The sequence below is a fragment of the Macrotis lagotis genome, chromosome 2, assembly GCF_037893015.1.
Source record: "Macrotis lagotis isolate mMagLag1 chromosome 2, bilby.v1.9.chrom.fasta, whole genome shotgun sequence".
NCBI lineage: Eukaryota > Metazoa > Chordata > Mammalia > Peramelemorphia > Peramelidae > Macrotis > Macrotis lagotis.
The window spans coordinates 36,057,834-36,304,781 of NC_133659.1; the positions used below are offsets into that span (position 1 = coordinate 36,057,834).

Below are 246,948 nucleotides of genomic sequence, written 5' to 3' on the forward strand. Positions count from 1 at the left end.
CAAATTGCCTGCTTTAAAAAATGTAATAAATTCCATCTGTTATTTTCAAAACTGTCTTGCTTATCTCTGCTTCCTTCTGAACTTCCTTTTGCTTATTTAAAAAACATTCAGAGGCCCCCTTTTTTGCATCACTATTTCTCCTTCTCTTCTTATTATCTATTCTTCCCCAAATAAAAATTAAGAGAGAAAAAAATCTGGTAACAAATAAGCATAGTCTAGACCCATCCTGTGGTCATATACAAAACGATATGTTTCTTCCAAATCTGTTCAAATTCTCCATTCTCCCAGAAATAGTTTCTGCTTGTCTTTTGTGCAAATGACACCATTTATCAAACCGAGGGTGTCCTCACATGCCAGACTTTCCATTCTACTTTCCCCTCATTTTGTTGTCCTCCACAAACAGGTAGGGACGCATTGTTCATGCCTCTGATCCAGAACAGTTCTCGGGAGTCTCTGGCGGGGAATGAACATCATCCTTTCACTTGCTTCCCCAGTATCATAAGGCAAAGAGTCTCAAGATAATCAGTCACAATCTCATATAATCTCACAAGTACAGACAAAAATCACAACTATCCCCCAGTGCGCAGTTTTGCAGTTTCAATGAATATTTTACAAAACTTAGCGAAGGGTTACTACTTGCTAAGCATTCAGAAAATACCTGAATCCATGATAGAATGATTTTTAACCTACAAGCAAAAAGAAAAGAGCAAAGGCAAAGAAAATTGATTTCCAATCTTAGGAGGAAACTTGATCCATGAAGAACTTTCTAGATCGCATAGAGTTCTTACCTCTAGAGATTTGAGACCCAGGGTCAACTGAGCATCGTTCTCTCCCTCTCAGATGGGTGAACACTTTTGCATGATTCCCTCAAAGTATGAGACTAGCCAATGGGAAGATAAATGTGATTTTTGTCTATAAAGGGCACAAGAATATTTCTCTATTGGCAATTGTACAGTGGGTGATCCCCTGAGAGATCAAGGCAAATTTTCTTTGGGTACTAATTTCAAAGGGACCAGAAATTTTCCCCAGTAGACCCTTGCCCCATAAGAGTAATCCATATGTAATTGCAAATTCATTCAACAGGACAAGTAGGTTCAGTTAGAAAAATAGAAAAGAAAGGCAAATGCTTGGTATTACTAGTAGGTATACATAGCTTGCTATTTAGAAGTACCCTTTTTTATTTCCTTCCTCTCCCACTTTGAGCCTACAGGGTACTGTTGACTTGGAGAGGTTGTGTAGATGACAGAAAATCAGAATTAAATGGTAGATTTTATGTAGTTTCATTTGTCTGCTGTAATTTTTTAATTTATGTAAAGCTTACCGAAACTGTATGACTCATTTCTGTTGTAAACATCATTAAATCATTTTTCCAAGTAGTTTAACATTAAAAAAATAGAAAGGCACACACAGGAGCTTTATACTTTGTGAATTTTTAAGGCATATTGATTTTACAATCAGGCAAGAAGTCTAGGTCTATTTAAGTGGAAAAAGAAAAATTATATTTCTCATAATTTTGATATCTCTCACATTGGTTTAGAAATCAATACTTATGAAAGCTTCAGTAATATACAAGTTTCAGATCTAAACACTCAAAGAATGAACAAATATGCAAAGTTTGCAAAATTGCCTCAATGGAACTATCTTAAAAGGGAAGACACAACTGGAAAAAATCAACTGGACAGTAACAACTTAAAATGTTTATTTTTACGAATTTCTTTAGGATTGGCCAAACCAAGGGATCCAAAATAAGGTAGAGAATCTGGTTAGGGAGTCTCCATAAATCTGGTTAGGGAGTTTCCATAAATCTGAAGAGTTCATTTATTATATCCCAGATGAGACTGTTCAGACAGTCATTTCAACCTGACTCTCTTATCTAGCTTGGAAATTGTTTTCAGACCTCTGCTAATCTCCAACCCTAGATGAATGTTGGACACACATCCAGAGGCAGATCAATAAAACTTTGTTGACAGACTGATCAAGGAATCAGTTAAAGGCTAATTGAAGGGAGGACAGAGGTTGTGAATGGGAAGGGAGAACCTTGGAAGGGGAGCTCTTGTATTTGAATTGTTTATAACATATTTTAGCCAAAACTAATTAAGCCTTCCTGCTCAGGTGGCATATAAGAACAAAGGCATACATGAGGAAATTTAAAGGCAGGTAACTATGTAGATCAAATACAGGAAAGTACCTTCCCAGACCATGTGTTAGTGGGCAGGAGCTCATGGTTAAATACTGTAGCTCATTGTGTGTGTGTGTGTGTGTGTGTGTGTGTGTGTGTGTGTGTGTGTGTGTGTGTATGTAGACAGACAGACAGAGAGAGAGAGAGAAGTGTGCACATGTATGTGCAAATGATAATTTCCTTACCTTCAATTTGCTGGCTAAAACAAGGTAATCGAATTACATTCTTTAGGGTGTTAGCTGAGTTCTTAGGGGGCCAGGAAGGAAAAGATTAATCTGGTGACTCTTGGGCTGAGCAGTTGTTGGTGAAGGATTTCCTTTTAAGCTGACTTGGTTCATATTTGTAAGCATTATAAGCCGATAGGATGAAAGTTGCTGGAACTGCATTTTTAGAAGAATTTATTTGATTTGATTTGTTCCTTGGAGTGCTTTCTATTTTTTCTTTCCATAAGGGGTCTCTTGCTACATTGACCCCAGAGGATTATTTGCTTCACATTCTGTAATACAATTCAAGTCACCAGACATTTATTAAATACCTATTTTGTGAACGGAGAGAGGCTGGAGGTGTGGTGGATGGAGGATAAGTTTTGGAATCAGGAAGGCCTGGGTTCAACAGATGCCTTTGACATAGTGATGAGGGATCCTAGGTCCTCCATCTCTTGGCAGACCTGAAAACCTTCAAAGACTTTTAAGTTTCAGAGAGTTGGTGATGTGTATTGGTAGAAGGAGTTTCTGTGCCAACATTTTTCTACACTAATGAAATCACTTATTTGGACCAAGAAAAAAAAAGGGAAGAAAGGAAGTGAAACAGTGGAAGGAAAGAAAAAAAAAGAAGGAAGAAAGATGAAAGAAAAATAAAGGAAAAAAGAAAGAAGGAAAGGAGAGAAAGAAAGAAGGAAAGAAAGAAGAAGAAAAGACAGGAAAAAAGGAAGAAAGAAAATATTCTTGAAGGTTACACAATTCCTTGCATATTTTTTTAATAAGGGAAGGAGTGGGTCTGGGTCTGTGAGTTCATCAATATGAGGAGTTCCTGATGAGGAAACTTCCTCAGTTTTAAAGAGAATGGCCTGGGACATCAAGGGAATCAGTGATTTGCCAAGGGTCAGAAAGCCAGACAGAGGCAGGATTTGAACCCAGGTCTTCATGACTCCTGGTTCATCTTCTGTCCACCATGTCATACACTATTCACCTACTAGAAATACAAAGACAAAATGAAAAACAATCCCTATATCTCCCAGTTCTCATCTGTAAAATGGGCATATTGATACTAGAAAGCAAAGTATGTGTTGCAGAGGGTTCTCTGAGTTATTAGTCTTGTGGTTGTCACTGAAGATATAATAATCCTGACATGATTAAGACTGATAGCTTTGTCATAGCCTACATCGTTTTAAAATATGGCAACTAGGGGCAGCTAGGTGGCACAGTGGATAGAGCACTGACCCTGGAGTCAGGAGGACCTGAGTTCAAATCCGACCTCAGACACTTAATAATTACCTAGCTGTGTGGCCTTGGGCAAGCCACTTAACCCCATTGCCTTGCAAAAAAATAAAATAAAATATGGCAACTAGAAGAGTTTGGGGTATAAATTCTGAATTTCCCAGAACCCTCAAATTATATTAATTTAATATATATTTTGTTTACACTAAAATATATATATATGTGTGTATATATATATATATGTATATATATACATATATATATATACATATAAGGGATCTTTGTTGTGAAAATGTTTCCATAATAATACTAAGATGTTTTAATTTCAAATATAGTAATTATCCAGATATAACTCAAATAAACCAAAGCTCTTGGGGAGTTGACCCTCAATAATTTTTAAGAGTCCAAAAAAGATTGAGAACTGTTGGTATTTATGTTGATTTTAAAATATAATCTTTGTTTTTGTGTGTACCCTTTCCCAGCGGCTGGCATACAGTAGGCACTTAATAAATGCTTGGTTCATGATTGATACCTTCTCTGTCCCACTATCCCCAGACTTTCAAATTCCCTTGATTCTCACAACATTATAGGGGATATTTGTTTGTCAATGGATTCTTATTGGGTATCTAGTAACACTAATAATAATAGTTAGTATTTATATAGCTCTTTAAGGTGTACAGTGCTTTATAAATATTATCTCATTTTCTCCTCACAATAATTCTACCTTTATTTCCATTTTACAGATGTGGAAACTGAGGCTAATAAGTTAGGTGACTTGCCTAAGATCACATAACTAGTAAGTGTCTGAGTCAGGAATTCACAACTGGAAGTCATTGCCTCTAACAAAGAATAAAAAAGAAAGGAAAATGATTTAGTAAAAATTAATCAATTTGTTGAAAAAAAATCTGTGATTATAGTATATGCAATTGTTTGTGCTTATTTTTGAAGAGGACCAGTGACATCATAGGGGGATGTCTTGTGCATGAATCTGATTTAAGTGAGGCAAAATTGCATAAAGTTGTTGGCCTCACTCTTCCTTCCAACGTCATTGAAATCTAGTACCAGGACAAAAGTCAAGACACCTGGTGATGGTTGGAATGCAGTGGATGACCTTGGTGACTTGAATGTCTGACCAATCCCTAGGTGTTCCTCAGAACCGCCTTCATGGTTGTTGGAACAAATTGTTCGCATCCACCCATTCCATGGGGCAAGTAATGGTGGGTAGACAGCCCCTTAATTCATCAATGGATTTGAGGACTGTAGGCTACCCTCAACCTGTTTTTACTGGGATGTGGCCATAGTTTATGCTAATACTTTTTGGAGTCACAGGTGAGAGTTGGGTGAAGGTGGACACCATAGGGGAATGAGTGGCCTGCAAAAGGACTCAACAAGTCCTCACATCAGAGGTACTAGTCCTCCTATGAAGTATTATTCATCCATAGTCCCCTCCCTAAGCAAAGAAATGGATGGCGGTGCCTTCTCATAGCTTTTTTGGGGGCATCAACCTTAATATGTGACCACTCCATAGGATGCATTTGTAACTGGATTGAAGTTAAGCTTGCATCTCCAAATATAATTCAGAGAATTTCAAAGTCTCTAAAGCTTTAAAGTTCTATGGCAGAGGGACTAGAATGAATCCTTCCCCTGGATTCCTATGTAGATATTGTGCATTTGATTGTGCTCAGGGAGGGTCACGTGTAAACTGCTTACAATGTGCTTCCTAAAAGTTAGGAACTAAATTTAGAAATGAGGTGGCAGGTCCATCTGTCTTCCACATTCCATAAAGGAAACCCTGGCACATTCTGCCACATGTTTGCCTGGGGCTCTTGCCACAATAACTTCCCTTCATGGAAAGAAGTTACCCAATTGCTTCCAGGATATTGGTGGCATTATACAAGATTTTTAATTTGGTTTCTTCTTCTTTTCTCTTCCCTTTTCTCAATTTGTTGTATGGAAATTTTTTTTCATGGGATAAGCAAAGCAACAATATACTCCTACCAAAATCACTCTTGCTTCATTGACCTTGGGAAACCCACAGGTGTTCTTGATAGAGCTTTGAATCTGAAATAAGGAAGACCTGAGTTTGAATGTGACTTCAGAGATTTATTAGCTGAGTGACCTTAGGTAAGTCATGTAACTTCTCTTTGCCTCAGTTTCCATAAAGGTAAAATGGGAATAATAACAGGGTTGTTGTGAAGATCAGTGCGACATTATTTGGAAAAACTTTTAATACAGTGCTTGTTGTAGAATAGATCTATATAAATTCCATCTCTGGGTCTCAGTTTCCTTATGAATCAATCAATTAACATTTTAAAGTATTAGGCACTGTGCTAAGTATTGGAGATTTAAAAAAACCAAACACTTTTTTGCCTTCAGAGAGATTTATTTTATTGGAGATGAGATGTATAAATAGAAGTATGTATAGATGGACATGTATCCATAGATAGGGAGGCAACAAGCTTTTATTAAACATGATACACCAGAGCCTGAGCTAAGTGCCAGCCATACATGTAAAATCAAAAAGGAAGATGGTTCTTATAGTCTAATGGGGGAAGGCAACACCTAAGAGGTATGGGGAAAGAAGGCATCTATTTGTTGAGGGACATGGTAGCAAAGGCCAGAGAGTCAGAAGCCCAACTGGGAAGGGAATAAAACATGGAGGATGTAGGCCCATACCCTAAATGGAGGGCCTCACCAATGGGAGAAAGAAGGGATGATCTAGGGTGAGAACAAACAAATATATAACCACATACACACATACATACATATATGTATATATATGTGTGTATGTGTATGTGTGTTTCCTCCACTCCCTCATCCTCCAGTATGTGCCTACTTCCATTGGACCATGTATAAACTGGGAGCTTCTGGGTCATATGTGTCTGGTCATGAGATTCTACTAATTGGTTGCTGATGGTGACTAGAAGACCTGGCGAGGGATTGATGGGAGAAGAAGAGGGAGTTTCTGGATAGCAGTCCTCTGAAATGTTGGCCACCAGATGACATGAAGTGAATTCAGGGAGCCGTGAAGGGCATTCCTTTTCTCTCCCAACACAGTGGCAGCAGCCTAGGGCCATCTTTTCCCCTCTAGAGTGTGGGCTCAACTTTGATGTTGTTCAGTTGTTTTTCAATCACCTGACTCTTCCTGATCCCATTTGAAGTTTTTTTGGGGAAGATACTAGAGGGGGTTTGCCATTTCCTTCTCCAGCTCATTTGACAAATGCAGAAAGTGAGGCAAATAGGGTTCAATAACTTGCCCAGTGTCTAAGACCAGAGTAGAACTCAGGAAGATGAGTCTTTCTAGTTCTGGGCCTAGCACTCTTTATACTAGGATGCCACTTAACTGCCCCATAACTCACCTAACTGGGCTTATGCTAGGACCCCTGGCTTTCTTTTCCTCTCTTTAGGAGGTACTTTATATATTGAAATAGCTGATACTTTCTCCTTTCTGGCAGTCATGAACCAGAGAGGAAGGTGCCCAAACAGTGGTGGGAATAGACTGGAAGAATTAACACTGGAGAGAAGCCACCAGAAAGAACAAACTTGGGGCAGTGAGGTGGCATAAGGGATAGAGCACCTGTCCTGGAGTCAGGAGGATCAGAGTTCAAATCTAGCCTCAGACACTTACTAGTTAAGTGATCTTGAAGAAGTCACTTAACCCTGATTACAGGAAAAAAGAAAAAGAAAACCCAAATCAGACTGTCACATTGTACAACACCAATGGAAGGGAAATGTAGCATGGCTAATGAACAGTCTTGCAAAAACTGTTTTATGTCTCATCAAAGGCTTGCATGTTAGCTTTCCAAATGACTGCACTCATAATAATGTTAAAAATATTGAATTTTGTTTAAATTGTTATATTAATATCTGCAGTGGTACTCTTAGGTTTATTCCTTTCTAAAGGGGAATTAATGACCTGTACTAGAACTCATTCATTTTGTGTATTGCTAACCTCTCTCCCTTTTGGGGAGTCCTAGACTACAGTTAGAAGTGGAATTGCTCCAAAAGTAGTTGGGTTGGGGTCACACTAATAGGTGTGAGAATGGGGAAATTATTTTCCGTAGTAAGGGGTCTGTCCTCCCCAAAGCTGAACCTGGGCAAAAATGCAATGCCTAAATGAAAGCTAGAGCCTGGTACTGGATGCCAGCCTGGGGGCCCAACTAAGGTATTCTCTGACTCTCTTTGTATCTCTGTCTCCTTTGTCTCTGACTCTATCACTCTGTCTCTCTAAACATACATTCATAGATAGGTCTATATGTGTGTATGTGATTACAAACATGCCTATACTTCAGGTGGGCATGTACATATGTTATATGGACATACATAAATACATTTGTGTATGCACATACCCATGTGTATATATATTTGTATTTGGTCAAACTTCATCTTTGATCCTCCTTCAGATCCTCTCTGCATCACTGTTGGCTGTTGCTAGGCCCACCCTGTTAGCCCTTCTGATTAGAAGAGCCCAAGGAAGGGTCTGGAGACCTGGGCTGACTACAGTGTAGTCAAGGAAAAATTAATTACATTTTTTTTCTTTTTAATTCTCCAGACCCCTTTGTTTTCTGTTGCTATTGTTCAGTTGTTTCAGTGCTGGAGACTCCTCATGACTCCATTTGATATTTTCTTGGTAGATATATTGGAGTGGTTTGCCATTTCCTTTCCCAGCTCATTTTACAGAAGAGGAAACTGAGGCAAACAGGGTTAAAGGACTTGCCCAAGGTCCCACAGCTAGGAAGTACAAAATTTTACAAGGGGTCACTCCTGATCACCAATATTTGAATTGGATCTTTCATGATAAAATTAGGGCTAGGGGAGCAAGATATTTTTTAAAGCAAAGGACATAAGGATAAGGGTTAATTAAAAAGAGCCCTTTGCAAAATTTGCATTTTTTAAAAGTCTAATGGTTATTTTCAATTTTACTTTTTGGAAGACAATCAGAGTTAAATAATTTGCCCAGGGGTAATCAGCTACTAAGTGTCTGAGACCACATAAAGCCCGTGCTCTATCTACTTCTAGCTACTCTATTATTTTTTGAAAATTAAATTTAGTTAAATTTTTATTTTTTATTTTTTTGGTAAATAAAATACATTTTATGACTGAACATTCATTTACTCAATCATTAATTTACTGAAACAATTTAAAATTAATATTTATCTGAAATAAAACAGAAAAAATACCCTGGGTAAATATCCTAATGAAAAGATCCAAGTGCGTGCCCCCCCCATTAATATAGAGACTGTACCAGTGATTTCATTGGTATAGAACTTCCAGATGATGAAACTCCACCTATCAAGGTAGGTTGGCACATATTCTGCAAATACTCTTAAAGAGTTATTTGAAGAACCAAGAAGTTAAATGATTTATCCAGGACCCCACAATCTATGGGACAGTTAGGGGGAGTCATGGTTCATAGTGTCGGACCTGGAATCAGGAAGACCTGAGTTCAAATTTAACCCCACATACTTACTGGCTGTGTGACTGAACAAGTCCCTTCACCCTGTTTGTCTCAGTTTCCTCATCTGTAAAATGAGTTGGCAAATCACTCTGGTGTCTGCCAAGAAAAACCCTAAATGGGGTCAAGAAGAAACAGACATGATTGAAATGACACAACTTGTCAGTGGGATTTGAACTTGTACCTTCTCAGCTCTAAAGACATTAGACTACATTGCCTTTCATCCAAGTAACCATATATATATATATATATATATATATATATATATATATATATATATATATATATATAACAGATATAAGCTAGTTTTGAAGGAAGGCACTAGAAACTGAGGAAAATCACAAAAAAAGCTTCACAGAGAATGTGTATTTGAACTGAGCTATGAGGGAAATGAGGAGTCCCAGAGAACTGTTTGGTAATGAAATCTAGAATAATATCTTTTAAAATTTAAAAATGGCATCTTTTGATTAAATTAATAATAAATAGGCAATTCTATTAGTAGGACACTGCTTATCTCACTCTGACAGATGCAATTGTTCAGGCAATGTGCCCTGTTTTGGCATGATATAAAAAAATCAGATGATAAACATTCACAATTTGTATATTAGAAGGGGTGGGCCTAGATGGCCTCTATGGAACAATGGTTAGAAAGTTCAAAGAGGCAGATTAAATTTGATGTCAATGAAAGAACTGTCTAACAATTACAGCTGCCCCCACAGTGGAATGGGCAGTGCCCAGAGTCAGTTGAGTTTTCTTTTTGAGAGGTTTTCCAATGAGGTTGGGTTACTAGCTCATTCTGTATGCTTTGGAAGCCCCTTCCGAATCTGACATCTGTAATTCTATTCTGTCCTGCTCTAAATTTCTGATTCTGGTGGCTCAAATCATCCCCCCCACCCCTTCATTTATTTATTTATTTTGTGGGGAAATTTAAAAATTTTGAACTTGTGATACCAAAGAAAATGAACATTTCCATATTCTTAGAACAGAATAGGATGTGTATGAAATTGAGAATTTCTATTATTTCCAGCTTTCTTTCATTTTTAATAATATTTAATCCTAAATCCAATATGTACATTTCATATGTCCTGTTTGTCTAGGATTCTGACTTTCCTCTTCACTTATCTTCTCTTGTCTGCTCTTCTTCCTTCCTATCTTATCTTGAGTGGTTACCTCTCTGTCAGGAAGTGAGTAGCATGTTTTATCTGGAATCAAGATAGTCATGGCATTTATCATTCTTATGTTTTTCAAAGTTTTCAAACTAACCATTAAAAAATATTCAAAATATTCCTCTCTCCCATGGATATCTTTGAGGAGGTTGAACCTTCTAAAGGCTGTATTCCTACAGCCTGTTTTTGTGATCCAATAGGGTAACTGGTCCAAGAACTAATTACCCAGTTGCCCAGATAAATAGAAGAAGGAAGAGGTTACCACGGCTATGAGTCAAGGCCCAAAGATTATTCCTAAGCCCACTGGGGGAGAGGGTGAGGGTATGCGAGCCAACTCCTATGGACAGAATGCCTGAATATGATAAGCATAAGCTTTGGTAAATCACCTGGACATACTTCAGTTGTTAAAAGTTCAAATCCATTGTGTGGGAGACTGGCAGAATTCAACAAATAACTAGGGCAGGCAATCCAAAAACTTTACTCAAAGAGTGGCTTTTATCTTGTAATGGCAAGTACTCCACTTTCCCAAGAAGTTCATGAAAGGAACTGGCCCCCCACCCCTCCTTGAAGTCTTTCAATTTTATCATAAAGCATTTTGAGAGATTTGCTTTGAGGCCCACAATGTAAACTTTTCACACTTATATGGTGTGTTTCTATAGGGAACCCTATGAATGGTATCATGGAATGTTATCTTATTTTAGGAAAAAACACAATGGGGTGGGGAAAACTCTTGAAACTCTTGGTGATATAAGGCTAATACAAAAATGATACAATGACACAGGAATGATGGATTAACTAATTAATTTATTTTTAATTTATTTTTGAATTTTACAATTTCTCCCATCTCATTTCCCTCCCCTCCACCCCCCCCACAGAAGGCAGTCTGATAGTCTTTACTTTGTTTCCATGCTATACATTGATCTAAATTGATTATGTTGAAAGAGAAATCATATCTTTAAGGAAGAAAAAATAAGAGATAGCAAAATTACATAATAAGATAATTTTTTTTTCAAATTAAAGGTAATAGTCTTTGGTCTTTGTTCAAACTCCACAATTCTTTCTCTGGATACAGTTGGTATTTTCCATCGCAGGTACCTCAGAATTGTCCCTGATTGTTGCACTTACGAAATGAGCAAGTCCATTTTGCTTGATCATCACCCCCATGTTGCTGTTAAGGTATACGATGTTCTTCTGGTTCTGCTCATCTCGCTTAGCATCAGTTCATGTAGATCCTCCCAGGCTTCTCTGAATTCCCATCCCTCCTGGTTTCTAATAGAACAATAGTGTTCCATAACGTATTTATATACCACAGTTTGTTCAGCCATTCCCAACCGATGGACATTCATTCAATTTCCAATTCTTTAACACCACAAACAGTGCTGCTATGAATATTTTTGTACAAGTGATGTTTTTACCCTTTTTCATGATCTCTTCATACCCTCTCTTCAGGGTACAGACCCAGTAGTGGTATATTGCTGGATCAAAGGGTCTGCACATTCTTGTTGCCCTTTGGGCATAGTTCCAAATTGTTCTCCAGAAAGGTTAGATTAGTTCACAGCTCCACCAACATTGTATTAGTGTCTCAGATTTCCCACATCCTTTCCAACAATGATCATTGTCCTTTCTGGTCATATTGGCCAGTCTGAGAGATGTGAGGTGGTACCTCAGCGAGGCTTAATTTGCATTTCTCTAATGAGTAATGATTTAGAGGCAATTTTTCATGACTATGGATCATGTTGATTTCCTCATCTGAAAATTGCTTCCACATATCCTTTGACCATTTGTCAATTGGGGAATGCTTTTTTTCTTTTTATAAATTTGACTCAGTTCTCTCTATCTACTAAGATTTTTTGTTTTGGTATTTGCAAGGCAGTGGGGTTAAGTGACTTGCCCAAGGTCATACAGCTAGGTAATTTTTAAGTATCTGAGGTTGGATTTGAACTCAGGACCTCTTGACTCCAGGGCCAGTGCTCCATCCAATGTGCGACCTAGCTGCCCCAGTTCTCTATATCTTTTAGAAATGAGTCCTTTGTCAGAAATACTAGTTGTAAAACTTATTTCCCAGTTTGCTTATTTCTTTTGATCTTGGTTACAGTGATGGATAAATTTTTTTAGTAAATAATAATATGTGTAACAATCAGGTGGAACTCATTTTCTCCAATTGTATTGATGCTGGCAGGTTGGGTTCCTAGAGGGTGGCTACCTCCCATGGTTCTAGGAAAGATCTTAAGGATGGATTTACTTCTTTTTTTGTTGTTGTTTAATGGATATGCTTCTACCACAAGCTCAAGAAACCCCTATTAGTGTACTTCTCCTTAACTATCAGTCAGTACACTTAGTTCTTTAGTAAAGGCATTTATACAAATAACCAAGGAAAAAACCCCCCAAATTAGTTATAAAACCTTCCCCCCCCATAATTTCTACAGTATACATCAAATTGGGGCACATTTCTACAATAAACACCAAATTGATAAGGGGAGACTGGACAAGTTAAAGTGGAATGGTATTGAGACACATGTGTATAGGTAATATACGGTTGAGATTGTGTAGCATGAATTTGTAGTGGATATAGTCAAGATGGTTGTATGATTTTCCTTGCCTTGGTTCATGTATGAGTGAATGATGAGAGCAATCCAAGATTAGCTGGGTGTATGTGATGATAGGATAAGGGGATTAGGAATTCAAGAGAAGCAGCTCATATAGAATTGAATTAGTTCATCTAGTGCTCAAAATAGGGAGAAGAGGGGGAGAGTGGTTCCTACAGGGAGATGGCCTGGGAGAGAATTGAGGGGTCAAGGGACTGGCCTGAACAAAAAGTAGATTTTTTTTAGGTTGGTTTTTTTTTTTTGCAAGGCAAATGGGTTTAAGTGGCTTGCCCAAGGCCACACAGCTAGGTCATTATTAAGTGTCTGAGGTGGGATTTGAACCCAGGGACTTCTGACTCCAGGGCTGGTGCTCTATCCACTTTGCCACCTAGCCACCTCGAAAAGTAAATTTATTTTTTAATGGAAGGCAGAAGGAGAAGTGAAAACCAATTGATTATGATCTAATAAGATTACAGGATTCTTGAATGTGGGGGTGGGACCTTTGTGGTTGATGGTAAGATCAAGGGTCCGACCATCTTTGTGTAGGGCTGAGGTGGGTTGGAGGAGTAGCTCATGGGAGATGAGTGGGTTGAAGAATTGAGTGATTAGGATCTTTGAGAGAAAATCACTATGTAGGTTGAAATCCCCTGCTTTGAGACTGGGAGTTGGGGAGTAAGCGGAGTGACCTGAGGGTCTGTAGACAACAGCTACCAGGATTTTGGTTTTGTGGTAAATGTGAATGTCATGAACCTCAAAGGAAGAGAAGTTGCTGAGTATGGAGGAAGGAGAACCCTGCATTTGGAGTGCATTTTCAGCTTGCAAATTTGTGCTCTTGGCCTAGGAGGACAGAAGTTTCTCTTCTACTCCCTCTGAGCTTTGTCATTTTTTTTTTTTTGCAGGAGGATGGAGAAGTCTAACTTCTCCATTCACCAAGCCACTTCCCAGAATAAGATCCTTCACTTTATGCTGATCATTCCCAATTCAGTTAATTATACTTTCAAGCCTCCTTTTGAGGTCTGCCCAAGACAAAGCAGGGATGTAGTCTGCACTCTGAGGAAAGTTTTCCCCATCTCACTCAAGCAATAGACCTTTGTAATGTTTATTTTGCATCTTCTATTTACATTTTGATTTCTCTTTTGTGTGATAACTTAGTTAAAATGTGACTAGAGCACATTATTTATTATATAGAATTTGAAGTTTTTCCTCTAATACTCTCCAACAATTTCAAAAGCTTGTATTTTAAATGATGTGTTTATTTGGAAGGGATCAGGAAGGACTTTTCTTGTGGTTTTTGTTTGTTTTGTTTTTTGCAAGGGAATGGGGGTTTAAGTGAGTTGCTCAAGATCAGACAGCTGGGTAATTATTAAGTGTCTTGAGGTTGAATTTGAACTTATGTCTTCCTGACTCCAGGGCTGGCTCTCTACCACTGTGCCACCTAGCTGCCCCCTCATGTGGTTTTAAATTGAATAGAGGTGGAAACTTTAGATGGAAGACTTTCCATAGATCCATATCAGTAGTCTTAGTGTCTTAGTTTCTTAGAATTACTTGAGGAAACTGAGAATTGAAGTGACTTGCCCCCTGGTTTTGAAGTTGGCCTTTTATCTCCTATTCACCCTGAATCTTTTTCACCCTTCACTCTTCTCATTCTTTGAATTTGCCTTTCTTATCCTGTTATATCTTCTCCTGTGTTGGCTCTCCTTTCTCATTGCTGAGTTCCTTCTGGGCCCTCACCATTTTGGAAATAGACCTAGTCTTTAATAAATGCGTATTGCCTACCTTCTTGTGGTCATTCTTTTTTCACTGACTGTGCAAAAGTGGAATAGATTCACTTGAGAGGTAGTGACTTCCTCCTCAGTGAAGGTCTTCCAAGTTCCTCAGTGATTTGGCATGTTGAAGGGATTCCTGCTTCAGGTACAGAGGAATTGGACTTGGGGTCCCTTACACTGCCTCTCCTTCACATGGATATCATTAATAAAAGTCTGTTTCTGGGGCAACTAGGCAGCCCAGTGGATAGAGCGCCAGCCCTGACACCGAGTTCAAATTCAGCCTCAGAGACTTAACAATTACCTAGCTGTGTGACCTTGGACAACTTACTGAACCCCATTGTTGCAAAAACCAATGAATGAATGAATACATGAAAAAATAAACAACAAATAAATAATAAATAAATGAAAGCCTGTTTCTTCCTGAACTGTCACCGCATCCCTTTCATAGATTTTATCTTCAGTCTCTCCCCTTTAGAAAGTAAGCTTCTTGAGGGCAGGACCCGTGTTTCTTTATTCTTGAATTGGCCCGGAGCTTGCCTGTTGCTTTGCTTTGCCTTTGGATGGGTTTCCTTGGCAGAGGAAGGCCTCAGGTTTGTCCCTTTTCATCTGAAGTGTTGCAGGAAGGATACTTCTGAGGCCCTTCCAGCTGTGGAGGCTCCTGGGCTTCTGACCGGAGAACCAGCTTTCCTGAGTCGGGGAGCAGCCCCGAACTCTGCACCGCATTGACAGCTTTCTGCACCCCTTCCCCGAGTGCCCCTTTCCCAAGCTCCGCTGTGATGGATAGGTCCAGCTGTGAACCCCAAGGGAAGCTGCGCCCGGCTGGGACAGCCCGGGGGGCGGAGGGGTCCGGCCCAGGGAGAAGGCCGAGCAGCTTCCTGCGGCTCCCGCCCGACACCTGGTCTAGAAAGACAAACCGCGGCCCGGGGCGGGCCCGGTGCGGGATCGGTGCGGGATCTGTGCGGGATCGGTGCGGCCCGGTGCGGGCCCGGTGTGGCCCGGTGCGGGCCCGGTGCGGCCCGGGGCGGGATCGGTGCGGGCCCGGTGCGGCCCGGTGTGGCCTGGGGCGGGCCCGGTGCGGGATCGGTGCGGCCCCCCGGTGCGGCCCGCCGGCCTCCTCTGTCTTCTCTGCCTCCGCAGCTGTTGAGGGTCCGGAGCTGCCCCGGATGCGGCCGTGTCCGCCCCGCTCCCCCAGCGGCCCCCAGGCTCCGAGGGGTCGGGCGGGGCGGGGCGGGGCGGGGCGGGGCGGGGCGGGTGGGGCCGGGCGGGGCGGGGCGGGGCCGGGCGGGGCCGGGCGGGGCCGGCGGGGCGGGGCCGGGCGGGGCCGCTGACCAGTGCTGAATCCAGGTGCGGGCGCCCCCAGCCCCGCTCTCTGGAGCCCCCCTGCCCTTCGCCCTTCGGCTGCTGGGGTGATGAGCCCCAGGGAGGGGGGAGGCTGAGGCAGGCAGCGCCCCTCCCCCTGCACTGCGGCTGCGGGGTGGGGGCCACGGAGTTGGGAAGACTTTTTAATTTTAATTCAATCCTGAAGGCGGAGGGCACAAATTCTTCCCCCCAAAAAAGTTGTCGCAAAGTTGTGTGCAGTCCCATCCCCCCAAAAGTTGTAACAAAGCTGTGTGCAGTCCCATCCCCTAAAAGTTGTAACAAAGTTGTGTGCAGTCCCATCCCCCCAAAAGATGTAGCAAAGTTGTGTGCAGTCCCATCCCCCCAAAAGATGTAGCAAAGTTGTGTGCAGTCCCATCCCCCCAAAAGTTGTAACAAAGCTGTGTGCAGTCCCATCCCCCCAAAAGTTGTAACGAAGTTGTGTGCAGTCCCATCCCCCCCAAAAGATGTAACAAAGTTGTGTGCAGTCCCATCCCCCAAAAGTTGTAACAAAGTTGTGCGCAGTCCCATCCCCCCAAAAGATGTAGCAAAGTTGTGTGCAGTCCCATCCCCCCAAAAGATGTAGCAAAGTTGTGTGCAGTCCCATCCCCCCAAAAGTTGTAACAAAGCTGTGTGCAGTCCCATCCCCCCAAAAGTTGTAACGAAGTTGTGTGCAGTCCCATCCCCCCAAAAGATGTAGCAAAGTTGTGTGCAGTCCCATCCCCCAAAAGTTGTAACAAAGTTGTGTGCAGTCCCATCCCCCCAAAAGATGTAGCAAAGTTGTGTGCAGTCCCATCCCCCCAAAAGATGTAGCAAAGTTGTGTGCAGTCCCATCCCCCCAAAAGTTGTAACAAAGCTGTGTGCAGTCCCATCCCCCCAAAAGATGTAGCAAAGTTGTGTGCAGTCCCATCCCCCCAAAAGATGTAGCAAAGTTGTGTGCAGTCCCATCCCCCCAAAAGTTGTAACAAAGCTGTGTGCAGTCCCATCCCCCCAAAAGATGTAGCAAAGTTGTGTGCAGTCCCATCCCCCCAAAAGATGTAGCAAAGTTGTGTGCAGTCCCATCCCCCAAAAGTTGTCGCGAAGCTGTGTGCAGTCCCATCCCCCAAAAGTTGTAACAAAGCTGTGTGCAGTCCCATCCCCTAAAAGTTGTAACAAAGTTGTGTGCAGTTCCATCCCCCCAAAAGTTGTCGCGAAGCTGTGTGCAGTCCCATCCCCCCAAAAGTTGTTGCGAAGCTGTGTGCAGTTGGGAAGGATCCGGCGAGTGTAGAGGCTGGGCGGGGCGGGCGAGGACTCGGGGGAGACCCGGGCCCGGAGTCCCCGGGGCGGGCCGGGCCGGGCCTGGGCGGGGCTGCGGGCGCGCTCCCGGAGTCGGGGCCGGCGGGGGGCGGGGCTGGAGGGGCGGGGCCGGCTCGGGGGCGGGGCGGGGCGGGGCGGGGCGGGGCGGGGCCGGCCCTCCCCCACCGCGCTCTCCGCCGGAGGCGGCGCGTCCCCGGCCGGGCGTGTGCGCTGGGCTCGGCCCCGACGGGGCACTCGGAGGCGGCGGGCGGCTGGCCGGGGCTGGGCGGCGCGGGAGCGGCGAGGCGGAGCAGCCGCGGCCCGGCCCGGAGCGTCTCCCTGCGGCGGCGCGGCGCGGCTCGGCCCGGCGGCGGCGGAGGAGGAGGAGGAGGAGCGGCGGGTCGCGGCGGGCTGCCCGGCTGACGGCGCGGCTCCGAGGTACGTGCCCCCGCGCCGCCCCCCGCGCCCTCCCCCACCTCAGAGCCGCAGGTTCGGGGGTCCCAGCCCGCGCCGCCCCCCGCGCGGGGTCCCCGGGCCGCAGCCAGCTCGGCGCCCCCGGTGCGGGGCAGGAGCCCCCGCAGCCGCAGCGCCCGGCGCCCCGCGAGGACACTCGGGGTCCGGCGCCGCTCTTCAGGTATCGGGGGGCCGGGCGCCCCGCGAGGACACTCGGGGTCCGGCGCCGCTCTTCAGGTATCGGGGGGCCGCGCCGCTCCTCAGGTATCGGGGGTCCGGGCGCCGCTCCTCAGGTATCGGGGGGCCGGGCGCCGCTCCTCAGGTATCGGGGGGCCGCGCCGCTCCTCAGGTATCGGGGGGCCGCGCCGCCCTCCTCGGCCCCGTGGAGCCCCGCTGACTGCGGGCGCCCCGGGCAGCGCCGTCACGGATGGAGACATTGACACGGCATTGACAGGTTTACGATCCCGATCGATGCGGTGAGCGCGCCGGGCCAGGAGCCCCGGCCGCGGCCGGCAGCGCCCCTAGAGCAGCCGGGGTGCCCCGGCTTTCCTCTGCAGCGCCTGGCAAGGAGCGGGGGACCCCGGGGGCCACGGCCGCCGCCCCGGACCCTCGGGGCCCCGTCCTCCGCGCCTCTCATGCGCCCTCCAGGCCCCGTGGACCCCGATTTGGCTCCTCAGGAAGCAGCTTGAGGCTGGCACTAGAGCCAGGGGGATAATTCTTGCCCCCTCCTGGGCCATTAAAGTCAAATTGATTTCGTGCCTTTGTGTCAGCAACATCCTTTCCGCGATGTCTCTTAGAGTCCCCGGCTTTGCGCGTTCCTTCTGCGCCGTGGGGCATTTCGAGGGTCCCCCCCTTTAGTCGGAGGCTTTGTCATCTGTCAGCCTTGAAGTTTTCCTGCTTTGGTGGGATCTGGGTGAAAGCGAAAATCATGAACCCGGCGACGGTGACTCCGACGCCTGGCCTCGGGGAGCCAGCTGCCCACCGCCCTCGCCCCCAGACCAGAGTCACTTGTGCTGGTCACCCCAAAAGTAAACTCTGGGGGACTACGAGTGCTATACTGAATAGTATACAGCAGGGGGAGCATCACGTACTCCAGACGTCTAAGGTGTAAAAACTAATGATTACTGGCTTTTAAACCTTTCAAAAGCTAACAAATGTGGGACTTGCCTCACAAGGTTGCTTGATGAACCTACAACCCACAAAGTTGGGGAGAAAGGATCTACCACCTCAAACCTCACGGAATTATTATCTGAAAAAAAATACATTTTAATTGATATATTTTGATCTTACAATATTTCATTTCCTCCTAGAGCCATCCCTTGTAACAAATAATACATGTTTTTTACGTATTGATAATGCTGGCAATGCTTCTAGTGACTTCAGGCATGATAGGATAGTAATTATGAGTTGTTTTTAATACTTCATATGAAGACCCAACATACATAGTGCCAGTCATCGCTTAGAATTTTACAAATATCAGATCCTGACAACTCTGCAAAGTAGGTGCTATTATTATTATTATTATTATTATTATTATTATTATGCTCATTTTGCAAATGAAGAAACTGAGATAAACTTATCTGTCCAAGGTCACATAACTAGTATCTGAGGTCCAGTTTGAATCTAGAGCTTTTTTTTTGAGTTTAGGTTTAGCTCTTTATCTGTTGCAATAAAAGAAAGGGTGGGTGAATAGTGTTTTAGTCCATAGATACTTTAATAAAACAAGTTATTTATTTCATTGTCAATGGTGACTTCTTGGTGGGGAAACAATTTTGACCAATGCAAATGGCCATTTATGTCTTAAATGAGTTGCCGGTGGGCATTGAATAGTTAACCGGCATCACTATGCCAGTTTTATGTGTCAGAGATAGACCCAGACCTTCCCTAATTCTGGTATTTTAGACGAGGCTGCATGGAAATGAATTTCTGTAACTGCAGTCATGGCTTAAATACATCAGGGGAGTTTCTGCTCTGAAGGAATCTTGTTACAAATCCTTTTGTACAGCAAACGTCATCATTCATGTAAATCCTGATGTTCATATGTTAGGTAATGTGAGATTCAGCCATAATTCCAATGCTTATCTTAAGTCACATTCTAAATGTTGGCAGATTTCCTTATTATTTATAATGATCTCTAAAGAATTCACAGCAGGCATATTCCAACTGACTTGACTGACATTGTTCCTTTCTACAGGGAAGTTACAGCAAAGTTGTGTGTGTGTGTGTGTGTGTGTGTGTGTGTGTGTGTGTGTCTGTGTGTGTGTGTGTGTGTCTGTCTGCACACATAGCTTCAGTAATTCAAGGATCTGGGCTTAGACAGATCCTGGCCCGCTTTCTTGATTGCCTGATTCCATGAAAGAAAAAAAAAGATATCTTGATTCATTGATTGAAGGATAATAATAATTTTATTGTTGTTGGTGTGATTGGGTTGTATTAGACTCTTCATGATTCCATGTGAGATTTTCTTGGCAGAGATACTGAAGTGGTTTGCCATTTCCTTCTTGAGCTCATTTTTACAGATGAGGTAACTGAGGCAAACAAGGCTAAGTGACTTGCTCAGGATCACACAGCAAAGAGCCTGACATTAGATTTGAACTCAGGTCTTCCTGACTCTAGGCCTGGCCCTCAAACTATTTATGCCACTTAGCTGAATTATGCCAATATCAAGGAATTACCAAGGATAGCATCATTCTAAAGCTCTTTGAAAATATGCAAAAATTAGACTCCTAGGGGATGCATCATATAGATTGCCTGATCTTGAGTCAGGAAGACCTGAGTTCAAATCTTGTCTCAGACATTTAATAGCTGTGTAATCTGAGGTCATCCAAACTGCCTAAACCTTAGTTCCTTCCCTATAAATGGGGATAACAATAGTTCCTGCCTCATGTGTGGATGCATGAGCATCCATCCATCTCTATCTAGCCATCTCTCTCTCCTCCCTTTTTCTCTCTTCTGTCTCTTTCTGTCCCTGTTTCCTGTCTTTGTCTTTATTTTGTCTTTGTCTCTCTCTGTCTCTCTCTCTGTGTGCATGTGCATCCATCCCTCTATCCATCCCTTTCTCCTCTTCTTTCTTTCCTCTCTCTTCTGTCTCTCTCTGTGTCTCTTTGTATCTCTCTGTCTCTGTCTCACTCCCTTCTTTCTCTCTCTACCTACAGTTTTCTAGGCCACTGTTCTCACGTCTTTCTGAGATCATGTAAATAGCAAATGGCCAGGACTTCTATTATGAATCTACCTCAAAAACAACCAAATCAGTTACTTTTCTTTCCATATCTGTCTTAGGTTCACCCTTTAAAGTGGAATTTTCTTAGGGCTTCAACTTCCACAGTCATAGTTAACCAGAGTGGTTTCACTTGCCAACAGGGGTCAGGATTCCTTACTGAGCTTGTTTGCTTTCTTTTCCTGTGCAATGGGGAGCAGAGTTGTGATGGGGGGACATCAGTGTAGGAACCTGTCTAGACTGGGGTGCTTGAAGGATAAAATGAGAAACCACTAGCTGGGAGATACCTAGGGCTTAGTCTAATTCTCCTGACAAGAGCTCTTGGTCGTTTCTTGTAAAAGGGAGGTGTTAATTAGCCAATTTTATAAGTTAAGTAGCTTTGACTGCCTACATATTTGAGGGCAGAGAATAGGTCTATGAGCTGAGGCAAGAGGAAGATTTAAATATTTCCTACATGGACTGGGAAGTGATTTGTCTTGACTTCTTTAGGACCAAAGCGATTACCAATTTCCAGGGATCATAAATCAAGGGAGAGTTCGGAATTGTAGTTTAAACACATCAGACAGGTCAACTGGAAAACTCAAGGATTCCTATTGGGTATTTTTTGCAGCACTGCTCTAAGATTTTTGCCCAAGAATGACTGCTGATTCTGATCAAGAAAGTCCTGGAGAATATATTTTGAAATCAAAACAAGTCCTATTCCTTGCATGGTATTAGATAAGGCAAATCATCAGTTTTAATCTCATTAGTTAATGGGAATCCTTTTTTTATGTCTCTTAAGAATTCATTTTGTTTCTTTTTGAAATTCTTTGATATTTGCCCAGCAGAAGTTGTTTTTTTTTAAATTTTTAATTGTGAAGGAAACATCACTTTCACCCAAACTGGTCAAAAGAGGGCAGAACAGACACACACACACACACACACACACACACACACACACACACACATGTATAAAGTTCATTCAAGGCTACAGATGGCTTGTTAATTTAAAGAAAAAGAACAGAGAAAAAGGAGGTGATCTAGATTCCTGTGTGCACTTTCAGATGAAGTTGCTGAATTATTAGTTAACAGTATGACTTTGTTACAAGAGATCTCCTACAGAGCTGGAGTAACCTTTAATTATGAATGAAGTAAAAACAAAACAGGCCCATAAAATCTAGATTTTGGGAAAAGAATCATTGGAAAATGCTTTTAAGATTGCTAAGTACTTTTTGAAACGTGTGTAACTATTGAGACTGAAAAGCTTTTTAGAGATTTAGCAGTTTCCAAGCTGCACAATTGCAAGATGACCATGTTTGACCCTTTATTCAGTTGCTTCCAAATGTGTCTGCCTGGGATAAATTCAGGGGTGCTTTTATGGCCTTGGGAAGGAGGAGGGCCAGTTACCAAGGGGCTAGTCACCAAGATGGAAAGACAGAACTGCTCTGACACACTCAATGAGAGAATTGCTCCCAGAACCGGAGTCTTGCCCATCTGATGGGATGTTCCCGATGAAGTCTTTTTATAGTTGAATTATGACAACAAATGACTCTGTAGGTCTCTAAGGAGCGGACCTACATCTATTTCCTGGTCATCTCCCAATTCTAGATTTCTTGTTTTCTTTTTGATTAAAGAGTTCCCTTTAATCACTCAGTCTGTTTTTTGAAAAAGGACTCTGAAGGTTTTATTTTCACTTAAATGCAAAGGCCAAGCTAAAAGATTTAAAGCCGTTTAAAGAAAAAAGCATGACCTGGGTCAGTAATTTTGATCACTACTGAACTGGGAGAGAAATAAATTACAAGGGAATTCAAGAAAGTGAATAGTCATCAGTCTTTTTCTGAGGAAGGTCCCTGAACCCCATTTGAGATAGTTTTTGCATCTTGGAGTGGTATAGCTCACTTGCTAAAGAAACATTCAGAAAAAAAATTTTTTTTGGCAAGAATGTTGCCTCTTGCTTCTTTTTATGCTCAAGACTCCTTAAATGACCTTAAATATTTTTTTAGTAGCTTTCAATAGGCATGGCCTTAGTAGATAAAGAGCCAACCTCAAAATCCCATTTAATCAGGGTTCGAATCTTGCCTCTGGTTTGAACTTGCTGGCTGTGTGACTGTGGGCAAGCCACTTCTTAATAGTCTGCTTCTTCTAGGGCAAGACAGGGAAGGAAAAAAAAAGGGAAAAAAAGCAATTTACCTGATAATTTTATTATCTTCTGCAAGAATCCTTTCTCAATAGCCCCAGCTGGTAGTGTTCTCCTCCCCAAAGCTACCTTATATTTAACTACATTTTTAGATATGTGTATTTTTTTAACTTTATATTTATGCTTTTCATATTTTTTGTTTTTGTTTTTTTTTGCAAGGCAATGGGGTTGTGACATATTTTTTAAATATATCTTTGTTTCCCACATTAGAATCAAGTAGGGATTGTTTCATTCCTTGTATTTATATCTCTGGGATTTGGCACATAGTAGGTTCTTAATAAATATTTATTGATTAAAATTTTTTCTTATTTATTTTAAACATTGATTAATAATTTATTCTTAATTTATTTTAAACATTGCTTTCTTTTTAAATTTTGAGTTCCAGATTTTCCCTCCCACCCCTTCCACCCATTGCAAAAGCAAGCAATATGATATTAATTATACATGTGAAATCATGCAGAACTTTTTTCTATATTAGCCATATTGCAAAATAAAAGCAAAAAATAAAGCAAGAAGTTATATTTTAATTTATACTCAGAGTTCATTAGTTCTCTCTTTAGAGTGGATAGAAAATTTTTTTCCATCATGAATGCTTTGGAATTATCTTGGTTCATTGTACTGATCAGAGCAGCCAAGTCTTTCACATTTTTTCATTACAACCTCATTATTCCCAATGATCTCCTTGGTTCTTCTCACTTCACTTTGCATCAGTTCATATAGATTTTGTCATATTTTTCTGAAACCATCCTCTCATCTTACCCCAAAATTTGATCATCCATTCCTCAATTGATGAGTACTCTCTCAGTTTTTAATTCTTTCCATCATAAAAAGCTTCAATACTTATTTTGGTACATATAGGTCCCCCTTTTTATGTCTCTTTGGAGAAGTGGTGTTGTTAGATGAAAATTTTATAGCCTTTTGGAAATTTTTACAAATTATCTTCCAGAATGGTTGCACCAATTAGTTCACTTACTCCTCTGCCAGTTCATTAGTGGAGTTATTTTCCCTCATCCACTCCTGCATTTGTCATTTCTGATAGGTGTGAGGTGGTATCTTAGAGTTGTTTTCTTCTGTTTTTTTTCCTAATCAGTAATGTTTTAGAGCATTTCTCCTTTTTATATGACTGTAGATAGCCTTAATTTTTTTCTTTTGAAAATTGCCTGTTCATATTCTTTGATTATTTATCATTGAGGAATGGCTCTTATTTTTATAAAATTGACCCAGTTCTCTATATATGTATTAAGAAATGAGGCCATTAATAGAGAAATTTGCCTATAAATTTTTTAATTATTTCATTGTCTATGGTACCTTTTAGCAATCTGTATATAATTTCCCTCCTTATCCCATTTAATAAGATCTGGTTTGGCTTTTGTTCTGACTGAGATCCTGATTGCTATCCCTGTGTTTTTTTTTTTTTTTTTACTTTATCTGAAGCCTGTTAGATTTTGTTCCAGTCTTTTATATTTTTTAAAATTTTTTTTGCAAGGCAATAGGGTTAAATGACTTATTCAAAGTCACACGGCTAGGTAATTATTAAGTGTCTGAGGCAGGATTTGAACTCAGGTCCTCCTGGCTCCAGGGCTGGTGTTCTATCCCCTGCACCACCTAGCTGCCCCCATTCTTTCATTTTAACTCTGTGTATGTCTTCTGTTTTAAGTCTGGTTCCTAATCCATTCTGCTATGTGATTCCACCATTCTGTCCATTCAGTTTTGATTACTAATTGTATTTATTTATTTCCCTTCATCCTATTTCTTCTGTTTGTCCTTCTCTCTCTCTTTTTATCTTCTCCCTCCTCTAATGTCAGTTTTGCTTCTGATCACTTCCTCACTTATTCCACCCTCCCTTTTATTGCCCCTTCCCCCTTTGTCTCTTTCTTATCCCCTTCCCTCCTGTTTCCCCATTGGGTAAGACAGATTTCTATACACAACTGAGTGGGTATATATACATATACATATACATACATACATATATATATATATATATATATATATACACACACATATATATTCAACCCTCTTTGAACCAATCCAGAGGAGAGTGAAGTTTATGCTTTGCCTACCACCCCACCATTTACCCTCCCCTATACAAGTTCTTCCTTATGTGCCTCTTTTTATGTGAGAAAAATGCCCTCATTCTATCTTTCCTTGCCCCCTTCCCAGTTTATCTTTTTCTCATCCTTAGATTTATTTTTTTTTGAGAGCATCCTGACATATTTGACTCATACCTTGTCCTTGTCTCTTAAACTCCTTCTAACTGCTCTAATTATGATGAAGATTTTAAGTTACATGTATCCTCTTCTCATATAGGAATATAAATGATTTAACTTTGAGATCCTTTAATTACTCTTTCATGTTTACCTTTTTTTATGTGTCTGTTGATTCTTTTTTTTTTTTTTTGAATGCTAAATTTTCTATTCCTCTTTGATATTTTCACCCAGAATACTTGGAAGTCCTTAATTTCGTTAATTATCTATTTTTCCCCTTTTAGACACAGTTTTTCTGGGTAGATTGTTCTTGGTTGTAATCCTAGCTCCTTTGCTTTCTGGAATAGCATATTCAAGCTCCTTTAACACCAAAGTTGCTAAATCTTGTGAGATACTGACTGTAGCTCCATGATATTCAAATTGTTTATTTCTGTTTGTTTGCCATATTTTACTCTTAACCTTGAACTCTGGAATTTGGCTATGATATTCCTGAGAGTTTTCATTTTTAGATTTTTTTGGGAGGTGATTAGTAGATTCTTTCAATTTCTGTTCATCTAGGAATATAAGATATCAGGTTGGTTTTCCTTTATAATTTCTTGAAATATGATGTCTAGGCTCTTTATTTGACAGGCTTTCAGGTAGTCCAGTAATTCTTAAATTATTTCTTCCTGATCTGTTTGCCAAGACAGTGTTTTTCTGATGATGTAATTCACAATTTTTTCTTTTTTTTCAATTCTTTTGATTTTGTTTCTTGAAGTCTCATGCAGTGATTAACACCCCCTCCCGCCTTGCCCAATTCTAATTTTTAAGAAATTATTTTCTTCCCATGAGCTTTTATATCTCTTTTCCCATTTGACCAATTCTACTTTTTTTTTAGGTTTTTGCAAGGCAGGTGGGGTTAAGTGGCTTGCCCAAGGCCACACAGCTAGGTAATTATTAAGTGTCTGAGACCGGATTTGAACCCAGGTCCTCCTGACTCCAGGGCTGGTGCTTTATCCACTGTGCCACCTAGCTGCCCTGACCAATTGTACTTTTAAAGCAGTTCTTTTCTTCAGTGAATTTTTGTGCCTTTTAACATCAAGCCAATCCAGCAATGGATAGAACACTGGTCTTGGAGTCAGGAGGACAGGAGTTCAAATCTAGCCTCAGACATTTACTAATTGTGTGATCTTGGACAAGTCACTTAATCCTAACTGTCTTGCATCCAGGGTCATCTGCAGTCTTCCTGATTCATATCTGGCCACTGGACCCAGATGGCTCTGGAGGAGAAAGTGGGGTTGGTGACTTAACACCCCCTGACTCAAATCCAGTTCACTTGCTTTTCATGGCATCACCTCCCTGATGTCATGGTTTTCTTTGAGAATGAAGGACAAACACCAGACCTGTTTTTTAAAGTTTAATTTTTTTTTCCAGTATTTTTTGGTGCCTCTTTTACTAAAAGTTAATTCTCTTTTTGTAACTTTCTTGCTTCATCTTATTTCTTTTCTCAGTTTTTCTTCTGCCATTCTTATCTTTCTTTAAAAAAAAAATAATACCTTAACAGGAATTCTTACTGACTTTGGGTCCAATGAAACTTTGCTTATAGCTGTTTTCATTTTGTTTTTCTCCAGTTTGTCTTAGACTTCTTCCCTCTGTAGCAATCTTTTAATTCAAGTTCTTTTTTGTTTGTTCATTTTTTTTAGTCTTTTTCTTGACTTTGATCTTTATGATATAGTTGGACTCTTCTCTTTTCTTCTCTTCTGGGGATAGGGAGGCACTGGGTAAAGCTTCAGGCTTTTTTTGGTGCTGATATATATGTCATATATATTATATATATAATTTTTGCTACTTTTAAGGTAGTGTTATCCAGTGTGGTCCTTGCTTTCCTGGTCTGGGCTCTCTTCAGCCACAGGTACGAGTGCTCCCTTCCGCCCTGGACCTGTGACCCAGAACTGCTATGGGCAGTTGCCAGTCAGCACCAACTTTACCCATTACCCTGTTACACCCTTGGTTCTCCTGCCTTGCTCTGGGCCTGCTTCACCCTGGTTTTACAGTTCAAATTGTTTTAGGCTGGATAAATATCTCCCTCTGTTATGGCTCTGCCGTACCAAAATTTTATTTGAGTAGATATTGAAGTTCTTTGGAAGAGAATGTTGGGAGAATTCAGCTGAGTTCTGGCCTGTACTCCCAATACTTGCTCATTGATTGAAAATTCTCTAGAGTGGGAGGGGGAGGACATTAGGAGAAAAGATGGACATTAATTTAGAAACTTCTTCTTCCTGCTGATTGATGGAATGTCACTGATAGTGGGGTTGTGTTAGGTAGATGTGCCATCTGCCAAAAACAGGGCTTGCATTTTTGCATCTGTCCTTTGGTGAAGGTTGGTTCATTTTCACTGCTCCAAGCTGAAGGTCATGTATCAGAGTATAAGATTACAGCTTCACCATCTGCAAAAACATTTGTGTGAGTGGATTGGTCCCTGAAAAAAATGAACTTTCTAAACAAACTTTGTGAATTCTAGTCCTTAACCTTTTATGTTGCTCTAATCAAACAAAGACAACAGATTTGGAAGGCTATCACATGTATAATCAAAATAAAATTGCTTGCTTTTTTCTAGGAGGGGGAAGGATGAAAAGGAAGGAGAAAATTTGGAACTCAAAATTTAAAAAAAAGATTGTTAAAATTTTTGTACATATAATTGTGAAATATTTATTGATGTAAAAATCATTTAAAAATTTGGAAGGTAAACCTTTTGCAGTGTTGATGCATATTTCTAAATGAATGAGGTGGGATTCTTTCATAATCTTATTTTCTACTCCATGCTATGATTCTTTGGTCATTGAAGAATGAAAGAATATGTAGGGCCATTTTGCAGATGAATAGATTCTTTTTTTGAGGGGGCCTTTCAGTCAATTATGCCCTGACTATAGTCTTGAAGTAATAAAATATTCTTCTGATTAAGGACCTGGGTTCCTCAGATACTTATTAGCTAATTGACTTAATGAGAGTCTTATGACCTCTCTGTGTCTCAGTTTCCTCATCTGTAAAATAAGGAGGTTGAGTTCTATGACCTTTAATGTTCTCTTTTCCAGCATTATTGATTCTAAATTGATAAATTTAGAGTTTCATTTTCCAGGTAACTTTAGGTTGTTCAGAAGGTAAATTTATTTGAGGTGAATTATATGGAGTAGTGCTTCAAAACTTCCTGGATAAGTGATAACTCAGACACTTTTATGGTATAAACTCAATATTGGCTTATAGTACTGGAACAGGTATCTGTTTTCATTAAATTAAACTCTATGTAGACTCTTGTTAGCAGACTCTTATTTTCAAATATTTGAATGGGAAATCATCAGAATTTGATTTATTTCAGATGGTGCCAAAGGGCAGCTCTGAGCCTATGTTGTAGTTGGGAGGCAGATTTTGACTCAGTATAAAGAACTTTCTAATAACTGACCTTACCCTCAGATGGAGTGATCTTCCTTATAAGATGGCAAGTTTTTCATTCTCAGAGGTGCTCAAGCAAAGGTTGGCTGACTGCCTGGAAGGGCTGGATGGGAGGTTGAATTAGAAGGATCCTTTTCTGTTCTATGAATCGATGAGTAAAATTAAATTTATCTTTGAGGGGAAGCACCTCTGACTCATATGTTTTGTTTTGTTGCACTCTTCTCTGTGTGAGTGGGAGAAGTTTCTGAACTCCTTAATGTATATATTTAGTATTGCTGATTTACATTTTTTGATAAAATTCTCAGGCAAATGGTAAAGTTGTAATTAATAAAGGTTAATATGCCTTTTTCCTTTGGTTTTCTTGAAATTTGAATGGCATTTGCTTTATTATTGCTGTTATTCCTTTGTTTCAGTTGGTTCTGACACTTTGTGTCCCTATGTGAGGTTTTCTTGGCAAAGATGCTGGAGTGGTTTGCCATTTCCTTCTCTAGCTCATTTTACAGAGGGGGAAACTGAGGCAAAAGGGTTAAGCGACTTGCCTAGGGTCAACAGCTAGTTAGTGTCTGAGGTCAGATTTGAATTCATGAAGAGGAGTCCTTCTGAATCCAAACCCAGAGTTGTTCTATATCCTATGGGCACACATTACTTGCTCTTTTCCCTCTGTATTCATGGTGAATCAAGAAAATTGTATAATTCCATAAAATAGAATGTCCACCCATTATCCCAGTTAAATCAAAAATTAGGCTCTACTCCTCCTCATTTATTCATTATTATCAAATAACATTTACTAAGAATCCCCTGAGTGCACCACACTGCAGTTTTGTAACATTGAGGGGGCATCCTTGCATATTAAGATAACACGTTGGACCTGGAACTAAATAGTCAAATAATTTGACTTTAGTCAAATAATTCCTGGTTTTTCCTTTCTCCTTGTTCTCTCCCTTTTGCCAAAAAAAATTTATATATTAATTGTTTGTTTCCTTAATGTGTCCTTCTTTTCTTCCCTTTCTCCTTTCTTTCCCTAAAAACTTATTAGCAGCCACTGTCCTCCACCCACTAAAGGCCTTATCAACTTAGGCTGACAGGGGGGTTGATCCAAGGCTGTCCAGGGCAGCATAGACAGAGCGTAAACTCTCAAAGCTACTAGTGAGTGACCAATGGCATGTCTATCCTATAACTTCTAGTTTGGTTTGGTTCAGAGAGTCTTGTCACCAAATTGGCCTCAGCACTACCATTTACCAAGGGGGTTGTATTATATTGGTAAAGGGCTGCCTTTGGATGGCGTATTCAGTTGATAAAAAAAATCTGGCTGAAATTTCTTCTTTTTGACCATACGTGTGATTTCGGCTATGTAGGGCGCTCTCTGCACTGTGGCAGGTAGGCTGCTGGACCTAACAGATCTTAGAAGAACAGGGGCACTCACCAACTTACTCCCAGTCTATATGGGTCAGAAGCAGAATAGGCTCCCAGCTCTTCCTGTCTCCAAGACTGGCCTTCTCTTCCAAGCCAGGCCGCCTTTGGCTGGGAGATGTAGACAGCCACAGATCAGACCTAGTCCTTGCCCTTAGGAGTTTACAGTTCTTTGACATGTATTGTTTTCTTAACTAACAAAGTATCATCTAACCACAGAAGTGCTTGGACTGAAGTTCTTGATGTCTTGGACTGTACGTTGTTGACTGACCAAGGGGTTTTCAGCAGCCCTGATGTGGCCTAAATCATCGAAAACGAGACCTCTTATTCCATCCAAGCCACTTTTGAGTTGATAGCAGGCAAGCAATAACAAAGGGTGGTTTAGCTCCCCAATAATTTTGAGAGACTATAATTAGTCAAGAAAAGAAGATGCCTATCAACACCATTACAGGTGTGTTTGTCTTCATATTGCCTCCTTGTCAGCTAATCTTTGGGGGGGGGGTAGATAATCTGTATGGTTTAGAGGCTTGGTTAAATAAAACTAAAAGAGGAATATTATTTGTATTAAAGTATTGAGCTTGGCAAGTATCCTACTGGTGAAGATCTTACACTCTGAAACCAGGAGGAGGCCACCTGTTTCCAATTACGTATCACAGAAAAGTGGGACAGGCCAAGGAAAATGATTGCATTGGGATTGGAGTTTTGGAGAAGGGAGTCTTGGGAGGAAGGGTCATAGATAGACTTGCTCAGAAATTGACATTGGCTTTTAGATTGGGCTCAAAATCTTAAATGCTGGCGATGGTTTTTTTTTTTAATTTTTAATTTTTGAGGTTTGGAGGGAATCTTCTGTTCTGCTTCTTATTATTTCTCAGATAGCAAACAGAAAAGCCGTTATGTGGTTTTTGCCAAGTCCTAAGGAGCTGAGGTTCAGTCAACAGGCATTTATTAACCATTTGCTTGGTTAATGTATGATCTGTGTGTCCCCATTTGTGGATCTGGAAAAGAGTTAAAAATCTTTACCCATTTTTTGACTACCTAGCATCTAACTGGAGATGCAGTGAGCACTAATGTAGTGAATAGTCTTGGACTCAAGAAGACTTGAGTTCAAATTCAGCCTAAAATACTTATAACTTGTGTAACCTGGAAAAGTCACTTAACCTCTGACTGCCTTAGTTTCCTTATCTGTAAAATGGAGATGATAATAGAATATACCTCCCAGGGTAGATATGAGGATAAAAATGAGATTGTATCTGCATAATGCTTTGCAGACTTAAAGTCTTAGATAAACACTAGTTATCATCAGAATCTGTAACTTCACCCTCATCATCATCATCATCTTCATCATCACCACCATCACCATCTTCATCTTTGTCATCATCATGTCTCTGTGCTTTCCTGTCACAATATCTTTTGAATCTGTCCTTTCCTCTCTCTTACCATGCTAACTTCACTTGACTTCTAGACATTATCTCTTGCCTAGATCATTATAGCAACAGCCTTTTAATTGATATTATAGTTTCAGTTCTTCCCCTTTCTACCTCTTCTATACAACTGACAAAATTATTCTGAAGCTACAAATCTAATCCTGTCATTTTTTCCCCTGATTAATGACTGTCCTAGAATAAAATACAAATTCCTCAGCTTGATTTCTTCTATTAGTTCATTAATTTTTTCCAATGAACAAAAATCTATTTTCCCTCATTTCCCTCCCTAATGAAAAAAAGAAAACATAGCCTAGGTATCAAATTGCAGATTGACTTCTGAGCTGCCCCAAGCTTACCTTTTCTTCTCCCTTCTTATTCATTCTGAATTTAAGCCAGATGAACTTTTTGCACATTTGTTGTTATTGTTCTATATGACCCCTGCTGGAATTTTCTTGGAAAAGATACTGGATTGGTTTGCCAATTCCTCCTTCAATTCATTTTACAAATGAGGAAACCGAGGCAAACAGGGTGAAGTGACTTGCCGAGGGTCACACAGTTATTTAGTAAGCCTCTGAGATTGAATTTGAACTCAGATCTTCTTTCTCTAGACCTAACACTCTATCCACTACATTACCTCGTTGCCCCAAATTTGGCATTTCCTAAACCTGGACCATACCTCCTCCTCTCTGTTAGCTCTTTGAAAATCCCAGTATTCCTTCCCTACTCATCTCCTATTGGGGAACATTTCTTGATCATCCTAGTGATTGGTGTGTTCTTCCCCTCTTTCTCAAATGATCATGTATGATGTGCTCATCTGTTCACCTGTTGATTTCTTCTACTTTAATTATTAATCCCAAGAGATAGGGATTGGTTTTTGTTTTGTCTTATTATCCCTGGCACACAGCTTCTTGATTAGAACATAGCATATGCTCTTTGGATTGGACTGGATTATTGAGTAATAGTTGATGTCATCATTTTTTAATGCTATATTTTTACCAGTCAATTTTTTTCTCTCTTTCTAATTAAAGGGTAAGGGTGGGAAGGAGGGAGTGAGAAAAAGCCTAACTAGGAGTATCAGAATTACTGGGTGTCATCATTTTTATCAATGTTTATCTCAAGAAATCAACCTTTCTCAATACCTACCAGTTTCAGTATCTTCTGAGATGCTGATGATAATTGAGAAATTCAAGTCTACCTAACTCATTTTACATTTGAAGGACTTTGAGTCATTGAAATAATAGGACCCAGTGATAGAACTGAAATGTGAATGGTGGTCTTTTGTCTCCAGATCTCCAAATTTCCATTGCTATACTACCTCCCAAAGGTGAAGTGGAAAATGGAGGCAGCTGGTGGTTTCCTCAGCATCCTTGTGGGTGTTCGGTACCAGGGATGGTGGGGGGGAGAGAAGGGGGTGGGTTTCTATTGCCCCTATCTTGTGCTAGGCTCCCAAGGGGCCTGGACTATCAGGCCTTAGAAATCTTCTTCATCTTTGGGGCAAGGAAGGGGTGCAGGAACAGTAGCACCATATGGTTGACTGCTACAAGCCTTTCCATGTCTGGTCCATGAGGGTCTTTTTGGATCCTGACTCTACCTGATGTATGGAAAGTTTAGTGGGACGGGGCTGCATTAAGTACATAACCTTCATCCCCCTCTGGCAGAAGATCCCAGGCTCTGCTTGAGAGGAGACAAATACCAACAGTCAGATTGGAGTAGGGTTGCAGGGAGGTTAGGTAGCTTTGGTGGGCTTCCAGCCAAGAATAGATGATCAAATATTGGGTTGGTCAGAGAATGGTTACAGGTTTAGGGAGGAGCCATTCCAGACTGTTGTTCGAAGTCCTTCTAGCTAAGTACAGTATCTGATATATATATATATATATATATATATATATATATATATATATATATATATATATATATGTTTAATAAATTCATGTTGTCTGACTGAGAGACCCCTTAGGACTGGGAATCACCTTTTTTTTTTAAACTCAGCCCTGACTTGTTGCAATTTCCATCTTCTTGAATTTGTCCTTTAACCCACTTAACTCCAACAATGTAAAAGTAAACATAGCAGTAAAGAAAAATGGGGGAGGAGGAGGGAAGGATGAGGGGCAGAGGGGCAGACTTTCCAAGTGGCACAAATATCTTCTCTTGGCTCTCCTCCAGTTCCCATAGACTTGAACTGTGTCTTACTGAGCAACTGTCCTGTGACCCTGTGAAATCAGGGACATCTAGTCTGGGGGCATTTGCAGTTTTGATTGGCTCTCTTGGTTTCTCAGAAAACTGATTTATATATTTATTTTCACATTTTATTTTTGGGTAAGGAGGACACAGAACAGATTTGCATTAATATATCACTGGTTTAGTTTTGGAAAAAGTTACTCTTCTCTTTTCACATCTGTACCTTGCCTGTTAGTTTGTTAATGAGATGTCCATGTTAGTTGTATTTCAGTGATTTAGAGATGAAGAAGACCTTCCAGGTCATCATCTGCTCCACTCCCTTAATTTTTTTTCCTTCCTTTATCCAAGAGGTTACCCCAATAATTCTGTGCTGACATTGGTAAAGCACTTGATAATTTACAAAGTATCTTTGCTTAGGAACCCTATTTGATTCACACACTCACACCCCTAGAAGGGGTGGAAGGCAAATAATACAATCCTCAGTTTTTAGAGGGGGGGAAACTGAGGTTCCCAGAGAATGTGACTTGCCCAAGGTCCTGTGACTAGTTAGAGGCTGAATTGGGACCAGAACGCTGATCTTCCGTTCAGTCTAGTGCTCTTTCCTTTGTATTGGTCATTCCTCACGATCCTTCTATTATAATCCTGTGTTTCCTTCAAAATGTAGTTTAAATGATACCTTCCATATGAGACTTTTACTATTACTAGAGCTTCCTCCCAAAATTACCTTATAGTTTTCTTATCTATATTTTGTAAATGCATGTTATCTTCCCCAGTTGAATGTCAGTTCCTGGGGAGCAGGTATTTAAAAAAAGCTAGGTGATCCATGGATTGATTTTCTCTATACCACGCCATTTTCAGAATGGGTCTCATCTTTCTTGACCTTACTATGGACTTCAGTTGCTTGGCTTTTATACCTTTGATGGGAGGGAGAATGCAAGCTTGTACCTTAGCCAGCATTTTCTTTTATCTACACTTTCCCAAATAAAGTATATTTAACAGCCAGACAGCCTTCTAAAGATTAGCACTCAAAACTGTGTTACATCTGCTCTTCCAACCCTCCAAAGAGCCATCTTTCTCATTGGCATATTTATGTTCTGAGCTGAGCATCCTCCACCTGAACAGTGAAGCTGACATTATTTTGTTCATTTGTAGACTCACCTGAAATATGGTGTGCTGAGATAGCAGTATTGTGGCTAGTGGTGAGGCAGCCTAATGAGGAGGCCCTTCTGGGAAGGGGTCTGAGAGGGGGGGTTCCTCATACCCAAATGTTAAATCCTAGAAAGGTTGCAGTATGTGAAGGAGCCATAAGAAAACCAGGGTATGGAAGGTCCTATTGGCAGGTTAATGGCAGGTAGGGACCACACATGGACACAAACACACATATACACATGCCCACATGTGTATGAATGTATAAACATATATATATATATAACTTACACATATATAAAATATACATTTATATTTAGAAAAATAGACTGTGTGTATATATAAAAAGATAGGTCAGTCCTACTGCATGAAAGGGCAATAAACAAAAGTCTTGAATGTTCCATTGGTTTCTCAAAGATGTACAAAGAAGGCTTGAAACCCATAGACTGGGACGATCTTTGGACAAATATGGGCAAGAATAGCATGGGATGAGAAGACATGCCTGGCTTGTGATCTTCTGAGTTGATTTAAAGAATACTTTTGTCCCAGGCTTAAGTCTTGAAAAAGCAAAGAGGAGAGGGTCAGGAAAAATAACAAATTGTCCATAGAATTAGAAGTAAGCAAATATAGGAAGGAAATAGACATAGCAAGGGATTAATGAAACAAAATGTTAAAGAAAATTATGCATTCTAGAACAATAAAATCGCTGTCTTCTATGTATTGCAAACTCTTTCATGGAAGAGAACTTCAACTTCAAGTCTATCATTGTTGACCTGACAAGACCAGGTGTATTGGCCCTTAATGACAGTCACAGTATGGGTCAATGGAATTCCTTCTCCGGCTTGTTTTACAGAAATTGAGGCAAGGAGAGGTAAAGTGACTTGCTCAGGATCACACAACCAGTAAGTATCTGAGGAAGTAATGTGACTTGAGCATACCATTGGATTTCTTTGGGCATTGGTTTTTTCCTCATCTTGTAACATTAGGGACTTAGTGATCAGATCAGTGGATTTAACCTGGGGTTATCCAGATTATCCAAGAGCCAAAATCACAAATCTCTTGAAATCTTATCAGTGAGGGTCTCTGGTCTTCCATGGATGAATTTAAGGGGTTCAGTGATCTTGGATGGGAAAAAAATCTTTATTTTCACTAACCTATAATCAAAATTTCATATTTCTTTCCATTATGAATGCAGGCAACAGAATATTATTCGGAGAAGGGATCTGTAGGCTTTCCCAGATTGGCAAGGGGGTACTTTTTGGACATAAAAAAAGGTGAACAATCCTTGGAGAGAAGAGGTTCCTTTGGATTCTAAGAATATATGGTTGTAAGAGAGAAGGGTGCCTAACAGTCATTTGTATGCATCCTTAGCACATTTTCCTTTGAATTTGAGATGCTTCAGGCTAGAAGCTTATTGTGGTCTTGGGTTTTTTAGTGCCTACAGGTGTTAGCTATTAGGAATTTCATAATTTTCTTTTATTGGCTCTTGGATGAGGTTACTGCCAGAAACTGGTTTTATATAAGTTTGATTTTCCTTCCTCAAGATGGAAAAAGACAAATTTGCTAATTTAAAACCACTCTTCAGTCCAGAGAATGCCTTCCTTACTCCATTACTGATATTATAAACAGTCCTAATGCATGGTGGTTTAAAGAATGATTTTAAAGAAAGATTTGAGCGAACTCTAGTCTTTACCATTTGATCTCTGATGATCCCAAGGGATAGGCAGATGGGGGCAAGAACTAACCCTGGGTTAACTCAAGACACTTGTTTGAGACACTGTGAATTTGGGAGTGATTTAAGGAATTAAAAAATTATACATTTGCTTGAAATACGCGATCAATAATGATATTCTAGCTCACATTTCTGTAGCATTTTAAGATTTTTCAAAGTCTTTTTTTAATGGTAGCTCATTTTATCCTTGCAACAAGGCTGGAACACAGGTGCTATTATTATTTCCATCTTACTGATGAGGAAATTGAGGCTGAGTCATTAAGTGACTTACCCAGGGTCAACCCAGCTAGTTGTGTCTGAAGCAGAATTTGGACTCAAGTTGTTCTGACTCGAAGTCAGAGCCCTGTATACTGTGCTGCCTAGATTCTAAATATAACATTTCTTTAAGAAGATATTTATTTATCAAATACATTTTAGTGATGACTTTTGTTTTTATGTCATTATTATTTCTGGATATAGTTGCCCTGCTTCTTATCCCAGAATCGAACTATCCATTTTATTGATCAACTATGCATCTCTATACCTACCTACCTGTTTGTCTATTCACACATACATTTAATCTATCTATCTACCTACCTATTTATCTGTCTATCTCTTTATATTCCTATTCTCACATACTTTTTTCTGTCTGTCCATCTATCCATCTACCTATTTATCTAACTGCCTTTTTTATTTGCTTATTCATACATACTTTTATTTGTCTGTCCCTCTATCTCCCTACCAACTTATCTGTCTACCTATTTATTTGCCTATTAATACATATATTTATCTGTCTGTCCATCTATATGCCCATCTGTCCATCTATCTGCCTATCTGTCTCTCAATTTCTCTCTTTTCCCTCCTTCCCCCATTCAGCTCTTCAGTTATTTATTTGTTTCTTCATCTGTCTGTCTATTATTTTGAAGGGACCATAATTTCACTTCTTCCACCACTATGGGTCAGCCCTTAATCAACCCCTTCTGGTCTTCCCTGGTTACTTGTGAACACTGGAGTTAAGTGAGTGGTCCCCAAGTGAGTCTGTGTCAGGGCAGGGCTTGGGCTCCAGGCTTCCTGACTCAGGGGCCACTAGACCACCCTGCCTTTCAGAATCCTCCTTTTTAAAGAGGAAAAAGTTAAGTAAACATTTAGTCCCTATCACCAACTTTTCTACTGAGAAAGAAAAAGTACTATGCCTCAGGATCCATTCTCTGGGATCAATATTAGTCATCAAAGTTACCCCAAGATGATCTTCCTTTTAGTGGTCTTTTCATTTACATGATTGTTAGTAATTGGATTTCCAATAGAGGAAACTAAGGCAAATGAGTCTGTGACTTGCCCAGAGTCATGCAGCTAATAATATGTATATGAGTTGGGATTTGAACTCAAGTCTTCCTAACAAATCCAACATTTTATGTATTATGCCAAATCACTATACCTCCTTAATCTAAAATTAGAGGGTAGATAGAGATTTAACTCCAGCCTTTCATTTTGCAGATGAGGAAATTGAAACAGAGAGGTTAAGTAATTTACCCTTCATCACTGAGCCTAGCGTCTGAGGCTGGACTCTGATCTGCCTAACTCTAAGTCTGACCCTTTATTGACTATAACCATTTTATTCATGATCATCACTGATCTGGTCAGAAAGTCCAATTTGCATTTCCTTGGGCTCCACTTCCAAAGCTCTTTTGGAATCTTGTCACCTAGATCACCAAGTCCTCTTCTCATTAGGGGTTGGACCTAAGTCATGTAGGAATTGGATCTGGTTCAATGTTTTCATTAGTTTGGACTCAATCTCTGTCCAAACTGCTTGTCGAGCTGAAGGACTGTCTCAGTGGGCAGCTCTGGCCTCCTTGTTCAGTTCTACCCTAGGATACAGACACCACATTGGGAAGATCAGACTCAAGCTTTATTGTTGCATACATTGTAGAAGGGCTTTGGAGAAGCTTTAAAAGGGGTTGGGGCTCTTCTTGTTAGAACAGCAGCCTGAAGTTCCAGTTTGTCTTTGACTTCCCCAGTGATGTTTTAAGATCTGGTATAAACTCAGCTGTGGTTTGCCTTTGGGCATCATGCTTGTTTAATTTGGCTCTATTATATTTGTAATTGCTGCATTTTAATAATTGGCCAATATTCTTGTCAGCAATTTGCAAGACTATTTTTAATGGAATGCTTTGCCTTTCATTTCCACAATGTTGAGTTCAGAGCTGAGCTAAATCTCTAGATTATGCTAGGCCAACCAATGAGTCAAACCAACCATGTGTGCACTGATAGGATACACGATACAATGGATGCATCCAAAGAAGCCTTGTAATGTCCCTAAGATGCAGCTTATGTGTCTTCTACATGAAGTTTTCCCGATTCCTTAAATTTTGAGTCTAAATACTTTGTATATATGTATATTTACTAATTTATTATTTATTTTATATATATTTTCATATAATTATTTCCCCCATTAGAACATATATTCACTTCAAATAGGGATTAATTCATTCTTTGTACCCTTCTGCCAGTGACTGACACACAGTAGCCTTTCAATGAATATTGATTGATTGATGATCTATGGCCTCTTAATATTCCTGGTCATCTTGAGTCACTTTATATGCCATATATGTAAAATTCTTTTGGTGTTCAATCTTTTTTTTTCCTAGTGATGTGTTTTCCTCCTACCCCCTTTTTTTGTCTTAGCTTGGGATTTCATTGGTGCAGAAACTCTCTTCATTTCTGCTGAACTTTGTAATAGAGACTTAAGAAAGATGCATGGAAAACTGGGGAAGATTTATGGGAGAACAAGGAAAAGAGGTTGGAAGGATGAGAAGGCATGAGTGAGGTTCCTACAGTTGACCTTGATCTGTTAATCAATATTCTTTGAATTCAGTCATTTCATTTATAACTAATCCTTATAGGTTATATCTATGTTTGTCCCCAAGGCTAGGATAAGAGAAATTGACACCATATGCTAGATATGGGAGTTGAAGGACTGTCAAATCTAGGTTAACTCCTTCATTTTATGCTATTTTGCCTTTTTAAAAAATCCCTTAACATACTTAGCCTTTGGTGTACCTATTAGTTATTGATAGTGATGCTTAATTGATTTGAAAGATCATGTGATTTGTTTATATATCAGAGATTATCTATATATTTATTAAGAAAATAGTGAAATAGAAAAAATACTGCCTTGGCAAATTAACAAATATTTGTTGATTTGGGTTGGTTTGACTAGAAGTATTGGCACTGGAACCCTTAAGTCTTAACTCGGCTTCTCTTTCTCCTAGATCACAGACCTAAGGAACATTACGTTGTTATAGGATGGTCTTGGGGGAAGCTAAATAAGTAAGACTAGTTGTTAGTATTCTAAATCGGCTTATGTATCTCTAAGATAAGAAAAAGTTGTATTCATTTTCCTGAGATCATAAACCATGTAAGGTGATAAATCAAAGACTGTGATATGCTGATGGAATTCATTTTCCTAAGATATCATCAAATACATATTTTATATGTCTTTCTGATTTTTTTTTTGTAAGCAGAGTGTTTTCTTTTCAATGATCTGATTGATGGGGTGGAGAAAATGAAGATACAGTTTCTATTTTAATGCTAAAACTGAGATTGGCAGCAAGCCAATGTATGTGGCAATTTAATACACACACACACACACACACACACACACACACACAAATCCACAGATTAGTGGTCTTAATTTACCATGAATACCTAGATTTTGTTGGAAAATGAATCTTTTTTTTTTGGGGGGGGGTTTAAGGCAATGGGGTTAAGTGGCTTGCCCAAGGCCACACAGCTAGGTAATTATTAAGTGTCTGAGATCAGATTTGAACCCAGGTCCTCCTGACTCCAGGGCCCGTGCTTTATCCACTGCGCCACCTAGCCACCCTGGAAAATGAATCTTTATAATACCTAAGTTAAATCATGCTTCCATTTTAACTTTGAAATAAATTTACTAAATCTTTAAGATCTTGGAGAATGATTGTTTAAATATATTGATATCTACAAGAAATCACGCAATACAAATTTCTTGGCTTATATATTGTGGGCATCTTCAGAAGGCATGAAGAAATTTTTTCCTAATACAATCTTGTATATTTGCTAAAATGTCTTGTGAATGGAGAAGTCATTTTTTTGATACTAAATTCTAAAATCCATCCATACACATAAATTAATAATGAAGATTAAATTTACCAAAGAGATATCCAACTTTGAAAATTATCAACCTAGGAGAGGAGCTACCTTCAACCCCCAAAAAGTCTTCACCAGGTCTTGAGGCTGGAAAAAAGAGACAGACGTGCTCTTATGGATAGAGCATAGAATCTGGAGTCAGAAAGCCCTGCCTTCAAATCTAGTCTCATATATTTTCTAGGTGATTTCCTAGGCAAGTTACTTAATCTCTGTCTGGCTCAGTTTCTTTACATGTAGATAATAATAATACCTACCTCTCAGAGTTGTGAGCATAAAATGAAATAATATTTGTAAAGTGCTTTGCATACCTTAAAGCACAATGGAAATACTAGGTATTATTACTGCTCAACATGAACACATGCTAATTGGGCTGTCTGGAGAGAGGAAAGAGAACTGACCTGTAGCCCTATTCTTCAGTCTTTAGAGAAGAAAGACAAGTGTCTATGTATCTCCTTTGCTTATATCTTTACATATGTGCCCCAAAGTCATCACATCATTAAATGTGACATATGTTCACATGTGCATATATGTATGTGTATATATATCTATATCTAGAACTCTCTCTAACCTTTCTATGTTTCTCTCTTTGTTTTTCTTTCATCACATGCATTTTCCTTGATGTGATCTCCACGGTCCCTATGATTGTCCTCTGGCTCTCCTTGAACTTTGGGGGGTAAAATTGCTATTTCTTTCCAGGCCTGGTCATCAGTATCTCCACGGTAGATGTCCGTTCAGTCACATTGCCCTTCAAAGAGTGCTCTTTGATCTGCTCACGGTGACACCAGGTCAATGACTTTTTCAGACTGTTAAAGACAGGGTCATCCTGGCAACTGAACACTTAGCATTTAGCCAGCTGTCTCTGGTTCAACATTGGCTACGGTAGCTAGTTGTGAACAGGTTATCCACAGGGGCACTTAAGACATTTCAAAGATCTTATGCTTTACCATATTCTTTTAATTTTTAGATTATCTACACTTTTGGGAAAAGTATAATGAAATGGGAAAAAGCTGAACTGAAAGGACTATCCACACGACTGTTAGCTGAGGTATCTCTAGAGCAATTATCCCATCCAGATGTCCTTTCAACTTGTGTCTTTGAGGTCACTGGTGCCTCAGGGCCTGTAGAGAGCAAGTTATTCCTCATTTTTGAAGTCCCAGGGAGATGATATTGGCCTTTAGATTTGTAGAAGAGCTTGATCTCTGTAGTTTTTCTGAGGGTCAGCCTCTAGGGAGAGAAGCTAAAATATCTTCAAGAGTGATTCTTGGTCACGTGTTCATGACTAACATGAAATATATTTTCATTAGTTATAAAAATTAAAATTATAATTGTTGAAATTCTGTGGAATACATGCATTGATGTCTCCTCTTTTCCTTCCCTGATTCCCTTTATTCCTTTAAAAATGATTTATATTTCTTTTATTTTATTTTTCATCAGTAGATTATGTCTAAGAAGTGACTCTTTAAAGTGTACAACTTTTTCTTTATTTTGAAGGACATGTTTAACTTACATAATTTACTCCCATTGGCAGTGCTATAGGAGATGTTTTATACTATTGAAATATTAGAGGTACAGTCTGTTCTGCTATATATAACGTGATATATACTTTCCCCCAAAGTAGCACTCTATGCAAAACCAAGCAATAAAAACCACAGGGCTTATGGGGAAAATCTGGTTGGGGACATTTCTTTCAAAAAATTTTTAAGTGACATTAAAAAAATAGGAATCTAATTAAAAATGATAGCAAAGTTTTATATAGTTTTATGGTTAAGAAATACAAAAATACTACACTAAATAGTGACTTGGTCTGACACTTCAGGCTGCTTGGCTTGTGCCCCTTGGCTGCCCAAGCAAGTTGGGCAAGTGGATATTAATTGGGCAGCCTGACTTTGAACAAGCCAACTCTGAGACCTAAGACTATAGGCTAGGAGAGATGGGAGAAATGAAGACCAGTTCTCACTAGCTCTTACTTTACTAGAGATACAATAAATACGTACCTATTTTTGACTCTCAGGTATCAAATAATTTTCAGTGGAAGAGGGACTTGGGCTAATTGAAGGAATCTGTTGGTAAAAATCCTCCTGTAAAATGAATAGTCTCTTTTGTACAGTGAATAACCAACTATTTTTGCATGTGATTTTTCATGTTTCATTTCTTTTTTATTTTGAAAGTTTCCTGAATGTTTAATGTTTTTGATACACAGTTTTTCCTGTTATAATTGAATATTATATCATCCTCACCCATTCCACTGAGCTCTCTCTTGCTTCAAAGGAACACTTAAGCAAATATGAATGACTTTCATTGGATAGTATAGGCAATGGTCTGATCTTGTAGGTTCCTGCCTCTTTTCCATGGGAAAGCAAGTGTGCTTACTTTCCTGTTCTTGGAACCAGAATTGGTCATTGCAATTAATCTGAGTTTGAATACTTTTCAATATTTTCATTATATTACAGCCATCATTATTTGTTGTTCTCGGATCTGATGGCTTCAACTCTGTATCAAGTCATAAACATTTTCCTTTAGACTGCCTACTGTCTACTATAAACAAGTACTTATAGCTACAGAATTTATTAGCATTTGTTTTGTAGAGCCTGATAAGGATGGAGTCAGTCATACCAAGAATGTGGACTGGAGAAGGAAAACAATGTGAATGAGTTAATGGACAAGATGTCCCTTTCTTTAATCAACTCTTGACTTTTTTTTTTAAAAAAGATCTAAAAAATGCTTCCATTTCACCTTAATTTTATATTTATTTTCACAGAGAATTGAAGAATTGGGAAAAGGTGATTTGAAAGCCTCTTCTGATCTTCAAAGGCAGCCTTCGACAGGAAGAACCATAAGCCAAGTTGACTGGGGAAGACTCTGGGTTTCACCAAGAGACCAAAATGGCTTCTCGATGGATGGTCACCATGTTGGGGTTGTTGAGTTGGTGTTTGGCAACCGCAGGTAAGTCATGTTGGCCCATGTAACTTCCATATTTGTTGCCTGCTTTTGGAAATAATTGTATCCAAATCACTTTGTTTTAGATTTCATTTCGATTCATCTAATTTGTTATGTGTGAGGCATTGTGTTAGGAATGGGACTATCAAAGACAAAAAAAAAAAATAATTTTGGTCCTCTATGAGAATACTTTCTAGGAGAACAAGAAGCAGTCTGAAAATATAACCTGTGTGAGGACCAAAGATAGCAGGAACCAGTCAGATTGGTGAAATACAGAAATCAGGGACTGGTGAGCAGTATCCATTGGTTAAGATATCTGCCTTATTGAAAAGCTATTTTAAGATGTCATGCTGAAAGTAAATAGGAATATGCATCTTGCTTTGAATGCCATTGTGAGCCTATGAACTCTCTTCTCTGGTCCCATCTGGGGCAGCTTCATTTGATGACATGTTGGGAGGGTGACATGCTCGCTTCTGGAAATCATGGACTTGGGTTTAAATCTCTCTTGGATGCTTATTCCTTGTGTGACTTGTGGGCAGCTAGGTGATATTAAGCTTGGGGCCTGGAGTCAGGAAGACAGGGGCAGATGAAAGATATATTTTGGAGTAGAAATGACAAGATTTGGCAATTGATTGGTTATGTGGGGGGAGGAAGAGTGGGGAGTAGAAAATGATTCAAAGGTTTTGAACCTGGATTATTGGAAGAATTGTTCTCCTTGATAACATTCTGCCTAATAGATTCCACATAACATTTTTCTTTACAAATCTTTAATGTATTTATAATATAAGAGAGTTCTCCACATTTATGAAATCACACACACACAAAAAGAACCATATCTTAAAGGCATCTGTTTTAGGAGCTTATCCCCCACTAGATTGTAAGTTCCGTGAGAGCAGGGACTGTACCTTATCTGAACTTTGCATTTTTTTCCAGGGAAATTTCCCCCTTGGAAAATGCTGTGCACACAGTTGTCACTTAATAAGAAAATGTTTGTTATCAACATCTTATATCTATAGCACTTTACAAGACATTTGAAGTAGATTGCTCCAAGTCCTTTCAGCTCCTGAGTTCAGTTGATTTTTTTGAAGTGATCAGCTTTAAAGGTTCCACCTTTGAGACCAGGCATTGTTTTTTGTTTTTCTTTGGTGTCTCCATTGCTTGGCAAAGTCTGGAGCATTATGGGTGCTTAATTCATTCTGATAAAATTCCGAGGACTCCAATGACTTCCCCTTTCCACTGCTATTTTACTGCTTCTATGAGGTGGAGGTCAGAGGGTGGCAAGCCTTTCTGCCAGCCTGCAGGAGTCCGGATGTGGGGTGCAGCCAGTAGGAACCCTCCTTGGCAAGAGGGTTGGCATGGCCTTGGAGGTAACTGAAACTAGAACCTCCTGTATTGATACCTCTTGCCCCCAGTCAAGTTAAACACCAGTTTTGTTTTCTTTTTGAAGATTAAGCCTTAAGGAAAATAAACCCAGCCTCGCTCAACCCTTTTGGTGGGTCTTGAGTTTTGGGGAGTTATTTAAATTAGCCCTTCCTCTGAAGCAGGTGGATCTTATGCATGATGGAAGGTCTTCCAGGGGTCTCCTGGGGAGCCCAGGCTTCAGATTCGAGCTGCTGTGGAGCCTTACTCAGTGTTACCAGAGATCTGATCCAGGCCCAAGAAGACCCCCCTACCCCCCAGCCCTGGGCCTTGCTGCTCAGGGGCACATGCCAGATTGTCCAGTAGAATCTCTGGGGAGGGATGAGCCAGGCAGGGGCAGCATGCCCCTCCTAGCCTGGCCACAGCTTTATTTTTATTAAGCTTTTCCTCACCTGCCTCTCATCCTTGATGGCTTGAAGAGCTTTCTGGGAAGGGAGAGGAGGAATGGACAGGAATGTGGTGGCTCCAAGAACCCCGAGTTCTCAAGAGCGCCTCTTGGGTGGGAAAATACTCCCAACCCTCACTGGCTGACACCCTCCCCTCTATCCCCTCATCTTTACAAGGTGGTTTAGATGGAGCGTTGACAGAAGGTCCTTGAGACTGCGGGCCTTCCAGGACTGCCCAGAGTGGTCCGGTCTCTGATTTGGGAGCTGAGTTCTTAACATGGGGTCCCTGAACCTGTTTAAAGTGTGTGTGTGTATATATATATAAAATCATAGAATTATATATATAAATATAGACTACATTAAATATGTATATTTATATATATACATTTCAGTATAATATAAACTAGACTTATTTCAATATAATTCATTCTATAATGAATTATTTATATTTATAATTTATATATATTTATAAATATATACACTAATTAAATATATATTATATATTTATAATTTATGCCAATATGTAGCCATATATAATATATAATGTATTGAATATACTATATAATAATATAGGTTCTATATAAATACCTATTTAATATAATCTATATTGAAATAGGTATAGTTTGTATGTATAAACTCTTCAGGCCATTAGTTTATATGTATAAACTGTTAAATTCAACATAATATCAACTATATCTATTTCAATATAATTAATATATTTATAATTCATTAAAAATATATAGCCATATATTACATAATAAATATATCATTTTGAATATGTTTAATATATAATAATATTTTCTATATAAACTATACCTATTTCAATATAATCTTTATTACATATAATTATATAATATATAATATACATTATACAATGCATACTCTTCAAGCCACCAGTTTATATGTATAAACTGTACATATTTCAGTAAAATTCATATATTTATAGTTCATTATAAGCCATTACATATAATTCTACAATATGTAATAAATATGGAATATTTTTATATATTTACATAATATTAGATATACTAAATGTAATAATATAATTTTTATATAATATTTAGAATAAATATAATACTTATTACATATTGTAATTGTATGTAATGAGTTATAATGAATTATAAATATATATGCATTATACTGAAATATGTATGGCTGATATTATATTGAGATATATACAGTTTATACATATAAACTCTTTAAACCATCCATTTATGTGGATGAACTGTACTTATCTCAGTATCATATTAGCTAAACTTATTTCAATATAATTAATTTCCATTGTAATCCCAAATGCTTTATTTTAGGCCTTTAAAAGCCTTTATTTGAAATGGGATCCATGGATTTCAGCAGTAAAAATGGGTTGAGATCCTTAATTTACAGAGGGGTCTGGAACACAGGGAGGTGAAGTTGATTTGCTTAGGGCATCAACAGGCTTCTGTGGTTAATCCTGTGTCAGAGGCAGCATTCACTCATAACTCTCTGATGGTCACTATGCTGGCCACTGTCCCAAGTGTTAACCTTAAAAACAAAAATTTAACTTTTTAAAAACAGATTTTTATTGATATCTTTAATACTAGAAAATTCCATCTAATTAATACTACAGTGTTTGTGTTTGAAGTAGCTGTCTTAAAAAAAAGTCATCCCCCCCTCCATACACACAATTTCCTGTTGCTTCTGAAGTCTGCCAGAATTAATTAGGATTCAGTTTCCAATAACAGGAAAAAGACGCACACAGGAAGAATTCAGGGAAATCAGTTGAGATCGACAGCCTGGAAGCGTCTATTGGTTACTGTGCCAGGGACTGTGATGACCACTGCAATCGGTGATGCCAGCCTCCCTCTGGATGCAAAGGCTGCCCCCTCATCCCACTGTCTCATTTCGGTGTCCAGATGCCTCCTTTTGGGTGCCTGCCCACACCTTGGTTGAACAAACATGTTGCTTTTCATTTCTGGTGGATGTACCTAGAATTCCAGGTAGAAGCTTGGGGTGGGGGTGGGGTGGGGATGGGGGGAAAACACAGGGATTTCTTTCAATCATACACACATGCATCAGGTTCTTTGTTTTTCACTGCAGTGCCAACCCCACCCCCCCAGGACTGGAGGGGTCTTGAATGACAGGTCAAAGACCTTGGCTTTCTCATGTCCTGAATCAAAACTCATTAAGTAATATGAAACTCAAAATAAGACATGTTATAGAATCCCAGAATTCAGCTTCTGCTGAGCCCTCCACAGATGAGAGATAGAATCTTGTTTTGAGGTCACTGTCCTTCCCCACCTTAAGCCCCAGATTTCTGCTTTAGGTTTCTGGAACTGCCTGCCTGGAGTTGCTGAGTGAAGATCAGGGAGTAGTTTTGCTGACAGACAGAAGCAGAGCTATGGTCTCCAAGGACCTGTTTGAAACTTCTCTTTGGGGGAGGGTTGGTTTTTATTTTAAATCTGGCATCTTTGAGTTTTTTAATCTCCTTAGAATTTTAGGTAGGTTCTCTCTTCTTTGCCCATCTGAGGATGATGATGATGATGATGATGATGATGATGATAGTCCTTCTTTCTTTAAGAAGACCTTGCCAACAGGGAGGTGATACCATGATGGTGGTTTAGATGGAGCATTGACAGAAGGTCCTTGAATTGGATTTAATGAAGGGCAGCTGTGCTAAGTCACCAGGCCTTACTTTCTCCTCCAGAGCCATCTGGGTCCAGTAGTCAGATATGGATCAGGACAACTGAGATGGCCTTGGAGGGGAGGCAGTCAGGGTGAAGTGACTTACCCAGGGTCACACAGCTAGTAAGTATCAAGTGGCTAAGGGCAGATTTGAACTCAGGGCCTCCTGACTCCAGAGCTGGTGCTCTGTAGACTGTACCACCTTACTTCCTAACTAAAACCCTAGCTAGGCCCCCTCCCCCCCCAATCAATTCTTCCTTGAATACCCAAGGCCATATGTTTTTCATGAGTAGGTAAAGGTGTTAGAATCAGTAATACCTGGATTTAAATTTCATTATTTTTTTAAACTTAATTTTTCTGATTTACATGTAAAATTTTTTATTCTTTTTTAAATTTAGAATTCCAGATTATCTTTTCTTCCCTCCTTGAGAAGGAAAGCATTTTGTTTAAAATAATACATGTGAAGTTAGCTATGATGCAAAAGAAAATACAGATTGAAATCAAGAAAAACAAAGTTAAAAAAATAAGTCACCTTTGATCTGCATTCACACTCCACCTGTTTTGTCTCAGTGGGTGCATAGTATTTTTCCATCATTAGCCCTTAGGAATTGTCTTGGATCATTGCGTTTCTGAGAATAGTTAAGTTATACCTCACACTATAGACCATGATACGGTGGCCCTGCTCACTTCACTTTGTGTCAGTTCATCTGCTTGGCCCAGGCTACGCTTCATAGTGTACAGTACAAGAGCCTTCCATCCCAGCCCTGAACCACGACAGGCTCAGTCAGTCCCCAAACGATGGGCCTCCCTTCAGTCAGTACTCCCACTTCTAATACGTCATAGCTGTGTACCCTTGAGTACCCTTCTAGCCTTAGTTTCCTCTTCTATAAAATGAATGGTAACACCTGTAGTAGTCTCAGGAGATAATAATGGGGCTTTGAAAAAATGATCCAAATAGAATTGCCCAGGGGACCCCCGACCATATGGATGGTTTTCTCCTGTTGAACCCTGACTCTGAGGAGACTGTTCATTCCTTGAGGCCCAGCCTAGGCTCCTTAAGAAAGGATGAGAAGGGATGGGGCGGGGAGATGGCTTGAAGCTTCACAGAGCAGGAGGGGAGGGAAAGAAAGAGACCCCAAGGAAATGGGGTGGAAAGGGGAGACTGCCCCCCCCTCAGAGTTCACATGCTTTGGGGGCTTGTGGACTGGAGAAACTACTTGATAATTTGGAAGCCCCCTTTAGCCTTTAGGGCTCTAGGGAACTCTTTTCCCAACTGGCATTTGCCTGGTGACTGGATTCCTGATCCAGTTGAGGGTGGGCACTGGGGGGCCCTCGGAATCTTAGGGAACATCGAAGGGCCTGGCTCTGGGCAGCTGGCCCGGCAGCCTTCAAGTGGCCTAGGCGGCCTTCCAGCTCGAGAGGGGCAGGCAGCAGGGACTGGGGCTGGAGGGGGGCCCCAGGGGGAGAGGGGCCTGGAGTTGGGGGTAGGGGGCCGGTGGGTATTTTCTCTCTCTTCCTCAGATGCACATGGGCTGCCGTGTTTTCTTCCTTGTCAAAACACTTCCTGCAACTTTATTCGATAAAGATTTCTCCGGATAGGAAATCACCACTTAGAAGTGCAGCTTTCACGCTCCCCTTCCCTCCCCCACTCCCTGGGGTTTCTTTTTCTGAGAGGCCTTTTAAAAGCGGTTGGAATTCTTTGGAATTTGATGGAAGTATGCTTAGGTGAAGGCCTCTCCCATGAGTAAGAGCCCGATTTCTTAGGAGCCAGCAGCAAGGTAACCCTACCTGGGGATTGAAATCTAACTCTCTCTCTCTCTCTCTCTCTCTCTCTCTCTCTTTCCTTCTTTTCTCTCTTCTCTCCTCTGTTTTGTCTTCTCTGCTTTTCTCTCTTCTGTTTTCTATTCTGTTCTGTGCCTCTTCTGTCTTCTCTTTTTTCCTATTTTGTCTCTCTTCTTTCTCTCATTTCTTCTTCTTTTTCTCTCCTCTCCTATCTTTCTTCACCTCTCTTCTAGTTTGTCGCCCCTCCCCCACCTATCTGTCTATCTTTGTCTCTCTCCCTCCTTATCCTTCTAAACCTTGGAAATTATTCTGAAAAAAAAAAGACTCAAAAGTAAATCAAGCCAGTACCAGCAAACAAGACCCTATGGTGCTCCTTATAGAGAAAATTCTTCATGTGTTTCCTTCCCAGGGAAGGCGCAGAGGTTGTGCACTATTTCAGTGCTTCTTGTTTAGCTCTTTATAAATTACCGTGAAACTTTACCATCTTTTTCATCATCTGTGGAGAGAAATATAAGCTGTCCTGTGTCCAACATGGATGTGTTAAATGTAGACTTGATAAGAAAGTTCAGGATACTATTATTAGCTCCATTGAAGGAAACATAGACACTATATTTGAACTTGATTTTTTTTTTAGGTTTTTGCAAGACAATGGGGTTAAGTGGCTTGTCCAAGGCCACACAGCTAGGTAATTATTAAGTGTCTGAGACCGGATTTGAACCCAGGTACTCTTGACTCCAGGGCCGGTGCTCTATCCACTGCACCACTTAGCCGCCCCTTCAGTTTGAATTGTCAAAAATTATTTCATTAGAGATTTTTCAAATAAATGCAAAAAAAGGACCTATGATATGCCTCTGAAAAGAGGATACAAAGACAGACAAAAACCAGCAGTCTCTGCCCTCAAGGAGCTTACAGTCTAAGGAGGGGCCAATAGCTATGTATTAACAAGTTATAGACAGGATAAGATGGAGATAAAGTAGAGCAAAGAACTGACAATATAACACAATATGATGTAATACAAAGCACCTGCTTTGAATCTGGCTGTGCTGAACATTGGGGATCCATATAAGAAAGTCAGTCCCTGTTCACTTGAAGCTTACATTCCAACCATTACTTATCACTATGCACATAGCACTAAGTAGTTATAATTTAAAAAAACCCCAAACCTCCCCATCCCATCCCCCAACTACCAGCTTGAGGCTCTCCATTTTGCTTTCCAGTGTCCTCAGACGCCTGCATGACTTAACCCACAAAAATAGAAGATTGGACAGAAAAATCTGGAATAACACCTTATTTCCTCTCGCTCTTGACTGCCCCTGGCTCTGACAAGCTCGGGAGCAATGGAGCATCAGCTTTGGAAAATAACAGAGTCCTGCTCTGATGTTTTTGCCTTGGATGTTATTATATGGCCATGGCTCCAGTCTGGGATAATCTTTTCCATTGGAACACATCTACCGGTGCCAGCATTTGTTGTCTGATTGCTAAAAGGTTGGGTTACACATGCTGTATGGGGAAACCAGGGGGACCCAGGCCTTAGTGGTGTCTTCCCAAAATGTCCTTTTGAGTTAAAAAAAATCAGAGGATGGAGAAATTTGAAAAAAAAATTCTCCTCTTTATTAGAAGAATTAATCAGTTTTGGAATAATGACCATTTTAAGATGAAAACCTTATGCTCCATTTTGTTTTTTGGGGTAGCTTAGTCATCAGCATTATTTCTGAGCAAGAGAAAAATTATTGTATTTTCAAGCTAAACATGCCTATCTCTTAAAAAAATCATATCTATTTAAATGAGATCCTCTGTTGCTAAGAAACTCAGATTATAGGATTTTGGAAGCAGTGCAAAATGGAAAAAAAAAGGACTCTCTCTCAGATGCAATGTGTGTTCTCTGAATGTGATAAGGAAGGATACTTGGAATGACATGATTTGGGAAATTCAAGAGTGAGGATTTTGTGACTCTTTTATCTGATACTTTTTTGGAATAAAGTTTTAGTTTTAGTTCGGATGAGGCCTTGTAGTCAATTTTACAGGTGAGGTCACCCGGGCTGTGTGATGTTGAATGACCCATCCAAGGTCACATTGGAAGCAAAGGGCTAAATTGGGATTTGATCCAATCCTCTTACCAGGAAACCTAATTTCTCTGGTCTACTACACTGTGACTCCCCAGAAAAGAGAGACTTAACTGTGTAGAGTCAGGAAGGGCTGGGCATTTTCCTTTTTAAAATTCACAAATTGGTGTCCACCAAATTGATTCATTCTGCTTTAAGTGGCCTCCCCGACTCCACTTAGAAGTGAGTTCTCCCTTTTGATATCATAAGACTATAGAATCATAGTCCAGGGCCCCCATTTTGCTGATGAGCAAATTGAGGCCCACAGAGGTTAATAGACTTTCCCAAAGTCACACAGGTAACAGGTGGAAGAACTGTGCTAGACCCTAATAGAATGCTATTTCTTTTTTCTTTCTTTCTTTTTTTTTTTTGCAAGGCAATGGGGTTAAGTGGCTTGCCCAAGGTCACACAGCTAGGTCATTATTAAGTGTCTGAGGCTGGATTTGAACCCAGATCCTCCTGACTCCAAGGCCAGTGCTATATCCACTGCGCCATCTAGCTGCCCCAGAATGCTATTTTCTATGGAGCTTAGAGTAGTGGCCAGATGTTCAGATCTGGACTCAGGAAGACCTAATTTAAATTCTTCCTTGACCCATCCTAGTTGTATGGTCCTAGGGAAATCACTCAGCCTCTAAGCCTCAGTTTCTTCTTTCCTAATGTGGGAATAATTGAATCATAATAATAACTCCCACCTGCTGGGGTTGTTCTGAGAATTGATGTAAAGTGTTGGAATTATTGTCATTGCTATCACTGCTGACAGATACAAACTCTAATTTGTAATTTATTCATTTTTGAAAATGCTTTATTCTTCTTACTGGATTGTAAACTACCATATCTTCACAAACAAAATGGTGCCTTGAAATAAGAGCTCAATGGATGCTTTGAATGGAATTTTTTTCCTTCAGTCATGGCGATGTATTAAAGGGCCACTAAGGAGCACCATGGTGCATAGAGCTCCAGGCTCGATTCTTCCTGAGTTCAAATCCAGTATTAGCTGTGTGACCCTGGGCAAGTTACTCTACCCTTTTGGCCTCAGATTTCTCATCTGTAATATGACTTATAGAAGGAAATAGCAAACCATTCAGTATCTTTGCAAGAAATGGTCCAAAATGGTGTTATTAAGAGTTTGAAACAATTTAACAACAAAATTAATGAGTGAACAAATCCCATTTCTATAAGCAATATGAGAGTGTCCAAAATTCTTACCTCCTGATAACCCTTTGAGGTAGTTGGTGTTAATCTTCTTGTGCCCATTTACAGATCTCAAAACAGGTTTGGAATGGCTGGGTGACTTTGCCCATATCTACATAGCTGAGCTGAGATTTGGTCTGAAGACAGGGTTCCAAAATAAGCGTCCCTCCCACCCACTGCCCTGGACAGTCCTGGGCAGATTTCTTGGCCCATGACCCAGAGCTAGGTGTTCATTGCTTTCTATGGTGGTCCTTTAGGGCTAAAGTCACAGATTTCATGTTTATTAATTTTTTATTTTATTTATATATTTATGTGTAACTCACATATATCCATACACATATGAATAGGGATATATACATTTGTGTATATATATATATATGCATTACATCTATTTATAAATATATCTATGTATATATATATATATTTATATTCATATTCAGGAGATCTGAAGCTGGATTTAAACTTAGGTCTTCAGAATTCTCAAGTTCAGCCTTTTCTCTATTGGGCTACCTGGTTAGTTGCCTGTAAATTCTTACTTTGAAGATCTTATTATTGGTGTTAGGGTCCTTCTTTTAGAGCTTTATGTGATGAAAAAGTCAGGAAATCACATCATGAGACTTACTATTTTCCAGTCTAAATTAATTTGATTTCATAAGAATTTATTATATGCCTACTGCATACCACACACAATGATAAAATGAGGCACCATCCCTGTTCTTTTTTTTTAGGTTTTTTTTTTTTTGCAAGGCAAATGGGGTTAAAGTGGCTTGCCCAAGGCCACACAGCTAGCTAATTATTAAGTGTCTGAGACCGGATTTGAACCCAGGTACTCCTGACTCCAGGGCCGGTGCTTTATCCACTGCGCCACCTAGCCTAACCACCATCCCTGCTCTTAAGGAGCTTATCTTCTTCATAGGGGATTTGAATACATCTTATAAATAGTCCTCCACTCTCACTGGGATGGTAGTTGGGTGTTTAATAGAAGAATGGGTTAAAAACCCCATAATTTTGAGTCTCCAAACATCTCCTGGGAGGGAGCCCAGCCACTTCCCCTTTGGAAATATGCTTTAGAATTAGTTGTCTTTGAAACAGCTGCCTCTCAATTCTCCCAGTACCCACAATTTAATCCATGTGCTGGAGAGGAAATATGCCTTTATTGTTTATTGTCTGTGGGAGTGGGTGACACAGGATGCACTTAACTCTCCTGTTATAAGACACCTGCCACACTTTATGGGGTTCAAGTAGAAAATGAAACTTGGCTAGGCACCTGCAGATACTCTAAAAATTGGGTTGACACCTCCTTGGAATGGTAATTGTATTTGTATGTTTTATCTTTTTCTTGTTGTCCCTGATTCAGTGGATTGAGAATTTAGATGATTTCTGGGGAATAATCTGTAAGAAATTTGGTTTAATTCCATTAAGCATCTACTGTGGGCAGGGCAGTGTGCTAGGTGTTGAGAATACAGAGTTAAAAACAGAACAGTGCTTGCCCTCAAGGAGCTTCCATTCTATTGGGAAGTTCTGACAAATATACATATGAGCAAATACAATTTATAGATAAAAAGGTACAAAGTCATTTCAAGAGACAAAGTTCAAGGAAGTTATAGCAAATACAGAATTAAAAACAGAACAGTGTCTGCCCTCAAGGAGCTTCCATTCTACTGGGAAGTTATGGCAAATATACATACAAGTAAATACAATTTATAGACAAACAAGGTTCTTTTCCAGAGACAAAGAATTCAAGGAACAGGAGGAATCTGATCAGAGATGCTCCCTGTGTTAGAAGCTAGGAATTTGGGGAGATTGAGCTAAAATGAGAGGGCATTCCATACAAAGGAGGTGGAATATTATGTATGGGGGGAGGCTGCAGGTCAGTTGGACTTGACTAATGTGTGAAGGGAGTAGTGTAAAATATAACTGGAAAGAAGCAGTTATTTATTGCTTAGTATATGCTACTTTGCTAAGTTATGGGGATCCAAAGAAGGGCAAAGGACCGTTCCTGCCCTTAAGGAGCTTACACTCTACAACATGCAGACAAGCTAAAGACAGGGTAACTAGGAGATAATCAGCAGAGCGAAGGTCTTAGAGATAAGAGGGGTGGGGAAAGGTGTCCTGGAGAAGATGAACTTGAAGGGAGCCAAGTGGAGGCTGTGAGGAAGGTTAGGGATCCCAGCATGGATAGTCAGTGAAAATGGAGTCGGGGATGGAGCAGTGGGGATGAGGAACAGCAAGGAAGAAGTAGCTGGGATACAGATTTTGAAGTTCATTCAGGGAGATTTACTCATCTTCTGGACAAAGGGACCCTACTAGAGTGTCCTAAGGAGGATGGGGTTTGCAGAGATCCCATCTAGGGAAGCCAGCTTTAGGGTCCATCTAGTTTACCCTTCCCATTTTACAGATGAGCAAACTGGGATTTTGAACAGTTTTTATTCCTGTTCCAGATCCTAGATTGTTGTTGTTGTTGTTTTTGGCAATGCGGAGGGGTTAAGTGACTTGCCTAAGGTCACAGAGCAGGTAATTCTTAAGTGTCTGAGGTCAGATTTTGAACTCAGATCCTCCCGCCTCCAGAGCTGGTGCTCTATCCACTGTGCCACCTAGCTGCTCCCGCTAGATTAGGTCTTTAAAAAAATGAACTCTTCAAGAGAAGGCTCACTTTGCTAAGATGTTGTTGCTTAGTTGTTTACAGTCATGTCTGACTTTTTGTGACTCCATTTGGGGTTTTCTTGGCAAAGATACTAGAGTAGTTTTGCCATTTTCTTCCAATGATCATTTTTAAAAATGAAGAAACTGAGACAGGCAAACAGGGTTAAGTGACTTGTCCAGGGTCACACAGCCAGTAAGTGTCTGAGATTCTTGGCTGTAGATTTTGCTTAATTACACACATCCTGGTGCTGAGTAAGATACCAGGATATGGGATGATTGAATATCAAGAAGATGGATCATCCCTCTTTACTTCAGTTTACTTAGACCTCCCTCATTCCTATGCCTTTGAGGGCAAGAAATGACTGGCACCAATGTCACAATCCCTGGAAGGGAAGGGAGGAGCTGGTCATTTTGGTTTTGAGATGAAACTAGGAAGGGGTAGAGAAATTCACAAATGTTTTTAATTTCTTTCCTTTTGCTAAGCTTTTTTACCCCTCTGAGGTATCCTCCTCCTTGCCTCCTGCAATTTGTTTATGTTTTCACCAGAGATTGTAAACAGTTGAATTCTGGGGTTTTGTGAAATAGTGAAAAGACATCAAATTTCTTGTGGGACAGATTTTGGGAGGGGGGGGAAATGGTGAATTATACTAGAGGGAAGCTTTGGGAATGGGGATTTATTTTGAGATTTGTTTTTTTAAACTACATATTTTAAACTATTTTTTTTCTTGTGTGTATGTGTGTCTAGGCATCATAACAAGTTTTTTTTTAAGTTTCCAAAGTTTTTACCCTTAACAGGAAGAAGCAAAATATTTTCACTGTTTCAGACAGCTCTTTCTGATTCTAAGTTAGAGATTTTTGAACCTGAAGATGTGAAATAATGGCATAGGGGATGCTAAAAACAGTCTCAGAAAACTTGCCAGTGTTTGGGACCCCCCAGCCTGGCATTGTTTTCATTTCCAACTTTCTCCTGGTTGGGGGTGGTGGTGTGTGTGACCTCACTGTGCTTTCCTGGTCAGGCCCCAGACTTACACTTTAGAAATATCCCTGGAACCAATTTTCTGTCTTTTGTCATTTAGTTAGTTCTATCAAAGACTTCCTCTGGCAAGAATTCATTCGTGATACTTGTGCAGTCAAAAACACTAATTAACGGTTTCAGATCATTTGCAGCATGCAGGTTGAAAATACTAATGTTTATTGGGCACAATTGGCAGAAAGCTTGGGCTGCACATTAACTGGCTCAGTTGCTATTTTGGACTTGGGCCAGTGAAGGAGATATTTTTCTTTCAGGGTATAAGTCATATTCATTTGTTACTTCCCAGTACACTCTTCTGCATTTCTCTGTTTGATCGGATTCACCCAGAAGAGCCGGGTCAACACAAATACCACCATTGGGGAACTCTTATTATTGGCCTTTTTCTGGCCAGAGAAGCCTCCAACTTGTTTCTTACCTACATAAATACTTTCCATTGGCTCATTACTTGGAAGCACTGGTATCCATGTGAAACCATTCATTTTTAAGTATATGGCAGGAGAAATAAGAAACATGGAAGTTTTGGGTCTTGAGTTTTTTCCCCTATCTCTTAAAAAAAGAAACCCCAACCATGAATCTGCTTCCAATTTTCTTCCAACTCTCTATGTCAGCAAAGGGTATACTTCCTAAGTACCTCACACATCTCCACCTGGAAAGAGTCCAGCTTTTGAAATCTGGTGAAATTCCTCTTGATTTTAACTTTGATGAATCACTTGGCCTGGAAGTTTTGCTAACAGAGACCTGCTGGCTTGGGGGTTCAGCAATAAAATAGTGGGGGTGGAGAGCTTCCCAGTTGGGCAGCATATTTCAGACTTCTCTTCAAGCCTATTAAGTAGGTTATTGTTATGTAAGATGGCTCTTTTTCCTGGGTCCCATATGGCTCTCTTTCTTTGCAAGCATTCCTCCAGATCTTCTTGGTCTAGCCCTATCTCCTGCTGACGTTTTTGGTCTCTCTTCCCCTTGTCCATTTGTGCTGTGCGAGCTTGTGAGTAAGGCCCCACTTACGAAACCCAGACCAAACCTCACTTTATTGACGTGATTCAGGAGAAAAGAATTCTAATGGAACGTCAGAGCTCTCCAAGGAGCTATTTGACAGCATTGTCCAATCTTTGTGAGCTCGAGGAAGGAAGGGCCAGCAGAATCTGCTGCTGTTTCTGTTTGTTTCTATGACAGGAATTTTCTGAAGGCTTCCACTTAAAAAACTCTCACTGGGAGTGTGCCAGAGGAGGAATGTATTAGTCCTTGGGCTGCGGCCTCCCTTCGGGTTCAGTCTTTGGGAGGCCCAAGGATGTCCTGCTGTTCTGCCGCCGTCCCTTGTCCAAAAACTCAGAGTTATAATGGCTTGGCTTTAATGGTTTTTGTCAGTTCATACACTCAGGTGACCTCATAGAGGGCCTCGAAGCAGAGACATCTCTGTCCTAAATAGCCAGGGACTTCTAGAATTCACTCCCTCCACCCCCACGTTTTCAGACAGAAGAGTCATTTGTCGGAGGGCATACAACTAAAAAAAAAAAAGGTTAGGTATAAGGAATTAGGGGTGGGGGTTGTTCATCAGCTGTATACAAAGCACTTTGTTCACTAGATACAAATAGGAATCATCCCAAATCTCATTGTTTTTTTACATTCAACAGCTTCATGTGACCTGGCATAACATTGGACCTAACAAAGCCTTCAAATATGGAAAGTCACCCTCACACCATAATGAGTATTTTATGGAGTGTGATTTATTACTTATCATGTTAAAGCAAGAATTTTGTCTGTTGGACCTTGATTTCTGTGGTTTTAAAAAGGACAAAAAGTTAGAACTATCTTTTTTTTTTTCATTGAAATTTTATTTTATTTCTTTTCAATTCCATGCTTTGGTAGATTTTCAACATTCATCTGTTTGCAAATTTATGAGTTCCGCATTTTTCTACACACCCTCCCTCCCCATAGTGGCAAACAGTCGGGTAAAAGTTGTCCATGTGTGTTTATGTTTAACATATTTACATGTTTGTCATTTTTATGTAAGAGGTATTAGAACTAGGAGGAAAGAAAGAAAACCATGCAATAGGAAGGAAAACAGTTTTTAAAAAGTAAACATAGTATTCATTCAGATTCTGTATTTTTTCCCCCATTCTAGATGTGAATGGTGGGGCCATAACAGATCTCCCAGAATAGAGAAGAGTTGCATCCATCATGGTCGATCAACTCACTCTGTTGTTAATGTGTACCTTGTTCTCTTGCTTCTGCTCCCTTCACTCAGCATCAGATCCTGTAACTCATTCCATGCTTCTCTAGAGTCCAACCATTGATAGTTTCTTATAGAACAATAATACTCCCTAACATTCAGGTACCATACTTTGTTTAGCCATTCCCTCAATTTCCAATTCTTTGTCACTACACAAAAAGCTGCTATAAATATTTTTGAACATGTGAGGCCTTTTTATGATTTATTTTGAATATAGACCTAGTATTAGTATTGCTGGGTCAAAAGGTATGATCAGTTTTATTGTAGAGCTATCTTTGCAGGTGTGGGTTGAGCCATACTAAAGTATGCCTGAGTCATAGTAGAGTTGACTGAGTAGACAGAACTCTGGTATGGACCCAGAATGGTTTAATGAGAGGGACTTTTGGTTCTAAGGAGATCCAAAGGTTCTGAGTTCAAATTCTGACTCTTTGTGTGACTTATCCTCAGACCATCTATTCCAATCCGATTTATTGATGAGGATATTCAGATCTGGAATGGTTCAGCATAAAATGTAAAATAAGAGAGTTAGATTAAATGGCCTCCAGACTCTTTTCTGGGGGCAGGATAAGAAACAGAACTTCAGGGGCTTTTTTCCCCATTTTCCTATTCCCCCATGGAGTGGTAGAAGGAAAATGGTTCTAGAAGTGGGAAACTCAGTAGAGTGAGAGCCCTTTTGTCTTAAATATCCTAAGGATGTCATACTTTTACTGATCTTGGACTTTGCAGAAGGGACTGCCTGCTAAGAAAAGAAGAATTGGCATCCTAGAGAGAATTTGTGATTTTAAGATTAAAGTCAACTTTTCTTCAGGCAAATTAATCAAATGCTTTGTTGGGGCATGTATTCCACAAGACCTTGCTTTTGTTCCTTTCATCAGATACGATTCTCTGCATTTTATTTAGCCTTTGGAGACTTGGCATCATAGACATGATTGGATTTAAGATATTCACTCTGCTTTTACCATCATTCTCCACCTCTAATACTTTGAATCACCTGAGGCTGTTAAAAAAATATTCAGATACAAGTTCAGGCACTCAGATATAAGATATAATTGCATATCGTGATCCAAAGATAGATAGGTTAATAATATCAGATATCTAGTATAATAAATTAATATGAAATGTTAAAATGGAATATAGCAATAAAATTATAGCAGGAATTTGAAGACTCTCCTAGTTCCTCTCTCCCCATCTGCCTGTGTTAGCCTCCAAAATCAGCTTTTATTACAATGTAATAACAGCTACAACCACCACCACAATAATAATAATAATAATGGTAATGGGGTATTTTTTGGATAGCGAATAGTATATTAGACCTTGTATCAGGAAGAACTGAGATCAAATCTGGCCCCGGACACTTAACTAGCTGTGTGACCCCGAGTAAGGCATTTAACCTAACTATTTGCTTCAGTTTTTTCATCGAGAAAACCAGCTGCCAAGAAAACCCTAAAATGGCGTCAACAAAGAGTTGGACATGACTGAACAATAACAGTAATTTAACATTATAAATCTTTGCTCTTATTAAAACTGAAAAATAAATGTATAGAGTTGATTTCACGAGATACTAAGGGTTACTTCTCTTTTGTATATGCCTGAAATGTACTTGGTTAAAAAATTAAGAATATCACAGCTGTGGTATACATGGATTTTCCCATCATAATAGTTTATCCATACATAGTTAATTCCCATGGCATTTTCATGCCTAATTTTTGGAAATTGGTAACCAAATCACAATAGTCAGGAACTAGCTTCAGAGTTAGGACGTTCTCAATTCAAGTTCTGTCTTTGACATTTTGATACTAGCTGTGGTCCTAGGCAAATCACTTAACTTGTCTAAGGGCCAAATTGTCAGAAATGTTATCAGTGGATCTTTCTTGGTTAGAGAAAGTACAAATTCTCCTCTTCCTTGAACCCCCAGATCTTGGCCCCAAAATGGAGACACATATCTTGTTTATTTATTAGTCCTTCCTCTTTCAGCTGGGATGTGGTAAGGAAGTATCTCAAATTTCAGAAATGACATTTTCTTCTTTTTTTCCATTAAACAGAATCACACTTAATGGCCTTAGTTGTTTTTTTTAAATAAAAAGAAAAGACATACAAGGAAAAATGGTGAATAGAATGCTGTGGACCAACATAATGACCTAAGATAGTTTTAGACAGATTTTCACTTTCCTTTAAAATAGATTTTGTAAGGGAATCTGCCACAGCTGAAGGTCAGTCCTGTCTGTCATCTTCACTGGCTGATATTGCAGAGACAACTATGCTTAATATAAATAAGCATGTCTCTAATAGATATAGAGAAGTAGAATGCATATGTGGGTTTTGGTGTGTTTATGATAGAGGGAAAGCCTTGCAACAGATTTTGAGCGAGATTTTCACCGTGTTCCGTTCTGCCTCTTTTCAGTAAACCTGACTAGCTTGGCTCCTCACGTTTTTTTTTTAGGTTTTTTTTTGGCAAGGCAATGGGGTTAAGTGTCTTGCCCAAGGCCACACAGCTAGGTATTCAGTGTCTGAGGCTGGATTTGAACTCAGGTACTCCTGACTCCAGGGCCAGTGCTCTATTCACTGCGCCACCTAGCCGCCCCAGACTCCTCATGTTTTTAAAGCACTGTAATTCTTTACAAAACACATGAGGGATTCACAGAAATCTGGGAAGGCTTGGAACTCATGTGCAATGTACTGAGCAGAGATGGAGAACAATTTAAATAGTGACTGAAACAACTTGGAATGTCTTAAGAACTCTAATCAACTCAGGGACCAATGATGACCTCAGAAGCCTCAGGATGAAGCAAGCTACCCATTTATTGGCACAGGGGAATGGTGGACCAGAAGTACAGAAGACATGAGCTTTCAGAACTGGCCAGTTATCCCCCTTCCTTATCTTTGCATGTCTCCATGACTGAAAAATTCATCATTGTGTGGCCAACCTGGTGATGAGACCCTTGCCCTGAGTGCACTTGGTTTCAATCTCAGGTGGCAGAAGCAGATTATCATTGGGCCTCTACCAGAAGTCTTGCCAGTTCAATAGAACCTGCAGGTTTTGTACTCCACTGGCATAGCCTTTAAAAACTCAGGTGCTCTTATAATTTATTGCAATGTTTCTTTTTTATTTTATGTTCGAAAATGCTTTATTTATGAAACTTCAAAAATGTTCACTTGTTAGTATTCCCTAGGAGAAAGGCAGTATTTTCAAGTCCTGAAAAATAAACATTTTCTTTTTTGTTTTTTTTTTTCACTAAAACCTAAACAATTTCATCTGCTAATATTTTAGGACTGGCTTTCATAGAACCTCATTGGGACCTAGTAATCATTTTTCAACTGGACTTGTAATACTTGTGAATAGATGACTGATATTCTTTTTTTTCCTCACTAAACCCAAACAATTTCATGCACTAATATTTCAGGATTGGATTTCATAGAGCTTCAATGGGACCCAGTAATCATTTTTCAACTGGAGTTGTAATACTTGTGAATAGATGATGCCATCATGATATCCTCCTCTGGGGTCACCATGAGTCCAGGGTTTGGTTTCTCAGCCCAAGTAGGTTTGAAATCTCAATGGTCAGTTCATCCAAGGGTGATAAAGCCCAGGGATCTGACTGACTTGGACCAGGAAAGTCTGGATGACAGACCACTTGTCAGGGATATTGTAGAGGGGATCCTTGTTCAGGTTCAGATTGGATTAGAAAACCTCTGAAGTCTTTTTCCAACTCTGTCATTTTGTGAACCATTAAATTGATTTGGGGGCAGCTAAGTGACACAGTTGTGGGCTCAACTCTGTCTATCTATGATATGTCACATGTTCTGCTAAGTACAGGAAATACAAAGAGGACAGTGAAACCGTTCTTACCCTCAGGGAGCTTACATTCTAATGGAGGACATGTATGTATGAAAATAGGTCAATGATATACTAATATAGACTAAGTACAAGGTTATAGGTATATTCCAAACATTAGACTAGATACTTTTATTACAAAGATAAAATCACCCTAAAACTGCTCTCTCAGAGATTTTATAATCTATTGGGGGGGGGTGAGGGGGACAATGTCTAATTCATATATAATTAGATACAAAGTAATTTTGGAGAAGGGGACCCTAAAAATTGGGAGGCTCAATAAGTCCTGATTTTGGCAGAATTTGAGCTGATCCTTGAATGGAATTTGGAATTCAAATGAGTCAGATCCTTTTCTTTTTCAGGTTACTTTCTTCCTAGCAAATTCCTGCCTTCCAACCTTTTTTTCTTTTCCCCATTTTGATTTTTGATATCTTTTGAACTTTTGTTTATGATCACCTTTTAAAAATTGTTTTATTTATTTTTCCAATTACATGCAAAGATAGTTTTCAATAATCATTTTTGGGGGGTAAGGTTTTGGTTTTCATATTTTTTTCTCCCTCCCTTTTCTTCCCCCGAGAGGAAGCAATCTAATCTAGTTATCTGTGTAAACATATATCCACATTAATATGATCATCTTTCTTTTTTAATTAACCACTTAATGATTTACATTTACAAAATAAATTAAATTCACACCTGCTTCTTTTATTTTTGCAACAAGCCTGTGATGAATTTTCCGCACTTTACAGATGAGCACGAATGGCCCAAGGACTCCCTTCTGACTTCTCATTTGGTTCTCTTTTCACCATCCTTTTTAGATGGATGCTTCTGCAGCAGCAGTTTAGAATTAACTGTCGATCAGGTATGGTTTTTGGTTTGTACTCCCTGGTGACATCTGGAGAGAAGTCCCTTAGCCTCATCAGTACCACGCTTCCAGGTCGAACTTGAAGAGGCTTGACTCTAGGGAAGGCTTCCCATCGTCCAGACTCTTGTGGGGTCCTGTTAGCTTTGCTTAGGGTCAGGTCTTTCTGACCTTTGTTGTTTTTATCTCCTTTCCCGTCCATTTTAGGAGTGTGGCTTTGTAGATCTCAAGCCATCGTGATACAATGAAAAGAGCATTGAATTTGGATCCAACCTTTGTAGCTTCCTAGCTTTGGAATCTTGGGTCAGTCCCTTCACCTGGGTAGGTCCTCCTGTCTAAAATGAAGAGGTTGTCTCTTCCAGTTCTAAACCTATGATCCAATCCAAAGTACCTTTATATTTCATGCTTACCTTTTCTGGATTCCTTCCTGATGGTGGTGGTGTATCTACTTCTGGGACTTAGTTACATCATAACTGCATTTCCAGTTCAGAGCAGGAAAGAAAAGAAAACCTTCAAATTGATGTCACAGCCCATTTTTCATCAGCAATGGGTAGATGAGCTTCTAAACATAAGGTAGGAAAATAGCTCTGCTCATGTGAAGACTTGAAATGGGATCAAAATTGAAAGCTGTATTGATTGATAGTTCATCATCTTTAAATGGCATTCTTTAATGAAACTCTCCTTTTCCCTTCCCTTGTTCTCCCTTAAACACATGTGCTAGGTAACCTAGGAACAGGAAGAAAAGAGTTCTGATCTTGGTCTCAAAGACCGATGATTAGACATGTGAACAGAATGAGGCTGTCTAATCAGCACAGCTGGATGGTAACTCCCAGCTGCAGGCATGGGTAATGTATTATGAGCTTAGTTAGATCTTTTCTGAGTGTTAAAAAAACCTGCTTGCCAGAAACATGAATTGTAAAAAGCCATCAAAACATATTACAATGTAGGAAAAAAATGTAGTGAAAATTCCATCACACAAAGCCAAAAAAGTTTCTTTTTGCCCGAGGTTATTTTTTGTTTCTGTTAGGTAATTTGCAAAGACCATCTGAGGTTGGGGAGAATGCATGTAAAATAAAATCTGAATTATCTGAGAAAACTCTGGTGAATAGATAATTGATGGAAATTTGAGGCCTCTTTTCAGAGTTGGCTTCAATTTAATGCATCACCAAAAGCCAACTTCACCCTAAGTGATAGCACATTTAGGTCAGAAATCATTGACATGTTCCCTGGAAGGTATTTTGAGTAAGTTTTTTTTTTTCTTTCCCTTCCCTGCTAGGAAAATACCTTTCCTGAACTTGAACCCCAAACACTTTTTGCTGGGTCATGTGGAAAGATACTGGGCCGAGAGCCAGGATAGCTGAAGGTACATGCATCTGTGTATCTTACCAGCTGTGTGGCCCCAGGGATTGTTACTTGTTCTCTCTGGGCCTCACTGTCCTTTCTTGTAAGATAAGAATCAAACCTGTTCTATTGATGGAATCCTTGTGAGACTTCAACATAGTAAAAAGAAAGCAAGCACTTTGAAAATCTAAAAGGAAATTCTCAGTACAACAAAATTGCAAGATTTGAAGGGTAGCCGTGTGGTCCACCCTTCATTTCCAAGATAATTTCCTCAAAAGATGTTTAAGTAATCATGCCTGTCATCTATAGAGGTAGATAATTCCTCCTTGAGATGGGGGGCACCTATTGGAAATCAGTCTTGCCCCCAAATCTAATCTAAATGAGCTAATTTTCAGTTTCTACCCATTGTTCTCAGATCATTGCTCTGGGATCAAGTTGAACAAATTTCAAAAAAAATCAGTCAACAAGCATTTATTAACTACTAGTGACAGGCACAATGAAATACAAAAACATGGTATCTGTCTCACATTCTAAAGGGGGAGACTTGCAGACAACCATATATAAACAATGTCTATGCCATATTAATGGGACATCATCTTACAAATAAAGAAACTGAGCCTTAGAGGGATTAAGGGACTTTCTGGGTCAGAGACAAGCTTGAACCCCTTGGAATGCAGGTTCTTTTCCAATATCACTATTGCCTTGGATGAACTCAAGGTCATAGAGACTCTGCTTTGATCAATTGAAGTAACTTGAAAAATTGTCTTTTTCTTTTTTCTTTTTTGGCATGCATATGTGGGGAAGGAGCTCATATTTCATCTCATTTGTGTGGAAAAACTGATATGGTTGAAAAAAAGTTGAATCTTAGGGAAGCTTGTTGTTAAAATGATAGCATTTTGGGGGGCTAGGGAGGAAGGAAAGTAATTCAATTTGATGGTTGGCATTGATAAATCTAAGTAGAATGCAAGTTGCCTGAAGGCAGGAGTGGATCTCTCTTTTCTATTAGTATCCCCAGTTTCTTGTACTGTGGTTGGTCCATAGGAGCTGAATAGATTTTTAATACATGAGTTTTGATTGACTGATCAGATTCTTTAGGTAAATGCTTAAATCTCCCCTTTTGTTTTGCTTGTATAGACAGAAAGCTTTGGGTGTGTACACATGTGTTCTGAAATTAGAGGTCTTGCTTAATATAAATCCTGGTGATTTACAAGTATCCTATTACCTAGACTGTATAGGGACTTTTCCTTTCTTGTCTTTGTCTTTTTTTTTTAACTGCTGGATAAATTTTAATAGAAGAGATGATGGAATTGGAGAGGCTATTGATTGTGAAAGATTTGAATGTTCAACAAAGAGAGGAAACACTTTACTTTGTGCAAACAAGAGGTCACCTGAGCCTTTTCAATTCTTCATCCTTGGGCTGTTTGCTTTAAAAGATCACAAATGTAAACTCTGAGGAAATCTAGTCCCTTTGGAAGGTACTTTTGTCTTTCTAAAAGTGTTTGTTTGCTTTTATTGGTATTGCAACAAAATTTACCTACTTTTCTCCACACCCGGAGTAAACCAGAGGGTTCACAGACGATTAAAGACAGAAATATTTATTCCTGAGAACTATGAACCATCCTTTTCTTCCTAGTTCATATTTTCCTCGGCATTCCAGAATTACCATTGGGATCCACACAATATTGAAGACTTCTATATTATTCAAATTCTTTTAAAAATTAAAATAAAATTTTGGTGGGTATTTTTGCAAGGCAATGGGATTAAGTGACTTGCCTAGGGTCACACAGCCAGGTAATTATTAAGTGTCTGAGACTGGATTAGAACCAGGTCCTCCTGATTCTAGGGTTGATGCTCTATCCACCGTGCAACCTAACTGTCTCTAATATATAAATTCTTGAAGCAAAGTTAAAGTATTTATTGGACACCTATGTGCCAGTGACTAGGGATACAAAGAAAGGCAAAGCCACAGCAAACAGAAAAAAGCAACACAGAATTCAACTACTTTGGGAGTTCATAATGGGAGACCATCACAAAGGCCAAGTTTGTCTTGGATTGAAGCCAGATCCATAACTGGGAGGGGTAGTAGTTTCATGTCTGGGGTGCCATGTTTAGAGGACACTGGCAACACTTGCAAGTTCTTTAATGTATATTGTTCGACCTTCTTTCTCAAAGAGGACCACTGACATGACCAATGAAGTCTTGATTTGTGAATGAATTGGATTGAAGTGAGGCAGAGGTACACAAAGTGGTTAGCCTCACTCTTTTCTAGAGTCATCAAAGTCCAGTGATAAGACAAAAGTCAGGATGGCTGGTGAGGGCTTGGGTGCTCGAACCCTTGTGCCCAAAGAGCAACAGTGCACTATTTTTTGCTCCCTCAGAGGAGTAAGTGGTAGAAGAATGTGTTGATCTCAAATACCAGAAGGCAGATTTCAGAGGTGAGAGCTTTTGATACAGCTAGATGAAGGGGATCCCCAGGTTGTCCCCACTACTGCTGTAGAAAATAGGAAACCAGCACTGATGTCGCACTGTTGCCTCCAGACCTGAGACTCTGATGCTCAGGGGGAGGATGACCCCTTCTTTGCGTTGGCCTTCCATCTTACCACCAACTTTTCTTCTAGGGATCTCAGCAGTGGGGAAGTGGCCAAGTCTGACAGGACAGATACACATAAGCCTTCCGATGTTCTGATGACATCCTCTCTAGATACCAGGTCGATGGGAGAATCTGAAGTAGAAGCCTTTCCCCTGGCTGCTCACATTGTCTTGGAGAGCAAAGGCCCTTGGATGGCAAAAGTGGTGAATCCCCAACCTGTGCTGTGGCAACTTTATTCACAGTGGATGTCTCACCAAATCAGACCATGAGCTACTGTCCAAACCAGAATCCTAGAACTTCAGGGAACATTTGGAATTTGATTTAACCTGTGTCCCTAACTCCTCAGGAGGAAGTGGACAGCCCCTTTATCTTTTCCCTGGGAGTTACATAATTTCTGAGCCTTGATGAAATCAGTGCTAAGTAGGTTGAGGGTGGAAGGGGGCAGAAAATAAAAGTTTTTGAAACAGCACAGAAACCAATATACATCTGAATGCCTTATTTTGGATTTGAGTTGCAGCTGCAGTCTAATTTGAGGGATGGAGAAAATTAAAACTGAACATTGAAGGGATAAACAATTTTCCTGTAGGAAGCAAAACTTCTAAAGCTTGCATAATTTCCATAATTAATAGAATTCAGTAAGCAAAAAATAAAGTCAGACACCACTGAACAATGACAATAGAAGTCTGTCCTTAGCATTTTTAATTGTGTTGTTGAATATTTTGACTATGGAAGCCTTAAGAGAGAAATTCAGTTTTAGAGGTGGAAAGGACTTCTGAAGTCAATTAGTCTAAGCCCCTCTTTTTATAGCTATGGAAACCCATACCTAGCATCCCATTTTCCCAAAAAGTTTCCTCTAGATCTCCCAACCTAACCCTGTCACCTATACTTCTGTCTGCAAAGTATTAAGGAACTGAAACTAGCACCTCTCTTCTCAGAGGTCATGGCCATGCTGGCATCTCCTTCATCGATGATCAGTTATGGAATTTGAGCTTATGTGAGAAACAGACACCAAAGTAGCCACAACTCCACATCTCTCTTGTCTTTGGCATCATTGAGAAAGGGCACTCGAGGCAGCAGAGTCTGGAGATCAGAGGCTAGCTCTTGACAACACATTAGCAGCTGCTTCCTGGACCCATCACTGTGGCAACTGGACTCTGTTTATGATCCTGAAAGGAGCCATAAAGCCCCTGAGTGTCATCACCATGGACAGAGCTCCCCCTGGAAATGGACCACTTGCCAGATTGTCAGGGATAAACCAAAACAAAGGAAAATCAAACAGATGTAGGGAGGGAAGTGTCTTGCCCTATTTGTAAGTTCAGCATATCCTAATTGCCTGAGTACATCCTCTAGCACATGCAGTCACGCCAGAGCAGATTCCCATCCATCCTCATAGTGCCAGAGGCACAGGGAAGAGGAAATACAATGGAACGTTCCTGGAAACTTTTCTGTATATACCTTTGAACTTCATTGGCAGGATGACCAGTTGAGGAATTCTAGAGAACTAGTATTTCATTCCAAGAGCTAATGCTCTCAGGTCCAGTTTGGGGCATTCTTATAAAGGTCGCTGGAAGGAAAACATTCTTGTCGCTCTTACTGTGGTCTAGAAATAGGAGGATGATAGTCCAGTTTGTTATATAGATTGTCACTCTGGATCTTTGGCTAGGGTGACTAACCACCGCACTGCCAGATGTGGGGTTTCTAGAGAAGGGTCTTGACATCATAGCTACTACAATGTAGGAGAATTTGGGCCTTGAAAAAAATAAGGTCCATGGTGGAAGAAATGTGGTAGAGGACATTTGGCTTTTAAGATCCTGTACCAAATTTTAGCTTCCTGTTTTTGCTAATTATTCTTACTCAAGTGTTAAACTTAGTTGTTTCTACTTGCTGAATGAGTACAAATATCTTGATTTCCCTATGGTAAAGTTCTTGCCCCATCTTGTTTGTGGTTGTTTGCCCTTCATTCTTGAAGAAGACCAATGACTTCGGAAGGGTGATGTCTTGACTTGTAAGTAAATTGGATTTGAGTGAGGCAGTGCTAGGCAAGGTCAACAACCTTACTCTTTCCTCCAAGAGTCATTGGAATCCAGTGTCAAGACATAGGTCAAGACAATTGGCCATGGTCTCAAATGCAGTGTTTTTAAGTTAGGGTCTATTCCAGATTTCAGAGTCCCACCTTAGCTCTGGATAGCAGCAGGAGGAAAATGAATACATTCTATTGTGAATATTGCTCACTAGAAACTAGAATTTTTTTGAAGAATTCAGGTCACCCTCTCTTCTGGTTTGGTTTCTTCATCTCCATATTCAGTGGTCTGCTTTAGGGAGTTGAACAACTTCTATCTTTAATGAGGGTAATATACCTCTCTTTAAATCAAGACTTAAGGTCAGTGTAGTTCATCTGGAGAATGTCATTGTTTCTTTAAAATTGTTCATCTTGTGCTTTCTCTGGAGTTTTAATTTGTCTTTGTGATTTCAAAAAACTTTTTTTGTCCTTGATTTGTTTGTATATTACAATCATTTCCCAATATATATTCCTTCCCCTCTAGTTAATCCTCTCCAGTTATAAAAACAGTTAAAAATCATTGAACATCTTAGAGCATTCATAACCCTCTGTACCTGTAGCTACTACCTCTCTACCAAGAGGAAGGTGTTTCATCATCTCATCTTCTGGAATGATAGTATAAAATAACACCTCCTATTGACAAAATGACCCAAAGACAGAGCAGTTTTCCTTTAACAGGGAGAAGTCGGCTCAGCTGTGACCACAAGCATCCTGTGAGCCCTACTTATTTCTCTCTTATTAGTCAATACACTAGGCCCTGTATTTGATGTTTCCTTCCCCTCTTGGCTGAGGAACCAGGTTTTATGTGAATTTGTTGCTTGGCACACTACTTTTCTGTGGTAAAATGAAACGGGAAATATTGGAGGGGTAGAGTTTTTATGTTTGGGATTTCAGCTTGGGCATGAATAGACTATAGATGGGTTAGTTTGATATTTGCTCCAGTTAGTGAGGGTTGGTTGCCAGAAAAGAAATGGGCATCCACTAGGAAGAATGGCCTCCCCATTTTGTTTTGGTGATGGGGGTGGAGTGGTTAAACAGCGTCTTAATTGTGACATGTTTGTTGATTGTGGTCAGGCTTTGCAAAACGTATTTTTGGGTGAACCTGGATGTATGTGCAAATTGGAACAGATGAGATCATTCAATCGAAAGGCTTCACTAGACTGTTCCGGACAGACCTTGTGGTTAGATGTTGGCTGTTGAGTGTTGGTGAACAAGGGGCAATGAAGTTAAGAACAGGTTAGTAAAAATGCTTGTCTGAACTGGCCACAACCAATCTGTACTCTATCTTGTTGGAGATCAGAGAGATTAAGGAGGTTTATTCATTCAGTAAACATAGAATGAGTAACCACCTCAGGCTGAACATTGTGCTTAGTTAGTTCTGGGGATGCAAAAAGAGGCCGAAGATGGAGCTTACAATCTAATGGGGGAGAAAATAAGTCAGCCAGCTAATAAACATTTATTAATCTACTTCTATGAACCAGCAAATACTGAGATTAAAAAAGGCAGAGACCATCCTTGCCTTCAAGCAGCTTGCAGTCTGATGGGGGGAAAAACAAGCAAACACATTTGTATTGACAAGCTATAAATATATATTATATATATGTATATATATATGTGTGTATATATATATATATATAGAATAAATAGAAAATAAAGACTTATGGCACTAGAATTAAGAAGGTTATGATTCATCCAGGGCAGCTGGTTGGCTCAGTGGATAGTGTTGGGCTTAAGGTGAGGAAGCTTCATCCAGCCTCAGACACTTCCTAGCTATGTCACCTTGGGCAAGTCATTTTACCTTGCTTGTCTCAGTTTCCTCATTTGTAAAATGAATGGGAGAAGGAAATGGCAAGCCACTCCAGTATTTTTGCCATGAAAACCCAAAATTAGGTTATGAAGAGTTGGATATGACTGTAACGACTGAAGAAGAGCTTCAACAAAAGGATCATCTATCCATCCATCTTCATTTTTTTCCTATCAAACCCAGAATCAGCTTCTTTTATAATTATGGGAACATAAGAATCGGTGATTTCAATAGGATGGAGAACTCTCTAATGTGAAAACTTCTTTTTCTATGTGCAGATTGTAATCTTAGTTCAGAGATTCTTAACCTCTTCCCCCCCCCCCCCCCCCCCGCCCTCATCACCACTCCTTTGGAAGTCTTGTGAAACTTGTGAACCTTTCTCAGAATAATGTTTTTAATTGCATAAAATTAAAAGGATTCATTAGTCCATAAGCATTTATTAAAAGCTTGTGTGCTAGGGGCAGCTAGGTGGTGCAGTGGATAGAGCACCGGCCCTGGAGTCAGGAGTACCTGAGTTCAAATCTGGCCTCAGACACTTAATAATTACCTAGCTGTGTGTCCTTGGGCAAGCCACTTAACCCCATTGCTTTTCAAAAAAAAATAAAGAAAGAAATAAAAACTAAAAAAAAAAAAGCTTGTGTGCTAGAGGCACTGTACATTGGGAATTTAGTAAAAGGATCTTAAGTTGCTCCCAAGTAACTAACATTTTCATGAGTGAAGGCAGGAAACTGGAGATCTGGGGTGGAGATGAGGGGCAGGTACCCAAACACCCTGGGGCATGGGAAAGAAAGAAGGCAGGGACAGAGCCTGGAGAGGAATGAAATGAATGTGGATGATCTGGACACTTTCCTTAAAATGGAGGTTTTATATTGAACTGAACCATTGGAAGAAGGAATCTCTGGGGAGATGTGGTCCTCCAGGGTGTGAGAGAACTACAAGGATGGAGTAAAAGAAAAGAGGCTTAATAGTATGATGAAAAAGGAAGTCTGGAGAGTCAGAGGTGGCATCTATAGAGGAGTGAAGAAGTGCACCTTTACAAAGGGAACCAATTATATTCAAGTACAATTGTAAGAATACTAGTTCATGAACCCAAGGTTAAGAACCCTTGCCTTTGTAGACATTACTAGGGTTGAACCGAGGTTTTGTTGACTCCAAGTCTTGTACTACCTTCACTATATTTGTGTTTCCTTTATCTTTCCTTTGTTGAAGGTGAGGGCAGAGACAATCTCCCTTTTTTAATCCTCATTGCCAGAGACATAGGATATTCTCCATAAGTGGTCATTATCAATAACATATTTTTTTTAGTTCAAATCAACCTAGTTGTATTATGGTTCTCTGTTCAAAAAAGACAGTAAAATGTTATTAGGGAGTTGATGAATCATCTTTTTTAATATACTGTTATGGCAATGCTTGTTTTATTCCATAAAATAAAGATAAAATAAATGAAAAAAAAGAAAATTCAGCTTCCTGGTGTCTCCATGGTACCCATGTCTTTTGCCTTCTGTCTTAGCACTTGCCTCTGGGTTTGTATAGGAAAGGAAGAGTTCAGACTCATCAACTCCTTTTGCTAGCCATCAGTAGATCTGGAAAGTTTTGAGGGAGAAGCTTAGCTCTGCCTTAGAATATGAGTGTTGGAGATTGTGGGGAGATTTCTTTTACCACCCCCTGCTAGAACTGATTGGTGAAAGTGAGATCATTTTAAAGAGTTTCAAATCTGAGCAGAAGCCAGGTTGATTGAATGGTAGCTGGTGGAGGGTCCTCCTAGAAGGACCAAGTGCCCTTTATTTCATTCTCTGTCTGTCTGTTCATGATGATCTCAGAATGCCAATTACCTACAGATCCACCTCTCTTTTAATCTCTGCACTAAGGTCAAGCTTTGATTCAGACCCTCAGCTTTTTTTCTTCCTGCAAACCTATACTTATAGCGGGGAGGAGAGAATAAGCTGGGGTTTCCCCTTATTTGTTCCTATGTCCCAGCAGAAGCTACACAGGGATGGGAAGGGGTGCTTTGAATCTGGAGTGAAGCCGATCCTCTAAAAAGCTCATTTGTTAGAAAAAGTAAAGGAGCCAAGAGACCTCATGGGGAGTCTGGGGAAGTCTTTGGAATCCTTCTCAGAATCACATTTTTAAGTGTGTAAAATAAAATGCCTAAATTTACAAAGGAAACCAATCATTTTAAAGTAGTTATCTATCTTTCTATCTATCTATCTATATATGTCCACCCACCCCTCCTCATTAAGAACCCTAATTTATTTTTTTTAGGTCTTTTTTTTTTTTTGCAAGGCAATAGGTTAAGTGCCTTCCCCAAGGCCACACAGCTAGGTAATTATTAATTGTCTGAGACCAGATTTGAACTCAGATACTCCTGGCTCCAGGGCCAGTGCTCTATCCACTGTGCCACCTAGCCGCCCCAAGAGTCCTAATTTATTTTTAAATTTTTTTGAGACTCTTATCTGTCTATTTACACAAGAAGAAGGTCATGGATACCCACTTCTCATTAAGAACCTTAATTTATTTTTAATTTTTTTTTCTGAGACTCTTATCTATTTCCACAAGAAGGTCATGGACACCCACCCCTCCTCATTAAGAGCCCTAATTTATTTTTTAATTTTTTTGAGACTCTTATCTGTCTATTTACACAAGAAGAAGGTCATGGATACCTACCTCTCCTCATTAAGAACCCTAATTTATTTTTTAATTTTTTTGAGACTTATCTCCTCACTTAAGGACCCATCCCACTGCTGAATTAGATCAGAGATTCAATCCACTTTATTTTCTGACCTTAGCTGTTTTGCTTCTTCTCAGGCATCCTGGTCCTCTCCCTGCCCCAGAAGGGTGAGGTGCTCACCATATTAGTGAGACCCACCAGCCTCACCCACCCCAGTAGCAGGGGTTGCACACATAGGCTCCCATGCTTGATCAACTCAAGCTTTTTAAAAGATAATTTTTATTGCTGTTTTTACATCATTTGCACTTTCTAGTTGATGCCTCTGCCTCCCTTCCTCCCTTATAACCAAGACAAAAAAAGAAATAAATCAGCATCATTCTACGAAGTAAAGAGTTTTCCACAGGTTATCTCATTTGATAAATATGATATCAAAATATTGATATGTAATATTTAAAAAGTCCGATAATAGAGATAGTGTTCCATACTCATAGACATCCACCTCCACAAAGAAAGAGGAAAAAGATTCAGTGTTTCTTAGATTTAGGAATTCTATGAGAAAAGCATTCTTTATCCTCCTATCCCTGAAGGAAAGAGGTGGCCATCCTCCCTTGGAGTATAATCAGGATCTGAGACAGGCAAGGCCTCTGAGAGGCATTGTGAATCGACAGTGGCATCCTGCCTTTGTTGACTGTGGATTTACTGTCCATCCAAGGAAGTAAATCACCTCCTGTTGAACTACCACTGGGTCCCTATGTCCTAGGGAACAAGCTTCTGGGCCCCAGCCTCTAATGTCCTGGATTCCTCTCAGCTTTTCTTAGAGGTCAAAGGGTTATTTTTAGCCTGTGAAGTCCCTGAGGAGTAGAACATGGCAAGGGTTGGGGTCTTTGTTTGGGGTCGACTCTGAGAACCTTGAGCATATAAAGAGAGATGCCCAAATGCAGATTGATGGATGTCCTTGTTGGGCTAGTGCAGCTGGGTTCAAGAGACTGTTTTGAGGGATTGTTGGAGAGAGAGAGGAAAGTTGGAAAAGGGAAAATTCTTTTGTTGCATCCATATTGAGATGGACAGAGTATTGAACATGGAATCTAGAAGACCTAACTTCAAAACTATCCTAGCTGTGGGGGGCTCATCCTTCCTGAGCCTCTATTTCCTCATCTGTAAAATGGGGATAATATTGCTATATAAAATACTTTACTAGTGATAGGGGCTTGCATACATACAGCCAGCTTATTATTTGGAGAGAGAGAGCGAGAGCGAGAGAGAGACGGAGAACACCAATTATCTGGAAAAAAGAAATTCGTTCTTCTCGGTGACCCAATTGGGACAGTAAGCCAAACTGATCCTTGCAAAAGGAGCAAATTAAAACCAACCAACCTAAAAACTCATTTCAGAAAGACAAGTTAGTCTGAACAAAGCCTGGTAAGGATGAAGGCAGCTCCCTACACTGCATTTTCACACGGCTGGGAGATATCATTTAGAACTATTTGAAGCCAAATTTTCTTGTATCCTAACTTCAGTCTCCAGCCACCATGATATGGATGCAATAGGCCAGGAATTGTTTTTTTTTTTTAAATTTTATTTATTTAAGGCAATGGGGTTAAGTAACTTGCCCAAGAACACCCAGCTGGGCTATTAAGTGTCTGAGGTCAAATTTGAACTCAGGTTCTCCTGATTCCAGGGCCAGCACTCTGTCCACAGAACCCCCTAGCTATCCCCAACAAGCCAGGAATTGGAAGAATTTTTCCTTTATTAACTTTCCCCTCTCTCATGTCCATTTCCCTCTATTCCCTTGAACACAAAGGGCACCCCCCTTGTGTCTTTGCTTGTAATTATGTCCATGAATGCCGCTTCTCATTGCCTTGCCTGGCCTTCCTGTGTCCTTCCCCAAAGGTGGATGATATATAGGCAGAGGAACGGTGTTAATGATCTTCACCGTCCGAAGGGAGCTTAAGCATTTCATCATGCTCATGTGTGTGGAGTATAAAACGGTAACAATTGAAAACACCAGGCCAGCAATTGGCCAAGTGGGGATGCTAAAGTCTTCCATCAGACCACAGTCATTCTGGAGGGAGACAAGAAAATGAGGAGGTATATGCACAGTCAGCCAGTTTTTGTTTTTCAGCTCAACTTTTTTTTGTGCTTTTATAAATGTTCACTCATAAATGCTCTCTCAGCACCCTTTTCCTTCCTTGTCCCCCCTTACATGCATAGATTTTAAATAAAAAAAAGAAAATGATTCAATTTGAAGTCTTTTATAGAATTAAAAGTAAAAATAAAAATTAGACAAGGTTGTGATGATGGTGTTTATGTTTAAGATAGGGAGTAATTTGTCCTGGACTGTTTTCTTGGTTGCTGGAAGGACTCACTTTTCTATTTTTCCCCTACTTAAATGAGGATACAAAGTTAGGTCTCCTTAGTCCTAAGAGAGCTTCTTTTGGCCCTTCTACTTCTTGAGCCTTTAGAGGTAGGTGGGTCCTTCCAGACCATTTGTTTTCCTCTGGCCCTCTCACTCATTTTGCAAATGAGGAAACTGAGACCCACATGGGTTAAATGACTTGATTGGTTCTGGTGGAGAAAATGAGGTTGATGACTTAGCACAGCATCCCCTCACTCAAATCCAATTCATGGGCTTGTTATGGCATCAACTCCCTGATGTCTTGGTCTTCTTCAAAAATGAAGGACATTATTATTCTTAACTTGGGATTCATAGATCTCCAGGATAGTGGTAGGGGTGACTTGTTTGATTTTGGAGTGTTCATAAAGTTGTATGGGGGGAAAATTGCATCATTATTTCAATATAATTCATTTCCTTGGTAATAGTATTTATCTTATTTGTTGCAATTAACACTTTATTCTGCAAAGGGTCTGTTGGCTTCTAGGACACAAAAATATTAAAACCTTTTGGTTTAGTACTTCTCTCAGGCTACCTTAGTGTGATAGTTATTCAGTTGTTCATCAGTTGCGTCTGACTCTGTGACTTCTTTTGGAGTTTTCTTGGCAAAGATTCTGGTTTGGGTTTATCCCCATTTTAAAGATGAGGAAACTGAGGCAAATAGGGTGAAGTTACTTGCCCAGGGTCACAAAACTAATGAGTGTCTCTGAGGCCAGAATTGCACTCAGGAGGATGAGATTTCTTGTCTCCAGGTTTAGCATTCTATTCACTACACCAGCTAACTGCCCTGAATTCAAATCCATCCTTCCATACCCAGAGACCCTGGACAAGTCACTTAACCTCTGCTTCAGTTTCCTTCTCCAAAAGGAACATGAGGGTTGTGACATCCATAACACTTTAACTCACTGTAAGGATTCCATAAGGACTGGTTGAGATAATGTGTATGAAAGAGCTTTTGTAAACCTTCAAGTGATACTCGCCTCACTCCCTAATATTTTTTGGGTTGGGTGTTGTAGACTTCCCAATGCTTTACCCGAGAAGGGAAGATTGTTCCAGGCTCAGCTTGTTTTCCTAATGCTTACATGTCCCGAGTCAAGGCCGAGCTTTGTTTGGGACCTTTTCCAAAGAACATTGGCTTTCTGATTGGAAATAATCAGGGCTTGCCTTTGACCTTCCAAACATTCATGCCCTCTCTGGATTGCGCAGGGCCGGCATTGGCTGCCCACTGACAGTTTAAAAATGGTGTCCACTGGGACCTGCTTACAATGGCTAGCAGCAGGGGTAAGGATATTACTATAGTAACTTGTGTACCATTTATAACCTTTCTTTCTAGCTAATCCAGGGGAGAATTTAAAAAGGCAACACTAAAAAGAAATTTTTTTTTGTAGTTCATATTTGTCTGTGCTTTTTTGTAAACTGAGGTCTTGATGTTCTATTGCTTCTGACCCTATTTTGAAGTTTGGGAGTGGGGACTGGGGCATGTGAAGAATTTCATGTGTGATAATGTCCCCAAAGTTTTCAAATACAGGCACTGTTTTTTTAGAATTATTTGTTTGTTGAAACTTTGTGAGCCACCTGGGGATATATAGTCATTAACATACTATTTGATGCTAGTGGCCCTGCCGTCACGCATGCCTGCAGTGCATCTCTCCTGCACATTGCTAGCCATTGTTAATGAAATCAGAGGTGGATGGGGGGAGAGTTGAAAATTCATTTTTTTTAAAAAAAAAGATAGTTTTCAGAAAAAAAAAAACCAAACAAATGAATGATCAGAGGAAGGAGCCTCCTGGAGGTGAAAGCAAGGGACTGACATCTAGGACTGTGAGGTGTTTGTAGAGAGCCTAGGATTGGAGTCCAGAAGACATTAATGACTTTTGTGACCAAGTTGCTTTGGTTTGCTGAGCCTCTGTTTCCTCATCTATAGTGCTTACCTTTTAGAGCTGTTATCAGGGTGACCACAAAGAAATGCCAAATCAAGTCAAGAAGCACTTATTAAGCACCTACTGTGTACCAGACAGCATGGATTGATGTCTTTTTCTTTCTTTCTTTATTTTTTTGGTTTTTGCAAGGCACTGGGGTTAAGTGGCTTGCCCAAGGCCACACAGCTAGGTCATTATTAAGTGTCTGAGATTGGATTTGAACTCAGGTACTCCTGACTCCAGGGCCAGCAGTGCTCTATCCACTGTGCCATCTAGCTGCCCTGATTGATGTCTTTTTAAGAACTAAAACAAAGAATTTGAAGCAGAAGCCAGCCCATGAAAGGCAAAAAAAAAAATTGATCTCTGACCTCAAGGATCTTCAGTCTAATGGGGAGACAGTTATTTGCAACAACTATGTACATATGAGATAAACTGGGGATTATTTCAGATGAAGGCACCTTTAGCATTAAAGAGAACTGGGAAGGAAGGACTTCTTGTGGACAAAGGGATTTGTTTATAAAGTACTTTGGGGATAAGCCATCATTAGTATTATCATCAGACAAAGTCTTGATGCCACAGCATTCATTGTGAAGTGAGAGCTGACATATTTACAAATATTATAAATATCTTGGCACAGCCAACACATGGCTTTGCCTTACCAACTAATCGATCAGTACAAATTGGTTAAAGACTTGCTATTTCTAGGCTCTTGGCCAGGTGTTGAGGATATAAAGTTCAACAATGAAATGATCTCCCTTCTCACAGGGAGCTTGCATTCTAAAGGAGAGGACAATGAGAACACCTTTAGATGGATAATTAATAAAAATATAAAGAATAAATGCAGAGTCCCATTTGGTCCTCATAGCAATCTTAGGAATTTGAGACTGTTATTATCCCTTTTTTGTGGGTGAGGAAACTGAACTTCAGAGATTAAGTGCCAGCAAGTGTCCAAGGTGAGGTATGTGCCCTTGTCTCTTTAGATTCTGGTCTAGGTGGCACAGTGAGTGGAGTGATGGACACTGGTATGAGGAAGAACTGAATTCAAATCCTGCCTCAAATACTTACTAGTTTTGTGACCCTGGGCAAATTGTTAAGTTCTTTCAACCTCAGTTTTCTCATCTATTAAGATGGAATGGGGACAGCTAGGTGGCAGAATGGATAGAGCACAGGCCCTGGAGTAAGGAGGACTTGAGTTCAAATCCGTCCTCAGACACTTAATAATTACCTAGCTGTGTGACCTTGGGCAAATCACTTAACCCTATTGCCTTAAATAAATAAAAATTAAAAGAAAAGATGGAATGATGATAGCACCTCCCTCCTGGGGTTGTTGAAGGTCTAAAATGAGAGAGTGAAAAAATTTTGTTTTTGTTATTCCTACCATTGCCACCTTACACTGCCTCTAATTCTTCAAGACTGATGGTTTCATTGGTGGAGGTGTCACTGTCCTGTTATTGTTCATCCTTCCTATTCTAAGAAGGCCAATGACATGATGAAGGTGATGTCTTGACTTACTCATAAATTAGCTTCCAGGGAGGAAGGGTTCCGCAGTCATCAGCTTCCCTCTGTCTTCCAGAGTCATCAGAGCATCCTTGTCCTACAACCTGATAGACAACCTTTGAGAATTGATAGAGCCGAATAATTTGTCACCCTACAGTTGACCTGGCAAGGAGACTTGTAGAATTTGGTTGTACTAGTGCTTGGATGACAAGAGCCCAGTTTCTTGCCAGGTCTATTCTTGAAGTCTTTCCAGCTTGGGAAGATCTGCCCCAACTTGTAAAGTCTTTGAGGACCCAGGGTCACCCCGAACCATGTGGCATCAGGGCAGGACTTGAGTGTGTTGGACTTAGGAATTATCTCAGTTGGATCCCTGTGTTGTAAACCATTTGGTACAAGAATATCCGTTGTGGTTAGAGATGTTGAGAAAGGCCTAAAGTAGCCCAACTTCTCTCTTAATTTTGAAAATTAAAATGAAATAATAATCAAAATGTCTTTAAAGCTAGTGTCTTGGTTATATGGTTATATCTACTGAGTCTTAGATGTCTTTAATCTGTTTTGGTGGAAGAAGTTCAAGAAATGAAAATTCCTTATGCTGATAAAAATCATAGATTCTCTGTTTTAATGTATAATAGACCCCATTGTAAGGAGGTCATCAAAGCACACATAGAAATACAAATTTCTCACACATCGGATACCACAATTTCATCTTGGGGAAATTTGATTAATTTTCCTGTCCTTCAGTTTCCCTGTAATTTGACAGTATTGAATGAGATGGTCTCTAAGATGCTTCTACCTGCAAACCTGCAATTTATGATTGATCATTATTTTTTTTAGGGTTTTTTTTTTGCAAGGCAATGGGGTTAAGTGGCTTGCCCAAGGCCACACAACTAGGTAATTATTAAGTGTCTGAGGCTGGATTTGAACCCAGGTACTCCTGACTCCAGGGCCGGTGCTTTATCCACTGTGCCACCTATTCTTTTTTTCTTATCTTTTATTTTATTTTTTCCAACTACATGCAAAGATAGTTTTCAACAATCATTTTTTTTAGTCTTGAGTTTCACATTTTTCTCCCCCTCTCCCTTGCCTTCCCTGATAGAAAGTAATCCAAAATAGGTTATACATGTATAACTATGTTAAACATATTGATGACTCCAGTGTAATGGGATATATATAAATATACATATGTAAATATATATATATATATTTATATTTATATATAAAACACAATATGTACACGGAGAAGTAAGTATAACATATATACAAAATAGCCTCCAAAATAAATAATTAAATGGTGAGTGGAGTGGAGAGCAACAGTAGGGGAATTAGGATGGCTCATTGCTTTGACCAAATGATTTATTTTTGTTGCTGTCTAACTTTTTTTTAAATATTCACAGAACAATGGGGTTAAGTGACTTGCCCAAGGTTACACAGCTAGGCTATTAAGTGGCTGAATCTGGATTTGAACTCAGATCCTCCTGATTCCAGGGCCAGTGCTCTATCCACTGCATCACCCAGCTGCTCCTTGTCCAATCATTTTTAGATCATGTCCAACTCTTTGTGACCCCAGTTTGGATTTTCTTGGCAAAGATACTGGAGTGATTTGCCTTTTCCTTCACCTCACTTTACAGAGGAGTAAACTGAAGCAAACAGGGTTAAAAGATTTGCCTAAGGTCACACAGCTGGTAAGTGAAGCTGAATTTGAACTTGGGAAGAGTCTTCAGGCCAGGGCTCTAGCCATAGCATCACCTCGCTGTCCTAATGATTTATTAGATGTCATCATAAGATCTTTCCAACATGGTGCAGTCATTCCAAAAACTATAGGGCTGTATTACCATCGTATGGACTATAACTGTATTGTATCTGTCCCTTTCTTCTTTGGTTGGAATTACACAAAGCCAACAAGGTTCCATCCCAATTTTTGACTCAGCTCAGTCTGTAGAGAAGACGTATTATTACTCTGCATTGACGTGTTCACTTGGCTTTCCATGGAGGTTAGCAATTGGTAGATGGTGAAGGATGGACTGCAGGGATGATAAAGAACAGAGGAAAACAACCAGAGAATTCATGCTTATTTTGTTACCCGCGGTCAAATGTTTTCTCAAAGACAAGCCTGAGGTTTAAAGTATTATCAAGATGTGGGCTTTGGCCTTGGGTGGTTGACTGATAGGAATTCAGCCTTGAGTTGAACTTTGAAAATAGGTTATTTTCATTGTCTTTTATTTAATTCCTAAGCAACCAATCTGTTGTAGTTTGTTGACCTATTTTCTCGGCTTACACTCCTCTCTCTCTCTCTCTCTCTCTCTGTCTCTCTCTCTCTCTCTCTCTCTCTCTCTCTCTCTCTCCCCAAGGTGTTCTTTGTTCTGGCACCAGGGGTATCTGTGTTCAGAGGAACTTGGGTATAGTCACACCCTCTGCTTTTGGGGATCCAGTCCCTATTGACTGATCCAATTCATAGAGAGAAACTCTGCCACCCGTATTGTATTGTGGGAAGAAGGACATACCTGGAGTAGCACCTGGATACAAACAGCTCTGCTAGTTGCTCCCCTTACCGTGCCTCAGTTTCCTTATATGTAAAAAGAAGAGTTTGGGTTGGATGTCCTTCTGTAAAATGGAGAGGTTGGACTTTATGGCCTCTAAGCCTTGTTCCCACTCAAAATCTACAATCCTGTAAGGAGCTGTGAATCATGGAGAAACCATAAGCCTCAGTTTCCTCATGGGTGTAAGGGGAATTATAACTCTTGCCTACTTCTTAAATGAGATTCAATGTATGCAGAGTCCTTTGTAAAATTTATAGTGTTATATAAATATTAATTATTCTCCTCCTCCTTATTATTACCCCAACAACACTAATTATGGGATTGTTAAGGGGGAAAGGCTAGGTAGAAGTGAGCAGCTCCTCATGGAATAAAGGACTTGAAAAGTCCCTTAGACATGGAACTCTGCCCAAGCCTGTAGAGAAAGGGAAACCAGATTAAAATGTAATTGGGATATATTTAAAATATTTATTATAAATATTATAAAACACCATTAATATTATATTATCTAATATTTACTGTATTTATTATTTATTTTATCATTATATTATATGTTATATTATCATATATTATTATTTATCATAAATATTATTAAATATTAAAACAAATATTTAAAAATAAATAAAACCACAATATAATATAGATCATGTCAATTTGTCGTTTTCTAAATTAACAAGCAGCATATCCTTCTCTTCACTTAATCTTATCAGACTTGGTTTTTCAAGCAATGTATCCTGGGAATAGGACTCTTTATAAGGAAATACAGTCCATTCATTCCCTTGCCTTTGGTCAATATTTACTCTTGTGCATAAGACTTGAATTCTTCTCTTACATACTTATTTCTTTAGCTACAATCTGGACATACCTAAAGGGTTCTTTATGACTTATGTTAACTCTTACAGTGAGGATTATGTGTTTGAATGATTAATAATATCATAATAACTAACAGCACTCTGAGGTTTGCAAAACACTTTTCATGTGTTACCTCATTTGATAGAGCTTTAGTCTCTTCCTTGGGTTCTTAGCTGGTGAATTTGTTAATCTGAAAGGTGATCAATACTGTAAGATTTTTTTTTCTTTGTGGCATTGTGGATAGAGGGCTGGCCTTGGAGTCAGAAAGACCTGAGTTCAAATTTGACCTCATACATTTAATAACTGTATGACCCTGGGCAAGCTGCTTCACCCTATTTACCTCAGTTTCCTCATTTGTAAAATAAGCTGGCGAAAGATATGGTAAATCACTTCAATATCTCTGCCAAGAAACTCCCAAATAGGGTCATGATGTTATAAATATTCAAATAGCCCTTGGTAGAAAAGAGGTTCCCTACCCTTGTTTAAATCTTTGGTTTCATAGGGGTGTAAGAAACCTTCTCTACTGATGGCGGTTGTAACTGCTCCATGTAGCCGAAGATTGCAAACAGAGAATAAGACCTGGAGGGAAACTCAGAATTATTCATTTTACAGATTAAAAAACTGAGGCAAGAGAGGTTAAGTCACTTGTCCAGAGGCACATAGCTAATAAATAAGAGGTGGATTTGAACCTCTGTCTTCCTAATCCCAAATCCAAGGCCTTCTCCATCGTATCATTCTGCCCATGGTCACATAGAATGGGTCAGAAGTAGGACTTAAACCTGAGTCTTCTGGACTCCGTGACAGTGTTTGGAGCTGAAGAAATAGAATTTTTCATTCCCCTCCCCCAAGGGGATTTGGGGAATAGTGACTTGATTCAACTGAACATTGATTTCTCCCAGATGGAAAGGGGAGTATGGCTTTTTTGGGGAGACCTTGTTTTAGACTATTTGAATCCAGATGCATGCTTACTTTGTGCATGTCTAGGTGTTTTATTTGCCAGTTTGGACATACTTGTGCATCTGGATATAAAAATAAATTAAGTTCTGTTTTTGGCTCTCTGCAGTCATTTTTTTATATCTTCTAATATTTCCTCACTTAATTGTCTTTATTTCAAAGGTCTGTTATGAATCATTTTGAACAATACAATAATCAAAGAATGTGGTGTTCTCTTTTCAGGGGTCCATTTAGTAAGAAAGTATTTTAGGAAATACAAATTTAAAAGCTGACCCCCCCCCCCCCCCCCGTAACTATGATGGACTTATCTCACAGGAGTTGAATTTGTATGCTTTTTGGTGTATTACTGAAGGGTCTTGAGTTGAGAAATGTAGGTTTATTTTTTCCCTTTTGTTTCAGTGTGCATTTCTATCATAAATGATCCAATATTTCCTGTTCTTGTTTGATTTTTTAAAAAAGTGTACTTCCATTTATTGTTTCCATGTGACTTCCTACCCTTTTTACAGTAAAGAAGGTTAAAATTCACGACAATTTATGGGCTATCTCTGGGGAAAAAGAAGTACATTTCACTGCTGAAAAGCACTTTTTTTTTAAAAAAAAAAAAAGAAAATTCTAATAATCTCGATTCAAGGAAATTTTAACAGTTCTGAAGTCAAATATTTCCTTGCCTGTGTAAATTAGAAACATTGCCTAGATTCCTTGTTTAGACCTTTGTAAGAAGAGATGTTCAACTGAGAGCTGTGAGGGAAATTCTCTAGAATAGAATGAGGACCACTTTGTTTAATGAAATGAACTTCCCATTTCATGGTAGCTCCATGATGGAGCCCTTCAAAAGGGATTCATGCACAATAACTGGTGGGATGTGTTTGTTGGCTAGGGTTAATCCAGAATGTTGGGTTTAAATTCTCCTTTTTTTTTTTTTTTTTTTTTTGGTGAGGCAATGGAATTAAGTGACTTGCCCAACTTCAAACAGCCAGAAAGTATCAAGTGAGATCAAATTTGAACTCAGGTCCTCTTGACTCCAGGGCCACCTAACTACCTCTTTCAAAAACTCATGCATGATAAAAGGCTTTAGAATTCCTTAATCCTATTCAACTGGAATTTATTAAGCACCTGCTTTCAGGACAGCTAGGTGGTACAGTGGATAGAACACTGGCCTTGGAGTCAGGTCTGGAGTTTGAATCTGACTTTAGACACTTGATTCTTATAGCTGTGCCACTTATAGCAAGTCACAATCCCAATTGCCTCACATGCAGGGTCATCTCCAGTCATCCTGATTCACATCAGGTCACTGGACTCAGCTGTTTCTGGAGGAGAAAGTGAGACTGGTGACCTAGCACAGTCCTCCTCACTCAAATCCAGTTCATGTGCTTGTCATGGCATCTCCTCCCTGATGTCATGGTCTTCTTTAAAAATGAGGGACAAAAATTATTATTATTTCTGATGCTGAAAGAGAAAACTGCAGCCATCCATCCTTGCTCTTCAGGATCTTCTAATAGATGGTTTAATATTGTATTAATTTTTAATTATTTAATATTAATAATAGTAGTGGCTGACTTTTTTTTAACACTTTGAGATTTGCAGACATTTGATCAAAGGAGATAAAGCATGCAAATATCACACCAACCTGAAAGTGCTATATAGGGTGTCCCAGAAGTCTTAGGGTATTTTAAAATTTCAATAAAACTTTATTCTAAAACTTAAAATTGCATCAAGACTTTTGGTAGACCTTATGTAAAAGTTGGCTATTATTATATTATGGCACTTCTGTAAAGTTCGTATATGATAGGTCTAAAAATTCCTATTTAACTGATGGAAAAACTGAGACACAGATTGGTTTATTAAAACTTGTCCATCACGTAGATGATGGGGGTTAGAGGTTCCATATTCTGGCCCTGTGGGCACCACAGTGAATAATAAATGTCCACAAGGACTTGGTGTCATCAAGAAGAAGACTGACGAGGTTTAGTGTGTTCAGTTTAGGGAAGCATGGAGCAGATTTGAAAAAGGAGATCATCAAAAGTAGATCAGAGGAGTTTCTAAGGAGTGCCAGGTTGTATGAACCATCTCATTTTCTGACCTTTTGGCACAAATCTGGTGTTAACTGTACAGAGTGTGAGCCCACATTGTACCCACCTGAGCAAAGGTATGGAGGAAGGAACTGACAAAGAGACAGATTCACTGATGTTTTTAAGTCATGGGACCTGTGGACTTGAAACTATTCAGAAAATGGGCGTATTTTACTTTTTAAAGCACTTGAGCTAGTCGAGTTTTGCTAGAAAAGGTAAGTTCCTTCTAGTAGCCAAGGTGTCGCAAATCTCATTTGGGAGGGAAAAGGGAGAGATTAGTTGGTCCAAAATGGAAATTTACTGCAAGAAAGTCCTTTCCAAAGCAACCCACATGGGTTGATTCTTGCTCACAAGAGCCAGAAAAGCAGAAATGACTTTGCTGGGAAGTAAGTGAAGGGACAGTCTTTTAAAAAAGTTGGACTTTGAAATACAGGAGAGCACATCTGTTTTGAAAGGTGTCTTTGTCTTATAGATACAGATGTTTGTTTTTCACTGCTTGACCACATTGCATACCTCTGGCTGGGGCCTAGGCTTAGCAGATGTTGGATTGAACAGGTCTCATTCAGTCCATTTTTTTGGGGGGGGGGACCCTACTGAGATTAAGCTGATTAAACAACATTTACAGCAGTTATTTTCTTTTTACTAAATTCTCGGTAATTTCCCATGGGAATGGGGGAGAGTTTCTTTTATGTAATGTGATAGAAGCGGATTATTTTATAAAAATATAGTGTGATCGAGTTAATTGGTGTCTTTTACTTTCACCTTTCATAAACTACTGTTGTTTAGATGATATAATTTCCCAAGTAGACTTAAAGATGAAAAGAAAGAATTGATAAATGTAAGTCTGTGTAGAATAAATTTATATATACCTATTTGTGTCTAATGTTAGCCACCTCTGGGGCCAAGAGGAGGGAAAGAAGAAAAATCAGGCAAAAAACCCAAAGAAATTTACATGAAAACTCTATGTATTTTTGGAGAAAATAGCAATGTTTGTTTTGTTCCTGGAACTGAAAATGAAATTTTTTTGTTGTTTTTTGCAAGGCAATGGGTCACACAGCTAGGTAATTATTAAGTATCTCTGACCATTTGAGTATCTAAGGCTGATTTGAGTTCAGGTCCTTCTGACTCCAATGCTGGTGCTCTATCCATTGCACCACCTGGCTGCCCCAATGAAAAAAAATAATTTTTTAGGGTTTTTTGTAAGGCAAATGGGGTTAAGTGGCTTGCCAGATGCCACACAGCTAGGTAATTATTAAATGATCTGAGGTTGGATTTGAACTCAGGTACTTCTGACTCCAGGGCCAGTGCTCTATCCACTGCACCACCTAGCCACCCCTGAAATAAATTAAAAAAAAATTAAGCAAGTCAGAATTTCGAGTTATTTCATGGTGGAGAAGCAGTGTGCAGCCTCTAATACATACCAGTTATGTGGCCATGGTCAAGTCATAAAAAAAAAAATTACCTTTGGTAATTGTAAGATATAGAAGAGTTGCTGATCAGCATGGATGAGGGCATTTCCATACTGGAAGTTCTGCACATGATGGTCTGCAGAAAATATTGAAAAACTAAATTGATGAAGTCCCTCAAACACTTTCTTACATCACATACTGTTAAAATGACTTCTTGGCTTTATGCATCAAAATATTGACTTATAAATCGATAGTTTGGAACTATCTTTCGTCTCCTATCTAAAAGGTGTTGGGCCCTGAATGCAAGGATTGTGGAAGACAATGACCTCTTTGGTTGAACTAAGACAGCTATTTGGAGGATCTGATTCATTAATCTGTGGGTCTTCAGAACCAGAAGATTCAATAAAGGCTGTTGTTGAAAAAGTAAAAAGGGTTTTGAGGGTTGGGTGTGCTAATGGAAAAGGAAGAAGTGGGTTGGAAGAGCTTTTCGAATTAACTTGGAGGTAAGAAAAATCAACAATCCAGGTTTGCTAAGCTGTGAAAACACCCCTCGGGAAGCAGCAGAACCTGTGGCTTCAGTTCAGTTCAGTTCACTCAGTATCTAGCCAATTGCCTAACCTTTGATACAGAGACCAAAGGAGTGTATTCTATTGGGGGTAGAGGGAAAAACAACTTATAAAAATAAGTAAATACAACACAAATACAAAGCAAATCTAAAGTGATTTCTTGAGGGAGGGTAGGAAGAACAGACACTTATAGGGAAGAGTAAGAAAGATTTTGTGTTAGGAGGTGACACCTGAAGGGGGTAGGAATAGGTAGAGGTTCCAGGAGTGGTGGGGGGTGAAGAGGGAGAGCAGTTTCAGGCTTGGGGTGATCTCTGGGAGCTGGTGCTCCATGAGCCAGAGGGCTTGGGAGATGTGGGTACAAATCCAGTTTATGGTATTTATTATCTGTGGGTCCAATAGGCAAGACACTTGATTGCCCTCAATTTACAGATGAAGAACTCTAGTGAGGCTCAGACAAGGTGCTATGTATGAAATATATAGGTTTTCAAGAAACAGGGTAATTTAGACATTCTTATTAATGTTAAGGTGATTGGTATATGTTGAGAGTTCCTGTAAGCATCTCCTTGAATTGCATAAGCCTTGGTAGGGGGAGATTCCTTTCCTGAGAGTTGCCTAAACCAATTGAATCAACCCATCAAAAACCCAGTTTCTGCCTTGAATTTGGCTTCTTTCTTGGGCTTAGATTACAAGGTTGGGTGAGGCAACTGCAGGCAGGACTTGAAATTCAATAAATCTGGGAGTTTTTTAATAGATGAATTAATTAAATGTTTGACCAAATATATAGCAGGCTAATTTTTAAGTTGATAATTTTATATGACCCACAAATGATGTTATAAGTATCCAAATGGCCTTTGGCAGAAACAAGGTTCCTTACCCCTAGTTTAGATATAGTAAGAGGTAGAACAGAGTGAAGATAATGAGTGTATAGTTTTGATTCTCTTTTTCTGTCACAAATAAGACAGATTAGTGAGTTTCTCTTTGATGATTTCATAAGAAAAAATATATATCCCTTTGCCTAGAGAGATATTAGCGTTGCTGACAATTTAGCCCTTCTAGCCAAGGCAGCAGTCAACGCACCTTGTCATCAGGGGATTTATCATGTTTAAAAATGTGTCACCAAACAGTGTGAGGTTCTAGCAGCCTGTTCCCTGTGCTGTTTCTTTGGCAACAGAACCGAACTGAGATAAATTCAGAAAGCTGACCTTTGTGTTCAGACTCCATAGATTTGGAACTTCTAGCAAGGGATCTTAATGCAGATTAACTAGTGAAGTTCAATAGAGAAGAATGCTTCCAGAACCAGCACCACCTTTAATAAAATCTCACAATGAAAGTTAACTGAGCCCAGATTTCATCTTTAATATAATCTTTAATTAATTAATAATAAATAAATAAATTTATAATATTAGTATTTTGTTTTTATATGATTTTTATTGTGCCATCAAAAATAAGCATTTGACGTGAATGACTGTATGACTTTTATATAACTGACTTTTTTTTAGTTTTTGCAGGGCAATGAGATTAAGTGGCTTGCCCAAGGCCACACAGCTAGGTAATTATTAAGTGTCTGAGGTCAGATTTGAACTCAGATACTCCTGACTCTAGGGCCTGTGCTCTATCCACTGCGCCACCTTAGCCACCCCTATAACTGGCTTAAAAAAAAAATTTCTCTCCTTTTGTCAGTTCTTGCATTTTTTTCTTTTTTAAATAATATTTATTTTTTTCTAATTACATGTAAAGTTCTTGAACTTTTTTTTTCAAAAAATGCTGTTTCTTGGTCGTATGAAAAGATAAGTTCTCAAGTTTTCTCTTTTTAAAAAAACTTTTATTCATTTTCCAATTATATGCAAAGACAAGTTTTGAGTTTTAAAAAAAGATTATTGAATTGATTTTGTTGGTTCTGTTTACTGGTTCAATGAACAATTAGCTAAATTTGTTAATTTAATGTTCATTTGTTAATTTTGCTATTTCATCAGTATCTTTAATTAGGATCACTGTTAAGCAGTCCTTGATGAAGTTCTCTAATAGCTAACCTTCCCCTTGACATCACCCTTACTTATCCTGGTCCTGGACCGAAACTGTATATATGACCCCAGCTGCCATCTCCTTTTTTCCCCACCCCAAGTCTGCAGGGTCATTGAGCCATTTGGCCACTCTCAGATTTCTGACTCCAGATTCACTGTCACTTGAAATAGTGACTCTGTCATATCCTATGCTGTCCTTATTTTGATAGAGGCAGGAAGTTGGACAATATGAAGATTGAAAATGTTTGTTAGTGTTGAGAGCATCAAAGAGAGAAAAAGGCCATGTAGAAAGGGAAACTAGACCTCTTAGGATCCGGAGTTGTAGAGTTAGAGTGGACGCAACCTCAGAAGTGATGTGGTTTAACTCTCGATTTATAGATGAGGAAACTGAGGCCCAGATGGCCTCTATAATTTCAGCTGTGAGTAGACAAATGGGGGTATTCAGTCACTGCAGGTGACACTTTCGTCTTGTATCCTAGGACAGCAGGGATGTTTACCAGTTACTGGCTTTGCATGATTAGGTCTGGCCTTTTTCTTCTCAGCCACTTGGTGCTTATTAATGGGAGCGCATTCTGTACCTGGTCCAATCTCATAAACTTCTATTTTAAACAAACTCATGGTGATTAAAATAATAGCATCAGCCCAGAGTTTTAGTTTTAGTGGGACCTTCAAGGTTATCTAGCCAACCCTTCATTTTAACATGGAGGAAACTGAGAGTAAGAGGTCTAAGTGACTTGTCCAAGGTTAAACAGGTTATAAACAGAACATTAAGATGACCATTCAGGTCCTTTGACCCTCTTCCTTGTTTACCACGTTAACATCTAAAGTCTATAACAACTCTGGACTCTGATCCAGGACCTCTTCTCCTACTTACCTGAAACTTGGAGAAAGTTCTACCCTGTGGCCCCATCTTCTTATTGACTCCTTTTTGGCGGATGCCCATTTAAGAAGGCTCCCTGCCAAGATTCCCCTCACCCACTCTTGGATTCCCTCTGGACTCCTCAAAAGACCATCCTCTCCCACTCCCTATATGTATTGTCTTCCCCCAAAGATATGAGTTTCATGAAGGCAGGATAGTGTCTGTCTCTTTAAAAAAAAAATATTCTCATTGCTTAGCTTAATAAATGCTGGTATCTGTTAACCTTTCTGTTTATGTGTCTATCTATCTATATCTGTGCATCTGTATATGGATCTATCTATGCATTTCTATCTATTCACCCTTTCCTATGTCCATTTATCTTTCTGTCTGTCTGTCTATCCATCCACCCATCCATCTTCAGTTTCTGTATCTATCCATAGCTATCTGTTTATGCTTGCATGCATCCATCCATGCATCTGTCTGAATATGCATCTATCTATCTATGTATCTCTATGGTGCATATCTATCCATTCATATATCTTTCTGTCCATCAGTCTGTCCATCCATCCATCCAATCCTTGCATGTGTCTACTGATCTATCTATACATCTATTTTATTATCTCTCTCATCTTTCTATCATCTATATCTCTAATTATAAGCAGATAACCAGTTTATATACACATTGTATTTTTAATAATTCACAAATAAGTGAGTTGTTGGAAGGGATTAGATAGGGGTTCTAGTGGCTCCCATGTCATTGATGAGCACAAGTGACAGAAGAGGATATCAATGGAAAAGGTCACTTGTTGAAGGGTGAATCCATTGTGGGGGGGGGTGCCTCAGACATATTGGGAACCTCAGTTTCAGACCTAAGAGAGGAAAGGGTGTCAAAGTGTGGACTCCTCACTTTGGGATTGGAGATGGATAAATGCATCGATCCCACATCAAATATTCAGAAGTTAGGCTCTCCCTTTCCTACCTTGGTTTTAGAAATGAAGCCCTAAAGGCATGGAAGTTCCTTAGAGAGCATCCTTCTTTTACAGATGGAGACATTTTAAGATTCGGTGACTTACCCAAGATTGGACAAGCTGGGATTCAAACTCAGATCCTCTGACACCAAAAAACAGATGCTCTTTCTATTCTAGAGTTAGAAGAGACTCTAAAAAGACACTAGCTATTTAACCCTGTCGGCCTCAGTTTCCTCATCTGTAAAATGAACCGGAAAAGGAAATGGCAAACCACTCCAGTATTTTTGCTAAGAAAACCTTAAATGGGGACACAGAGTCAACACAGAAAAACAATTAAACATGAGGTAGCTAGAGTCAGGAAGACTTCCTGAGTTCAAATCTAACTTCAGATAGTTACCCGCTGTGTGACCTTGGGCAAGTCACTTTACCTTGTTTGCTGCAGTTTCCACATCTCTGTCTGCCAAGAATGTCCCAAATGGAGTCATGAAGAATTTGACATGAGGGAACTAAACAACCTCTGACTCCAAAAACAATGCTTTTAATATTAGAAAGAAACTCTAGACATTACATGTCTGTGCTTCCTATCTTATGCATGTGAAAATAAGTTAATGAAGTTAAATCTATTTTAATGTTCTGAATTTAAATAAATTTTAATACAGGCAAAGAAGACCCTGAATTATTCTTTCTTATCTTTTTCAAATGTCAGTGCTCACTGATAGAAATGAATCTGATGTTGGGATTTGTGAATTGTATGTTATAAATCATCCTTAGCATATGTTAGTTTTAATGGCCTCATAATAGAGCTTTTTATAAAAACCCTTTCCCCCCCCATCATTTTCATCATTCTTTTTCATTTTCTTTTAGAGGTTTTACTTTTTGGACCAAATCTTCATGTTCCTAACATTCTGACTCATAAAAGCCAATCAGAGCCAGGCTCTGATGTCAGATTAGAAGCTCCCCCAAGTGTACCATGTTATTGTCTTTCTTTGTATTTCCCAATGCTGTCCTCAACTAAATTCCATCTTTTACAGTAAGACTTTCCCAGCCCCTCTTAATTCTAGTACTTTCTGTCTTAATTGTTTTCTTTCATGAGATATATATGGCTTGCAATATATAAATATATTTGTTTTCATATTGTCAACCCCATTAGATTGCAGGCTTCTTGAGGGCAAGGACTGTCTTTTGCCTCTTTTTGTGTCCCCAGCATTTATCACTGGCTCACTGTGGGTATTCAATGAACAATGTTCAGTAAATAGTGAATGTTTGGGGGGAGCAATCAATCAATGAGAATTAATAAGTACCTTCTAAGAATCTCACTTTTAATATTTTAATTTTATTATTTTATTTAATAATTACATTTTAACATTCATTTTTAAAAAATGTTGAATTCCCCATTCTCTCCTTTCTTCCTGCTTTTCATTTTAGTATTAAAAAATCATGAACTCAAATTTTCTTTGTGGGGGGGTGGGCTTAGTAAAATAAATTCCCTGGAAAAACATCTTTTTTTTTTTAAATGACTTTTTCTGTCCCCATCCCCATTCCCTTCCCCAGCCTTGGGGGCCTTGCAAGGGGGATTACTAGTTCTCACTAATTAAAATTCTTTTTTCTCTTGCTTGTTCTTTATTCCTTTTCCCTTTAGAGTTAGGGCAGGCACCTTGGTCCTTCCACATGAGATCTGGATAATCTCCTTTCAATCAGGATGAGCTTTCTTTTGGCAACCTGCCTTCCAAGGTCATTTTATTCTCCAATTTTGAAACTTCTTGGGTTTTTTTTTTTTTTTGGTTTGGTTTGGTTTTTTTCCTCCATAGCTGGGTGTATGTGAGGAATGCATGCATGTGTATATTTGCACATTATGCAAACACACATATTTTCTATGCAGTTTAAAAAAATAGATTGTCTAGAAGTTATACGACAGTTTAGCAGTTTCTAGTGGTTTTTAGAAGCTGGTTTCTGAAAGTGGCTCTACTCTTCATTCTGAACATTTAAAAACACAGCAGAAAAGTTTATAAACACAGTCACACTTTGGTTTCCACATAGTGGGTAATTCACATCTACACTTGACTTCTTGGAAAGGGGTGGTGGTGGTGAGTCAAGAGAATGGTTTTAGGTTCAGACAGTGGAAGCTAGGAGGGCGGAGGAGATAAGCAGGTGATGAGCTTGCTTCTAAGAAGCTGCATCATTGAAACATCCCACTGTTTCTTTCCTGGAAGTGGATGCCACCAGATTCAGGAATATTCCACTTTTCATTTTCCTGCCATGGTTAGCCAGCCCCATTCTGCTATATATCTTTGAAAAATATCAGTGTGGGAAGGAGGTGGGGGGCTCAAGGGGGATCCTTTTATGGTTTAAGAGTGGGACATTCCCAAGCTCCATCCCAGATGGGCTGTAGAACTGCTGAGGTGTAATCTGAGACCTTCCAAACATGAGCACATGGAGCATGTATATCTCCTGGGTCTTCTCAGCCCAACTCTTTCCAGGTGTGTTTTTTGTCTTTTTTCATTTTCTTTTAGAGGTTTTTTTTTTTTTTTTTTTTGCATCAAATCCTCATGTTCTAAAATTTCAACTCATAAAAGCCAATTAGAGTTAGGCTGTGTTGTCAGATGAGAAACTGTTGGATCCTCTTGGGTGTAGATTCTAGCATCCCACGGGGTCTAGAGGGATTTTCAACTCAAAAAGCAGAATAAGAGAGACTGCAGGGCTGAATCTTGGTCTGTGGGAGTTTGTCCCCCTTTGTAGCTCACAGAATTGCAGAATTCCTTCTGGGACCATCAGAGAAACTACATTAGCCAATGTTGTTGTTCGAATAAAATCCCTCACTGTTATGGGTTAGTCCTAAACTATACGATCACCGTCCTGCCTCCCTTGCCTCATGATTACATTTATTATAGCTGAACACACGTTCCTCATTAGTATCTTGGGTAATATGGGAAATCAGAGGGCTGAAAATTAGGCAGAATAGGTACCAGATGTTTGTATTAGCTTGGCATGCATCTGTATTCAGAATGCTTAAGGATTACATTTATCGAATCTGAAAATTGGTTAATGCTTTGCCTCTCATTGGACAGTGGTCCTCCTCCAGATGAGTTCATTCTGTTATAAGAGGTGGGGTATTAATCTCTTCTTGTAGGAAGGATTAGGTTTAAAGTGCGGGCAGCAATGGCATCAATTCCCTGGCTTCCCCACAAAAAAAAAATCCTCCTGCCTTTTATCCGGCCTCAGGGCTGGTCTGTAATCCATCCTAAGACATGGGCGGTGCTCCTGACCGAGGTTGGAAGCCTGCTTTGGATCCAAAAGACTGAACAAAAGGGAGAGAGGCCTGTTTTTGTATTTCCTTATTGCATGTGTTGGGAAGGTAGACATTGGGAGAGAGTCATCATAGCATTGTGAAAGGAGAGCCAGTGCTGGCATCAGAAAGACTCAATAAGTTGATAAGCATCTATTAAAAGTTTACTATTTACTGAACTTTGTTCATTGAATACCCATAGTGAGCCAGTGCTAAATGCTGGGGACACAAAAAAGAGGCAAAAGACAGTCCTTGCCCTCAAGAAGCCTGCAATCTAATGGGGTTGACAATATGAAAACAAATATATTTATATATTGCAAGCCATATATCTCATGAAAGAAAATAATTAAGACAGAAAGTACTAGAATTAAGAGGGGCTAGGAAATTATTACTGTAAAAGATGGAATTTTAGTTGAGGACAGCATTGGGAAATACAAAGAAAGACAATAATGGTACCCTTGGGGGAGTTTCTAATCTGACATCAGAGCCTGGCTCTGATTGGCTTTTATGAGTCGGAATGTTAGGAATGTGAAGATTTGGTTCAAAAAGGAAAACCCTCTAAAAGAAAATGAAAAAAAAAGACAAAAAAAGAAAGATTTCAGTTCATAAGGTCATAATGGGATTAGAGAGATCATCAATGTGAGTGAGGCAACTCCAGAGGCAGCTAGGTTGGCGTCAGAATGCCCAGAGGCCTTGGGACCTGGTGTCAGAAAGATGTGGGTTCAAATTTTGTTTGCAGACTCTTATGTGATGTCTGACTCCCTGACGACTCGCTTATTATACTTCAGTTTCCTCATCTGTAAAAATGTAGATGTCAATGTCATCTGCCTTTCAGAGTTGTGAGAATAGAGTAAAATAATAGAATTAAAGTGCTTTAGAAAGTTTCAAACACTATAAAGATGCTAGCATTGATATTTCTAATGTCACTCAGGTCATGAGTGGCAAAGTCAAGCAGAGGGTTGTGGCAATTTTGTATTCTGCCTCAGACCACCGTTGAAATTTTGTGTGCTTGAGTCACATTTTATAGACAGGCTAGTGACGAGTTAGATGCTGTTCAGTTGAGGGCCACTAAGATGGGGCAGTCCATTGAGTTCATTCTAAATGAAGGTGGGTTGAAGGAATTGGTACAGTTTAGCTTGGAAAAGAGGCTGGGACTGTCTTTTGCCTTTGTTTGTATTGCCAGCCCTTTGTACTGTGTCTGACCCATAGTAGGTGCTTAATAAAAGTTCATTGATTGATGAATTGATTTTATTTGTACCTGGTTGTAGATGCATATTATCTTCCCAATAGACTATTAGCTCTTGAGAGAGTAGGGACTGTCTTTTGCCTTCCTTTGTATCACCACTCCTTTGCACCATGTCTGACCCATAGTAAATGCTTAATAAATCTTCATTGATTGTTTTTTTTTAAGGTTTTTGCAAGGCAGTGGGGTTAAGTGGCTTGCCCAAGGCCACACGGCTAGGTAATTATTAAGTGTCTGAGACCTGATTTGAACCCAGGTACTCCTGACTCCAGGGCCGGTGCTTTATCCACTGTGCCACCTAGCCACCCCCCCCCCATTGATTGTTTAATTGATTTTATTTGTACATATTTGTAGATGCATGTTATCTCTGCAATGCCTATTAGCTCCTTGTACAATGCCTAGCCCATCGTAATGCTTACTGACAGTAATGATCATTGTCTGGAGGTTTGTCATATAGAGGAGAGATTAGATGTATCCTATTTGGCCCCTGAGAGCAGAACCAGGAGCAATGGATGGAAGTTGGAAACAAGCCGATTTTGGCTTGTTATCAAGAAAAACTTCCTAATAATGAGAGTTCTCCAAATCATGAGAGTTCAGGCCTTTCTGGGAGTTAGTGAGCTCCCTCTCACTGAAGGTCCCCAAGCAAGGTGGTGCTTGTGTCATAGAGGGGGTTCATTAGTTGTGGGTTGAAGGAGGAGGGTCCTTCCAAATCTGAAATCCGATGATTCAGTTACTCTGAAGATTTCTGTAAAGGCTTACTGTCTGTGATGAAGAAGGGCAGGGGCTGGGCTCCAAAAGCCAGAGCCTGGAACAGCCTCCCCACTACATGTACGGGCAGCAAAGTGGAGTAGTGATTGGTCAAGAAACTTTTGTGCCACCCTGGGTAATGAGGTGCTCATCTTGGCAAATTCAGGACCTGTTTTTTCTAGTTCCTGAGTTTGTTTAGGTAGTGACTGACCTTGCGGCAGCCCCAAAATAAGGAAACCTTCCACCATGATGTCAAAGGGGATCAGCCAAGACTGGTGTTTATAGACTAAAGAGTTTGCCTTGCCTCTGATCCCCCTAGGGGGTGGTCCATGAGGTCAGGGGATAGATTTCAGGGGGCATGAGAACTTGCATGGGGAAAAAAATATACTTTTATTTTTAAGAGAACTGATTTTCTTCTTAATCCTATGTATTTTAATGTATGCACTCAGTAATATAATTCTCAGAAAAGGGTCCGTTGATTTTACCAAGACTGAAAAGGTTCCATGATCAAGAAAAAAAGATTCTGAAGTCTGTTCTGGACCTTCTTGGCCAAATTCATCATTGTGAGGTGAGGCCAGGAGCAGGAGGGGGTTTGAAGGGTGCCTAGGATCAGGATGTGGTCACAGGAGAAGGGGAGGTTGTTCTGAAGCTGGGGACTGCTCTGAGGGAAAGCAAAAAGTCGACAGGATGAGGTTGAGAGCAGGATGTGTTTTGTGTGTGTGTGTGTGTGTGTGTGTGTGTGTGTGTGTTTAGGAGGGGTGGGTGGGAAAATACACTATTTTAAATACCACCTGGAGAGGTGTAAAGCAATGTGTCGTATTCAGGAAGAATGGAGAAAAACAAGTGTGTTTCCTGCCTTCGATAGCTTTTGAGGGTGGGGGGAGCCCCATGGGACTGGCTGCTCAGCAACCAGAAGCACCACCTCCCTCATTTCAGGATCATTTCTCTTCTCTGAAGTGGAACTGAAGATTTTGGTACAAGTGATTGTGATGGTGAGGAGAGAGAGGGCAGAGCTTTGAGGACAGGCATGGGAACCTGCAAGTATGCAGATATTCTTGTATTGACCAAGATGGAGAGTTCAAAGAAAGAAGAGTGGAAAGAATGAGCAGAGGGGAAGAAGAACCAGAGAAAGACCCTCTACCTCTGGACTACAGCTGTGGCAAGAAAAATAGCAGCAGTTGTGTACCCTTCTGGGTTACATAGGCAGAGTCAAATAAAATGAGAGCTGTTCCTGTCCTGTGACTCTTTTGTAAAAAAGAAGTCATAGTGGATAGTGTGAATGGAGGAGACAGAAAGACTTGAGTTCAAGTGTTGTCTCTAATATGCTGGTGATGTGACTCTGGGAAAGTTGCATATTCTTAACCATGAACATGTTTTAATATCTCTATGATAGATAGATGATAGATAACTACAGATAGATGGTCGCTACAGACAGATAGGTGATCGATAATTACAGACAGATAACCATAGACAGATAGATGATAGAAAGATAGAGGTTAGATAAGTAAAGATATAGATAGATGACAGCTATAGACAGGTGACAATTACAGACAGATAACTATAGATAGATAGATGATAGATAAGTAAAGATATAGATAGATGATAGATAGCTATAGACAGATAGGTGATAGATAATTACAGACAGATAACTATAGACAGATAGGTGATAGAGGATAGTTAGACAACTATTTCATTGCAGTCAGTTTCCTTGGTCACTTTATTTGAAAACATTATTCTGAGTAGGGTTCCATAAGCTTCATCAAAATGACCCCCCCCAAAATAAGATTAAAAACCTCTACTTTAGAACTATCATATGTGTTGAAGGCAGTTTGATGATGTGTGACATCAGACGATGTTTCAAACCATGGAAATCAGTGAAATAATAGGTCCAGCCTCCAACAGGTGTTCTTCCCACCTTCTGATCCCTCCTCCCCAGTCCCAAGAATCTCTGAGATTGAAAAGACCTCTGAGGTCCTTTGATCAACATGTAAATGGTTTGGAGTTTATACTTTTATTTCTCAATGTTTTGTTTACTTATTCATTTGGACTGTGTATGAGACACTAAACTAAACTTCTTACTATTTTTTATCCATGATTTTTTCATCTCCTAACTCCAGTGCTTTTGTCCAGGCAGTGTCCTGTGATGGGAATACATTCCTTCCTCATCTCCATATTGGAGCTAGTTTCCTTTAAGATAAGACCTTTCCCTATCTCCTTAAATTTCTAATATCTCACCCTGCAAACTACCTTTTAATTATTAAATAGATTTTTAGTATATAATTTTTTTGTTCATGTCATCTTCCCCAATAAAATGTGAATTCTTTCAGGGCCAGGGGTATTTATTTCACTTTTGTCTTCATATTTCCAGTGCTTAACCCAGAGTTGGACCCATAGTAGGTGATTAATCAATACTTGTAAACTGATTTTGTTCCACTTGTTACTAAATAATTGTTACTAAATTGTTACTAAAAAAAAAACTTTCTCCCTGATTCCCCTTCATTCCCTTTCATCCTAGACCTAGTACAGGTACAACTTATGCCTAGAGACAGGGGCCATAGAGAAAACCCTAAATTCAAGTTAAGAATCTGCTTGTTATCATTCCCCCCCTCCCATCCTGGAGTTTAGCATTTTAAAAAACTCTAGTTCTCTCATAATTTTAGTAAAATTTTATCCAACTCTAAAGGAGCTGATGGAGAGTCAACATCATATTGTAGTTAGGTCTGCTGTGTCTCAGGGAGACCTGAATTCAACTCTTGCCTCTGGAATCCAATTATGTATGTGGACAAGAAACTTAATGTTCAGTATTCCATAAAATTCTCTAAAACTATTAGCCATGGATTAATCCCCAACCCCTGTTGGTGAAGGAAATTTTCACACCTAGAACTCCCTACAGTAGTAACAGAGGCCAAGACAAAAATGAGGGACCATAAATTTAGAGTGGAAGGGACCTCAGAGGTCATGGAACTCTGACCCCTTTATTTTACAGATGATTAAATGGAGCCATTTAACTTGGCCAAAATCATGCAACTACTAAGTATCTGAGGTGGGGATTCAAACTTTAGTCTTCCCTACTCCAAGGTCAATGGTCTATCCATTATATCAAATTACCTTGGTTCCCCCCTCCCCCCCATCTCTTCTTTCACATGTGTTTTCACTTATTTCCAAAATATATTGAAAATAAAGACAGTTTGCCAGGGATGGGGGGCGAAAAGGAGGGGAATGAGGTGCTATCTAGGTCAATGTAAATGGTAAATCTGGCTAGATTTTTGTTTCGATAAGCCATAAAATATTTCTGGCTGTGCTTTGATTTGTTAATTTATCACGGATAGGATAATGGCAAATTTATGATATTAAGATGAAAATTTGCAGCTCAGCATAAACTTCCCATCAACCCCATGGAGGTACTGGAGCTGTGTAGGGGAAAGTTTTCTCTGTCGTCTTCTAGGATCAGACATACCACACCTCCCATGGGCCCTGGCAAAGGAGAGTGGATCCGGGTGCTGTGGGGGAAATTTTTGCTTCTACTAATGTTCTCCTTGTGCAAGTGACCCAGTCAAGGGAGACTGATGTGCTGGGCTCCTGCTGCCATTCTCTGTATCCCTGCCACCTCACGCTGTCTCTCAGAAAAGAGCCAAGACCTGGGGCGCCACTGAGTATTGGAAAAAGCCATACACCTCATGGCATAACCAGATAACTGCTATCGGTTTAGATAATTCTGGTCAGTTCTTAAATAGACTTGGAAAAGCATTGTGTCTGCTTATGGGGTTGAGACAGTGGGTCAGTGCTGGCCGGGCACCTGAGTGAGGGCAGTGCCCACAGGGAAGCTGTGGAAACAGACAACAAATCATAAGCTGCATGTGACTTATAGATCCATATGGGTACCTGGAGCTGCCATCACATTTAACTCCAGTACCTTCAAGAAAGGAAAAAGAGGTCCAGGGAGATGAAGGGACCCTTAACCTCAGACCTTGGCCATGGTCACTCAGATTACAATATGGCAAGCAATACCATGTTGTGCTCTTGAGATATAAATATAGTTAAGCAAAATTCTATTCTCAAGGATTTTGCATTCTTATGTGGGAAGGCAGCACATATAATAATGTTAGGAGTGAGGGGAAGGGAAGGTAAAGGAAGGGTATCCTTAGGGGTCAAGATTGTTGGCAAAGAGGAATTAGGACAGAGAATCCAGGCAATATAGGGAGGATTATGTATTTTCTAAAACGGTGGTGAGGGGAAGGTATTTCCTAAAGTGGGAGGGTCCCAGGGAAATTGCTCTCGTGAAGGCAAGCAAAATCCTTGAAAATAGGAACCGTTTTTTTAAAACTATATTTATATCTCAAGAACTTAGCATGGTAGTACTTGCCACATTATAAGCATTTATTAAATGTTTATTAACAGGTTGATTTGTAGTCCATAATGATGAGGTAGTCTGACTAATTTTTAATTGAGTTTTTTCAATTGTGTCTGACTCTTTGGGACCCCTTTTGGGATTTTTTTTTAAAAAAAAGATTTTATTTATTTTGAGTTATACAATTTCCCCCCAATCTTCCTTCCCTTCCCCCCCACAGAAGGCAATTTGACAGTCTTTACATTGTTTCCATGGTATACATTGATCCAAATTGAATGTGATGAGAAATCATATCCTTAAGGAAGAAACAAAGTATAAAAGATAGCAAGATCAGACAATAAGATATAAGTTTTTTCCTAAATTAAAGGTAATAGTTCTTGGTCTTTGTTCCAACTCCACAGTTGTTTCTCTGGATACAGATGGTATTCTTCATTGTAGAGAGCCCCAAACTGTTTTTGTTGCACTGATGGAATGAGCGAGTCCATCAAGGTTGAACATCACCCCCATGTTGCTGTTAGGGTGTACAGAGTTTTTCTGGTTCTGCTCATCTCACTCAGCATCAGTTCATGCAAATCCCTCCAGGCTTCCCTGAATTCCCATCCCTCCTGGTTTCTAATAGAACAGTAGTGTTCCATGACATACATATACCACAGTTTGCTAAGCCATTCCCCAACTGAAGGACATTTACTTGATTTCCAGTTCTTTGCCACCACAAACAGGGCTGCTATAAATATTTTTGTACAAATAATGTTTTTACCCTTTTCATCATCTCTTCAGGGTATAGACCTAGTAGTGGTATTGCTAGGTCAAAGGGTATGCACATTTTGGTTGCCCTTTGGGCATAATTCCAAATTGTTCTCCAGAATGGTTGGATGAATTCACAGCTCTACCAACAATGTATTAGTGTCCCAGATTTCCCCCATCCCTTCCAATAATGATCATTGTCCTTTCTGGTCATATTGGCCAGTTTGAGAGGTGTGAGGTGGTACCTCAGAGAAGCTTTAATTTGCATTTCTCTAATAAGTAATGATTTAGAGCAATTTTTCATATGACTATGGATTGCTTTGATCTCCTCTGTAAATTGCCTTCGCATACCCTTTGACCATTTGCCAATTGGGGAATGGCTTTTTTTAAAAATTTGACTCAGTTCTCTGTATATTTTAAAAATGAATCCTTTTTAAGAAACACTAGTTATAAAGATTGCTTCCCAGTTTACTACATTTCTTTTGATCTTGGTTACAGTGGTTTTGTCTGTGCAAAAGCTTTTTAATTTAATGTAATTGAAATCATCTAGTTTGTTTTTAGTGATGTTCTCCATCTCTTCCTTAGCCATGAACTACCTCCCTTTCCATAGATCTGACATTGATCTTCTAGTTTGCTTATAATATTGTTTTTATGTCTAAATCCTGTATCCATTTGTATCTTATCTTGGTAAAGGATGTGTGAGGTGTTGGTCTAATCTAAGTTTCTGCCATACTAACTTCCAATTATCCCAGCAGGTTTTATCCAAGAGAGAATTTTTATCCCAATAGCTGGACTCCTTGGGTTTATCAAACAGCAGATTACTATAATGTTTGCTGCTATTGCACCGAGTCTATTCCACTGGTCCATCACTCTATTTCTTAGCCAATACCAAATAGTTTTGATGACTGATGCTTTATAATATAATTTTAGATCTGGTAGGGTTAGGTCACCTTCTTTTGCACTTTTTTTCATTGAATTTGGGGTTTTCTTGAATGAGGGAAATTCACTCTTCAATATTCCTTTTCTTTAGTAGATCTGTGAACTCTTCAATGTGGATTTGGATACCTCCTTCCATTGGTGTAGATCACTACCCATCTGGGTGATTCTCATTTTTATTTTGTGACTCTCCTGTAGAGTTTGCCCCCAACAGGCTGTAGAGTTTGTCCTCAACTGACCTCTTCTATGTCTTTTTATATATTTTGTGGGAACCAATGGAATATCAGCTATGTACTTAATTAAGTACTTAATCTATTTGCCAAATGAATGATGCATTTGAATATATTACGTAAATTAATGAAAAAATATACTTGTTTCTAGTTTTTTTTAAATATCCTTTTCGGGGGGGGGGAATTCTTTTGATGTTTGGGAGGAGATCTGTGAAAATGTCAAATGGGGAGTGTCCTTGCCCAGAGGAATTTTGCAGAGTATTGTGAGGGATTTTTAAATAAAAAATCATTCAAAAGAAATGAAACATATTGGTTTCTTAGAAAAATAGTTTAGCAATTTTTTCTTGATGTTGGAAATTATAAACCTCCATTGTCATCCTTGGGTTAAGCTAAGTTGGCAGTGGCTAGAGGACCCTAAAGCAGACCCTCCAAAATCCCAGGAGGATGCAGGTTTCTAAGTTTGGATGAATTCTGATGTTTCTGAGTAGCACGTGTATGTTTTTTTTTTGTCCTCTCTGCAGGTCCCGTACCTCAGACAGAATGCATGTTGTCCCCCGTCAACTCCTCACACCCTGTCCAAGCCCTTTTGGAGAGTTTCACTGTTCTGTCTGGCTGTGCCAGCCGGGGCACCACCAGTTTGCCTCAAGAGGTCCATATCCTGAACCTCCGCAATCCTGATGAAGGACCTGGCCAGCCGGAGAGAGAGGTAGGGTGGATGTGTTTACTGTCCGTGCCATTGAGCCTTTAATTAGCAAGCCCACTGGAGGGCCTCCTTAGAGGGCTGTGGGGACCAGGACTTAGATATGAATGAGAAGGGAATTGTGTTCTGATCTGGGGAAGAAGGGGGCTAGAGAAAGAGAGAAGCATTTCAAGAAGGGCCTTAGATGCCCATTGAACTTGAGAGTCTCCTCTTGGTGATTACTTGGAATCTACCCCAGCATCTGAAAGACTTTTCTTTAGAAGTTCATTTTTCAGAGGTGTTGGTCATCAGTTATAATGATGCTGATGCTGATGCTGATACTGATAGATGTTTCTTGGCAAAGATATTAGAGTGGTTTCTCATTTCCTTCTCCAGCTCATTCTGAGGCTGGATTTGAACCCTGGTCTTCCTGACTCCAGACCAGGTCAGTTAGTTTTCCTGTTCACATTAGTGATCAGGAAAAACATTTTTTTGCTGAAAATCATTTTTTGTTGCCCTTTCTTCTGGTCAGATCTGGACAGCTTCCCAAACCATTTATTTAGTATCCCTTATATGCCTTCCTCTTCTTCCTTCCCATTCCTCCCCTTTGGTCAGGGTTGGGAAGCTTGAGAGAACAAAGCAAAGAGAGGACAGATTTTGATCTTAAAAAGAGTGTGGAGTTGACTGTTTTCAAAATAAGATAATTTTAACCCACCCCAATATGTTGTAAATCATTTTGGGGGGGGCATTCCACAGCTGCAGTAAGAAATATGTGAGCTCCTTTATCCTAGGAATATGTATTTCCCTCTTCACATCTAGGGGGAGGAGAAGTAAGGAAATGCTGCTCACTGAGTGCTGGGGACTCTAGGGACTGGGAAGAAGCCCCCCCCCCCTCGGAATTGCTCCTTTATAGATATCTCATTCTGAGAGATTGAGAAACAATTGTCCCAGCCCACAGGACCAAGGGCAGTTTTGGTGTTAACTGTGCAGTTCTTATGTTTACTCTGAAAATAGATTCAGATCAATTGCTGTAGTGAAAGGAAAACATTTCAAGAAAGGACTGGAGAGTTTGCCCACTCTGTTTATCTTAGTATACTAAGTGAGATCAACTGCTGCAGACCGTTTTAAGTTTAAGGGGGAGCCTCTTAAACACCAACCTTTCTTTGGGCTGAGTTCTAGACATGAAAAGACCAAAATCAAAACTTCCCTGTCATTAAGGAGCTGTTTATTATTATTATTATTATTATTACTATTAATAGTATTTATTTGTGTCCCACTCTTCATTTGGGTTTTCGTGGAAAAGATATTTGAGCATTTTACCATTTCCTTTTCTATCTCCTTTTGCAGATGAGGAAAATGAGGTAGACAGCAGTTAAGTGACTTAGCCAGGGTCACACAGCTAGTCAGTGTCTGAAGCTGGATTTGAACTCATGATGACGAGTCTTATTTGCAAGTTTCACCTTGCACATTTAAGATATCTCAGTTGATCCTCACTAATATCTTGGGCAGTAGGGACTATTATTCTTCTTCTTCCCTTTTTACAGATAAGGAGACTTAAGGCTGGAAGGATAATGGTCTGCTCAGGGTCACACAGCTGAGAAGTATTTGTGTCAGGTCTTCCTGATTCCAAGTCTACCTGTTTCACTTGGCTGCCCAGTTATCTTCGTGTGTGTGTGTGTGTGTGTGCGTACAATTAGTAAAAAATAGAGAAACTGGACGGAGAAAGGTTTTGAAAGAACTGTTCGGAAGGGGAAAACAAATGAGATTTCCTAAAGGCAGCTTTGGTTAAACCTATTGTTGAAAAACAATGTCAGCAAGTGAAGCTTTTTAAAAAAGTATTTTGGAATATGTATATTAAAAAATTGACTTAGACATTAGGAATGGTTCCCAAGTGCTACCAAAAGAAAGTGGGACATTTCCTTCCCCAAGGACTCATGAGACATGAATGGATGTGGTCCATCACTTTTGTAATTGAGACAATATACCAAGTGACCTTTGGAAATCCCAGCAGTCCTGTAACTCAGCCATCCAATAGAGACATAAAATGATATCATTTATGAATACACACACATATTTGTTTTGTGTGTGTGTGTATGGAGAGAAAGAGAGAAAGGAGACAGAGACTTAGATACACACACACACACACACACACACACACTCACACGTTATTTGTGAGTATATAAAGGGGGGAGGGGCAAAGGTACCAGAAGGCCAGGGACAGGGTAGGGAATGGTGAAAAAATGAAAAGAGTTTATTTACAGATGGAAGGTTGGGGGATGGATGGAGAGAATCCTAGTACAAGAGTGAAAAAATGTATTAAATATCTTTTATTTCCTGTGTATGTGAACATGGAAATATAATATCATTGCAGCCTTGCAAATAGTTTTAAAAATTCATCAAGTCTGCCAAAATCCTATTGAATCCATAAAATTTGCATTGGCTCTCTTTACTTTTACTACCTCTCCTTCCCCCCTCCCTGGTAATCTGGCCTGACTTTTTGTTGTTCTCTGTGGAGGACTTTTTATGGCTATACCATTATTGATCCGTGCAGGAAATGGAATTGATTTATTTCGAGGATTATTTGTAGATTGGCCAGTCAGTTAATCAGCATTTATTAAGTGATTATTATGTGCCAAACATTGAAGATTTAAAAAATAGTCCCTGTCCTCAAAGAGCTTACAATTCAATTGCTTAGTTTAAAAAAAATTATTTTTATACCTGTAATCATTGTTGTTCAGTCTTTGTGATCCCATTTGGATTTTTCTCAGCAGAGATATTGGAGTAGTTCTAATTTCCTTCTCCTGTTCATTTTACAGATGAGGAAACTGAGACAGACAGGGTGAAGTGACTTGTTCAACATCACATAGCTACTAAGTATCTGAGACCAGATTTGAAATTAGGCTGGCCTCTATCCCTTGGATTTGAACTCAGGTCCTCCTGACAGCAGGGTTGGCCTCTATCCCTTGAATATCTAGCTGCCCCACTTGTGATCACAGAATTTAGAACTGAATTGGATCTCAGAAGCCATCTGTTCCGGCCTTTTTATATTGCCGATAAGAAAACAGAGGCCTGCGCAGGTGTCATGTGTTGCCCAAGGTCACCATGTTAGTAAGATTGAGATTCAGACTCAGGGACCCAGATTTGAAATCCTGCAACCTTTTCATTTCCTCATTCTCCCATGTGCAAAGGTGCTCAAGAATCTGCCTCAAAATAATTAGAGCCAAATGTTGAGGAAATTGTGAGTTTTATTGGTCAGCAGCTAGTTTAAATAAGGCAGCACAAAGATAGCCCCTGGTACCAAGGCGGTGTGGGTCATTGCATCACTTCTCTGTTCTCCTGAGGACCTCATCAATTTATAGTGGTAGACAGTCTATTGAATCTGTGGGCCTTACCTCCTGCTTGTCATCACTGCCTTTGGAAACAACTCCCCTGCAAACGGACAGGAAGCTGGGGAAAGACTCTCTGGCGACAGCAGAGTGCAGAAGAGTGTAAACAACTCTGAAAAGTCAGATTTTTCATAGGGGAGAAGCATCCTGAAACAAAGGGGCCTGGGGGTGGGGAGCAAATATTCTTAGAAAAATCAACTCGCAGTTGTCCTTTGACTTGGAAAGTCAATGCACCCATCCTCCGTCATCTCTCATTGGCCTGGAGAGATTGACTTTTGGGATGTTTCCCCTGTGTCTAGAAATAATGATAGCAACACCAGAGGTTTATTTACTGCAGAACACTTTAATTAGTTGTTGGAGTGGCTGTGATTTTGTTTACTGGAATCCAATTTTCACTTTTGACCTTTCTTTGAAGTGGTATTGGCTTTGTTGGACCTGAACAACTGTTTACTCTGAGAGGTTAACTAAGTCTCCTCTGTCTGTCTCTACTCTCCCTCTCCCTCTCTGTCCCTTTCTCTTTCTGTCTCCCCCTCTCTGTCTCTCTCTCTCCTCCCCCCTTTCTCTTTCTCTCTTGGTCTTATCCTCCCTCTCTTTTTCTCTGTCTTATCCCTTCTCTCTCTCTCTCTCTCTCTCTCTCTCTCTCTCACACACACACACACACACACACACACACACACACACACACACGCTTTCTCTCTGCCCATTTCCTCCTATCTTATCTATGTTAACAATCCATCATTTATTTTGAAATATGGAGAGCAATAGGAATGGAGGAAAGAAGGAGGAAGGTAGGCTCTGATGTCATGCCTCTTCTGGTGACTTTGCATCTCTTTTATGTGTCAGCTCCCTGATAGAAAATTAGCTCTTTGGGGGCAAGGAGTGTTTATTTTGTATCCAGGAGGCACTTAATTAATGCTGATTTATTGAAGACTAGGGAAAGTTATCATTTAATCATTTTCCTCAAATGCAAGTTGGCAGAATCTTCCACAGAAACGCTGGTATGAGGATAGCATACACCTCTCCCATTTCACTTGAAGAACTTCTTCTTTCCTTTCCTTATCTGATGCCAAAGAGTCACTATCACTAAGAAAATGAGGAAGAAAGAAAAAAGGATGAAAGCAAAAATAAAAATTTCTATCTGAAATACTGACCTTTTTGAGGTATTGAAGAAGGCAGGTAGCCACAGTTCCAAGACATTACTTTTGTGGTTTTGTAAGTCAGAGGGCACTAATTTTAATTAAATGTAGTTTTGATTCCCATGCCATGAACTACAGATAGAATTTGACCAGGTTCTTCCCCTCTCACATAAGTCACCTTGGAGATCACCCAGTGTCCTGAGGCCCAGAGAAGGTCAATGACTTTTCCAGGGTCACTCATCTTATTGCAGAAGAAGAACCCTATAAATGATTCAATGATTAAGAATTTTTTCATTCTTATTATGTTCTAGATATTGTGAATCAGCCCCTGCCCTGTGGCGGGGGGGTAGCCAGCATGGCCTCATGAGAAAAGATGAAATACATCTCCATTAAATATAGGGTGTCCCAAGGGGAAGCTAGGTGGCGCAGTGGATAAAGCACTGGCCCTGGAGTCAGGAGTACCTGGGTTCAAATCTGGTCTCAAACACTTAATAATTACCTAGCTGTATGGCCTTGGGCAAGCCACTTAATCCCATTTGCCTTGCAAAAACCTAAAAAAAATATAGGGTATCCCAAGAAAATTAGTGTAGATTAAAGCTTTCAGGACTTCCAGCCTTATGAGATAATTTCAGGTATCTCCATCAGCATTTCATCTTAATGGAAATCAATTTCCTGATGCACAGGGATTATTCTATGTTGTTATCTTTATTTCCCCAGAGCCCAGGACAGTGAGTGGGATATCATAGATACTTCCTAAATTTGTTTGTTGAATTGAATTTATTGCCCTTACCTCATGGGGCTCAAATGCTTATTTTTGTTTATGAATACACTTGTGCACAATAAATGGACATTACCTTTCAACAAACTGGGACTTGGGAAAGGACCTTGGTATAAAAGATTGAGGTCACCCCTGGCATCCTGGGCCAGGACTTTGCACTGGATTCTGATGACTTTGCAAAACTCTGCCTCACTTAAATCCGATTCACAAGTCAGGATATCACCCTCATGGTTTTTGAACCTCTTTGAGGATGAAGGATGAACACTTCAACTCAACTTGTATAGACCTTATACCTTCATAGTAATAATCTTCATGGTAATCTCCATGTTTGAAGACTTTGTCTTCAATACCAAATTTCTCATTTACCATTATCCCCTTGCCTTTATCAGTTCTATCCCAACCCTCTTTCTGATTCCATTGACCAGCTAGAGTGTATCCAGAGGGGAATCTTTCAGTGAATAAACATTAAGCATCTACCATGTGTGGGAATAGGAGGCTAAGGTACTATACTCCTAAAGATCCAATGAAAGATCTGTTATTGTTCTTTAGTCATGTCTGACTCCTTAAGATCCTATTTGGAATTTTTTTACAAAAGATATTGGAATGGTTTGCCAGCTCCTTCTCCAGTTTATTGACATGTGGGGAAACTGAGGGAGTTAATAGGTTTAAGGGACTTGCCCAGGGTCACATAGCTGGTGTGAGGCCATATTTGAACTCAAAAAGATTCTAAACCCAGTGATTCATCCATTGCAACCTCCTAGAAAGAGATGAGGATGTTTAAAACCTAGAGAGATGATTTGGGAAGACATTTAAATAGAATATGGAAGAGGGATTAGGCTTGAGAGCAGTGGGTGGTGGTTGCAGAGAGATGGGTTTGTTCTTGTGTGAAAAAATGTTCCCAATAATCAGAGCTCCCCACAAGAAGAGACTGCACATGAGAACCTAGGTTCCCCTTTTCTGTAGAGCTTCAGGAACTGGATCAGTGACTTTTTGGGGTATCATGTAACATTGAGTTTTCTAACTTGGTGTCCATGGATTTTTTAAAGAAATGTTTCCATTTAGACTCCATAGTTCTTTCTCTGATTGTGGATGACATTTTCTGTCACAAGTCTCTTGGAATTAATAGTCTTTGGATACTGTATTGCTGAGAAGAGCTAATTCTATCATAGTTGGTCATTTCACAATATTGCTGTTAGTATGTACAGTGTTCTTCTGGTTCTGCTCACTTCACTCAGCATCAGTTTATGTAAGTCTTTCCAGGTTTTTCTGAAATTAACCTGCTCATCATTTATTATAGAATGATAATATTCTCCATGGATTTAAAAATCTTTTTGAAAACTACATTTCAAAATAACTTGTTTGTTTTATAATTCAATGCATTTTATTCACTTAAAAAGATTATTTTAGATAGGCCTTGCCAAACTATCTGAGATCCATCAGACTAAAAAGGTTCAGGTGTCTTTTGTAGAAGGAATAGTGTTCAGTGTAAGTCAGCCAATTGAGGGTTGATTCTTCCCATTGATGTATAGACTCTGTGGTATCTCTTTTGGCTGTTCTGGTGAAATTTTTGGCTTCCTAGATTATTACTGTATTTTTTATCCAAATGAATAGTTTCCCTCGATCTCTCAAGTCCTTTTTTCTCCAGAAAAGATACTGTAGATAGAGTAGCTGAGACTCATTTTGAGTCATGGTCTAGTCTAAGGAGAGACTGAGCTGGGGCTTGTTCTTAATTTGTTTACAATTTAGAAGTTTACCATTTATATGGTACTACACACACACACACACACACACACACACACACACACACACACACGTATTACTAGCATTTTCCAAGATTTGCAAACTGAGGCAGCCATGCAAGAGACCAACAGCAAGTGTCTGAGACTGGATTTGAATTCAGGTCTTCCTTCTCCAAGCCTAATCTTCAGTCTCCTATACTATCTGGCTGCCCCACCACCAAGGACATTTATTATGAGTCTTTCATCTTCAAAGTATGGTATTAGGTGCTGCTGTCAGGATAATTCTAAGATCTTTCAACTTGCTGAGTGTTTCCTACCTACCAGAGGTTACAAAGAAAAAAAAGAGCCAGGGCCTGCCCTCCTGCAGCTTATGCTCTAAATGGTTTGTAATCTAATTGGGATTCGATGGAGGGAATCCTCTGTAAATGGGAGACTTTGCCTTTGCACTGGATTGTCCTCTCCCACCTCCTGGGACATTTGGACCCAGTAGGCTCCACTGGAGTGGATGAAGCCCCTTCTCAGTGGTGCTCACTCAGGTTAGAGTAGGAGACTGGCCTCCAGAGAAAGGGGCTGGCCACTCACTTCTGAACCATACCATCCACAGCAGGCTGGATGGTGTCCAGGGTGGCTTCCTTTTAAACAAACTGCAGGCGATGCTTTTGCCTGGACTCTGTTTGGTAATTCTGCTTTTTCATAAATAGCCCATGTTTAAATTTTAGAGTTTGCTTTGACACTCACTCCCTCTTTGCTGTACGTAAGATCTCAAATGTAAATATTTCCAGGTTGATTTTTCTTTTTTCTTTTTTCAGGGTGGGCACAGGGCCACCATTAAGGCTGGAAGGGACTTGTTGAGGAGCGGGCCATCATGGAAAACCAATGCCCCCAGTGAGGGAAGCTGGTGCATTCCAGTGCAGGAACGTTCCCATGTTCCTGTGGAGGAGATTGAAACCTCCTCCGTGATGGGTTCTCTCTTGACACAAAGGCTGTCAGGACTTGCCAAGGTGTCATTTGGGATATTAGCCTTAAGACACTCTTGTGGGTGGAACTTTTCCTCTAGGCTTAGCTGTAGTTTTCTTTTATGAGGAGACCTAATATGAACTGTGAGATCATGTGGTCATAGGAATTAAAGCCAAGAGGCAGCGGAAATGGGGCAAAGCTTGGGGGGAGTCCCAGACCCTGAGTTTGACTGACTCTGGTACTTGAAAGACCAAAAGAAAAGTCCTTATTCAGTCTAAAGAAGGAGGCAACTTGCAAATTATATACAAATAAGATCTAAATCTAAAATATATACATGTACATACATTTCATATTACCTATATGTGTATGTGAATATAATATAAATATATAAATGTTTATATGATATTTGTCCTTTATTCTCAAAGAAGATCATGACATCAGGGAGGTGGTGCCAGGACAAGCACGTGAATTGGATTTGAGTGAGGGGGGCTGTGCTAAATCACCGACCTCATTTTTTCCTCTAGAACCATCTGGGTCCAGTGGCCAGATATGGATCAGGATGACTGGGGATGACCCTCATCACCTAGCTTCCATATACATATATGTGCATGTATACATGTATGTATACATGTGTGCTTTTGCTTGCGTGCATGTAGCTACACATATAAATTATATGTGTAAACATATATTATATATAATTATATATTGATATAAATGGACATAGATATACATGTATATGATAAATTAGAGGAAGGAAACTGCTGAGGTTTGAGATACCAGGGCAAGGACATCCTCCTGCTGAAGGAGGACCTTAGGTATGCTGCCTACATGAAGTGGAAGTGTATATTGAATGACCTCTGAGATCTCTTGCAACTGTCTGGTTTTGTGGGCTCACGACCCAGAGGTAGTTTTTAGATTCGAGTATGGAGAAGTGGAGAGAACAAAGAACATTTTTATCATATTGAAGCAAAGTAGAGAATAGGAAAAGTGGGAAAATAGAAGGGTAACCTGGATTCCTTGTATTAATAATTTAACATTGAGATGTTGGCCAAAATCAGAAATCAGAAATAGGGATCTTAGGGATCATGGAAGCAGACTTCCTCATTTTCGAGTTGATGCCTGTGGGAACAGGAGAAACTGAGTCACTTGCTAAAGGACTTAACTTAGACTTGAGTGATAGTAGGTGAACCCCTTATCTTCCTAACTGCAAGTATAGTTTCCTATCCATTATATCATGATCCCTCCCAAAGACTTCAATTTGTTCATTCATTTTCAGTCATGTCTTCATGACTTTCTGTTGAGTCTTCATGACTATTTAGGGTTTTGTTGGCAGAGATACTAGGGTGTTTTGCCATTTCCTTCTCCCTCATTTTGCAGATGAGACTGAGGCAAACAGGGTTAAGTGACCTGACCATGTCACACAACTAATAATAGCTGAAGCCAAGTTTGAACTTGTCTTCCTGATTCCAGGCCCAGAATTCTATCCACTGGGCCACCAAGCTGCCCCAAACTTCAACCACTCAACTCATTGAATAACCAAAGGTAAAAGAGACAGACTTAAAACTTTTTCATGGACTTTATCTCCAGTTTTCTTTGATATTCATCTCATAGACTAGAGGCTACAGTATAGGATAAGGATTTTCAGCATTATCCAGTTATTTAAAGTGTCTTGAAGATGGTTTTTTTTGGGGGGAGGGATGAAGGTAGAGAGAAGCAACACAGGTAATTTCAAATTGATCTAACCTAGATTTAAGGACAGTTTCTTAGCCTGTTTAAGAGGAAATTTCCAATTTCCAAACCCAACTGAATGACTAAATTGTTGTTTGCCAAAGAGCCAGCTTTGGAATATTGACAAATGGCAAACTTGGGAATTTACAAGGTACAAATGTGGAGTGAGACCATGGCCAAGTGCAGTCCCACCAAGAACTGGCAGGGTTTGCCCCAGTGCCCTCTGTATGGTTGGAGGACCGCCTTTTTAGAGAAGTACATCATCCTCCTATCAGAATGGTATGGAGATTGTTGACCTTTGCTCTTCTGCAATGAAAGGCTTCATTGCAACACAAAGCAAGACTGTTTTATGTTTTCTGCCGTCTAAGAGTTGACAGCTGAGTTGAAAAAAGCATCTTGTATCATTTCCCCTTCCCCACCCCCTCTTCCTGGCTGGAGTACAAGATGGCCTTGGCCTCTCTTGCCCTGCACCAAAATGTTTCAACCAAAAGAGCATTTTGCCTTTATGGAAGCCAGAGTTAGATCTCAGGCCTTTCATATTGTTGCCCTAGTAACCATCCTGGCGCATTTTTTTTAATTGTATGGTTTGTTTTGTTGTTAGGACATATTTCCATTAAGGCATCATTCACAGATGAAAATGTACGTTTTTGATTTTAAGATTTCTTTGGCAACAGTATAGACAAAAAGAGTATGCACAAATCCGTATCCCAGATGGTTGGCTTGCTCGCTGGTTTTGTTCCATATGCTGCTTGGCACATCCAGGAACTCGATACACAGAGTCCGGAGGTCTCACTTTTCTAACTGTTGTCTTGGTTTGACTGAGGTTATAGGATTGTCAATTTGGATGGGGATCTCAGAGATCAGAGCGGGGTGTGTTTGAACCCAGGTCCTCTGATTTCATATCAGACTCTTTCCCTGCTATCATGTTGGTCTTGACCTTTTTTTTCCCTTCTGATGTAAGAAACTTTATTATCTAACAAGTATCCCTAATTCATAAGGTTAATTCCAACATAGAGGGGGCAGCTAGATGGCCCCATGGACAGAGCACTGGACTTGGAATCAGGAAGACCTGAGTTCAAATTTAGCCTGACACTAGCTGTGTGACCCTTGGGAAGTCACTTAATCTGTTTTCCTTAATATAGTGAAGAAGGACAAGGTAAACAATGCCACTATCTTTTTGAAGAAAACCCTATGGACAGTATAGTCCAAGGGATCACAAAGACTTGTACATGACTAAACATTTTCCTACGTAGGTATTTGGTCAGTTAGGCAGATTTATTGACTTTACTGGGTAAGTGTGGTGTAAGGGGGAAGAGTCAAACTTAAGTCTTGTCTTGATTCCAAGTTCAGTGTTGTTTCCATTATAATTATTCTGATAATTTAGCACTTAGGTATTCCTTGCTTTTGACTCAAGAGGCAGCATGATAGAGAGCTGGAATTGAAGCTTCAAGGTCCAACTCCTCTGTTTGATCCAAAGTTTCTTAACTTGTCCGTGTTGGAGACATCTCTGTAACACTGACCCTACTGGTGTTCTGGTGAAACCTATTGTCTCCTCTTCAGAATCATGTTTTTAGTTTCCTGAAATAAAATACATAGCCTTACAAAGGAAAACCTAATATCTTCATCCTTTTTTAATCCTGCTTTAGTCTTTCCCATTTCCCGGAGTCATTTTTATGTTTTATGAAGAAGTAGGTCTCCTGGGACTCGGTGAATGGGAAGAGGACAGCCACTCTCAGATAGACCTGGGTCAGCAACAAAGGCTTCTTCTTCTTCTTTTTAAAAATATCTCTTCAAGGACTTGTGATTTGGTTGGTGTGGGTCGACACTCCCCTGATGCAGGTTGTGACCCCTCTCAACTTTGTGTGGAAAAGAAAAAAGCCCCCTTGTAAGTAATGTGGTAGTGAGCCTTTGGGAACTGTGATGGTTCTTGGACAACCTGCCCACAGTATTTTAGACGTGCGTGTGTGTGTGTGTGTGTGTGTGTGTGTGTGTGTGTGTGTGTGTGTGTGTATCTGTGACTAGCTACTGAGGATTTGGGTTACCTAGCTTTTTTTTGAAGAAATTCAGTATTTTCCTTCCTTCCTTCCTTCTTCCTTCCTCCCTTCTTTCCTTCCTCCCTTCCTCCCTTCCTCCCTTCCTCCCTCTTCTTCCCTCCTTCCTTCCCTCCCTCTTCCTTCCTTCCTTCCTTCCTTCCTTCCTTCCTTCCTTCCTTCCTCCCTCCCTCCCTCCCTCCCTCCCTCCCTTCCTCCCTCCCTTCCTTCCTTTCTTCCTTCCTTCTACCCTTCCTTCCACCCTTCCTTCCACCCTTCCTTCCACCCTTCTTTCCACCCTTCCTTCCTTCCTTCCTTCCTTCCTTCCTTCCTTCCTTCCTTCCTTCCTTCCTTCCTTCCTTCCTTCCTTCCTTCCTTCCTTCCTTCTTTCCTTCCCCTTCCCTCAAGTCTTTGACTAAAATACTTGGAGGCTTCCCTCAGACAATAGCATTTTATGGAGAACCAGTCAGAGTCACCTGGAGGGTGGTAAGGGAGATGGACCTGGTGGTCAGGGAGGTCCAAGAAGTGGGCCTACATGTTAGGGCGGGAGAATATTTCCTTTAGCTCCAAAGTCCAGGGTCCTTTGGGGTTCTCTTGTGGGGCTTGGGGATCTTCCAGAGGTGGGGTAGGTCTAGCAGGTGTCCCCCCATGGGTACCTCTGGGGGGGTCTGCTTCCATCTGGTCACCCCAGGACCCCTTCTGGTTGGCTGCTCGTCCCTGGACTCTTGTCCACCCACACCCTGGAGGATTCACTTGATGCAGATCAGAAGACCTGCCCCTTCATGGTGGGGGGATTCTGTTCCTGCCAAGATTAGGGTCCCTCAGGGATCCTTAATCCCAGCCCTTTGGTGTGTCTGCTTAACAGACACGGTGCTCATTTACTGGTGTTTCCGGCCATTCTGACATATATAAGGAAGGGGCTTTTTCTCCACCCCCTCCCACCATCCCCACTTTGAATGCCTTTGGAAAACCCTTTTTAGTACTTTATTAAGGCCTGAGGATCTCAATGCAAACAGCAAGGTTGACTGTCCCACATTCTTTTGTGGTAAACATGCCTTGGTTTCCTTTTCAGTTTTGAGTTTTGGGTGTTATATTTGGATGTGGTTCAGATCCCCACCAAACTATAAAATCTTGCACTATTCATGCTAATATACTTTTCCTTCATTAAATTCCCTTTCCCTTGATTTCTCTAAAGAAACCCTGAATGTGTCCAACTAAGACCCAAATTTGATGGAGAACAAGGTGAGATGTGGGCTCTTGGCTGGCCTGGAGATTTCAGAATAAGGCCTGGAGCAGTACATGAAGCCAACAGCCCTCTCTTGGTCTTGGTATTATTACTATACCTACATCCAATATGTTTCCTGTTTTTTTTTAAATAATTTGGACATACTGTGTTCATAAAGATTTATCCTATATGTTGGCTCAAGAAATAATCTCCTTTTCCACTGCCAGCAAAAATATGATGGATTTTATTCATAATCCACCCCCTCTCCCCCAGATTCTTTAAGCTATATGACAGGAAGTACTGAAATTCAGTGAGTGGTACAGTTTTCTTCACTCCAAGAATATGATCAGCCCCATGTTTTCTGGTCTTCCCTTCAAGTTTGTGGCTTTTTGGTGTGTTTTTTTTCCCTTAAGACCTCCCTTTGGTTTTTAGAGAAGGCCCTCCAAGCTGGTGGTGAGAATATTGATCTTGTAGTTCTAGAGGATTGGTTTTAAATCCCACCCCTAGAAACTTTGGCCTTCTTCTCTTCTCCCTCCATACTGTTTTGTCTTGTGATCTCATTACCTCCCTTGGGTGGGATGATCTCCATATGCAGACCTTGGCTCTCTCTTTTGAAGTACAATCCCACATCACCAGCTGCCCTTTTAGTCATCTTTGGTTGACATTATTGGACTCAACTTAGCCAAACTTGAACTCATTCTCTTTTCTTCTCAAGCTCATTACCTTCCCTACCTTCCATGCTACTCTACCATCTTCCATTCACAAAGGCTATCCTAAGATTCCTTACTCATCTCACTCCCTTGTCCAATTTGTGGCCAGATTTTGTCATTTCTACTTTCACACCCTTCCTTTCTGTCCCATTCTCTCTATTGACCCAGCCCAGGGTTATGGGCTCTTATTATCTCAAACTAAAAATTGCCTTCTCTCTTTCCATTCCAGCCCATCACTCACTTAGTTTGCCAAGGTGGTCTTTTTTCCCCCAAAACACCCCTCTGGCTATATTAACCTCTTCCTCAGTGAACTTCATTGGCTTGCTATGATCTTCATCTCCCATCTCTGTGACTATGTACTTAACTGAATCACCTACCTGGTATATTCTGTCTCATCAACCCCTACTTAGAGACTCAGCTTAAGCCCACCTTCTGTAGGAGACTTTCCTTGTCACTTCACCCATGATGCCTTCTACTCTAAGATGGCCTTCTATATTCTCTCTATATAAAATAAATATAGAGAATATATATATATATATATATATATAATTTTTTGATATTGCATGGTCATTTAGATTATTATTAAATTATTGTTATCACAAGTTATTTAAGTATCTTCTCCATTAGAATGCACTCTCCTCAAGGTAGAAACTGTTCCCCACAATCCCCCCCACTTTTTTTGGTATGACACTTAGAAAACCCTTATTAAGTATTGGTTGCCTGACCAACACTCACCTAAATATATAGCTTATTGTTAGAACTTGTTTCTACCTTCTTAACATTACAGTTTCCCTTCTTTCCATCCACACAGCCATATCCCGAGATGTCTTTCCCATACTATTTCAATTGCCTCAAGTCTTTTTACCATTCAGATGCCAAATTGATTTCCTAAGAGACAGGTCAGACCACTTCACTCCTACTTCCTAACCCATTATACTCTAGTGGCTCCCTATTGACTATCAGTCTAGCTCCTTCCTTCCTTTTTTTAGCCTTTTTTTTAAACTTGACTTCTGTAATATGTATTCTGGAGTATCTGGGTAGGTAGATAGAGTTAGGAAGACCTGAGTTCAAATCAGGTCTTAGTGACCCTGGGCAAGTCACCTTACCCTATTTGCCTCAGTTTGCTTGTCTGTCAAATGAGCTGAAGAAGGAAATGATAAACCACATAAGTATCTCTGCCAAGAATACCCCCAGTAGACAAAGTGTCAGGCTTGACTGAACAGCAACAAAATATCTTGACTGCTGTGGTTTCAGGTTTAATGATGGAAGAGATTGCAAAATTTGGCTGAGATGAAAGTGTCTTTTTGCATGGTTTATGATACTCCTTATGCTCTAGCCCAGACTTTTGAGAGCTGGTTTAAGGAATTAGCAAATAGACTTACATGGAAAATTTCCCCTTTACATTTTCTCCATTCTATTTGTCTTTCATGATTTTTGGTTATTTCTGGTGACATTCAAAGTTAACATCCCTAAAATCTGTGATTCAAAAATTTAAGACAGGATTACAAAATAAAAAAAAGAGAAGTAGCATCTGGTTCAGTGCTAAGGATAAAACCAGAGTAGCATTTACTAATAATTGGAAGAGCTGCTGGAATCACTAAACTAGGAGATATCCTGAAAAAGTCATTTTGGGGGTCTTTTTGGGGAATATGTTTCTAACATTTGAAGAACTGGATTAAGATGCATCTGATGTCTTTTCATGTGATTCTTAAAGACCTAGATTAAATAAGATTTGCAGACCCAGGGATACAATTGACCTCTAATTCTAAGAAAATGCAAATAGTCTAGGAGCTCATCTTCTCGGTCCCAAATGAGAATTTTTAGGAGCATTAAAACTTTATTTTCCTCTATTTAATCTAAGTAGAATAGATGATGAAGACTTGCAGATTAACAGAATTTTATGGATGGACAAAAGATTCTTTCCCGCAGACTCTCCTCGGGTGATTTTTGAGCTGGAATTTCTCAAGTCTTCCCCAGTAGGAAGCGTTTATGGGAAAGCTAGGGATGGATCTGATGCGGCTTGAGTCAGAGACTAATCCCAAGGTTTGTTCATAGTGATTTTTTTTTTAAAAACCATGTATAGCAGCGGCACATGGAGCCTGTCTACTGTGTTGGTTACAGAGGTGATGGACTAGATGACCTTATTTAGTCATCATTTCCTAACTCTATGCATTGTTTCTGAATTAATGCAGTGTGGATGACATATGGGAGATAATGACTTCTTGAAAGATGGCAAAATGGAAGATCACAGATTTCTATCAGACTAGAAACTGAAGGGCCATCTAGAGCAAGCTTCTACTTTCACAGCTGAGGAAAATGAGGCCCAGGGAAGTTAAGTGAGTTGCTCAAGGCCACACAGATAAGAAGTCCTAAAGTTGACATAGAACCCATATCCTTTGACTCCAGAGCTTTTTTTTTTCACCCCTGTCCTATTCAGTTAGAAGGGACTTAAAAAGGCCAATTAGTACAACTTCTCCCTCAGCCAGAATCTCTTCTAGAATATCATAAGATTCTGTGGTTTGGAGGATGCTTGGGTATGGTAGAACAAATATTCACTTTGGAATCTAATCAGTCTGTTTCAGATCTCACTATTGCTTATGATTCTGAGCAAGTCCCAGCCTCTTTGGGCCTCCTTACCTGTAGAATGTGAAGGTAGAATTAGGTGATTTCTAGAGTCCTCTATCCAATATTCTTGAAGTGTGTGTCTGTGTATGTGTGTATAGGGGGACCTCTTTGGTGGTCTAGTGATACCTTTAGATTCTTTCTCAGAATAAGATTTTTCAAAATATGTAATAAAGTGTACAAGATCTCATAGGAAACAAATTCCCTTGTGAAATATAGTTATCAAGAAATTAAAAAAGAAAAGTTTATGAACCCCAAGTTAAAGAATTCCCTACTTTAAATCTACAAGCTCCAACTAAATGACTAAAGCCCTCCAGTGTTGGAGAATCCTCTAACCCAAAGTGCCCTATTTTATCTCTGGACATCCCTAATTATTGGGAAATTTCCCCTTAAATTGAGCCAAAACATGTCTCTCTCTATTCCTTCAACCTTCCAAGAAGTGCAGAAAAGTAAGGAGAATCAATCCCTTGGGCAGGGGTTCTTAACCAGCATTCTAGGGATATTAAAAATAAATATTTTTTTAAACTTTCATCATGCTTGATACTCTGAAGGTTGCAATACTACTGGGCTGCCTATTGGGGTCTGTGACACATGAAAGGTTAAGAATCTCTGCACTAGAGTTTAATTAACTGATGTGAGAGGCTTTGGCTAAGACAGACTCATCTTATCTGTGCAGTCCTGGGGGGAGATACAAAGGAAACAATTCTCAGGGAGCTTATATTTAAGCATCCAGAAAATATCATGACAAGAACATGACAAGATCAGAAAACACACCGTTCCAAGTACAAGTGACAGAAACAGCAGAGCCCCCCTTTCTGCCTACCCCAACTAGCAGCAGCTGTCCAAAGAGACAGGCAGGAGCAAAGGAACCATGGAGGCCGATAGGGCAGCTGAGGGGAAGGGGTGGCCAAGGGGAGGGGGCTGCAGGACCCCTGCCAGAGGAGCAGCCTTCTGGAGTAATTGGAGCCAGATGGGGCTAGTTTGGAAGGGCTTTGGGAGGAGGTGAGAATTGAAGTTTCTGAAGTGGGGGGAGAGGCTTTCCTGGAAAGAAGGAGTTGGATGCCAGAGCAGAGGCTTGAGGGTGCCTAGGCTGGTGGGGTCCTATGGGGCACCTGTCATATCAAAACCTCAGAAGACTCTGGCTTTCACAACCGTTGCCCTGCTGCTCCCCACCTTCAGATCCCTCACCCTCCTACCCAGACATTGTAATGTCTGTTTGCAATGTATTGGAGGGCCAGGTCTTGGGGAGCCCTCAGACCTTAGCCAGACTGGCCTTCAAGGCCACGGAGTGAGTCCATGGCAGATATGGCCCCCAGTCCTTCGCTCTATCCACTGAACCACTTCTCATGTCCTCCACCTTGAAGCTTCCCATTGGGTTAGGGCCAGAAAGATGGCAAGATAATGACTGGGAGCTCTAAAGCACTTGATGTATGTTCTTGATGAACTCCTCCTCTTCCTCCCCCTCCCACACAACTACCACTAATTACTACTACTACCACTACCACTGCTGATTACTCTCTGCTACTACTACTATTACTATGGCTACAATGACTACCACACTACTATTTTCACCACTCACTCCTACTGTTACTACTACTACTACTACTACTACTACCACTACTGTTACCACTACTACCACTCTTAGTATTACTACAACTATTTATTATTTTTGCTACTATTACTACTACTACTAGTTACAACTACTATTAGTATTACTACTACTACTACTACTACTACTACTATTATTCCCACTACTACTGTTACTACCACCACAGCTAGTATTACAAACTACTACTGCTGCTACTATTATTACTACTACTACTGCTAATTCTGCTGTCACCGCTGCCACCTTTTGACATTGGAAGAAGGACCAAGGGAAGTCGTGGCCTTGAAACTTCCAGGTTAGGTAGGGATTGGGCACCTGTTCCAAGAAGCTAGGGGAAGCAGCCTGGGTTTGGAGACGGGATGTTTCCTTATTTCTCTCTTGGCTACTCTGAAGATCTTCATCGGAGATTTTTTTTTTTACTCGGGGTGTGTGAACTTATTTTTTTAATTGATAACTCTTTTGCCACATGTATTGAAGAATAGCAACAACCACAACTTTTGCTATAATTTATAATCTCACGTAACTTATACTTCTAAGCCGGCCTTCTGAGAAGGTACCTTTGGCATCCCTTGTAGATTGAGGATTTCTTCCTCCCCGCTGCCCAAGTCTTTGTGGTGCAGCTGATGAGCTAGGCCAGGGACCCTCTGCCCGGATTATCGCAGATTGGATGAAAAGTAAACATGAGGGAGGCTCCACATTAATTCTCTAGTTTGTTGAGGAGCAGCCTGGGCAGCTCAGCAAATGCCCATGCCAGGGGTGAGTTGGGCTGGCATTGATTCCTTGGAATTCTGGGCTTCAGTCATGTCTTCCCCTCAGGGGCTCTACAGCACAAGGGGAGGAGTGGGCAATGAGAGAAAAGGGAAGAAAAAAACCACTGGAATAGGTTGAAGGCCCACCACAGCTGGGTGGGTACAATCTCCTTATTTAAACTCCTCAAGGACAGCAGCTGTCTTGTTTTCATCCTTGCACCTTCGGTGCCTAGACCAGTGTCTGACCTAATTGATTCTTCAAAAAAAAAAAATCACCTTAATTAACAATGTTTTTCCTCTCCTCTTTTAGAGAAAAAAAAAATAAGGAAACCAAACTTGTGTAACAAATGTACATAGTCGAGCATAGGAAGCTCTAGATAAATATTTGGGTTAAATCCTGAAATAAGAGAGAAATGGGAAGATGGGGACTGGGCTGGCTATTGACCTAAGCCAAGTTTTCTTTTAAGAGTCAGCCCAAGCTTCAGATTCTAATAACCTTTTTTTCCTCTAAATGATCTCCTATTTTATCCTGAATTAGCTTATATCCAGATGTGTATTTATGCATGTATATTATGGATTCTGTAGGTATTAAATATACATGTATATTATATGTATAATTCCATTATATATCATTTATGAATGCCTTGACAGTGTTGCATAGTGGATAGATCACTGACCTCAGAAGTAGGAAGATGGACCCCAGTTTGAAGCCTGCTATACTTTTATTAGCTGTGATCCTGGTTAGCTTCTCTGAGGCTCAGTTTCCTGACCTGTATAATGTGGATGATAATAGTATCTACTTAAAAGACCACTCTGAGCAGTAAGTAAGAGAACATAAAGTTTTTAGAAAACTGTGATACAAATATTAACTATTATTGTTATTATTACCTTCAGTCAAATTATAAGTTTATTGAAAGCAGGGACAACTTTACTTCTGTCTGTGACCCTGGTGTTTGGCCTTCACTTACTAGTAGATACTTAATAAATGCTTATTTTTGATTGCATTTTTGTTTTGTTGTTTTTATTTTATTTTATTGTCTGACTCTTTGTGACCCCATTTGAGGTTCTCTTGGCAAAGATATTGGAGAGTTTGTCATTTCCTTCTCCTACTCATTTTACAGTTGAGGAAACTGAGGCAAACAGGATGAAATGATTTGTCCAGGAAGTGGGATTTGAGGTGGGATTTGAACTTAGGAAAAGATGAGTCTTCTTGACTTGCAGACCTCTCTGGTCTCTAGCTGCCTCTTAATTGAGTTTAGACATCAATTAGACACCAATATCTCTTGGAAAATTCTTAATTTTCCATTATTAAATTTTTTTTAAAATTTAAAAAGCCTTCCAGTGTTGATACTTGTAAGATTGTGAGCTCATTGAGGCTAGGGCCCATCTTACCTTTCTTTGTTTTCCCAGAGCATAAAACTATTGCAGACACTTAATAAATGTTTATCTGACTCAAAATTCCTGTTTTCTCTATTAAATGTTTTGATGCTTGATACTTTAAGAGAAAATAAGCATATAGGTTAATAAAGGGATATTGAAGAGGGTTTCAAAACAAAGACGTGATCCCCAAACCTTCCCTTTGTGTGCCCCTTTTAGAGACGTAATATTGGCCTAAGTGTCTTTCTGCTATTTGAATCTAAAATGACAAAATTCAGGGTCTTTTTAATTCTCGACTTATTAAACCGAGGAAAATATATTATAAAAATTTAATTGATGCCTTTTGTTTTCATTTCCTGAAAAGTCTGCTAAGAAGTCCATTAGAATGTAAGTTCCTTGAGGGCAGGGACTGTCTTTTGTCTCTTTTTGTATTACTCTACATGCATGCACATAGTAAGGACTTAATAAATGTTTATTGATTGATCATTGAAGCTAACATAGAGAAAATAGTGAAACAACTCCAGCCTTACCTGATGGTTGAATCTGACAGTATGCCCTCTCTTCTTCATGAGAAGGCAAACATGCTTCCTCCTCTTTTCTCCTGGACCAAGCTTGGTCATTCCCAAATAGAGTTTGGCTGCCTTTCAGCCTTGCTTTTGTTTATATTATTGTCATCATTGTAGATATTGTTCTTTTGGCCCAGTTCGCCTGTCTCTGCTCTAGTTTATTCAGATCTTCCCGTGCTTCTCTGAGTTACTAATATTTGTCATTTCTTATAACATCACCACATTCTATTATGTCCACATGCTCATGTTCAGTCATTGCCTGCTTCAGAAACATGCTGTTTCCTGTAAGAATATAATTTGAAGGGCCGTTAGGTGGGGCTGTGGAGTTAGGAGGACCTGGGTTCAAATTCGGCCTCAAACTCTTAATACTTAATTAGCTGTGTGACCTTGGGTAAGTCACTTAACCTCATTGCCTTGCAAAAATAAAATAAAGAAAAATAAAAGAATATAATTTGAACTGAATCCTAGATTAATGCTAGAAGAAGCCTAAGAGGACCCTTATTTTACAGATGAAGAAACCGAGGGCAAAGATGATAAAGCCACTTAGTTGCTCACGTTCATCTAGATAGTCATTAAGTCACTGAGCAAGGGCTTCCAAATTCAGCATCCCTTCCAGGGTGTCATGGCTCTATGCTCTTAAATTCAAGGGCCATAGAATCAGGTCCAGTTTCACCTGCTAAGAAAGTGAACTCTTTTTTGGGGGGGGGGGGCGGGGAGGGAGGTTATTCTTTGGCAAAGAAATTGGTTACTCTCTTTCCCATCCTAGCATTGAAAATACATAGGCTTACTTCAGAAAAAAAGATACCTTTTAAAGTCCTATATAAATGTATTCAATACTGTGCTTAACTGACATCTCTTTCTCTCCTTGTATTATTTAAATAATAAATCCAACTGTCACGCATCAGACTGGGGAACACTCCACCTTCGACTATTCAGAGGAGTACCTGAGCATCTCTTGGTTTTTCCTTGTTTCTTGGTATTTCAGATATCTTGAGATTATGCAACAGCATGGTTTCTAATACTAATTCTTAAATTTTTTTGTTGAGAAAGGACTGTTTTTCCATAACAGAGCTGGACACAGAAGATTTTTGTCACCAGGATAATGGAGGACCAGGGTATAATTAATAACAGGTGTAATTAAAAGCTAGACTTGGGGGAACTAGGGAGTCCTGTCTCTGTAACTAACTCCAACTCCAGCAAGTAATTTGACCTTTCTGGATCTCAGTTGCTCTATCTGTCAAAGGAGGGAATTTGTCTTCCAACTCAGAAAATTAATTTGATTGTTCAAAATTCTTCAAATGGGTTTTAGAGGAGTTAAAGTGGTGAAACACAACTTTAATTTGAGGCTGAACTTTTTTCTCTCCCAGAATTTATGTCTCTAGGACTTTTAACAAGTCATTCAATGAGTTGGTTCGCCCTTTCCTGGCCTTTGTTTATTTTTTTTCTAAATAGCTAGGGTGACTAATGACGAGAAGTGACAGTTTTCTAGTGCTGATAGATCTGCAAGGTGCTCTGTATTGATTTTATGATTTGAGCCTTGAAATAACAATACAATCAATATTGAGAGTTTTATTACTGATTTATTAAGTAGTATGATGGGAAAAAAATGAAAAGACTTGACTAAATTCATTAATTGCATAAATGATCCAGTTAATGTCCATTTATAATAAGTAGTAAATTCAAACAATTTTTTTACTCCTAACATTTTTTTATATCACCTTTATTTTTTCCATTTGCCCTTCCTGCATTTCTTACCAAAAGAGCCATCTTTTCTAAGGAAGAGGAGAGAAAGCCTTGAAGCAAAACTAATCAGTGTTTCAGTCAAGAAAGGAAGCAAAAATTTATTTAAGTGCCTACTACTGTGAGCCAGTTGCTATTCTAAATTCTTTACAATTATTTCATTTTATCCTCACAACTACTCTGGGAGATAGATGCTGTTAGTATCCCCATTTAACAGTTTGGAATACTGAGTCAGATAGATGAATCAACTTGGCTAAGGTCATCCAGAGGGGCTTCCTTTCTCCCAGCTCAGCTCTCTATGCACTGTTACATAGCTGCCTCTATCAAACTGTATAATGTAGATGTTATTTTCCAGTTCTTCAGTTGCCCACCTCATCAAAACAGGTTTTATATCTCTATGAATATATTTGTATAAATATATATATATATATTATATTTACACATAAAGATACATATATCTTTATCTATCTTCCTTGGGCCCCTTGGTCATTGTAATTGCACAGAGTTCAAGTCTTTTGTCTGACATGTACTGGCCCTGGGTTCTTAACCTCTTAGGCCTCTAGGGTCTAGGCCATTCTCTAGGATTATAAATTGCAAAGATGGCAGCTGACATTGATAGGATGAGTCCTGGAAATCCCAAGCCTTTATGGAGTCATTAGTCCTGGAGTTCTTAATCTGGGGGTGGTATGTGAAATTTTTAAAAAATAGTTTTATATCTGTCCTTCAGTATAATCCTATGCCATCCTATGAATTTTGTTTTATGAATTGAAAAACATTTTTCCTAGAAAAACCTACCCCTAGACCTCACAGTCTTGCAGAAGGGTCCAGGACACAAAAAAGGTTATGAACCCCCTCTCTAGTCCAACCCTCTGATTTTACAGGTGAATCAACTGAGCCTTGGAGAGGGGAAGTTATATAGGTACAATTGGCATATTTGAACATCAGTCACCTGTTCCTAAATCTGGTGATTTTTTTCTTGTTGTTTTGGGGTCCCTTTTAGCTATAGTTTGGACTTCCTCTACTGTTTAATAAGCACTTTTTAAGGTTCTCTTCTCATTTTTAGGTATATATATTCATAATCTTAATTCTCTATCAGATTGCTATCTTAGCAATTTAAAGCTAGAAATTTTCCGGTCTTCTTTCATCGTTACCGTCCCTAGAGCCTAGCCCTTACACAGAATAGGCATTTGATGAATATTAATTGAATCTGTTGAATTAAGCATCAGAAAAAATACCCATAGATCCCATCCTCTGTTTCCCCCACCAGTTTTTATTGAAAGAAAGTGGAAACTCCTTCCTGCAAATTGGCAACTATATAATTATTGACTGACTTGTCTTAGTGGTCGGGGAACTGAGTGTGTGCAAGAGCCTCTCTATAGCCATATCAGATTTGGACCAATTCAAGATTTGGACCCTTGTCCATTAGACTTGACCAATTTTTAATGTGCAAAATTATAGTGCTGATTGTTTATCAACTATCCTATTAAAAAGAAATTAGCCCAGATGGCCAGCTTGTTGGGAGACCACCAGCTTGTCAACTCCGACAGGTGTGAGAGACATCAGTTAATCTCCTGGATCAGTCTGTGCTCCGGGACATGACTCTTCTTGCTTTTGCCCCATCAGAAAAGATTTTCAAGTTTACCCAGAGTCAGGGGGTGAGCATGGGCCCATGCTAGTCCAAAAAGGACTGTTGGATGCATTGTTGGATGATTTCTCCACACAGAGACAGACAGCAGACACACACACACACACACACACACACACACACACACACACACACACAGCTTGCTGTTCCAAAGACTGGATCCTTCCTCCTCAGCAATGTAAACATCGCCTATTCCAGCCTTTCTCTCACCTCTGATTACGCAAATTGTTTTGTATTAATTACTAACACGTGCTATGCTCAGACAAATATTATGACAGTTTACTCATGTGAACAATATTCCATTTAACCATATTTGTCCAATTGCTACCAGGTGCCTGGCCCTGAGCTGGGGTCTCTGCCAGAGGGGGGTTTCTGATGAGCTTCCAATCTCACTGGGGAATGAGACAACATAGACAATAAATCTGATCTAGTTGAACAGATGGCCTCTTTCCCAGTTCTCAGGGCAGCTAGCTGGAAAGAAGGATAAAGCTGGAGACTGGTAACAAGAGGTCTTGGGTTCAGATCCTGCCTCTTGATGCCTGCCACTTTGGTGACCCTGGAGATGTCACTAATTTTCTAAGAAGGTCTCACAGGCTCTCAGACACAGAGAGGGTGGTGACTGGCATTGGTACAGAAAATTTCCTCTTCCAGAAGTTCTCAATAGCAGTGAAATCCCAAGTCTGCTCTGTAGCCCTAATGACTTCACAAACACATGGAGAGTTTTTTAGAAATCACCATTGTTTCCTTTTAGAATAGTGAAATTTGTTAGATCATAGAATCTAGAGCTAGAACAGAGTTCTCAATCTGGGACCTATGAACTTGGGTTTTTAAAATATTTTAATAAATCTATTTCTGTGATCTTATGCATTATTTGCATTTTTAAAAATTTATTTTATTTTTGCAAGACAATGGGGCTATTAAGTGACTTGTCCAAGATCACACAACTGGGCAATTATTTAGTGTTTGAGGTCAAATTTGAATTCAGGGCTGGTGCTCTATCTACTGTGTCATCTAGCTGCTCCTGTTATATGCATTTTAAAAAAAAAAAACTCGTTATTTTGAGAATAGACTTAGAGAAACAGGTGTAAAGGTTTCTTTAGGCTCTAGAGGGGTCCATAACAAAAACTATATGGCCTAGATGATGTTTTTAGAGGCAATCAGGTCCTGCAGCTCCATCACTTTAAAAGTGAGGAAGCTGAGATTAGACAGCTTGCTTCCAGTTGTGTCAAAGTCAGATCTCTTATTCCAAAGGGCAGTGAATAGAACCTAGACTTGGAATCACAGAGACTTGTTGTCCTGGGTTCAAACCCAGCCTCAACTGTGTGACCCTAGGCAAGTCATTTAACCCTGTTTGCCTCAGTTTCCTCTCTGTAAAATGAGCCGAAGAAGGAAAAGGAGAATCAGGCATGACTAAACAATAACAAACTGACACCAAATTTAATTGAATGTAATCTGGGTAATGGGCAGAGGGGAGATGCTGACAGAGTACTCTGAGGGAGAGAAGCTTTTCAGTTGAGGGAGTAGAGTGGGGATCAGAGCTGAGCTTGAAGCATGGGAAAGATTTCAGCAGGTGAAGACAAGGAGGGAATAAAAGACATGGGACAGCCACCAGGACTCAGCAAAATAGGATGGAGGATAGATGAATCATCTTTTTACACTGAACATTAAAGTGAATTATTTCTAGATTGTGGAAGGTCTTTCAAGTCAGCTTAAAGAATCGATGTTTTATCCTCAAGGAAATGGGGAGCCACTAGACATTTTGGGAGGAAGGGAGCATCCCCAGATAGCTGCTTACCTATTGCATTCTTGATGTTCCTATGGGTAATGAAAGCACAGTAGTTTCCAATTTAAGTACTTAGGAGAATTGAGATCCTTTCTCCCCACATCCATCATCATCGTTGAGGTGACCTCACAAGACCTGATGTCTCTCTTTAGGTTTTCAGATGTTCCCCCTGCCCCCCCATTTCCAGCCCTCCCTGCTTGGGATCCACAGCTGTCTTGGCATGGATCGAATGACAGATATCTCTCCTCTGTTCTGCCCCTGCAGATCGGTCACAGCTATTTTGGAAAATGGGTTTGGATCTAGGCTTTCACCCCAGGGCAGTGAGTTCAGCCCCCCAGATCCCTGACTTTGGGTCCTCCTCTTTCAGAACCAAACCCTGGACTTGGGATCTGATGCCCTGAAGTCAGCAGACCTGGAAGAATCTCGGGGTTGACTTTGATCATTTTTCAGCTTTTGTGCCCTGGCCTCTTCATGGAGTCCAGATTGCTTTAGCAGAGGAATGGGGCAGGAGCCCGGGATCTGTTTTTGTAGTCTGGTTGCCATGGTGATTCCTAGCCTTCCGTGAAATGACCATCTCTAGGGAAACAGGAACCTCTGCAGCTGTCTCAACCTTGGGGTAGCTCTGGTTGGCAAACATGAGGGTGGCCAGCTTTGTCACCAAGATCAGAAATGGGGGGAGATAGTGAGGGTCCCATTGACCCAGGTAGATGAGAAAGAAATTCCCCACCCCCCCACCCCCTGCCATTGGTTTGGTGGGGATCCCAGGAAGTGAACTATAATTAGGTAGTAGATGATTCTTATAGATTGTAGAGCCCCATTGGGAGGGATATAGGATTAAACTTGTAGAAGTCTCATGGGACTAGACTTAGGGCAGTTTAGGTAACTATAAGGAGTCATTTCAACCTCAAAATGAGGAGCAACTCTGGGTTTAGAAATATTACTTGATTATATGTTCAGTCGTTTTTCACTTGTGTCCAACTACTTGAGACCACCCCCCTTGGGGTTTTCTTGGCAATAGATACTGCAGCAGTTTGCCATTTCTTTTTGTAGCTCATTTTACAGATGAGGAAACTGAGGCAAGCAGGGTGAAGTGACCTGCGCAGAGTCACACAGCTAGTAAGTATCCTTGGCCAGATCTGAACTCAGAAAAATGTCTTCCTGACTCCAGATCCAACATTCTATTCACTATACACTTAGGTGCCCCAATTTGACATTTTATAGAATGTAGTTCCCTTTATTCATGAACCAAGGGAGTTAAGGTAATAATAACTAACATATAGTGCTTGCTATGTGGCAGTCACTCTGATAAATGTTTTACATCTATTACACAGTAATCCTTAGAGGTTGGAAGTAGTATTATCGCCATTTTATAAATGAGGAAACTGAGGCAAACACAGGTTAAATGACTTACCCAGGTCACACAGCTAGTAAAGATCTGAGGTCATATTTGAACTTAGGTCTTCTGGACTCCAGGCTTAATGATCTATCTATTGCAACAGATGAGTCTGAACTCGAGGTAGAAAAAGCTTGAATTACTGAAAGAAGACTGGGACCCACAAAGTGGTATTTATAAGGTGGTATTTGTCCAAATAATGTTGAGTGGCAGAGATTGACCTGGTGGAGGAGAGATTGGGAAGAGCCTTGAATGCAGGAGTGTAAATTGTACCTTGAAGGCAGTCAGGAGCTATTGAAGATGCTCAAATTGGAATGACACCATCATATCTATGAAGGACAGGGAATCTTTGGGCAGTAGTTTGAAGGGTGGTTTGGGGAGTGGGAGAAAGTGGAGGTAGGAAGACCAATCTTTAGGATATTATTGTACTGTAGGTGAATTGTAATAGTAACTTACCTTAGGGTACAGTCAGTAGGGCGTGCAAATGTATGGGAAGAAGATATCTGGGTATTCCAGGGGCCCAAGGAGTCTTTGTAGGAAGTCTTATCCTCTCTATCTCAGTAGCTATTGATTATATGGAAAGTTACAAGAAGACTTTTTGAGCACCAACCTTACCCATCTTCATTTCATCTTAGGGTCTTCTTGAAAAGCTGCAAAATGTTCAGTAAAGGGTGCATTTAAATACTTTTGACCAAGGACTGGAATTGTTGAGTTTTAATAAATGGTTACCTAGTGAACCTGCTACTTTCTCAGTGTTAATTATATAGGAGCGGGTGCTCTATTTGGTTCATGATCTAAGCCTTTCATTTCTTATCCTTTGCCCTTTATCTGAATTCTCTTTCATTAATTAGCACTTTCCAGGTGAAATTTTAACCATTTTTATACCTGCTAGTGAACTATTCAGATAGAAAAAGAAGAGGAAAAAACATAGTTTAGAATAAGAGTTCTTAGTTTGGGGTCTGTGAACTTAAAAATATTGATAATTATATTTCAGTTCCAATAAAACTTTTAAAATATTGATAATTATATTTCTTTTTTTCTTTTTTCTTTCTTTAGGTTTTTTGCAAGGCAAATGGGGTTAAGTGGCTTGCCCAAGGCCACACAGCTAGATAATTATTAAGTGTCTGAGACCGGATTTGAACCCAGATACTCCTGACTCCAGGGCCGGTGCTTTATCCACTGTGCTACCTAGCCACCTGATAATTATATTTCAATAATATTTCTTTATATATAACTATTTAGATTTGAATCAACTATTGATAACCATATTTTAATATTGATAACTATATTTCCATTTTAGTATATCTGAATTTCAGTATATAGTTTGATAAAAAAAAAATTGAGAATAGGGCAGCTAGGTGGTGCAAGTGTATAGAGCACCGGCCCTGGAGTCAGGAGTACCTGGGTTCAAATCCGGCCTCAGACACTTAATAATTATCTAGCTGTGTGGCCTTGGGCAAGCCACTTAACCCCATTGATTTGCAAAAACTTAAAAAAAATTGAGAGTATATATGTTATATTTCAACAATATCAATAAATGATAATTACATTTCTATTTATGCTGAAATTTGTATTTAAAAACATTATTCTTAGGGGTTGATAGTTTTCATCAGACCTCCAAAGATATTCAAGATATTCCCCTCTTGTACAACCCAAACCCCCCAAACCTAGAATTTGTATAGAATCCACTATTATGCAAGGTATTATGTTAACAGCTTTACAGATATTATCTCATTTGACCCTTGCAGTTATTCTGGGAGGTAGGCATTGTTATTATTACCCCCATTTTTACAAAAAAGGAAACTGAGGAAAATAGGTTACATGACCTGCCCAAGGTACATTAACCTAATAACTAGTAAGTGTCTGATGCTAGTTTTGAACTCAGGTCTTCCTGACTCCAGGCCTAGCGCTGTATCCATTGGCTTACCTCACTGCCCCACCAAAACCAAAAATCTGGAAACATTAAGAACTTGGTCTAGACTAGTATGAGGTTGGGTACTTAATTGGTTTCTTTCTGCTTACTGTTCTGCTCATCCCTCTGATTTCCCACTATTAAGGGTTAATAAATTGGCTGCATTACCTGTTTCTGATGGCCTTCTTGAAAGATGGTGCCCCCCCTTTCACTTTCAAGTAGAGGCTACATGTCTACTTGTGTTTCCAGGAACAGGCTTTCGTTTCAGGGAAGTGTTAGATGGGAGGGCCCTTGGGGTCCTTTCCATCTCTGGAAATTTAGTGATTTTGAGAATCAACCAGAAACTAGATGACCACTTGTTGGCTGTGTGGAAGAGGAGACATTCCTTTCAGGGATAAATTGCATTAATTGGCCTCTCTCTTCTCTGAAGTTCTTCCAGTTCCATGATACATGCATGGAGCATGATGACACATTCATACTTATATTCATGCAATCTCCCACATAACTCACAGAAGCAATTCTTATTTAAATTTTTTTTGAAAATGAATATAAAGAAGCTTCCAGAGTATCTCTGGTGAACTATTTTCTCACAAGTCATGTTTAATAGATAGAATTACTAGTCTTAGAGCCAGGAGATCTGGGTTCATATGCCACTTCTGACACATACTATTGTCTGCTCCAAAAGCAAGCCATTTAGCATCTCAAGGATTTAGTCAGTTCTCTAACTTACAGAGAATGTAGCCACCTACTTTGGTACAGGATATCTTGGCAGTTTCTTGTATCAGTAAAATCTCAGATCCCTCTCCCTAAAAACTTTTCATTCTGTGAAGTATGGAACAACATTAATAAAATAATTGCCTGGTTTTCAATGTCAGTATTGCTCAGTCCTCATGCCTATGCTGTTATTTTTGGGTTCAAATAAGTTTTTTTCAGAATATTTTTCACTCTGGGCAAGAAATGCAGACTCACATCATGGGGCCATGAAGATGTGAACATAGAAGCTTAGATTTTTGACTGAGGTTGCTAACAAAGACATCGATGACCATCTTAGGAATTTATCCATTAAGCTATGTGTTGGACTCTGCTGGTGGTCATTGACAGCAGCATTGGTTCTCCACTTTCTGTTTGTGTGGGTTTCTGGAGGAAAATTTCACTATGGGGCTTAGTTGAGGTTGATTTGGGGCAGGAGGGGGTAGAAACCAGGCAAAAGGATAGAATTCCAAGATAAATACGGCAACTTTCACTGACTTTGCTGTGGATTAGAACATTTTTTACACAGTTTGTTGCCTAAATGAAGGCATTTAAGAAATTTCATGCCTGAAAGAAATTGTAGAAAACGGGGGCAAAAAATGTTGCCTTTCCCCCCCCCCCCCAAACAGACCAAAAGAAAGACTCTTCTAATTGACTTGTTAATTTTCCTGACTCTTATTATTTCAAATTTTTATTGATCTTTTTGCTTTATATTCCTCACATTTCCCAAAATATGACTTCACTGTCCCCAAGATGCATCCTTTATAATAAAGAAGAAAAATAATTCAAAGAAACTCACAGGCATGTTAAAAAACAACAGCTCTTATTATAAATAGCATTAGTCCATATCCGTAGTTCCTAATTTCTGTAAAGAAGTAGGGAGAGAGCATATTTCTTCTTTGGGACTAGACTTGATGGTCATAATTTGACAGCCTTTGGTTTTTAACATGCTTTAGGATGGTAGTTCAATTTCTGTTGCCATGGTCATTGTGTATATTGTTTTCCTGATTCTGATTTCTTCTTTTTTTTTATCAGTTTGCCTCTCTTTACTTATTATTTTCATATTAATTCTAGTATAGTAGCATTTCATTACATATATTTACCACAATTTACTTGTCCATTTTTTTACAATCATTTGGCATGACTTTGTTTCCTGTTCTTTGTGACTATAAAAAGTTTACAATGAATATCTATGATATAAATGAAGCCTTTTTTCATTGACCTCTGGTTGGTTCTCTGAATCAAAAAGTATGGACATTATAGTTAATCTATTTCTTACCTTATTTTTCAACAAATGGAAGCTCCATTTTAGATAAAACTTTTCAAAACCCAAGTTTCTCTAAGGCACTGTCATTCTTCCTTGTAGGCTGGCAACTTCCCAATCTCATTAGAAGACTAGTACATAATATTTTTAAAAAATTTTTTTCATTTATTTTACAATTTTCCCCTAATCTTGCTCCCCCCCCCCAGAAGGCAATTTGCCAGTCTTTACATTGTTTCCATGGAATACACTGATCAAAATTGAATGTGTTGAGAGAAAAATCTTATCCTTAAGGAAAAAATAAAGTATAAGAGATAGAAAAATTACAAATAAGATAACTTTTTAAAAAATTCTTTCTCTGAATACAGATGGTATTCTCCATCACAGATATCCCAAAATTGTCTCTGATTGTTGCACTGATGAAATGAGCAAGTCCATTAAGGTTGTCTATCACCCCCATGTTGCTGTTATGTACAGTGTTCTTCTGGTTCTGCTCATCTTGCTCAGCATCAGTTCATGTAAATCCTTCCAGGCTTCTCTGAATTCCCACCCTTCCTGGTTTCTAATAGAACAATAGTGTTCCATAATATACATAGACCACAGTTTGTTCAGCCATTCCCCAATTGGTGGACATTCGCTCAATTTCCAATTCTTTGCCACCACAGAGCTGTTATGAATATCTTTTTAGTATACAATATCTTAAGAACTATCATTCTAATGTATGTTATCAGGAATCCATGTTCCTAAAGTTAAATGGTCTACCCTTTGGAAAGACTGTAGAGTAATTCATGATGGTGGACTAATCTTTGGACTAAATAGGAATGCCTTCCACTACTTTTTCTTAAATCTTATTACTATCCCCTTATCGCAGACTTAGAAGATTCACATCTTTCATGATAGTGAAAATGTTCCTTCCTTCATGAGTTTTTCCCCTATTCCAAGGCTTCTGAGTAATAAAATTCATGCAATAGGATGCTACCACTATTGATTTGCAGATTAACTTCCAAGAACAAGTGTTTCTTTTTCCCTGCTTTTGGAATCTTTGTCAAACCAGGAATTTTCTCGTGTATATTTAAACAGAGTCTGTTGTCCTCTGATATTCATTCATCCTTTGGTCCAAGTAATTTATCCATATAGAATAATTCTTACTCCTTCTGAATTAAAAATTAGTTGGAGGGACCTTGCCATAGGAATATGACACTGACTGCAATTTTATTTTTGAAACTTGCTACCTGTGTGACCTTGGATACTTCACTTAAGCTGCTTGGGCCTCAGTTTCCTCATCTATAAAACTAAGAATGTGACTTTTGGGGTCCTTTCCAGCCTTAGATCTAACAACCTGCTTTTAAGAATCCTGGCTTAATGAGAGCATTTGCATTTTTTAAAAAAAAACATCTAAAGTTTTAAGGTAAATCTTTCATTTTTCTATAGAAGAGAATCATATTGCAGATTAACTGGGGATTAGATGTCCATTTACCCTCCTTTGAGATGGCTCATTGGTCAGACATCTGTCACCATCATTTGGAGTCGCTGAATTACACAGTAAATGTTCATTACCAGACTGATCACTTTAAAGGTAGTGCTTTTGAAATTAGTACTCTTCATGAGAGCTGTGATTGCCCTTGCCAAATGGCACTCTTGGACTGAGTAACCTAATAGCCCAAAGGCACTGCAGCCCGAGGGGAAACTTAATGCTTGATCTGACTTTTTTTTTTTAATTTTAAAAATTAGCTTGTAGTTACAGTTGACATGACTGCCTTCTCTGTTTACATGGTACCTATCACCAAAGTGCCTTGGTATTTCAACAAATAATCTCTTCTGCCACCGCTGTGACACAGATGTGTATCCATGGTAACACCCACTAATCCAAGAATAAATGAGGAAAAATCTTAAGATAGAGTCAACCAGCTGCTGAAGTGGATACAGCAGACTTGAAGACAGGAAGACCTGAGTTTGAATTCTGTCTTAGGCCCTTCATAGCTGTGTGACCCTGGAGAAGTCACTTTATGGCTCAGCTTCAGTTTCCTCAGCTATAAAATGGAGGTAATGGTAAAACTTTCCTCCCAGAGATGTTGTAAGGATCACATTGAATGAGATAATGTATATAAAGCTTTTTGCAAGCCTTAAAGCCATGGATAAATACTATTATTATTTTTGACAATAATAAATAAAATCATTGGGAGTAAATGCTTCCTACACATCTTGTCACCAGCCTTTGGGCCATCCTCTCCTGATTGATGATTTTTTTTCCCTCAGATTATCATTTTAGAAATGATCTGGACAGTGCTTCATCTCACTCACCCCCTGATTCTCATTGAAATCTTTTTTTCCCTCTTCTTATTTCTCTTCTTCCTCCTCTTCTTTCTCCCCTTTCTCCTTTTTCTCTCTACCTTCACTCTCTTCTTTTTTCTCTTCCTTCTCTTCCTCATTGAACTTTTTGCTTCCTCTTCTCCTCCTTCTCTTCTTCTACCTCCTCTATTTTCTCCTTCTTCTCTTTTTCCTCCTCCTTGTCTGATGGGGAGTTAATTACCCTTAATCCTTTCAAGTTCCCCCTGATGTCTGTATTGTCTTCCCTCTTTAGAGTAGAAGACTTTTGGGAACAGAAACTGTCTTGATGGCATAGATTAAGCCTTTAATAAATGCAGTGTCAACCTCTCTTTAACTTACTTTCTTAGAGCTTTAAGGTTTGAAAAGTATTATATGGACATTATCTAACATGATGCAAAATTATGATACCTATGTCATTATTTCAAACAATTTTTCTTTCTGAGGCCTACAGAGCAGGCTTCTGAACCAGTGTTTTCAAAGCAACATTGGAGAGACTAAGAAACTTAGAAAATATGCCTTGAGCCTAAAGAAACTATAAATGAGAAAATGAAAATGCTCAGGTCAATAAGTATATAAATATTTGATTTTCTTGAGAATTTGAGTTTCTTAAATATACATAGAGCTTTTTTTTCTATCCATAATTTTAAAAAAATTCCTTCCTTCTCGGCTCCTTCCCTCCTACATTCCTCTGTTGTTCCTCTGTTGTCCCTCTAGTTTCTTTCCTCTCTAATCCAGATCTTTGTGATAGGAAAACCCTGGGGAGGGACTCCCCCTACTAATCCGGATCTACATCTGTTCTGTAGCTTGGTAGTTTAAAGAGCTGCCAGGAGCCCTGAGAAGTTTATTATTTTTTTCCCAGAGTCACACAGATAGTATCCATCAGAGCCAAGACTTGAACCTGGGTCATCTTGACAGAGAGGTTGAGCTTCTAACCATTACCCTACAGGGTCTTGATCTTTTGTATAAACACTTGGTAAATATTTTGCTGAATTGAATTGAATAAAGGTTGTCCTAGAGGCTATGTACTTGTGATCTGGAAGAATAATTATTTCTATATGTCAGAGGCAGTTAGGTGACCCGCTGGATACAGAGCCAGGTCTGGACTCAGGATAATCTTTGTTCAGATTCATCATTGGACACTTATAAGCCTGGGTTCCAGGATAAGTCGTAGAACCTCTGTCTGCCTCAGTTTTCTCACTTGTAAAATGAGTTTAATAATAGCACCTCCTTCCTAGGATTGTTGTGAGGATCAAAAAAAAGTGTGTCTTTAAAGGATTTACAAACCTTAAAGCTCCAAATTAAGGCTCTTTGTTATTGTTATTATATATAATATCCCTGGTAAAAATTACCACAAGGGACATGTGGAAAGATTGTTTTTTTCTTTGGAAAATTCTACAGTACTTAGCCTGCTGACCCAGGTCCCAGTAATAATAAGAATAGCCACAATAACAGCTAGCATTTAGTCCTTACAATAATCATATGAGATAGATGATCTTATCATTTCCATTCCTCAGATGAGGAGTCTGAGATTGAGAGAACATAAAAGACTTACCCAGGATCACACAACTTGAGAGTATCTGAGGTAGGATTTGAACTCAGGTTTTCCTGACTCTTCAGTCATCACTGTGCCTGGGTAGCCACAGAATGGGGGGCGGGGGACTTTGTGAGAATTAAGACCTTTACTCACAGATACTGTTGATCATCAGCCCAAACTGAATTTGAATTAAATCTCATCAAAACAGGAAAATATAAAATTTATTTTCTATAAGACAATGGTACAAAAGAGAGTAAAGGGTATGCTTTAGAGTCAGAAAGATCTGAGTTCAAGGCTTGCCTGTATCACCTCCTAGAAGTATTGTTGTTGCTGTTGTGGAGTTGTTTCAGTTGTATCTGACTCTGCATGACCCTTTTTGGGATTTTCTTGGCAGTGATACTGGAGTGGTTTGCCATTTCCTTCTTCACCTCATTTTACAGAATAGCATACTGCACAGGGTAAATTGTCATACCCAGGGCCACACATCTAGTAAGTGTTTTGAGGAATATGGCCACAGGTAAATGAATTAGAATCAAATTAACCTCTCTCTAGTTCCAACGTAACTCTTTTTTTAAGACTCCAAGTTAAATTAAGTTAAAGTAGATCTTTTGATCTGCAGTCCTAAAGGGAGTGTTCACACTGGAATATCCCTATTCTAATGAAACCATGGTCTGGATTTCTCTCCCCTTCACATTCCCATCCCCCCACCATCCCCTAAATGGTTCACATGCACAGACACACTTCACAGAATTGTCATTTGTGGGTAAATAGACCAACCTTGTTGACCTGTGGGAAAAAACAGACTTAAGACTTAAAAACAGAGGCAGAAATATTTCTGGGTGAATTTATAAATATTTTACAGACACCAAAATGTTCTTTTCCCTCTCCTATTCTTGCTTAAGAGCAGGCAAACTCAGCTTCTAATAAAAAGTTCAACATTTCCTTTCATTTTCAGCCAGTGATGTTGGCTGCGTTTTATAGCCTGTATCACTGGGAGTAAGTTTTTGTAACCATGATTGTGATGGTATTTTTGACAGAGGAAATGTTGTACATTTGGAGTAAGACAGCAAATTAGAATTTCCAAAACTCCATCTCAGTGCCTTGAACTGAAGAATAGTCCTAGTCCTTTCCCAGTGGGATATTTGGCTGAGAAGTGCTTAGTGTGGTAGTTTCTACTGCTTAGTGTGGTGGTTTCTTCTATGAAAGCATAAAGACATTGATGTGTCTTACCCTGGCAAATCTTATTAATGAGACTGCTGATTTTCTCAGACAGCCTGTGCTTTCATTACCCAGTCAGCCTTCTAGGCAGTGATCATCTGCCTCTCTTGCCCCCAGCACATACAATTTTGGATGAGGGAGAATGAAAGGGAGCAAGGAGGAGAGAAAGAGATTTAATGAGCACTCTCAAACTGGTGAATAGGCAGTGGCTGGGGAGCAGATCTTGAAACCAGGAAGACCTGGATTCAAATTCTGTCCCTACTCCACATGACTCCTTTCAGGGTTCTGGGCAACTCTTGCCATAAAAAAGATGCAGACCTCCATGGAAAGAGGTTGCTGAAAGGATCAAATAACATTTATGTAAATATGCATGTGGATGTATGTGTGCATATACACATACATACACATACATATATAGACATGTATATTCATATATATATATATATATATATATAGAGAGAGAGAGAGAGAGAGAGAGAGAGAGAGAGAGAGATGAAGTTTCCTTCCCCATGAATTTCTTATACTAATGTACTTCGAGATCTATTCCCTCTCCAGAACATGGACTGTCAGAGACTTTTCCCACTCAGTACAAACATCTAGGCCCATCAAAATGACTTGTTTCATAATAAATTCCTTAACAAGAACCTCAAGTATAGGAGATAGAGAAACATTTCTGAAAGGAGGAGGGCAGCGGTACCACTGGCTGCCTGTGTTAGGCAATGAAATCTTTCCAGTGAAAGTCACAGAGACTCTTGCCTTAAAACATCATTTACAACATTCATTCCAATCAGCTAGTATGTTCTGCGTTATGTTCATTCTTGCTAAGCTCTAACTGGATTCAGCTAACCCTATCAACATGACCCTTGGGAATTCAGTACAATAGTAGCTCCTTTACACACTCTACCTAATTTAATCTTCAGAGTAAAGCTATGTGATAGATGCCATTAGTAGCCTCATTTTATAGTTGAGGAAACCCTGGTGTGACCCAGTAGCCTTCTAGTCAGAGCCAGGTTAACGTTATTGTACCCCAGCACCCGTCCCCATTCCTAATCTGGAGAAGGTAACTTGGTGTCAGTGGTAATTAAGATATTGCTGAGGATGCCTAAACGGGCAGGCGCCTAGCAGTCCCTTTTCATAAAAATCAAATTAAATGCCTAGAAACTTCCTCAACGGACTTCCCTGGGGAATCCATGAAGGTCAACCAAAGAATGAAGGTGCAGAATTTTCCCAATATTTGTTAATATTTAGAGTTGCCATCTGACCTGGACTCTATACCCTAAGGACCACTGGGTTTTCCATCTGGCCTCCGGCTGAACCTCCCTTTAATGCCTCATCTTCCCTATGAAAGTAGGATTTCTCAAGAGCTAGGGCTGTATTGCTTTTCTCTGCTTCCCATGCCAATGTTTCCACCTCTCTTCTAGGCCCCCCTCCCCCCCCTTCTTGGCTGTCATCCTTCACTTTATAGGATCACAGTAATAGATCACAGAGCTCAAAGGCATCCAAGAAGTCATCCAGGCCATGACCCTCATTTTAGAGAAGAGACAATTGAGACCAAGTCGGGGGAAAGTAGCTTGCTCAAGGTCACCCAATAAATGACAATAATGTGACTTGAAATAATGACAATAAATGACTTGAAATTTTATTATCCATATTTTATAGTTGGGGAAACTGAGACCAGGTAAAGAACAGAAAGGTAATTTATCCCTATACACAAAAGGGTTGCTAAACATAGGACATTCACAAATATGCATTTGACATCAAATTTAAAATAAAATTTATTCAAATGATTTACAGCTTCTATTATAATCTGAAACAACCATAATCTGGAATCACTCAAGCCTCATCAGACCATAAAGCAATTGGCAGGATAGCAAATCACCTCACTCTTCACTGTCCAAAAATCTCAGGTACACATTTGCTGGTAAAATAAATGGCCAGGCTCAGGTTCATTATTACCATCTGTAGTTGCTGGGGGTTTCCTTTCCTGCTCCCATCTGGCTCTGAGCAGAGGAAACTTAAAGGCCTCTTGAATTTCCAAGGTTACTTGGATAGGTTTATCTCAGGACACTTCTTTGTCTGCAATCTGGAAAGAATGGATATAAAAGAAGGCAGACCCTCAAAAAAGCAGATTTGTCTAGGCAGCACATGGGCTTTGGATGTCCCAGGTGGATGATTGAATGGAGACTTGGGTTGGGTTAGAACAAATACTCACCCCCCCACACTCCCTCAGGATGCTCTTTAATAGTCCTGAGGATTTCCATTCAGAAAAGAAGAGTAAGGCTGGGGAGGGGGTTTTCTCTTGAACATTCCCTGAGTCATCACTCTTGGCTCCAAGGCCCTTCAAGGTTGAGTCATATTTCTGGAGCTGGAAGCAGTTTCCAAAGCTTGCCCTTGGTCAACAGGAACCAGGTGTGGCAACTCCAAGCATGCTCCACCGGATACCCCTGGAGGCCCAATGAACCTTTCTACACCTTGTTTCAATTCAGTTTAACAATGATGTATTAAGCCCTCTTTGCCTCTCACCTGGACTACCTGAACAGACTCCTAATTGTTCTCCCTGGATCTGCCTCCCCAGCTCATCCTCCCTAACTCATTATCCTCCAGTGGTTACCCCCTTAACTCTTGGACCAATTATGGACTCTGGGTTTGGCATTTATAGTCCTCCAGCCTTAACCTACCTTTCTAGACTTATTGGTCTACTTAATCCTTTCCCAGATGCACCAGGATCCAGACAAACTGATCTTCTTAATGTGGTTTACCTAGATAGCATCCCATCTCCTGTCCTTGTGCCTTTACGTGGGCCACCCCTGGTCCTGGAATGTCCTTCCTCTTCACTTCAGCCTCATAGAATCCCTATTTCCTTCAAAGCTCAGGGCAAAAGCTTGTTGAATAACTGAGTGGCTTTCTATATTAAACTCCTATTATTTACTATCATTGGTAGTTTTTCTTGATCTCTCCAATTCCTGGTATCTTCCCCCACCCATCCAATTCACCATGTCTGTCTCTATTTTACCTTACCTTTACCCTGTTAAAATAATTATATTGTCTCTATCTCTCTATCTGTACAATTTGTCTCCCTCGGGCTACTTGACAACAAGAGCTGTTTTACTTCTGCTTGCATTCTTGGTAGGTGATGCAGTGGATACAGCGCCAGGTCTAGAATCAGAAAGACCTGAGTCTTAATAGCTTGTGACCCTGGGCAAGTCACTTTACCCAGTTTACCTCAGTTTCCTATCTGTAAAATGAGCTGGAGAAAGAAATGGCAGACCACTCCAAAATCTTTGCCAAGAAAACTCCAAAATGCGGTCATGAAGAGTCAAACAAGTTTAAAAAACAAAAAAATATTCTCAGTACCTTGCCTATGCAAAGTTAGAAACGACACAGAATTACAGATAGAAGGCCAACTTTGGAATCATTTGAACCTGAGTTCAAGTGTAACCTCTAAAACATATTGACTGTGATCCTGGATAGGTCACCCAACTCCTAGGCAATATATTAAGACTAAGTTACAGAGGAATTATTCATCTTCATCCATCCTTCTTAAATATCTTTTTTTTTCCATTAAAGATTTTATTTTTTTTTGAGTTTTACAATTTTTCCCCTAATCTTACTTCCCCCCCCCCAGAAGGCAATTTGTCAGTCTTTACACTGTTGCCATGGTATACATTGATCCAAATTGAATGTGATGAGAGAGAAATTATATCCTTAAGGAAGAAGCATAAAGTATAAGAGATAACAAGATCAGACGATAAGATAGCAGTTTTTTCCCCCTAAATTAAAGGAAACAGTACTTGGACTTTGTTCAAACTCCGCGGTTCTCTATCTGGATACAGATGGTATCCTCCATTGCAGAGAGCCCCAAATTGTCCCTGATTGTAGCACTGATGAAATGAGTGAGTCCATGTTCTTAAATATCTTAAAATATTTTCACATTTAGGAATATCTTTAGATTACAAGTCTGGACTAAAATATGCATTAGTTATTGAAGATACTATAATAAAAATGAATTAGTTCCTGCTCTCAAGCTCCATTCTATAGGTGATGGGGAGAGGTAATTCAGCAGGAAATATAAAGTATAAAAACTATATAAGGTAATTTCAGGAGAATGAATGTGGCTTTAAAATATATTGGATGATTTTCCCCTTTAATTTCTAAGCCATAGCATGAATTTTTCTTTGCTAAGTGGTTCTTGGGACTCTGCCTGTGCTGAATCTGCCAAAATGACTCTTCTTGGCCAGACATGGCCACATATTGAATAAGGAAGTCGTTTCCAGGAAAGCAGTGATAGTTGTGACCCTTAGTAACCTTTTCTTGATCTTATGTACCATGGTTCAAAATCTTTGAGTCATCTGGAAGATACCTCGAATTTCTCACTTGTACATATTTTCTCTTCTCTTTAGATATTTGAATTAAAAAATCAACATAAAGAATGTTTTATTCCCCCTTTTTATTGATAATTTTTGTTTTTATACATTTATACATTCTTCTTTCCTCTTGTACCCACTGGACCATCCCTTGGTCCATAAAAAAAGATATGAGAATAGGGGAAAATCAATCAGCCAGTAAGCATTTATTAAGTAGGATTAGCATCTGGATTTGGGATTTCATTGGTAAGGTTATCTTCCTAGTGAGGAAAGGCCCTCTCCCAGTAAAGATCTTCAACTTAAACTCTTGGAAATTTCCTTAGAGAACAATGACCTTAAGGGATTTGCCCAATTTCCCAACAATCACATAGTATGTATCAGACACTTGAACCCTGGTCTTGCTGGCTTCATGACTCTGTCCACCATGTTGCCTCACAACTTAATCAAACTAATCAATGTTGCCAGAGCCTGGGAGTACAAATAAATGAATGAAAGAATGAAAAGACATATATTTAATATGTGCTCAGCCTTGATTGGCCTTGGGGATACACATGTAAAATAAGAGACCACCCCTGCTGGGTGGGAGCCAACACTTAAGGGGAACCTGGCAGGAGAGGTCTGGGAGTCACAGAGATGGGGAGCTGACTGTTCGGAAGTATGATGGTTCCAGAAGTTCTGTGGAAATGACTTGATTGCTGTACCCATGAGAAGAGGTGTGAGGAGAATGGTGGGTGGGTAAGGGCTCTGTGATGAGGGCAGCAAGGTAGAAATCAAAGTGGCCTGGGGGTGGTGGCCTTATGGCTAGGGCTGGCTAGGTAAGATTGGAATAGGTCAGAAATCAACCTCTCTCAGCTTCACGGTGGGAGTTCCAAAGCTAAGTGGATGAACTTCCCCAGGGACCAAAAGGGAATATTTTAAAATAGTATTCTTCAGTGTGTTTTTCTGGCATTTATTACATTTTCTCAGGGTCAGTCTTTAACAGCAACTGGTCCTAGGGAATCTTTATTCCCAAACTTAGGAGGCAGGAGGCACTGCTTCCAATAAAAACTGGTCTGATAATAATAAGTATAGCTAGCGTTTATAGGGTGTTTACAAAGTGCTTTGCAAATATCATTTTATTCTCATGACAACTGTATTTTATGGAAATTGAGACTTGACAGAAATCTAGAGACTTGCCCAGGGACATTCATCCAGTAAAAGTGTCAGCCTGGGGTGACCTTGGGTCTTCCTACCTTCAAGTCCATCACTGTCTGCTGCATTACTCAGATGCCCAAGTATGATAAGCATGGTAGAGAAGTCCATTAGAAAAATATTTTGGTTATAATTGGAATGTACTTTACTACTACATGATAGAAACATGATATAAAGACATTTGCCAATTTAAATTCCATCATCTGGCTTTGAGGAACTCTGGCCTGAGTTTGAAATTATTATCATTATTTTTATTATTATTATCATTATCATTACTGGGCAGATAGAGCACTGGAGTCAAAAAGACCTGAGTATAAATCTGACCCCTGTGTGACCCTGGGCAAGTCACAACTTTAAATGCCTCAGTTTCCCCATCTGTAAATAGCTAGAGAGGAAAATTGCAAACCACTCCAGTGTCTTTGCCCCTTGTCTTCAAAAAAAAAACCCAAATAGTCTCAGAGTCAAACACAACAGAAACAACTGAACAAGTATTGTTAGCTCTAATATATATTATTGAGAATAATTAATCATTCTGACCAAAGGTTTGTGACAAATGTGCTTCCTCATAATTTTCCAGGAGAAGGATTTCACTGCTCATTTACTACTACCCTTGAAATCTCTGCCTCTTTTGGGATTCATCATCTTCTCCTGACCATTCCTCAAAACTATTGACTTCTAGGATACCCTCATTCAGCAAAATAGTTGATCTCTGCGAGAGTGATGCAGCATCTAGATGTCAGATGTAAGATTACTTGAGGAGAGAGTAGGTGCTGATGACTATTGGGGGGTTTCAGAGAAGGCTACCCACTTGAGGGGTACCTGAGCTGAGTGTTGAAGGGATGGAGAAATTCTTAGAAGCAGAGATAGATAGATAGATAGAGAGAGAGAGAGAGAGAGAGAGAGAGAGAGAACTTTCCAGAATGCAGCAAATTCATGGAAGATCTGTCAAGGTGGTCTGTACTTAACGTTAACAGCTGTGGTGAGCAAGGGAAGGATTTTTGAGCTGGGCAGGGTCATGGTTAGACTGGTACTTATTTTAGCAATGGAGGAGAGATTGGAGAGAAGAGTCTTGAAGCAACGAAACCAATCAGGAGCCTATTATTGTAGTCTAGGAGAAAGGTGATAAATGCCCAGGATCCAATGTATTTTTCATCTGAATGAAATAAAAAAAAATTATGTGCTAAGTACTGGGAAAACAAATACATGAGTGAGCAGTCCTTCCTCTTAAGGAGTTTACTTTCTCATGTAGGGCCAGGAAGGGAGTTTTGGTCTGGGAAGTCATAAAGATGATAAGTAGAACCCTAGCATTGGATTATCTTGATCTTTCTAGAAAAGGTGGGTAGGTAGTATTGATTTCATTACAATTCCTACAGCAAGAGATGGAAAGTGGATTTGTCTTGTTATTAAGGTGGGGTTACAGGACAGATGGAGAGCTGCCCAGGAAGACCCTGGTCCCCAGATGGATGGTCCAGAGCTGCAGGGTTCAGACTGTTGCATGTGGAGTCATTGTTATTCAGTCATTTTTAGAACCTGGTGCCTTGCTTAGGGTCACCCAGCTGCTAAGTGTCTGAGGCTGGATTTGAACCCAGGAAGAGTCTTTCCTGTATGTACTACAGCATCTGCTGGTTTCCCCTTGTCTATGGAGTCAGGAAGACTCAGTTTTTTCCAGAGGCTCACTAGATTTGAACCTGTTTTGCCTCAGTTTCCTCATTTGCAAAATGAGCAGAATAATAAAATCTGTCATTTAGGACCCCTTTGAGGCTCAAAGGAGATATTTCTTGTTTTTTTTTTCCCTAGGTTTTTGCAAGGCAATGGGGTTAAGTGGCTTGCTCAAGGCCACACAGCTAGGTAATTATTAAGTGTTTGAGGCCGGATTTGAACTCAGGTACTCCTGACTCCAGGGCTGGTGCTCTAACCATTGTGCAACCTAGCCACCCCCAAAGGAGATATTTCCTTATAAAAAGCTTTGGAAACCTTAAAATGTTATATAAATGATAGTTATTATGAAATAATTATTTTAATCTGCAGTTGTTTTAGGTGAATTGCCACCCACTCACCCACCTATTGGGACAGTTCAGCCTTGGAGTGGAGTGGAATGGACTAGGGTAGTATTGGGAGGACCTATGCCCCAGGTAGGGAGAATGTATCCCTGTTCACATATTCTGAGACTGGGAATGATTGTTCTTTGGCATATATGAAAACAGGCCTGAGATTTCCTGCCCAGGCTCATCTATGTTTCTTTCCTGTTTTTCTGAAAGATCTGGCACAATCCATTTTTTTTGTTCCTGTGTCCTTTGGGTTTAATTTTTTGGGAAAACCCCTTGAAACCAACAATTGGGGAGATGCAAGACGGGGCCGATATTTTTTTTGGCCTTCCTGTCTTCTCTTAGTTTTCTTTGGCAAAATGCTGCTTATTTTTGAAGGGGCGGAAGCTTACCTGGGAGGGAGAAAAGAAAGGTTCTCTCCCCAGATCCTGAGGGCCAGTTTTCCTCCACAGGGCCTTCTTCTGTTCTCTGATGTTCAGTTTAGTCATTTGACCTCAGGCTAAGGCAGTTCATAGAAGACAGCTTTTCTTTGCCTTGGCCCAGTTCTGTATTTGTTCTGTGTCTCTGTTCTGCTTGGTTACAGGGCTTGGGGTCAGGCTCACCCACTGAATGAGATGAGTCAGTCACATTTGCAGAATCTGGCCTAAGATTTGGGAATGGTCCTCTTCTGTGTGATAGATGGAATTAGGGTTCCAGACCCATCCTGAGGGAGTTGTTCTTTTTTTTAGGTTTTTTTTTTGCAAGGCAAATGGGGTTAAGTGGCTTGCCCAAGGCCACACAGCTAGGTAAATATTAAGCGTCTGACTTTTCCTCCCCACCGGAGCCACATGGAAGTCGCCTCTGCTGGGGAGGCTTCACTGGGGACTGGGCCTGAGGAGGCTGGAGCAGCCGCGGTGGTGCTATGGTACGTGTAAAGATACTTTGCTGAATTAATTTTATGTGGCTTTTTCTCAACTATTTTTTCCAGTCTGTTTGGAACTTGGGAGATGAGAATTTTAATTTTGGGATTAGTTGGAGCTGGAAAAACAACCATTTTGTATAGATTACAAGTTGGAGAAGTTGTTACTACTATTCCCAGTTCTACAGTTCTTTCTCTGGATACAGATGGTGTTCTCCATCACAGACAGCCTCAAATGGTCCCTGATTGTTGCCCTGATGGAACGAGCAAGTCCATCAAGGTTGAACATCACCCCCATGTTGCTGTTAGGGTAGGGTATACAGTGTTTTTCTGGTTCTGCTCATCTCACTCAGCATCAGTTCATGAAAATCCCACCAGGCTTCCCTGAATTCCCATCCCTCCTGGTTTCTAATAGAACAATAGTGTTCCATGACATACATAGACCACAGTTTGCTAAGCCATTCCCCAATTGAAGGACATTTACTTGATTTCCAATTCTTTGCCACCACAAACAGGGCTGCTATGAATATTTTCATACAAGTTATGTTTTACCCTTTTTTCATCATCTTCTTCAGGGTATAGACCAGTAGTAGTAGTATTGCTGGATCAAAGGGTATGTGCATTTTTGTTACCCTTTGGGCATAATTCCAAATTGCTCTCCAGAAAGCTTGGATGAGTTCACAGCTCCACCAACAATGCATTAGTGTTCCAGATTTCCCACAACCTTTCCAACATTGATCATTGTCCTTTCTGGTCATATTGGCCAGTCTGAGAGGTGTGAGGTGGTAGCTCAGAGAAGCTTTAATTTGCATTTCTCTAATAAGTAATGATTTGGAGCAATTTTTCATATGACTATGGATTGCTTTGATTTCCTCAGCTGTAAATTGCCTTTGCATATCCTTTGACCATTTGTCAATTGGGGAAAAATCAAAGCACTTTTAAAGGACTAAGTCTGCTTTAAAAGATGCAGATTTCTGAGATTAATAGGCGAGCCATAACTATGTGTATACTTACATGAGTGCCTCTTTCACTGAAATTTAAAACTTCTTGCTAATTTCTGTTTAATACCATTAAAGTGGTTGCTTTATTGTTATTATTAATTGTCACAGTAATAAAGTTCTTTATTATTTGCTCCAAAAAAAATATTAAGTGTCTGAGACCGGATTTGAACCCAGGTACTCCTGACTCCAGGGCCGGCGCTTTATCCACTGCGCCACCTAGCCGTCCCTAAGAGAATTTTAATAAAATACCCCGGTTCTAATGTGACATCTCTTTTTCTCTTTTATAGATCACCTTGCACCTGAAACCTATCTCATCAGTGCAGATCCATCAGAAGTCTCTTGTGTTCCTGCTCAACTCCCCTCAGCTATTGGTCTGGAAGTTAAAAACTGAAAGGCTTGCTCCTGGTGTCCCCAGATTTTTCTTTGTAAGTGCTTATTATTACCCTTTGAAACTGATGTTTGAATGAAGAAGTGGTATTCCTTACTACCTTAGGGGGGGTGCTGTATGAAGACTGAGGACCTGGGTACAGATCCTCATTTCTTCCATTTAATACCTATTTATCCTTCAGCAAATTGTTTACCAGTTCTGGATCTCAGCTTTCTCATTAAAAATGAACTAGATCACCTTGGAGATTCCTTTCCTCCTCTAAACCTGTATCTGTGACCGGTTGGCTTTGGTCTTGGTATTCTTAAGCAAGGGCAGCTAGGTGGTGCAGTGGATAGAGCGCTGGCCTTGGAGTCAGGAGGTCTACAGTTTGAATCCAGCTTCAGACACTTTCCACTCAAGCCCAATTGCCTCACATCCAGGGCTATCTCCAGTCGTCCTGATTCCCATCTGGCTACTGGACCCAGATGACTCTGGAAGAGAAAGTGAGGCTGGTGACTTAGCCCAGCGCTCCCTCACTCAAATCCAATTCATGTGCTTGTCATGGCATCAGCTCCCTGATATTGTAGTTTTCTTTGAGAATGAAGGACAAACATTACCATTCAATCATCATCATCATCATCATCATCATCCTTAAGCAGAGAGGCAGTGTGGTGAAGTAGAGAGAGAGTTGGCTTCAAAACCAGGAAGATCTGGGTATTCTGTCTATGTGGCCCTGGACATGTTACTTATAAACTTAAGCCACTGGGTGTCAAATACCACCAGAAACAGATTAGACTGTCACTGGGAAATATTTAATAACATAAATAAAACGTATTGTAGCATTTTGTTGTTGTGAAGTCATTTTCCAGTTGTGTCCAGCTCTGGGACTCCATTTGAGGTTTTCTGGGCAGAGATACTGGTTTGACATTTCCTTCTCCTGTAGTACAAGATAATGCTAATTTGTAGTTTTCTAACAACAAAAACTCAGGAGCTAGGGGCAGCTAGGTGGTGCAGTAGATAGAGCACCAGCCCTGGAATCAGGAGTACCTGAGTTCAAATCTGGCCTCGGACACTTAATTACCTAGCTGTGTGGCCTTGGGCAAGCCACTTAACCCTATTGCCTTGCAAAAACAAAAAAACAAAAAACTCAGGAGTATGGAGAATTAGTTTTTATTGATTTGATTTTTTTTTTAATTTTTATAAGGCAGTGGAGTCAAGTGACTTGCCCAAGGTCACACAGCTAGGTAATTATTAAGTGTCCGAGGCCGGATTTGAACTCAGGTCCTCCTGACTCCAGGAGCTGGTGCTCTATCTACTGCATCACCTAGTTGCCCTAGTCTGTTTAATTTTGACACCATTGTTTTAGGCAGAGAACATTTGGAGCCAAAAAAGTCCCCTACTAATGAAATCCAAGGTCTATTTCCTAATCTTGGGCAAGTCTCTTAATATCGCTGGGCCTTGATTTCTTCATCTGTAAAATGAGGGGCTGAATTATTTAAAAATCTCTGAGGTCTTCTGCCCTTAAATCTGTTGGACTTGAGAGTTTATAAACTGCTTTTATGAAGCAATTCCACTCCCTCTCCTATTTTCCCAAAAAGATGTTATTTGAAGGTCACATTTTGGGTGTCTGTTCTTGTAAGGTGTTAGGAAGCCTGGCTGGGCCATTGGAGAAAGTACCCATGGGTAGTTTTGGTGAAGTCTGACAGCTCGTGGAGCCAGCCATCAGAAACACTTGTGTGGCCAAAGCTTTGATTTCAGCCCTGGCCCTGCCCTCGTGGCACCCCCAAGAGCATCATAAACATTGTAAATAGCCCCATAATGTGTGGTCTGCGACCACAAAATAAACATGCCTGAGACTATCTTATTTTGTCTTTAAGTCGGACTTTCTCTCCGATAGGAGGATTCCTCCAGCCTTTGCCACAGGCAGCTCCCCAGTGAAGTCATTTCTGTTTGCAGGAACACTGCGTCTGTGGAGGGATCCAAACATTACCTACTGTTTGTAAATCACGGCTTCTTCATTTGCCAGCACGTCCAAGTTTGCCGGTTGTCCTGAAGTAGACGTGTTGTTTAGATGGGATTTTTGGGGTATGATATCATGTCTGATGATGAGCGTGACGGCCTCTTTGCAGTGATAGCTCACAGTTTCTCTTTGGAGAGATACATTCTCGTATCATTAGCTGTTAGGACCTCAACCTTGGACCCCAAGCTTTCAGACTTTGGCCCCTTCCAAGTGAGATGGAACAGAAAGCATTTGGGAGAAGTGGAGGTCTAAGCTCTTGAGTGTTTCTGCTTTTGGACTCTCCAGTAAAACTGGCAGTAGGAGATGAAAAATAAATCATCGAATGATCACCTTCCATGAATGAAGAAGTCTAGTTTTAATCTAATCTGTGGCTAAAAGGTTCCCCCATGTAAAACTGCAAGGGGGCAATAATCATTTAGTAATTAGGATGGCTACTCTTAATTATTGTTATTGTATAATCATCCTGTTTGGTTGCTAGGCTCATAGTAAAACACACACACACACACACACACACACACACACACACACACACACACACAAACACACACTCACGTACACACTCACGTATACCCCTTACTTTCCACATTATCATGGTCCAGGGAAAGTTTATGTTGGAAAAGGATAAAGTTGGAGCCTGGATCTGTGGAGTTGACTTCTATTTCCATTAAAAGTATGTTGGCTCATAGTTTTGTTGACTGGATTTCTGAAGGGCTCATTTTGTAGTATTATTGAAAAAATAGGCTTGCATTCTTAATTACAAACAGTTCAGTGATGCCAGAATTCTTAATATATCCATGCCGAAGAGAACCATATTAAAAGTAAGGGTCTGGTAAATAATAAGAATTTCAGAATTGGAAGGGAACTCATTGGTCATCCAGTCTGTGCCCAAGAAAATCTCCACTCATTGAGTGAGTACTCAGCCAGCCTCTGCTTGAAGGGAGAACTCACCACCTCCCACCTTAAACCATCATTTCCAAGATTGACTTAAGTTGGCCTCTTTGAATCTTCTATGGGCAGTTAGGTGGCTCTAAATCTGGAGTCAGGAAAACTCAGTTTTGAGAATTCAAATCCAGTCTCAGATACTTATTAGTTGTGTGACCCTTGCCAAGTCACTTAACCCCATCTGCCTCAGTTTCCCTCATCTGTAAAATGAACTGGAGAAGGAAATAGCAACTCATTCCAGTATCCTTGCCAAGAAAATCCTAAATGGGGTCACAATCAGATGTGACTGAACAACAACAAAGCAGCTTCTACACGTGAATCCTATTTCTTTGCTTTGAAACCAAATAGAACCAATGTAGTTTATTCCTCCTCTAGAAAAAATTGTACCAGTGTTATGAACACTGGGTAGAAGTTGCAGAGACACAGATTTAGATTCAATAGAAAGAAAAATTGCCTAACCATCTGAGCTGACCAGATGTGGAATGGGCTGCTTTGAGATGGACTGGCTCTCCGAGGGGGAATTCTTTTCCAGATACAGTTATTCTAGGGTCCCTTCCATCTCTGTCCTTGTCTCTTCTGTGGCACTTCTTCTAGTCCTGGATTATATTTACTTTGGATCCTAGATCTAGAATTGGAAACTAGGAGCTTAAAGACTTGTCCACTCATCTTATGATGAGAAAATGGAATCAGGGATGGGAAGTAGCTTCTATGGATCCATAAATGAAGAGCAGGAAGGGGCCACAGAGGCAGGGACTTTTCCCAAATTTACCTGGGTAGATTAATTTGATCACAGTTACACAGGTGTCAGAGACAGAGTCAGCATTGGAACCTATGTCCAAATTTAGTCCTTGTTCCTTGGAACCACTGAAATGGGCCATGTAAACCAAATGGGGCTTTAAATTCTAAGTCATCTCATGTCTTTATCTGTTTTTAGATTTCCTTAAGGAAATTTAAGTAAAACCACTTCCTCCCATTTTATTATCTTATTTTTTATGACCAGTAAGAGATATTGCAACATCTGGTTTCCATTCTGGGTCTCAAGATCTGAAGATAGTGAGTGAGGTAAGACTTCTCAAACTAGGGCCTCGTCATCTCTTTCTTATAGAACCTCCCCTTTCCTCTTTCAGAAATCCATGTCGGTGTTGAAACATCATCAGATGCTTTTTTTGGGATAGTAGGACCAGGGCTTCCTGCCATGTATAATAGATCTAGGGCCATGTTCTTCAGATCCAAGTTTCATAATGTTGACATTACCTTTGGGCGCATCATTCAGTATGACTTGGACACATCCTTTCATCTTACTGACTCTTTATATTTTAAGGTGAGATTGGCTTTGAGGTCTTTTCTAGATCTTCATCTATACGATTTGTGGCCCTACTCATATTTTCACTTGGAGACCTCAAGAGATCCAAAGAAAAGATGAAAATTGAGGAACAGATATTCAAGATTATTTAAAGAGTGGTACAGAAAAAAAAGGATGGGGAACTTGATATTTTTGTCTTTGATATTCCCTTCCCCTACCTCTTTACACACTGAGATAGCTTAATGATGTGTGGATTAAGGAATAGATAAATCACAGAATCATAAGATTTGAGATTTGGAAGAGTCCATGTCCTCCAACCCATACCCAAAAGAAATTTTCATCCCTACCTCTCCTAGAAGATCTCCAAGGAGGGGGAGCCTGCCCCCTCACAAGGAAACTTCTAGGTAGCTCTGAGTGTTAGAAAATTTCTTAATACTTGATGTCTCTGTTTGACTCTTTCATAGCGAACCATTGCTTCTGAGACCAAAGTGAATCTTTGAAAGAGATTGTTTTGATTTGTAATGACAGCTTCCCTTCTGAGTAGATTCACATTTTTACTTAGGTAGAATGAGAAAAAATGGACTTTCCAACTAAATTTCAAAAAGGAAGCATTTAAAAATGAGATGTGAGGGACTTATAAAATAGAGAAAGGACTTGTCTTTGGTGTTCTCATAACTCACAAAGGGTGAAATCTTAGGATGAGTTTTATAGGCCCAAAGGAGAACTAAAATCTTATGCCTTACTATTATTCCTTTTAGAAATTTTTTTCTCCTTCTAAATTTTTCTTGTTGTCTCTCTCTTTCTCCTCCTCCTTCTCCCCCCCCCCACCCCGCATGTGCATGCATTTTTGCAAGGCAAGGGGGTTAAAGTGACTTGCCTAAAGTCATTCAGCTAAATAAGTATTATGTGTCTGAGGCCAAATTTGAACTCAGTTCCTCCTGACTCCAGGGTTGGTGTTCTATCCACTGTGCCTCATAGCTGTCCCCCCTCTTCTTTTTTCTCTCTCCCTTCTTCTTCTTCTTCTTCTTCTTCTTCTTCTTCTTCTTCTTCTTCTTCTTCTTCTTCTTTTTCTTCTTCTTCTTCTCTCTCTCTCTCTCTCTCTCACACACACACACACACACACACAAAGACAAACCCTTTTAAAAGTACTTCTTTGCTGCTAAATCTTGGAAGTACTTTTCACTTTTCCAAAATATGGGAAGGAAAAAGCATGTGGGGCAGAGAGAGGTGGAATTTTGTTTCTCTCTGCCATGTGCTATTCATTTACGCAGTTATGCTGGTTACCTAGGAAGCAGTAGCAGCCTGAAGATTGATGGTCAGAGTTTGGGACAGAGTTTTTCCAGTGGTGGTGGACTTTTTGTATATGAAACAGACAGACACATTCACTCTCATACACACACACACACACACACACACACACACACACACGTGCACACGCACACGCACACAAACACACACACACACACACACTCCACAAAATAAAGGAACAGGAAACAAACTTAGAAGTGATTTCTAGATTGGAGAGTTGAAGACTTTATCACCTGGTGACATCAGGGCACTAGTCCCCTTTCCTCCCACTCTCTCCTTAAAGTACTAAGTTGGGTCATTTTGAAAATACCCAAATAGCCAGTCCTTTGGAAGGGTTATGTAAGAAACTGAAGAGTCCTCATTTTTGGTGTTCTGGCCTGAGTTGGAAGCCCTAGGTACAAGTCAGATGCTAGGAATCATAGTCAGAGCTAGTGGGGAGGGGGCTCTTTTTTTTTTTTAAAGGTTTTTGCAAGGCAAATGGGGTTAAGTGGCCTGCCCAAGGCCACACAGCTAGGTAATTATTAAGTGTCTGAGACCGGATTTGAACCCAGGTACTCCTGACTCCAGGGCCAGTGCTTTATCCACTATGCCACCTAGCCGCCCCTGAGGGGTCTTTTTCTTGTTGGCAGAGTGAGAGGCCATGGGAGGAGGGGTGCCCACAGAAATGAGTCCAAAGACATTAGAAAAGCAAATTCACACTTGCCTTGTAAACTCTCCCTTGGGTGGGATAGCTCTCATATGGATAGTCTATTCAGTGAGCCTTATAGAAGTTCTTTCATCTGGTCCTATTTGGTGCTATCCATCCACTTTTTGAAAATCAGGAAACTTTGGCTCATAAAGGTTAAGAGACTTTCCTAGAGTCACTATCTAAGGTGGGTTTTGAAGCTGGGGCTTTCTGACCATGAGTCAATGTGAAACATGCTTATCAAAGCTATTAGAATATATATAGGATCCTAGATTTAGAGGCAGAAGAGAACCCTAGGGGCAGCTAGGTGGCTGGGCTCAAATCCGGTCTCAGACACTTAATAATTACCTAGCTGTGTGGCCTTGGGCAAGCCACTTAACGCCATTTGCCTTGCAAAAAAAAAAGAAGAGGACCCTATAGCCCATTGAAACCTCATCCCTCAGTTTATAGGTGAGGAAACTGAGGCACAGAACTTTTAAGAGACTTGTCCTGAGTCACGCAGCCAGCAGTTTTGGACCAAATCTAACAGAAGAATCTGGGTTCTCTTGTAGTGGAGATCACCCTCTGGGAATGCTCTAACTTTCAAATGGTGATATTTTGCCTTCCTGGTCCTAACAAACCATTCTAGCAAAGAACCAAAACCAAAGAATGCCATCCTTTTGGGGCAGGGAAGATCAAGGTAACCAGCTGAAGAGATGACCAAGACTGGAACCCCAACATTTGTGAAAAGGGTTCATTTAAAACCTCTCTGTGGGGAACCTTTGGCAGGTCTTTCTGAAGTTATCTTTTTTAATTTAATTGATTTTCCTTTCTTATATTTATTTATAAAACATCTCTCATTGTTTCAAGCTTTAGGGGCACACCCGTGATGGATAGGTTTTCCAACTTTGGCTTCCCATTAGTGTTCTGTGTTTGGAAAGGAAAATTCAACTAGAGCCGAGATGACTCTTGGAAACATCACAGTTGGGTTCCTTGAACCTCAAGAAACTATGAAGAATCCTTTGATAATATTGATCTTTACATTTTGGCGCCTGTCTCTAGACCATGTTGAGGGGATGGTATTCAGAACTGGAATTTCATCAGTGGTTCCATGTAGGGAACTTCTGGTATGGAAACCCCCTCCATTGATCCAGGCAAAGTTTTAGAAAGTGGCCTGGGGTCCTGAGAGGAGAGTGACTTGTTTGGGGACAACAATTATTGGAGATGGGATGAGCATGGGTCTTCCTTATTGCCAGGCTGGTCTCGCCCTCTATTCTCTACCTATCATGATTACTGCAAAGAGGGAAAAAAGAGTTGATGCCAAAGGTTAAGTAGGTAAAAGTGTCAATTAGTGAGAAGGAACAACTTCTGGCTGTCACTTTTGGATTCCTGCCTTTGTATTTCCTTTTCTAGCAATTAATCATCAAGGCCTGTGAAAGTACTTTATTTCCCCTAAGATTCTGCAGACTTTGTGTTTTTCATTAAGCAGATTGGACGGGGAAGCAGGAGACCTGAGGCTCTAGCTGTAGCTTTGCCATAAACTCCTCATGAAGTATTAGGGTAGGCAGAAATCCCAGTGCCTCAGTATCCTCAGTTGCAAAGGGCATCCTGAACCTTTCTTGGACAATGGACTTCTTTAGCAATCTGGTGAAGCCAATGAGCTTCCAAAAATCAGATTTTTAAAAGCATAAAATAAAACTGGGGATTATTAAAGAAGCCAATTGTGTTGAAATTCAGTTAGTAAAATAATTTTTAAAATATATTTATAGTTAGGACAAAATTAAGAACCCCTGAATGAATCGATCTCTAGATAAAACTAATTTTTATGAGGCTATGATAATATGTTCCATGAAGACTAATGAAAGTAGAAACTGGCAATGGTTAAGTTACTAAGGACAAAACCCTGTTCAGCAAAGCTCAACAGAATAGCGAGTTAATATAGTACGAATGAAGGAGTGAAACCCAATTCTGTGCTTTTGGCTTTATATTAGAAATAAACCCAAATCTCATCCTAATGAGGTTAGACAATATGCCCTCAAAAGCCCTTTCAAACTCTGAGATTCTATGCAAAAGCAAAATTAATACCAGGAATGAGCCTGGCAATTAAAACCTATTTAGGCATTTCTTAGAAAGGGAGAGGGAGGGGTGGAAGAGGGGAGGAGGCCAGGGATGCCAAAATTTGGCTTATTCCTTTGCCGTTTTTTTTAAAAAAATATGGTCCAAACATTTTGGGTCTCTGCCATGAAACCACAGGCAGTTCTATGGGTTGGAGCTTGGATGACTGACAAGACCGACTGTAGAGCAAGTGCTATTTGTTTTCCTGTGCCTTATATTTAACGGGAAATCAGAAGGCTAAATTTCCAATCAGTTGTTAAATGACCCCAGATGTTCACCAAGGACCATGCAAGGATAAATGCGAGTGATGGAGGGGACATGGAAAGCCAGCACCAGCAGCAGGGACTAAAGAGTGAACTTCTACATCGGTCCAAGGAACAGGCCAAGGAGGGTTTTGGTTTCAAAAATTATGCTAAGAATAACTTCATAGGCTGTTGGTAAGTTTTATCATAGTGGGTTTGGGGGAGGTTGGTTGGGTTAGGGAAGAGGAGACGAACTCTTTCTGTGGGTGCCCTCTGTTGTTTCTCAATTAGAAGTCTGGAAGTGATTTCTTCCTTTTGGATTTCTTCATCTCCTTTGGCAATTGTTTTCTCCACTAGGTTTATGAATAATTTAAAATGAATTTACCTGTTTATATTTAAAGCACGCAGCAAAGTCTCCATTGGTGGTTTTTGAAGAGCTTCAGGTCCATGCGTTTTGTACTTTAACAACATTATCATAGAATTATAGATCAAGAGATGGCAGGGAATCCAGGACCATGTATTCCAACACAACCATTTTATAGATGAGAAAATAGAGACCTAGAGGGGTTGAATGACTAGCCCAAGGTCATATAACATCATGAAATCATCTATCTAGAGTTGGAAGTGACCTCTGAAGTCATTTTGTAAAACACTTTGTAAACCTTAAAGTGATTGTTATAAATACTAGTTATTTTTATAATTATTACCCATTCCAACTTTCTTAATTTCTAGATGAATTGAGTTCATGAGAAATTTAAATCATTGCCCTGGGTCATACAGAATCATAAGAGTCATAGACTTAGTACAGTGCCACACACAGTAGTCATTTTTTAAGATTTATTAAAATGTTTACTTATTGATTAAGGCAGAAGACTCCTTAGAGATCAGCTAGCCCAACCCCATTGTCCTCATCTCGATGACCTTTTCTTGATTAGTCTCAAAGCACTATCTCATTTATTTTTACAATAACCCTATCATTATGGTAAGAACTAGTGTTATTGGCAATTGCCTTTTATTTCCCAAAATATCTCTCCTCCTCTTGCTTTTATAACAGAAGATAAAAAAAGAGAGTAATAAGAGTAATTTACCCAAACTAATCAATTCATCAGTCAAGTTAGCTGGTATATTATTGTTCCTACCCATTTACTTGATTCCTGCAAAGGAGACAGGGAGGTACATTCTCTTATTGCTTTCAATCCTAGTTTGATCATTATAATTACATAGCTGTCAGTTGCATATTTTTGGGGGGGTTCTTTTCATTTACCATATTGGGTCATTGATTTTCCTGGTTTTGCTGACTTCCCTTTGCATCAGTTCATATGAATCCTCCAATTCCTAATCTGGCTCACTTTCCACCATTCAATGTCCATGTTCATTGTCTACTACTATGAAAAAAAATCACCCAATGACTAGCTGGGATGATCTTCAGATGCTTATATTCCAAGATTTTCCACCTTGGAAGGGTATTCTAGACCATACTCCCTTAGTGTGCTCTTTAAGAACCTTGAAGAAAATCCTTCAAGAATCCATTGTGAAGCATTTTTATCTTCTTTTTTTTTTTGGTTTTTGCAAGGCAGTGGGGTTAAGTGACTTGCCTAAGGTCACATAGTAGGTAATTATTAAGTGTCTGAGGTCAGATTTGAACTCAGGTTCTCCTGACTCAGTGTGTCATCTAGCTGCCACTATAAGTCTTAATTAGGTATCCAGTCTGGGATGGTCACTATTATCTTCTTTCAGTCCTCTCTCCCCCATGTCCCTCCCATTTTAACTTCCTCTTACCATCATCATAAAGACTATTGTTAGAACATGAAATTTATGGAGAGTTAGAATTATTCCTCACATACACACACACAAACAAAAAACCCCTTGAAGGAGAACCTAGAGTAGACAAAGGATCAAAGGCCTGGCCCATGGCTCTTGTTTTTTACTTAATCAAGGAGCCAATCTCCATAAAAACCAAGGTGCCCGGATACTCTTATTTGGGTTTTGGCATATCAGAGTTTTTAACTCTAAGTTTCCTTTGGGAAGCAAACTTAATGACAGAGCACTTTGAGATTGGTTCTTTTCTGTGTCTCCAATGGGCTGATGACTCAGGGTCCCTTGTGGGATGGGGACCATACATTGTTATTATGAAGGACACTTCTCTGTTGGTTTTAGTGGCGAGTTCTTAAGAGCCTTTGAAGCCTGGGGACCGGATCCTTGGATGAGTCAGGGTTCATCAAAGACTGTATTTTAGAGGAGGGAATTACTGACCCTTCAGCATCAGTGCATCAATAGATCATTTAACTCACTGGAATAAATTTCTTTATCTGTCCCTAATATCCTAAGTATCTACAGAATATAGACAAAGTAATTATAATATAATCACTTAAGCTAGTGAGGTTTAAAATGTTCTTCATGGGGTATCTTTCATGAAAATTGTGGTTCCCTACTGTCATTAACGTTATTTGAGATTCTATTATGAACATATTCAGAGTTTAGGGTATTTGCCTCAAATGTGACCTGTTAGCAAATGTTTGATGGGCAGCCTTTAGGAAAATGATCATCATGTGCATTGGGGACTTTTGATGGAAACTGAGATCAACCTGTAAGGAGACCCACGGGAGACCTAGGACATTAACTCAAGTGTCTATAGAGATGCTGCAAGGAACTTCAAAGCCTTGTGAGGATTCCCCCAAAAGCATTCTGGGGGTATATTTAAGGGGGCTCATGACTGCTGGGCTTAAGGGTATTCTTCTTTTCAGAATGCCATGACCGTTCTCTTCATCCATTGTTGTTGTTGTTGGTATCTGACTCTTTCTGACCCTATTTGAGGTTTTCTGGGCAAATATACTAGATACTTTGCTCTTTCCTTCCTTCTCTAACTCATTTTACAGAAGAGGAAACTGAGGTAAGCAAGGTGAAGTGACTTGCTTAGGGACACCCAGCTACTGAGTGTCAAAGGCCAGATTTGAACTCATGAAGATGAGTCTACTTGATTTTTAGGCCTGGTGTTCCTTGCATTATGGTGCCACTAGTGATACTAATTTTCCACCCCTGGGCTCCCATGCCCATCAGCCACTTCTTCCACTCAACCAGTCCACCAACCAGCTTTTATTAAGCTGATTGATATAATAATATAAAATTTATTTTTATTTATAATTTATTATATGCTAAAGGTTGTGATAAGACCTTTACAGATAGTATCTTATTAGATCCTCAAAATAGCAACAGCAGCCTTGGGAAGTAGATCCTATTTACCTATATTTTACAATTGAATAGATTGAGGCAAAGGGAGTTAAGTGACTATGCCAGGGTCATATAGATAGTATGTGTCTTAGACTAGATTGAAGTTCAGATCTTTTTTTGACCCCAAGCTTATGTGCACCATGGCATGACCTTGTTGCCCACTTCAAGATAGCTTGGATGCCAGAGATTCGCCTCTCTCTGTGGGATCATGGGCCAATCTTAAGCTATCAATCTTAGCTTCTTTACCTGTAAATCTGTGATCATAATGAATCACTCAGTCATCCAACATCTATTAAATGTTGAAATGATCCATTAAACCTTGCTCATCTTCGTCATCCTCATTTACAAAAATGAAGGGATTGGACTCGGTGGTCTCCAGGCTCTCCTCTAGCTTTGAATTTGTGATCCTAGATAAATAAGGTAAGACAAATTTAATAGTGTGGTAGGATGACTTCAATGAAAGATTTGAGGGTGGCCAGTGACTCCTTTTTGGAAAATACTTCCTTATAAAATCAATCTCATCCTTCATCAGTCGGTCAAATTTTGGGAACTAAATTCCTTTTTCAAGTGAAGTTGGTGAGTTGGAGGCTTTGTTCGCCCTCCCCTTTCTTTGCTTCTCTCTAGTTCTCCCCTGCCTACACTTCTCCTGCCTCTCATAAGTTTTCCATGGGAAATTTGAGGAGTGGACACTCTGTGCTGACCCCATTTAAGACCCTTCTGTGTTTATTTTCTGAGGGCATCATCTCAGTACCCTACATATTTAACTGGGCAAGATATCCATGCTTAAAATTTAGGAGGAATTAGGGAGCATACATATGTAGGGTGATGTGACCTTTCCAGGGAGCACTGGTTATTTCTGACATATTGAAAACCAAAATTCAACATAGTAGTAAGTTTACCGAGGTTTTCTGGGAAACAAGGAAGCTCAAAGACTAGAGGTACCATAGAGAGAAAGAAGGTAGGAGGATATCAGTTATAAAGGGGATTTCCTGTTTGGTGGAAATGTGATTTGCAATACCTTAATTGCATGGACAGGTGAATGTTAATGAGATCATAGGACTTCCTCCTTTTCCTTCCTTCTTCTCTCCTTCCCTCTTTCCTTCCTCCTTCCCTCCCTCCCTCATTTCCTTCCTTCTTTCCTTCCTCCTTCCTTCCCTCCTTCCTCTCTTCATCTTTCCTTCCTTCCTTCTTCCTTCCCTTCTTCTTCTTCCATCCATCTTTAACTTCTTTCCTTCCATTTAGTTCAGCTCCCTCATCTTTTTTTTTTTTTTTTTTTGTGAGACAATCAGGGTTAAGTGACTTGCCCAGTGTCACATTTGCACTCAGGTCCTCCTGACTTCAGAGTTAGTACTCTATCCACGTCACCACCTAGCTGCCCCTCAAACTCCTAATTGAACTGGTAAAACTGACTCATTATAAATAGTGTGGGACCAGGACCAGTTTCATCCAGTCTTACTATTTTTCCTCTGGGCCAATCAAGGGGATAAGCTGACTTGCTTAAATTGATAAGGTAGTTAAGATTTGATCCCACTCCCTTTGATTACAGAGCCCCTTTCTTTTGTGCCAAACTGATGCAAACTCCATAGGCAATGAATGTGGGTTTGTGGGCATGGAAGTTATTTCTTTACAGCACTATGTTTCACGTATTTATTTATTTATTTTTGGTTCTTTTGCCTGAGTCATGTTGGCCGGTGATGGTGGTTATGGCCCTGATTGCATTTCACACTCTGTGGGGTTGGGCAGGATTGTGTCTGCAGAGCAGTTGTGTAGGGAGAAAGTCAGCATTGGTTACAGAATTTAGGCCACAGCCCCCACGTGGGAGCTAAATGGTTTAATGCTATTCCAAAGCTTTTTCTCACATTCTTTTTTTTTTTTTTTTTGGCCTGGTCCTTACCCGTGCACCAAACAAATCATAATCCACTTGTTGCTCTTCTTTATGGGGGCTGTATGGAGTTAGTGAGCAGTCCAGTCTGCCACAGACCCTTCTCTAACTAGATTTGGAATGAAAACCTCACTCAACTATACCAAGAGATTTATTTTCCCGGAATTGACTTGGAAAAGCTCTTGGCACAGGCAGCTTTTTTTTTTTTTTTTTTGGACAGAGCTGAGGGCTCTACTTTTGTTTGATTTCTTTTCCGTGTTTTTCCTCTTTTCCTTTTTCCTCAGCATTATTTGAACTGTAGGACGGGACTTGATGATTGTGTTTGAGCCAGGGTTTTAGAGGGTGGGAGGAAAGGAAGAAGGAAGGGTTTGGGGGGTAGTTAAAGGCCAGAGGGATGATCTCAATCTTCCTAGGACTCAACGTTCGCCAGCATACAACTCATATCACTGGGCAAAGTTGGGTGTGTAAGGTAGAGTGCCCTCCCAAGATGCTTGAACCTGAGCCTCTGGCAGGAACTCAAATGATAGCTCAGCCTCCAGAGGGGTCCTGGCAGGATCTCAAGGGCACGCACGCGTGCATGCGTGTGCGTGTGTGTGTGTGCATGCTCATGTGTGATACACACTGAATAGTTCATGGAACACTTTTCCCTTCAAGACCCAGGCAAACTTTTCTCTACCATCAGGGACATAGAGGTTTTCTGGTTTTACAAACATTTTCTGGTTTTTAAACGTTCAGGGAATGACTTCGTCTGGATCTTGGCCAGCGTTTTTCCTTTGTGGCCTCCTGTGTTAGTACAGAGTAGAGAACAAGATAACTATTGAACTTTTTTCTTTTTGGATGTATTATTATTATTATTATCATCACTGTAATCACAGCAATGACAACAAACACCAATAATGCAGTTATTGAGCACAAGATATAATGGAGGAAGGGAGAGGAGAGGATGAACGTCTAATCGAAATCCTCCTCAATTTTAAGCATGGCTATCTTGCCCAGCTAAAATGGGGCAGGGAAGCAAAGAGATACTGCAGCCTATATGGGCATATATATAGGTGTGGTCACATATATATAGCACATATATAAATGTATCCATAGATGCATAAACACACATCTATGTATACTATACACACACACATACACACACACACACACACACACACACACACACACACACACACACACACATATATATATATATATATATATAATAGGTATAACATAAATACAGGCAAAATAAAATCAACCAAATGTTTTTCAGAGTTCACTGATACTATGTAGCCTGCTGATTTTGGAGTTAGGGGACCTGTGTTCAAATCTCAGTTCTATTATTTTCTGTTCACCTGGCCTTGGTGCAGCTCATTTCTCTTTGCTCACCTTGCTTTTTCTCATCTGTAAAATAAAGTTCATACTAGATGTCCTCAAGAGTTCCTTCCTCCTCTCCACTCATGATTCTGTGATTCTTGTTCATAAGGCTGTGGGCTAGGAATTCTATCTTCTGACTGAAGCTGGGGGACTTCTAGACTGATTTCCATATTAGTGAGTAAACAAGATTATTTTCCCAATTCTTCACTTTGGGTTTTGGCAAGGAGTTAGAAGTTCACCCCAGTGTCCATGGGTGATCTGTGGGCATTGTGAGGGGCAGAGCCATCACGGACCTCCCCAGCCAGAGAGGAAGTTAAGGGTGAGAGTTCAGTTAAAGTTAGTGAACATTTCAATGTCCACTACTTGTCTTCCTTTGAACTGGTTGGATATATAAAGACAGTGTAGTTCCTGCCCTCCTGGGGCATTCATTCTGTTGGACATTTATACTGGTAAGTGAAGTCAGGGCAGTTTGAGAAGTGATAGAGCCTTTTCTGACCAGGTGGGCTTCATGGTGGAGGGTGGCACCTGTCTCATAGGAAGCTAGGGCTGCTAGGAGGTGGAGGTTAGCAAGGAGTGCATTCCAGGCTTAGGGGCATAGGTTGGGCATAGGATGGTGTGTTCAGCTAGAAGGGCAGTTTGGCTGTAGAAATACAAGTAAAGACTATTTTATGAAGAACTCACCCAGGGCAAGTCTTCATGGGGAGAGGGGAGTCAGAAGAAGAAACGATGCAAGGACACTCTCAAGGTCTCAAGAACTTTGGAATTGATTGTATGATATGGGAGACCCTGGCACAGGAACACCCAGCACAGCATGCCCTATCAGAAAGGATGCTGTGCTCTAAGAGCAAGACAGAGAGGAAGAAGTTGAGAGGAAAATGAGATGTGCAAGTTAGAAAACCCTCCTAGGTGCTCACATGGACTATTTGTGCCTGACCTGTGATAGAGCATTCCAAGCTCATATTGGTCTGATGAGCTGTAGTCAGGCACTATAACTTGCCTCTAATTGATGTCATTTTGGTCTTTTTTAATAATGAAATTCTAGAACCAACCAACCAAATAAGCAAACTACCAACCACCCACCACCCAAGTGAAGGGAACTGAACTGAAATAAACCTGAAAAGGTAGACAGGAACCAAGTTATAGAGGGCTATCTTTAATCTCTGAGGTACTAGGGAGCCTCTGAAGGTTTTTGAGGAGGAGAGTGACGTAATCAGACAATTAGGAAGATTATCTTGGCAGCTTTGGGGAAGAGAAGGGAGAAACTGGAATCTGGGTTAGCAGTTTAGGAAGGAAAGAAATGATGAGGGATTGAACCAAGATAATGGGAGAATAGAGATTGTTGGTCCAAAAATAGGTTTTGATAATCCTAAGAAATGTTTCCTCCCCGCTTGTGGAAAGTAGCAACCACACCCATCAACCAAATAATTGCAATGTTCAAGGCTTTCAGAGATCCAGTTTAAACTTATTCAGAGATTAGTTTAAAAGAATCTGTCCCAGGAGTTGAGGGTTAATGTTTGAAGGCAGGTGTGGAAACAAAAGTACTGGTTGCCTCTTTGGTGGTGGGGTTTTTTTTCATTCTCTTTTGGAAGAGTTAGCTGGATCTGATCCATGAAAAATATCAAACTTGGCTCTCCTTGCTGAGCCTCAAGTTCTTGTAATAAAACTCCCTATCCTGGCAGATAGAGTAATGTTCTGCTCTTAAAAAAATATTTAGTAGTAGCATAACCACTATTTTAAAGACCCACTTTGTACATAGTTAAAATGACAGGAAGCATAGAGTAGAGGGGGGCACTCATGAGGCATCCCCAGAACTAGTGGCTGGATTGGTTAGCCATGGAACTCTCTTCTCTTCAGTATAATCTCTTGGTAAGAATGAGGGATATTTGAACTTTTTGAGTTAGTGTTATTCCCCCTGGAAGACATTAGTCATATCACAGAATGTCAGAGTATGAAGTTTTAATTAGGGAGGAAGAAAACTCCATGGATTTTGGAGGAAAGGAAGACAGCGAGTCTTGAAATATGTTTAGTCATGGATGTTTTTAGGTGGAGATATTTGATGAGTATTTGTATTGAGAAGCCAAACACGTTGTACTTACAATGAGCAAGCTTGGTCCTCGAGATAAGTTGAAAATATGTTCCTTTCTACTTTTGCAGAAAATATGTTTCTTTCTATTTTTGTAGAAAGAAATAAGAGACTATGGATGGGCAATATCACATGTCCTATATCAACTAAATATGGTTAATGGGTAAGGGGAGAAGGGGTATATTTTTAGAAATGAAGCTGATATAATAACAAAAGGCATTCATTAAATATTAAAAGAAAAGAAGTATTGTTGAGTTTTAAAATCTGACTAAAAGATCATTTCTTAGTGGAGGGAAAGAGGGATTTTAGTCATTGGAATAAGAAATTGTGGGCCATGCAAGTCTTCAGAAATAGAATTCATTTTCATTTATTAAGTAAGATTAAAGATCCTTCCCACCTCTTTGTTTCTCCCTTCTTCCTTCCAACATGTGATCTTACATATTAAATAAATGGCTTCTTAGAATCAAAGATAATAAGATCATGGAGCTTGAGGAAACTGTAGAGAAATAACCTTTTTTCCTGATGAAAACATTTACAAGATCACACAGGTTGGAAGGTGGGAACTAAGGATTCGAACCCTGGTCCTCTGATCCCAGAGACAGTGCTCTTTCCACAGGATGACCTGTAAGGTCCATTCCAATTTAGAAGTCATTATTTGATGGTTCTAGTTCATGTGGTTATGAGTTAGAGATTCCATCCTCTTAACTGATTAAAGTTGAGGGGATTCAGTTTTAAAGCTGAATCCTCTATGAGTGGGAAAACAAGATCATTTTGCCACTTTGATCCCAGGAGACGATCTAGTGTCACCCCAATTTGTGTCAGTCCCTGCAAAGATTATGCATAGAGCATCAGGACAAAAAGGACATCATTGAGCAAAGCCTTTATTCCAATTCAAATCCAGTAAATATTTATTATAAAGGTCCATTATCTGCGAAGCTGTGACAGTCCCTGCCCTTAAGGGGCTTACAATCTAATGAGGGGAGTTGTTCAGTTGTTTTTCAGGTGTCTCTGAGTTTTGTGACTCCATTTGGAAGTTTAGTGATTTTCCATTTCCTTCTCTAGCTTATTTTACAGATGAGGGAACTGAGGCAAATAGGGTGAAATGACTTGTCCAGGGTCATAAAGCTAATGAGTGTCAAAGAGAAATTCAGGGTTAGCACAAACTTGTGAGATTCTGGGGCAAAATCTACATCCTAGGGGCAGTCAAGTGACCAGTAGATAGAGGACTGGACCTGGCTGACCCAAGTCACTTTTGCTGACCCTACTATTCATAATTAATGTTTAATAAATGCTTGTTGATTGATTGATTCACATGATTAAATGTGAGAGAAATCATGGGCAGTATCCAGAGGTCTTAGAGTTTAGAGAAAAGTAAGGTGATAATCCCCACTGTCTTCTTTTCTCTGTTTTGTTGTGACTACAAGTTGGAGGATGTCCAAAGGAGAAATACCAAGATGGTGCAGGTCTGGGAACCATGTAACGTGAGAAACAGTTGAGGGAATAAGACTGTTTAATCTGGACAGGAGGTATCCTAGAGGGGGCTTGTGGTATCTTCAAATATTTGAAGGGTGGTTTTGTAGAAAATTTGTTCTGTTGTTGCCAGAGAGTAGATAAAGGATTAATGGCCCAAAGTTATCAAGGGAACGGATTTTAGGTCGGTAAAGTCAGTAAAGATGATGATTAAATGTATGAATGGATAGATGAATGAACAAATAAACAAATGTTTTATATATTTTTCTCCCAAAGAGGTACAGGTCTATTTCATTTTTTTCTTTATTTCTTAGCATATGACCCAGCATATAGTAGATATTTAATAAAATGCTTGTTGATTGATTAATTGAAAGAATAAATAAGGACAAACTTTCTAATAGAACTGGCCAAAATAGAATCTTCTCCCTTATTCAGAATTTGACTTCCTTTTAGTTGAAATCACAGTGGCACAGTGGATAGAACACCAGGCTGTGGAATCAGGAAGACTTGAGTTGAAATCCAATTTCAGATACTTACAAACTGTGTGACCCTGAGCAAGTGACTTAATCCTGGTTGCCTCAGTTTCCTCATTTGTAAAATGAGCTGGTGAAGGAAATGGCAAACCACTCCAATGACTTTGCCAAGAAAACCCAAATGGGGTCATGAAGAGTCTGACACAACTTAACAGCAACCTATCACAATTATGATCTAGTTTTCCTTATTTCCTTCTCCTCAGTTCATAGAACTCTTTCTAAGTTTCTCTGAATTCCTCCTGTTTTCCTTTATTTTACTGAATAGTTTTACTCTACATTTATATGCCATAATCTTATGGACATTAACTTTGTTGCTTCTAGAAAGTGGGTTGTTATTAATATTTTGGTACCAATTGCATAAGATCCATTTGATTGACTAATTGTATTTCATTACCCGAAACAATGCCAGCTACATGTTGGGTCATTTCAGTATCTGAGGCTGGATTTGAACCCATGAAGAGGAGAAGTCATCTTGATTCTAAAGCCAGTACCCCCTCTACTGGACCACCTAGCTTCTCTGCTCCATCACATAGTAGGTACTTCTAAAAGCATAATGAATGGATTTGAATTGAAGCAAGGAGCAATAATCTAAAGGAGAAGAGAATATAAATCAACCAAACAGAAATTTTCCATTAATCTGTAGAAAAATGGCCTTGGAAAATTCCCTTTGTCTCCTGTAGAGCAAATCTGAAGAAAGCCAGTTACTTGATTTCCAGATAGCTGAATTCTGGGCATTCTAATCTCTTTATTGCCTTTTAACCCAAGGATGGTATTAAGATTCATATGCCTTGGGGGCAGCTAGGTGGGGCAGTGGATAGAGCACCAGCCCTGGAGACAGGAGGAGATGAGTTTAAATCAGGCCTTAGACACTTAATAATTGCCCAGCTGTGTGACTTTGGGCAAGTCACTTAACCCCATTACCTTAAATAAATTAAAAAATAAAGATTCACATAGCTTATACCTTATGGTGGAGTGAGTTGGACTTTGTTTCTTTTCCATTTCTCATGATTTTGATGTGGGAGCTCCCAGTGTGGCAGCTGCCACCACTGATGCAGATCAGCAACTACACTATTTTTTTGACTTTTAAAAAATTTATTTAATTAACATTTTATATTCCCCTGGTTACATTTAAAAACATTTTTTTACATTCGTCTTAAAAACTTTGAGTTTCAAATTCTCTCCCTTCCCCCAAGCCCACCCAGTCTCATTGAGAAAGCAGGCAATTTGATATAGGTTATGAATGTGTAGTCATGCAAAACATTTCCATAAAAGTCATGGCAACTCCTCTTTAACTGAGAATCTTGGAGCATTGGCAGAGCCACCAAGAAAGAAGGAAGTGATTGGTCCAGAATTCCATAGACCCCCAGTCCTTGGTTCTATCATGAAGGGCTGCCTTTTAGTTTTTCCCCAAATCCCTCAAAGATTGGGTATCCCATCCCAGCTTTTCAATAAACTGGGGGTGCATTGCTTTAGTTGCTTCATATTTATCTCTGTTTATTCCTTTCTCCATCCTTGTCTTCATACTTGCTCTAATGAGATTTATAACATTGTCCACATTTACTCTCAGTATATATATATATATATATATGTAATATAAAACAAAAGTGTTTTATGGTTTACTCATGAACGAGAACACACGACACAGATCATCCAGAGGTTAAGCAGATGCTACTCTATATACAGAGTGTGATTTTGGCAGCAGACTAAAGGATTCCTGGGTCCTTGTGTTTTTCTAGGTATGCTAAAAATGACTTCTCAGAGCAAGTGTCTTCCAGTGGAGAGAAGATCAGTTGAGTTTCTGCCTTTTGAGGGTTAGTAAAGGCTAGAGGTCCTGTTATTAAAATATCATGGAAGACCAAGTGATGGTGAAGCAGAAGCCCAGGTTCTTGTTGCAGAGTAGGTGAGCAGCAGGGTTGCTCAAGGTGGAGCCTGACCTAAAGAGCTTTTATTGGTTTTCTGTCTATCAGTAGCCTTCAGAAAGCCAAGGATTAGCTCCCACTGGGTTGGGTTGATGTGATGGCTGGTGAGTGTTGTAAAATAAATTATTAGTCAATTTATGGTTAGTAGTGAAAATGTGGACCCCGAAGCACACACCCCTCTTCCCTCTTGCTGACCTTTCAGACTGCCATTGTGAAGAACCTCTTTTTTTTTTTTGGAGTAGGGAAAAGAGTTGGTGTCTCGCCGACAGAGACATAATTAGTGGTATTTTCACCCGCAGCAAGTTTCTCTACTATGAGCCTTGGGACAGTGGAATTGAGTGGTAGGGGCTGGGGGCTGGAGATGCGGAGGTGGTCGCCCCCATCAGTTCCCAGGGGCACAGTGCCCAATACTCTGTGAATGAGAGAGGTTCTTGTTGATCCTCCCTCCTCCTTCAGTCCTATCCCTTCATTCTCCAGGCTTCAGTCCATCCTCACTTCTTACCTGGACAGCTACAGCCGCCTTCTGGTTGATTGATCTCCTTACCTTCAGCCTCTCCCCATCTCTAATCTGTCATCTATTCAGCTGCCAACACGATCCTCCTGAAGCATTTCACAGCTAAAGAACATAGATGGGCCCCTGTTTACCTTTTGGACCAGATAGGCCTCCCGCAACCATTTAAAGTCTCTCGCTGTCTGGCTACCAGCCCAGCAGTCCAGGCTCATCATCCAGGATCTCCTTGAGGAGCTCTGCTTTTGCACTTAGCACTGATATAATATTATAGTGTATTATTATATTATTAGCAAAATATTCACAGTTAGCACATATATTATCATGAATGATTATTATATTAACAAAATATTTGCATTTAGTGCTTATATAATATGTATGATTATAATGTTATTAACAAAATACTTGCAGTTAGCACTTACATAATATTATGCTTGATTATTATATTAACAAAATATTCAGGGGCAGCTAGGTGGTAGAGCGGATAGAGTACAGGCCCTGGAGTCAGGAGGACCTGAGTTCAAATCCAACCTTAGACACTTAATAATTACCTATCTGTGTGACCTTGGGCAAGTCACTTAATCCCACAACCTTACAAAAACTAAAAAAAAAAAACCACAAAACAAAATATTCATAGTTAGCACTTATACAAATTATTATGTATAATTATTATATTATTAACAAAATATTCAGTTAGCACTTATATATTATTATGTAAAATATATTATTAACAAAAAATTAACAAAATTAACTAGTATAACTTAGTAAATAGTAGTAGATAATTCAGTAAATGATTGCTGAATGAATAAATGAATTGAGAATAATGATAACCCAATTCTTTGTGTATAAAAGATGTACATACCAAATTCATAAACATTTGTCAGAATATATTCAGTCTAAATGTGGGACTCTTAAATTTCATTTATGAGGTCAGCAGAGTATCCATAAATCACCCAGAAAGCTTTATTCGGATCCCTTTAATAGCCTCTTGACTTCCTTATCTGTGGGAATTTGGGGGTCTTTCAAAGTAAACTTTGGTCATCAGTCTGTTGTCACTATTGGGGTAGAAGTCTTTGGAACTTTTGCCTCTGCTCCTTATCTTTGTGTTTGAGAAGACCTCCCACAAGAGAATGGAGCCCTTGGGTTTTTCCCAGAGATAGAGGAAGAAAGCCTTTTGGAACTGAACCCTGGGGCATTATAATAAGTTTTACCTTTGTAAAAAATTTCTACTTTTTTTGCTGGGATCGTGTTAGCTAGTTCTTATTGGCTGGCCCTTCCTCTGTCAAAAAACATGTTTGGAATTTGTTTTCTTTTGCTGCAGGGCAGTTGAATTTATGGATCTGTCTGTTTCTCTTTTATTTTCTTCCCCTTAAGGAAGGTGTACAAATTACGACTTGATTTCCAGTTTTTAAAAAGTGTTTATAGTTTGACCATGGAGTATGGGGGGGTAGGTGAATATGTGCACATGTATGACTGTATTTAAACTGGCATATATGTATTTTTCTCTAGTGCTCTGTGTCTCTGGGACTGGGAAATCAGCTTTTGGGTTTTGACCTGCTCAGGGCCATGTCTGGAAAAATTGTGTCCAAGAGAATCTGGGGGAGGGGTGGACATACCCTGGACTTAGATGATTTTCCCCATTAGCACTTTGTAAGAGGTGGGTGTTCTTTGGCATAGGGTGTGAAAAGGCTCTGGGACACAGTTAATAGAGAATAGTCAATCAGCAAGCATTTATTAGGCACCTCCTATTTGCCAGTCATTTTGCTAGGTGCCGGAGATACAAAGGCACCCATATATACACATTACCTTATTTGACCTTTCAAAAAAATCTCAAAAATTAGATACAACTTTTTATTATCCCCATTTTACAAATGTGGAAACTGTCTTGGAAAATTGAAATCTATACCAATTTTTCTATACAATATTATCTATCATTGTCTTTAAATTGTTGGATCTTTAAGGACAAAGATAGGGGTTTTTTTTCATTTTTTCAAACCTTCTTTTCCCTATTACTAATCGTTTGCAAAAATAACTAATGTATAATTAGTACTGAGTAAATGCTTCTTGATTGACTTACTCAAACTCAGAAGACCTTGTAGACAGATGGTAGATCCAGGATTTAAAACCAGGTCTTCTGATTTCTAATTCAAGTGTTATTCCCCCCTGTGTTACTATTTGCTGTCTCTAAGGGATAATGATGGATTTTAAAACTACTTTGGTTTCTACAGACAAAGTGTTCTGTAAAAGGGAGTGTGACATCCTGAATATTTTGTGGTTCTGCCATTATCTGGGGCCAAGAGATAGTTGAAATAATTGTCTTTTTTTATGACCTGCTCAATAAATGTTAAACTTGTATGGCTTAAAGAGAGAGTATTGACTGTAAACGTCCATCAGTGGCTTGATTCTTGTTCCTGTGGCTAATATGAAGGAGAGAACAGGGTCAGCCAGGGGGCTGCCTCAGCATACCTGCTCTTGAGTGGATCCTCCAAGGGATTCTGCACTATCTCTTAGATGTTCAGGGTTAGAAACTCACTTTTGTCTATTTGCCCAAAGTAATTAATCTCTTAGGACTGAATAAACTCCAAAGAGACTATGTCATAAAACAGAATTCCAATTTATTAATGTGAATTGGGAGCCTTACTTATGAGTGCCCCAATCCTGATGGTCTTCATAGGGCATGACCTCCTAGACCACTGAAGACATGAAATTTAATGTTAGAAAGTTGTTTTGTGAACCCAAAAGAGGGAACCAGATGTTCTTTGGGAATCTTTCCATTCTCACACTAAATTTCCTTTCTCTGTTTTAGAGAGATTTTTGTCTAGATAACTCCTGCCAGTCATAGGGCCAGAGCCCTGGGGCTGTGGCACCGACATGTTCTCTTTTTAGTCCGTTATCTACACAGCTGTTAAATTGACAGGCCACATTTAAAAAACTGTAATATCTCCTTTCCTCTTCCTCCCATTTCTTTTCCTTCAACTCTTCCTTCCCCCCTTCTCATGCTTTTCTTCCCTTCCTTCATCTCAAGCATTCAACATTCCAGCTATAGTCTCCTTTATTCTTTTATCTGGCCTGCCTTCCCTTCCAGTCTCTGGAGTGCTCTCCTTCCTCATCTCTGCCTCTTAGTTTCTCTTTTTTCATTCAAGACTTGGCTCAGGTGCCATTTTCTAGGAGTAGAGATCTGGACCTTAAAGGAAGGGACCTCAAAAACTTTTTTTCTAATTCAATCCCTTCATTTTTAGAGATGAAGAAACTGAAGCCAAGATCCCATGGCTAGTATATGTCGGGGGGGGATTTGAACTCAGATTCTCTGACATCACAGGCCAGGGGTCTTTTCACTGAACCACATTGTCCATTATACCTTAGAATGTTGGCTCTGTAAGGGGCCAGGGATTGAATCTTTAACTGTCTTTGACTCTCCACTGTCCAACATGGTGATTGTAAAAAGTAAATAATATAAGTAATAAGTAATCAATTTTTATTGATTAATTGAAGTCTGTTCCTTCTAGGTGTCAGAAGGTTCTGCGGTCCAGTTTCCAGAAGGAAACTTCTCCCTGTCAGCAAAAACAGAGGAAAAAAATTTTCCCCATGGAAATGTTCATTTGTTGCATTGGGCCCAGAAGGAATATGGAGCAGTCACCTCTTTCACTGAACTCAAGATATCAAGAAATGTTTACATCAAAGTGGGTGAAGGTAAGTTGACTTGTCCGATGAGAGTCCATCAGTTAAAGATGGTGGCCAATTTGCCTTTTCTTTGTTGAGACCAGGATCAGAATTTCTCAGAGCCTGGAATCCATATATGTTGGAGGGCTTTGCAAACTTTAAAATGCTACACAAACATCTTTCATTATTCTTATTAACTGCCATCTCATAGAATCCCATTGCCTTATTGGCAAAATTTCATATGTGTAGAAGGTTTAATTTGGTGAATCAGGGATTAACATGCAAATTCTGGAGACAAGGTGATCTGAATTCAAATTGTGAGCTGTGTGATCCTGTGAACCCCTTTTATATATTCTCCTCCACAACTGATTAGAATTTAAGTTCTTTGAGGATGCAGAGGGCTTCCATTTGGAGGAGAGATTAGTTTTGCCCTTTTGGGTCCCAGAGGGCAATGAAGCAATGTATAGCAGTTGTAAAGTGGCCAATTTAGCCTTGGTGTTAGGACAGAAAACCCCCATTTAATAACAACTTGAGTTGCCATGAGACGGGCAGCCTCTGGAGGTGATGGGTTGCCCATCCTTGGAGAAATTGGGCAACCCCTTATGACTTATGTTAGACCAAGAGTTCTTTTCATATATGTATTGGTTGTGATGGTTCCTTAATTTCCTTCCAATTCTCAAATTCTGCATCTGATCTTTTGTGAGCCTCCTAACCTCTCCATTTCTAACTTTTCACCAAATGCTTTGGGTACAGTGGTTCCTCTGTGTGTGTGTGTGTGTGTGTGTGTGTGTGTGTGTGTGTGTGTGTGTGTGTATGTGTATTTTATATCCAGACTTCTGGTTTCATTAGTGTCTTCAGGTCTGTTGTGGTCTCAAGCAGTTGTCTGGATCACCAGTCAATTATATGACTTGTCCAGGGTCACACAATTAGCCTGGCTCTCCCTGTCAGAATTCTTCATGAGTACTTCCTTGAAGGCCAGTCCCTCTGTCCACTCTTCCTCACTACATTTCTTTTTTCTTTTTGTTTTTAAGGTTTTTGCAAGGCAATGGGGTTAAGTGGCTTTCCCAAGGCCACACAGCTAAGTAATTATTAAATGTCTGAGGCCGGATTTGAACCCAAGTACTCCTGATTCCAGGGCCAGTGCTCTATCCACTGTGCCACCTAGCCACCCCCCCCCCCAACTGCATTTCAATCTTTTGTTTGTTTCTCAAATTTTGGTCATTGAGGGGAAAACTCTCCAAAATTCTATGAACTGGAGAAATCTTATTCTGGGAGTGGATGAGGGAAAAAAAAAATACCTTGGACTTGTGTTCATTCATTGTGCAGGTTGCCACAGGGAGGAGGAAGCACATTTGTAGGGCAGAGATGCTAGATAGGAGAATTATCTTTGTTGTAGTCTGAGCCTCTCCTCTTGGCTTTGCTCTAGGTCCCCCTTTCTTGGTTCCTTGGCTCCAGTTTGTACAAGATGAACGATGTGGTTTGATGACATAGACAATATCAAGGAATTTGATTTCCCTCTCTTGGCCTCTTTCCCTTCCCTTGGGGTTGTATTAGGAATCGTTAGGGATAACATCAGAACATGTTAGGAAATCTTAGGAAAATGAACTTCCCCAGTCACCCATCCATTGGGTGACTCAGTTCATTAAATTCCAGAGAACCTTAAATGCCCAAACTAAGAAATCTTTATTTTGTCCTGTAGATTACAGTAAGATCTTCTTCCCCTAATTTCTGTCTCCATCTCTTTCTCTTTTCTAGTTTCCACTAGCTTCTTACACTTTAATTAAAAATATCTCATGTTTTCCTTCTCCTAAAACAAAACAAACAAGCAAAAAATCTTTCCTAAGAGTAAACCAGAGGGTTTCTTCTTCACAGTCCCCTTCAGTAGTTTGGTGAAGCATTCTCAGAATAATGCTTTTAAATAATTGAAAGATGCTCAATTTCAGTTGGAACTTGATTATAACTAAAGATGTGATATTTTCCCCCATCCAGATTTGCAGACTCCCTGAAATTAAGAACTAGTGACTTCCTCTTCTATCACCAGTCTTCTAAAAAGACCAGCAATCTCTTTCTTATTGTACACTCAGTCTCCATTATCTTATAGTCTGGCACCCTTTGCCTTAAGTCTACTAGAACTGCTTTCTTTATATTATAAGTAAGTGGGGTTTGATGGATGGCCACTGCAAGTTTTTCCAACTCTAAAAGTATCCTCTTTTTCCTTCATTAAGGTTACATTGTTAACCTTATAATTTGTCAGCTCTGTTGATCTTTTCTCCATCTATATTCTCCTTTACGTCTGCTATTTTTTACACTTTTGGCCACCCCCCCCCTTCTTTCACCTTGCTTTCTCCCTTAGCTTTTGAGCACCATTACTTCTTATTCTTCTACTTTCTTGGAAATCCACTGTTTTCTTTTGCTAGCTTATCTTCATCTTCCTGTCCCCTCATCCTCACTCTTTGCTATGTTGACATTCCCTCACATTCTCTTATTAGACCACTTCTTTCCTCTCCATTATCTCCCATAATTTTCATGATTACTTCTCTGTGAGTGACTTTCCCAAATATATCTCCCACTTTGATTTGGATCCCTAGTTCTAGCCCCCCATTTCCACCACTTCAGTTTTTTGGGCATCTCCTTTGTATAAATATTGTGCTAGAGTGCCAGTGTTATAAATACTAAAACAAAAAACAGCCTCTGCCTTCAAGGAAGTTCCATTCTGTTGGGTGATTCAATATGTATCCACAAGACAATGGAAGGAATTAAAAGAACACTCACAATTGGGAGTCAGAAAGGATTTGACATAGGAGGGAGGCAACTGAGCTACCTCTTGATGTTTCTACTTTTTCTGTCAAATCCCAAACTCAACAGGGCCAAAAACCAATGGTGGCATCTCGTCCCACAAACCTTAGCTCCTTTTCCTAACTCCCCTGTTAGTTATTGGTGACTTTACTATTACTTAGACTTGAAAGTGTCCACTTTGATTCTTCCTTCTTGATTGCAACATTTATACAGTTACCAAATCTATTGATCCTTTCTCTGCAATATTTGTTATACTATCCTTTTCTTTGTTCAATTTCTGTCCTTTTAAAATTATGAGCTTAACACAAATGTTCATTTTCAAAGAAGAACAAAAAAGATAGGATGTGAAATTGTGAACTCCTGATATAACATTTGGTTTTTAAAGTGTATGGTAAATTTACTTTTAAAAATTTAATAGTATTTTATTTTTTCCAATTCTAAAGATAATTTTCAACATCCATATTTTGAACAATTTTGAGTTTCAAATTTGTTTCCTCCCTTTCATTTCCTTCTCCTCCCCAAGATGACAAATAATCTGATCTAGATTATGCATGTACAATCATGTAAAACATATTTCTACATTATTCATGTTGTGAAAAATGTAACAGAACAAAAGGGAAAAAAACACAACCTTCCCCATATACCCCCACTAAGAAAAGTAAAATTGGTATGCTTTGATTTGCATTCAGATTCCATCAGTTCTTTGTCTAGATGTTGATAACATTTTCCAACATGAGTCTTTTGGAATTGTCTTAGAACATTGTATTGTTGAGAAGAGCAAAGTCTACCATAGCTGCTCATTGTACCAGGTTGCCATTACTGTGTATAATGTTCTGATTCTGTTCACTTCATTCAGCACTATCAGTTCATATAAGTCTTCCCAGGTTTTTCTGAAATCCACATTCTCATCATTTCTTAGAGAATAATATTTTTCCATATGTTCATATACCATAACTTTGGCCATTCACCTTTGTTTTGTTTTAGGTGTGGAAAAAAATGGGCTGGCAAATATTTCATATACCACAGCTTGTTCAACCAAGCTTGTTCAGCCATTCCTCAATTGATAGACTTCCCTTCAGTTTCCAATTCTTTACCAAAATATATAGTAAATTCAACAAGATGGTAACAAAGCTCCCTTATTTGTGCCCCCTTTCTGAATATAAATATGTGTGTATATATTTATGTATACACACACACACACACACACACACACACACACACACACACATATATTTGCTCAGGGTCTCACAGCTAGAATTTAACTCCTCATTATCATATTTTGGTCAAATTAATATATAGGATAATCAGAACCATGTGAGGATACTAGTTTTTACCCTGGGGTCCACAAGGTCTATGGATCAATTTCAAAAGTCTTTGAACTTGGATAAAGGAATAATTATATCTTTATTGTCACTAAATTTTAATTAATATTTAGCATCTTTCAACTATTTAAAATATTTTTCAAATATGCTTTTGGTGTTCTTTTATTCCTTTTTTCATCTCTGTTACCCTACCCCAAGAGAAGTCTTTTTTTTAACAAATAAGTATAGTGAAGAAAATCAGTCAGCACATTGAGCTTGGCTTAAAAGCCTGGCGTGGTGGCTTGGAGTCATGAAGAACTGGGTTCAGATTCTGTCTCGGACACTTACTGACTGTGTACCATTAGGCAGCTCACTTGCCTTATTTGGATCGCAGTTTTTTTCATCTTAAAATGAGATAATTAAAGTTCTTTTCCTGCTCTAAATTATAAAGCTATGACTTCTTTGCCCAGAGGTGGGAAGCCTACTTCATGGTCTTTCTTCTGAAGGTGTTACTGACTACCACATTGATGGGAGCTCTGAAGGTCCTTTAGTCTTCATGCATATTGTTTACTTGCTTCTACTTGTGTTTTATCTTTTCTTTCCTGATGCTTCCTACAGCCCTATAATTCAAGCCCTTAACTTTTAGGCAATGGTAAGAAAAAAGGGAATGAATGATAGAACAAGATTATAGAGGATGGGGGAAGAGAGGAGGTGGGACAGAGCCATAACTAGGGTGGGGCTATCAGAGCTTTAACCCAGGGCCCTAAAATTTAAAGGGGATGCTTCAGTACCTTAGAAACAACTGAACTCTGCAACTGGTTATTAAGAATGATTAATTAATTAGTGAAAGATACCAGATTGCCCCAGGTGAACTCTTTCTAGCTGAACCTTGCCCTGCTCACCTGTACTTTCACATCTACCACAGCCTCTCCGGTAGTCATATTACACCACCACCCCAGACAATTTGAGCTGATGGTATTTTTTTTGACACTTGCCCTGGTATAACATTACTAGTATAGATTTGGATGAAAAGGAAAGTAGGAACAGTGACCTGATCAGTACTAATCAGTACTGATCACTATAATGCCATTATATTTGGAATCAAAGGTGGCTTGTTTTTGTATGTACTAGTAAGATTTCAGTTATAACTGCAGAAAAACCTTTTTTATTGGCAGCGATCAACTGTAGAAAAACCTGCAAGCCTTTTTTTTTTTTTAATATTGACTGTGTTTGTTTTACAGACAGTTCATTCCTGGAGAAAGAACTGGTGTTTTGTCTTGATAAGAAGTTGCCTGTTTCAATCTCCTGGCTTTGCAGAGGGATAGAAATAACCCATGACTTAATTATGAAAGTCTATTGTTCTAATAACCCCTTTCATCATATTTTGGTCAAGTGAGTATAGGGTATAATTAGGGCTGAGAATAGCTCCTTGGAAATAATAAAAAGATTTGACAGATGGTGCCTTATAAGCCAGGGGACCATGTAAGAAGTAAACCATCACAGGTGCCTCTAGCTGGCCCAGGATCCATGCTGGGGACCCAGATGGGTGCCAGCATTGTTCACACAGCACCAGACTGCAGTCTTTTTTCTTTCTTTCTTTTTGGTGGGGGTGGGGGTGGGGGCTTAAGCTACATGAAAATGAAACAGAGATCAAGGAACCTTGGTGAAATATAGACCACCCTAAAAATAAAAGCTAATAATGGTGGAATTGAATTTAGTGAGATGTGGGATTTTAGGCCTGGATCGTCTGATCCAGGATACACATGGGTCATGGAAGTTACCTGGAAACAGGAAAATGATAAAGGGTGTGGAGGAGTCATCTCAGCCTTATTCCTCTCCAGGGTTTGTACTATCATCTGCTCATCCTTTGCCTTCTTAAGTTGGAAATTAAGAACTTGATGTGTGTTCTTCCTGATAGAGAAATGGGAACACATGGGAGGTATTTCAGCCTTGCTTCTTTGATCTCTAGATTTTAAGTTTTCAAAACACTTTAAATGATGATGATGATGATAATTGGCATTTATATGGTTCCTCCTAGCCGTACACTAAGTACTTTACAAATATTATCTTATTTAATCCTTTCAACAACCCTGGGGAGCAGGTATTATTACCATACTCTTTTTACAGTTGGGGAAACTGAAGTAAACAGGTGACTTACCTAAGTTTACACCATTAGAAAGTTCCTGAGATGAGATTTGAATTTATTGTTTATTAGAATTGACCCCTATAACAATCCCCTGGAATAGGAGCTATTATTAATCCAATTTTACTAGTAAAGAAACTGAGACCAGGGCTGGTTAAGTTACTAGCCCAGAGTCCCACAGCTAGTAACTATCTGAGGCAGGATTCAAACTCAAAGCTTTCTGACCCCAGTATTCCATATACAATGGAAGTACAAAATTGGGTAAATCACATAACCCATCAGTGCCCCAGTAGATGCCCTTCAGCATAGGTAGAGGGAGTTTTCCAGGTGAAGATTCCTAATACCAGTGAAATCACAGGTCTACCCCATTACCTTTTCTTCATCACAGAATAAAAGTCAGAAATTAATAATTATAGGGATGGTACCAAGATGGTGGAGTGAAAGCAAGAGCTCCTGCAAGCTTTCCCCCAAACCACTCCAAATAACTTTAAATAGAGTCCACAAAAAGACTGAGTGAAACAAGTTTCTGGAAATTGAGTTGTTTAAAATTAAATAATTAAGTGGCCAAGACCATGGGTGAGTCCAGGAAAAGGAACAGGGATGGAGCAGTTCACTTCTGGTTGACTTTCTTAGTCTTGTGGGCATTCCTTTATTTACCTTTCTGTTCTCTTTTGTTCTGTTAGTGCCTTAGTAGTTCTAGGAAGGTAAAATCATCCTCAACTCTTGAAGCAACATGCTGCTTACATGTTACAAAGGGTCACCTGTGTTGGGGACCACGATATGAGGCCACCTACTAGCCAGAGTGACCACAACAGATGTGGCCACTGAGTCCCCACCGTGGTGTCTCTATTTGAGCTGTGTGACCCTGAACAAGTCTTTCAACTTTCTCTACCTCGATTTCCTCATCTGTAAAATGAGGGGATTGGACTCATTGACTTTTAAGGTTCCTGCTCTTAGGACCTTATGATTTATAGTTCGGCCTGTCTCTACTCTTTTGTCCTTTAAACCATTGGAGCAGGTGGTGGTATGTCCTAAATCTGAAGCATAGAAGGATTGGGAGGCAGGAGACCAAAGGGGCCTTGCCCAGCCTGGCTACTCAATTGTCTCTGTGACCTTCAATCAGTAATTTTCCAGAGGGTTTGGCTTTAGTGTAAAGAGTATTAGCCAGAGTGCACGCTTCTAAGAATACCAGCTATCATTTATATGCTGTTTTCACGTGGACAGAGTCCTTTCTATATTATCTCATTCACACCTCAAAATAGCCTCATAATAGCTGTGAACTTGACTTTAGCAGGGCTATTTTCTTCCCTGTTTTACAGATGGAGAAACTGAGTCTCAGAGGCAGCAAATAATTTGCCTAAAGGGGATACCATTGACAGTATTGGAGACAGAATTAAAACTCAGCTCTCAGTTCACTTTAATATACTGCTTTTTTTCTTGGTGATATTGGACAAGTCATTTTAGTTTCTTTATTTGTAAAGTTGGACTGGATGGATGATTCCATTTCAGTGCTATGTCCTCTGTTCTATGACCTTTCTAAGCCTCAGTTTCCCAATCTGTAAAATATAAGGTTCAAATTTGATCCCGGTCCTGTCCATCTCTAACATAATATTATTTAATGACCTGCAGCCTCTTGCCAGCCCTTGTGCTAAAATACATGCCAGCACATGGCTGGTTTTGCCCCAACCTGCCAGGTTCTACCCAGGGATTCCCCTTTGTGTTTTCTTTTCTATTTGGCAGCAACTGTCACTTTTAGTGCCAGCCACAAGAAGGGTCATTCAAAAAAATAAATACTCACACATGTGCTCACAGCACCCCATCAGCCCATTCTCCTTTCAGCAACAGTGATCCTAGAACTTCAGCAGTAATACCAACAGTATTGAAGCATCTTCTTAGAACTGATAGATAGAAGTATGTATAGAATAATTTTTACATATATGTATGTATATGTGCATTTATGTGTGTATATGTCTAATGGTAGCCGTCTCTAGGGTGGGGGGAAGGAAGACAAAAAAGAAATAAATTTATATACTAATTTTGTGGGATATTTGAAAGGAATAACAAGTTTTGCATAGGAGATTTGCAGCTTTTGTGTCCAATTATCTTTTTTAAAGAAAATGGCTTGTTTTATTCTATAAATTAAAAAAAATTAAAGATGAATTTAATTCAATAGACAAAAAAACTAAATAAAAAACTTAGGTCATTGGTGTTGATAAACCTTATTGGAATCATTGATGCAAAATCAGGATCCTCTTCACAAGAGATTAATGGCCCAGTGCAGAATTCTAAAGTCAAGTTAGTCCAAGCTGTACCTGTGTGATCATTCCCTCTCCATCAGGGTTTGATGAACTCCAAGGTTGGACTTCAGATGGCACAGGTCCATGCAGGGCAGGAAGGGCTATATCTTTCTTTTTGCTCATCACTAACTGAAGGTGGTCATGTCCTCCAAGTATGAAGGTAGGCAACCAACCTCAGTACTCAGAGAAGGTTGACTTCACAAGATTGCCAGCAAGGTCCAACTAGTGGTCACTTAGTCTTTACCTGCAGACTCTTTCTGCTTTTAGATAAGGGAAGTTGTTAGGGAGGATTTTCATACATGATTCTGAAATCTTCCTCCCTCATCATTCCTACTGCTGTGCTATGGGGCCAATCCAAACAAGTCTAATTCTTTTTCTATATGTAATCTTCAAGCACCTGAAGATGACTATGTCCCCTCCATTTTCTTTTCCTCTGATGAATAAATTCCCCAGACAGTAAGGCAGCTAGTTGGCTCAGTGGCTAGTGGGTTGAACCGAGGGTCAGTAAGGCCTGAGTTCAATTCTGCCCTTACATATTGACTGTAGGACCCCTTACATATTAACTGCTCTCTGCCTCAGTTTCCTAATTTATCAAATGGGAATCTTAATAGTAGGATTGTTATGAAGACCAAATATGATAATATTTGTAAAGTGATTTGTAAACTTTTAAGTGCTCTTTCTCTCGTACGCGCGTTCTCGTTCTCTCTCTCTCACTTGTTCTCTCTGTCTCTCTCTTTTACTCTATCTCTCTCTGTGTCTCTCTTTGTCTCTCTCTCATTCCCTCTATACATACACATAAAAGTGTATATATATATATATATATATATATATAATATATATACACATACATGTTTAGATAAATGTACTCTATGTGATATATAGTTTATATATTTATATGTCTCCATACATCTGTGTAGATGTTATATATTATATACCATTTTATATTTAATGTTATGTAATATATCTGCACACATATGTGTACATATCTATCTCCATATAAATAATAATTATTTTCTCTAACTGATCCTCATGTGTCATGAGCCCCAGGCCCTTCGCCATGCTGGTGGCTTTCCTCTGGTCACTTGGGGCTAGCTTTCTCTTTCTTATAACATGGCTCCAGCTGTGGTCTGAACACAGCCTAAGTTGTCTGCTCGATGACTAGCCCTCCCCACCCATCTGGAGCAGAAAGCTTGCATAGTTCAGGCCCATGGAGGCTTAGTTTCCCACTCTAAACTCTAAAGGACAGCCAGCCATCAGGACGCAGGCACAAGAGTCGGTATTTCGGGACTGATATGGCCCCAGTGATGAATAACTTTCCTGATTTTCCTGGAAACCTAGGGACCTGATAGCTCTTCCTGGTAAGGAGATATGGGCAGTGCCAAAGGAAATGCTTGGCACTTATCTAGGTATTGATTTCAGGTAACAAATTATAGGTGATAAATGTGGAGTGTTGGGAAGCCAAGTATCTAAAGGAAACTTATCATTTCCATTAGGGAGCCCTAATAGAGAACTGATATTTGACTGTCTCAATTCCTAAACCACGTATGTAGTCATAGTAATAATATTTAATCTCCATGTTTGAAATGAAGTGTGATATAAAAGATAGAATTCAAGGCTTAGACTCTAGGAGACCTAGGAGACCCACATCTTGTTCTTACTAGTTATGTGACATGTTAGTCTCTCTGCAGTGGGGAAAGCTGAGGATCATAAGAATCCCTGTGGAATGTTTTAATAAGTAATCCTTGAAACCCCCTAGGGAGGAGACTTGTTGGCTTGGTGGATAGAGCTGAGGACTTGGAGTCACCTGAGTTTGAATTTGACTTTAGATATTCCCTAGCTGAGTGCCCCTGGGCAAGTCATTAACCTCCCACTGTATCACTTTCCCTATCTGTAACATGTGGATAATAATGAGTTAATAGAAATTGTAAAACTTAAAACTCTGCATAAGTGGTAGCTATTATTATTAATTAGGGAAAGATTACAGTTAAAATGTGGCTTCTACTGTTGGGGAACCGAAGTTATTTTTTCAGGGCCTAGGTTATCTCGTTAAGTAAATCACTATCCAGAAATTGTACAAGTGATGCAGAGAGGCAGATAGTGTTGGACATGGGCTCAGAAGATTTTGCCTCAGATACTACGTAGCTGGGAGACCCTGAGCAAGTCATTTACTCTCTCTCTGCCTTAGTTTTCTAGTTTATAAAATGGAGAAAATACTTCTGATCCCCAGAATTGTTGGGAAGCTAAAGTGAAATCTTATTTGTAAAGTACTTTGCCAACACTGAAGTAATTTATATATTACTACATATTAGCAGCAGCAACAATCATCATTATCATCACCATTATTATTAATTTATTCAAGAACACGATGATCAAACAAATAAAGAGTAGGATCATTATAGGTTGAAAGGGACAACTTATGGCTTCCATTGGCATCTGTGCCATGTCAAGGAAGCTACAAAAAAGTTTTCTCTATTTATGTTTGCAAAGCACATTACAAATAGAAGTACCTTGATTGCCCTTGGGGGGATAAACTCTTTGCCTAGAGAATATGATTTGGATAGTTATTGTTCAGTCGTTTCCAACTCCTCATGACCCCATTTAGGATTTTTTTTTTTGGCAAAGACATTGAAGTAGTTTACCATTTCCTTCCCCAGCTCATTTTACAAATGAGTAAACTGAGGCAAGCAGGGTCACACAGCTATTAAGTGTCAGAGATTGGATTTGAATTCCACAGAGACCCCACAGAGTTCCATCCACTGGGCCACCTAGTCTCCCATCAGATAAGGAGAATTCTTTGGATAATACGCAGACCTACTGATCCTTATCTTGGTATTCTTACTTAGTGGGATGTCAGATCCTTGGGAGGAGGGATATTTTCATTCTTTGAGATCATATCTCTAGGCACAGTGCCTGGTCCAGAGAAGGCACATGATAATTGCTTGTTGACTGAATGATCCATCAGGATAATGGTGCCAGTCTTTTGACTCCAACAGAGATTTTAGAATGGGTTCAATGAATGTGGTGGACTAGGATGCCATTTTCCGTGTCCAACTGAGAGGTAAAAATGAGCAGATGGAGAAGGGGTCAAGAGATAAGGAGCTTCCACAATAGATTTGGGGAGTATTGAAAGGTCCCCTAGTTGGCAGGCAAGAGAAAACACTCCCATCGGATATTCCAGAGAACCACAGAGACCGTTTCAGATACCTTGGGGCTCCTGAGCAGCTGCCTGGGTGTGGGCTGCCTCTTTTGGACTTATACCTACCTGCTTGTAAGTGTAAGCTGATCCAGGTAACCTCCTTTATGTTGATTCTTACCCAGCTTACATAAGACCTCTAATTCCCTTATTTAAAAAGAAAAAAGGTAAGAGTACTAAAGTAATTTATACTGGTAAGAAGAAAGCCACCGATGAACCCCCAAATAAAAGGAGCAAATCCTTCTTAGAATGTTATATTTACACAACAAAATGTACCCATAAATCAAGAAAGTTACCCCAGGTCCTTTTATGGTGCTTTGCATTGGGCCATCCAGCCAGGAGGAAGGAGCTGGCAGGAAGCCTTTAGCTGAAAGGAGAGATAGGAAGAATTTGAGCAGATGCAGAGAGGGCACAGTCATAAAAAGCACCATTAAATAATAATTTTTAAAAAAGAGCCAAACCAAGATCTACTAGGCAGTCAATAAAAGATCTGTAAAGTAGCAGATTTATCATAGCTTCTCTGGATCTCAATGGATATCACAGTGTCTGGGAAAATGACTATTGAATGAATTCCTCTGAGATCTCACTCAGGTTTGAATATTGTAAATATTTTATAGCTGTAGAGTTTGTGGGGAGGGGGTGGTCAGAAGGGAGATTGTGCTTCTAGCAAAGAAGAAAAATTTAGGAATAAGAGATTTTAGGAGATTGAATAATTTTGGAGGTAACAAAATTTTATTGATATGCCCATAATTTTAATGCTTTAACAATGTATTCATTTTAATCAACAACCATTTATTAAAAACCTTCTGTTTGCTAGGCACTGGAGTGGCATATCCCTAAATTAAATACTTCTTGCCCTCAAGAGGCTTATATTGTTACAACATATAATAATATTGATGTTCAGTCATTTTCAGTCATGTCCATCTCTCTGTGACCCCATTTGGAGTTTTCTTGGCCAGGATTCTGGAGTGTTTTGCCATTTCCTTCTCCAGCTTATTTTACAGATGAGGAAACTGAGGCAAACAGGGTGATGTGACTTGCTCAGGGTCATATAGCCAGTACTTATCTGAGGCTCAATTTGAACTCAGAAGATGAGTCTCGTGATTCCAATCTCTATCCATTGTGCCACCAAACTGCCCCAGCATAAAATAATGGCTAACATAATTTTACATACAGACCAATTTGGGGTTTGCAAGACTTTACAAATATGGTCTCATTTGATCCTCAGGACAACCCTGGGAGAGAGAGAGAGAAATGCTATTATTATCTCCATTTTTTGCAGATAATAACATTGAGGTAAATAGCTATAAGTTAAATAATATAATAATGGCTAGCATTTACATAGTGCTTTGGGGTGTGCATAACAGTGGGAGATCATTGTTATTATGATCCTCTTTGACAGAAGAGTAAACTGAGGCAAACAACGGTCTCAGCTAGTCACTTTTAAAAATTTATTTATGTATTTATTTAAGGCATTGGGGTTAAGTGACTTGCCCAAGTCCACAGAGTTAGACAATTATTAAGTTTCAGAGACAGGATTTGAACTCAGGTCCTCCTGACTCCAGGGCCAGTGCTCTATTCACTGTCCCACCTAGCTGCCCCTCAGCTGGTCACTTTTTGAGGTAGGGTTCAAATTTACATTTTCTTGACTCTACATCCATCATTCAATCCACTGTACCATCTAGCTGTTTCTGCCTAATTCATGCCTGAAATAGAATCCCTTATAAAACTGTTTATTGAATAGCTTTCTCTGGAGTGTCCAGATGTCACAGTTTTCAGTGTTGTAAAATGATTTTATAGCTATAGAGTTTGTGTTGTGGGTTGGGGGGAGAGGAATGTACTTCTAACAAGGGCAGGTAGGTGGTGTACTGGATGGAGCACCAATCAGGAATCAGGAAGACCTGAGTTCAAATCCAATCTTAGATACCTATTAGCTGTGGGACCCTGGGCAAATCACTTAATCCCGATTGCTTCCAAAATAAAAATATATATAGCAAAAATGATTCCTCAGCCTTAACTTGAAAACCTCCAGGGAGGCAGCATTCCCCACTTTCCCCTCCAGCACACTCCCCTTTAGAACAGCCTTTGTTGTTAGGTACTGTTTCCTGACCTGTAGCATCAGTTGGCGTCTTGGTAATACATCCCTTTTGATCCTCCCAAGGATCTTACATCCTACTAAATGAGAATACCAAAGATGAGGATCAGTAGGTCTAGGTGTTATCCAAAGAATTCTCCTTATCTAATAGGTGACAAGGTAGCCCAGTGGATGGAGCTCTGTGGGGTCTCTGTGGAATTCAGATTCCTTCCACCCTCTGACAGCCCTTCAAATACCATCCCCAGTCTTTTCTCCTCTGAGCTAATTTCCCTTCCTCTCCACTCCTCATCCCCTAGTCACACCACCCGAGTTCCTTCTACCCAGCCCCTTATAGGGCGGTCCCAGAAGGCACGGGGTGATCCAAAGTTGGATTTTTTCATAGATTGTTCGAGTTGACTGAAACCTTAGAGACCTCCCAGCCAACCCCCTCATTTTACAGATGAAGAAACCATGTCCGAGAGCTGTGACTTGATCTGCCCAAGGTCCCAGAGCTAGTTCTAGCAGGCCTGGAATTTAGACTCCCATCTCAGCTCTTCCCACCCTATGACGTGGAAGACATAAGAGAAAAGGATACTTTCTGAACGTTTAAGGTCATCATACTTACCATTGTCTCCAAGCTAAAGGTGGTGAAGGATGTTGCACAGCACTAATTATCAAAACTTCCATTAACTACACTTTTTTGAGTTGAAGGAATATCATTTCTTATTGGTCATTACCATAGATTTCTCCTTCTCTTTACCAAATTTAATAATCTTTAGGATCTCCAGATGAACAGTGAACAGGTATCATTAGAAATGGAAGGGTCCTCAGAGCCATTTTACAAATGAAGTAACTGAGTCCTAGAGGGATGTTCCTAATGTCTTCCCTTCAGTAGCAGGCCCTGGATTTGAACTCAGGTCCTCTGACTTCAGACCTGGGTCTTTTTTTACTGCACCCCATTTGCCCCTCACATCTAAGCGGGGCTGCACCTAAATCATGTAAATGCTCATGTGTGTGAGGCTCTTTGCACATGTTAATTTTATTTCAGCAGGCACCATCTTAATGTGATCTGCCATTCTGGGATCCCCGGGGAGGCATTGGCAGGACCCCAGCTCATCTGGCGGTGCTTAGAGCAGATGTTCTTTGGGGCTCTGACGGTGATGGGGTGGGGCTCTCTCAAACCCTCTGAGCTGTCTCAACTCCATGTCCGTTGCAAGGAGGGAGTCTTCTTATGGGAGAATTCTGAGTAAGGAGCCCCAAGGGCCGTTTTTTTTTTTTAATGAGTTTGAAAGGAGGGCCTCCTGGACTGGCCCAGTCATGCCTGTATGTCACCGGGGCCTTGAGTTACCATGGGGCTGTGTTCTCTGCTCACTTTATTACCTAGAAATAGAATAACTGGAGAATGAAAGAATCTTCTTAAACTTGGGATGATCCTTTCCTTTTTAATACTCAAGGCTGGGGGCTTTGCAGCTCCACCGAGGTCTGCTTCCCTGGGTTCTGGCTTCCCTCAAGCTCTGGCTTTCAGGGTGAGAGAGTCTGTGGTATCCTGAATTAAAATCCCAGGACTCCAATGAGTTGCCCCTTCTGACCAAAACTTGCAGTATCTAGAACATCCTAGATGCCCTTCTCCCTAGCTGCCTTCTTTCTTCTAACAGCTGCTTTCAATTTCTGTTTAAACATTTAATCGACTGAGTGGAAATCCTATCCTTTGCCACGTCCACATCTTCAGCCTTTTCAATGAAATTTTCAAACACCGTAACTATGTATTTTTTTATTGTTTTTTTTTTTCTGGAAGGAGGGTTTGGGCAGTCCCACTAGTCTAGATCCAGGCTTTGTGAAAGAGAACATGAAAACCTTATGCCCTGACCTTTCTTGATGTTAGGGCTCTTCAGAGCAGGGCTTCATTGAGTCATTAATTTTGGAACCATCATTTTAGAGCTGGAAATGACCTCATTTTATGGATGAGGAAATTAAGACTCAGAGAAGATCAATTTGCCTCAAATCATAAAGGTAGCTCCTAGCACACAGTAGGCATTTAATAAATGTTTCTGACCGACTCCCTTGCAAAGCTGTGCCTCTCACCCTCAGTCCAATGTCCTTTCCAAAGTCATTTCAATCAATGGCTGAATAAGTTCTTCTTTTCCTTTGATATTGTCAAATCTGACTCTACTTGGAGGTTTTTTTTTGTTTTTTTGGCAAAGCATTGGGATTAAGTGACTTGCCCAAGCTAAGTAATTATTCATATATGAGGTTAGATTTGAACTCAGGTCCTCCAGACTCTAGTACTGGTGCTCTATCCACTACACCACCTAGCTGCCTCTACTTGGAGTTTTCTTGGTAAAGATACTAGAGTGGATTGACATTTCTTTCTCCTTCATTTTAAAGATAGAGAAACTGAGACAGAATAACATGACTTGCCCAGAGTCACACAGCTAATTAGTGTCTGAGGCAGATTTGAACTCTCAAAGTTGAGTTTTCCCAACTCCAGGCCTGACACCAGTCACTGTGCCTCCTAGCTACCTCTACTTTTCCTCCATTTGCTTCTGTGGTCAGTTATTTTAATCTTTCACTCACTACTATCCTAGAATCTTTTCACCTCCTAGAAATATCTTCCGTCTATTTTATTTTTCCATGGTCAACAAAATAAAGCAAAACAAAGGGGAATGACTGAACTAGATGCAGTATATGAATGTAATGGAATATTACTCTTCTGTAAAAATGATGGACATGCAGATTTCAGAAAACCATGGAAAGACTTCCATGAATGGATGCTGAGTGAAGCAAGCTGAACTAGAGACTGTTGTGTGATGATCAACTTTAATGGACTCGGCTCCTTTCAGTGATCAAAGACAGTTCTAAAAGACTTGTGATGGAAAATATCATCTATGACCAAATAAAGAATGATGGAGTCCGAATGTAGACCAAATCATACTCTTTTCAATTTTTAAAATTTGTTGTTTTCTTTCTCATGATTTGTCCCTTTTATTCTTATTCTGCTTTCCCTACATGACTAATGTGGACATAAATGAAGCATGATTGGCATGGATAGCCTATATCATATTGCTTGCTGTTATGAGAGGAGGAGGGAAGAGAGAGAGAAGAAAATTTTACAAGCATGAATGTTGAAATAAATGCTGGTTGAGTATTGGGGGGGGGGGGGGAGAACTGGAAAACAAAACAAGAAAATCAGTGACCCAACTTTGAGGACCTTGCCTACAGGTTTTGGTTGCAACAGAGTGATTCTTGCCTGACTTTTCTTCACTTCTCTTTCAGATCAAGTTTTTCCTCCCACTTGCAACATTGAGAAGAATTTTCTGTCCCTCAATTATCTTGCGGGATATCTTCAACCAAAGATGGCAGAGGGCTGTATAATGTCTAGCCCACCTCATGGTCAGGAGATACATATCATAGAATTAATCACACCCAACTCGAATCCCTACAGGTAAGCAAATTGATCTGTTCCTTTTTCTTTTTTAAAATTTTCAAATGAGTTTGATGGACTCCCCATCAAATATAGTTTGTATTTCCCTTTTTGCCTGGTCTGCTCATTTTTATCACTAGAATTCCTCTTTAAAATCCAAATTCCGTAAAGGCTAAGATTGGGTCCCATTTCTTCCATGAGACCTTTCTCCACTTTCCTAACCCCAACTTTCTCCTTCAGCCGAATTACTTTGTATTGACTTAGCAATGAACATCTTGTGTCCATCTGGGATAGCTTAGATGGTTGGTTCTAAATGTAGTATCCATGAATTTGGGTTTTTTAAATTTTTTTAATTAAAGAATTTTGATAACTATAGTTTAACAGAGTTTGTTCCTCTGTAATCCTGTTTTATTTTATGCATTTAAAAATCTGAGTTGGGGGCAGCTAGGTGGCACAGTGGATAGAGCACTGGTCCTGGAGTCAGGAGTACCTGAGTTCAAATCCGGCTTCAGACACTTGATAATTACATAGCTGTGTGTCCTTGAGCAAGACACTTAACCCCAATGCCTTGCAAAAACCTTAAAAAAAAGATTCCTGAAACTAGAGATAGACAGTTCATCAATGAAACTTCTTAATACCATGGTGATCTAGAATTACACATTCAAGCTGACTGCAGTAGAATCTTACCAGCTAGTAGAAAAAATTCCATATGTTAAAAATCTGAGTTGGAGGAAGGTTTTGTAGGTTTAATCACACTCCCCAGGGGGAAATCCATATCTCTCTCTCTCTCTCTCTCTCTCTCTCTCTCTCTCTCTCTCTCTCTCTCTCTCTCTCTCTCTCTCACACACACACACACACACATGAAATACCCTTAAAAACCTTTGCTTGAGGAGACTATATAAAATCCTTGGGGGAGAAGCTATTTTTTTTGTCTTCATGTCTCTGAATGATGGAGGGGTTCCTTACTTATAGTAAGTGCTTAATAAATGCTTATTAAATAATTTGAGAGCACACCATACTCTCCCATATGCCCCTCTTCATTATCACCTTGTCTTAACATATATATGTACATATATATATATAAAACTACACATATAAAATCATTTATTTATTTATTCATCCATTTATTTATTCATTCACTTATTTATTCATTTATTTATTATTTGTTCCTTTACTTGGACTACCTTCAAGGAGCTTACATTCTACTACTAGAGGAAAAAATATACAAAATTAAATTCAAAACATAAAATATGAAAGTAGAGGGGTGTGTGTGTGTGTGTATGTGTGCGTGCACATTTGTTTAAACACTGACAACTGAGAGAAGTCTTGAAGACCTCTTGAAGATGGTGACCAACCTGTTTTTCTTGTCTTGCCTCTACTCCACCATATTGGTTCTATCTTTTTTTTTTTGTATTATTAAAATCAGCATTATCATTTTGGATTTTTTTTTGGCAAGGCAATGGGGTTAAGTGACTTGCCCAAGGTCACACAACTAGGTAACAGCTAGGCCACTTTTGAAGTCAGGTCCTCCTGACTCCAAGACCAGTGCTCTATCCACTGTGCCACTTAACTGCCACCCCCACTTGATTTTTGAGGAAATTAAGGACAGGTGGAGGTGTATGATAATATGAAGGATCAGTATATGAGAATATGAAATACTGAATGTCAAATTAAATAGGAATAGCAAAAAAAGAAATAAGGCAAATACCTCTGGACATGAAACTAAATTCAGATTTATTATGTGCTTCGTAAAGCTTTTCAAGATTTACAAGTGAAAAACACTAGATGACCATAACAATTTTCCACTTAAATAATGTATTTTTACAAATGTTAAAAAGTCCTTCTTTTCTTTTCTCTCTACATTCTTAGAAGTCTGGGTTGTGTTCATCACTTTCCCAGCAATCACTTGGATTGAACATCTGTTTTCTTTATTTTAGTAACTATATATGCAGAAGCTTTGGAAAGTTGGTGCAGGGAGAGTTCTGTAGCCTTTGCAGATGTTCTAAGTGAAAATTGCACAAGAGAAGACAAGTCTCTCCATGTCCTCTTTGCTCGTTTTATTGTGTTGATGAAATTCCCTTGCTTGCCATAAATCCCTTGCCCTATTCTGACTTCGGTCATCCTTGTAAACAAGATGACTAGTTTGGGGGAAAAATAGTAGTTCCCCATTAAACAGCAAACTTTCATGGTTTGCTCCCATCTTTTTCAAATATAGTGGCATTAAATAACCTCACTTTTAAAAAAGAGGGAAAAATGGCTAGTTATCAGCAGGCATGTGTTTCTATTGTTATGTAAAAATCACGTGTGTGTGTGTGTGTGTGTGTGTGTGTGTGTGTGTGTGTAAAATAATAACAATCTGTTTTGTACATGCAGCTTTGCCTGGGATCTGCTCCAGTGTTTTAATCAGCTGGCCAGACATTGGAAATTCAGAGGATTGGAAGGAGGTGTATGGCTGCAGATTTCTGGCGATGGGGTCTTAATTTGGTCTTTGTCTTCATTTTCCACACACAGTGCTTTCCAGGTGGACATCGTAATTGACATTAGACCATTTCGAAAGGAACCTGAGGTGGTCAAGCAACTTGTCCTGATCTTAAAATGCAAGAAGGCCGTCAATTGGGTGATCAAATCCTATGATGTCAAGGGAAGCCTCAAAGCGATTGTAAGTTGAGGAGAGAATTTCTATATTAGCGATGGGAAGCCGGGATGCTGGTTGTCAGTTGTCCAACAGTGTATTATGAGGTGAAAACTCTGAGGTTGTTGAATTTTTTTTCTTTAACAGTAGAATGAGTTGGGGATGTGTAGCCTAGTGTAGAGGATACGTAGGAGGTTTAAGGAGGAGACTTGGTCTCAAGTAATGGGTAGAAGTTATAAAGTTTTAACTTGATGTCAATAAAGACTTTCTGATGATGAATACTCTCTGAAAGTAGAATAAACTATCTCAAGATGTGATGGGCTCTCCTTCCATGGAGGCCTTCATGCAAGGGCTGGAGGACCACTCACAAAATAATAGACTCTCAGCCACCCTCTGGCCAGTTTCAAGTCAGGATTGTTCATTGACTCAATTATACTTTAGGGTCATTGTTTCAGAGCTGAAAAGGAAAGAATACTGAGACTGAGAGAGCTAAAAATACTTGCCTAAAGTGAAGTGCTTGTATTTCTCAGGTAGGATTCAAATTCAAATTTCCCTCACTCCAACTCCAGCATCACTGGCTTATTATTTACTACCTCTGGGATCAAATATAAAATCTCCTATGTAACATTGAAAGCCTTACTTTCTCCCAGGACCTGGAAAGGTTCCAGCCTTCTTATACCTTTTTCCTTTCTGAATTCTTTAAGATGTAGCTTGTAGCCTACTTGTGGTTCTTAGCACAGAACTCCCCATCTTCCAACTCCATGCCTTTATTATCATGGTTCTTCCCCAGGCCTGTAAGGCCTTCCTTCTCACCACTGCTTTTTACTTTACAACTTTGCCTAAATCTCACTTTCTCCAGGAGACCTTAACTCTTCCACACAGCTGGTAATGCCTTCCCTTTCAGATTAAGTGGCCATGGACAAGACCAGACTATGATTCAATCCTCTCTAGCCTTCTCTATAGACTATCTTGGTACCTGCTTTCTACTTTTGATCATAGGCTCACTAATCGATCGAATGACACTATTGTTTTTGGAAAGGACATTTCAGTTGAGTGCTCAATGGATCAACTCAGCATCCCTGGGAATCCTCAGAATTAAACTCCTTTCCTCGGCCACTGATCATTTATTTATGTGGTTTCCTTGCATTAAATGTGAACTCCTTGAGAAGAGAGACTCTCACTTTCTGTTCTTTATATCCCCAGTACTTATCTTGGTGCTGGCACATAGTGAGCCTTAATAAATGCTTATTCATTCACTCACTCACTCATTCATTCATTTATCTTCAGATAGTTATTTATCTTGTCACCACTTACTTCTTGTGTTGAGAAAAAGTTCAGTTAATTGGAGGTTCCCATTAGTTGAAGTGATATTGCATATATCATTAAGGAAATAAAGTTGGCTAATTAGTGGGAAGGATAGACATGTCTCATTTTATGCTAGAGATGTTTCTTTGAGAAGCTATAATTTTCAATATTTGAAGTCAAATACTATTTTAAACTATTGAGGGAACTTGGCATTTGAAAGAATTCTGGAGGTAAATTATTTATTTTTTTATAAAGAATCCCATAGTAAAATAAGCAATCCCCTCTTGTCTAGTTTTTATTGCATTAGAATTGAATTTTTTAGTGTTTTCTTGAATGACATGCATAGTTTTGAGAGACAAGATGGCACGTTGGTAGAATGTTGAGCTTGGAGTTAAGAAGACCTAAGTTTGAATTCTGCTTCAGATACAGGCTAGAAGTGAGAACCCTGGTCAAGTCACAAGTCTGTGGACCTCAGTTTCCTCATTTGTAAAATGGATGAGTTGGACTTGATGGTCAACTTAATCTGTGGACCTAATGTTCTTCCTGTAAGAGGAGCAAGATGCTATTTTCTGCTGGCAAAACCACAATCAGTGGAACCACCAGACTTAGGACATTTCCTCCCCCTCTATCCTGGGTGAAAGAATTTCCAATCGTAACCACTTCTCAGGATATGGGGAGAAGGGCATCTTTGGCATCTGGGAGGGCCAGTGATACATGGAAGGGCTCCCCACAGGAGCAGCTGCCACAACCACTACCACGAGGACACACTTAATCCCAAAGGGCTCATTTTTGCTTCCTGTGGTTTCAGAACACTGACACGATCCTAACAGGCCATTATGTGGGTAATTGGGATCTAGTCATTTGGTGTTCAGCACAAAGAAAGACTAAATGATTTTCCAAAGCCCAGTGTTTGGTTTGCCTTGCCCTGCTTTGGCCTCGCTCCCTCTGATGACCTAGGGGCGTCTTTGCCTGGCAGCATGGCACCCCAATGGAATGTTTTTAATTTAAGAATAACAAAAACAGGAAAGGGATCATACTTTGAAAGACAAAAACATATGGTCCTTTTTAATTCCCTGCTGGAGTTCTTGTATGAATGCTCCCTCTGCCATGACTCTTAACTCGATGCTTCCCCCCCACCCACCCAAATCTCTGAGCTTGGAGGCCTGGGGACCCAATCTGTTGGCACCAAGGAGAGGAGATTTGAATGCCCCTTGCTCCTTCCAGTACGAAAGATGAGAAATGAGATTGCTTGTCCTGAAGCAGGCTCTGTTTATTCCTCTCTTTGGCTCAAAACTCTTGGCCAAGTCCAATTTTGGACAATGCATGTCAACATTACTAAACAATTAGGTAATGTTTCATGAGCTTTTTTTACTTACCCAATCGGTTCCATGCTTTTGGTTTTGCTAACTCCACGCTTCTCGTGTAAATTATGATCCCACCAGTGGGAGACACATGCTTATGCAGAGTGAAGATTGGATGGCCCATGCCAGAAAGAGGGGGTTTGTTTTCAGGAGGGCTTGGGGCAGTGGGGGTGGGCAGGGAAGGAGGATTTGAGACCCAAAAGAACAGGGCTTAGTTTTTAGATTTAGGGGCCAGTGAGTAATTCTTTAAGACTGCAAGCTAGTTACAGGTGGGTGTAGCCCCCTACCCAAAATAAAACAAAATAAGTATAGCATCCCTGAACTCTATGTCCCCATGGATCTGTCTAATAGGAATGACTAGTATTTTTAAACTGTACAACTCTTTCAAATGCACAAAGAGTGGTTCCCTAAACACCGTCAGAGCGAGGTGTTATAAACTCCATTGGTCACACGGTTAGTCTCAGCCATGTCAGGGTCTGCTTATGCAGAGGTAGAATGAATGGGTGAAAGAAATAAGGAACTGTGGCACAAGTCAGGACAAATATGGGGGCTATCATAGTCTCTCCTTTTTCAGGTACAGGCAGTCCTAAAAATCCTAGGACAGCTTTAAACTCTGATAACTTAAAGCTTCACTAAGAGTTCTGATAGAGCGACCCTAAGATTTTTTGATGACTTAAAACTAGCTAATAGGTTTTTTTTTTGATAATTTAAAAGCTGCACTGAAATTTTTCATCACTTAAAGCTAAGCTAAGATTTTTCAGATAAAGCTATGCTTATAACTTAAAGCTATGTTAAGATTTTTCACAGCTTAAAACTGCTAAAATTTTTCATAACTTGAAGCTATACTTGGATTTTTTATAACTTAAAACTAAGCTAATGTTTTTCAGAGCTTAATGCCACACTAAGATTTTTGGACACCCTGTATCTATTGATAAGGTCATTGATGAGCTGGAGAACTTTGGGAGGAAGGTGACTGGATGGTGAAGGCCTTGGGATTATGTTGCAGGAGCATTTGGATGAAGGAACTGGGGAGAATTAACCTGTAAAAAATAAGTTTTAGTGGGGACAGGAAGGTTAGCTGTCTTTGAATATTTAAAGGACTCTCCATACCTCTCCAAGGTGAAGGGCAGAACTAGGGATATTAGGTGTGAGGTGCAGAGAGTCAAATTTAGGTTTGAAAAATATTACTAAGAATGAGAGCTCTACCAAAGCCCAATGAGTGACCATGAGAGTTAGGGTATCTTCCTTCTCTGGAGATCTTCAAACCAAGACTGGATGATCACTTGGAATAGGGAGAATTATAATTCAGTTCTAATTACTTTTGATGGCTTCTGAAGGCCCTTCTGACATAAAATCATGTGATAGTCCACTGTAAACTGCAGTTTATTAAATGCACAAACTATGTATGTGCTAAGCTAGGATAGGAGTAAATATTGCTGTTTTTAACAAGGAATTTCTTCATAGTATAAAAGGACATATATGAGTGTTTTAGATGGCCTCTATCCCATGACACTACTGTTAGTTTATCAGTCAGTGAACTTGAATTTAATAATAGCTTATTACTTTTCAGGCATTTTGCTAGGCACTGGAGTTACGAAGAAAGGAAAAAACAATCCCTGCTTGCTTTCTAATGATGGGGACAACTCCAAAATTCTAAAATCAGCTTTATGATTGATAAAGCCCCTTTACTCTTGTGGGGCAGAAGTGCTCCATCTTTTAATTCCATTGGCTTTGATCACTGTGGTTCAGGATATCATCCAGTCATCACATACACATGCATACACATACATATGACCATCATACCTTCCATTTATTTCAAGGTGAGGCCAAAGAGCTTAGGAGTTGGGGAAAAGCTGAAACTATGAATTCAGCAACGAGAGCCACTTTGGTTTTGAATGACTCTTGGCAATGCCCAGAGCAGGGGATAAGTCTTTCATTGAGTCAGTGTGTCTCAGATTCCCCATTTCTTAAACCTAGCCACCTTAGAAAAATGCCTTTTGTTTACTCTTAAACAAGAATATTTTATTAATGTATAAAAAATTATTTATACAAAAAGAGAATAAATAAATATTAAAAAAAAAGAAAGAAAAAGAAAAATGCCAATGGATTTTTATCCTTGGGAGACCCAGGTCAGCTGATCTAGACTTTATGTGGAAAAGTGTAAACAGATCATACTATATTGGTCAAAAGGGGATAAGTGGCTGTTATGATGAGAGTTTTCTGGAAATGTGATATTTTTCCAGCTGTTGAACAATAAAGGAATAGGGCACATGAGGCCAGTCAACATTAGTTGGAATCATGATCTCTGCTAAATTGCTTGGAAATCTATGGAAGACCAAAGGTATAACATCAAGATCTTCTTCTACTTTCATTTAACTTTCCCTTTTCCAGACAAGTCTAGAGTACCCACCCCAGGTGTTCACATGTACCACTTATGCCCGACCTGTGGTAGAGCATTCCAAGCTCATATTAGTCTGATCAGCCACAGTCGGACATACGGTCATTTGTCCCAAAAATAGTAAGGTCATTTTGGTCTATTTTGATAACAGAGGACAAATACCAACCAACCCCTTCCCTCATATGGTTGGTTATTCTCAAAGGTTTTCATGCTATAAATCAAGTAATCTTACTTTGGGGTTCATGGATCCCCAAAAGAATACATGAATAGATTATAAGGAGTCTATGGGAAAACAATGACATCTCTATTTTTCATGCATCTCTAATGGAAATTAAATACTTCTTTTGACTCTAAATGTGGACAATAAATGATGTTTCCAAGTTGGGGTCTACAGGCTTCATTAGGCTGCCAGAGGGATCCAGGACCACTCTGCTGTCAATCTTATGGTCAAAGTGAGGATGGGAGCACACCCTGACTCTGGGTGCAGCCCTGGTAGCCAGCTTAACTTTTGCTAAACAATTTTGGGTTTGGATTGGATTGCAATCCGTGGCACCCTAGACCTACATCCTCATGGCAGAGCTGGGCCCTGTGAACCACTGTGGTTTTCAGTGGGAAAAGATTAAGTTTTCGTCATGTTCCAGACTAACAAATGGGGAATTCAGCAAGAATGCCCCATGCATGCAAAAGAAGAAAAAATGGGCATGAGAATGAAAGCAACTTTCTTAGGTAGCGTGAAAGCATTGGTATCTGCCCACTGGACAGGCAAGTGGCCTTCCTGCTAGAGCTGTTGACAATGTGATGCATGCTTCGCATCTCCACTTGTTGGCATTGAGCCATCTTCTCCACTTACCAGTGGGTTTGCTGGCCCTGCAAGCAAAGAGCTCAGAGTTTGCATCAGAGAATCTGGAATTTTCATTTATTATCCTTTCTGACTTTTTTTAACTTGGAAGATTTCTACATTTAATTTTTCCATTCAAAGCACTCTAGCTAAACAGAATGTCAGAGTTTTTCCTTGTGTGGCAAGATTGCATTTTACAGGTGAACCTGAAATTATCTAATGGATTAAAACATGGGATGATCTAGCTTGCACTTCAGGATCCTTCTTCCAAGCATTGTGTGAATTCTGTTTTAAAAAAAGGAAATTCCTAAGGACCTTTTTATTACTTTGAAGGAAAAAAAATCTCATCACTTAATAGGAGCAGATCATGGAATACATTGTTGGAATTTCTATTGGCAGGATTAATGCTGACTTAGCCCAAGATGACCTTACTGTTTAATCCCTGGACCTCAATTTCCAGACACAGACCTATGGAAAAAAGTTTTGTAAAACTTTTGGTTGTTCAGTTATTTCAGTTGTGTCCGACTTTTTGTGACCTCGTTTGAGATTTTCTTGGCAGAGATATTGAAATGGTTTGCCATTTCCTTCTCCAGCTCATTTGACAGATGAGGAATTGAGGCAAACAGGATCAAGTGACTTGCCCAAGGTCACACAGCTAGATACTATCTGAGGCTGGATTTGAATTACAGACCCAATGCTCTATCCATTTGCCACAAGATTTTGAGATGGAAAGGACTAAGTTTGTATTGAGTTTCACTCTTTCACTTTATAGATGAGGCAAATGAATTGCTTACAGGTTAAATGACTTGTCCAGGGTCATCCAGCTAGTCAGTGTCTGCAGTGGAATTTGAACCTGTTTCTTTCTGATTCCCTAGTGCACTGTCCTCTTCCCTCCTGCTTCTGATGGGATCACAGCTGCTTTCTAGTATTATATGTTTGGTTTTTTTATTTATATATATATATATAATATATTTTATTTATTATATTTATACATATTATATTTATATATTATATATAAACATAAATAGTAAATATAACACAACATATAATTGTTTAATTTAAATATTTTAATTATATATATATATACAATGACAATTTAATCATATATAATAAAAATGCTAAATATATTTAGATATAATAAATATTATATAAATATTTTAAATCTTCTATTTTATTTGTAAAGTACTGTGGAAGCCAGCCCCTTGCTATCCTTCCCATGTTCCTATACTTCCCCCATAAACATGTGACCTGTGATGACATTGACCTCCTGCAGTTCTTCTCAACTGATGCTCTATCCCCTCACCTGGCCACCTGCCATATCTGGAACTTTCCTTCATCTGTGCCTAGGCTTCCTTGGCTTCCTTCAGTCAAAACTTCCATAACAAGTCTTTCTTGAATTGCCTTAAAGTGAATACCTCTCTCTATTAATTATCATTGATTTATCCAGTCTATATCTTGTATATAGTTGCTTGCATGTTGTCTCCATCACTAGATGTAAGCTCCTTGAGGACTGAGATTTTTTTTCCACTTTTTTCTGTATCTCCAATTCATCACAATGCTTGGGGGACTTAATTAAGTAGGAACTTAATAAATGATGGTTCATTGATTTACTCATTGACCTAAAGCAGTTATAGAAACCTTTCCTCCAGTTTTCTTTTCAAATGGGAAAAAATATAAAAAAAACCCTTCTCTCCAATAACTGAATTGTTTTCTTTTCAAACACTGACATGATTTACCTAATGGAATCTTTACTAGGTTATTTCTCTATTATCCTCAGGCTCCAAATAGCATTGGCTTTGGGAAAGAAAGTGAGAGATCCATGTTCATGTCAAAATCCATAAGAAGTGATATTCCTTCAGATCAAGAAAACTTGGTCAAGTGGGCCTTTGATAATGGCTACAGTCCAGTGACGTCCTACACGATGGCCCCAGTGGCCAATAGATTTCATCTTTGGCTTGAAAATAACGGTAAGATGGGAAGTCTTATCTGAACTGATGCAAAGTGAAGTGAGCAGGACCTGGAGAACACAGTAACAGTATCAGCAGTGCTGTACAATGAACAACTGTGAATGAGCCAAAACAATTCGAAAGAACTTATGATGAAAGATGCTCTCTCCCTCCAAAGAGAGAACTGATAGAGGCTCACTTTCTTTATTTTTCTTGTTTTTTTTTTTTTTTTTTGCAGTATGACTGATATATAGAAATGTTTTGATTTCTCTCATATAATTGCCTTCACAACAGATGGGGAAAGATTGGGGGAGAGAGAGATAACTTGAAACTTTTTTTAAAATGCAGAAAATAAATAATAAAAACCCAAAAGATTGGTTAATATGACTCAACATGATGAAAATCTCAGTGTTGTTCTTGCCTTCCATGCCCTTAAGTATGAAAATGAGAGAAGAGCACTGGATTCTAAAAGACATTTGAATTCCAGATCTGCCACTACTAGCTAAGTGACCTCTCATCCATCATGATTTATTCAGGGTCCCTCAGACAATATGAGTCATAGGTTTGACTCAAACCCAAGTCTTACTGACTCTTTAGGCAGCAGAACAAGCTGCTTCTCATAAAAAAAAAGTCTCCAGAGAATCCCTTCCAATAGACTTCAAAAGAAACTAGAAGACTGACTCCGTTAATCCATAAATATTTATTAAGCATTTATTTAATATGTTATTATTTAATGTTATCAATAATATATTTATTCTTTAATATTTTTATTAATAATAATAATATTTGTCAAAACTGTGCCATTTAGAGCTTAGAATCATTAGCAAGGTTATCTTCAATGTTCAGTCTCATTTTATAAATGAGGAAAATGAAGCCCAAAAAGGCAGGGTGGGCTTGCCCATTTGGCTACCTAACCAATTAAAGGTTGAACCTGGAATAAACCCAGATTCTCTGCCTCTTGGTCTATTGCTTTCCTATATGCCCTCTCTCATTATTAGAAATAATTTAAAAAAATAATTTCACTTAAGCCCATCTTTTTTATTGTTTTTTAAAATTTTATAATTTTCCACCCAATCTCGCTTCCTTCCCCCCACCAAAGGCAGTCTGATAGTCTTTGCATTGTTTCCATGCTTATACATTGATCAAAATTGAATGTGTTGAGAGAAAAATCATATCCTTAAGGAAAAAATAAAATATAAGAGACAGCAAAATTACATGATACCTTTTCTTAAAAAAAAATTAAAGGTAATAATAGTCTTTGTTTAAACTCCACAATTATTTCTTTGTATACAGATGGTATTCTCCATCACAGATACCCTAAAATTGTCCCTAATTATTGCACTGGTGGAATGAGCGAGTCCATCAAGGTTGATCATCACCCCCATGTTGCTGTTAGGGTGTACAGTGTTCTTCTGGTTCTGCTCACCTCGCTCAGCATCAGTTCATGCAAATCCCTCCAAGCTTTCCTGAATTCCCATCCCTCCTGGTTTCTAATAGAACAATAGTGTTCCATGACATACATATACCACAGTTTGTTAAACCATTCCCCAATTGATGGACATTCACTCAATTTCCAATTCTTTGCCACCACAAACAGGGCTGCTATGAATATTTTTGTACAAAAGATGTGTTTATCCTTTTTCATCATCTCTTCAGGGTATAGACCCAATAGTGGTATTGTTGGACCAAAGAGTGTGCACATTTTTGTTGCCCTTTGAGCATGATTCTAAATTGCTCTCCTTGATGCAACTAAACTTGCAGTCAGATCACACCAGACTATTGATATTGACATTGTTGTTCTGTGTTCCCTTTTTGCTTTTCTAGAAGAGATGAGTGATGAGGAAGAGCATTCAACGCCACCGGAGCTTCGGATACTCCTAGGAGGCAGCCCTCTGCCTTCCCCAGAGAACCCATCCATCCCAGGAGGAAGTTTTCCTTTCCCCTTCCCTCCCATCAACAGGAAAGGGAGACACGAGGAGAAGGGAGAGGATGGGTTCCCTTTGCCCAAAAAGCCTCTCTATCCCCCCTTCCAGCTATTTCCTAGCCCAAGGGAACCCCAGGAGGCTCAAGGACATGTGGACATTGCCTTCTCTGTCCACTGCAATGATGAAAAGATGATTGTGGCTGTGGACAAGAATTCTCTTCAGGTTGGTGCTGTTTCATACAGGAGAGAAGAAACCAAGAATGATAATAATAATAATAATAATAATAATAATAATAATAATAATAATAATAATATTACCTAACATTTCTATGGGGTATTGTTAGATCACTTACTACATGACCCTTGGCAAGTCCTTTGACCTCTTCCAGTGTTATCTGAGAAACACGGTCACTATGAGGTTAAATGAAATAATATAGCAAACAGTAAAGCAAATTCTAGCTATTATTATTTATATATAATAATGTATAAATTATTTATATTATATATTTATTATAATATTTTTATTGTTAATATGTACTTTAAAGATGACAAAGCTTCTTGTTTGTATCACCTCATTTAAGCCTGATAGTAGATTAGGTACTCATAGCATTATTATATCTATTTGACATTTGACAACACTGAGGCTCAGCGATTCCAATCCAGCTAGTAATTATCAGAGGTAGAATTAGAACACAGACCCTAGCTTTCTTCTCATCACCAATTCTAATAAATATGTTTGTTTGCTGTTCACTTTTTCTCTACTGAGATCTATCATTTTCTTAGTGAATTAGTCTCCTTTCCTTGGTTTCCTTCCTTGTCCACTAACAATTTCTCCCAGTGAAAGGGGTTCTAGATCTTTGCATGTCACTGTTTCATGATTGAACTCTACAGGCCAGCAATGCAACCCTTGAGATTTTGATCAAGGGTGAGATCAGGAGAGAGGGTGGCTGAGAGGAGGGGTCTCTGTTAGACAGGATAAGGGGGGTTGAGTGGCAAGCTTCCAGCATCCCCTCCATAGAAAGAAGACTTAGTGAAACTATTTCTGTGTCGTCACATTATTTATTTGCTACCCAACATTTCTTTTGGTGATGTTTATCCCAGGCTAATGGCTACATGGGGACAGAACTTTCCCTGTCTGATCCAACCTGCAAGGCCAAAACAAATGGAAGCCATTTCATTTTGGAATCATCCCTGAGAGGCTGTGGAACTCAGCAACAATTGTTGGCCCCGGATAGTATGGTTTATTATAACTCGGTAAGTTATACATATATATATATATTTAATATAAATATTTTACAATATATTATATATTTTATGTGATGTTTATTATATATTTCTAGTAAATTTATAAATTTAATATAAAAATATAAATAAAAATATAAATGATAAGTTATATAAACATACTTATGTGTGTATATACATATTTTTATAACAGTAAGATCATTTCTTTCTTTCTTTTTTTTTTGAGGTTTTTGCAAGGCAATAGGGTTAAGTGACTTGCCCAAGGCCACACAGCTAGGTAATTATTAAGTGTCTGAGGCCGGATTTGAACTCAGGTACTCCTGACTCCAAGGCCGGTGCTCTATCCACTGTGCCACCTAGCTACCCCAAGACCATTTCTTTCAAAGCCCTGCTTAGATTCTCATTAAATTTCATGGGTAACTTTCCTAAGTCTTTGTTTTCTCAGCCACAAGTGATGTGTGCAGGGTCACCCAGGAAGTGGGTGTCATATAGATGACTTGAACCCAGGTCTTGCTGACCCGGGAGCTAGTATGTATGTTCTGCTAACAGGACTAAAGCTGTCATGGAAATAAGTAACCCAGCCTGAATGCTCTAGCCCAGAGAGACCAGACCAGAACTTGAAAGGAAATTTAATAAACTTTGTTTCTCCTTTCTCTTTCTTGATTATTTTTTGGGAGGGGACCTTTTAGTTGTAACTATGTCTGGGGGATGCTCAGTCTATATTTTTTTACAAGAATGGTATTATATATTCTATCACACAATATAACATTACATTGTATTACAATTTTATATTACATTCTGTTATATTGTGTTATGTTATGTTTGTTATGTTATGTTATGTTATGTTATGTTATGTTATGTTATGTTATGTTATGTTATGTTATGTTACAATAAAGAGATTTTAGTAGATGTGAGAAAATCTAAAGTAAAATGTTCAGGCTGAATGTAAATTTTTCTAATCCTTAAAAATTTTGCAATTTTGTCCCATAGTATTATTGAGTCTATCTAAATCAGATTGTCCACATTAGTCATTGAACTTCAGGACTAAAAGGACCTGTGCAATCTTGCTTCTTTCCATACTATTTTACTGCAAACTTCTCTCTAAGGTCCCAGTGATTTATCTTAATTTCCAAACCCAGTGGCCAAATCTTTCCTCAGTCTTCAGCATCCTCACCCTTTCCTGTATTATCTGACCCTGCTTTTTTTTAAAAAAAGTTTCTGCAAGGCAATGGGGTTAAGTGACTTGCCCAAGGCCACACAGTTAGGTAATTATTAAGTGTCTGAGGCCGGATTTGAACTCAGGTACTCCTGACTCCAAGGCCGGTGCTCTATCCACTGTGCCACCTAGCTGCCCCACCTGACCCTGCTTTTTAATATTTTCTTTTCCCTTAGCTCCTGGGATGCTCTTTCTCTTGGTTCTCCCTCTGCCTATCTGAATGCTCTTCTTAGAATCCAGTACTCCATCTTCTTCCTCATCTTGACTTGGATAGGTCTTTCCCAGGCACCTGTCCTCAGGTGTCTTTTCTCATCTCTTTTCACACTCCGCATCACATGCCGCCCCACCCCCACCCCAGATTGATCAAGACCCCCAGTTTCATCCTAGGCTGCTCTTCCTTGAACTCTTTAACTTATACCTTTGAATTTTTATTTTAAAAAATCATTAAAGAAACTTAATAGTCTTGGAACTATGTTATACATGAATAACTGATGTCGGATTACTCATTGTCAATAGGAGAGGGAAAGGAAGGAGGGAGAAATGTGCAACACTCAAATTCTTCCTCCAAAAAAATGAATGCATATGGTTGGAATTATAAATAAATAAATTTTAATTTTAAAAAAGGAAAGTTAATAAGCTGTACCAAGAGTCAACCCTTCCTTAAAATGTCTCCTCTTAAAGACTTTGTAATTTAGAGAAGTTTGTCCCAAGTATTAGCTTATATGGGGAGATCATGATGTAGAAATGATGGTCATTGGAGCTTTCTGCCATGATTTTTAATCATGCCTCATGATTTCTCTTGTTATAGATTATAATGCAGGTATCAACCCCTGGGGACAGCAGTGGCTGGACCACTGATTATGAAGATCTAGAATCAGGCAATAATGGCTTTCCAGGAGATACAGATGAAGGAGATAGTTTCTTCATAGGCAGATCTGAAATCGTTGTGGTAGGTATCTGACTTTGGAGGATGGTTGGTGGGGAAGAATATTTCTGTGACCTAGGAGCGGGGTTGCAAAAAAATTATGTTTGACATTCATTGTCTGATTTTGTAAAATTTCACCCTTTGACAAGACCGTGATCGATCTCTTTACCTGTTTGTTTTTTTTTTCCAGTTTAATTGCAGCCGGAGACAGACAGGTATTCCAGATATACCCCATCAACCCCAGGCCCAGAACATCACCTTCAACATGGAGCTGTACGATACAGACCTCTTCCTGGTGCCCGTCTCGGGCATCTTAGCAGTGGCAGAAAATGGGCACATTTATGTTGAGGTAAGAAGGTAAAGATTGACACTGCCATTTGGGTATTGCCCATTGAGTGTTGACTGGGACACCTGGGGGCAGCAGCCTGCTTTTCAAGGAGGACAAGGGGATCCTTCTCATGTCCTTCTTGCACTCAGCCACAATTCCAAGGGAGGGCCAGGCTCAATGAAATGTTTACTGGTTCTAGACCAAAGTGGTGCCATTTTGGAAAATGGCTTGAGCTAAGTGGGCAGGTTGTTTTATGGAAGTGTGGCTGGCCTTCCCCAAGAACCTGTATTCCTGTCCTATAGTCTGCATTTGTAGAGTGTTAGTTTGGATATAGAAGATTGAGAAAATGTCATTATATAAAATCTTCATTTGAAAAAGAAAATAGCTTGTCCAAGTGGCAAGAACCAATGTACTCCAATGGTATTCTTGTTCAGTCAGTTGGTCAGTAAACATTTATTAAACACTGCTGCATTCTTGACACTGTGATAAGCATTGGGGGATACAAAGAAATACAAAAAAATCAGTCTCCTGTCCTCAGGGAGCTTACAATCTAATGGAGGAAACAACAGGCAAGCAATGACCTACAGCAAGTTAGAGGCAGGATGAATTGGAGATAATCTTCAGAGAGAAGGAACTAGAATGAAAGAGGTTCAATGAAAGCCTTCCTGGAGAAGGTGGGATCTTAGCTGGGACTTGAAGGAAGCTGGGAGGTGGAGATGAGCAGGGAGGGCATTCCAGGTGATGTTCCATGAGCATTTTGATCATTGAATGAAGGATGGATTGGAATGGGAAGAGACCTGAAGTAGGAAGCCTTATCTCCATATTACTAAAATAGTTTAGACATGAGATGATAAGGACTTGTGTCAATATAGTAGGAGTACCAGAGAAGGGGGGAACATGCAAGAGAGATAAAGTTCATAAGCTAGGTGTCAATGCAAATCTCTAGGTCAGCAGAGAAGTCTAGCTTGAATAGGGATGATAATTGAATCTATGGGAGCTGATGAGATTCTTGAGTGATAATAGAAGAATAGTGTAGAAGGAGATGGCTCAAGAAGACCTCCCAGGATAGGGGAGGTGGATCCCCCCAAAAAAATTTATTGGAGAGCCTGGAGAAGAGTTATGCAGTTGAAGTAGATGGAGTGGTTGTGAATATTTATAAAGCACTTACTATTTCCGAGACAGTCTGCTAAGTCTTGGGGAGACAAAAAGACACAAAAAGATAGTTCCTTCCCTCAAGAAGCTCATAGCCTAAAGGTGGGCTTCCCCAAATTCAAGATCTTCAAATAAGGGTTTGTGACCACTTGTTGGGCATGTTAGAGTGGGGATTCTGTCAGACTAGAGGCTTTAGGGATAAAGCAGGGAGATTCGAGTTCCAATCCCAATTCTACTACTTATTGGCTGTGTGATCGTGAGCAGATTGCTTAATCTCTCTGTGCCTCTGCTCCCTCATCTGTAAAATGGGTCTAAAATGAACTTTTAACTCCATGGGCAGTTATAAGATTCAGCTGTGATAATGTATAAACAGTGTTTTGCCAACTTGAATTGCTGCATAAATGTGAGCTCTTATTTTTATCATTGGGTGATTTGCCAGACAATGATACTTCCTATAGAGCCAACCAAATTGCTAAGGAATATATCATTTCTTGAAATGTGCCCCAATCCAACAAATTAAGGCTTCCTTAATCCCCCCTCCCATGAACGGATATTTATTTTTTTTTTACTTTTATCAGGTCAATGGCCATTAGAAATTAATTTTTAAAATTTTAATTTAATTGTTTTCAGTGATCAAATAGCTATTTAGTCAGTCAACAAGCCTTTATTAAATACCCTAGAAAGTATGCTAAGAGCTGAAAATACCATCCCTGATCTCAAAGATTTCACAGTATAATGAGGGAGACAGTGGTGTATAAACATAAAGAATACATAGGAGGGGTAGCTAGGTGGCACAATGGATAAGAGCACCAGCCCTGGAGTCAAGAGGACCTGAGTTCAAATGTGGCCTCAGACACTTGATAATTGCCTAACTGTGTGACCTTGGGCAAGTCACTTAACCCCATTGCCTTAAATAAATAAAACTCAAAAAAAAAGAATAGATTGGAGCTCATTTTGAAGGGAAGAGAGTGAAATTAAGTGAGGACTGGAAAAGATTTCTTATAGAAGGTGTAACTTTAGCTGAGACTCTAGGGTGGAAAAAAAAGGGGGGGGGGAAATTAGGTGAGGGGAGACCCAAATCCTTGTATCATGTCCAGAAAAGCCATGTCCTTGTGAAGCTTGATTTCCCAAACAGTGTTTAGCTCAGTTGACCCAGATCATACATGACTTCGATTCTCCAGAATTCTCCTCCACCACAGAATGCCCAAAGACAATACCCGAATTGCTTTACTGAAATTGAGGCAAATCTTTTTCTTTCTTGTGCAAGACCCCAAGTTTCTGTTTGCCCCCCTGGGAAAGCTTTTTCAGAGCTGAGAGAACTGCGGTTTGGAAAATCCTAGGCTTGGGTCTCTGGAATGATCCGGCACAATATATTATCCGCATCCCTAATTAGAGAATCCATCAGCTGACAGTTCACAGCTCCCAGTGTTGTATGACTGGCCAGCTGGGGTCTCATGGCTCATCCTAAACAGGTTGAAACGGGATGCTTCTATAAATCTTCGATGTCTTCTGCGCACATATTTCTGGTTTAGGAACACAAACAACTTTCCCATTTGGATCGGGACTTCCACTTTGCTCAGACTTTGGGATGGGGCCTATTGGCTTTCAGCTCTGTCTGCTTCTGTGGTTCAGACGTTGTGACTTTTGGATTACCTGTCCCAATAGGAGCCTCCATTCTTTAGGTGAACCTCTTGATTCTGCCCAATGGAAAATGTGCTGGCTTCTTCTGATGGTCCCCAATACTGCCTTGCCCCTCCAGATCTCCATGCATCTCTTGTCCTGGCAGTCATCCCCATATGTGCAGTGGTTAATGACTACCAGATGTTTCACCATTCCCCAGGTGTCATCTTTACTGAATTTGGTCCTCCAAGAGTTTTTGCTTTGTTTCTTCCTGAATCATTGGTATAGTCTTCCTTGTGTGTCCTATTCAGAGACATTCCCCCATTCATCCCGACCTCTATCTTTTAATACATCTCATGTTTCTCTCTCTTGATCTTCTATAGTTAGCCTTCTTTTGGTTTTTAATGGAAAGTTGACCCACTTTTGTTTGATAGATTTTTTCCCCTTTTTTACCCTCTTAAATCATCTCTGATTTTAAAATTTAAAAATATCCTTGGACTTTATAGATCTGACACTCTTGATGTCTTTAATATTAAAAATGAAATGGTCATTATTTTGTTGAGATCAAGATTTGAAAAAGTAGTTTTACAGATTATTTTATCTTTTAAGGGACCAACATATGAGAAAGGCTAAGTTTTTATTTTCTATTTTAGAGCCAGTCATTTCAAGATATACCCCCTCCCGGTGGCTAGATGGCGCAGTGGATAAAGCACCGACCCTGAAGTCAGGGGTGCCTGGGTTCAGATCCGGTCTCAGACACTTAGTGATTGCCTAGCTGTGTGGCCTTGGGCAGGCCACTTAACCCCATTTGCCTTGCAACCCCCCCCAAAAAAAAGATATACCCCTCCCTACTAACCTTGTAACATTGCTTCTCAAACTCCCCCTCCCACAAAAGAGCAGAATGAACTAACTAGTGACTTCTTTGCGTAAGGTATTTTACCTTTCACACACATAATTCCCTACCTGCCCAAGGAAAGGTGAATGTTCTCAGTAACAAGGATCTCTCTTAAAAAAGTGAACAAAAATAAACCAAGTCACCTCTTTGTCAACTGGATTATTTGACCTAGATCTGTGAAGTATTAAAAAATATATTTTGGTAGCAATATTTTTTAAAATAATTTCTTTTGTGATTCTTTTTTCTGTTTAGAAAGATTTTATTTATTTTGAGTTTTACAATTTTTCCCCCATTCTTGCTTCCCTCCCCCCACCCCCCCACAGAAGGCATTCTGTTAGTGTTTACGTTGGTTCCATGTTATACATTGATCTCAGTTGAATGTGATGAGAGAGAAATCATATCCTTAAGGAAGAATAATAAAGTATAAGAGATAGCAAAATTACATAGTAAGATAACTTTTTTCCCCTAAATTGAAATAGTCTTTGGGCTTTGGGCTTTGTTCAAACTCCACAGTTCTTTCTCTGGATACAGATGGTATTCTCCATTGCAGACAGCCCCAAATTGTCCCTGATAGTTGCACTGGTGGAATGAGCGAGTCCATCAAGGTTGATCATCACCCCCATGTTGCTGTTAGGGTGCACAGTGTCTTTCTGGTTCTGCTCATCTCACTCAGCATCAGTTCATGCAAATCCTTCCAGGCTTCCCTGAATTCCCATCCCTCCTGGTTTCTAATAGAACAATAGTGTTCCATGACATACATATACCACAGTTTGCTAAGCCGTTCCCCAGTTGAAGGACATTCACTTAATTTCCAATTCTTTGCCACCACAAACAAGGCTGCTATGAATATTTTTGTACAAGTGATGTTTTTACCCTTTTTCATCATCTCTTCAGGGTATAGACTCAGTAGTGGTATTGCTGGATCAAAGGGTATACACATTTTTGTTGCCCTTTGGGCATAGTTCCAAATTGCTCACCAGAAAGGTTGGGTGAATTCCTTTTGCAATTCTTGATATTTTATTTTTATTAAATAAATTATTCAGAGAAAATGACCCTAAGTTTTGCCAGACTACTGAAATAAATGACAACAGAAGGGGAAAGAGGAATAAGGGAAAGAAATAAGCGTGTATTAAGTGCTTATACTATGCTAAGTGCTTCAGAATTATTATCTTATTTTTCTTTACAACAACCCTGTGTGTTTTTAATATTAATATATATATATCTGTTTTAACATCTATAACTTATATTATTCTTTATAACTAATATTTTTATAGTTGAGGAAACTGAGGCAGACAAGTAAAATTACTTGCCCAGGATCACAGAGCTAGGAGGTTGTCTGAGGCAGAATTTGAACCCAGGTCTTCTAGAGTACAGGTTCTATCCATGATGCCACTTAGCTGACAACTCTTAAAAACCTGTTATTATATAGTAGAGATGTCCCCATTTAAACAGAATAGTCTTGTGCTTCTTCAAGTTAACTGTCCTCCTAAGAGGCAATTTTTTTTTTGAAAAATTATATACAAATCATTTAGGGAACATACCTTGAACTTTGGTATCTCCTTCCCACACTCCCCTCTTAAGGCCTAGCATTTGTATTATGGCCATAATTGAAATATATTTTAAACTTTCATTTAGACCTATCTTAGGTTAAACAAGATCTTAAACACTGATTTGATTTGAAAAAAATCTGAATTCCATAGAATTATGGAGTTGCAGAACAATGAGTAGAAGCTGTCTGTAGATAGGTTTCATTTTGTCTTTGCCCTTAGCATGTAAATGTTGTTTATTACATATTTGGTTAATAAATAAATGAATGAATAGAAGGACATTCTTCTTAGCTATTAGGACAGTGAGATGCTTCATGAATTCCCTATCATTAGAGGTCTTCAGGAAGAAGTTAGATGACCAATTTGTTGGAAATAAAATAATAATACCTTACTTCATTATAGCACTTTCACTTTTTTATTTTGTTTTGTTTTTTGCAAGACAGTGGGGTTAAATGATTTGCCCATAGTCATACAGTTAGATAATTATTAAGTGCCTGAGGTCATAATTGAACTCAGGTCCTCCTGACTCTAGGACTGGTGCTCTAAGTACTTACACTTTTGCAAAGGTAATCTACTTTATCATATTTGAAAATATGATCTTCTTGAGAAAGGGGACCATCTTGCCATAATTTTTTGGTTTTGTTTTCCAGAATAGGAAAATTTACTGAATTTAGAATGCTTTTCATATTTTTCTTTTGGTTTTCCTTTTATAGAATGCAAAAATCTTCTGAGTTTAGGACAACTGATTTTTTTTCCTCCCGGAAAAGAATACATTTAATCTAGCAGCTAGGAATGACCTGACACCTCTCTCTTAGAAAGATTAATTCATGATATTGTTCTCCATCTTGCAAAGTTAAACCCTGAGATTGAGAAAAATAACAAAGATTTTTAAGCTTAGAAAAAGTCATTTTCTAGAAAGGTATCTTAGTAGGAAAAAATGTTCAGTTTGTAAGACCCATCCTCCAACAAACAAAACAAAAACAGACCTTGTCAGTCTTTGGCAAATTGAGATAACCCATTCTGTCAGAATCATTTGGAGTCCTGAAGTTAATTGTACAGGGGTGTTTCATATCAGAGACAGTCTGGAATAGGACAGACTGTCCTAGAGAGGAGAGTTGAGTCACATCTTCTTGTCTCTTGCCAAAGTTCTGAGGCCCCAAAGGAGAACATTGGGCAATACACAAAAATTTATTTTATCCCTAAAGTACCCAGTTTTACATTAATCCTTAATTTGGTTGAGAGTACCATTAGAAAGGGTATACTTGCATGCTCCCCAAGGAGACTCTGCCACCTAGACTAGGAAGCAGGGGTTCTTAAATAAATGAAGAAGAGGTTCAGAACAGAGTTGGAGGGAAATCAGGTTTGAATTTTGTTTAGCTTTGGCCCAGCACAACCCATGTTTGAAAAGAAGGGAATCTCCATTGTATCTGGACTTAGCCCATTCCATTTTTAAAAGAGGGAAGTGTAAGTGAGTTGGAAATATTTTTAGATAAGATTTTCCCTTAAAATCTCCCCCAGAGGCTTCAAGAATGAAGGAAAGCTTGACAAAGTTTGTGTTGGACCTGAAAACAATTTGAGATATTTGGCCAAACCATGGACTGTACCAAGTTGAGTCACCCATTATATTGCATCCATTGAAAAGAGAGGTTGATCCTTCCCCATTGAGAAAGATACTAATAACATTGACTGCCCACAATGCCAAAACCCGACTTACCTTTTCTGTGCTAAAAAAAAAAATCTGAACTTTGTACTTTTCTCTTTGGAGAACCTTTTTAAAAGGACCAATCAATCTCTTCACAGAATCAAGATTATCATATAGTCTGGGAGCTAAATTTTCATTTAGAAAAATTAATTTTTTAATGGCTAATATGTTTTTGTTCATATTTCCAATGGAGTAGTAAAGGTGTTGAAGAGTCTAATTGTAAAAAACCTTGGATTTATCATCAGTCTCACTGCTAATATTTGTGGTGCCTATTATTGTTCTCATCTTTTTTGATAGGATTCAGGTAGAAATGAATTGAGTATAAATAATGTTGTTATTAAGCTTTTATAGTTAATATTCTGCAGATTATTGCATAGTTGGAAAAATTGACTACTTTTTATAATTCATTAAGAGTATTGGGGGCAGCTAGGTGGCACTGTAGTGGATAGAGCACCCACCCTGGAGTCAGAAGAACCTGAGTTCAAGTCTATCCTGAGCTACTTAACTAGCTATGTGACTCTGGACAAGTCACTTAACTTCAATTGCCTTTTTATTCACTCAACTACCTTAAAAAAAAGTGTTGAAATGCAAGCTCCTTTTCTGAGGTTCAAAGTGTCTTCAGGGAAATTCCCATGACACCTAATGAACCTTGTATGTTCAGTCCACCAATCAGTTAATATTTATTAAGTTCCTACTCTCTGCCAACCACTGTAATAAATGCCAATCACAGGGATACAAAAAGAGGCAAAAGACAATCCTTGTCCTCTTGTTCTCCTACGGTTTTAATTTTTTTTCTGCTTCTGCTCCTCTATATTTTGACAGCTTTCTATTCTGTGTGATTTAGAGATTAATATGAGTATTTAGTCTGGTGACATTGTTGGAAATATGGTTCTTGTATTTTTATGAATCATGGCTATACCTGGTACTTATGGACAATAGTTCTACCCCTGGATATTCAGATCCCAATGTGATTTATTATTTGCTGGATTCTCAAGATTTTGTTCTTATTTGGGGTTCATTAATGATTGGTTTATAAAGGGGAGCAAGCTTCTGGTGTATTGAAACTGGTGTAGACAAAGTGTGGCTAACTTTAATTCCAATATTATTTGGATTGTTCTTAATAATGTCAATAATAATTATAATAACAAAAATGGTGACAGGAACATGGAAAGGAATTGGGCCAGTGATTTCATTGGCACAGGAAACTCTCAGATAAGGAGACTCCCCTAGTTCGTGCAACTTTTAGTCTGAAGAAAGTTGCTGAGAGCACTGAGAAAGGTTCAGTGACTTTCCCAGGGTCACATAGTCAGTTTATGTCCCTGGCAGACTTGAACCCAGGTCTTCTTGTCCTTGAGGCAAGTTTCCCCTCCACCTACTATGCTGCCTCTGTTATTAATAATTACAACTAACAATTATGCAGCATTTAAAGGTTTGCAAAGTACTTTACACATCTCCTTTGATGGTCACAATATCCCTCTGAACTAAGTAAGTGCTCCTATTATCCTCATTTTTTAGGCAAGGAAACTGAGTTGCAAAGGCAAATAGCGATTGTGTGATGTTTACGTTCATTTTAATTTGGTGGAGAGCTCATCTGGGGAGGAGGCACTTCAGACAATGAGTTTGAGTCTCATAGTGGAACTGAGTTTAAACAGTTAAGTTTAACTTGTGTTGGTTCTCCCAAGCTAACAAATGCACAAAATTTCTGATTCGAACTCTGGTTCAAATAAAAAACACCTCCCAAACTTTGAAATGCTACATCGCTAGGCTGCCATGTTTGTGTGAAGCATGGCTGAAAGGCTGTGCCAACCCCTGATGCTTTTGGCTCATTCTTCGTTTATCTTCTTTGTGTTGTTGTTATGTAGGTCTCTGTTACCAAGGCCGACCAAGATGTGGGATTTGCCATCCAAACGTGCTTTATCTCTCCAAACTCCAATTCTGACAGGATGTCTGATTACACTATCATAGAGAACATTTGTCCTAAAGATGAATCTGTGAAATTCTATTCACCTCAAAAGGCACATTTCTCGCGACTCCACACACAGACGGACAAAAAGAGATTTAGCTTCATGCTCAAACCCATTTTTAACAATTCACTGCTCTTCCTACAATGTGAACTCACCTTGTGCACAAAGAAGGAAGAAGACACCCACAGATTGCCCAAGGTCAGTAGTTCATTAGCTCCCTTGAACTTTTATGTTTCTATTTTTTTTTAAATAAAGACAATGACCTTCAGCACAATCACATGCTATGGCAGATTTCAGTGTTCAGTTTTAGGACAGCCAAAAATAGAGTAATAAAGTAAATATAATTTCGGTGACCTGTGAGTTTTATGGAATATTATGGAATAAATCTTGACAATATGATTTTTCCACTCGTGTTATTAAAGAGTACATTACATGTGATAAATTAGGATTATTTTCCATGGAGGGAGTGGTCTGGCTTTATCTCTGCTACTCAGATTGTGTGGAGAGCCAGGACTACAAATAGACTAAAGAACAAGTCCAGTATGAGCATTAATTTTTCCATGCCCTTCAAAGACTTGATTTGCAGTTGTTTTTGACCTTCTCTGTGTGGATTGTAAGGTTGGTTTTATTCAGGAATGTTTCCAAGGGAATTTGGTAGATATTGAAATTTCACATTGTGGCTCCCCATGATGGATTTTGGTCAGTGTGTTTGAATTATTGTTCAAATTTTGGTCAATGTATTGAACTATTGTAATGGTGGACCAGAAGTATTGACCATAAGACAGTACTGGTTGTGTGAAACTGTTGCCAAACCATAACATTGCCAAGATTAATTAGGATACTTGATCACATCAACCATGTGTGCCTATGACACAGTCTTTTAAAAAAATATTTATATAACCTTGTCATTTCCCAGTACCATCGCTCTCCTCATCATCTTTGTAACAAAGAAGTCAGGTTAACCAAAACATACTAACCTTGTCTGAAAGCACAGGCTTTGTTCTCTACTCCTAGTTCATCACTTCCCTATGGAGAAAAAGGAAGTCCATTTTATTATCAGTTCCCTGAAATCAAAATTGGCCATTGCCCTGATCCAGTCATCAAACTAGAGATGGAAGGAACCTCAGAGGTCATCTAATCCAAACTTTTTATTAAACAGCCAAAGAAATGGAAGGCAAGAAATGTTAATTGGCTTTTCTAAGGCCACACAGGTGTAGGGTCGTAAGACCAACAGCTTAGAACTAAAAGGGACCTTAGAGTTCATCAGATCCATTCTTACAGATGAAGAAATTGAGGCACAAAGGGGTTACCTGATTTTCCCAAAGCCACTCAGCAAATAAATATCTGAACTGGATTTTGAACCATTCCTTGTTAAAAAGAATAGAAAAAAGAAAGAGAATCTCCCTCAAATGAACTAATTCTGAGTCTGACAAAATAGATATTCAGTATTTTCCCAAAGCCACCTCCAACAAAAGGAAAGGAACTAAATTACTAATCTTTTTGACTCAGTAGATAGCCACAAGCTCATGTATACATTTCTGCATCCCATGTAAACAAAGCCTTCATGTCTCACCAGTCTGCTCCATAGAAAGCTCCAGCTCTCTGGTTTATCTCTAGAACCTTTCTCTCATCCCAGCAGTGACACTGAAACCTCCAGTCATTAGAGGACAACACAAGCTGTCCTGTGGAGTTTGCCTTTTGAAATGCAGCTGAGAATACATTTCCTCCGCCAGTAGATTTTACAGTTTGTTGGGAGTTTGGTCTGATAAATGCTTCCATCTCCTGTCTCTCTTCAGTAAACAACTTTGAGGCACTCTGATAATGAAGTAGCCACACAGCTGTGCTGGCAGAGGCAGGGGAGGTCTATGTCTTTGAGAATCCCTGCCTTTGACCCCTCTATCCTTGTTTTCCGCAGTGCATCCCTCCTGATGAAGCCTGTACCTCTTTGGATGCAAACATGATCTGGGCCATGATGCAGAATAAAAAAACGTTCACCAAACCCCTGGTGGTCATCTATGGAGATGAAGACACAGGTAGGCCACGATGCAGAGAGCACCCAACCTTGTACTGTATATCAAAGGCAGCTTATCTTCAAGAAATAAATGAGGATCTTTTATTTTCCTTCCCTTCCTCTCTCCTTCCTTCCTTCTTTCCTTCCTTCTTTCCTTCCTTCCTTCCTTCCTTCCTTCCTTCTTTCCTTCCTTCTTCTTTCCTTACCTCTCTCCTTCCCTTCCTTTCTTCCTTTCTTCCTTTCATTATTTTTTTGTTGTAATAGAGTACCTAATAATAAATGGAAGACACCAGTCTTGAGGCTTTCAGCAGGCCTAGATTCCAGTCCTTCCTCTAACCCATACTCACATTGCCCACCATAGACCATTATGGGCCATACATCAGCTGCCACTGTTAGCTGTCTCTTTCAGTGTTCCCAAGGAGTCATAATCTGCATCTGTACAGATTTTCCTGACACTGATGACACCTTAGGTCTGCACCCTCTCAAAAAATAATTATAAATAATGTTGATAGAGTTCTTTAAGTTTCTCAAAATGCTTCACAAGTATCATGTTATTTGATTTCACAAAAACCTTGGGAGAGATAGGTGGTAGGTATGATTAGCTCCATTTTCCAGATGGGAGAGACTCAGTCAGATGGAAGCTAGGAAATTTGTCCAGGTTCACAGCTCATAAATACATGTGGGAGGATTTGAACTCAGGTCTTCCTGGCTTGAGTTCTGGTGCTTTATCTCCTGAGCCACCTAGCTGCCCATAAATAGAAAAATGTGTTTTTAAAAGTTTTATTGATTCTTTTTTTAGACACAAGTCATTTCCAGATGTCCACTTTTAAATTGCAACATTAAACTTCCCTGTTAATAAAAAGTTAAGTGAAACCAATTCACAGAATCAGAGATTTAGAGCTGGGGTGGGGGTGGGGGGGATGTTAGTGTTCATCTAATTCTTTCTTTTGACAGAGGAGGAAGCCAGGCCCCAGAGCAGGAAAGTGACTTGTTTACAGCCAGACAGGTAGTAAATGAATGGCAGAGCTTGGTTTGAAAACCAGGTCCTCTGGCTCCAATCTTAGACTCTTTTCACTGGACCACTCTTGCTCTGCTTTCCACAGCCAGGGTCCCTCCCATCTCTTTAAAGAGAACAGGGGCATCTAAAGACCAAAACTGGGCACTGGATGCTGATACAAAAATATTTATTTCCCTGTTGTTTAATGTGCCCTTACTGCATTTAAATTGAAGCATTTAACATAGAATTTTTTTTTCAGGAATAAATCTTTTAAATAAAGCATAGTTCTCATCTTTAGGCAAAATGTGCTCTCTCTCTCTCTCTCTCTCTCTCTGTCTGTCTGTCTCTGTCTCTGTCTCTCTCTCTCTCTCTCTGTCTCTCTCTCTCTCTTTCATTCTCCTTTCTCCCTTCTACTTTCTCTCCTTTCTCTACACACACACACACACACACACACACACACACACACACACACACAAACACACGCCCATGTGTCTGTTGGAAACAGCCCAGTTCAGTGAAACTAGAATGGAAATTTAGTTGGTCCTAATTTCATAATTAACTTCATGGAAAGCCTGAGATGTCCCCATCTGTTTCTGGGTTGTTTTAGCAGGTTAGCTCATCCTCTAGAACAATTAGGCATGGAACGTGGTGGCAGGAGCCCTAGCCTGGGGCAGAGGTCCTGTCTCCTGATCCATCAGGTAGTCGTGGGATCCTACAAAAGTCACTTCAGTCTTCACACCCTTTCCTTCTTATTTGGAAACAAAGCATTGCCTCAAGGGGTCAATCTTTCAGGCCCCTTCTCCACTCTGCCTCTCCATGTTTCTGTTTAATCAAATCTGTGGCTTATTGTCAGTGTCTGGCTTCCTCCTCCACCAATGAAGCCACCCACCCTGGGGTGGCTTGCCCAGGGTCGCCCACTATTGCCGTTGATTACATCTGAATCCAGATCCTCCTGATTCTAGGCACAATTCGCCAGATTACCTCAATGTTAATGAAATGAGCTTTAAGTGAATTTCAGCTAGTGATGCAACAGACCCAAAAAGTCAGTTATAAAATGTACAGATTTGACATTTCTCAGTTCCTTTATAAGGTAAAAGTTTTTATGAGCTAATTTCCAGCCACTTGAAGCAATGTTTGTAATCCTCATAAAGCTTTCCTCCATGAATGGCTTTTGCTGTAATTTCATTGTTAAAGGGGTGCTTGAGGAAAAAACTCACTCTACCAGCTTAAAATCTTGGAGAATTGCCTGGCCCCGAGGCTTTGAATGCTTGGGGTCACCAAGCCCATCCCTATGGGTCAGAGGTGGGTCTCGGAACTCCAGTTTCCTAACTTGAAGGTTCACCCTTTGTCTATCACTAGGCTTCCCTCTTAAATGAATTAGCCAATTTATAATTCAAGTTTCCAATTAGAGCAAGTAGAAATAAGAAGCAGTGTATAACCAAATGTCCCAGAAATGGGGCAACAGCTGGTGATCACACAAGGTTTAACAATGGCGTCTGCTTCCTCATAATCCATCTGTTCCCATTACCTATTTTGGAGTTTGTATTCCTGCTGGTCATGGGTCAGCAGCATGTTTTTTTTCCTAGTATTGACAACCAAGCATTAATAATGCAACCATGTTACTTCCAGTAATCCATTCTTGCTTTCAAGTTGGGTGATTTGATTTTCCTTTATAATCTCTCTTCCACAATGCCTTAAAATCATTGAGGTTTAGGACAATTATCCTGAAGTTGCAGTTGCTTGTTTTTTGTTCTATATGAACATGGTCAAATGGGAAGATTTTAATCTACAGTAAAAGCAATTTAATGAGGTTTCCTAATTAAGAGGCTCCTGGATGGGATGGAGGAAGACAGGAAGGAAGAGGTCAGCCTTTGGATTCTCACACCAGTTGACTGGATTAACTGGAGGTAAACTTTCTCAGATGGGTAGAACTGTATTTAAAAAGACTATTTCCCTAAAGGAATTTATATATTTTTCAACTTTTTTTTTTAAATCACTCTCCTGTTTCACATTTATATTTTTTTGGAGTTCATAAAATTATAGATCTATAGCTGGAAGACACCTCAGAGACCAGTTAATTCAATGCTTTTATTTTACAGATGGGTAAACTAAGGCCCCAAGAAGTTAAGGGCCTTGCCCTTGCTAGGTAGATAACATCAGACAGAGGATTTGATCCTTATCTTCTGACTCTCTAGAGACAGCACTCTTTCCATTGTATCACTTACTTCTTAGTGACAGAAAGCACAAAACTCTCCCAAATATGAGGGTGAAGAGGAAAAGGGGAAAAATATACACATCATAAGATTGTTTGAATGATAGGAGCAAGGTCATTCATTCACAAGATAAATTATTTCAAACTAAAAGAAATTTTAGAGGTCAGAGAGCTCAGTTCTTCCATTTTTCATATCTCCATTTTATTATTTTTTTTTGGTTCTGAATTTTCTCCCTTCCCCTTCCCCTCTCCTATCCATTCAAAAGACAAGAAAAACAGTGTGCCTTAGAAATATGTATAGTCATTCAAAACAAATCTCATTATATATACAAAAATAGAATGAAAGGGGAAAAAAGAGATGAAAATATGCTTCTTCCTGCACTCTTGAGTCCATTGGCTTACTCTCTTGAGGTGAATAGTATGTTTCATCACAGGGCTTTGTCCTCGAGTTGTTTGTTGAAAGACCTCACTCACAGAGACCCCCAGAGAAGTGATTGACTTAGGCTGTGGAGAGCTCAACTCAAATTGATTTAAAGGCTACTAGTTTGATTACAAAATCACTATTCCTACAAAGCTGAGTATAAGATTTGGAAACTGGAATCGTATCATGACAGACAGGGAGAGACCCACAGATGCCTCATCCAACCTCTGCCTAAATCATAATTACACAATTACAAAAATACACAAGATTTGGTAACTGGATTCATATCATGACAGACAGGGAGAGACCCGCAGATTGCCTCATCCAACTTCTGCCTATCTTTGCACACTTGGAAAGTGAGCATTGGGCCATTCCTGGTCAGGGGAGGGGCCAGCTTCTGGAAAGCAACGATTACCAAGTTTTTCCTGAGGCCAAATCTAAATCCACCTTTGTGCACACAGTACTGTTCTTTGAGGGTCAGTTTGAACCAGTTTCATCCTCTAATCAAAGTTTTACAAATGGAAATCATTAGTAAAAGCACTAAAGGACTTTGCTATGGAACAAGAATCCTCCAGTGGATACATTGGTAAAGGGTGCCAACACACCTTGATTGATGTGTTTGGAGAAAATATGAACTTTTGTGTATCTGGTTTTCTTTTTTTTCCCTTAATTTCTGGTTTTCTTTATATAGAGTAAACCTATACTGTCTTATTCATAGCTTAATCACCTAGGCAATGAGAGACTTCCTGATGGAATGTTTTGGAGTTTGGCAAATTATTTTGCCTGTCTCCTAGTTCTATGACTTTGTTTTGTGTGAGACATTCCTTGCACCTCTGTTTTCTCATATGTAAAATAAAGGGTTGGATTGGATGGCCTCTGGGAACTCTTTTAGCTCTGGATCTGTGATTCTATTAGTATCCTGAGACTGTGAACAGGTCATTTAACATCTCAACCCTCCAGGCAACTTTCTCAAACTCCTCAGTTAGAAATAGGTATTTTTTGATCAGCATCCACAAAGGAAATTCTCCCACTGGGAGTTCCCCTCACCAGCAAACACATAACTCCAGATCAAAACAATGACAACAAAACCTCCAGACTATGGTGAATTTCAGCTCTGATGAGACCATTACATGAGATTTCACAAAGAGTGAATATTAGAGAATTCTGATGGTGCAAGCTGAAATGGCTGTTTTTTGCAAAAATCTTGTATTATCGGCCTCTTGCTGAAATGTTGTTGATAGCTTTGGATTTTGATAAGGGGACACCCTGTGATTAATGCTTCTTTTTCTTACACAGATCCAACCAGATCTTACATAGATCCAACCAGAGCCAATCCAGTCGGGAAATCATCACGTAAGTTTTCATAAATCCTGTTTTTGAAATGAAACCCCTTGGGCTTTTCTTAGAGGATGCTGGGTAATATAGGTTTGCCAGAGGTTGAGGCTTTGATAAGGGATTTCTGCTATCATTCCTTTCCTCCCTTTTCCTCCTTCTCTTGCTTCTCCATTTTTTCTCTTTCTCCTTTGCCTTTCTGCTTCCCTTCCATGTTTCCCCCTTGGCTTCAGTCATTCTTTCTACCTACCCACACCACTGTTGATACACGACAAATGGGAAGGAAACAGATGCTTTCACTTGGGGGAGAGGTTCATTCATTCTTCCAAAGTACTAAGGACTTTTTTTGGTCTAAACTCTCTTCTTAGACCTTTCAATGGTACCCTTGTGGTCTGAAAGAGTTCATGATAATATTTTTGCTGTGACTATCAAAAAAGAGTTGTTTTCAGTTGAAATAAATTTGGGACCCTCCTATTGTAGTTGAAAATAAGAACTAACATTTATTTTCATGCTTTGAGATTTGTACTTTTCAAATATTATCCAGTTTGATCCTCACAACAATCTTGGGAGATAGGGACTATTATCACTCTCATTTTGTAGATAAGGAAACTGAGACAGAGGTGAAGTGACTTGCCCAGGGTATCTGAGACCTTATTTAAACACATCTTCCTTACTTTAGGTCCAGTATTGAACTGCCTGGCTACCTAGGAAAGTCAAGATTGTGAGGGCTTCTCTGTAGACTCTTAAACCCTAAGTCCAGCTCAGACTCCATCCACTCTTCTCATCTTGTGTAGCTCCTTGTCCATATCTTTCCATAAATCCTCCATAGAGGGGCAGCTAGGTGGTGCAGTGGATTAGAGCACTGGCCCTGGAGTCAGGAAGACCTGAGTTCAAATTCTGCCTCAGACACTTAATAATTACCTAGCTGTGTAACCTTGGGCAAGCCACTTAACCCCACTGCCTTGCAAAAAAACAAACAAATAAATAAAAATAAATTCTCCATAGAGAAATCTCAAAGAATGAACTTAGAAGCTTCCATTTTCCCAGTTTATTACTCATCTACAAGTGGAGAAGGATGTATAGAGTTAGAAAAGTGATGGAGGCATGGTTAGCAGGATACCAGGGAATTGTGATTGGAGCCTTCAGATTTGCATGTTGAGTGGATGCTTCCATTGCCCTACCCAGGGACAGCATTTTTTCTCACAGACAGCATTCTCTCTCTCACTTTTCCCCAGTTTCTTTGTCAATTAACTAATCAACAATTAATAATATATATATATATATATATAATTATATTATTAATAATTAAGTGCAATGTTTTGCCCTGACCTAGAGATAGTCAACTTATCTAAGTCTAGTGGTCAGTGAATGAATGAAGGCAGATCTGTATTACCAGTCTAGTTCTTTTTTCAACTGACCACACTCCCCTGAGTCCCTTTGCCCCAGAGAACCTTAGAAATTACCTGCAGTCAAGCAGAATATTTTTTATTGACTCTAGTTGGTGGGAAAGTAGAAAGATCCAGATCAGAATTTATATAGTAGAGAGCATTTGAAAATGCTCATGACTTAGAAATGAAAGCTGGAGTGGAAAGGAAAGGATGGGGGAAGACCCAGGCCTGTCATTTATAACATTCAGGATCCAGGGACCTTAAAAATTGCACTGTCTATTAAAGGCCTCTACTTTATAAAACAGATTTTAATTTTTTAGTTGAAAACCCAAAGAAGGTAGTTTCCTTAACAGAAAGGAAATATTCTATTTTTGTGGTCTGGAATTCATCTCGGATATAAAACCTGTTGCCAAGAGTGAGGAACAATCACTTCTATTTATGAGTTTTGCTGACTGTAAAGCTGACATCACTCCTTCTTTGAAAAGCCTTTCTGTCCCCATTCCATTAGGGAGGCTGAGCTTGGAAAAAAGTGTCTTGGTTGCCCAATGGAATCATTCAGATGGGGAGTTGACTATAGAAAGAGTGAGAAATGAGACCATCCATGGAGGAGTTTTCTTTCCTTTCCCTTCCATTTTCTTTTTTTTTTTCTGCTACTCATTCTACTTTTTAAAAGCTTATAAAATATCTCAAAATATTCTCTCTTTTTCCTCCCTTACTTGCTTTATTTTAAAGGTTTATGTCATTGATTGTAGAGGTAACTTGACTTAACCAATAGAGGGGTTGGACTTGAAATCAGGAAGATGAGTTCCTATCCCACTTCTGATAGTTCCTAACTGGGTAGCCCTGGGCAAATCCCATAACATAGGAGAGGCATCAAGGTCTAGTTGTTAAGAGTGCTGGAATTGGGATCAGGAAAACATGAGTTCAAATCCCACATCAGCCTCTTTCTAGCTATGTGACATCACCCTGAGGTTCTCTCTGCCTCAATTTCTTCACCTATAAAATGATGATAATAGCATCTATGCACAGGTTAATTGTGCAGATCAAGTGAGATGGCACCAAAAGTACTTTGAGTCTGAATGTCAGTTGAAGCAGGCTTTTTTTTTTAACTCTATTATTCTTGGATTTGGGGTCTGTGTTTTCTTTTGTGACATGGCTAGTATGGAAATATTTTGCATGACTGCACATGTATAATCTATATCAAATGAAATGCCTTCTCAAGGGAGGGGAGGAAAGGAAACTCAAATTTTAATTTAAAACTCAAAATTAAAAGAAAAACAAATGTTAAGAATTTTGTTTATATGTTATTGAGAAAAAAAATTGAAACCAGATTGTCAGGCATTCAAGTGCTATATAAATGCCAGAAATTATGATTACTTTGTGTCTGTAAATATAGGCATGACCGTGAAAACAATTGTTAAATTTTGAGCACAGAGCCTAAGTGTTGAATCTAGCCCTTCCAATGTGTGAATCCCATTTAGGTTGACAGTTCTGTCAATTTGCTTCCCTTCTTCCTAGCTATTTTATCTGGCCTGGACACACTGACCGTCATGGGCATTGCCTTTGCAGCTTTTGTGATTGGAGCACTCCTAATGGGCGCCTTGTGGTACATCTACTCCCATACAGGTAAGTGTGGCTGCCATGCTTCTGGTGGGGAAAGGAGGGTGGTGCATGTTGTTTCACAGAACCCTGGTCCACCTTCAACATGAAGACTTGGATAATCCATAAGATGAATTCTAATTGTTTCAATTTTTTTCAGTTAAAGGAAGTTCTTTGTGATCCCATTTGGGGTTTTCTTTGCAGAAATACTGAACTGGTTGCCATTTCCTTCTCCAGTTCATTTTACAGATGAGGAAACAGAGGCACCCAGGCTTAAGTAACTTGGTCAGGTACTGTGTGTCTGAAGTGATATTTGAATTCACAGAGATAAGTCTTCCTGACTCTAGGTCTGCCTCCAAGTTGCCCGACTTTCCATTCCCAATAAATATACAATCTCCTTTGTTTATAATTATCTTTCCAGAACATGACAAGGCACCATCACATAATAATTTCCAGGTTATAAGACTTTGGTCACTAAAGATGTTGAACAAGAACCATTACTATTTTTTGCATATGGTTTTAACATTTTACTGCAGAGCCAGGTTTGTACCAGAATTTTCATTCTAAACATTCAAAGAATTCTCATTCCACCCCAGGCAGAATTCTCCAGATTACAGAAGAAGTAGAGTTGAGCCTTATCTTATGTCATGGAAAGTTCACCAGGGTGTCTACCATGCAATCAGACTCGGGCAGTATTTCATGAAGAGACCAGTCTTTATTGAAAAGCCAAGACAGCTTGCTGTCTAACATTTATGAAGTTTGCAAGCCTTGTGCCTTGAAATCTAAACAATGAATCCTCGTCCCAGGGCCTTAGAGAGATGACTAGGAATATTTGTATCCAACTATGATGGAAGTATGGCCAGTGAGGCGATTCCTGATGCTAAAATTCTGAGAAACTTAGAAACAAGGAGTTTAAGGGAAGGAAGGAAGGAAGGAAAGAAGGAAGGAAGGAAGGAAGGAAGGAAGGAAGGAAGGAAGGAAGGAAGGAAGGAAGGAAGACTTGAACCAAAAGTTCTTTAGTTCCAGAGGCAATGCCTCAGAAGCACCTAAACTGAAAATCATCATGAGTCTTCAGAGGTTGGTCACCTTTGCCTTTGGAGAAACTGAATGAACAGCTGTCAGTTATAAAACCAGTTTGTGGGTTTGCAAAACGCTTTGCAAATATTATTTCCCATTCACTTCCCAATTCTAGGAGGCTGGTGCTATAATATTTTAATTTTACAGATGAGGAAGGGTTAAGTGAATTACTCAGGGTCACATAGCTAGTAAGTGTCTGACACTGGATTTGAACTCATGAAGATGAGCAGGTCTTCATGATGCAAGGCACTATGGCACCACCTATCTACCTGTTATAATTATCCCCATTTTACAAATGAGGAAACTAATGACTCTCTCTACTTCATCACCTAAGTGTCTTTTGATTCTATCCTGGGAGACTTATCCCTTTAGCACGGGATAACTCTTCTGATACTTGAAGACATCTATCAACTTTCCCTTGAGTTTTGCCTTCTCTGGGCTCAACACCTTTAGCTTCTTCAACAGATTATGGCCCATACATGAGTATGGACCCAAGGCTCTTGGCCATTTTGATTGTCTTCCTCCAGACATTGCAACTCTTCCATGTCCTTTCTAAATTGTTCCCAAAACCGAATAGATTTATTGAATTTTGAGTCCCTACTCTTGCCTTGGCAATACCAGACCATATGACCCATGAACTAGAGGTTCCCCCTGCATCTAACTCCAACTGCTCTGTATCTTTGTCATGAGTTTGATTTGAGTCCTCTTCTGCCCAATGAGGGATTTGCCTATAGTCTGTCTAGCGCTCCAATGAGGATGCTGTGTTCTTATGCATTCTCAGGGCAAAATTGCCCTTCTCTCCTCCCAAAATAATAGTAATCCTGTTTAAGTGAATGGCAGGGACCTATTTTAAAACAAAACAGCCCCTCCCCAGAAAAAATTGGTTAAAATATCATTCATTATACCAACTCATAGGGGAGGGAAGGCAGGGAGTTCATATACCTTAGATGGTATAGATACCAGAGTCTGCCGTCATATATCAAAATGATCCTATTTAGAGCATGGCTTTCCATTTCATAAACAGCTCAGGACAACTAAACCAAACCTTATATTTAAATTTTTAAGTGTATTGTAACCAGGGCAAGAGTCTGCACAATCTCAAGTTTCCACTTTATCATAAAACAGTTTTTTGCCTACGGGGTGACATTCTCTATTCCCTGTATTTTGAAAAACACAGCCCTAAAGGTGAGCTGAAACACTCTCATTTTAATCTACATTATTTAGTCTTCATCTTGAAGTGGGATTAGTTACTGGAAAAAGGGGGTGGGGGTTCCACCATGTAGCGGAAATAATAGGAAAAACCTAGAATGATTAGTTTTGAATCACTTAAATTGGCTTTACTTACTAGATGCTAATGTCTTTGAATTAATTGGCTAACTAGAACAATGAATAGATAAATAGATTACTAGATTTGGAATCAGGAAGACCTGATATTTTTACTAGCTGTGTGACCCCACACAAGTCACTTATCTTCTCAACTTCAGTTTCCTCTTCTGTAAAATGGGGATAATAATGGTCTTTACTTCTTAGGGTTGTTACGAGGGTCATATGAGATAACATATAAGTAAAGAGTTTTCAAGATGAAAAGTGCTCTATTAATAAAGCTATTATCATTAATTTCCTTTTAAAAATTTTTTAATGTCATTTTTCTGTTCATTTGATTTTTGAATATTATTTTAAATGTGTTATTGATACTTTCTTTTTAACAGACAGTCATTTCCAGATGTAACACCTCATTTTATTTGGAGAGCCAGGATTGTTTCTTTTTCTTTTTTCTTTTTTTCTTTTCTTTGCCTTTTTATCACAGTATCTGGCAAATAGTAGGTGTGTCATAAAAATGCAAGCTGATGATTGATTCATTCATTAATTCTCCTTTCTCTTTGAATAGACTGTGAATCTATATTCCACACAGAGAAACTAGTTTTAGGCCTAGATACTGAATATCAGAAGTTAGAGAAGAGGAAACCTTAAGAATGGTCCTTGAATGCAGCTTTCGGTGACAGATGAGTTTGATCAGAGAGACCGCAAGTTTGACCAATAAGGTCACAGGAAAGAAAGAAGTCGTTTTTTAAAGTTAAATATAACCCTAAAGTAAATAGTCCCCTCACACCTCTGGGGGCTTGGGAGGGAAATAAGGTAGTGCTTCATGGTTTCCTCAGGAAAAAGATAAGGTGGAAGGACAGGAAAGTGGAAGGAGAAAATTTACTTTGTTTTATAAGATAGTCAACATTGGCTCTCTTTTCCAGGATTTGGGAAAGGAGTTGACTTCCTTCCTCCGACGTGTGCCATGTGGTTGGTCCAGTTTGGGCAAACTGTCTTATCACTGAAGTCAGGGCTTAATCTTGAGAGACCTATTATCTCAGTTTTTCTTCCCAGTGGTCCAAGACCTAGAAGACTTGTAGAAACCCTCTGATCTCTAAGAGAGTTTGAAGTCTCAAGAAAATGCAGTCAGTTGGGAAGCCTCACCAAACTTGAGGAGCCTAGGGAGGGTGAATATGTCTTTAGATGGACCCTTCATTAGATGTAGGTGGGATAGGACCTAGTCTGGATCTGTCCCCCAGGTCCACTCTCCCTTTGGCATTCCTCTCTGCTGTTCACCCATCCAGAAACAGGAAAGCAAAACATTCTTTAGTTCCAGAGACATCCCATGGGATGGGTGCCTGCATCATTGAGCACTTTGGCTGCCTCTGGGGAGACTTTGTAGCTGACTCAATTAAAGGTCTCAGGTGACCAGTTAAAAAGCAGGGATTTATTATTTTTCTCTGTATCATAGATTCCTTTGACAGTCTAATGAATCTTTCTCAGAATAAGATTTTGAAATGAATAAAGTAAATAATAATTAAAATGAATGAAATGGGATTATGAAGGAGACTGATTATATCAAAATAGATTTATTCAAATTTTCTAAACTGTCATAGGACTAAGAATCAGAATCTCTGAGTTGAATATGGAAATGTTTTACATGATTGCACATGAATCGTCTACATGGGATTGCTTACCATTTCAGAGAAGGGGCAGGGGAGGAATTTCTATTTTGGAGCTCTAAACTTTAAAAAAAAATGTTAAACATAGTTTTAATATATAACTGGGGAAAAACAAAACAATTTTTTTTAAAAGAAAGAAAAAAGAATCTCAGAACTTTAAAACAATCTTAGAAGACCCAAAGTGTGAATATAAATGGGAATGGCCCCTCCCCAGGAACTGCCCCAAAGAGCAACTAATACCTCCCTTTCTAATTCTGTAAAAGTCATCATTCCTCCCATAACCTGGAATGATAACAAAGTGATTACTTTACTTTGTAGTTTTCAAAGCCTCTTTACAGATATTAGTAACCTTAAAGATAGTGCAAATATAACTATCCATTTTACAGGAGGGGAAACTGAGGACCAGAGATGTTATATTAGCAGAATTTAAACTTGTGCCTTCCTGTCCCCCACTCCAACATCCATTCACTGTGTCTCTAACAGAGTTTTTAACCTAATAAAAGAATATGGGGTTGTATCTTTTAGACTGAGAAAACTCTTCCCTAGGGAGCAACGAGGTGGCACAATGGCTACAGCACCGGCCCTGGAGTCAGGAGGACCTGAGTTCAAATTTGACCTGACACAGACACTTAGCTGTGTGACCTTGGGGAAGTCACTTAACCCTATTGCCTTAAATAAATAAAATTTGAGAGAGAGAGAGAGAGAGAGAGAGAGAGAGAGAGAGAGGAGAAGCTCTTCCCCAGAGCCAGATTGCTCCTTGATAACAGGACCTGCTTTGACTTGGAGCTCTGTATCCCCAGCATCTCTCACATGGCTGATAATATTTGTTGTTGTCATTTAGCCATGTCTGACTCTCTGTGACCTCATTTGGGGTTTTCTTGGCAAAGATACTGGAGGAGTTTGTCATTTCCTTCTCCATTTAGAGACAAATAGGGTTAAGGCTAGATTTGGACTCACAAAGATGAATCTGCCTAATTCCAAGTCCAGCCATATCCATTGTAGCATCATCTATCAGTGGCAGACATAAAGACTTAATAAAACCTTATTGATTGATTGATTGATTGATTGATTGATGTTTTAGGGGAAATGAATGCTCATTTTTCAACCTGAAATTTCAATTTGACTCTTCTTAAGAGCGGTGAAATATGAGACAGCCATAACCAGGAGGGTCTGTGAAGTGGAAGACTTTAATTTAGTAAAGAATTTTCTTCTGCTGAATGGGCAGGCTCCTAGAACAAGAGATACAGATCTCTTTCATCCTTCTCCCTTCTACCAAGTTTCCTCTGGACAGATGGCTGTCAATCTTAACCTTAAATTCCTCCAGGGAAAGATTCCAGAGATTCTCTTTGTAACTAACTCAGTTCTTTTATGTCTCACCTAAATCACTGAAGCTGCAATTTAAAACCATTTCCTCTTGTTCTGCCTTTAGGGGAGGTAGAGGAGCAGCTGGTCAGACTTCCCTTTGGAATAACCTTCCTAGACTGTACAAGGGGAAGACTTCTTTATTATAAGTGATCAAAATGTTGTTTATCTCTTTTAAAAAATCTCCCCCATACACACTCTGGGGAAACTTCACAGTTATCCAAAACTTTCTAAGATTTTTCTTTTCCCCCCTTGGTTTCCTCCCAGAGCTGGTGAGAGCTGAAAGGTAAGTCTGCTGGTGGGATGACCCCTAGCCAGGAAGGGGCTTGGGGCAAGAGGGATTTAGGTCTGGAGGATGGATCTTGAATTCCTCCTTTATCCCAGAGGGAAGATCTGAGGGTGGGGACAGTAAAGGAAATCTAGCTCAAGGGTCGGTCCAAATAAATTATGAAGAGAGCAGAGTTGGCCTTTCTCATTTCCCTTTTTTAGCTCCTGGCTTTTACTTCCCAGGCATCCCCTACTCTCAGTTAATGGATCAAACCCCAAGCAGGCCTGCTCTCCCCAAAGTACCCCCCCCTTACTACACTTTCTCTTCACTTCCTCTCCCAATCCCAAATCAAAGTTCTCTTCTAAAGTCATGTTCTAAGGTTGAACGATCTTTGTGACTATGGGAAAATCACTCCTCTTTTGAGCCTCATTTTTTCCCTTTGCAAAATGATTAAGGGGTCTTTAAGGTCCCTTCTGTTACCTAAATTCCATGATCAATCAACAAATGTCAATGTAGCAAGCATTTATTAAGTGTACCAGGCAAAACCAGGACCTCCCCTCAAAGAGTTCATGATATATCCTGTGATATATGTGATTTATGATATATGCAGTGAAAATAGAAGCATTAAGGGTCTCCTGTACACCAGGCATCCAAAGACCAAAATAAAATAGCTCCTGCCCTCAGGAAGCTTATATTCTATTGGGGGAAAGCAATATATATATAAAAATTAAAATTTGAAATAATAATATATAAAAATACAATAAAATAGCAAAATAAAATTAAAATAAGTAACAAAGAAAATAATGAAAGAAAATTAAAAGAAAAACTGTTATAGTACATAGAAAGTAATGGGGGGGGTGGAAGAATGGAGAGATAAAGACCCTAGAGAAGAAGTGGAACCTATGTTGAAATTTGAAGGGAGCTGAACATTAGAAGTAGGAAGGAAATATATTTTAGACACAAAGGAGGGCCCTTTCTGCTATCCTTTGATCTAATCACAAATATTAAGAGAAAGACATCATGATTCTATTTTTTTTTTCTTTGTGGAGGCAATCAATGTTGAGTAACTTGCCAAGGGTCACACAGCTAGTGAAGTATCCGAGGTTGGATTTGAACTCAGGACCTATTCTCTATCTACTCTACCACCTAGCTGTCCCAGTGTCATGACTGATAAAAGAATTTTGGTCAGGGAAGGAATTTCAGTGAGGGGAAGGGGGAGGATCTTCTCAAACAAATAGCCTAATTGTGGCCCAAAGAAGGATTAGTTTCTTAGGTTTAAATTTATTTTAGATTCTTTAGGCCACAAGAAGGCAATTGCCTGTTCTGCCTGCTCATAAGATTGACCCTGGCTCTGTCCTTTGGCTACTTCCCTTGAAAGGGTAAGCTTCGCAGGACCATCGATGTTCACATGGTCGATATTAGAGGAAAGGAAGAGCAAAAGAGCCTCTGATACAAGTCTGGCTCTCCCATGCACCATATCGGGAGCAGTCCACTGGAATCCCAAGCTAGGAAAGGACCCTTTTTTCTTCTGCCTCCCACCTGGTGGAATCACATCTTATCTTGAATTCTACCTCCAAGAGATGGGATGGATACAAGCTGCCTTTTTCTATACAGTTGTGGTACTCCATGTCAAGCAACCAATTTGGGTGGGAGGGACTCAACCCAATAAAGAGTCTACATAGACAGAAGCAGGCCAGGGAGATCTCTGATTTTCCTAGGTCCCCTCCTGGAAGTTAGAGGATATCTGCTAACATTGCAGGGAAGGGGCCTTTACTCCAAGAACACTCTTTTGTAGCTTCTTTGAAAAAAGTAAGCTTTTCAAATTAGCCATATTCAGAAATTCCGTTAAGGGTTTTGATGTGAAAAATAGTCCAGTATGTAGGGATATGTCAAAGGGGAAACTGGAAACATTTCCAAGCAGGTACTAAGAAAAAGAAGTTGTTTTATAGTTTTTTTGGATTGCTAAATAAACTATTAGCTACAACTCAACTCCAGAAACTAAAATACAGTAAACACCTGCAACCTCGTCCTGTTAGGGACATTTCCCATCCCCTTCTTCCTTTTCTTAAGAGTGGACAGTGCAAGTAAATAGAGCAAAAGTGTTTTGTATGAACCAGTCAAGAGTTTCTAAAATTTTGGAAGTTGAAAGAACTTTTTAATGGGAACTGATTAAAATAAACTGACATAGCAACAAATTGTACTTGGCAAATAGAGATTGGAAAGCAAATACTCAGACTTCCTGGGCAGGGAGTTGAGCTGGCCCCTTTCCGAAGTGTGAATAAGCAAGCACATGGCCCTTTCACAAGGGGAAAATGTTATTTACTGTCAATCCTGAGGCTTGGCCATCTCGTGCTCCAGCTAAACTCGGGCAGAGGAAGCGGTTCCAAGGGGTGGGGCTTGAACAGACTCTCTCTAAGCCACATCCTCTATCAAAACGAGACAAAAAAGGATACAAATGGAGGTTCTCTAGCTATTGATGGAGTAAAATCTGATGGAAATAGAGAGGAAGAGAGCCCAGATGGTGTTTGCCGATGGTGCTCTAGGTCAGTCGGTCAATTAGTCAACAAGCAATTATTGAGCCTTTACTGTATACCAGATGCTAACTATGGGGAATAGAAAACCTTCCTTACTCTTTAAGAGCTCCCATTCTCCAGGGAATGGGGATGGGGAACAGCCTGTAGAGAACTCTATATATGCAAGAGGATCTATTGGACATAGTCTCAAAGGGAAATCACTGACCTTAAGGAGAATGGGGAAAAGCTTCTTATCAAAGGAAGATTTGAAGAAAGCTGGGGAAGCCAGAAAGGAGAGCCTTCCAGACAAGGGCCCAGCCAATGAAAATGGCCCCAGAGCAAGAACTTGCAACCTAAAGAAAATTTACAGATTAATAAGATTCTAGTCATTTTTTTTAAATGGAACTTCATAGTTTCATATTCTATAATTTATGAAGAATTATTTGGGGACACCAAGAGGTTAAGGGACAAGCCCAGTGAGACAGTCAGTATTGGTCAGTGGCAAGATCTGAACCTTAGTTTACCTGATTCTAAAACTGGCATTTGTCCACCATATTACAGTGTCCCTTGGTATAGTAGCCAGGGAAATAGAAAAGGAGAAGACCGTGAGCCAAGGCTGGGTAAAACTGGTGAGAAGGATTTGGCTTCTAGTGCTTTCATTTCAAAACTTATGTGTTTGGGTCAAGTCAGTTTTTCTGGATCTCAGCTTCTTCAAAGATAAAGATACAAAATGTAGTTATAAGTAACTAGAGGACCCTTCTGTGGCTAAATTTTGACCCTAAAGGAGGCTCTGCTTGATTCAACCAACATTTATTAAGGCCTTACTTTATGGAAGGGGTCCTGTATTAGGTATTTGAGATACAGAAAACATTCCCTGCCCTCAGAGCATTTAAATTCTATTTAAGAATGCAGGTTCTCCAAGCCTCTTCCTCTGTCCTGATATGTCCTGATATAGAGGTCTGATTTCTTTTTAGAAATAGAACATTTCCCCACAAGGTCTCCCCTTCCTCAACTCATCAACTTCCTCACTTCTTTCAAGGTGGATCTCAAGGGGAGCCCCCCACACCAACCCCCCAACTCTCTTCCTCAATTTACTTTGTGTTTAATTTGAATATATTTTCTGTTTTGTAAAAATGATGAATTAATTTCACCAGAGCAGGGGCCATCTGCTTTGGTAAAGCACTCAGTGAGTGCTCTTTATTCCAATGGAGTCACAAATGACGTCTCAAAATATATTTTAAATTGATGTATTGGAATATATGTTATTTCCCCCGGTTGTGTACAAGCTTCTTGGGGGCAGGAACTGCTTTATTTTTCTTCTTTGTATCACCAGTTCTTATTATATACTAATCATTTTCTGTCTTCCTTCCCTCCCTCCCTCCTTCCTTCCGTCCCTCCTTCCTTCCTCCCTCCCTCTCCTCTCTCTCTCTCTCTCTCTCTCTCTCTCTCTCTCTCTCTCTCTCTCTCTCTCCCTCTATCCCTTTCTGTTCATCACCTCCTCCCATCCCCCAATAGAAAAGCCATTCTGGGTAAACAGAGCTGGCCTGGACGCAGGCTCCTTGCAGGCTAAAGGCAGTGGGCCTGGGCGGCTGTAGGCTGGTGACCCCAGGGCTGCATTGGGCCGCTCTGAATTTCTGGCAGGAGCTTGGAGGGGCCCTCCAAGGGGGCTGGTTGAACATGCTGCGACTCTCTCCAGGCCTAAATGATGGGGGGGGGGGGTGCAGCTTCTCTCTGCCTTGGAGCCAGGAGGAGGAGTGTGTAAACAGCTCTGACCCTCCTGGGACTTAGCAAAGAGGAGAAGGCGTTTCCGAAGGCCCGACTTTGCAAAGAGAAGGCCAGGTCTGTCTCGGAATCCATCATTCAGCTATTGGGGACCTGGGCCCCAGAGATGGCTTCCTAAAGGCTGAGGCCAATTGGAGCAAGTACCTTCTTCTGGCTGAATGCAAACCATGTGTGAACCGGAGAGGTTCCTCCCTTGGTCATGCCTGGTGGATTTGGCAGGAGAATCGAGTTTAGTGGAAAGGCAGTGGGGTGTGGAATGAAAAATGCGATTCTCGCTGTGTGAGTGGATGTGCAGTCATCATTTAGAAGTAACCCTTGGGGTGCTTGCCCTAAACAAAGACAAAGTTTTGACATTGGCCTTTGGGGAAGCTACAGGCACCGGGTGTGAGGAAGTAACCCTACCCCTGCCCTTAGAATATAGAGTTGGTATTTGAGGGTGAGAGATGCCCGGGCCTATTAACCAGTTGCAGTGAAATCGAAAGAAGTACATGTCAAAAGGAATTAAGCAAAATTTTATCTTTTGCTATCTGTGGGTACATCCTGAAAAGGCACCCACAATATTACAAAACCCCATCATAAAGTTTTTAAGAGTCTTATCCAGCACTAGAGACCACATGACTGTCATAGTCCTGAACAAGTCACATAACCTTTGTCTGCCTCGGTTTCCTCAACTGTAAAGTGAGTATAAAAAATAGCACTTGCCTCCCAGGGTTGTTCCAAGGATCAAATGAGATAATATTTAGAAAAATGATTTTTCAACTTTAAACTGCTGTTTAAAGGCTTATTGTTGTTGCTATCATCATTATTGCAGAATCATTTGGATACTGGTAATTGCTTATTCTTATGATTATTGAAAAATCATTTGGATACTTGTTATCACCATTATTGTTGAGGAATCATTTGTACTAGAAGAGGGAAGGAGTTGTCTCAGAGGTGTTCTGGGACAATTGACTCATGCAGAGTAGATGTGATATCGGCAACCCCCTCTACGTTTTCAGGGTTCAGAAACCCAGGTCTCTCTTTCCCAAGGGCAGCTGTTATTAGCTGTCACTGGTTCTGACCACTGGACCTTCTGGTGCCAGATCTTGGGGAGTAGGTCCTGCCTTACTTTTGGCCAACTCCAAGAATCAGAGTGCTTTCCTGGTGATCCCTACATCTAGGCAGATTGCAGACCCTATGTAGGTGGTATTTGAGACCTGCCATGGGCAGGTGATTGACCCCCCCCCCCCAAGAAACGGATGGACCTCTCTGACCTCCATGAAATTTGTTCTTTTTTTTCTTACTGGTTTTTGCAAGGCAATAGGATTAAATGACTTGCCCAGGTCACACAGCTTGGTAATTGTGAACTAAAGTCCTCCTGACTCCAGGGCCCGAGTTCTATCCACTGTGTTACCTAGCTTCTCCATGAAGTTGGTTCTTGTTTGTTTGTTTGTGTGTTTTGTTAATTTGCAAGGCAGTGGGGTTCAGTGACTTGCCCAAGCTCACACACATGAAGTTGGTTCTTGAAGACTTCCTCAGCCATAGTCCTTTATGGGATCAGAACCAGATGTTGTAGTCAGTTTCCACTATCGATCCATGGATCAGTAATTTTGTCAGTGTTGGAGCTCCTGGTATGGGAAATCTCTGTATCAATGCAAATTGAAGAGTCTCCTTAACTTTAGATCAATTCTAGGGACTTTCTCGAGGCCCTTAGAGGTCGCATAATTTGCTGAAAGTCATTTCATTGATACATGTCTGAGGCAGGATTTGAACCTAGATCTTCAGGACTCCATCCTATCATTTTTGTCTTTGGACCACATACAAGAAAACTGATTTTTTTTCACATGGGATTTCAAATGAACCAATTCGAAAACCATTTTCCTTCCATGACCCCTCTTCTATCTATCTTGTGACCATGAATGGAAAGCAAATCAAACAAAATGGCAGAGGAGGAAAGGTATTCTTTTTGAAGATTTCTTTATAATCTCTTTCTCTTTTCTTGTTGATGAACAGGGGAGACGACAGGAAGGCAGCAAGTCCCTACTTCCCCTCCTGCCTCTGAGAACAGTAGTGCTGCCCACAGCATCGGCAGCACCCAAAGCACATCCTGCTCCAACAGCACCACGTAACATGGTGGGCCATGGAAACGTGAAGAGTCTTACCAAGGAGTGCACCAGTTTCAAGGGATTGTCGTTCATCCATGCTTGGCCCCCAAACTTGAAAGGTTCCATTTGGTTCCCTTTGGAAAGAGAGAAGAGGCTTTAATGTTAAAAAGCACTAGATCTATTCGTCCTCATTATCTTTCCCCATCTTAGTCATCATGGTCTTTGATATGTCAGGATACATGTGAAAAAACAAAAACTCCTTATCCCTCCAGACCATTACCTCCTCGAAAGAGGATTGTAAGCTTCTCAGTGTGAAACACACATAACCTTGCTTTGTCTGTAAAGAAACAATATCCTCATCTTGAGATCTCCAACTTTTACTGTGGTTCAAGGAGTTGGTAACAGGATAGAAATATGGAAGAATTAAGTAATAAAGGAAGGTTGAGATCACCAAAGATTCCTTTCAAGGAGAATCAACCAAGACTTTTTAAGTTCTGAGCTAAAGTAGTTCATGGAGTCTTGTCCATTGGGCTGCCTCCAAGTTGGGGGAAACATCTTCTCCACGTTGTTCTGACGTGTCCTGAAGCTTCATGTGATGGTTCCTGCCTTTAGTAACCAACTCAGGACCCATATCGAGGCAACATTCCTTTACATGTGCTGTGGGTCAGAACAACTCTGGGTGACCTATACATACATATGCTCTCAGATAGCACTGATATTATCTTAGGGCAGACTTTGCACATGTCCCCACTCTCTCTCAGTAGACCGTGACCAAGTTCTGCAGTTCCTCATGCAGATTCCATCCTTCTGCCTTTGTGGGCCACTGAGGTGGATAATCCAGATTAGGGCAGAATTTGGCATTGTACCCCATGGAGAGCTTGTCCCATGATAACCCATATAAATGTACAGAGATGCATGGGTCTGGTAACTAATCTGGCATGAGTGTTTTTTAGGTTGAGAAGAAATGAGTTTAGTGGTACTCTTTGAAAATGTTGTAGGACTTCCTAGTTGAATCTTATTTGTATGTATTTTCTGGGTAACAAGTTCTACCCTTGCAAAATAGGTCAAAACTTTATAGACCTGATTTATATATTATATATACATATATACATATATGTGTATATATAAATATATTATTTTTTAGAAAGAACAAAGCCAGAACTTTTTAAAGATGCAAATCATGGTGGTTTCTGTTAAACTACTGGTTAATTACCTGAATGCTATAATTGACTCTAACAAGAATTATGTCAAAACATAGAAGAAGGGTGCTTATTTTGCACCCTTGCTCTAAGTTCATCCCAAACTTAAAACAACTTGGAGATAAATTTCATGAAATGAAATTATATAATGCACCTGAAATGTGCTACATGGATACCTCTGTGTTTGATGAAAAAAAAATCCTCCAGAGGAAATTTCTCATGCCAAATAATTTGCTGCTGATGATGTTAACTTCATCAACTTTATTCAGCCACTTTCCAGAATTCCCAAAGAAATTATTTAGAATTCCCTAAGCAAGACAAACTACCTTCCATCCTCTCAATCTGACCAGTTAATCTCATTTACTTGAAAGTAATATATGGTGTCTCTGATTCTCTGCCAGTTGGGTTCTAGACACCAGATTCTAAGTACCCACCAAAGTTGGATAAGTCTTGGTAATCTGGTAAAGTTAATTTTGTCTGTTCAGAGACCATCAGATCAATTTGGCCCAATGCTTCTAATGAAGCAATTAATTTGGCCATTTACTAAGATGTTGAATAGTGAAAAAAAAAAAGCATATTTTCCAGACTTGACCAAGTATGAGTTAGAAGAGAAATTTCTGCTTCTGGAGCTTTTAAAACATTTTTTTTCTTTATTATTAAACATAGAGGCATCAGAGTAGGGAATCTAAAAAAGAAAATACGCTACCTGCGTTTGGGAATAATGCGCTTTGCCTAACCTTCAGCTGAATGTATTGTTTTAGTATAGTCTATGTATAAAAAAAATCTTAAAAGATGTCTTCAAGGAAGACGTGTCTTTAAGTCACTTATAACTATATTTTACTACATAAAATTTGTGTATAAAGATATATTTAAATGTTTTCGATAAATTTAAGTTACTCAGTATGAAATGTCTAATTTCAATTACTGTGAATTCTTTTGGTCAACCTTTTATTTTAACCCTTTCTATCATTAAAAAAAATTAGCTGTTCTCATGGGAACTATTAGATAGACAGGGTTAAAACCTTTTGTAAGATATTTAAATGTATATTTTTGAAAGAAATATGCTGCATTACCAATGATTTTTATCAAGAATTTACTCTAATTTTAAACTAATTTACAGATTTATATTTACAGAATGACAAACCAAAGTTACTATTTGTTTTTAAAGAAAGAAAATTGAAAAGATATTTTTGAAATTTTTAGACTTCTATTTCAGATCTGTTTGAATATATCCATTTTGGTCCAATCCCACCCATCTGTGGAATTATTCACTTTTAAGAAATATGAACTAATGGACCACTAACATAGCAGGTTATTGAGGTAATGAATGCTATCAAATATTACTTCTGAGATAGTTCTACAAAACATAACTTGCAGAGGTGGGAGTTTCCCCCAACCCCTCTCCTACCCTGCAGCTGACAACAGCCTTCATCCAAGAATATACATGGCTCTCATAGCACCATTTCTAATGGCTTCTTAAATCACCCTTCTGATCCAATACAAGCACAAGTCCTCATTTTGTAATATTTACTGCAAGTTTCTCATAAAACTCTTCTGGGTTCTAGATCAGCCGAACATTTCTATCCATGTCTTGTACTTTTCTTTCTTTTTTTGTTTTTTGTTGGGTTTTTTTTTTAACTAGGAAAGTTCTTGGTTCAAATACTAAGATTCTGAGGTCAGTTGATTGGCCTGTTGGGTTCAAATCTTATCTGAGTGATAGATCACAGCTCCTTCAACAATATGATTCAGACACATGTCACTCTCCATTATTACAGGAAGTCTGATGTTTCTCTGTTTTGATCCTTGGGAAAGTGGTTGTCTGCTTGTCTCTTACCATGATTGTAATATCTCTGTGTCTTGATTGTTTTCTGTGATGTGTGTTGTACCAGTCTTTCTGTAATGTATCTACCTCAGGGTTTGAAAGAAGACTTATTCTGCTGGGTGTGCCAAAAGAGCACTTTTTGTTGGGTGACGTATGTGGGTGTGGGTGGGTGCGCTCACCAGCACATGTTTAAAGTGTATGTGTGTGTATGTCTTTGTGTTGGTTTGTTTTACATGGGGGTTGTTCATAAAATAAACAGATATTTTGAGAAAATGTTGGTCAGTTTCCATTTACAATACATCTCTCTCTTATCCCTTTATAATCTTCCCCTCCTCTCTCTCTCTCTCTCTCTCTCTCTCTCTCTCTCTCTCTCTCTCTCTCTCTTAATTTTGTGCCCTTAGTTTCTTCTGAATGAGCCTTAATCCATTGCCGACTTTTATTATCTAGGGGAACAAAACACCCAAAACCCCTTCAATCCCTGTGGCCAGTTTGAACACCCCCACCATTTTGTAATTTTGCATTCTTTTCTGTGTTCAGTGTGTTGGCAGATTTGTGAACTTGCTAAGTTGTATAGTTTTGATAACCATGGTGTTATATTCTTTTTATCTCTGTGCATAATAAAGATATATATATCAATTATTCAAAAAAACTTGAGGGTTTTTTTCTTTTGGTCATTAAATACTGACATCAGGTTAATATATCTTCTAGCTGTTCTTCCAAGTTAAGCTCTGTTATATTTCATCTCTCCAAGGATTTAATGAGGGGAGAGAAGAAGAGGAATCTCAGGGGTCATCCCAGAATAGAAAATGGGTAAAGAACAGTTTGTGAGCTTAGAAAAGCTCCAGTCCATAGGAAAGCATCTTGGAGGTCAAATCTAACTCTTTTATTTTACACATAAGGAGAGAGAAGAAATGATTTGCCCTAGGTCATAAAGTTCATGATAGGTAGTAGGGTTTGAACCCAAGATGTCTATCTAGCCTCTGAAGCCAATCTTTCCATTGTATCTTCTAGCCTTACCTGTCTTCCTTCTGGTTAGCTGTTAGAAAAAAAAATATCTATATATACGCATATATATTCATTCCTTCTGGTTAGTTGATAGAAAATACATACATACACACACATATATATATATATATACATATATATATGTATATATAAAAAGCCAGAAGGAAAAACCATATCTGAATCCTGGTTGTTACCCTTTTTCTGGTTCTGAAACACATCACAGTACAACCCCATTCGCCTGCCTTCATCTGGCCTTGTGCTGTCATGATTTTACTCCAGCCCTTTGGTTAGTAGCCAAGACCAGCAGAAAGGTGCCCATGTGGCACATGTCCTGGCATATGACTGGCTGTTGGGCCCCCCAAGGCTAGTTTCAGAGAAACTAAAAAAAAAAGGAAACCAAGATGCCCTTTCACAGTCCTTCTTTATCTGGAATCCTGGATTTTTGTTTATTTTAATGATTGATGGGGGGACCAATTCATTTGTTCATTCAGTCCCAGATTCAACCAATGAGTATTGAATGCTATTGCCTATTGATAGAAAGCAGATGAGACCCCTGAATCACTTTGTTACATGTTGAAGTCAACATGTGCACTCTGTAACCTTGAAGTATCATCTTGATAGTAGCTATCAGTGGTGTCCACAATTAGGCCCTCCTTGCCTATTGCTACAGCCACCTAATTGATCTCCAGTGTCCCCTCACCACCCCATCCTTCATTCAACTGCCAAAGTGATATTCTTAAAACACAAGCCCAAACACATCGCTCCTCTCTTTAAGAAGTTTCAGTAATGACCCCTGGAATCAGGAGGACCTGGGTTCAAATTGGGTCACATCATATACATTATAATTATATTTTATATTATTATATTTTTGTCTTTGCTTGTTCCTCCCATCTCTTCCCTTTCCCCATGTGTGCACACACAAATGCACACTGCTTTTAAAACTTTTAATGTAATGAATCAGGTTCATTTGTTGAGGACTTTTTTTTTTGAAGCAAGTGTCTTAAGAGATCTATATTTTTAATAATTTGAGGAATCAAAACCTGATTGGTGGTCGATTTAAAGAAAATCTTTTCTAGCCTGTTGCATGTTATATAAATCCATACTCCCCTCTTCCCCCAGCCCCCCAACAAATAGCAGAATGTAAAAACTCAGAACATGAGCTAAGCAATCACCATTTATAGAGTGTTGGTTTTTTCTCGTCATTTGTGAATGATATAAGCTTTCTGGAGAGTGAGGAAACACAGTTAAGTGCCAATTACAAGGAAAACACAGACCAGACCTTGCTTCCCTTTCTCTCTCTCTCTCTCTCTCTCTCTCTCTCTCTCTCTCTCTCTCTCTCTCTCTCTCTCTCTCTCTTTCAAAAGAACGAAATCTGTGCCGAATCACAAATTTCACCCAAGAGCCCCATGGCTTGAGTAATCTTTATAGATGTCTTTTTGGTCCTTGTTAATCCGACCTTGGAGAGGGGATTTTGTCTGATGCCTTTTGTTTCCAAACTTCACTTTTGGGGTTGTTGATCCCATGCAGGAGTTCATTTCACTTACATGGGTTTGATTTCACACATGCTCAGATGACATCACTCCCCTTTCTCCCAAAGTCACAGCTTGAACTGATTTCTAATGGGTTTCTCCACTTACAGCCTTGGGATTTGACATCATCTTTAGGGAGGGCACCATCTTGCCTGACTGTGCAGGGATGATGGAGAAGAAGCGAAGAGCTTCCATTTCCATCAAATTCAACAGATCTCCCTGGCCTCTCTCCCTTCCTCTTCCTGTCTTTTCTTCCTTTCCCTCTCTTCCCCTTCTCTCTCTCTCTCTCTCTCTCTCTCTCTCTCTCTCTCTCTCTCTCTCTCTCTCTCTCCTGACATCTATTTTTTTTTTGCAAGGCAAATGCGGTTAAGTGGCTTGTCCAAGGTCACACAAGCTAGGTAATTATTAAGTGTCTGAGGCTGATTTGAACTCAGGTACTCCTGACTCCAGGACCACCTAGCCATCCTCAACCGACATCTATTATGTTGGACTTTGGGGTTATGAAGCCAAAACTCAATCATTCTTTGTCCTTGGGTTACTTCTATGCTATAGAAGAGAGTACAATCAACACAGAGATAGTAAAAAAAAAAACATGGACAAAACATCAGTGCAGAAATATATACAAAAATATAGTATACATACATACATACATATATATATATATATATATATATATATGACTTTAATCTCATGAATGCTTCTAACTCACCCTGTCCATCTCGTATCTTATAAGATCATAGATTTGACTCTTGGAAGCTATCTAATCATCTTACAGATGAGTAAACTGAGTCCTAGAGAAGTTACTTGGGCTGCCCAGAGTCAAACATCAGAGACATTCAGTCAACAAGCATTTATTTAGTGCCTACTGTATGTTAGACATTGGGTTAAGCAGCTGGAGAATTAAAGAAGGACCCTGCCCTCAAGGAGCTTGAATTCCAAACTGGGTAGACAAGATGCAAACAATTATAGATGTGAGATAGGTAAATCAGGATTTGAATTCAGAACTCCATCCTCTACCCTATTCCTATTGTGTGTGTGTGTGTGTGTGTGTGTGTGTGTGTGTGTGTGGAGGTGTGGAGGTGTTCATTCTGCCCACACTTGTACTCTCACAATAAAGTTGCCGTCCTTCCAGCCCTAGGCATCCCTGGAGCCCTCTTCCCTATAGGGCATCCCTAAAGATGGTACTTCTGCCTGGCCCCTACAAAAGAAGCAGGCAGAAGGTTCTGGTCTTCAAAAAAAAACACAACTACATTTCAATAAATGTCCCAATTAGAAATTTGGGTGGAGCTGCCTTTTCTGGTCTGTTCCTTATTCTGCTTTATAAACTGTCTAT

The 246,948-nt window shown here is 39.6% G+C and overlaps 1 protein-coding gene across 1 annotated transcript; it reads left to right on the forward strand.

Annotated features, from left to right (window-relative positions):
- The first annotated feature begins 17,571 nt into the window (after nucleotides 1-17,571).
- On the forward strand, nucleotides 17,572-243,458 carry TGFBR3 (transforming growth factor beta receptor 3). Its single transcript, XM_074221691.1, has 17 exons — nucleotides 17,572-17,656; nucleotides 43,507-43,691; nucleotides 104,375-104,559; nucleotides 150,492-150,629; nucleotides 175,657-175,840; nucleotides 192,888-193,056; nucleotides 195,547-195,694; nucleotides 203,347-203,536; nucleotides 205,340-205,662; nucleotides 206,541-206,693; nucleotides 208,706-208,846; nucleotides 209,013-209,171; nucleotides 217,929-218,228; nucleotides 219,946-220,063; nucleotides 224,968-225,024; nucleotides 227,910-228,017; nucleotides 239,969-243,458. Exons 2-17 carry the CDS (start codon nucleotides 43,631-43,633, stop codon nucleotides 240,082-240,084), a joined length of 2,550 nt encoding a protein of 849 aa, XP_074077792.1. The 5' UTR covers nucleotides 17,572-17,656; nucleotides 43,507-43,630; the 3' UTR covers nucleotides 240,085-243,458.
- The last annotated feature ends 3,490 nt before the right edge of the window (nucleotides 243,459-246,948 follow it).

What these genes read in the sequence shown, in the direction of transcription:
- TGFBR3 (XM_074221691.1), top strand. Translation starts at nt 43,631, where the DNA reads ATGGCTTCTCGATGGATGGTCACCATGTTGGGGTTGTTGAGTTGGTGT. An exon ending in AGGGAAGCCTCAAAGCGATT is followed by an intron (nt 195,695 to 203,346) that starts GTAAGTTGAGGA and finishes TATTATCCTCAG; the next exon opens with GCTCCAAATAGCATTGGCTT. An exon ending in TCTTTGGCTTGAAAATAACG is followed by an intron (nt 203,537 to 205,339) that starts GTAAGATGGGAA and finishes TTGCTTTTCTAG; the next exon opens with AAGAGATGAGTGATGAGGAA.